The sequence below is a fragment of the Zootoca vivipara genome, chromosome 15 (assembly GCF_963506605.1).
Source record: "Zootoca vivipara chromosome 15, rZooViv1.1, whole genome shotgun sequence".
Classification (NCBI taxonomy): domain Eukaryota; kingdom Metazoa; phylum Chordata; class Lepidosauria; order Squamata; family Lacertidae; genus Zootoca; species Zootoca vivipara.
Genome location: NC_083290.1, coordinates 33,242,697 through 33,464,979, shown reverse-complemented (window position 1 = coordinate 33,464,979; position 222,283 = coordinate 33,242,697). Strand labels below are relative to the sequence as shown.

At 45.2% G+C, this 222,283-nt stretch overlaps 8 protein-coding genes across 15 annotated transcripts; 4 read left to right on the top strand and 4 right to left on the bottom strand.

The window, feature by feature from the left end:
* Positions 1–21,891: 21,891 nt before the first annotated feature.
* On the bottom strand, positions 21,892–36,798 carry SPA17 (sperm autoantigenic protein 17). Of its 5 annotated transcripts, XM_035139425.2 has the most exons (6): positions 36,222–36,360; positions 31,430–31,508; positions 31,036–31,215; positions 25,534–25,604; positions 24,805–24,870; positions 21,892–22,214 (listed from the first exon to the last, which is right to left on the bottom strand). In XM_035139425.2, exons 3-6 carry the CDS (start codon positions 31,187–31,189, stop codon positions 22,005–22,007), a joined length of 501 nt encoding a protein of 166 aa, XP_034995316.1. In that variant the 5' UTR covers positions 31,190–31,215; positions 31,430–31,508; positions 36,222–36,360; the 3' UTR covers positions 21,892–22,004. The 5 variants fall into 5 exon arrangements, with proteins under 5 accessions (XP_034995316.1, XP_034995317.1, XP_034995315.1 ...); XM_035139426.2 differs by lacking the exons at positions 31,430–31,508; positions 36,222–36,360 and adding an exon at positions 36,662–36,798; XM_035139424.2 differs by lacking the exon at positions 31,430–31,508.
* Positions 36,799–36,825: 27 nt separating this feature from the next.
* SIAE (sialic acid acetylesterase) lies at positions 36,826–54,551 on the top strand. Its single transcript, XM_035139423.2, has 11 exons — positions 36,826–37,547; positions 38,835–38,995; positions 42,561–42,719; positions 44,516–44,688; positions 45,877–46,015; positions 46,115–46,298; positions 48,837–48,946; positions 49,419–49,552; positions 50,704–50,858; positions 52,618–52,813; positions 54,291–54,551. Exons 2-11 carry the CDS (start codon positions 38,950–38,952, stop codon positions 54,525–54,527), a joined length of 1,533 nt encoding a protein of 510 aa, XP_034995314.1. The 5' UTR covers positions 36,826–37,547; positions 38,835–38,949; the 3' UTR covers positions 54,528–54,551.
* A 6,237-nt stretch (positions 54,552–60,788) lies between these two features.
* Positions 60,789–82,887, bottom strand: PANX3 (pannexin 3). Its single transcript, XM_035139422.2, has 5 exons — positions 82,259–82,887; positions 77,232–77,374; positions 76,525–76,739; positions 72,895–73,550; positions 60,789–61,506 (listed from the first exon to the last, which is right to left on the bottom strand). Exons 1-5 carry the CDS (start codon positions 82,437–82,439, stop codon positions 61,472–61,474), a joined length of 1,230 nt encoding a protein of 409 aa, XP_034995313.2. The 5' UTR covers positions 82,440–82,887; the 3' UTR covers positions 60,789–61,471.
* A 1,218-nt stretch (positions 82,888–84,105) lies between these two features.
* RPUSD4 (RNA pseudouridine synthase D4) lies at positions 84,106–97,226 on the bottom strand. Its single transcript, XM_035140103.2, has 7 exons — positions 97,050–97,226; positions 93,517–93,682; positions 92,236–92,437; positions 91,919–92,012; positions 90,737–90,887; positions 89,989–90,086; positions 84,106–87,492 (listed from the first exon to the last, which is right to left on the bottom strand). The coding sequence occupies exons 1-7, from the start codon at positions 97,212–97,214 to the stop codon at positions 87,271–87,273; spliced, it is 1,098 nt and encodes a 365-aa protein (XP_034995994.2). The 5' UTR covers positions 97,215–97,226; the 3' UTR covers positions 84,106–87,270.
* Positions 97,227–97,491: 265 nt separating this feature from the next.
* Positions 97,492–107,957, top strand: HYLS1 (HYLS1 centriolar and ciliogenesis associated). Of its 2 annotated transcripts, none has more exons than XM_035139592.2 (2): positions 97,492–97,614; positions 105,833–107,957. In XM_035139592.2, exon 2 carries the CDS (start codon positions 105,864–105,866, stop codon positions 106,761–106,763), a length of 900 nt encoding a protein of 299 aa, XP_034995483.1. In that variant the 5' UTR covers positions 97,492–97,614; positions 105,833–105,863; the 3' UTR covers positions 106,764–107,957. The 2 variants fall into 2 exon arrangements, with proteins under 2 accessions (XP_034995483.1, XP_060139048.1); XM_060283065.1 differs by lacking the exon at positions 97,492–97,614 and adding an exon at positions 102,516–102,581 and having other exon boundaries at positions 105,833–107,954.
* PUS3 (pseudouridine synthase 3) lies at positions 100,584–111,385 on the bottom strand. 3 transcript variants are annotated; one of them, XM_035139583.2, is made up of 7 exons: positions 111,311–111,385; positions 109,956–110,044; positions 106,097–106,140; positions 103,962–104,350; positions 102,433–103,001; positions 101,336–101,526; positions 100,584–101,042 (listed from the first exon to the last, which is right to left on the bottom strand). In XM_035139583.2, exons 1-7 carry the CDS (start codon positions 111,365–111,367, stop codon positions 100,732–100,734), a joined length of 1,650 nt encoding a protein of 549 aa, XP_034995474.1. In that variant the 5' UTR covers positions 111,368–111,385; the 3' UTR covers positions 100,584–100,731. The 3 variants fall into 3 exon arrangements, with proteins under 3 accessions (XP_034995474.1, XP_034995476.1, XP_034995477.1); XM_035139585.2 differs by lacking the exon at positions 106,097–106,140 and having other exon boundaries at positions 111,311–111,359; XM_035139586.2 differs by lacking the exons at positions 109,956–110,044; positions 111,311–111,385 and having other exon boundaries at positions 106,006–106,140.
* Positions 102,544–132,591, top strand: DDX25 (DEAD-box helicase 25). The gene is made up of 13 exons (XM_035139589.2): positions 102,544–102,581; positions 114,419–114,463; positions 115,210–115,270; positions 118,535–118,597; positions 119,009–119,144; positions 120,708–120,800; positions 122,139–122,241; positions 124,414–124,528; positions 126,772–126,949; positions 128,940–129,177; positions 130,116–130,278; positions 130,359–130,547; positions 132,302–132,591. The coding sequence occupies exons 6-13, from the start codon at positions 120,739–120,741 to the stop codon at positions 132,361–132,363; spliced, it is 1,110 nt and encodes a 369-aa protein (XP_034995480.2). The 5' UTR covers positions 102,544–102,581; positions 114,419–114,463; positions 115,210–115,270; positions 118,535–118,597; positions 119,009–119,144; positions 120,708–120,738; the 3' UTR covers positions 132,364–132,591.
* A 12,886-nt stretch (positions 132,592–145,477) lies between these two features.
* VSIG10L2 (V-set and immunoglobulin domain containing 10 like 2) lies at positions 145,478–218,847 on the top strand. Its single transcript, XM_035140258.2, has 13 exons — positions 145,478–145,584; positions 181,557–182,001; positions 185,292–185,639; positions 189,029–189,304; positions 191,870–192,145; positions 194,916–195,176; positions 197,098–197,358; positions 201,156–201,446; positions 206,341–206,646; positions 212,111–212,233; positions 213,962–213,986; positions 215,825–215,949; positions 218,096–218,847. Exons 2-13 carry the CDS (start codon positions 181,923–181,925, stop codon positions 218,236–218,238), a joined length of 2,514 nt encoding a protein of 837 aa, XP_034996149.2. The 5' UTR covers positions 145,478–145,584; positions 181,557–181,922; the 3' UTR covers positions 218,239–218,847.
* The last annotated feature ends 3,436 nt before the right edge of the window (positions 218,848–222,283 follow it).

Below are 222,283 nucleotides of genomic sequence, written 5' to 3'. Positions count from 1 at the left end.
TGCAAATTGTCGGCAACTTTAACAAAGCAGCAAGAACACAGGTTTGCTATTTCATGAATACCAGAGGTGTTTGGTTTGGAGACCAGGAGAACTGGATCCAGGAGGGATCACCATGCCTGAACATGTGGTGTTCCTGGGGTACTATTCCCCAGATAACCAGGATGGTGGGAGGGAGGGAGGGAATGTGGCCCCATGGTATAGAGCTTGCCCTGTATTCAGAAGGTCCCAAGTTCAATCCTAGCCAAATGTATTCTGGATAGGAAATTACTGGAACCAGAACCACTGCCTGAGAAACAGGTGTCAGTTAGACGGGACAATAATGGGCAAAAAATCTGCCCCAATCGCTTCCCGTACTTGTGATATCAAGTGGAATTATACAAAGATAGTTCAGACACCTGTGGGTATCTTTAAAAAAAGAAAGAAAGAAAGATCATAACTTTTTTGCTTTAAGCCTTTGAAACCAATAATAATAATAATAATAATAATAATTTATTATTTATACCCCGCCCATCTGGCCGGGTTCCCCCAGCCACTCTGGGCGGCTTCCAAAAAAACAGAAATTCTAAAATACAGAAATCCATCAAACATTAAAAGCTTCCCTAAACAGGGCTGCCTTGAGATGCCTTCTAAAGGTCTGGTAATTGTTCTCTTTGACCTCTAGTGGGAGGGCATTCCACAGGGTGGGTGCCACTACCGAGAAGGCCCTCTGCCTGGTTCCCTGTAACCAAGACAAATACATCCACACATTAAAGCAACCTTGCGGAACTAGGACTTTATTATATAATGGCTGTGACAAACTGTACCGTAGCTGACCTTAGACTAGTCCAGAGATGGGGGAACCTATGGCTCACCAGATGTTGCTAGACTCCAACTCCCATCAGCCCCAGCCAACACAGCTGATGCCCAGGGATTATGGGAACTGTAGTCCAACAGCAGCTGGAGGGCCGCTCGCTTAAGTCCACTTACGGTGCAATCCTTTCTGTGTCTACTCAGACGTACGTGGGCCTAGGATTGCAGCCTTTCATATGGCGGATTTAGATCTGAACCAAGTGCCACTGAGTGCCAACTGCATACCCTCTAACTGTCCCTATTTTCCAGGGACCGTCCCGGAATTACGAAAGCCACCCCGGCTTCTGATTTGATATTGAACTCCCCCTAATTCCTTTGCCAGTGCTGTCCCAAGCAACAATAAAACAATGAACAGTGTGGTGATACAATGACTACTGCCATCGACACAAGGTAATATCACCAAGGCAACTATCTGTAAACAAACAATAAACGCCCATAAAAAGGGCAAAAGTAGCTTTTTCCCCAAATAGGTTTTTATCTTAAACAATACCAAATGCAGTAAATAAAGAGTTCACTTGTGGTTCAGTGCTCATTTATTCTCTTTCCGAAACAGATTTTATATTGAACAATTGCAAACGCAGTAATAAAGAGTCCACTTTTGAATAGCAGTGGTTCAGTGCTAAGGAAAATAAAAATAAAAAATACATTGAGAATGCATAATTAAGACATAACTTTGTAATAAATAAAATACAAGAGAAGACAGTATGTAAATGACTTAAAGCAGGGGTATATCTACAACAGTCATGTCCAACAGGAAGGTTGTGATCTACCGGTAGATCACTGGACATCTGTGGTAGATTACTAGTAGATCACTGGCTCCCCCCAAAGAAGCTCAACATTTTTGCCCCCCCCCAAAAAAACCGGGGCTTTCCTCCTTGCTAAAAGAAGCTCAACAACTTTGACCTGAACCCCTAAAAAACGGGCCTTTCTTTTCCCTTAAAAAACAACTTCGAGCTGAACCCCCCAAAAGGGGGTAGATCACTGCCAGTCTTTAACTCTGTGTGTAGATCTCAGTCCCTTGGGAGTTGGCCACCCCTGATCTACAAGAATAAAGGTGAGACTATAACTAGTCTATTCACACATACACAGTTAATACCCCCAGTCCTATTACCGTAATACAAAACAAAAACAAAAACCACTCAGTAGAACCTTACCTATCCCCATCTGCATGTTTCCATCGGGAGGAGCACAGAAAGAAGACGATGTCCTTCAGTTTGTTGAACCTCCTTAGGAAACATGGGTAGGGCTCACAAATTTAAAATCATAGCGGTGGGAACTCCACAAACACAGCTGCCCAAGCAATGGCAGCGGTGGCTGAGAGGAAGCATCTTGTTGCTTCTCCATGGCTGTGAGGGGAGGCTGGCTCTGAGGGCAGGCAGAGGACAGAGCTGCCCCGGGCAGGAATAAAGGGGGAATGAAGCAGAGAGCAAGAGGTCTTGATTTTGGGGGGTTTTTTTATTTAAAAAATGCTTTGTGCATCCACGTCTAATATTACCCCTTTCTAAAATTTATTTATTGGGGTGTGCATTTCTTTTTGTAAATCTACCAAGGAATAAAATAAAATTGGGATTAAGGGGTTTTCTCTTCTTTCCTTCTTTTTGAAATTGTTTTTATTTGATTTTACAATCATAAATTTATAACAATACCAAATCTATATCTGTATAAAGAGATTTCTCTGAATCTCGAGACTTCTCCCCCATCGCCTCCATGGGTCCTATTGTCAACATTTTCAACTGCATATTATTTCATAATCTATATTTTATGTCTATCCATATTGTCCTTAGTGTTTGTTACATTACAAGTGAAATTAAAATCCTGCTAATGTTTTCATCTGCTTACATAATAAATTATAATTCCCCCTCCCCATTCTTTCTTGAAGTTTTTGTCTTTTTGGTTCCTGAGCTTTCTGGTCAGTTTTGCCATTTCAGCGTAGTCTAAGAGCTTGGTTTGCCATTTCTCTCTGGTAGGAACTCTTTCTCATTCCCATCTCTGGGCTAGTAGCATCCGTTCCCTGGCAGAGGAATGGGGGGTGGGGGAAGCGCACCGCCCACGGCACCATCGGGGAGGGAGATACCATCATGGCTGCCCCCGGACACGAGCTGAGCACTCCCCACCACGCCGGGTGCCACGGCCCTGCAGGCAGCGCGTCACGCCCCTGGGATGCACGCCACTGCTGTTGCCGCGTACATAAAAAGTATTTCCTGCTCCTTTGGGATGTAAAAGAGAAAGGGAAAGGGACCCCTGACCGTTAAGTCCAGTCACGGATGACTCTGGGGTTGCGGCGCTCATCTCGCCTTACTGGCCAAGGGAGCCAGCATACAGCGTCCGGGTCATGTGGCCAGCATGACTAAACCGCTTATGGCGAACCAGAGCAGCGCACGGAAACACCGTTTACCTTCCCGCCGGAGCAGTACCTATTTATCTACTTGTACTTTGACGTGCTTTCAAACTGCTAGGTTGGCAGGAGCAGGAACCGAGCAACGGGAGCTCACCCCATTGCAGGGATTCGAACTGCCGACCTTCTGATTGGCAAGCCAAGGCTCAGTGGTTTAGACCACTGTAGGTACCTACAATTCCTAATAAAAATGCTTCTGGTTGGGATTAAGGGGTTTTCTCAGGACAGCGGAGGGCATGTGTGCCATGGCCCATTGGGGTGACGGCACTCACCCTTCTTCTGATAGAAGATGCTCTGCAGGGAAAGGGACAAAAATGGAGAGGGGTGTCAAGGAGGGTCAGTTGTGGGGGAGTGAGAAATGTCCCTATTTGCATCTGAGGCATGTTGGAGGGTATGCAGTTGGTGGAAATCACAGAGGGCTGTTGCACTCACAAACTGGGCCTCCTGCAGGATGCCGGTGTGTAGATGGGTTGCTGGCCTGATCCACGCAGGGCTCTGCTTATGCTATGTCAATGGTTCCCAACAGGTGGTCCGGGGACCCCCAGGGGTCCGCGAGCTATGCCAGAGGGGTCCGCAAGATGCTATTAGAATAAAAAATATATTAAATTTATTTCGTATGATAACAGATTTTTTGTTTTGGCTGCTTCCTGCATGAGCAGAATCTAGCGCAAAACTAGAATTAGATAGAGGCAGTAGTTCTGCTGCATGCCATTAGGTGGCGCTTTACAAACACTACTGTTTTGCAAAGAGGCAGCGCACGCATTCTAAACGCTCACCTCCCCAAGATGCTTTGCGTGCGTCGGCTTCATTTGTGCGCTAGTGCGCAGGTACCCTGTCTTCTCCATTCCTCTCCCTCCTCCCTGGCGCGCGCTGCCTCTTTGCAAAACAGTAGTGTTTGTAATCAAAGCGTTGTTTTTCGCGGAAGCTACAGTTCGCGTAGTTAAAAATGGACCATTGGTTAAAAAGTGGTTCGTTAAAACTACAAAGGCCTACAGATGAAGAGAAAGATAATGCATTTGATGTTCAAGCAAGTAAGTCAATTAATGGGGGTCCTTGTCACAATAGCGGCTCGATGAGGGGTCCTCGAGAAAATTTTGTTGGGAACCCCTGTGCTATGTCCTTATGTTAAAGGAGCTTTTCTGCTTATACCAAAAAGCTCACAGAAACGTAACCTGCCCCTCGGTCCAATCAAGGCAGCGTTCAGATTTAAGCCCAACCAGCTCCCAACAGGGCTTAAATCAGCTTTCGTCCTCCAAGGAGTTTGGCAGAGCAGGCTAAATATCTCTGCACTATGAGATCTCTTTGCAGCGGTGAGCGCCTGTGTAATTAAATCCCTGCCGAGAAAGCTGGGCGAAACTTTTGTGCCTGTCTGAGCCCAAGCAAAGCGAGAGGGTGAGAATTAACACGGCTCAACTGTATTCTCTCCCATCTAAGCTCCCTGCCCACATGGAAAAAAATTGTTGCCGAAAAATAAAGGCTTGGATGTTGCTAAGCAACCTTACAATTCTCCCACTTTATCTTGCAACTGTTCGGTGGCTTCTCTTTTCTTATCGCCCGGGGACTGATTTCTAAAATAAAAATAAAAATCTTTCCACTACCAGGTGCTGAAATTTATTACACCTCCCTGCCCGCCCCCATTCTTAAGTACCAACATGTTCGTCTGAAAATCAGACGCAAAGAATAATCACAGTGTTCGCCTGTATCAGAAGGAGTAGCTAGTTGTCTGACCTTATGCTTCATATTTAGGCATATTTAGATATAAGTATTGTGTATAGTTATGCTTTTTTAACTTGCTGTTTTATGCACTGGTATTTTTTCTTTAAAAAAGAGGTGCCGGAACTCACCATGAATGCCTCCCTTGTTCTCTTAAAATGACAATGGTGCCCCTCTGGGAACATACAGTACTCCTCAACATTTCTCTGATGAAAATGCAGTCAAACCTCATGATACAACCACTGCGGTTTGCGTCTTTTCAGGTTATGGATGCGCTGAACCCGGAGGTCCTGGAATGGGTTACTTCCAGGTTCGGCGCATCCGTAACCTATGCACAGAAGCGCCACATTGCATCACGCACATGCGCAGATGCGGCGCTTCAGGATGCGGCCTTTACATGTTGCAAACGGGCCTCCGGAACGGATCCCCTTCGCAACAAGAGGTACCACTGTAGGGACGTCCTATTCCATTATTCTTATTCTTATTACATTTTTGCCCCGTCCATCTGACTGAGTTGCCCCCAGCCACTCTGGGCAGCTTCCAACACATACAAAAACACAATAAAACATTTTTAAAACTTCCCTATACAGAGCTGCCTTCAGATGTCTTCTAAAGGTTGTATAGTGACTTATCTCCTTGGCTCGGCAGTTGCATAACTCCATACCCTCCAAGATTTCGCCAGTGAAAATAGGGACATTCTAAGGAAAAGCGGGACATTCTGGGATCAAATCAGAAATAGAGATGGCTTCTGTAAATCCATGACTGTCCCTGGAAAATAGGGACACTTGGAGGGTCTGCCTGAGAGGGGCCAGAACTGAGCTCCAGCTGAAAACAAAAGCCATGATTTTATGGGCCATGTTGTTTTCAGAAACACTTTTAATGTTGAAAGACAGCTGCTATGAATATAGATTCATATTTTTTTAAGTGGGATAGAAATCTACTAAGTAAATAATAGCATAAGAAGAGCCCTAAAGGTCCGTCGAGTGGAGCCTTCAGGATGAAGCTCTACTACTCCTATCAGCTCCAGCCAGCTTGCTGGGGGGGGGGGGGAGAGAGCAGCCTGGGATGAAAGGGTTAAACCCCCCTCCCCATTCCCACTCCCCACAGATTCCGCCCCCCCCACCTTTCTTGGCACTGCTGCTATTTGGGAAAATGAAAATAACAACAGAGCTGCCCTCTGCCATAAACATGCATCCAGTTCAATGAGATCTGCTCCTTTAACTAAGGCTGTGGTCCATACTGGACAGAAAACCCCACTGAGCAAATACAACAGGGCTTGCTTTCGGGTGCAAGTTCACCTGTTGAGAGGCTTGCCACCTTGGCAGGTTGCGCCGAAGGGAACTGGCGCCGGCTCCGATGCTAAGCCGCCGAACCGTGTGCGGCACCGCAGCCATTATAAACACCAGCCCAATTACTGTCATGTCGACTGCAAGACTTGGCAGGTTTCGCGTTGTATTTATGTCATAACGCTGAAGGCTGTGATGTGCCGCAAATGTGGTGGTGCTTAAACGATTAATGCTGATTGCTCCAGTAATAACCTGCGCCGGTTAACAGCAACATCTTCCCTCGGCTGAGAAGGCGTTCGAAGGGGATTAGCCCGTTCTATGGAAAGTGTCATTTGTTAAGGATGCTGAGAATTCTTAGGAGACCCCTCTTTCCTGCATACAGCTATGTTTCCTAGCAAACAATGTCTCTTCCCGGGGAACTCTGGGAATTGTTGCTCTGTGAGGGGAATGCGGGGGGGGGGTCCCCTCCAAACAAGCCACAGCACCCTGAACAAGATACATTTCTCTTTGGGGGTGGGGGGTCCAAATAATTTCTATTTGGTTTTACAAATTTAAAATTATAATCATACCACAACAAATCCACAATTAAATGATTCCTCTGAATCTCTGGACTCCCCACCTTTCCCTCCATGGCTTCTCTACTGCATCTTATTTAAATAATCCAGATTTTTTTTTTGTAACTCCGTTATATCTGCGGTTCTCGTTACATTACAAGTGTTATTGCAGTCCTGCTAGTGTTTTCAGCTCTTTTCAGTGGTCTTCTAAGTAAGTTATAATTTCCCCCCCATTCCTTATTAAAGTTTTGGTCTTCCTGGTTTCTGAGCTTCCTCAGAACGCTCTCCCACCAGATGTCAAAGAGAACAACAACTACCAGACTTTTAGAAGACATCCGAAGGCAGTCCCATTTACGGAAGCTTTTAATGTTTGATGGATTACTGTATTTTGTTGGAAGCCGCCCAGAGTGGCTGGGGAAGCCCAGCCAGATGGGCGGGGTATAAATAATAAATTATTATTATATTATTATTCCTGGTCAGTTTTGCCATTTTGGCATAGTCCAACCATTTTATTTGCCATTCTTCTCTGGTAGGGACTTTATCATCTTTCCATCTCTGGGTTAACAACATCCGTGCAGCTGTCGTTGCATACATTAAAAGTCTTTTCTGCTCCCTTGGAATTTCAGCACCTCCAATTCCTAATAGAAAAGCCTCTGGTTTTTTTTTTAATAATTTAATAAAAAAAATATAAGTTATTCTAAACATTTTTTTCAATTCGTTATATATCATTTCCCAAAATGCTTTTATTACCTTACATGTCCACCACATATAATAAAAGATGCCTTCTTTTTCTTTACATTTCCACCATATATTTGGACCTATCTTATACCTTTTTTTGTTAACTTATTAGGTGTTTGGTACCACCAATACATCATTTTCATATAATTTTCTTTCAACGTGCAGCATGCCATGAATTTCAAATCAAGATACATTTCTCAATATTCTCTGGGGAGAGGCGTGGTTTCAACCAAGGAGGGTGGGAAACAAATAAATGTTGTTGTTGTTGTTGTTGTTGTTGTTGTTGTTTTGTTGTTGTTGTTGTTATGGCTGTTTCAAGTCGTACAATACTACCGATGGAGCCTAACAATAGCTATGAGCTACAAAAGCTACGTAAAACCTTGATGTCTAGAGGCACTTATGCCACTGAATGCCAGCTGCTAGGAGGCAACAGCAGGATAACGTATTCATTTACCTCCTTGTGGACCTCCCAGAAGCATCTCTTGTGGCCATGGTAGGAAAAATAATGCTGGACTAAATGGTCCTTTGGTCTGATGCAGCCGAACTATTCTTATGCTCTCCCATGAGCATGTCTATAGCAGATGATCAGACATGGTACTTTATTATTACAAAGGTTGGGTACCTTCCCCTCCTCCCATGGGGTTCCAGACACTCATCCAGGGTGGTCCTTTGGAGAATTGAGACATGGAGGAGACCGCTGTACCTTTAAGAATGATGGTTTATACTCCTATTTACACCTTCAGTCTGCATGGAGGGAGTTCAGAGGGGGAGTGACCTAGTTAAGCCTGGCAGGACAGCTTACTCTATGGCATTAACTCCTTCATGCATCAATTAGACTTAAGCATGCTGGCTATGTGAGGTTGGTTATCCAACACTTCTTATGCTATTATGTTCCAGAGTGCTTTTAATTAGAATGCTTGAAGTGAGACAATTGTGTGTGTTTCCTTCTCATGTTTGTCAGCCAGAAAGCTTGTTTTTGGAACATGAGGCTTTTATAGCACTTCTCAAGTCCTCATCGTCTGTCTCGGTGCCTCTGTCTTGCAAACATAAGGTTCTATCTACTGCAAATGTTGCTCCCCCCCCCCCGCCCTTTGTGCTGGTATGGAGGAAGCTTTAGTCCTGCCACTGTTTTCGATAACATTTGCATTAAAATAATCTTTCAGCTTCTAAATAAAGACTTCCATTTCTGTGGCTCAGATCCCAACTCTGCTCAAACTAAGGTGGTTTTGGTGCTTGTAGTTTTATTGCTTTCAGTGGGTGTTTCAAACCTTGATGGTAATCCTCTACGGGAGACTAATTTTCTGTTTGATCTTAACCAGAAGGTATCTCAGTCGCTTTCTGGACCCACCCTGGATTTGCTGCTATCCAGCCTATCTCACTGCTGGATTTCTCCTTTTACCCTGTGGGTATGTTGTGGTCTAAACCACTGAGCCTCTTGGGCTTGCCAATTAGAAGGTCGGTGGTTCAAATCCCTGTGATGGGGTGAGCTCCCATTGCTCTGTCCCAGCTCCTACCAAACTAGCAGTTCAAAAGCACGCCAGTACAAGTAGATACCGTAGTTATCTGCAGTGGGAAGGTAAACGACTTTTCCGTGCACTCTGGTTTCTGTCACGGTGTCCCGTTGCACCAGAAGCGGTTTAGTCATGCTGGCCACATGACCCGCAAAGTTGTCTGTGGACAAACGCTGGCTCCCTCGGCCTGAAAGCGAGATGAGCGCCACATGACCCGCAAAGTTGTCTGTGGACAAACGCTGGCTCCCTCGGCCTGAAAGCGAGATGAGCGCCACACCCCATAGTCACCTTTGACTGGACTTAACCATCCGGAGGTCCTTTACCTTTTACCCTGCTTCCTGTTTCCCATTAAAGTAAGGCTGCCATAGTCCAAGAAGTAAAAAATCTGGGCACAAAAAGTTGTTGTTTAGCTTTTTTGGTAAAGTTTCAAAAACCCAGACATTTTGACCATTTCTCGAAATTCCCCCTGAACACTGATTCCATCATTGGAATTCCAGACATGTCCAGGAAAATCCGGGTGTATGGCAACCCTACATTAAAGCATCAAAGTGGAACTGGGATAGGATCGTGGGGAGCTGACTTATACTGAGTCGGACCATTAGTCCATCTAGCTCAGTATTTCCTACACAGTGAGTAGCAGTGGCTCTCCAAGATGTCAGGCGCAGTTCTCACCCCACCTTACCTGGAGATGTTGGAGATTGAAAGGGGACCTTTGGCATGCCAAGCAGATGTTCTACCACAGAGCTGTGACCCTTCCCAGTTCCTATTCAGAAAAATGCTAAATATACTTCAGCAAACAGATAACATGGGCTATTGAAATATCACCTATGGGTTGTTGGCAACAAGTTTGTTTTTTTAAAAAAACTTAATAATATGGAGGGTGGAAATACCGGCAGACATTTTGATGCCAACAATATCATGTGGATGTTGCAAAGAAGGGGGAAAAAACACCCAGCAACCTGGCATGTATCTGGAAAACCCACAATAAGCAGCCATCCCATGCAAGCACCTTGTATGGTTTGGCAATGCAGAAGGAGTCACAGTGATGGAAAATACGTTTCCTGAACCACACAGGCTGACTCACCCAAAGCTAATATTCAAGGCAGTGGTGGTTTTCAAACCCCTTAGCGGTATTCTTGTTTGATCTTCCAAGTTTCGAATCGATCCAAGGTTTTTTAATCCCCCTTAGTACCAATTACAGCTTTGATGTAAGGATAACTTAATGTGTTGTTCGTTCCACTCAGAAAACCACAGAGAAAACAGAACTGCTGGCGTTACTAATCTTCTGGGAGGAGGAGGTTGTGCCACAAATGTGAGCTTGGTCATAGATGGGGAGAGGCAGCGTGGATCAGTGGGGCAGCTGCTTCAGTTTGAAGGTGCTGAGGTCAGGGAGTGGCAGTGACCTCCAATGTGTGCCACTCAGAGTCTGTTAAACTAGTCTACTGTCCTCAGGGTCAGTGGAGGAGTAAGATTCAATGGTCAATGCTGAAATAAGATTGAACAACTAGCCATTGTAGCTGATGCCCATTGCAGGGTTGAAGGCAGGGAGCCCAATACACATTCTGCCCTGTATTCATCTCACGCAGCACTGTTTCTGTTCCACTGCAGTCTGTCTTTGACCAACAACTGTGATATTCGCCTCACTGTCTGTTGTCACAAAATTACGAATGTAAATTGTCATCACATGTGCCACCTTGGGGGCCCGGGGCTGTGCAACATTACCATGCCATGCATGCACACACACACACACCCCAGTGTGTTCGCATTGCGTCAGCATGCCGTGGGGTGTGCTTGCGCTGTACAAGCATGCATGGCTGCCACTGAATATTTTGCCGGGGGGGGGGGCTGGCTCCCTGGACCCCCACTACTCGGCCTGTCTGGTTGTCATTACATTATTCTACCCCATTTGTTTCAATGCAAAGGAAACAGTGTAAAATTGGGACGCAGGGAGGAAACGTAATCATTACATATTGCTTGCAGACTGAAAGCAACAGCAGCAGGGAATACTGATTGCATTCACTGGATTTCCATTCTGGACATGGGATAAATAAGCAAACGTCAGCAATTCCTACTCCTGTTTGCAGTTTTTGTCAGAATTCTCCAACACCCTTACTTCGAAGCTAGGGTGCATATAGCATTGCAGCCTTAGGGTTCCTCTAGACCAGGAGTTGTCAACCTGGTCCCTCCCGCCCACTAGCGGGCATTTCAGGATTCTAGGTGGGTGGTAGGGGGTTCTACGGCACAAGCTGAATCCTCCTTCCAATGAGCACTGGTGGGCGGTAAGGAAATTTTACCATCAAGAAAGATGCATTAGTGGGCGGTAGGTATAAAAAGGTTGACTACCCCTGCTCTAGACAATCTAGTTATTGAGCATTTATCGTTATTTGCTTGCACAAAACCTGTGCAGAGGTTCGATTATATCTAGTCTTTATTGAGCATTCATTTGGATTTGTTTGTGGGGAAGTTATATGACAATGAGCATTAATTTTGAATGGGGGTCTTTATATGTCTTCCTGTTAACCATTTGTTCATTCCACACCTTTAAATGCATTCCCGGTCACTTTCCTGGTCACTTTCCTTTGACCCACTTTCACTGCATAACCCTAAAATCCCTGGTATGTGCTTGAATCCGTCCCTGGTATGTGCTTGAACCTGTTGGCCATGGCTCTCTGCATAATGACCTTCTTAAGCAATCATATATAGTGAAATGGTGTGTCTGTGTGTATATATAGCACATAATTGGAAGTCTCCAAAGCAACCATTTGCATAGCAAAGGATTAATAAACCTTGGGCAATTACGATCATGTGCAAACTTATTCAACAAGTGCAGCAAGCAAAGAATTCTTGTTTTAAAAATGCTTAATACGATACTATCGTTTCCGTTTAGAAATGGATATGGAAAAACTGATTGGTTCAAAATTGGGAAAGGAGTACGACAAGGCTGTATATTGTCTCCCTGCTTATTTAACTTATATGCAGAATTCATCATGCGAAAGGCTGGACTGGATGAATCCCAAGCCGGAATTAAGATTGCCAGAAGAAATATCAACAACCTCAGATATGCTGATGACACAACCTTGATGGCAGAAAGTGAGGAGGAATTAAAGAACCTTTTAATGAGGGTTAAAGAAGAGAGCGCAAAATATGGTCTGAAGCTCAACATCAAAAAAACCAAGATCATGGCCACTGGTCCTGCCACCTCCTGGCAAATAGAAGGGGGGGGGGAATGGAGGCAGTGAGAGATTTTACTTTCTTGGGTTCAATGATCACTGCAGATGGTGACAGCAGTCACGAAATTAAAAGACACCTGCTTCTTGGGAGAAAAGCAATGACAAACCTAGACAGCATCTTAAAAAGCAGAGACATCACCTTGTTGACAAAGGTCCATATAGTTAAAGCCATGGTTTTCCCAGTAGTGATGTATGGAAGTGAGAGCTGGACCATAAAGAAGGCTGATTGCTGAAGAATTGATGCTTTTGAATTATGGTGCTGGAGGAGACACTTGAGAGTCCCATGGACTGCAAGAAGATCAAACCTATCCATACTGAAGGAAATCAGCCCTGAGTGCTCACTGGAAGGACAGATCCTGAAGCTTTGGCTACCTCGTGAGATGAGAAGACTCCCTGGAAAAGACCCTGGTGCTGGGAAAGATTGAGGGCACAAGGAGAAGGGGACGACAGAGGACAAGATGGTTGGACAGTGTTCCTGAAGCTACCAACATGAGTTTGACCAAACTGCGGGAGGCAGTGGAAGACAGGAGTGCCTGGCGTGCTCTGATTCATGGGGTCATGAAGAATCAGACACGACTAAATGACTAAACAACTTTGTTTCTGTTTATTTATTACGTAGGGAGTCTTTCATATGCCATTTGAGTCCAAGTGCCTATGGAGGTTTCTGCTATGAAATATGCATGGCTTGATAAAAATGCTGTGGGTGCCACAGCCTTCAGAAAAAGGGGTGCAACTCTGCACCAGGGAGTACTGTCACAAAAAGGACTTGGTGGGGAACCTTTGGCTCTCCATATGGTTTTGCACTTCTTCTCCCATCTTCCCTCACATTAGCTACACTAGTTGGAGTTGAACCTATAACCTATAACCTAAACATGGCTTTCTGGCCTCTTTAAAAAACAACAACCCACAACCATCTTAGGGCTGCATCCAATGCTAGTTCTATTCAGAGCAGACCCATTGAAGTTAATGGACATGAGAAAGCTAGGTTCATTAATTTCAGTTGGTCCTTTCAGTAGAACTTCGTTAGATGCCACTTCTTAAGTCTGGTTCCTAAAATTTGGAAACATTTCACCTGCTCTGCTTCTGCAAACAGACACAGCTGCACACTGTCCGTAAGCTGCATAATAAAGTCAGGATGCGGAATTGGGGTTTTGAGGTCAGAAGGGTAATATAATGCAGAATTTGCAGAACCCCATTACAAAACTGCTGATGTCTTATGCATTAAAATAACGCTCTTCGTTGTCAATCTGCCTAGCAACATCTTCATGTATGCCATTTTATATCAATTCTATATGATATAAAATAAAAAAATTCCTTCAGTAGCACCTTAAAGACCAACTAAGTTTTTATTTTGGTATGAGCTTTCGTGTGCATGCACACTTCTTCAGATACACTTCTTCAGATACGCTTCTTCAGATACACTTCTTCTTCAGTGTATCTGAAGAAGCGTGCATGCACACGAAAGCTCATACCAAAATAAAAACTTAGTTGGTCTTTAACGTGCTACTGAAGGAATTTTTTTATTTTACTTCGACCCAGACCAACACGGCTACCTACCTGTAACCAGAACTATATGATACAATTAGTGCTAGTTATACTATTCCTTTAGTGATCTCGTTCCAGAGTTGTGCATGCATGTGAGGAGCCTGTTGTTGTTGTTTTTTAAAAACTGTTTTAAAACAAAATTAAATTCCAGTGGCCAGGGGTGCCAACCTGAATAAAATAGGGGGGAGGTAAGCCCCACCCTGCATAACTGATCACAAGACGCGGCAAACACATACCATTTGAATGGCAATGCTGATCAATTGGGGGGGCTGGCCCCCTCAAATATTTTATTGGGGGGGGTCTGAAGGGACCTTGGTCCCTAGGAGGTGGCTCCTGCTCCAGTGGATGGAATCCTGAACTCCATGCTTAAATATTTGTATCAGGTCCCACTTGTGTTATGTAATAATTCAGAGCAGTCCCACTGAAATGAATGAGAATGGGGGGGCGGTACTGCTTTGCAGGTGTACCCCTCCTACTCAGATGGTTGCCTTCAGTGGGTGATGCTCGGGGTCTGTTTTTTGGCGCAATGGGGCATTCAATACAGGATCCCTCGGGGCTCAATTCTATCCCCCACATCGTTTAATATCTATATGAAGCTGCTGTGTGGAGTCAGCTGGAGTTTGGGTGTGCGTTGTCCGCAGTATGCCAGTGACACACAACTCTGCTTCTCCTTTACATCTGCAGCTGTGGCAGTGGATATTGCCAATAAACTGAAGCTCAATCCAGATAAGACAGGCACTGTTAGTGGGTGGTTCTTTGAAACCCATGGGAGTTACTAGCACTCACTGGCACCCATGAGGCCTTATCGGTGTTCCTTGCCCTAGTGATTTCTGGGCTGATGTGAGATTCCTGTGCTAATAGCCACTGCACTACACCCATTTTTAAAGCATATTGTTGTTACAAAGCTTGTGTGCCTCCCCCTCTCTGCCAAGCTGTAGCATGGGACCATGGCATTCCAGGCACTCAGCCAGGCACTCAGCTGTGGTCCTTTGGAGAATTGAGACATGGCAGAGATTGTCATAGCTTTAAGAATGATGGTTTATTCACCTGTTTACGCCATTGATCAGCATGGAGGGAGTCCAGATCCTACAGAATGGTAATTTCTTTTTTTTTTTTAATATAATTTTTATTAGATTTTAACAAGAAATACAGGAAAAAAGAAAAAGGCACAAAAAAGAAAAATACAACAATCAAAAAAAAGAAAGAAAGAAAAAAGACAGAAACAAAAAACAAAAACAGATTCAGGCTTCCTCATTTCCCCTTCTTGAGTTCTTATTGTTAAAAATAGTTCTCGCATTTTCCCATTCTAACTTCACATTCTTTTTTCTAAGTTTCAACTTTTTCATTGCTATTATCCATTCTCCTTATACTTTGACCTCTTTTCTCTTAACATCCTCTCTCCAAAATTATTATTATCTAATCCCTAATCTCTTTCCCTTACCCAAAAATATATAAGATTCGCATCCAAATTTATTACCCATTTACTTCCACCCACACAACAAAGTTCCCGCCCCCCCTTCCCTGAAATCGAAGTCTCCAGATGTATCAGCCAGGTTCTTCATACAATCCTTAAAACATTCCGAGATCAGACCATATTATTTCAGACAATACCAGATAATCCAGAACCCCTCAACCCACCCCTAGTCTGTCCCATACCAACTTTTGCCGAACTCTTGCCCCCCTCTTCTGTAATCCCATCACTTTATATCTTTGCACCTTTTCATCATCTTTCTGCCCCCCAACTGTTTGCATCCTCCCCTCTCTCACCGGGGCGTTGATTTTCCCAGCCTCTTTTTTGGGGTGCTTTTTTGCTTTTACCCTCTCCTGTTTCACTTCTCTCACCAGTGAAACAGTGTTTTCTCCTACTTTTCCTCCCTGTTCCACCCCTCCCACCAGTAGAACAGTGTTCTTTTCAGGAAATAAGTCCATTGGTTCAGCATATTGTCCTTCAATATTATCTTTCTCCTCTTCTAGGTTTTTTACATGCGTCACTCCAGCACGGTCCTGGTCTTCCAATCTTTTTTCTTCTCCCTTCTCCTGATCTTCTATTTCTGTTGGTTCCTGTGTTTTAAAGTCAGAAACAAATGTCTCGACAGTCTCTTCTCTCAGGAAATTTACATCAAGCTTGGAGATACTCACTTGCTTAGTAAGATCCAAAATTGTTGCCAATATTAAGTCCCACTGTGTGACTTCCTGTCCACTCTCTGGAACCTTCTCTCCTAGTCCTTTGTCTAAAACCTCCTCCATCTTTGTGCAGACAGGCAGTGGAGTTGATGTTTTGGTCCAATATAAATGAAAAGTGAACAAACAAGCAAAAAGCCAGGAATCTAGTCCCACTTGGTCAAAATCTCTCTCTTTACTCCTTCTTTTCCTCAGAGTCAATACTGAGCAGCCTCAAGGCAAAACAAGTCCTCTTTCACTGTTTACAGCTCTCAGTCTCTCACATTCAGCCAGACACATTCCTTTGTATTGTGACGTCATTCAGCAGACTGGCTGATCTTTCCTTTGACCCGACTCCAGGCTCGCAGGGGGCTTTTCTCATACTAGATCTCAGTCTTTTGCAGAGATAAATACACCACTTACTTTTTCCTTTACTCTGCCTCAGGAAAAAGTTCTTTTTACAGCATTTCTGGGTTTTCTAGCTTGCTGCGATCTTTAGTTACTCAATCGGGGGAGATGACTTCCCTTTTTAATCTCCGCCTCCCACTGCCAAATTCTTGTTCCAAATTGATTGATTTCAACTTACTTCGTCCAGATCGTAACTTTTTCAGGAAGAATCCACCGCCTGCAGGTTGGAGGCTCGGAGCTTCGCTTCTTGGAGGTAACGATGGTATGCCTAAAATGGCTCCCACGACTGCCACTCGGCTGGCTCTCAGGAGCTCTTGCGGGTTTCCTGGGCAGCTGAGGAGTCGCTTCTGGAGCTCTGCCAGGCAAAATTTGCCCCCTGGACGCTCAACCAGGGGTATTTACGGGGATCCGCGTGCCCCCGCGGATTTCCCCCCCCCTCCGCGATGCCAGAAACCTCGCAGCGCGAGGTTTCTGCGCCTCCATTCCAGCGCGGCAGACCGGAAGTCCAGAATGGTAATTTCAAGAGGGGCTTGTCCCTCAGAGCAGTGCAGCGAGCCAGGTCTTCCTTGTTCCGAGAACACCAGTCTCTGTTCACACCTTGGGGCAAGGGGTGGGTGGGGGAGAGGCAGATCTCTTGCATTGCCAATGGCTCTCAAGGGCCCTGCATTGTTTCTGAAAGGCCCTCCCTTGGCCCTAGAATATGTTTTGCATAATCTAGCTCAGGAATTCCTCTGCAGCTTGTACTCACATCCCAAATACAGTGGTACCTTGGTTCTCAAACTTCATCCATTCCAGAAGTCCATTCCAAAACCAAAGCATTCCAAAACCAAGGCGCGCTTTCCCATAGAAAGTAATACAAAACAAATCCATTCCAGACTTTAAAAAAAAAAACCTGAAAGAGCAATTTAACATGAATTTTACTATCTAACAAGACTATTGATCCATAAAATGAAAGCAATAAACTATGTACTGCAGTCACACAATTAATCAATCAGTAGCTCAACTGGGTTCCATAGTGTCACAGAATCAAAACAAAAAAGCCGCAAAAACAAAAACGAAAAATAAATAGCAAAAACAGACAGACCTCAGTGTAACACTCAAAATGGAAGTGTGGCACTCAAATCGGAAGCGTAACACTCAAAACAGAGCATGTTTGGCTTCCCAAAGAAGTTCACAAACCGGAACACTTACTTCCAGGTTTGCAGTGTTTGGGTTCCAAGATGTTTTGAGTACCAAGGCGTTTGAGAACCAAGGTACCACTGTAATCAAAATCCTACCATTTATTAATTTATAGGGTTTAGGGGGAGTCCCCCAAATCTACAAGAATATGTATCTGTGGCCTATTCTTTGTTTCCATTGCAGCTAAATGGAAGAGCTCTTTGGAGAGAAGAATCAGATGAGTTATATGGACTGTGATCTCCACTTGCTGAACATCCCTTTGTGCCAACTTCCTGTTCCCTCTTCTGTTACGCTAATTAAAATTAATAATAGAAACCGTATAAGGCAGTCTCCTTTTGCTTACTCTTCCAGTTACTCTGAATGGCATCTGGGCTTATAGTTGCCGGTCAAAATTTCTGAAAGCTGGCAATACTTAACTCTTCCCAATGAATAGTTCCCAAAGATCTTTTAGTGATACTTACAACCCACTAAACTTGTGAGGCTTCTAATGTAGGATTGGGGAAACTTTGTGATCCTTCAACTCCATCAGCCCTAGCAAGCATGGCCAATGGTCATGGGTGATGGGAGTTGTTGTCCAACAATATCTGGAGGGCCACATGTTGGCTACCCCTGCTCTAAAAAGCTAAGTGGAAGGTTTTCCCAGGGTGCTTTTAATGGGAGATGTAAGGGATTGAACCTGCAACCACGAAGCTTTGCCCAGGGGTACCCAGTACAAAACCAGGCAGCTTCATCAAAGCCCAGGATTGATCCAGGGAAGCCATCAAACTTCAGTCTCATACTCTCCCCACACTGAGTTATAAAACGAATTTGTTAAGTACTTCAATTTCTCTTTGTAAATTAAGCCATCTTGCAGGCTTTGTAGCTGAAAGGTGGGGTAGACATTTTTCAAATAAAATCAATTGCAATGATGTCTCTTTAGCTAGTATGCTTTAAATAAAATGATAGGATAGAGCTAAAACAACGTGTGTTGTGGCTCTTTAAACTCTTAACAAATATGTGTAACCAAAACTCAATGTAATCCTTTAAAAAAAAAATCTGCTAAGTGCATTGTAGTTCACAAAAGCTCAGCCTTTAAAGGTTCAGCCTTTAAAGACAGGGGTGTGGAACCTATCTTCCCCTCCCCCACAGGTGAACTCTTGACAGGTGAGCAGAACTACCCACCTGTTGAATGCCTGACCTCAGCTGATCGCAGTGCCGGAGCTTCAAGCTCCAACGGGGGGCGGAGGGCGGAGAGCAGGCAGGGGCATGGCTGGCACGTGTCCCGGGGGCGTGACACACATCCTGGGGCGTAGCAGTGACCTGGGGGTGTGGTGCCCAGCGCAGGGGTGAAGCCACAATGGCACCCCACCGGGATAGTGCCGCCGGGGTCGGTGCACTCTCCCTGCACCCCTGTAGCTCCGCCAGTGGCTGATCAGCTGTGCCTACAAATCTGTTTTTGGCCCTGCAGTGTCTTTACCTGTGCCACACCCTACATCATACAGGGCATCATGTGTAAAGCAGGGTGTGCCTTGGCCAAAATGGCCTGGTCAACAAAATGGGGGGAGAGGCCTGAAAAGCCTAATCAGATGTCAGAGATTCCCCACTCCTGCTTTAAGGACATTTGCCGTAGTGCAAGATTAACATGGCTATTCCTCAGGGAGAAGTTTAGAGAGGTTATCTGATGAATTTTCCTTTTACTCTATACCACAGAGGAAAACCTGTATTTGAAATCTTTTGCCCTTCATCCATTTGGAACACAGTGGATGTTACCAGCTTAGAAGAAATCAGCTTGACACATGCCCAAGAGTTTTTACTCTGACCTCCTCACGATAGCACTTTATTCTCCTTTTCGCTATTGCATATTCATGATGCTTGCGATAATAGCAGATGCCACATTCCTCCCTCACGAAGGGAGTTGTGACAGCCTCCTGGGATGCTGGGGAAACTAAAATTAGAACCGTTAAGTATCATCTAGAGAGAAGCACATGTAGATCACTTTTCTCTCTCCTTAAGAGACATGGGAGCAGGGCAGCACAAATGTTCTTACCCTAAAAAAAAATAATACACCCTTCACAGAGCTACGAGTAAGAACTCTGAGGTGATCACATGTAATAATTGCAGAGACCTTGGGGATATATCCAATTATTGGCGACAATTTATTAAGTTTGCATTAAACAAGATCCCTGATGAGCTAATCTTCCGCCCCACGAGCACACAAAGGAGGCAAGGAACTCTTTTGTTCTTCAATCATTGGTTTAGACATATTGTTAAGGAGGAGTGGAAATGGAAGTGTTCGATCAAAGAAAAAATGACAACCCCCCGCTTTTGTTTTGGCAGGCTATGTCCTAACATAACTATTTTTTATACACACAAAAATTTAGAACAAGGCTGGGGGACTTGTGGCCCTCCAGATGTTGTTGGACTGCCATGAGCCCCAACCAGCATGGTCAAAGGTTTGGGATGATGGGAGTTGTAGTCCAACAACAGCTGGAGGGCTGTAGATTCCTCATCCCCAGTCTAGAACAACGTTCCACAAGGTTTTGATGACTGAAGCATACCTTCCCTCCCCCATGCCCGTGAATTAGAAAGACACTCTCTGGAACAATGGTTCCAAAAACCCGCCCCTTCCCATTAACTACTTGAAAAATGTTGAGGGTCTTGGCAGACCACTTTTGATTCTTCTCATTGTCTGTTGTAGCAGCTACCGGTATAATGCACTGCACTAGGTGCCCTATAATTTTTATTTGCATTTTCATTGCTTCTTTTATTTCCGATGCTGTACTTTACTGTATTGCACAGTATTACACTCCATAGAATTCATAGAATGTCCCAGTGTTTTTTTCATAGTACACCCAAACAACAGCGTTATGTTGACTGCAAGGTAAGTTTGGGTGTCTTAACCAACTAGAATAATAGAATCATAGAATTGTAGAGCTGGAAGGACCCTGAGGGTCATCTAGTGGTTGTAGTTTTATTAACAATATTGCAACATTAATACCTGTGACACCAGTAATTACTGGTGTGAAAATACTGTGTTGTATTCCTCTAGCTTCTAACCAGGAACACTCCTTAACTGCACTAACAAGGTAGCCGAAACGTTTACATTTTCCATCTTTTATATGGGAGTATGTTCTGACACAAAAATATCAAAATAGCTTGATTACAGATTTTGAGATATAGAAAAGGAACTAAGAGAGAACAAGCTTATATACTGCATACAGGAATCAAGAGCAGCTAGCTAGTCTCGAAAGAAGTACAAGGCAAAAATAAAAGCCTTTTTAATAAACAGGGCAAGCATGCAATGAAAACTTAAGATACATGGTGATGTGCAGGTTTTTCCTCCCAGGGCAAATAGCATCTCTAGGGAGAAGGGTTAACCCCATGCCACAGTCCCTAAATGCATATCCCCTCTCCCTAACAACTGCTATTTAAAATATGTATCAGTAAGATGGAAAGGCAACCATGCATTTCTCTTCTTGTCTTCCTTGGCAATCACTCTCTGATGGAAATTGAGCATTTCTGCTCAATAACAGCTCTTTGCTTGTTCTTCAGCAGTGTGGCTTTTACTAGAATCTTACCAAGGGTATAGTGTGCTCTCTCAATATATACATATATCTTTGGCTAATATGTATGTATACTTAAAACTTTAACCACCCCCTGGTTCTAGGGATGGAAGGAACCATGTTGAAATTGAAAATCAGTATTGGTGTTAAAACTGAAACTCAGCATAGATACCATTGGATGTGAAGTTAAAGTACTTACCAAAATCCATGACATTTTTTGGTCTGTGTTGTTCATGGTTCAGATTCAAAGAAAAATTAGACATGGGTCAAAACTGGCAAACATGTTTAAATACATTAAACTTGTGTGCATTCAGCTTTAGGATCATGGCAAAAAATATTTAAAAAATTAAAAGGAGGTGCAAAGGGGGCAGAATTATGGGGGAAATGACTTTGGCAATCCTGCCTGCCATTGAACCCCAAGGGTTTTGAATATACACAATTTTGGCTTTAGGCATGATCCCCGGAATGTAACCCACATGCAAGTTGTGGGCTTACTATATATACACCGGTATATAAAAATCTCCAACCCACACTAAAGACTCCCCGCCCAGCCATCTGAGGCACCAAGACTGGCATAACTACAAAAGGAGATGCACTTTACATCCAGAGAACCACAACAACTTAGCAAATGAAATACTAACAGAGCCATAAGATCATATACTTCCTTTTGCTCCTCAATGTAGCCAAAAGGATGATGAAGTAGTAAGAGACTCACTATTTGTGCCTTAAAACAGATTCAGGCTGCCGTTCTGCTAATGAGCACCAAGAAGGACAAGGTGCATTTTTGAAGGTTATTGTTTATTTAATAAACGTGACACATGCTCCTAAAGCAGACCCAGGGGCTTTGCCTTACACCACTTCTAAACTTGATTGCTGGCAGGTTGCTGTGTAGCATTACTGTGGCTCTTTCTTTTCAGGTTCACTTGGCTTTTCCTCCTTCCGTGGTTCCTTCTCCTCCCTCACTTCTTCCAATCCTTCATTTGTGGTTTTTGTGTTCCTCCTTGATCTGTATCCCCTGAATGTGGCTTGAATTTTTGTAGCAGCCTCGTCTTCAGTTAGGCTCAAAGCACTCTTACCTACTGCTGGTTTCTCCACTCCTCCCTCCTTTACAATGGAAAAGAAAAACAAATGTACATGTCTAAGCTTTGCCTTTAACCAGCTGAGGGGTTTGAACAGATATATAGATCTCTCTTTGAAAAAGAGAGTGAGAGCTTTAAAAGTAACTCAAACCTCCATTATTCCAAAGGCCTTTTGGAAGGTGGCTCATGAGTCCTAGGGTGGGTGGGAAAACAAAATGCAACTTGTTTTGTCATTTTTTAAATATGTACTTTCCACAATATATTCACAGGACTATTTTTAGTGCTAGATGTTCTGTATGTCACTTGGGCAACTTTCCATCAAAGGAAGTTTTGTCTGCTAAAAATGCGAGAATTTAGCACTTAGAATTTAGATATTACCAACTGTTTATCCTTGGGATGCAAGAAGAAAAAATCCCCTACCAGAAGAGAGGGGAGCAATGTCATGGGCTGCAGTTGCCTAATCTGTTTGCCTGCAATGGACAAAGGCTTCAATGTCATTCAAATGTTACAAAATACAAAGGGTACACTTCATCCATAGTTAAGAAGTTTCAAATCCCAGTGATTTCAATGGGTGAATAGAACAGAAGCTTAAACCTGCAAATATCTGCAATATCTGGAAATAATCCCACAAACACAGCAGGGCTTCCTTCTGACTAAATATGCATATCATCATCACCAGGGCTGGGCAATATACCAATATATTGTCCAAAACCGGCTTTAAGTCCATAGCATGATACCAGTTTCATAATTTCTGACCTGCCAATATCTTGCGAATCATGTTGGGTGGGTGGGTGGGTGTGTCTGTGTGTTATGCAAAAAGCAAGATGCGAAGAAAACCGTTAAGCCAGCCAGTGCCTCTACATAGCTCCAACCTTATTTCAGATATGGTGATACAGTGGTATATCACAATGTTATCAGGCGATATATCACAATGTTGAAAACCAGATATCACCCAGCCCTAATCACCATCCTATTTGTTGCTGCCTTTCCACAAAAAGAAGCATGCTCAGTGTGGCTTACAACAAAGAAAAGAGTACTACACCTCAAAATCAACATTGCAAGAACAATTTCATAGTAACATCATAAAACAGCAACACAATAGCAACTATAACTGCATGCAAAAAGCAGTCTTTCAGTACTAGAGTATAAATATAACAAGATTAAATTAACTACACCTTCTAGCAACAGCAGAAATAACAAGGGAGCATGACAGTTTCACCTTAGTCCTATGGTGTTGCTCACACTGCAATGGAGCAATAGAAAACAATGGGACTTTAAACATTTGGTTGGGCTGTGCCTACATTTTACCTGATGGAACTTGTTGAACAAAAGCGATGTGCTGCCCCCTTTGATTGCAGGTTCAGAGATCCAACTCAAACATCCAAGTGTCTTGGGGAAATGTTAGAAATAGGGCAGGCATAGGCAAACTCTGGTCCTCCGGATGTTTGGGACTACAATTCCCATCATCCCTGACCACTGGTCCTGTTAGCTAGGTTTGATGGGAATTGTAATCCCAAACATCTGGAGGGCTGGAGTTTGTCTATGCCTGAAATAGTGCCAGCTGCCAATGATGTTGATTTCCAGAAGATTTCTATGCAGATTAGGGCAATTTGCTTAGGAAAATATCCTGATGCCTTGGAGAGGGCATGGGCGTGGCCAGGATTTATTTGGGGGGCAGGCTTTATGTTAGGGGGACAGGACCGAGTTATCTGCAATTGGTCAGTTAGTTGGGTATTTTTATTGATTTGAGTGAGACAACTGCCCTCCCCCACCCCACCCCATCCCGCTACTTCCATGGGAGAGGGAGCTAATTTGCAATGTTTATTCTACCTGTATTTAAAACTAAGGACCTGACACCATCAAGCTTACCTAATATTGCATTTGCAACTGGCATCCATTCATAGTTACTAATTAATTTATGAAATGGGAAAACTTTCTACTGGAAAATTTTCTGTTTAATTTCCCCACCACCACATTCCCACTGTCTGCCACTTTATCCAAAGCAGATTTGGAGATGTGTTAACTGCTCTCACTTATGTGACTCAGCTCGTTCTCTCTCTCTCTCTCTCTCTCTCTCTCTCTCTCTCTCTCTCTCTCTCTCTCTCTCTCTCATTTAACTTCAAGTGAAGGATTCTTTTAGGTGGATCAGCAACCAGGGATTTGAAACTGGAATCCATGCAGGGAAGAAGAGACTCCATAGATTGCCACTGATAAGAGTCTCTGGGTTGTATCCAAAGTAGAGCTAAGTTGGTAAGTCACAGTCCTGTGTTCACAAGGATTTCCATTTGTGCAACAGATTCTCCCCCCTCCCCAATCTGTTCTCGGGGTTCCCTCATATTTGAGGAAGGCACAGTGTGCACATGGTGGGAAGATGATGGGATGTTTCGATTGGATGCCTCCCTCTGTAAAAAGCAATGGAAAAGTGAAAAGATCTTGACAAATTGACTCTTGCTGCAATCTATGCAAAGATTAACTCTGGCCTCACTTATTCTATGCTGTCTCATGGAAGCTTTGGGGCATGACAAGGTCAGCAGTGATTTAGCTATGTAGCAAAGGGCTGAGAATGGTGTTCAGATTTTTTTAAAAAAACAGTGAACTCATTGAAGATTGCTTACTGGCTGTGCACCAGATCCTTCCTTCTTCTCCTCTGCTTTATCACCACCTCCTGGTGGTGCAAGTTCCTGCAAAAACAAAGGCTATTTTCAATGCACTTGCTTGCAAGAAGAGCATCAGGGTCTGGTGGTACAGGTGATATTTAATTCAATCACTTAGCTCAATCAAGGTGTGGGATGAGAAGGGTCAGGAAGTTGCTCACAATCATTTAGGTGTGTGGTTTTCTCTAGATCAGGGCAGGGAACTTGTAGCTTTCCAAATGTTGTTGGACTTCATTTCCTCAACCAACGTGAGTCAGGATTGATGGGAACTGAAGTGTGTCACCATTTGGAAGGTCAAAAGTTCCTCACCCACAGTCTAGGAAGGAGTGGACTATGTACATGCCTTGATAGCTTCTGTGACCAAATCAACAAACACATTTATTTGTGTGTTTTTTCTACCACCTTCCATAGTACTATCACACAATTGACACATTCAAGTGTTAAATGAGCACGTGGAATTATTTCTGAGCTTTTGAATCAGTTCAGGCATAACAATTGGGGGTGGCAGATGTTTAATCTAACCTTCCAAAGCACCACAGTGCTTCCTATACTACTAAGCTCTCTTTGCCCACGCCCTCTGGCCCATTAGTCCCCGTCCCCCCCCCCCCGGTCTTTGATCTCTAATGTCATGTCTTTGGCCCCAAGTTCTGCATGTTGAAAAATATATGCCCACTATAAAATAAGACTTACATTGAAGGCATGGTTATTGTAGAATCGGTCCTCTATTTTTGCTCCCCATTCACATGGATCATAACCACTTTCTAAACAGAGTTTTGTAAAAGAAAATACACACTGAATTATTTTATATATACAAAAATAAGGGTTGTATCCAATGCTGGTCACCAAAATTAAATAGACATAGCTAACTTGGGTCTATTGTTCTTGTGTGTCTACTAGTCTACCCTGTTTCTCATATTTTAAGACATACCCATAAAATAAGCCATAGCAGGATTTTTAAGCATTCAAGGAATATAAGCCATACCCCGAAAATAAGACATAGTGATAGGCACAGCAGCAATACCGGCCATGGCAGGAGGAGGAGGAGGAAAAATATAAGACATCCCCTGAAAATAAGCCATAGTGTGTTTTTTGAGGAAAAAATAAATATAAGACATGTCTTATAATATGAGAAACACGGTAAGTACAGTTTAGTTGGGACAAACCCAAAATAAGTTACCCATTCAAGTATTTAGAGTAGCAGCTCCAATGAAATGCAGGTATCACACAACATGTCTTGGTCTAGTTATGCACTTTCAGCTTTAGGGATTGTAGGATCATTTTTCTTTTAAAAATCCCTTAACTATTTATATTTACACCTGTGTACTTATATACAAATATTTGTAATCGTACAAAGATTACCATAATAAAGGACAAAAGTGGTAAGGACCTAACAGAAGCAGAAGACATAAAGAAGAGGTGGCAAGAATACACAGAGGAATTATACCACAAAGATATGGAGGTCTCGTACACCCCAGGTAGTGTGGTTGCTGACCTTGAGCCAGACATCCTGGAGAGTGAAGTCAAATGGCTCTTAGAAAGCACTGCTAATAACAAGGCCAGTGGAAGTGATGATATTCTAGCTGAACTATTTAAAATTTTAAAAGATAATGCTGTTAAGGTGCTACACCCAATATGCCAGCAAGTTTGGAAAACTCAGCAATGGCCAGAGAATTGGAAAAGATAAGTCTACATCCCAATTCCAAAGAAGGGCAGTGCCAAAGAATGCTCCAACTACCACACAATTGCCCTCATTTCACACGCTAGCAAGGTTATGCTTAAAATTCTACAAGGCAGGCTTAGGCAGTATGTGGACCGAGAACTCCCAGAAATGCAAGCTAGATTTCAAAGGGGCAGAGGAACCAGAGACCAAATAGCAAACATGCGCTGGATTATGGAGAAAGCTAGAGAGTTCCAGAAAAACATCTACTTCTGCTTCATTGACTATGCAAAAGCCTTTGACTGTGTCGACCACAGCAAACTATGGCAAGTTCTTAAAGAAATGAGAGTGCCTGATCATCTCATCTGTCTCCTGAGAAATCTCTATGTGGGACAAGAAGCTACAGTTAGAACTGGATATGGAACAACTGATTGGTTCAAAATTGGGAAAGGAGTACGACAAGGTTGTATATTGTCTCCCTGCTTATTTAACTTATATGCAGAATTCATCATGCGAAAGGCTGGACTGGATGAATCTCAAGCCGGAATTAAGATTGCCGGAAGAAATATCAACAACCTCAGATATGCAGATGACACAACCTTGATGGCAGAAAGTGAGGAGGAATTAAATAACCTTTTAATGAGGGTAAAAGAGGAGAGCACAAAATATGGTCTGAAGCTCAACATCAAAAAAACCAAGATCATGGCCGCTGGTCCCATCACCTCCTGGCAAATAGAAGGGGAAGAAATGGAGGCAGTGAGAGATTTTACTTTCTTGGGTTCAATGATCACTGCAGATGGTGACAGCAGTCACGAAATTAAAAGACGCCTGCTTCTTAGGAGAAAAGCAATGACAAACCTAGACAGCATCTTAAAAAGCAGAGACATCACCTTGCCGACAAAGGTCCATATAGTTAAAGCTATGGTTTTCCAAGTAGTGATGTATGGAAGTGAGAGCTGGACCATAAAGAAGGCTGATCTCCGAAGAATTGATGTTTTTGAATTATGGTGCTGGAGGAAACTCTTGAGAGTCCCATGGACTGCAATATCAAACCTATCCATTCTGAAGAAAATCAGCCCTGAGTGCTCACTGGAAGGACAGATCGTGAAGCTGAGGCTCCAATACCTTGGCCACCTCATGAGAAGAGAAGACTCCCTGAAAAAGACCCTGATGTTGGGAAAGATTGAGGGCACAAGGAGAAGGGGACGACAGAGGATGAGATGGTTGGACAGTGTTCTCGAAGCTTCAAACATGAGTTTGACCAAACTGCGGGAGGCAGTGGAAGACAGGAGTGCCTGGCGTGCTATGGTCAATGGGGTCACGAAGTGTCGGACACGACTAAACGACTAAACAACAACATCTTATATACAGCCAAGTGCAAAAGAAAGGGGGAAGCAACTGCAAGATTCTCTATGGAGTTGAGTCAGGATTTTAAGTCAGAACACATGTATTTCCTTCCAAGAAAAGAGTAGAAACAACCAAGTAGGATGGGTTAGTTAGTAAATGAGTGAATGGGCAAAACAATGCTTTAAAACGTCTTGTTTTTGACAGGGAAAGGGGGTTTGATAATTAAAAAAATGTAGAGTAAGAGCTGGAATAATACACGTCATGAAACATTTGCCCAGTCTTACTGAGTTAAGGTATCCAATTTTGCATGAGTAAGTGGGAAGTAGAATGGTAATCAAGGACAGTTTGTGGCAGAATGAGAAATGACTATACTGGCTACTCATACCATTTTAAGTAACAGATGGCGCAAAAAGGAGTTAGTACTGTACATTGCAATCCTATGCACGTCTCCTGAGAAATAAACATTTACTCCCAATAAAGTATCAATAGTATTGCAGCCTATATCTGTTTTCAGCAACTACTTAAGGTCCCACAAACTGAGAGCTGCTACTTGATTCGTACTACTTTGGAAGACCAACCCCATCTTGAGTATAAGTGCTTATTCCACTCTGTTCATCATCACCCATCCTAAGCAGACAACTTCCACAGGTACATTAGTCATGGGCGGGAAACAATCTCAGTGTCCTGTGACCCAAACTCTTTATTCCTTTTTACATGCATAGCCTGCTTTTGGGCTGGAATACACAAACATGCTTAGGGCGTTCATACAGTTCAACAGTTTCCCTTCTGAGACAGTAAAATATTTTTAAAAACAAAAACAACAAAACAAATGCTCACAGGGCTATATTTCATGGCTTCAGACCAAGGAGATATCGGTTCAAATATCCACCCAGCTACAAAGCTCACTGGGTGATCTTAGGAGAGCTACTATCTCTCTCAGCCTAGCCTACATTACAGGTTGCAAGGATAAAGTGGGTACACCACCTTGAACTCTTTGGAGGAAAGATAGGATAGAAATGAAAGCCCCTTTTAAAAAATACTGAACTCAAGAAATGGGGGGGGGGGTCAACACAACCAAGGTGGTGGTGGGGGTAAGAGTCCAGGTGATTCACAGTAACAGATATCAATGGTGTTTTCAACGCATGCGGCAGCTACACTGGTGACTGGGAGCGGCCGCCAAGATCACATAACACCGGTTCTGAAAGACCTACATTGGCTCCCAGTATGTTTCCGAGCACAATTTAAAGTGTTGGTGATTACCTTTAAAGCCCTAAACGGCCCTGGCCCAGTATATCTGAAGGAGCATCTCCATCCCCATCGTTCTGCCCGGACACTGAGGTCCAGCTCCGAGGGCCTTCTGCCGGTTTCCTCGCTGCGAGAAGTAAAGTTACAGGGAACCAGGCAGAGGGCCTTCTCGGTAGTGGGGCCCGCCCTCCCATCAGATGTCAAGGAAATAAACAACTACCTGACTTTTAGAAGACATCTGAAGGAAGCCCTGTTTAGGGAAGTTTTTAATGTTTCCCTTGCTGAAAAAGTCATTATGGCACATAAATATGTTTTTCCAGCCCTACGTAAGGTTGTGCCCTAACCATGTATGGGGAATGTGTGACCCTCCAGATGCTGTTGGACTGGCCCTAGCTTCATCCCTGTCTGTGAGTCATGCAGGCTGGAACTGATGGTAACTGGAGTTCAACAACAACTGGAGGGTGACATGCTCTCTCTCCATCCCTGTCCTAAACATGACTTTTCAGACTCTTAAAAAGCGAATGTAAGCAGCTTAGCCTGGCTCCCCATGTTTGGAAATATTTTCCTGTCCTGCTTATGCAGACAGATCTGCACGGTGTCCTTAAGTTGCACAATAAAATCTGGCTTCACAATTTGGGTTTCGGGGCCAGGTGAATAAGGTGTAGAACTCACAGAACCCAATTATGAAACTGCTGGTGCTGCGTGCCCTATAAAATTAAAATAACCCTCCTGAATGTCAGTCTGCCTAGCAACATCTTCACTTATAGAACCAATTACATTCTGAAGGTCTGCTAAAGAACAGTGTATTTTGAAAGGAGGGTATCATTCCAAGCAAAAAAGTGTAGTCTTCCACCTGTAACTCTGAGACACAACTGAGTCTTGCCACTGGGAAGAGGAAAAATAACTAATTATATGAGATGGTAAGGGGTTCTTTCCCTACACCCAGAACATTCACTGCTCACTAACTTTCCTTGCATAACGCTATAAACCTTCTCCAAAAGTGTCATTTACTAGACATTTTAAAAACAAAGAAGAGGCCAAATAGCTCTGAGCTTCACTGTGAGTCATCCTGCAATTAAAAACACCACATGTTTGTAGCTTGGTCAATCAGCAAGACTGCTTCCTCCGGCCGGCTATTTTTTTAAAAAAAATGCTTCACAAAAATTCTCCCAGAGAACTAGGAGTCCCACATTATCAAGAGAAGGCCACAACAACATGAAATTAATCATACTTGGATTGCTGTCAAGTAGCTTCAAATGAAGAAAGGGGCTTCAGATCCATCAGCTGCTTTTTCCTTGCCTCAAGATGCAATCCTACTAGCTATCAACACACTTTCCTGATAGTACCTATATAAAGTAGACAGGAAAGTCCTTCACCTGCTTTTAGCAGAGGGTAAAAATGCAATAGTGTGTAAGAAACCTTATATCTTGGGAAAGAGAAGTGTAAATGTGGAATCTTTGCTCCTTGTTAACAGAGCAAGCCATGTACTCTGTACTTGCACACCAAATGGCCAAGAAGGGAAAGAGGAACACGTCTTCTCTGCACCCTCAGACTTCCAGTGCATTTTCTTCTTCCCATCCCAATCTAGGTTTCCCATGACCTAAAGAAAATGCCTCTGTTTGTGTAAAGCTAGTACTGCGTAGTGTTTTGTGGCTGCAACCACAAACAGGAGACTTCCACATCTGCCCTCCAGATGCTATGGACAGCTTCAATCATCCCTGACTATTGAACGACTGTGAGTGATAGAAGCTGTAGTTTAAAACATCTGGAGGGCACCGTTTGAGAAAGGTTGCTGTACACACTTACCTGGAAGTCCCACTGAACACATTGGGACTTCTGAGTAACTGTGCATAGGATTAGGTTGGTTTGGATCTTTCCTCAGGGAGAAGAATGTGTGCACATATATATTAAACATAGGTGAAATTATCTCAGTTTATGCTCACTTTCTCTTTCAATGAGAAGAGTTTCAAAATACTTGGCTGCAAAGCTTGGTATATCCACAGGCTGGCTCCTCAAGACTTCCCTGGCAAGCCCTTCGAGCAGATTTGCAAATCCTGCAGGAATGCGTTGAGTGGTGTTGGAGAATGGAATGGACATTGTCTCTCAATAGGTTTCTATCCCACCTGCAGTTTCATTAACAAGAGAAATGCATTATTTTTGTATCTGAAAAATAGATTTTTTGTTGGTCTAATAATATATACAGATGTTACATGTATTACAACTGAAGTTATGAAACTCATACATTCCCCACCCACTGCATCATTTACTGAATGAAGAATGAACACAAATGCCTACATTATACTTAAGACACAAAGAGCACAAAATAACAATAATCACCACTGCAACTTGCTATCCAATATTCAGAAATCTGCAATGGCACCTTTGCTCTGGGGCTGCAATGCTTTATTTATGAGATCTGTTGATGAAAAACATTTTGATCAACCCAAAACAAGCACTCATTTAACCAGGGACAAGGTATTTAATTTAAAATAATTTTCTTTCAGGAGCTGCACTCCCTTCTCTGTCTTTCTATGAGACCAGAGAAGCCATGCTGGGGGGCGGGGGGAGTAATTTAAAATTATTTTTAACACAGGTAACTTACATGACAAGTACCATATCAAGGCAAAATGCCCACAAATGGAAGACAATGGATGTTCCTCTTCTAACATTATCTTTTTTGCATGAATAACTCCCCTTTTCTTCAAGAAAGGAGGTGCAGCTAGCATGAAGGGAGGCTAGGAAGGCAGCCTCAGATCTTCCTGTAAAAGGAGGGACCTCCTGCCTTAATCCCAGATTACTTCCTGCCTTCATGGTGAATGGTCAGACACTGAGGGCTGCTGTGTAGGGAGACCCTAGTGCAGGGCTGGGCCAGATGTGGTCCTTCAGGAATTTCTAGCTGACCATCAGAATGACCCCAGCCTATACACCCTCCCTAGCTGCACCATCTGTAAATATTTTTCCCCTGGCTGGAATGTGTCTGATAATGATTCTAGTGTCTAGATAGAGCACAGAGAATGGGGTCTGTGTCTTGTTGAAGCTAGCCTAAAAAGAGAGAAGCAACCTTTCTCAAGCAGAGTTCATTTATTAATTATGTATCTTGTTGCGATTTATGAAATTGTTCAGTTTGTTTGTTTATTTTAAATGTTTTATTCATTGTTCTTGACTACTTTTGTTATGTTGTAGTTATGTATACTTTTCATGTTGTAAGCCACCTTGAGCATGGTTTGAACAGTGGAAAGGTAATATACAAATAAAATTACTGTATTGATGTATGTACACAGTGCTCTTTTCTTTAAAAATGTTTAGGGGTACTCTCATTTTCCTACTCATATTGAAATACTGCCGCTCAATGATGCCAAACTTAGATTCACAAAATGTTTAGGGGTATGCATCCCCTTGGATCCCCCCCAGAAAAAAAAGCACTGTTGTACATATGCTATGCTTGAATGCATCATCTAAACACAAAAAGCATGCTATCTTCCACAGGAATCCTCCCATATGCAAATTTATCTGATTATGTGATTAAAGCTCATACACTTAACTCATTAAGGTGTGGTTAAGTGGGCCCTACTTTTTACAGGGACCCAGGTGGCGCTGTGGTTAAACCACTGAGCCTAGGGCTTGCTGATCAGAAGGTCGGCGGTTTGAATCCCTGTGACGGGGTGAGCTCCCGTTGCTCGGTCCCAGCTCCTGCCAACCTAGCAGTTCGAAAGCACGTCAAAATGCCATATGCTGCTCTGGTTTGCCAGAAGCGGCTTTGTCATGCTGGCCACATGACCTGGAAGCTATACGCCGGCTCCCTCGGCCAATAATGCGAGATGAGCGCGTAACCCCAGAGTCGGTCGCGACTGGACCTAATGGTCAGGGGTCCCTTTACCTTTTTACTTTTTACAGCATGGGAGTACCGTACATTTTTCACTAGCTAATTGCAGTTCAGACAGGATTACGCTAGTAGGACTGCAAGAAGTTTTGTAAGGAGGACTATATGAAATATTGCAGGGAAAATTTATGGAAAGGATTAATAGTTATGGATTAGTAAAAGTAATAGTGAAAATAATGAAATGCAAGATAAGTGATGAAGACTAAAAATCATCAGACGTTGTTGATGGAAGTCCTTGGCTTATAGCCAAAATATTGTATAAGATAAGAAGAGATTTTTATGTGATGTTTGGAAATTTATGCAAAAAATTAATATATATATATATATATATATATATATATATATATATATATATATATATATAACAAATAATAATTGCAGTTCAAACAGATGTTTAAAAGCACAGCAAAGCAGTCAATACAAAAGTCAGAGATCCTATACAGCACCTCTGTTACCTCATTTCTGCCATTAGAAATAAACTCTAGGATATTAAATGACAACAGTTTGTTGTAAAGTTCTACTTATGAATTTAGTAGCAAGCAAAGTCAGAGAATGCAGGAGTTAAAGCAGAGATAGAAGCCTTAATTCATTCTATTCAGTACATATTACACCTCTGCTAAAATTTCAGTTGCCTTTTATACAGTCACAGTTTACCTTCACAGCTTGAGCGAGGTTACAAATATGAGTTTGTGCACCTCTCATTACCCTAATGGATGTAATTAGAAACGCAAGTACTCAGATCTGGAAACAGGAAACAAGCTCATACATTCGCAAACACTTTCAACAGTGCAATCTTATACATGTCTAAGTACTCCACAGCAAGCAGAATTGGACTTTCTCTTAATTAAGTCTGTATAGGATTGCAATCCTATGCTAACCACCTGGAAATAAGCACCACTGAAAACAGTGAAATTACTTCTCAGTAAACATATAGTAATGTACTGCTAATACGGTAACTGTGATTGTAATCAAACTATACTTGTCTCCTTGACCTCAATGGGTTCTGCATTCTCAGTTGCCTGCAAAGGATCAGAATGCAAAACTTACACGAATTTGTAATTTTTATTTGGGAAATATTTTAAATTGTTGTACTGTATAACTACTGCCTGTAGCTGCATGCAGTCCTGAGATCACTTACTTGAGAATAAGTTCCACTGAACTCAGTGGAATTTAAACTCAGTGAGTATACAGCTTCGGTCCTCTATACCTGAAGGAGCATCTTCCCACTCATTGTTTAGCCCAGACACTGAGGTCCAGTTCTGAGGGCCTTCTGGCAGCTTCCTCATTGCAAGAAGTGAAGCTACAGGAACCAGGCAGAGGGCCTTTTTGGTAGTGGTGCCCACCCTGCGGAATGCCCTCCCCTTGACAACTGAAGGCAGCCCTGTATCAGGAAACCTTTAATGTCTGATGTTTTGTTGTGCTTTTCTTATATTCTTTTGGAAGCCACACAGGGTGGCTGGGGCAACAAGTAATAAATAATAATTACTATTATTTCTACGTAAATGTGCACAAGATTCAGCTGCAAACTGTGGATTTAGCAGCCTTACTGACAAAACAGACAGAAACTTCCACATTCAAGGTTCAATTCAAAATGACCATTATTTTTAATTTTAAAACATATATAGCACCCTTATATAGCACCCTTCATTTTGTTTAGGATTCTAGGGCAATGTACAATTTACTGGTCACCGTGCTTTCTTGTTCTATCTTTGAGATCAGCATAGAAATGTCACAGACATCTTTGGCCCCAGCAATTCCCCCAACTCGGTTTATTCTTGTCTATCTTTAACATGTTACCATTCAACATGGTTGATATTATTAATTTATGATTAATTTCTTAACCTCCCTTCACCATGAGGTCCCAGAGCAGGTTACAACAATCTAAAAATATATTAAAAGATGATTTGTAATGAACTATACCTATTATTAGGGATTAGTGACCTGTTTTCCAATTCCATTATTTTATAATGATTTTTAAAGCACTTCTTGGAAGAAGAAGAGCTGGGCCACTTCTAGACTGTCACTAATTTCAGGTGAAATTCAATCACATGCCAACAAATGTGAATAAATGCACAATAAATAGGTCTGGAAGTGCCCCGGGTCTCCCATTTGCTGGAAATCTGCACACACAAAAATAAGACAGATGCTCTGCTTTCAAATGCAAGAGTAACAATCCCCGGTCACTTCCACCCAACCCATTCACTGAATGTTCATCTTGATCTTGATTTGTTTGCAAGGATGTAACATGATGTCGCATGAAACAAATTTAATCCCGTACTGGTTGAGACCCTACCTGCCTGCAGACTGTCTTGCCAGAGTGGTGCATGCTCTAGTTATCTCCCACTTGGACTATTGCAATGCACTCTATGTGGGGCTTCCTTTGAAGGTGACCCAGAAACTACAATTATTTCAGAATGCAGCAGCTAGACTGGTGACTGGGAGTGGCCGCCAAGACTATATAAGACCAGTCCTGAAAGACCTACCTGGGCTCCCAGTATGTTTCTGAGCACAATTCAAAGTGTTGGTGCTGACCTTTAAAGCCCTTAAACAGCCTCGGCCCTGTATACCAGAAGGAGCATCTTTACCCCTGTTGTTCAGTCTGAGGTCCAGCTCTGAGGGTCTTCTGCTGCTTTCCTCCCTGCGAAAAGCAAGGTTACAGGGAACCAGGCAGAGGGCCTTCTTGGTAGTGGCACCCTCCCTGTGGAACACCCTCCCTTCAGGTGTCAAGGAAATAAACAACTGACTGATTTTTAGAAGACATCTGAAGGCAGCCCTGTTTAGGGAAGCGTTTAATGTTCGATGTTTTAGTTTGTTCTGATATGTGCTGTGAGCCGCCCAGAGTCACTGGGGAAACCCAGCCAGATGGGCAGGGTATAAATAAATTATTTATTATTATTAATGTCAATCCCCAACTCAGCCATTATTATTGCTATTATTATCATTATTATCATTATTTTAATACGGTGCGTTTTCCCCTCACTTTCTTCAGCGCAAAGAAGTGCCAGGGAGTTTATTAAATCCACTTATTAAATCCCATCGGCCAAGTTGCACCGGTCGAAGCACCCGGGGGTGGGATTCTGTGACCCTCAAGACGTTGCTGGACTCCAGGTCCCAGCAGCCCTAAACCAGAAGGGCAGGAATAGCCGTAGACCCACTTATTTCCCACTGCCTGGGTTAGCCACCCCTTCGTGTGGACAAGGCACTCTTGCTCATTCTCCGAAACACTCGCCCTCCCCCGACTCGCCCCACCTGAAGGTGACGTCACAAAGCGGCTCCTCGCACTCCTATTAGTCTTATCCCACCTCAGCCTATTTGACTGTGAGGAGCGGGAGAGCAAGCGGCGGGAGCGATAACGAAACCCCACCTCTCGCCCCTTTTTCTCAACTCGCCTGAGAGAACCGAGAGAAAAGAACGGCGTTTGTTGTTAGTTGCCTTGGCAACCCGAAACGGGACGGCAAGCGGGGAGGGACACAAGAGCGAACCGTTAGTGGATCTGTCGGCCGGTCGCTCTCGCGCAGCCCCTGATTCGTTCTCCAAACCAAGGCCCGCCTCTCGGATGCCCGGAGGCGCCCACCTATTGGACGACGGACCCGCCTTTCAAGCAAAAGTTTCGGCCCCCCACCGCCGCGGCCCGCCCACTCGAGGCCTCCGCTTATTGAAACTGCTTCAGCGCCGCTCTCGGGTTTCACCTGGTTGCCCGTTTACGAAAGGGGAAGCTCGCGGCTTGGCCAGAGAAGGAGGCGGTGGCGAGGCCAAGCCTTTTGGCCGAAGCAGGGAGCCAGCGCTCCTGTCGCGTCTAGTCAGGGCCCATTGACTTGGGACTCTGCGGGGCAGAGCGGCGGCCGGCAGCCGCCTCAGGGGTTCGCGAAGGCCTTACGCAACAATCGGCGGCGGCGTCAGGCGACGCCGCCACCGCCACCTCCGCACGGCAACATCCGGGGTTTCAGGGCCGCGGCCTAAGCTGCGCCCTATGGCGCTCAGTAGGGAGCCGGCAGGTACAAAGCCGCCGACCGGTGCGTCGTGTTAGGGTGCCGGGGCTGCCCAAGGGAGACTCAGGCGGCAGTCCCTGGTAGGCCACGGGCTTCCTCCGGGCCAGCCGCGTACCTGAGCCTACCTTGCAGGGTTGTTGTGAGCAATCACATAGGTTGCTTCGATAAAAATTAAATGCAAAGAGATTGTTCTAGCCGAAGGGGTTAAGTGGCTGGGGGAGCCCAAGTCCCCATCTGTCATAAAGGACGCTTGAGACAAAATCATCATTCGCCATAGCCTGAAGGTTCTGGAATAAAGTTGTTGAAGCCTTGGACTCTCCAGAAGAAAGGCGGGATATTAATGCGTGGTTAAATCAAGAGTAATGTTGACACATTTTACCGATTTGACATGGTGGGATTTGTAGAGACAGTCGGTGGTCGGAATTCCTTTGCTCAACAGACCATTCTTTGCTAATGTGTCCAGGTAGTTTCTCAGGAGCAATTTCAGCAAGGGATTTCAAAAAAACCCCACCACATTATAAAATAATGGAATTGGAAAACAGATCAGTAATCCCTAATGTACTGCTCATTACAAGTAATCTCGCAAGTAAGTATAGACATGTGCACAATAAGAGGCTATTCCTGAAGCCCAAATTTGGGGAGTTGTGTACAGTGGTATCTCGGTTTAAGTACACAATTGGTTCCGGAAGTCTGTACTTAACCTGAAGCATACTTAACCTGAAGCGAACTTTCCCATTGAAAGTAATGGAAAGTGGATTAATCCGTTCCAGACGGTCCGCGGAGTACTTAAACTGAAGTGTACTTAACCTGAAGCAAACTTTCCCATTGAAAGTAATAGAAAGTGGATTAATCTGTTCCAGGCGGGTCCGCAGAGTACTTGAACTGAAAGTACTCAAACCGAGGCATACTTAAACCGAGGTATGGCTGTATATTAAGAGCCCCCCCCCCCTTGCAACAGCCGAGGTTTTTAGGGCCTAAGCTCCGCCCTATGGTGTTTAGTAGGGAGCGGGCAAGTACAAAGCCCCAGACTGGGATGCTCTGTTATAAAATATAACATATTTTACTGATTTGACATTCTGGGATTTGTAGACAGTAGATGGTTGCAATGCTATGTACTCCTGCAATCCTTTGTTCAACAGACCAATCTTTGGTAATGTGTCCAGGTAATTTCTCAGGAGTAGCAGTTGTGCTCAAAGGCTCTGCAATTAGACATGTGCTCTAATTGTGCTCAAGACATGTGCTCAAAGGCTCTGCAATTAGAGGCGGGTGGCGCTGTGGCTTAAACCACAGAGCCTAGGGCAATCAGAAGGTTGGCGGTTCAAATCCCTGCAATGGGGTGAGCTCCGGTTGTTCGGTCCCTGCTTCTGCCAACCTAGCAGTTTGAAAGCATGTCAGAGTGCAAGTTGATAAATAGGTACCGCTCCAGCGGGAAGGTAAACGGCATTTTCGTGTTCTGCTCTGATTCTCCAGAAGCGGCGTAGTCATGCTGGCCACATGACCCGGAACCTGTATGCCGGCTCCCTCGGCCACTAAAGCAAGATGAACGCCGCAACCCCAGAGTCGTCCACGACTGGACCTAATGGTCAGGGGTCCCTTTACCTTTACTGATGTCCAAATTTGGGGAGTCATTTATACCGGTATATTTCTGGTAGGGATGGTAAGAGGTTGGGGTCAGAAATGTTAGGCAATAGGGAGCCTTTGTAGCATAATAGCCTATCTGTGGCAGACTTGAAGCCACATAAAGCAGAAATCATGTTATATAGCATTCCAGCTAGTGGAGGGCATTTATTAAAATGTGCATTGCCTTTTCTGTACGAAGCTTTCAAATGGAAATGACACTTCACCTTTGTTTCTTTTTCTTTTTTTGCCCCAGGTCTGTTGTGAGATCACAAGGAGCCTCGCCCCTTTAAGATAAAGTGGCTGCTGGAATTCTGCACACCCTAGAATCATGTGATGTTACTTCCTGCTTTTGTTTGGTCAGAGAGGCCATGGCTCGCTCCTTGCTGCTTGTGTTGCTGTTGGTTTGGACGGCAGGTGAGTGCAGAGGGAGGGAGCTGCCCCCCCCCCAGGAAAATGTCCTTTGCTAGGAGGCATGTACACAAAAGGGCTAGTGGGGAAATCTGAAACGGTAGCAACTGTATTCACATTAGTCACAGAACTTTCGTGTTTATTCACCTGCTTCCTATTTGAATCTCCTGATGTGAAGGCGACTGCAGTTCTTTCAAAAAACAAAACTAATAGCAAGGACAGAGGGAGGTTTTTTTGTGGGAAGTGTTGGAGCACAATAACCAGAACCATGATTCCTAGCACAATAAAAATCCAGAATATTTGCTTCCTCACCAATGCATTTGTTATGAAAAGTCAGCTTTCGCAATGTAACTAACTGTCACTACCCTGTGCTTTCAGCATTTCACTCCCCTCTCATCACACTTTTAATATTAAGCCAGGAGCTTAATAAAGTGGTTCAGATATTGCTAACCGGTGACCCTGTTATAAAATTGTTATAAAATCATATTGGGGGGGGGGGGTTTGCAGGACACCATTATTAATGAACAGAGAGGGGTGACAGAATTTGACAGCTGCAATACCCAGAATCCTGTTCAATGCCATCTTCCCTGTCTCCCCACCCCTCCAGCTAGGACTCGACCCTGCCTGAAGGAAGGCTTAAGGATCTGCATATGCACAACAGTTAGCATAAACTCACACATTTCCCCTCTCCACCTCCCCTCCGCCCAAACAAAACAATGTTTCCAGAAGAAGGGGGGGGGGGGAACCGCCCAAATCCAAAGTTAAACTTTTCTACTCAAGTTAATAATACAGCCTATTATATGTTCTCTTACCATGAAATCTCTATCCGCTGCCTCTGTATTAGAATTGCTGTTTTATATCTTAGAACTGTATATGTCAGGACTGCTACCTTTTAATTAGAAATCCCTGCATTAGGTATGTTTTCCAGGTATATTTTCTGTATGAACCCTGTATGATCCCAACCCACCTGAACCTTGCCCTACTACCACCCTATACCCATTCAAGGACACACGGACAATAGAGGGATTAGCTGGAACAACTTTATTCAAATAAATTGCCATCCTCAACGTAGCCCACCCTTCCATGGCCTGGAGGAAAACACTGCCGGGCGGACTTCCACCCCATGGAAATCGCCAGGAACTGCCCCACCTCTGCACCCATCTCGACTGATTGCCCTTCCTGCCAAACAACAGGGAGCACCATCAACGACAGGAGAAGAGAGATTGACATCTCTCCATCTGAAAGGAGAAGTCATCTCCGCACCCAGCTAATCCGATCTCCCACCCGTCGCCCTTGTCTCCCCCTCCCTCCTAGTCCAGAGATTTCCATGCATGAACAGGAGGGTATATAGGGGGACTTCACCATTTCCCGGGGTTCCTTCCTTCTTTCCAGAGGCAGGGACCCTACAGCTGTAGCTTTGCATTCTGCAATAAAGGGATCAGTTTGTTTTTCCTGACAGCATCGTGTGGTCTCTGTCATTTTCCCGGCGGAGCTGAACTTAGTGCAAATTTTGGAGCTTCCGACCCGCGTCTGTCCTTCTTAAAAGGCAACGCATTTTGGGGTACATCTTTCATAACAATATGGCGAGCCAGGGCAGGAGACTCCGTTTAGCCGTACTCTTGGGGCGCCGTGGTTGGGGAGCCCAAGCGCACCCAGCCATTTGCAGGGGGGATCCCCTTCCCCGACTGTCCCTGGAGTTCTGGCCTAACTGGGATCCTTAGCGGGACCACACAGGGAAAACAAACAGGATCCAGACGGCCGTGGGGGTTGTTTTCCAAGATTTTCTTCTCCTGTTGTCGCGAGGTGATCAAGCTTCAGGAAAAGAAGGCAGCGCGCTGCGACGTGAGTATCAATAGGGAAATTGGCTTTTCGGGGTGGGAATTGTCACAGCAATCAAACTCTTTCCTATTTTTCATAGCCAAAAAGCCCAAAGCCGTCGGAGTCTGCCCAGGCTGGAGGTTTTGCGGCTGCCCTTTTCCTCCCCAAGGCTTGTTGTCCGTCGGAGTTTTGCCCAGATAGCGAGCCTTGGCAACTCTTCCTTCTCTCGCTTAGCTATCCCGGGTGAAGACGCCCCTCTGCCATGGCGACCTTTTGTTAGGTATGACCCATGACCAGAGATTGCAAGTGCGCCCGTTCCCTTTTCCTACTTTGCATTCCTCAGGTCCGATCTGGCATTGCGTAGGCAAGCGTTCAGTAGGACCTGAGTCTAGAGAGCAAGAGGCAGGGAGATTGCTGTGGCACTATTAAATTGTGGGTGGGCATAGGAGTCCTCCTCGGAGTGTGTCCACTTTCCTAGAACGTTTTCCTAAGGAGACTTTCCAAACCCCATTTTCCCTTAGAGAGCCCCTTAGCAAACCTTCCCAAGCCCACTTTCCTATCGGAGTCGGTCCACTTTCCTATCGGAGTCTGTCCACTTTCCTTAGACGTGCCCCAGGTTCCCAAGGAGTCCCCAGAACCCCGAGAGACCCCACAGCCCCGTCGGAGACTGCCCAGGGCTAGAACTTGCGCAAGTGCCCCTTCGGAGACTGACCAGGGCAAAAATGGGTGCACCCCTGTCCAAAGAGACAACTCTGCAGGCTTCAGGGGAGAAATAAGCCCAAGGAGAGCTTACTTCCCGTCTGAACTCTGATAGACGCCTCCAATTGTATTTAAGAAATGTTTCAGGGTCTAAAAAAACAAAAGAAAAAAACCAAAACAAAATGCAAGCTTGCTTAAATAATTTTTATGTAAGGGCTTGATCAACCCAAAAAAAATGGCAAATATTAAAAAGAGTGGACGTAGTGTGTGAAGGTTTATTTTAAAGAGGCTGTAGAAGGCCATTTTTTCCTCTCCAAAAGTAAAAAGAGGGGCAGGATGAAGGAAAATAAAGAGTTGTAACTTTGAAAATGCTTGCTCAATGCTTTGAAAATATTTCGAAACTTGAAAATGTTCACTTCATAAACTCCAGCAACCCGAAACAGGTTTTTTTGTTTTAAATTCACGGGATTTTCCCTGGAACGAATGTATGTGGATTAAATGGGGGTAATTTATGGGGTGGCCTTTTGAGGCCAATGTGGATGCTGGGAAAAGTTGCATGCAATGTTTCAATAATTAGGTTTATGTGTCTGTGTATCATATTGCAGATATCTGGCTAACCAGCTTCATTGGGGGTTTTTCATGTGGACGTAACATCCCATACCATGCTTGCTTTTGTTGTGTTTAGTTTTTAATGTGTTTGTCTCCTTAAGTTATATTTTGTTATTTGGGTTATATGGCTAATATTCGTAAAAAATACTTTCAAACAAAAAAAGCAGCATCCCGGGGAGGGGTTCTACGAAAAGGCAAAACAAACATGCATATGAAATATTTTCTTGAAATCTAAGAACAATTCAGGGTGAAGAAAAGTAAAATGTCTGAGGATCTGTTCCTCTTTTCACTAACAGACTTGGCTTCCTTACAACCTGTAGCTGTTTCTGCAGTCAGAAAAAAATCTAACCATTGATTGGCTGCAAAGCAGCCCATTTCCCACAGGAACATTCTAGAGAAACCCCAACTACTAACAAGAATGTCATGATATTTTGTGTTCTCCCAGGTGCTACGCTTCGCCTTGCCTCCTATTATGGCGATCACATGGTACTGCAGAAGCAACCAAGTCAGGCCGTCATATGGGGCTATGGGGATCCTGGCGCCAACATAATAGCAACTGTTTCTGGGAATAGCAACGTTATGGAAAAAATGACAGACGTTAAAGGTAAAAAAAAAAAATGCACATTCAAGTGGCAGATTCAGAGTAAACAAAAAGCAGAATTGTAGTTTTTACACATTGCTTCCTTAAATTCTCAGATATGTTGCCAACAGCTGTGGTAATGACCACCAGCTTGGGTGGCTATAAAAGAGATTAAGCAAATTCATAGAGGATAAAGCTACTAGCCGTGGGGTTACATCCACCTATGTATTATTGCTCCATGTTTTTGTTTTACAAACCACCTTCAGAATATTTTTAGATGTTAAAGGTGGCACAAACATATTTCATATAAACAAATACCGTGTTTCTCATATTATAATACACGTCTTATATTCATTTTTTCCTCAAAAAAACACACCATGGCTTATTTTCAAGGGATGTCTTATTTTTTTAATTAAGTACCGTACTTTTGCAGTCCGAGGGCTTCAAGCACAGTGCGCTAAGGGTACTGCCAGGTCCCAGGGCTTCGGGCTTCATGCACCGCGGCTCCTGCCGGCTCCCAGGGCTTAGCGCTGCTTCAGTTCGGGTCCAGCCAGGTCCTGAGCTTTGCGCGCCGCACGCTAAGGCTCTTGCCTGGTCCCAGGGCTTCGCCGCGGCTCCTGCCAGCTGTCTTGAGCTGCGGGTCCAGCCGGGTCCCGGGGGTTAGCGCGCGCGCGCTGAGGCTGTTGCCGGGTCCCAGGGCTGGAGCCGTAGCTCCTGCCAGCTGCCGCGGCTTGAGCTACGGCTCCAGCCGGGTCCCGGGGGTTAGCGCGCGCGCTGAGACTCTTGCCGGGTCCCAGGGCTTCGCCGCGGCTCCTGCCAGCTGCCGTGGCTTGAGCTGCGGGTCCAGCCGGGTCCCGGGGGTTAGCGTGCGCGCGCTGAGGCTCTTGCCAGGTCCCAGGGCTTCGCCGCAGCTTGAGCTACGGCTCCAGCCGGGTCCCGGGGGTTAGCGCGTGCGCGCTGAGGCTCTTGCCAGGTCCCAGGGCTTCGCCGCGGCTCTTGCCAGCTGTCGCGGCTTGAGCTACGGCTCCAGCCGGGTCCCGGGGGGTTAGCACGTGCGCGCTGAGGCTCTTGACGGGTCCCAGGGCTTTGCCGCGGCTCCTGCCAGCTGCCGCGGCTTGAGCTGCGGGTCCAGCCGGGTCACGGGGGTTAGCGCGCTGAGGCTCTTGCGGGGTCCCAGGGCTTTGCACAGGGGAAACCGAGGCTCCTGCTGGGTCCCGCGGCTTTGCCTCTCGCTCGGTCAGGGCTTTGCGCTAGAGCTTATTTTCGGGGTATGCCTTATTTTTCACCAACCCTTGGAAATCCTGCCATGGCTTATTTTTGGGGGATGCCTTAAAATATGAGAAACACGGTATTAGCTTCAGTTTCAGAGGCAATATGTCTCTGAGTACCAGTTGCTGTAGATCGCAAGTGGGAGAATGCTATTGTGCTTACGTCCTGCCTGTGGGCTTTCCAGAGGCATCTATAGGCCACTGTGGTGATGGCTCTTGGTCTGATTCAGTTGGGTTCTTACATTCTTAAAGTATAAAAAAACTTTCCCCACTGCCCAATCCTAATGCACAGTCTCCTGAACGGCACAACTGTATTTGGCTTCTTTGTGCCTCAATTGCATACTTCTGTGAGTACCAGTAGGGTACAGGGATCCCATAAAGAGGGAATGTTTCTTGTGACAAAAGTTAAGCATTGATAAAATGAAGGAATCGTTGGTCTGAGATTCTGGCAATCTGTAGGCTTGGTTTAGGCATGTATACGGTACTTTCCTTGGATTAGATTCCATATGATAATAAGCCTGAGATCTTTGTAAATTCTTTCCCCCAAAAAAGGCTCTGGGATCTGGAAAGTGCTCCTGAGTCCTATGGGCCAAGGCGGCCCTTTCAATATACACATACGGCAGTATGGGAAGGGAAATGTATCAAATGTGACGCTGACGGATGTCTACTTTGGAGATCTCTGGTTTTGTAGTGGACAAAGTAACATGGAGATGACAGTTTCTCAGGTAAGCCACATCACTATAGAGTGCAACACAGGCACTGAGCATTTTTTCAAAGAACTGAAGCATATGCTCAATTGAGAGGAAAAGTACTGCTATAGGCCAAGTTCAGACAATATGCAAAGCCATGATTTCTGTTGCTTATGCAGGGGTGGGAAACTAATGACCCTATAGATGTTGCTCATCATCATCCCTGACCACTGGCCTTCGACCGGTGCCCTAGAACTCCCATCATCCCTGACCACTGGCCATACTGGCTGGGGCTAATGAGAACTGGAGTCTAACAACATCTGGAGGGCTAGCGGTTTCTGCCCTTGAGCTAAACCTGAGCCTGCCCCCCCAAACTTTGATTTGATTGTTGCTGACAGATTCAAAACTGAAGCCATGGGGTCAGGCTTTCTTACCACCCACAGCTTGCATCGACTATAGTTTGCTATTAAAACTGCTTAACATATACAATTGTCTTGCCTAAAATTTGCATTCAGTACTTGCATCCACATATCCTGACCCAACAAAATATTCTGTTCCCTTACTGTGCTTAGTGTCCCTCACGCCCTGGGAGTAATGACACAGTCAAAGGAAGTAACTGTCTTCTTGAAACCGTGGCCTAGTTGTTAGCTTGCCACTTTCACCTTGAGGACAAAACAGGCAAAGGAGCAATATTACACAGGCACATTGCAAAGCTGAAGGCCACTGCACAGAAGAGATCAGCACCAGGAGTAGTATGCATTGCCTTGTGCACTTCCTTGACTGGCATAATTTGGCAAGCTTGACACTGAACCTCTTTGCCTCCCTCTTGGATACACTGTGAGGATGCTTCCAGACTCACAATTTTGGGGCTGGAATCGATAGTGTAATAGGAAATTCAGGATCAGCAGCTAACTAGGAAGTAAATTACATTTGGACCTGTTGTGAAACAAGCCCACCTCCCCAAGAGACTGGACTTTTTGCTGTGAAGAAAGTGATGGGAAATTGTGTTGGAGTGTGAGAGTACACTTGCTTGATGCAACTTCATCTAGTATCCCCACAAATAAATCAGAATGAATAGTAGTCAGTTCCCAGGCTGGCTGGGACCATCATATTCTTCCTGTGAAGGGGCCACCATCACAATCCTCATTCCCAAGTTAAAAGAACAGTTTGATTGTTTTGAACTTTGCTTAATTGTATTTCAGTAGAATCTGCCCTGTTTCCTAGATATTCAATGCCAGTAAAGAGCTTGCAGAAGCTTCCCATTACTCACTCGTGCGTGTGTTTTCAGCCGGTCTTGTGCAGTCCGAAGTGGAACTGCAGGACCTTGCCAGCGTCAGCTTGCCGTGGTCTATTCCGACAGCCAGTAAGAGCCTTTTTTTAAAAGCAAAACCTCTGGCAGTTGTATTATTAGTTTGCAAGTTTGTATATGCTCTAAAGTTTCTTTTAACATTGCATTGAACAGAGAACCTTGGCCATGGAGACTTCAGTTACTTCTCTGCTGTGTGCTGGCTCTTTGGCCGGTATTTGTTCGAGAAGCTCAAGTATCCCATAGGACTGATAGACTCCACCTGGGGAGGGACACCAATAGAGGCCTGGTCTTCCAAGAGGGCACTGCGGGAATGTGCAATCTCAGGATACTCTAAAAAGTAAGGAGGGCTAATGACAGTATGCTCTGTTCTTTCCAGCCGTGTTAGGCTGGTTCCTCAGTACACTAAATGCTTTCCACTGTTACAGAATTTTGTGTGCTCACTGGCTTTGCAGCACCTCCTTCCTGTGTGGAAACAGCACACAAGCGGCCACACAACCTGCAGTCCTGCAGATGGTGTTGGACTCAAACTCCCATCTTCCTTAACCATTGGCTAAGCTGATAGGAGTTGGAGTCAAACAACATCTGGGGGGCTGCAAATTTTCGTACCCCTGGCATAATCCCATTTGGCACCAGAAAGGCAGTGCAATGTGCCTGACTTGTGCCTAGTTTCTTACAGTTCGGATGAATAACCTTGGACCCTGCAATCATTATGATAGGAATGTAAGAAGAGTATACTTCCCCCGCCCAGAAGCCAGCCAGTTACCTTTAGGAGGTCCCCAAGCAGGATACAGGGACAATAACTTTCTACTGCTTTCCTCCATCACCTAGTATCTAGAACAGGCATCCCCAAACTGCGGCCCTCCAGATGTTTTGGCCTACAACTCCCATGATCCCTAGCTAACAGGACCAGTGGTCGGGGAAGATGGGAATTGTAGTCCAAAACATCTGGAGGGCCAAAGTTTGGGGATGCCTGATCTAGAAGCATGTTGCCTCTGATCCTGAAGGCAGCAGTGTAGCCCTCATCACTAGAAGCCATTGATAACCTTATCCTCCATGAATTTGTCTAAGCCATTGGCACATACAGTATTGTGGAAACATGGGACGCGGGTGGCACTGTGGTCTAAACCACTGAGCCTCTTAGTCTTGCCCAGGCTTCCCCAAAGTAAGGCCCGGGGGCCGGATGCGGCCCACGAGGCTCTTTTATGCGGCCCCTGGCGACCCCTGCTGCCGCCGCCCGCTCTTAACGGCGCAGCACAGCTGCCCACTTCTGGGTTGCCAGAGTATCGGAAATAGCTTGTGCGCACGCACAAGCATCATTTTTGGTGTACTTCCGGGCCAGAGGAGGCCCATGCACATGTGCACAAGCTATTTCCGGTGTTCCGGCGACCTGGAAGTGTGCCGGAAATCGTGTGTGTGCACGTGTATGGGCGCACACTCCCGTGTGCTTAGGCGCACAGCGCGATCGGTACTGGTGGCACCGGCCCTCGGCGATGTAAGCTTGGGGACCCCTGGTCTTGCCGATCAGAAGGTCAGTGGTTCATATCCCCGCGACGGAGTGAGCTCCCATTGCTCTGTCCCAGCTCCTGCCAACCTAGCAGTTCGAAAGCGCACCAGTGCAAATAGATAAATAGGTACCACTGTGGCGGGAAGGTAAACAGTGTTTCTGTGTGCTCTGGTTTCTGTCACGGTGTTCCGTTGCACCAGAAGTGGTTTAGTCATGCTGGCCACATGACCCGGAAAAGCTATCTGTGGATAAACACCGGCTGCCTCGGCCTGAAGCGAGATGAGCACCACACCCATTGTCGCCTTTAATTGGAGTTAACCATCAAGGGGTCCTTTACCTTTACCTTTTTTTTGTGGAAGCATATTCCATGACCTGGGAAAGCTGGTGTTTTCTCTTGGTTTAGTTCTAACATGGTTTAAAGGGTTCAGTCCTTGAACGTGTTATCGGCATGAGAGTTTTTCTGAGGTGATTTATCTTGAGTTAAGATATTATATAAGAATTATAAGATATTAATGTTTAGAATATATACATAGGATTTAGGGGAAGCAGTACCAGAGTATATTAACTAAAGAACCCGAGATGGAGATAAGTGGAAGTCTATCATGCAAGGAGGAGATACAGGGGAAGAAATAAATGTGTATGATTTAAAGGGAAATTAGGAACATAGCTGATAATTATAGGTTCATTTATAGGTTAAATTTATATGTTTAAATGTATTTTGATTATTTTGATTTTGGGTACGAATGTATGTCTGAATGTATGATTTTTGTTTTTTGTTTGTGTTTTCTTTTTTATTACTATTATTTATATATGATTTTGTATGTTATTATTTTGTATGTTATGTTATTATTTATATATGATTTTGTATATTATTATTCTTATATTATTGTTCGTTTAGTTTGTGAATGTATTTTAATTTGAATTCTAATAAAGTTCATTAATAATAATTTTTTTAAAAAAGAAGAGTTTTTCTACAGTTTTGCTGTTTTATTCTGACAGTAATTAGAGAGGTGTATTGTAACAAGATATTTGCATAAATAGGATGAGTTCAGTGAGGGTCATATTTTCTCTGAGGTGTATATTGATACCATGAGAAAATAAATGATGTTGCTAATGTATTTTCTTTATGAAAAACATTTATTGAAATGTTTTTTTTTAAGGGGGTTACGTTTAAAAGCCTCTGGTAAGACATATATGACCAGGACAGCTTCAGAACAATGCAATAATGTAGCCTGAGCTGTGTAGACTTGTGCTTAATCCTTCAGCACTCTCTGAGCACAAATGTTCAGAAAAGTTTTTCACCAGCCGTAAATCAAGCATTGGCTGCTTGCTGTAAATTCTTTTCTAATTGGTCGATCTCGTATGTTGCAGGACTGCTTCCTCATCCATTGATGCTGGCCCCAAAGGGTTATCGGTGCTCTGGAACGCCATGATTCACCCTTTTCTCAACATGACCCTCCAAGGTATTATTTGGTATCAAGGTATGTATTAATAATAATAATAATAAAATTATTATTTATACCCCTCCCATCTGGCTGAGTTTCCCCAGCCACTCTGGGCAGCTCCCAACATAATAATAATAATAATAATAATAATAATAATAATAATAATAAAGCAATAAAGCATCAAACATTAAAAACATGCCTAAACAGGGCTACCTTCAGATAATTCTAAAAGTCAGATAATTGCTTCTTTCCTTGACATCTGATGGGAGGGCGTTCCACAGGGTGGGCGCCACCACCGAGAAGGCCCTCTGCCTGGTTCCCTGTAACCTCACTTCTTGCAGGGAGGGAATCACCAGAAGGCCCTCAGAGCTGGACCTCAGTGTCCAGGCAGAACGATGGGGGTGGAGATGCTCCTTCAGGTATACTGGTAGGCCCCACAACAGAGTTGAGCAGGCATTGTGTGGCTACCACATCTGGACTATTTCCTGCTTTGTGTGCCCTACCACAGGTGAAGCGAACACCCTTATAGACACCAGTCTGTACAACTGCACATTTCCTGCACTCATAGAAGACTGGCGGAAAGCCTTCCACGAAGGGTCTGATTGGCAAACTCAGCGGTTTTTTCCCTTTGGCTTCGTCCAGGTAAGTGGCCGTAGGGTGGTGGCTTGAGCCCTGGACTATCAGCTGTGAGACAACTGCAGGAAGGCAGCACTTTGTGCAAGCAGCGGGAGGCGGTACCAATTTGTCTCCCATCCTAGCTATTTCCTACGTCTTTATCCACGACCGAGTATTTGCTCACACCTGTCTTTGGACCTCAGCCCCCTCCCCTATACATATTGTGTAGAACCACTCGCTCCATGTCTTGACATGATCACATTGTGGGTTTCTCAACCCCCTTCAATACTGCTGGTGGTTAAGTGATTCTACAAATGTATGAAGACAGGGTGGTAGGCTTTGGAATGTGGATGCCATTCTTAGGAGCAGGCTTGAGTCTTGGATAACAGGGTAATTCAGGTGAATTCTTTGTGTGGCCTTACATCTCCGATGTCTTTCCTTATCAATATGACAGTTAACGCCTTTATCTATGTCTGTAACGCAGAAGCAGCCTGTGGGTCTAATGCAGCCAGCCGAGTCGCCTGCCCGTTTGTGATCTGGTGTGTATGTGATGTGTGTATGGTTCACAGTGTGAGCATCTATGGAGTAGCCATCACCACCACTGGCATGCCCCTCCCACAGGGTATGCAAGGTGGTGATGTGGTCCTCAAGTCTGGAATAGCTAACCACCCATGCTGTAGAAAACTCTCCCTTCTCTGTATCCTGGATCAGAATTCAGGTTCTGGGTCTGCTGCAGGAGATATTTCCAGCAGTGGTTCCTTTTCTGCTGGCCTGTATTGCTTCTCCCACCACTGCCATAACTTTGATCCCAAAATGTGTAGGTGTCCTATTTTCCACAGTCCGTATGTTCCTGATGGGCAACATGCACACTGTTTGCTTAGTTACTCTGATTCAACAGGCATGGCTTCCCTTAAAGAATCTTGGGAACTGTAGTTTGCTAAGGGTGCTTACCTCACAGACCCACATTTCCCAGCAGCCTTAACCATCTACAACTCCCGAAATTCTTTGTGGCTGCTAAAGTGGTATAAGAATGCTTTAGGTGTATGCTGTGGATGCTGTCGTTGAGCCATGTCTGTCTGCAGGAAGCAGAAACAAAAATAATTCTATGCACCGGCTATGACATCCACAGCTAGAGATAGGTTTTGTCTTAGAATATCAAATGTTGTTCTGTGTTGCAGTTATCTGCATATTCCTCTGCGGAACACAATGACAACTTTGCACGTATCCGATGGCACCAAACAGCAGACTATGGCTTTGTCCCTAATAAGAAAATGCTCAATACTTTCATGGCTGTGACTATCGATCTTGGTGATGAAAAATCCCCCTATGGAAGGTAAAGATAGCCCACTTTCTTTCTTTGTCCAAACCCACCCAAACCATCTTCTATAACAGAAGGCATCTGGAAACCCTTGCCTCTTATTGGCCGGGAGTCTTAGATGATCTAGAATCTACACCAATGCTCTTCAGACAGGTGGAGGGAGGAGATGGGTAGCCTGGGAGGCAGAGGCATGGTGCAGGGGGGGGGGAGAGAGAGGGAGGAACAGTGGAAGGAGAAATGGGTACAGTTGCTGCCATACATGAGAACAGCTGCTTCCCCAGCTGGGTCTGGTCCAGCTGCTGGAAAAATGCAGCAGCTAGACTGGTGACTGGGAGTGGCCGCCGGGACCATGTAACACCAGTCCTAAAGGATTTTCATTTGCTCCCAGTGTGTTTCTGAGCACAATTCAAAGTGTTGGTGCTGACCTTTAAAGCCCTAGACGGCTGTGGCCCAGTATACCTGAAGGAGCATCTCCATCCCCATCGTTCAGCTTGGACACTGAGGTCCAGCTCTGAGGGTCTTCTGCTGGTTTCCTCCCTGCGAAAAGCAAGGTTACATGGAACCAGGCAGAGGGCCTTCTTGGTAGTGGCACTTTCCCTGTGGAACACCCTTCCTTCAGGTGTCAAGGAAATAAACAACTATCTGACTTTTATAAGACATCTGAAGGCAGCCCTGTATCGGGAAGTTTTCAATGTTTGACATTTTAGTATGTTCTGATATGTGCTGTGAGCTGCCTACAGTGACTGCAGCAACCCAGCCAGATGGGCGGGGTATAAATATTATAATTATTTATTACACATAAGGCAGGGAAGTGGTCAATGTGCAAGAGAAGCATGGCAGAAATGGTAGGAGTAGATAGCATAGGGATCTGCCTTAAACTGAGTCTGCCCATTGGTTCATCTAGCTCAGTAGTGTCTCTTGAGTGACTGGCAGCAGCTCTCCTGAACTTCAGACAGTCCTCTGTTCTAACCCTGCCTGGGAATACTAAGGATAGAACCCAGGATCTATTGAGTGGTATCCAAAGGACTCGTTCTGTTAGCACCATGTACCCTCAGATCTGTTCTGGAGGGTAAGGAGAACACTGAGAACAAATTAAGGAGGCATGTGGGGGGAGGGGGACGCTCCATTGTGCAAGCAGAAATCCTTGCCCATGGAACTACTTACTTAGCACTGCAGTGGCTACAACACTGAGTTATGCAACTTCCTTTAAACAGTAGGTAGAAAAAGACAGTCAGTCGAGAGACTGCATCAAGGACTTGATGAAAGAGCTTTTCGTTGAGTTTGCTGATTAGTTGCTAAGTGGCAGCCTCTAGTAAATTGGATTAAGCACTTTAGCTGTATTCTTGCATGTGCTGTGTAACTTGCTATCTCTTTGAGATTTTAGGGGGGGAATGGAATGACAAAGAGCATGGAGAGAGGGGCAGAGCCAAAGGGTGGAGGCTATAGAGATGGGGGTGAGGAAAAAGAAGACTAGTGACAATGGCAGTAGGTGGACAAATAAGAGCTGTTTTTTTGGGGGGGGCGTTTCCTCACTCTGTTGCCCTCCTTTCTCAGACAATGGTTATGAACCTCAGCTAGCACAATTGTTCTCAGCTAGCATAACTTTTCTCTACAACCATGAGAGCTAAATGGGATTTTTTATGAAAACTGGGGGGAAATGGTTGGTTTCATGTTTTGCACTCAGTACCTACCTTAGTTCAGTAAATCTGCAGGGCTGGGGACTGATTGGAACCTCCTTGCTTCCCTCCCCCTGCCACTTTCCCTTGCTTTGCAGCATCCATCCTCGAGATAAGCAGACAGTGGCCTCTCGGTTGCTCCGCGGTGCCTTGGCATTAGCTTATGGTGATAAAAGCATGGTTTTCCAAGGCCCATACCCTGAGAGAGTGGTGGTGGATGTAGCCCGCAAAAGTATTAATATCTCCTATAAAGAAGATATCCTGCTTCACCGCTTGACCAATAACACGTTTGAGGTAAGAACCACAGCAGAAAGGGGTACTCTTTGCACCGTGTACCATGTGGGGAAAGCTTAGAGTTGGGCTGCCCATTAGACAAGCCGTTCATTCATCCAGTTGACTCATTCCTGAATTCAGCAGCGCCAGCCTGGTTTGTGTTCCATAAGAAAGAAGAGACCGAACGGATGTAAAGGTAAAGGGACCCCTGACCATTAGGTCCAGTTGCGGACGACTCTGGGGTTGCTCATCTCGCTTTATTGGCTGAGGGAGCTGGCGTGCAGGTTCTGGGTCATGTGGCCAGCATAACTAAGTCGCTTCCGGTGAACCAGGGCAGCACACGGAAACGCCATTTACCTTCCCGTCGGAGCGGTACCTATTCATGTACTTGCACTTTGATGTGCTTTCGAACTGCTAGGTTGGCAGGAGCAGGGATCAAACAACGGGAGCTCACCCCATCGCAGGGATTTGAACCACCAACCTTCTAATTGACAAGCCCTAGGCTCTGTGGTTTAACCCACAGCGCCACCCGGATGAATGGATGTAGACCTGCTGTATTTCTATCCTTTATATTTTTAACAATTCAGATATCAATATTAGATGCCAGTATTATATTCTTCCCCTTAATTGGGCTTTGTAGCAACTTCAGGAGTGGAGAAATAGGATTAGACAGGGTGGATAAAAACCAATTTATTTTTTTTAAAAAAAATTTAAGTTACATTATCCAAAGGCTATTCATCAGCAAATAAGGATTTATTCAAAGTTTTTCCTCTGTGCTAAAGCTCAGTTGATAAGTTTTATTTTTAAAAATTGTTTAACCACATCAGTTAACAAACATGAGTACATATGCTATAATGTTATTGTTTTAGTTAAAAAATTTTTTGTTAAATTAAGGAAATGATTAGTTTTCTCCTTCCAATAAAACACAGCAGAAAAGTTGTCCAAATATAAACAGTTAACATTAACCCTCACACTAATTTCATAATTATCTGTCTCTGTATTTCTAATAGTACAACCAAATCCGTAATTTTTGATACAACTGTAAAAACTACTCTGAATATTGATTATTCCAAAAATGATACCTTCATCTGGTTGTAAATATTAAGATTATACCAGCAAGAATGAGTCTTTCTGTAAAAACAAAAAAAGATTTAAATCAAGTCTTACTGATTTAAATCAAATCCACCCTGGGATTAGATGAGGAAGATAACGTTGTGAGGAAAGGGTTGCTTGCCCTCTTGCCTGGCACCGCTGCTCCTAATTTCCATTTCCCAGTGGCTGCTTTTGGCCGGGGGGGGGGGATCAAAACATTAGCATGCTTGATCATGGCTCCACTGAATATTGTGTACTTTGGCCAAGGTTTTGGTGCCAGGTGTATCTTCCACAAGCTGAAAAGGAGCTACAAGTGTGGAATGACATGACTCTATTCTATTACTTTAGTTCCTAGGGCTTCATCCGAAGCAAGTTTGGGTAAGTGCTCTATCTTACTCTTTGGCAGGTATGCTGCTCTGGAAAGTCATCGTGCAATTGGAGTCCAGTATCCATTGCTACCAGCGCTTCCCACACAGTGATTCTGCACAACCCAACATGCCCAAATAGCACAGTCGGCCTCCGCTATGCATGGAATGAGTGGCCATGTGACTACAAGCTATGTCCCATTTACAACAGACAAGGATTGCCTGCCCCTCCGTTCATCACATATTCGGAGAAGAACTCTGGTTGGAATGTATCGTGAGTGGGGTGACAGCAGAAAGATGGGTGGACAATCTTATATTTTGGCCTCGCAGGCTGGCGTATGAAGTTCTGAAAAATTGTAGTGGCAGATTATGTTTCTCAATATAGTAAACCTCTCTGACAGAGAGAGAAAAAACCTTAAAATTGGGGGTTGTGGTTGTTTACTCCTCAGAAAAGATTGTATAGAAGTTGCTGCTGGGGAACTTTCATTGCACTTAGCACCTGCATGAACCTTTAATGGTCCCTTCTTCACTGCCTGCTCTGAAGTTTTGCAGAAACTGCATCATCTTGGTGAAACAAGGCAAACCTGCTAAAAAGTCTCTCTGTGCAGCTGTTCAAAGGAAAAGGCCTAATTTGGACCACTGCTTCTGACTAAAACAGGTGTAGTGCAACATAATACATTTGTTTGCTACTTCTAGAACATAGCTGAGTTGGCTCTCGAGGGGACTCTCTCTTGGGTTTCCCCTGCAGCTTTTGTTCCAGAACTACAATAAATTGTTCCACCTGGAGTAACATGTACAACTCTGTTCCACATAGGTTAAATTCTATATTGAAATACCCTAATTTTGTTACCAGGCTTATACTTTGACAAAGGGAGTAAGGTAAAGTTAAAAGGTAAAGGACCCCTGGACAGTTAAGTCCAGTCAAAGGTGACTATGGGGTGCAGCGCTCATCTCGCTTTCAGGCCAAGGGAACCACCACAGAAAGCTTTCTATTTATCTACTTGCACTGGTGTGCTTTCAAACTGCTAGGTTAGCAGGAGCTGGAACAGAGCAATGGGACCGTCGACCTTCTGATCGGCAAGCCCAAGAGGCTCAATGGTTTAGACCACAGCGCCACCCGCATCCCATTCCCCCCTCCCAAAAAAGGGAGTATTAGGATGTTCATCACTTTCTACTTATCACTGCAACAATCTTTGGCCACAGGCAGAAGCTATGAAAGTTTTTACAGTAGAGGATCGTGATGAACTTGATTGACTTCACCACTTAAGTGGAACTTAACTTACTGTATGTCTGCTTTAGAGAAACAGAGCCAGCCTTTTGACTGCTGTGATCCTTGAATGCATCTTGTAAACACAAATAAAGTATTCTGTAGAACTTCCCCTCTATCATATGCAGATATTCATATACGCTTATGTTATTAAAACTCATACATTTAACTCAATAAGATTTTGTTAAGTTGGCCCAATTTTTACAGCATGTGAGGTTAAATATTTTCACTGGAAAATTGCAGTAGTTCAAACAGCTCTTTTCAGGCACAGCTTAAAGGAGTCAGTACAAAAGTTGGAAAAACAGTACTTCGGTTTCCTCAATTGTGCCTTTAAAAATAAAATTTAGGAAATTAAATGCCAAAAGTGTGTTGTTGTAATGTTGTACTTGTGAATTTAATAACAAACAAAGTCAGAGAGTGCAGGAGTTAGAAGTGGTCACATTCATTCTATTCTGAGCATATTACACCTACCGGTATGTGAAAATTAACACTTGCCGTTTTATACAGTCACAGTTTACATTTGCAGCTTCAGTGAGGTTACAAACATGAGTTTGTGCATTTCTCATTACCCTAATGGATGTGTTTAGAGGCATAAGTACTCTGATCTGGAAACAGAAGACTTAACAAACCTTATACATTTGCACACACAGTTGCTAACCTATACATACCTCCATAGAAAGTAGAATGGGGCTTACTCTCAGCTAAGTGTGTATAGGATAGCAAAGTTGTGTTCCCTCCCTAGAAGTTAGCACCACTGAACATAGTGGGACTTAACAATAAACACTATTATATAAATAGAATTGTGATTGCAATCAGAACTTTCTGGTGACCTGCAAGGATCACACTACAAAATATACATGATTTTTAACTTTTATTTTGCAACATATTTAAAATTGTGGTATAACTGCTATATACAATCCTGAGAGTAAGCTCCACTAAACCCAATGGGACCTATTTCTAAGTGAATATGCACAAGATTGAGCTGCAAATTGTGAACATGGCAGACAGAAGATTTAACAACAGCAAATCCTGACTCTGTGATGTGTGACAAATAACAAAATAAAGAATGAAATAGTTAACAATGGAGCCATAATGCCCCAAAATGCAAAAGGCACAGCCAGCTCAGAACTTATGGAAGATAAGCTGAATGACCGTTACTTTTATTTTTAAAACATGTATAGGATTCCAGAGCAGTGTACAATTTAGTGGGCACTTTAATTAACTTGTTTAACGGGGTTCATAGAAATGTCACTGTTTTTCACACTTTGATCCTAGTTTTTCCCCACACCCCCATTATGTTCCTCTAATGTTTACATATTGGTGTACAAAGTGGCACACTATTCTTTGTTATTATTTATTCTTAATTTCTTAACCAACCAACCAGGTGAGGTCCCAGAGCAGATTGCGACAATTTAAAACTACAATATTAAAAACAGGTTGCTGTATTTATAAGGACTGTCTTATAAGGTATTAGTGACTTTGTTTTTCAACTCCATTATCTAATACTTAAGTGTTTATACAATGCTTGAAAGGAGAGGAGCTGGGAGAGCTTCCAGACTGTTAGTAATTTCAGGTGGGATGCAATCGCATGCCAACAAACGTGAATAAATTCACAGTACAGTGGTACCTTGGTTTAAGAACAGTCCTATTTACAAACAATTTGCTTTACGAACTCCGCAAAACCAGAAGTAGTGTCCTGGTTTGAGAACTTTACCTCGGTCTAAGAAACAGAATCCAAATGGTGGAAGGGCACCGGCAGCAGGAGGTCTCATTAGGGAAAGCGCGCCTCTGTTTAAGAATGGTTTCATTTAAGAACAGACTTCTGGAATGGATTAAGTTCGTAAACAGAGGTACCACTGGAAATAGGTCATCTGGGAGTGCCCTGGACTTCCCATTTGCTCGGAATCCACACACAGGCATAAAAGAGAGATGCTCTGCTTTCAGATGCAAGAGCAAGAATCCCTGGTCACTTCCACACAACCAGTTCACTGAATGTTCATCTTGATTTGTATGCAAGGAGGTAACAGGATGTCGCATGAAGCAATTTTAATGCTGTACTTTTCAATCCAGTGTGTTTTCCCCTCGCTTCAGCGCAAGGAAGTCCCACAGAGTTTATTAAATTCACTTTAAAGGTGCACCCTGAACATGGCCACTTGAGGCAGAATCCCATTGGCCAAGTTGCAACAGTGGAAGCACCGGGGGGGGGGTGGATTCTGTGGTCCTCAAGACGTTGCTGAACTCCAGATCCCAGCAGCCCCAAACCAGAAGGGCCGACGGCCAGGAATAGCCGTAGACCCACTTATTCCCCACTGCCTGGGTTAGCCGCCCCTTCGTGTGGACAAGGCACTCTGTCCGTGCTCAGGAACACTCACCCTCTTCCGCCCAACCTGAAGATGACATCACAAAACGGCTCCCTGCACTCCTGTCCATCTTATCTCCATCATGTGGAACCCGGGGTTTCAAAGTGGGCAGGTACAAAGCACTGGGCCTGGGCGCTTACCTGAGCTGATAAGCCAGTTATTCCGAGGACAGAAAATACTTGTTATAATGGTTTCACTGGCCACCCGCATTTCCTGGCACCATTCGAATTGCTGGTTATGACCCACAAGTCCCTATATGGCTCGGGGCCCAGGCTACCTGAAGAACCTTACGTACTTACTTAATTAATTAATTATACTGCCCTTCATAGATCTCAGTGTGGTCCACAGCATAAAAGTACAAGAAAAAACACAAAATACATATTTAAGAGAAGAACGGGGGGCAGGGAACCAATAATCCCCCTCTCCCCTATACAGGTATTTCCCTGTATGAACCTTCTTCGGCTTTGAGATCTTTGAGGGCAAGTAGCTACTTTGAAGCTCTCCGACACTAGTAAATGCTTTTTGAAATGTGTATTTGTTTTCAGACAGGCTTTCTTCAGATTGTTAACATACACCAAATGTTGGGCATTCATTATGAAATATATATATAGAATCTTCCCCCCACCCCCTGTTTCTTTGATCATTGTTTAAGTTCCTTTGTCTCTTGAGTAAACATAAAGTATAGGTCCGAGGCAACTGCAATCAGAGAATCGGGGGGGGGGGGAAACATCCTGGGTGTGGGTCGTTGTTTTCCAAAAAGACAAGAGAAGCATGCATATGTCCTGAAAGAGATTTCAAGACTCTAAATACAGTTCAGGGAGAAGAAAATGTCTGAGGATGAGTTCTTCTTTTCAGCAACAGACTTGGCTTCCTTGGCAACCCAATACAAACTGACAGCTATTTATGTAGTCAGGGGTGGGGGGAAATCTAACTGTTGATTGGCTGTAGAGCAGCCCATTTCCCACAGGAACATTCCAGAGAAACTACTAACAAGACTGTCACGACATTTTGTGTTCTCCCAGGTGCAAAACTTCACCTTGCCTCTTATTATGGCGATCACATGGTGCTGCAAAATCAACCGAGTCAGGATTTACGTATAAGCAAAACAAGCTGTAGCTTAGGGCCCCTCTCTTGGTGGGGCCCCAGAAATTTAAAAAAACTGGATGTACATTTCCAAAATATAAGATAAAAAACAAAATTGCTTTAGATACCTATTAGGTCCATAAATTACCATTTAGCTTATATTCAACAACAAAAAACCAGTGACGATTTGTTGTTGACAAAGGACAGCTGGACATACAGTATAAAGGGCCCCATGACCTTCAGTAGCTTATGACCTCATCAAACCTAAATCCAGCCCAGGGTCAAATGAGGCTACAGAGATCCTGGCACCAACATAACATTGACTGTTTCTCAGGATCACAATGTTATGGAGAAAATGGCAGGCGTTAACCAGGGCTTTGGGCTAAAACAGGTGTAGTGCAACATTATACATTAGTTCGTTGCTTCTAGAACAGAGTTGAGTTGGCACTTCAAAGGACTCTTGCAGCCTTTGTTCCAGAGCTGCAATAAATCGTACCTCGTGGAGTAACACGCCCAGGGCTTTTTCTCAGCCAGAACTCACAGGAACTCAGTTCTGGTTCCTCTCAGGTGGGTGCCTTTGCCATTATAACACAAGGAGGTGTTCATGGTGAGTTCTGGCACCATTTTTCCTAGAAAAATAGCACTGCATAGAACTCTCATTGAAAAAGCATTAAATGTACACCGAAATGGCGAAAATGACCGGGAGGCTACGAAACCAGGAAGATAAGAACTTTAATAAGGAATGGGGGAAATTTATAAGTTACCTTGGAGAACACTGCAAACAACTAAAAACATTGGCACAGGATTGTTATAACACTTGTCATGTAACAAGAACTATGGCAAAAATAAGAGTTTTAAAGAAAAATGGAAGAAATTATAAGATGCAGATGAAAAAGATTAACAATGGAACCCATGTGGGGGGAGGGAAGTATAAGGCTTCAGGGAATTCTATTTTGTTTAAGATTATGATTGATATTTCAATGTCAATATTATTTGTAAAACAATATATATAAGAGAGAGAGAAAGCATTAAATGCGTAGAGTGACTCTTCCTTTTGGGTTGTATTGTGTATTGCAATACCCTAATTTGTCACTGGGTTTCAACTTCAAAAAGGGAAGTTTGTCACCATGGGGGGGGAACCTGGCTGCAGCCAAAAGCTGTAGAAGTTTCTCCAGTAGCAGATCCTGAGTAACTTGACTTCACCACTGAAGTAGAACTGATTGCATGTCTGCTGCTTTACAGGAGCAGAGAGCCAGCCTTTAGCACGCCAAAGAACTGTGACTGTTCCTGTTGTGCTAACCAGAGCAGAAAAGAAGGAACAGCTTGCTCTTGTTGCTGGGTTCATTGGATTTGAGCAAATACACGGACTGCTGCTGAGTAAGGTGTTTGGAGGAGCAGGTGCACAGCTTAAGGGTAGCATTCAAGCAAATATGCTTTGTTTTATTTCCCTCCTGCTGTCTGCTCTTGAGATCAGCGTAAGTCTTGTGAACGTGCATGTGAAAAAATCTATGGGATTTTATACTTGAAATCCTCCCCCCAAAAAAGTCCTCTTTTTTATTTACCATGGATAGGCTATTAGTTATTTTTTAAAAAAAAATAAAAAGTGACCCTTTTGCAACTTAAAATGACTGTTTTATAAATTATTAAACTTTCATAGATATATTTGTGTGGTTCTGTTTATAACAATTCAGGAGATAATGGATTCTCAACGATAGACTGGACTAGTGTTTAAGATGGAATATATGGATTACTTTGTGTCCTGGTTGATGTGAGCCAGCTGGTAACATGGTTTCCACATCAGAACCAGATGTAGATCAGTCCCAAACTGATCAGTGTGACATTAAATTTAATGATTAGTTTGCAGAATGAACACAGCAAGGAAGACAAAGGGGCTGTAGGTAAGGTGAACATTAGCATACAACATAAGAAAGCCACTAAAAATTTTTCATGAAAAGGCCGTTGCACCTTCAGCAGGTTTGTACAGATATTAAACAGGTGAATCACACTTGCCATGGTGGAGAAGTTCGATCTGTCTGCAGTGCCACTTAAAAGGCCCAGGATTCTGCCAGAGCAACTGGCAGCCTAATCCTATGAGTACATTAAGCCTCAAACAATACAAAGACATTTGCCAGCAACCAATAGCCAGCGTGCAAGAATCGTATTCCAAGTATTCAATTCTATGGACATTGTACCCAATAAGCAAGCAAGCACTTAGGATGGTGCAGTCCTGTACCAGGAAAACATGATACAACTTAGAATCGTGATGAAAGCACACAGCACATTGCTGTACATAGGATGGGTGTACATAGGATGCTGTACATAGAGTGGCTGGGGAGGCCCAGCCAGATGGGCGGGGTATAAATAATAAATTATTATTATTATTATTATTATTATTATTATTATTATTATTATTATTGGGGCACCGGCTGTCTTTGTGTTCTAGCACTGTTCATCAGTCCCGTTTCCTCTGCTGTTTGCTGCCCTGTCTATAGTCCGCTGCCGGTTGGGCGTGTCAATCTTCTTTAGATTCCAAGGCAGGCTTCATTTCTAAGTGCAGGAAAGAAAAGATTGTGTCAAAATGATTCTGCATCTCACGGACAATGGACAATTGACGGATACCATGGCTGGAGAGGAGGAAGGCAAGAGAGGGCTCGGTCATAGCACAGAGTTGGAGCCATGTTCCTGCCTGCCTCTTCTTTGCACCTGACAAGCTCAGGAGATAACACCTCTTTTTGCGGTGTATGTACTGTGCATGCAAGTAAATACACAAATATCAAGGAGCCAGGTAGCACAGGGCAGCAGTGGGGCGTGACTCCAACATGCCCGGGGTGGGAGGGGTGGGCACCTGCCCACGCAGGGGGGGGGCAAGTGGCAGAGAACAAAAGCATTGCTCAGCCAACCCCCACTGCTGCCGGAGCGAACCCAGCCCTGAGCAGAGGCTGTTGCGCCCTTCTGGCACGCCCCCCCCCCCCAGATCCAAGCCTTGCACGGCTGCTCAGTGGGGGGACGCGGCATAAACGAAAGTCACTTGGCTCGATTGCATTGTGTTTTGAAAGACACTTGCTGCTGCAAGGTGCCTGTTTGTGCGTGTTGTGTTTTCCTTTGGAAGGTTCCGCTTCCAAGTTTGCCACCTGCCCCACATCTCCAGTGGGATGGAGTCAGGTTTCACCACCCCCCTCCCCACGGCTCCCCAAGCCGGTGCCAGACGCTCCCAGTTCAGGATGGTAGTGCCAGGAGGCGGGCACACTGCGCACTCAGAGCCGAGTACCAGCACCGGGGAAGCTGCGCACCCGCCTCCCAGGTGGTTGTGGCCATTTTGTCACACACACCCCTCATTGATGGCACCCGGGGCAGACCGCACCCCCTGCCCTACGCCAATGGCACAGGGATAGAGAAACTTTGACTTCCAGGTGTTTGATGGCATCTCCCATTGCCCTCAGGCAGCATGTCTGGGATAGTCTGGAGGTCCACAGATTCTCCACTCACGATGTAGCACATAGCCTGCCATTTCCCATGTTACAGCAGCTCAAGCAACATTTCCTTGCTTTATATTTGCCCCCACTTATGTGCTCAGGTGCACATGGTTCCCTTTCCTGCCTCCTTCATCCACTGTTCAGTGGTACCTTGGTTCTCAAATGCCTTGGTTCTCAAACCTGGAAGTAAGTGTTCTGGTGTTCTGGTTTTCGAACATTTTTCGAACATTTTTGGAAGCTGAACGTCCGATGCAGCTATCGGCTATTGTTTCCGGGGGAACCTGCACCAGTCAGAAGCTGCGCCTTGGTTTTCAAACATTTCGGCATTCAAACAGACTTCTGGAGTAGATTAAGTTTGGCACTTTTGTTTTTGCTATTTATTTTGCATACAGTGGTACCTCGGGTTAAGAAATTAATTCGTTCTGGAGGTCTGTTCTTAACCTGAAACCGTTTTTAACCTGAGGTACCACTTTAGCTAATGGGGCCTCGCGCTGCCGCCGTGTGATTTCTGTTCTCATCCTGAAGCAAAGTTCTTAACCCGAGGTACTACTTCTGGGTTAGCGGAGTCTGTAACCTGAAGCATCTGTAACCTGAAGCGTCTGTAACCCGAGGTACCAATGTATTATTATTTTTTGAGGTTTTTTCGGTTAATTTGTTTTTGTGACTGTGTGGAACCCAGTTCAGCTTCTGATTGACTGATTGTGTGACTGCGGAAATGGATAAAAGCCCCCCACCCAAACAATGACTATCATCAGTGCAGGTAAGAATTTTTTTATCACCTACAATACTGTCTTATTTATTTTATAGTACAGTACATTGATTATTTCTTTCATTTTATGGATCAATGGTCTCATCAGATAGTAAAATTCATGTTAAATTGCTGTTTGGGGGGTTGTTTTTAAAAGTCTGGAACAGATTAACGGTTTTGCATTACTTTCTGTGGGAAAGCGCGCCTTTGTTTTTGGAATGCTTTGGTTTTGGAATGGACTTCCAGAATGGATTAAGTTTGAGAACCAAGGTACCACTGTATACTTGCAGCAATCATGTGAGGAAGGTTTAGTAGTCAGAGAAACACTGGCCCCAGGTCACCCAGTGAGCTTCATGGGTGGAAATATGAACCTGGGTCTTCCTAACCCTAGTCAGATAGTCTTAAGCAAGGGCTGGATCATCTTTTTCAGCCGCATTCTCTTATGGGGAACCTTTGGAAGAATTTGTTCCAGTGGTAGAGAGAAAACCCAAACAGGGTGTCCTGAAAAGAATGTTATAGGATTCAGGAACTATCTATCCTTCCAACAGGCTGGCAAAGCACTAACTGCTCAGCTTTTCAATTGCTTAAAGAAACCAGAACTACCTTCACTTAGCCAAGCCTTTGCAGCCTGCACACCCTACCAAGGAGAGGCAACTAGCCTTAAAATAATATTAATAAACCTCTGTCACAAGTCCCAGAAAAATAGCAGAAAAGATTCTCCTTAGGTGGCATTTGCTTTGCTGCTGGCAGAATCTTGCCTTCAGCGTGGCAGCAGGCGGCTATTTCGGGGCGTAAGCTTTTCAGTGACACATTTGTTCACGCTACGTTGTTCGTCAACAAGACATTTCCCTCCCACTAAGAGCTACTGTGAGAGTGATGCTTAAAGAAAAGAAAAAATAGCCTGTATATTTAATATACAATACAATACAATACAGAAATTCATATACTGTAATTTTTGTAAGATTACAATAGACTTAGCCCATCACATGGATGTGCATTGTCTTGATATTTATCATTCCAACACATAAGAAACATTTCCCCATTCATCTGTTTGGCTGATTTGTATGTGTCCTTTGAAGGTACGTTAATGTTATAATTGTTCCAATAGGCCATACCTTATCAGTCCAATCAAATAAAGGTAGTGCATTGCTCTCTTTCCAATTTTTTTGCTGTTATCACCACTGTTCCAGCTATTAGTAAATTGATAACTAATTCCAGAGTGTGGTTTTTAAGAGGTCTAAAAGTTCCATCATTGGGATGGATCCAGTTAATAATGAATGATTTCAAATCCTCCCCTTTTCCTCCCTCTATCTTGCTGCTCACCAGTGATCGCTTCTCCTGGTGTTCCAGTGAAAGACAAGGGGTTTCCTGAGCAGGTACAAGTTTTAAATTTGTTCTTCATGTTTAACGCCCATATTCATAGCTGTGTTAGCAGTTTTATCTATTGCATCTAGTAGGGTTGCCATGTGTCCTCTTTTTCCAGGACATGTCTTCTTTTTCATAGCTTTGCAAGATGAGAGTTGTCATAGTGATCCATTGTTAAAAGTTGTTGTTGTTTAGTCGTATCCGACTCTTCGTGACCCCATGGACCAGAGCACGCCAGGCAGTCCTGTCTTCCACTGTCTCCCGCAGCTTGGTCAGACTCACGGTGGCTTCGAGAACACTGTCCAACCATCTCGTCCTCTGTCGTCCCCTTCTCCTAGTGCCCTCAATCTTTCACAACATCAGGGTCTTTTCCAGGGAGTCTTCTCTTCTTATGAGGTGGCCAAAGTATTGGAGCCTCAGCTTCACAATCTGTCCTTCCAGTGAGCACCCAGGGCTCATTTCCTTCAGAATGGATAGGTTTGATCTTCTTGCAGTCCATGGGACTCTCAATAGTCTCCTCCAGCACCATAATTCAAAAGCATCAATTTTTCGGCGATCAGCCTTCTTTATGGTCCAGCTCTCACTTCCATACATCACTACTGGGAAAACCATAGCTTAACTATACAGACCTTTGTCAACAAGGTGATGTCTCTGCTTTTTAAGATGCTGTCTAGGTTTGTCATTGCTTTTCTCCCAAGAAGCAGGCGTCTTTTAATTTCGTGACTGCTGTCACCATCTGCAGTGATCATGGAACCCAAGAAAGTAAAATCTCTCACTGCCTCCATTGTTAAAAGTAGAAGTTGCCAAATGTGTCCTCTTTTTTGATATTCAAAATGCTCTACTCATTTCCTCCAGGGGTTTAAAAGCTTCATCAAACTTCTCTGCGAGCTCTGGTATAAATTGCTGAAGATGCTTCATAAACCCTTCAGCACCCGGGGGCTAATTTGACAGTCGTTCACACCTCCAGCACCAGCTATCAGATTTTGAAAAGCTGGTATCATTAGATCAAGTTGAACTAATTAATCTAAATTGTGTCAATTGGATTTTGAATGGATTGTTACCGTTGTTATAAGAATGTTAAGGATTTTGAATAGATTGTTACCTTTGTTATAAGAATGTTAAGGATTTTGAATAGATTGTTACCTTTGTTATAAGAATGTTAAGGTCTCAAATACAGAATAAATATTCTTAAATGAACACATTTCTGTACATGAGCCATGTGTCTGAAATAGTACGGGAGAGCAATCCTGAAGTCATTTTGATTCTCCCAATGACCGCAAATATTCCTCTGCAGTAAAGGAGGCAAATGAGGAAAGTGTTCCCCTTGTCTTTTTTGCTTACAAATCCTGTCTTAAGGGTGTATTTGTGTATGAATAGGGTGAGCCTGTGACCTGGATTCAGAAACTAAAGTATTAACCATCACAAAAGAATGCCAGGCTGCCCAGGTAATGCAGTCAGTGACCATTATTGGGTATCCTGGCAGACAGAATTTCTGCTGTAGACCGCCTCCTTTTGTGATGTACATATGGTTTTTTGGGGTGCTGGTGGTCCTGGGCTACAGGGTGGGCAATTTCAAAAGTCTATATAAGGGCTTGCACACCATTGTTCAGGGTTTTCCTCCCTCCTGCGTGTGGTGAGTGGGGACCCTGTTGCAACAGTTCCTTGAATAAAGATCAGGTTTGCTAGCCGCTTTGCTTCTCAATATACTCTGGCTGGCCTCTGTTATTTTCTCCTACTGATACTTAAGGACTCTATACGGGCTATGGAATACCCCATAAGGGAAAGGAAGCAGTTTTTCTTATAACACTGTTTTGAATTTTATTCACACCTTCTGCACCCCACCCCTGGACACCTCCTTGCCTCTTATGGAATCTCCTAGGGCAACTTCTTGCGTTCCTGTGAGAGGCTTTCTAAAGATCTCTTGGGCTGCATCAGAATATGCTGGGACAAGAGCAGTACAGTGGTACCTCTGGATACGTACTAGATCCGTTCCGGGTGCTGTTCTCACCCCTAAAATTACGTATCCAGAGTGGTGTCGTGCATGCGTGAAGCACTGATAGAGCGCTTCTGTGCATGCCCAAAGTGTGCAGAACGCTTCTGTGCATGCACGAAGCGCGCAGAACGTTTCTGCGCATGCACGCGCAGCGGAACCCAGAAGTAAACACTTTCGGGTCCGCCGCGTTCTTACCCTGAAAGTACGCAACCTGCAGCGTAAGCAGCCCAAGGTATGACTGTAAAACATCCAGTGCATTTCTTTTAAAGAAAGCAGACAACAGATCTCTTCTGATACCAGTGAGGAAACCTGGGACGGTGCCAATTTTATTGATGATAACTTGTATTCATGTTCTAGGGTTATATAAAGGTAAAGGTAAAGGGACCCCTGACCATTAGGTCCAGTCGTGACCGACTCTGGGGTTGCGCGCTCATCTCGCATTATTGGCCGAGGGAGCCGGCGTATAGCTTCCAGGTCATGTGGCCAGCATGACAAAGCCGCTTCTGGCAAACCAGAGCAGCACATGGAAACGCCGTTTACCTTCCCGCTGTAGCAGTTCCTATTTATCTACTTGCATTTTGACGTGCTTTCGAACTGCTAGGTTGGCAGGAGCTGGGACCAAGCAACGGGAGCTCACCCCGTCACAGGGATTCTGATCAGCAAGCCCTAGGCTCAGTGGTTTAACCCACAGCACCACCTGGGTCCCTGGGTTATATGGCCACCTGGGTCTAGGGTTATATAGTTCCTTTTATTGAATGCTTGCTGGTGACTAGGTGGTGGTGGTGGTGATGATGATATAAAAAAAGCAACTTTTGAATCCATGTGGAATTAATACTTCAGTCCTTCCCATGTTAGCTGCAGGCTGTATGCAACAAAATCTGTATGCAAGGATATTCCATGTGCATCTGTGAAATGGCTTATTGGTGAAGGATTTGGAAGGGGGTGGGGAGGAAGGCAGGGTAAACTCAGCAGGGCTTAAGCTTCAAATACTGGAGAAATTGCTGGTATGACCACCTCACAAAGTTTCTCTTTTTGCCCTAGCAGCAATGAAAATCCAGAAAAGAGTTATCAAGGAGATTGCAGTGGGGGATGCTCTTATTTAATCATAATATATTTTAATAATCAATGGGGTTTTTCCAAATCTGTATTAAATTTTACCCTTTCAGTATGTAAGTTCCATCAATGTTACATGTGATTTATGTAGTATTTTAAAGATGTAGGTTTTATGTACGATTCTATTTTTTTTTAAAAAAATATTTTTTATTAATTTTACAGATTACAAAAAAAATGTATATAAGAAAGACGCTTACATAGACAGATTTTCCACCTTCTTTCCACCCCCCTCCCATGGGCCCTCCCCTGCCACAGGAGAATCCCATGCAGGCGGGCAGTTGAAGATGGTCCATTTTGTAGTTGAGTTTATGTCCCCCCCTCCCCCAGAGTCCCCTCCTGCCACCAGAGAGCTCCAGGGGCAGAGAGCAGGGAGACAACCACCCAGCTATCCAGAAAGAAAAAATCTATACTAAAAAAAAGAAAGAATTTCAAAAAAAAATGATAGAAAAGAAAAAAGACAAAAAACAATAATAAAAACAATCTTTTTCAAATTTACATTAATAAACCATATTTTGTGGGCTTCCCCTACCTCCCCCCTTTCCCGGTTTTCATCCCTTTACTATCCTCTTTAACAGTTTCCTTATCTATAAACTGCTTACTTTTCCTCTTCATAAAATTTTTAAACTTAGCTAATACCATTTTCACTAAATCTCTTAATACCTATAATTCATAATCCAATTTTTCTTCCCTCGCCTAATTCCCCCCCCTCAATAGACTTCTTAAAATTTTTAAATCCCTAGACTTCTTTTATTTTAACTTTTCCCATAATCAACTCTTGCACTCTAACAAATCCCAATATAACCTTTCTCCCCCAAATTCCGGCTACCTCCCTCCAATCCAGTAAGTTCCGTAGTCAACAATCCTAATTTGATCTTGATAATCCATCCTAATAATTACACTCCCATTCTTCCTTCACCCCACCCCCTTTTTCCAATGTTTTGCCCCCCAGATATCCATGAGGGCCCCCTGAGTTTCTCCCCTTCTTAAGTTGTTCATGTCCTTCTCCTTGTGGGAAATCTGTAATTCCATTGGTTCCTGTCGTTCCCTCCTCAAAGGAGGGGTACTCCGCTTCTCTTTTTGTAAAACAATGTCAACTTTTCCCTTGTGGTGTGCTTCGTTTTGTGTTGTATTGTCCCAGTCATCATCATTGTTATCTTCATGCTGCAAATCAGAGTCCACCTCATTGTCAAAATCATCCAAATTTCTGTCACTGTCATTGTCACTATCTTCCTCTTCCATTTCCATTTCAATATCTTCATCATCTAAGAAATCATATTCAGCAATCACCATCTGAAATTGCTGCTTTAGTTCTTGCTGTTGAATCTCATCTCGGCATAGTCCTATTTTTAGTTCCCACATGGCTGTCAAAACAATCCGCTGGAACTCAGGCGAGTACCTTTTTGTTGACATAGTTCCGTCTTGTCAAGGTCACTACTTATCGTGTGGGGTGAAAAATGGTCACTGCTTATTTTCCCAGTCTCAGCAAAGTAGTTGCATTTTCCATTTCCAAATTCACAAAGATCCAAACCAACATTTCACAATCCAAACATTTCAAAGCATATACTTCTAACTTCTTAAAAGTCTTAATGAAATAAAGCTCATTTATAAATCCTCATCAGCTCACTGGGTTGTCTGGGCTGCCGGCTCCCAGGGAAACAAAAGGCTTTCCTCATTCTTCTTCATCTTTCTGCAGGGAATCGTCCTTCTCCTCTTTTACCCTGCATCCAGGGGAGAACTTTTTTATGTCTTTGAGGATACCTTTTAACCATTCAGTTCGTGGCTTCGGGTATTTATTTTACTGTTCCTTAGCTACCGGTGGGAGGGGGTGGCTTCCGTTTTGTCTCCCTCTCTCCCAAATTCCAAATTAATCCAAATTAATATTCAATATCCAATCCAAATTTGAGAGCTTACTTACAGTCTTGATTTCTAATTCTTTCTTTTAGAAGAATCCAGCGCTCTCCGCCTCCGGCTCGGAGCTTCTCTCCGCTAGAGCGACGATGGTGCTCAAAATGGCCCCCGCGACTTCGACCCTTCTCACTCCGGCGCTCTTACTAGGGCAGCCGGATAGTTGGGGAGTCCGGTTTTGGGGCTCTGCCGAGCAGTTTTGCCCCCGGGACGCCCGACCCGGGGTTCTATGGGGTGCAGCGTTGCTCTCGCTGCCCTCCCTCCTCTAGCAGAGACGGGCTGTCTCGGAGCGAGACAAAGACCCCGCCGATCGGCGCTGGCGCTGGACCGGAAGCCCTTTTTATGTACGATTCTAAGCAGTAACATGGTTTTATGCAGCTTTTTATACTGTTGGGTTTTGTGCTGTGTTTATTTATCTGATATGCGAATGCCTATGGGCCAAGCCTTAATAAACTACGCAAAGTTCCCCATCCATACAACAGGAGTAAAAGCAACCAAAGAGGGTTGCAGTGGAGACCAAACATAGACAAGGTGGTAAATAGAGCATTTTGCACACTTAAATGTGCTGTTGCCAGCTGGACCGCTTGTGTTCAGCAGAACAGGGTTTTTAATAATAATGGGGACTAGCAGTGTGCCTTCCCTCATTCATATTTCTCTTTAGAGATGGGGTGGATATCAGGGGCATTGCTGCTTCCAGGGATCGTTCGTGCGGTTGCTCTGTGCTTTGCTGCATGTAGCCTTGGAGCTGCTCTCTGAATGAAAACTGTTTTCCCCACTCTCTACGGAGTTAACGAAAAGCACGGCAGGCAGTCACACTGACTGCACTGGGTTTTTTCCCCTTCCTTGGCACTTGCCATGCAAAGTAAATTTCCAGAGCTTCCCACAAATGCAGGAGGGTTTGAAACATCCTGAATCCTTTCTTATACTCAACGTCTTTTTTAAAAAAACAACAACAACAAACAGTAGCTGATTATGAAGCGGTTGGGATACACACTGGGGAGCCCCTATTGGAAGCGTTTACACAAGCAAGCCTAACGGTATATTTATGTAATTATCATGTGGCGACAGAAGAACATCTCTCCAAGGCCAGACGTTGGAGGCAAAGGACAAGACTTAATCTGAGATACAGGCTTTTAAATAAAATGCTTAGGGGTACTCTCATTTTGACTCAAGAAAATCACCATTTTATAGTTCAAACCGGGGGAAATAAATACAGTAAATGGACAAAAGTACAAAGATCCACAAAATGTTTAGGGGTATGCATACCCCTGCATCCCCCCCCCCAGAAAAAAGCACTGGCGACAGGCAAGTAGGTCCTGGGTTGGGACAGGGTGGGCCCAATCACAGGGATGAGTCAGGGTGGGGGAGGGGCTGGGATAGGTAATGGGTCAGAACAGGGTGGGGGGGGAGACACAGGGATGCCCCTGTGTAAACATAACACACATAAAACGGGGACTCTGAAGGTCAGGGGAGTTTGAAGGAGGGACCAGATAGATTTATTAGAGACTAGCGGGCCCTGCCACACGTTGCTGTAGCTCAGTCTGTTAAATGGAGCATCAGAGCTACAGCAACGTGTGGCAGGGCCCGCTAGTCTCTAATAAATCTATCTGGTCCCTCCTTTCTTTTCTTTCTAAATTGCAAGCAAAAGCTGCTCTGTTTACCCTGACTTTCGATGGTTAGCCGAAATGTTTTGTTTACTTGGTGCCTGTTTTAGTTGGCAGATAAAAGAGTTTCAGCTGTCTAATTTGTGGCAACTTGTTTTATGAGAAACTTGCTGCGGCACAGATGGCATGTGTATCTTTTGGTCTTAGTGAATTCTTCTTAGCTGCCCCATTCAGGGGAGAAAGTATGCAAATATTTTCACGAAGTAATGACTAAATAAAGCAGTGTGCTAAATTAGACTTCCTTCATAGTAAACAAAGAATGCTAGTAGACAGGGCTTTGTATCACAAAAGGGTCGTTGAGATCCATTTTTTTTCTGCATGCAAAATTAATTTGCTAGTTCCCATGCATTCTGTTTTGTTCAGGCTATAGCTATGGCTATTATTCCACCGCTTGTCATCAGCTCTAGTCTGGGCCGACCCACCTATTGGGCAAGGTGAGTTAACTTGAGCGGCAAAATCCACAGGGGCAGCAGATCCTGATGTTGATCTTTATTTCCCCCTTCTTCCTGATGTAGATCTTCACTCACTCCTTCTTCCCTGTTGGGGAAGGACGCCATTTTGTCATTCACCTCGGGTGCCAAAATGCCCTGGGTCGGCCCTGACACCAGTGGAAAAGCTTGACAAAATGCATCAGGATTAGGGATGAGCAGATCTATCTGTTTTGGTTTCTTATATTCCTGCTCTTCAGTTCTCCACATTTTCACATCCGTTTGCAATTTTGCAAGGGTACGTCCTCTTGAAAATTCACCAGCATTTTAATGTGGTTCCCCACCCCCCAAAGATACACATTTTTCCTTGCAGTTTTGCCCAGTGCTTTTTTTTTCTGGGGGTACCCAAGGGCATGCAGTACTGGTACCTTTTTTTCAAGAAGAAAAGCTCTGGTTAAAAATGTAACACTTACTGTAACAACTTCATGGTGAATACTGGCACCCTTTTTTCTAGAAGAAAAGCACTGATTTTGCCAAACATGATGCATTTTTGGTTTGTTACTTTCAACAATATAGGCATAAATGCGTTAGTCTGTAAGGTGCTACACAACTCGTTGTGGTCTTTTGCTACAGCAGCCTAGCATGACCTAAAGAGGAGCAGACATATCAGAGACCAGGCTGAGGAGTACTGCTCCGATGAGGAATGGTGGGAGATCCCTCTCCCTCTCCCCCTGGCTCCTGACCAGGATCCTGAAGCTGCCCAGGAGCAGTGGGGCAGTACAGATTTGGAACAGTGGTTTGCAGAGGGGCAAAATTCTGAGGACAAAAGTTGGGGAAAACAGCAAAGTGAAGAACCGGGAGAGAAAGAGCTAACCGACTCTCTCTCACTGGGGACTGTCCAGCCTATTAGTCCAAGGACACGTAGAGCGGATAAGGTGGCTACACAAAAAGCACAATGGTTGCAAGATCAGGTTGCAAGATGCGGAGGTGACCAGGGGAGAAGTGGGTGGAAACCTTAATTGGGAACACCTTCATTCCAAGAATGGCTGCTTTGCTCTTTTGCTGTGATCATTAAAGACTCTTTAAATGGTAAGGGACTCTTTTCACTTTGTCCTGCTTATCTACGGCCAAAGGAGAGGAGGAAGCCGAGTCCCTGAAGCCTGACAAGACATGAACAAATCTGAGTTGTGCTGTGGTCATTGTCCACAAAAGTTAGAAAGCTTGGCTTTCTGCTGGTCTTACTTACCAATAATTTCACTGTTGGGATGAGCCGAGTTTCCATTGGCACAGAGATTGTGCTTAGGCTTCGACATCTCCAGACCAGCCAAGAGGGTCATAAAATCCACTACAGTGTCAATGTCTTCCTTATCCGCCCTGACATCCCTCAGAGTGCACAGCACGCTCAGCCTGCTGAAGGACTTGACCTCCGAGATGTTGGCACGCAGGAACAGCAAAATGATGTTCAGGTCGTTCAGAGGGCAGGTCAGCATCTTCCTGCTGAGGAGGTCAAAAGCCGGCAGCATCTCATAGATGGATAGGAGTCGCTTGTCCCACTGGCACAGCTGGAGCAGGTGGTAGATGACGATGGGCCCCAGAAGGACATACACGCACCCGATGCAGATGCTGGTCACCTGGAAGACGGTGAAGAAGACGAGCTTGCAAGGGACCGAGCCTGGGATGTGAAGCTCATCTCTTAGCAGGCCCACTTTGATGGTGCAGCTGAACTCATCTTGGAAAAAGACGCCCACATGGAAGTAGCCCAAGTAGAAGCAGGTGGCAGCGAGGAGGAAGAGGAGGAGGAGGTTCCGTAGCACGTAAACCCCAACGAGGTAGTAGGAGCGCTGCTTGCAAGTGAGGTACCTCTCCAGTAATGGGAATTCAAAATAGCGTTCCCTGCGAGCCCTTGGTGAGAGACAAACAAGGACTGTTTACCATTATAGCTGGAAAAGAGCTTGGATCTACAGATCTGGTCATCGGTGGGGCTCTGCCTTACAGGGGAGAGAACATGATTGAGGAGAGGCTGCAATGGTGCAGGCAGGTATTTTTAGGCTCTGGAGTCTGGACTTAAATGGCTTTAACAGGCTGGTGGTGATAGAATTATTTAAATCAGTGGTTCCCAAAGGTCCCCCACCCCCACCCACAGACCACTTGAAAATTGCTGAGGGTCTTTGCGGACTACTTAATGCCTCCACCCCCTTGCAAGTTACAGCAATTGTAATTCACTGTGCACAATGCTGTATGTTTTTCCATTGTATTTTGTTGCTTCTTTTGCTTCCTATGTTGCATTTTATTATACAGTGGTACCTTGGTTCTCAAACTTAATCAGTTCTGGCAGTCTGTTCAACTCCCAAAACCATTCAAAAACCAAGACATGGCTTCTGATTGGCTCTAGGAGCTTCCTGCACTCAAGCAGAAGCCGCATTGGATGTTCGGCTTCCAAAAAACGTTTGCAACCGGAACACTCTCTTCTGGGTGTGCGGTGTTTGGGAGCTGATTTGTTTGATAACTAAGCTGTTCAGGAAACAAGGTACCACTGTATTATCATTTGAATCCTATGGAATTTGGATTGTTATACCATCAAATGCAATATAGGAATTAGAAGAAGCAATAAAAATACAATGCAAAATCAAACTGGATATTTAATGTGGACTCACTTGAATGAAACTCACAAACCACCAGTGGTCCACAAGCCACAGTCTGCGAACTGCTCCTTTTTATTATTAATATTAATCCTATAATTATTGTTATTATTAATCCAATATATTGTTATTAATATTAATTCAATTTCTTACCCACCATTCACCATAAGGACATAGGGCAGGTTACAGCAATTTAAAAGATACAGTCTTAAAAACAGTTGAAAGTAAGTTACAGTTGCAAGAATAGCATGGTAATGTTTATTGCTTCACCTATACAGTGGTACCTCGCAAGATGAATTTAATTCGTTCTGCGAGTCAATTCGTTTTGTGAAAAATTCGTCTTGCAAATCGCGGTTTCCCATAGGAATGCATCAAAATTTCTTTTTTTTGCCCATAGGAACACATTAATTAAATTTCAATGCATTCCTATGGGAAACCGCGATTCGCAAGATGAATTTTTCGCAAAATGAATTCGTCTTGTGAGTCACCATCAGATTGCAAGATGCATTCATCTTGCAAAAAATTCGTCTTTCAGGGCATTCGTCTTGCGAGGTACCACTGTACTGCACATTCAGCCAGTTAAGGGACCTGAACTTCTGCCCTAAAGTCCCTTCCAGCAATTGCTCTCCAGGAATTTATCGGCGAGGGAGATGCCAGGGACTGAACCTGGAACCTTCCACATGCAAAATGGGTGCCCTACCACCTCAACTACAGGGGTGCCAACTTGAATAAACTATTGTGGGGTGTGGGGTGTGTCAGTTTACATTTCTTAGTACAGAATGTATTGATCTGATGTCTAGAGATCTTTCCTATTCTAATTAATTCAAGAGGGTTCTGGATTCTTCTGGAAGCTTCTCTGTGTGAAAGAAAAAAGCAGAAGGTTCCTGATGTTTGGGTTATTCCTCCAGAGAAGCTGAACACAGCTGGCTTAAACTAGTTCTGTTATCTCTTTCTATCAAGGTCATGCTGACTATAAAAGTAAGGCCAGAAGGAGTCTGGGGTTCACTTTCTCTTTCTATCTCCCTTCCGTCTGGTGTGGTGTTCTGTCTATAGTGTTAAGGTTTAGACATATTCTAAGTGACTAGTATCTTGAAGCCCGTTAAAATAACGGGTGCTAGAGCACGTGTCTCGGCAGCGGCAAGGCCGGATCGCAACCCTGGCACTCGGCTATAGGAGAAGCCGGGGCCGCGGCCACCGCTTCACGCCGTGCCGCCCGGAGAGGCGGGCACAATGGGCGGCCAGGTGGGAACGGAGGGGAAGCCCTGGGACCCTCGGCGCACATCCCCGCCGGTGGAGGCGGCTTCGTGTGACTGGCAGGAAGGAAGGACGACGTTCGCAGGGCGGGGGGAGTTGGGAGGCGGCTGAGGGGAGGAGCGGCGGCTGCCGCCGCCTCACAACACACCGCCTAGATAGGCGGGCACAACCGGCGGCTGGGCAAGAACGGAGGGGAAGCCCTGGGACAGCGCAGGCGTCGTCTCCTTCACCGCCTCCACCGGCGGGGATGTGCTCCGAGGGCCGCAGGCTCCCCCGATGGACAACTGAGCAGCTGAAGAGGCCGAGCACGCTGAGCAGGCGGGAGGATGGGGTGCGGGAAGATGGCATCTTGCTGTCCCGCAGCAGCAGCAGCCGCTCTTGAACGGGAGGCGTGAGGAGAAGCTGCCAGTGGCTCGTTTACTGGTTTCTGGTTCTCTTCATCGGTGGGGAGAGTGCGCGGTGTGTGCGTCCAGTCTCTGCGTCCAATCCCTGTGTCCATGGGGCACATGCGCAGTAGCGCAAACCCAGAGACACAGGGACTGGATGCAGAGACACAGGGACTTTATTATATAGGATTGTAAGTTTAAGTTAAGTCTGCTGCAGCAGGATTTCTTATGGACAGGCCCAGTCCTAAATGTATTGGATCTGTGGCCATTATGCTCATTTGCCTTCAGTAGCAGTAAAGCTCTGCTAGATGAAATGCAATTGCCTCTGGTCTATTTTTATGGGAATCCTGCAACGTGTTTATGTTTTTACTCTGCTCACTATAGGTTGGAATCTACTCTGGATCAATATTGGGTAGAATTCCATGGCAGGGGGTCCACATACGCCATTTGAATGACAATGCCCATCAACTTTTTTGGGGGGGGGGGTCCCTGGCACCCTCAAATATTTTATGGGGGGGTTGAAGAGTTCTCGGCCCCTGAGAGTTGGCTCCTGTGCTCAACTGCATCCCCTCTTCTCAGCCATCCGTTTGAGCTTACTTGTCATATTCCTCCCATAGCTCTTCTGGGTCGGTACCAGACTGTTGTAGTTTCACCATGTGTTGCACTAAGCGGATGGACCGGTTGTAGGATTTATCCAGCTCATCGATGATGAAGAGCAGGTCGCAGTTCAGCGACGAGGCAGCCGCATATCTCCAGAGCAGAGAAGGCAGGTACATGGCGACGGCAATCACCAGCAAGGAATATGGGAAGACCTAGGTGGAGGGAGACAGAAAAGCACACTAAGAACTGCCGAGGCATCAGGGGCATGGGAGATAGGCCCAGAGATGGAAAGAAGATAGAGTTCCTACCAGAGAAGAATGGCAGATGAAGTTAATGGACTATGCTGAAATGGCTAAAATGACCGGAAGAGTCAGAAATCAGGAAGACCAAAATTTAAACAAGGAATGGGGAAAATTTATAACTTTTCTTAAAGACCATTGTAAACAGTTAAAATCATTAGTAGGATTGGAATATCACTTGTAGTCTAAGGGTGAATTCTGGGCATAATGGAAAAGGTAAAAGATTTGGAGTATTATAAAAGATGTGGGATGAAATGATTAATAATAGGACCCACAAAGGGGAGGATGGAAGTCCAGGAGATTCCTCGGAATCTTGTTTTTATTATTTATGTCTGATATATCACTGAAATGTTAAGTTGAAATACCGTACTATATAGTAAATACACTAATCCTCCTTCCTGATACCTTGAGGACCCAGAGGGATCTGGATCGAGAGTCTCCCATAGTATCGTAGTCATAGTGAAGCAAGGAGTCCCAGCACACAGCGTCAACGTAGGCCGATTGCTTCCCTGTGAAGTTGGCAGGAGAGAAGCAACTGATCTGGGAGCCTGGAGGGGAGAACAAGGCGGAAACAAAGCCATTAGCCTCCAGGACCGTTTCTGCTGGTACTTCATCCAGCTGCTCCATCAAACTGCAAGAAAGCTGAACACTGCTTCATCCCAGCAGTAGCAACCTTGTGACTCAAGCAAGCAGATGGTCTTCCTGGTCAATGAGGAGAATGAGTCCGGTCCTCCCAGCAAATGCTCCTGATCAAACTGCTCCCCATCTTCCTTAAAAAAAAATTATTTCGGGGCACTCTCATTTTGACTTAAGGAAACCACCATTTTATAATTCAAATTGGGGGAAATAAATACAGTAAATGGACAAAAGATTCACAAAATGTTTAGGGGTATGCGTACCCCCCTGCGTACATCCCGGGGGGGGGGAGAGCACTGGCTGTGTTACATTAGCACAACCAGCTTTTGGTGACAGTCAGCCCATGGAGCGACAGTCCATGCGCCGAAGTTCAACACATTGAGATTTTCTCCAGGCCATTTTGAAGGGCGAAAAGTGTGTGTGTGGGGGGGTAACGCTGGGGCATAAAGAGAGAGGTTGCTTGATTTAGGGAAGCAGGGGAAGCCTGCCCTGCTTTGCAACCTCAGGCGAAACCGGAATGTGCCCCCCCCCGCCCTTCTGCTGACACTGTAATGCCCTGCTCTTGCCACACTTGGCGAGAGGGGGAACGATCCGCAAGGCCTTCCTGCTCATCTTCTCAACTACAGGGCCCCCCGCAGATGTGCTTTTACGGCAGAGTAAGGAGAGGAATTAAGGTTGCTGGAATTTCCGCGTGCTAAACGAGAACCTACCAAATCTGCAGTTCACATACCAATACATGAACTGAGACAAACCACTGTCACGTAATTTGCACTTATCACTTTGAAATGCAAATTCTCCAGCCATAAAATGTGTTCAAAATGGTGTGTACTAGTGAAAAGTGCATGTGAAAATATTATTATTATTATTATTATTGAATTTATATACCACCCTATACCCGGAGGTCTCAGGGTGGTTCACAGAAAAGATCACAATATAAAAAGTCAAAATAAGAACAATAACTCAATAATACCCCCCCCCAAAAAAGAGCCACATTTTAAAAGGGTATAGGATATAGTGAAAAAGTGTGTTCTATTAGGGGGGAATTCTGAGTAAATATGTATGCCATTGCATCATTAATCATTCTGAACTCTGGGCTCCCCTGTATGCTACCTTTTTTCACACATGCATTTGAGCCTAAACAATGGGAAATTGCTTTACAATCCTATATAATAATGTCCATGTTGTCCCTGCGTCCAGATGTCCCGTGTGTCCCTGGGGTACTGCGCATGTCCCCCAGAGACACAGGGATTGGACGGAGGGACAACCAGGGACACAGGGATTGGACCCGTGCTCTCGGGACACAGGGAACAGCCAACTGCCGCTCCGCCAACCGCCGCTCCGAAGCCCAGTCTCATGCTGGAGGTGCGCGGTGAGGCGGCGGGGGAGAGAAGCGCTCCCCCCCCGGCAGCCTTGCCGCACACCTCCGGCATGGGACGGCGCTTCCTCGGGGAACCCGAGGAAGCCGAAGCGGCAGCGGGCGCGGAGGGAGGCCCGCTTTGGCTTGGCAGCGGCGGGAAGAAGGGGAGGAATTCCTCCCCTTTTTCCCGCCGCCGCCAAGCCAGTCCCGGAGCCGAATTGCGGCGCGGCGGGGTTTTTCGCCGTTTGCCTCCCCCTCGAGGGAAGGCAAACGGCGAAAACCCCCCGCTGCGGACTGGCTTGGCGGTGGCGGGAAGACCCGCCAAGCCAGTCCCGGAGCCGATTTGCGGCGCGGCGGGGTTTTTCGCCGTTTGCCTCCCCCAGGGGAAGGCAAACGGCGAAAAGCCCCCGCTGCGGACTGGCTTGGCGGTGGCGGGAACATCCCGCCACCGCCAAGCCAGTCCCAGAGCCGAATTGCGGCGCGGCGGGGTTTTTCGCTGTTTGCCTCCCCCAGGGGAAGGCAAACGGCGAAAACCCCCCGCTGCGGACTGGCTTGGCGGTGGCGGGAAGACCCGCCACCGCCAAGCCAGTCCCGGAGCCGATTTGCGGCGCGGCGGGGTTTTTCGCCGTTTGCCTCCCCCAGGGGAAGGCAAACGGCGAAAACCCCCCGCTGCGGACTGGCTTGGCGGTGGCGGGAAGACCCGCCACCGCCAAGCCAGTCCCGGAGCCGATTTGCGGCGCGGCGGGGTTTTTCGCCGTTTGCCTCCCCCAGGGGAAGGCAAACGGCGAAAAGCCCCCGCTGCGGACTGGCTTGGCGGTGGCGGGAACATCCCGCCACCGCCAAGCCAGTCCCGGAGCCGAATTGCGGCGCGGCGGGGTTTTTCGCTGTTTGCCTCCCCCAGGGGAAGGCAAACGGCGAAAACCCCCCGCTGCGGACTGGCTTGGCGGTGGCGGGAAGACCCGCCACCGCCAAGCCAGTCCCGGAGCCGATTTGCGGCGCGGCGGGGTTTTTCGCCGTTTGCCTCCCCCTCAGGGGAAGGCAAACGGCGAAAAGCCCCCGCTGCGAACTGGCTTGGTGGTGGCGGGTCTTCCCGCCACCGCCAAGCCAGTCCCGGCAGGCCGCTTCCTCTAGCGCCCGTTTTTAAACGGGCTAAAATCCACTAGTCCTATATAATAAAATAATGTCCATGTTGTCCCTGCGTCCAGATGTCCCGTGTGTCCCTGGGGTACTGCGCATGTCCCCCAGAGACACAGGGATTGGACGGAGGGACAACCAGGGACACAGGGATTGGACCCGTGCTCACGGGACACAGGGAACAGCCAACTGCCGCTCCGCCAACCGCCGCTCCGAAGCCCAGTCTCATGCTGGAGGTGCGCGGTGAGGCGGCGGGGGAGAGAAGCGCTCCCCCCCCCGGCAGCCTTGCCGCACACCTCCGGCATGGGACGGCGCTTCCTCGGGGAACCCGAGGAAGCCGAAGCGGCAGCGGGCGCGGAGGGAGGCCCGCTTTGGCTTGGCAGCGGCGGGAAGAAGGGGAGGAATTCCTCCCCTTTTTCCCGCCGCCGCCAAGCCAGTCCCGGAGCCGAATTGCGGCGCGGCGGGGTTTTTCGCCGTTTGCCTCCCCCTCGAGGGAAGGCAAACGGCGAAAAGCCCCCGCTGCGGACTGGCTTGGCGGTGGCGGGAAGACCCGCCACCGCCAAGCCAGTCCCGGAGCCGAATTGCGGCGCGGCGGGGTTTTTCGCCGTTTGCCTCCCCCAGGGGAAGGCAAACGGCGAAAAGCCCCCGCTGCGGACTGGCTTGGCGGTGGCGGGAACATCCCGCCACCGCCAAGCCAGTCCCGGAGCCGAATTGCGGCGCGGCGGGGTTTTTCGCTGTTTGCCTCCCCCAGGGGAAGGCAAACGGCGAAAACCCCCCGCTGCGGACTGGCTTGGCGGTGGCGGGAAGACCCCCCACCGCCAAGCCAGTCCCGGAGCCGAATTGCGGCGCGGCGAGGTTTTTCGCCGTTTGCCTCCCCCAGGGGAAGGCAAACGGCGAAAAGTCCCCGCTGCGGACTGGCTTGGTGGTGGCGGGAAGACCCGCCACCGCCAAGCCAGTCCCGGCAGGCCGCTTCCTCTAGCGCCCGTTTTTAAACGGGCTAAAATCCACTAGTCTATACAGAATGCCTCATTGGACCTGAAATAGAGATTGAATCTGCAGTGTCTAACACATATAGATGTTGGGGGTGTAGTACTGAGAGTCCCCTTAGAGGCATACGATGTGGGCTTTTCCAGAGATATATTCCTTTTGGTCTGAAGCTGTTGCTCGCATCTGTTTTGTATTGGCAAAATCCTTTATATTTGCAGATGCCCATGTGCCTTTAAATGATACCCCTGTGGTAAAGGGCTTAACAGATGGGAAACAAAAGTGGATTTTGCGAGCCCTTGTGGTGGCAAAGACACGTAGACCTCCAGTCTAGAATAGTACATACTGTACCCATGATCTCTTACATAGTGGTCTGAGAACCTCACTACACTGGCTACATTTGAACGTATTTCATATATAGGAATAAATTTCAAGTGGATTCCTATTTGGATACCTAGAGCTTTTACATTAACTTGCATGCTTCATTTAAGATTTGTGTTCTGGTGGCCACTGTATTCGCAACGTGAAATGATGGTTCTGTTATTGTTCGTATTATTTGCTTATTGTTTCTCTTTTTCCTTCGTCTCTTTTTCTTCTTCCATTTCATTTTTTTAAAAAGATTCTTGTTAAATTTGCAAATTTTTTTAAAAAAAGTTTAAAATTGGAATTGGGCCAGAGTCCTAAGGCAGGGAGATGTATAAATATTTATACTGATGTTTTCTTACTTATCATCTGGTGGAGCCAAAATTTATTGGCTGAAGTTTCCAAAATTTGAATGTAAAATGTCAGAATAAAGTTCGTAGTTCAGATACGGATTTTTATTTTGAAATTTGAATGCTCTAGGCTTCTTGACATACATTTGGCAAGTGCTGAATACAAAAGCACACAAGAGAGGAATAACTAAATAATATTGCACCCCAACTAACAAATACTAAAATCAAGTATTCCAGTGCATATATAGTTCATAAACAATTTAGTGAATTATCTAGTAGACATCTGAGTGCAGAAAGAACATCTAAAGCTGTTCAACCTTTTGCAGAAAAGTTTTTGGAAGAAATGAATTTCAGTTTGAGAATAGAGCAGGTTAGATTACAAATATTTAGGCTTTTGTTCAAAGGCATTTTGGACTAGAGACAGGTTAGGGTGCATTTAGTTCCCATTGTAATCAGTGCCACTAACTTTTTCACATTGATTTTAATTCTCAGGCCCAAAGTGCAGCTAACGCGGAGTGGATACAGCCCAATGAGAATATATTTTAAGTCGGTTTAACTAGAACCCTGGAACAAATAGTAATAACAGTAAAGAAAGCAGGTTAACGTACCCGACGAAAATTCCCGTGCAAATGACAGGGACACGAGCAGGAGGGGCAGCCCCACAGTGACAAACTTCACAATGCGGTCACACGATAGCTCCAAGCGAAGCCCCTTTGCCCTGGAGCCATTCGGATCCGGAAGCAAAGCATCCGAGAGCATATACTCGCCCGCAGTGTGTGCAATCGACATGGTACGTTTTGGATGGGCCAAGCACAGGCAAGAGGAGAAGAGGCAGCTGCTGCTACCACACTGCTCACCAACGGCATCTAAAAGCTCGACGTTTGCGCTTGCCAAACTGAAAGCTTTATTTGCAGAGAATTAAGCACCGGACAGCTGCAAATGACAGCCTTGGATGTTTGCGAAAGGGAACGGTAATTACAAGGCAACCCGGTTTCTTACAAAGCAGCGACTGCTGCCGGCCCCAGAAATAGCGCAAGAAGCAGAGGAGCGTTGCGACTGCTGGGAACACCATGTACCTCCATCTACCACAGGCATAGCAAGGCAAGGCTGGGTCCTTGTGGTTTTACATCCCTCTCTCATAAACAGATGTTATTTCCAGCAAGCATCTGCAGGAATGTGGGGCTGTGGATTTGGTTTGACATCCAGGAACACGCAGGGGTGGGCTTTCGGGGTTAGCTGACTAGTGGGAATCGTGGACCATACTTGCATTTTCAGAGCACGGCGGTGGCTTAATCACACGCAGGACACCTGCATTCAGGGAGTATTTTTAGCCCTGTGGGGTACGCAGTGGGATTGGCAAGGCCCTTTCCATACTTGATATTAAAAAGGCAAACTTCGTGGATTTTGCAAACCCTATAGACCCTACAGGTCTTCAGTAGTAAATTGAATGCAGATGATCTGGAGAATTGATCCCTGGGTGGAGAACATCAGGGGGCCAAATGCAGTCTTCCATCCTCTCTAACTGACCTGTGGGACTCTACAGCAAACACTCTTCTCAGACCTCCCCCTGCTTTGCACACTCCTTGGCTGTTTTTGCCTGGCTGGAATGAGCCTTTTCATGGCTAGATGGGGGATGTTTGAATATGAAGAAACGAGCATTTTGTACAGAGACAAAATTCATATTTGCCCCACCCACCATTTGCGCATGTGGACTCTGGGTGCTTGTTCAGAAGGGAATGTGGCTCTCAGGCTGAAAAGGACAGCAGGATAAAATATTTTTGATTGATTGATTGAAATATTAGAAAGCAGCTTTGTTCTATCCTGAGGCAGCACTAAGCACTACTACCGTACTTAGCATTTGTATAACACATTATTAAATTATCATCCTAGCTACGACCCTCTAAGGCATAGGTGCCAAGTTCTGGATTGAAAAATCCGGGATCAGCAGTGCCGCGGCACTGGAAGTTGCTTATACGTACTTCCGGACATGCGTAGAAGCGACTTCTGGTGCTGCAGACATTTTGGAAATGGGCACAGCGGCATTGGAAGTCGCTTCTACGCATGTCCAGAAGTGCGTAGAAGCGACTTCTGGCGCCGCTCTGCCCATTTCCAAAATGTCTGCAGCACCAGAAGTTGCTTCTACGTATGTCCGGAAGCGTGTAGAAGCAACTTCTGGCACTGCAGACATTTTGGAAATGGCCACAGCGGCATCGGAAGTCGCTTCTATGCATGTCCGGAACTGCGTAGAAGCGACTTCCGGTGCCGGTGCGGCACCAGAAGAACATGGCCGCCGGTAGGAGCTCCATAATCCAGGGGAATATGGGGTATTTTGTCATTCGGGACACCTGCAGGAAATGGTAAGAAAATACGGGGGTTTCCCGGGAAAAACGGGGTACTTGGCAGCTATGCTGTAAGGTGCCAGAATTATTATTCCATCCTGTTGCAAATGGGGAGACTGAAGCTGAGAAAAGGTGGCTTGTCTGTGGCCATGGCAGAAGGAACAACTGGGAACTTCCAGATTTCTAGCTTAGTCTCTTAACTGCTCTACCAGCAACTACCAAAGCTAAAGCAATGTCCCAACCTACCCAAACGTCTCTCTTTACCAGCAGAAGTCAATGATGGGCCAGGTGGCTCTAATGCAATATTTCAGCACTTGCAATATCCAGTCAAAACATCTGGAGAGCTCAGCCACTGCCAGCCCATCCAAGCTACACAGGCAGATTCATAAGGCTAAGCCAGGCATGTCCAAAGTCCATTTCGGGGGCCTAATCCGGCCCACCAGTCAATTTAATCCACCCCCTGTGGCAGTTTATTTCCTGGGGTACAATCCAAAAAAACCCTCAACAACTTCAATCCTAAAAGAAGCAAGGTCAACAACTTTGGTTGGACCTTTGGCCGGCCCCCACGGCCCTTCACTTCATCAAATCTGGCCCTCTTTGAAAAAAGTTTAGACACCACTGGGCTAAGCCATTTGCATAGCTGGTTTCTTGCAATGAGTACCGAGGCATCCATCCCTTCTGAAATATCTGCTACCTCCCAGGACATTTCCCACACACTATGCTGCCAAACTGGGAACCATTATTTTTGTTCTGGTTAAGACATTGGTTTTAAATCTCATATTTGAAGCATGTTTCAGTGTCCTACCAAATCTTCCCCTCCTGCAAAACTCTCAAGTGTGGAATACCTTTTCCCTAACTTATTCTCTCACCCCTGGTAATCTCTGTCCTGGACATGTACACTGTAGGGTATGGGATGAAGCACGTCCTTGATTTAATTAGGACACTGAATTACATGCCTAATACCTTCGTAGGAAGAAGCCACAAGCGCTGATATTCAAATACTACTATTAAAAGCACATCTCGGGCACAAGACATCGGAAGAACAATTTATAGAGCACAATGGGATAAATTGTGGAAAGTGGAGATGAAATTTACGGCCTGTACAGCAATTAAAGAAAACATGTTGAAATTGTTTTATAGATGGCACCTGACTCCAGAAATATTGTCAAAAAATTATAAAACAAAATCCAATAAATGTTGGAAGTGCCAAGATAAAATAGGTGATTCTTTTCATTGTTGGTGGAGGTGTATAAATTCAAAAGTTCTGGAATGAGGTATACGAAAAATTAAAAAAGATGCTAAAAATCACGTTCGAAAAAAGACCAGATATATTTTAATTAAGTATAATACCTGGAAATATACCAGAATATAGAAGAAATGTTTTGTTATATGTTTGTGCAGTGGCCTGGACACTTATAGCCCAGAATTGGAAGGGGGGGGGAGTCCCAAGGGTACAAGAATGGTTGATTAAATTATCATATTAGAATATATGAATTTAGCAAAAATCGACAGCCGCAGTTAGTAAACAGAATTTGAAGGAGTGGAAATATGTTGAAGATTATCTGAATAAGGAAGGAATGAAAACGGAGTTGGTGATATGCTTAGAGACGCATACAGAGATAGATTATTTGAAAAATAATTTCAGATGTATTTTTTTATTGAAGGTTCTAATAGATGATAAGGTTAAAAATAGCAAGGAATGAGAAATTAAATTAAAATAAAAGCAATATATGAATAATTGGAAGCAAATTTTAATTGGCAATCTTAATTTTATTTTTTTCTCAAGTAGTAATGTGTAGTCTATATTTTGTATTTGTACTTGTTTAAAATGTTTTGTAAATTTTGTGAAAGAATTCAAATAAAGTTTATATGTGTGTGTGTGTGTGTGTGTGTGTGTATTTGTATATATGTATATATATATGTATATAATAAAAAAAACAAAAGCACATCTCTTAGAACACTGTTCATCAACTGGTGGGTCGCAACAGGAACACTACCATTCTGTAAAGTGATGTTCAAAGATTAAGAAATGAATCCCCAAATTAAAGTTTGAGTTAAAAGTGAGTCCTGGGTCTGAAAAGGTCGAAAATACATTTTTCAGAAGACCAAATCTTATTGAGACTTCTCTCCAAGAACCCTTCAAGGTGCCTTGTAGTTACAGAGTTGCATTTTCTGTCCATCCATGATTAGAACATGTTGCTATTGTTCAACATTTTGTTGAAAACACTTAGGTCCTTTGGCTGGGATGCTAAATGCTTGAATCTTGTAGCTGCCACTAGAAAGGCATCTTTTGTCTTCATATTTACAGCCTTAAATGCCACAATTTCTTATTATGTTTGCAACTGTATTGTAGCCACAAGTACCCTGTATTTTGTGGTTAACAAATCACCAGCATGCAAATGTGAACTCAGAAAAAAACATTTGGAACAGTTAGGGCTTTGGGGATTTTTTTTATAGAATTAAGCAGTTTAGGAGGAAATGCAAGAATCAAAGAGGCTAGACATAGTCCAGTCTCCATGTTACACTAGGGCAGAGGTTGGAAATTTGTGGCCCCCCAGCTCTTATTGGTTCCATATAGTATAGTCATAGATGATGCAAGCTGTCGTCCAGCAAACATCTAGAGGCCCACAGGTTACCCACAAACCACAGGCTGTAGGTTTGGACCCTCAAGTCTGGACACAACACTAAACCGAAATATAGCTCCGTTCCAATAGCACACAACAGCAGGAGCAGAAGCAGCACTTCTGTTCCAGGACCCAATCATTTGTATTAAGCCATGGTCTGGCTTAGTGTTACATGTGAACCGGGCCTAAGAGAAAGTCTAGCTGTCTAAAGCCAGCAAAAGCATGATTTGAACCCAAGGGCTTCTCAACGTGTAGCTGACTTCCATCACAGAACAAACTCCAGACTGAGTCTTTCTTCAAAAAATCCCTGTTACAATTACATCATGCCCATTCAGTCAATTTCTTCAAGCAAGAAAGTTGTTTGTACTGGGCTGGGTTTCAGATGCCTCAACTGCTGTCTCCATCGCTATGTCTCTTAGAGGACTACTGCATCTTCAAACACTCCTGTCTGAAACCTATTGGGACCCCTGTCTTCACTTCCCATGGCAGCTGAATACAGAGCCTCAGCACTTGCCGCAAAGATTCTCTGGACCAATGTAGGCTTCTAGGAGAAGCAAATCTTGCAGTTCCTTTAGAGTCCAAAAAGCTCTGCACTTAGTCGAATTCCAGGAAGGAGGTCAAGGAAATCAAGTTTCTCCAATAAAGCTACAGAGGCTGTCATTGCTTTGGTTCACTATTTCGGATTTCTGGGAACTCCAGCTTCAGTCGCTGTAAGGAGCGGTTGAAGAACAGGGGTGGCTTGCAAACCAAGTGGATTTTATCGTCTTCGCTGCCGTTTTTTGCAGGCAGAGTGAGTTGGCAGGCATGGAGGTGAAGTGGGAGGTGGCGAGCTTTGACTTGTTCCAAGCCTAGCCTCTTCAAAGCAGCCTTTGGAAGCTTCTGCAAAAAAAGGAGGAAAGAAATGGTTAAATGGTGAATTCCTGGGCGTCAACAGCAAGAATCTCTTAACTTTCCACTTTAGATCTCCAAGTGTTGGGAGGTAGAAACGTTCTCTTGCAAAGTGCAAATGATGTAAAGAAGTTTTTTCCTCAATTTTCTGAGAGATGTTGTTAGAAATTGACCTGGCAAGGAAGGGACCAGAATAATGGGTCCTAATGATTTCTTGGAAATTTTGAGGATCAGGAATGATCAGCTGGAATGTGCATAGACGGCAGAGAAATGATTTTTTTAAAATAAATAAATAGCTCCATGAAGCCTCCTCTCCTACAACTGTCACCTGGTTGCAGTCTGCCTCAGTGGGAAAGGTGGGAAGCAGGGTTCATTCCATCAGCTTTGCCGAAAGATCAGCTCCACCAGTCACTTCCTGCCCCTCACCTGTTTCTATGACAGCTGGTCATTATAACTATTATTTAAGAATTGTGTGATCTGTGTTGTTTTTTTAAAAAAGAAAATAAGCCTGAAGGCAGGGACTGTCTTGTTTTAATGTATTGTATGTAAGCCGCTCTGGCAACCTTTTTGGTTGAAGAGCTGGGTACATATGCTCTAAATAAATAAGTACAGTCATACCTCGATTTGAGAACACTTTGGTTTGAGTACTTTCAGTTTAAGTACTCCACAGACCTGGAAGTGTTTACTTCTGGGTTCCGCCATGCGCGCATGCGAAGCAATATGCGCGCTTCGTGAATGCGCAGACGCGCTCTATCGGTGCTTTGGGCTCGCACAGAAGAGGCACTCGGATTAAGTCATTTGCACCCCGGAACCAATTAAGTAATTAACCCGAGGTACCACTGTGAGTGAGTAATACACTCCTCAGATCTCGCCCTGCCTTCTTGGGCAGCAGAGAGCAAGCCCTTGCAGTCTTCTGTGTGACAGCTGTGGATACCTGGTGGCCTATGAATTTTTATCTGCATCCAAGTGGTCCTTTCAAAATGTCATTGATACACAGTAAAAATTCAGCCAGGTTTATGTAGCCGGTAGCTTGAGGCTACTAGTTCCTGGTACTCTCCTACCTAAAGCATTTAGCAGCAAGTGCAAAGAGAGTGGTTGTTTGGACTGGACTGGACTTCGAAGCAGATGACAACCTCCTCAGGACAGGAGATCAGTCCAACAAATTGAGACCCCACCCACCATATGTTTTGAAATAGATGAGAATGCAAGCCAGGTTCCTTTCTAGAACTTGGCTGAGGCTTGAATCCTTAGCAAACTTACTTGTGGTTTAAGGAACTTTGGCCATAATGGGCCATACTTCCAAGTAGGGTTCGAGACTCAACCAGTCAACTATTTGTAAAAACCTAATGTTTTCACAGCACTCAATAGATCATACATAAAGGAATTTGATACTTATGAGAAGTTAAAAAAACTGATGATTGTTCACAATAACAGTTTATCCAAAGTAAAACACTGCATGTTATTCTTACAACATTACCACGTATTTTAAGTCATTTCTGATTTAATACAGTGGTACCTCTGGTTACAAACTTAATTCGTTCCAGAGGTCCGTTCTTAACCTGAAACCGTTTTTAACCTGAGGTACCACTTTAGCTAATGGGCCCTCACGCTGCCGCCCAATTTCTGTTCTCATCCTGAGGTAAAGTTCGTAACCCGAGGTACTATTTCTGGGTTAGCGGAGTCTGTAACCCAAAGTGTTTGAAACCCAAGGTACCACTGTAGTACCTTGGGTATTTTAACTGATTTAATCTGAAAACTCCATGGACATAAAAAAGGAGCAGCTTTGAGAAGGAAGTGAGAGTTTCCAAGGCATGCTCTGGTTCATGGGGTCATGGAGAGCCGAACACGACTAAGACGACTAAACAACAACAACAATGGGTTGATCTTGCTGAACAACACTTAAGAGATACTGTATATTCCTGAGTATAAGACTACTTTTTAAAGCCAGGAAAATCTTCTCAAAAGTCGGGGGTCGTCTTATACGCCGGGTCGTATTTCTTATACGGCGAGTATATCCCGAACTCTATATTTTAACTGGAAAAGTTGGGGGTCGTCTTATATGGCGTCGTCTTATACGCCAGAATATACGGTAACTATAATTAAGCCGTATATAATTGAAATAAGTTAAACACATAGTAATACTACCTAAGGTTTTTTAAAAATGTGAACAATTCACTGAACAGTTATTCTCTTTCACTCTGAACTTGAAATGTCAGGGTCAGCCTACACTTGTTCAAAAAACGGGTAGGGGAGGAAAGGGGAAAAAAAATAAAATTTAAGTAAACACCCATTGTTAAAAACAGTCCTCATAAGTAGGCAGGACTATTCAAGGATCAAGGAACATCTGACAATATCTGACCAGTGTGCCAATCTAATTTTCAAGTAAGCATGCATCAGTGTGCATTGACAGCAGAGGCATAAGTGGCTCTTATTTCATCCTACTGTCTTCTTTCACTGAAGAAGCTTCTTTCATCATGCTTCTCTTACCTGTGGTGCAAGCTTGTTCCAATGGGAGTATTTGTGGTCCCCAAGGATTGGACAGCCTAAGCCATAGGCCAAGTGGACTCTGATTTGGTGCTTCACTCCTACATACAGGGGGAAGGCAAAGAGAAAAAAATTAAGCACACATGCATACAAAGCCAGCCACAACCACCAAATACACCCATCTGCTTCTTCTTAGCAATGGGCTGCCCATACTGAGTTCCATTTGCAGTTTGCTAGGAATGGCGGAGGAAGGGAGAAAGGGCGGCTCGTACACATCTACCTCCGACATGCAGCCCCCAAAGGAAATGCCATTCCTGCACCACTATCATAGTGTGAACAAATCGATGGCCATTAAATTAAAAGCTTATAATTCAAGTGGTACATTTATGCCTTCCTTTCTCAAACAGCAGACTGTACTTCCTACATGTACTTCAGCAGTAATGTGCTTTTCTGTTTGCACAGAGTCTCAATGAACAGCAGAGCTTTGCCCTGAAAAGCAACATGAGAGTCCTTTCAATAAATTAAATTAAATTAAATTTACTCCTGCATGGGTAAACACTACTGTTTGCGCCACCAGAAGACTTCAAGATGACTAAACTTGCTCTGCACTCAATTGAACAGAAGGGGCAAATAAGAATAATATTAAAATGCCCAAAAAAGAAAAAACTGCCAGGCTCAGGAAGACTTTTAAGTACTCAGTGCTGATGGCACCACTCTGCAGAAGTTCCTGTGCATGTATGTGAGGCCTTACCTGTGACTGGGTGCAGTTCAAGGAGGGAACAAGAAGAGGCGCTACTCAGCACTCGGTACTGCGTCACTGCCACACTGGCATCTCTGTGCTTGCGGACTTTGAACATATTCCCATCCTCAGAGGAAAAGCGATAGTTTGGAGCAAGTGTCATCTAAGCCAAAGAGAGATAAATAGATGTATCACACTGTAGAGGTCCATCACTCATGATCTGCCTCCCAGCACTTTGTCACTGAAGGATCAGGCAGTGCCAGTAAATAGAAGGGCCTTTTACCAGTTGTAGCTGCTGCAAAGTTATGGCTGTTCCTGGACTGGGAGAGTATGACCCTAGTAGTTCAGGCATTGGTGACTTCAAGACTGGTTTACTGGCATGTGGAGCTTCCCTTGCTCTTGAGCTGGAGCGCAGAATGCTGCAGCACAGTTGCTGACAGAAGTGAGGCCCTGTAAGCGTAGGACACCTCTGCTCAGAGAGCTGCACTGGTTGTGCATTTGCTACTGGCCAAATTCAAGGTGTAACTATTACTATATAAAACCCTTTAACAGCTTGGGAACAGATTACTTGCAGGATCCCTTTACAACCCTATATAAAAAGGTAAAGGACCACTGGACAGTTAAGTCCAGTCAAAGGTGAGTATGGGGTTGCGGCGCTCATCTCGCTTACAGGCCAAGGGGGCCAGCGTTTGTCCAGAGACAGCTTTCTGGGTCATGTGGCCAGCATGACTAAACCACTTCTGGCGCAACAGGACGGGACACTGTGACGGAAACCAGAGCGCACAGAAACACCATTTACCTTCCCGACGCAGCAGTACCTATTTATCTACTAACACTAGCATACTTTTGAACTGCTAGGTAGGCAGGAGCTGGTACATAGCAATGGAAGCTCACCCCGTCGTGGAGATTCGAACCACCGACCTTCTGATCGGCAAGTCCAAGAGGCTCAGTAGTTTAGACCACAGTGCCGCCCGTGTCCCTATATCTGCCCACCTGACTGCCATGATTTGCGGAACTGGCACTGGAAAGCTGTTCCAAATCCAACTCACGCACTACATTGAATTTCCCAGGAATAAAGCTTAAATAATAAATCAGTCCCTCGGTGCTTGGGAGAACTAGAAAGCATCAGAAAGCCCTCCTGTGAAATGGTGTGGCTAGAAGAGTCAAGACATTGCTGACAGGAAGCAAACTCACTTTATAGTGCAATTGGTTGCCCTCGGCTTCCTTCTCCATGATGGGAATATCCACCAGTCCCTCTGCTGGATTTGGTTCTCCAATGCAGATCGCCCTACCAAGATAACAAGTGATGAACAGTGCCATATTTCAGCTTGTTACAGCCACCAACTCTCCTTTCAAGAGGGAAAGAAAATGAATCCAGCACTTCATTAACAGGCACTGTCCCAGAGATGCAGTTCTGAAGGGGCTACTGGCTTATAAGAAGTCAAAGTTTCTTATAAAGCTGAAGGTGGGAGGGGGTAAGAGTATATGAATCCCAGTAATGTGTCTCATACCAATATTTTTTCTCCACCTGTCGGGTTTTGAAGAGCTGCTGGATCTGGTGTGCAGTGTCCTCATCCCGGGCAAGCACCATCACTCCAGTTGTTTCTTTATCCAGCCGGTGACAGAGATGAAGAGGTTCAGCTTTCATGCCATCCAACATCTTTGCCAGGACTGGCAGCACATCAGTGATGCACATTTTTACCTTGGGGCCACCTGGAAGGAAAGCAGAAACAGCCTTGATCACATAGCTTCCAAAGAGCAATTTCCTTTCCCCTTAGAAACCTCACCTGCAATGTGTGAACACACCAATATCACAGACCTGAAAGGATAATTTTCCTGAAGCCCAGATTCTCACAAGCATCTCCTGAGCAACCTGGAAAGACTGTTGAATGTCCACATAATTATGCACTCATCTGTTCAATTATAGCCAGAAGCCAAAAGCTGTTACTTGAATACCAAGAAAGAGTGTGCAGAAACAGCAATTGTATATGGGGAAATAGAGAAGCGTTGTGGTTGCTTTGTTCCCCTTTGTCTCTCTTCCCTAGCAGAAAAAAATAGGTTTTTTTAGGGAGGGGATTAACCCCACATCCTATTGCATTTCCCCAGGAAGGAGATAGTCACATACCATGATTGCTGCCTCTGTAGTGTGTACCTTTCCAGTAGAAGTAGAAAAGACTTAGAGCAAGAGCAACACCCATTGAATTATTATTTGCAAACTGGTCTTTGTAGCACTCAGAGCACAGACAGGTGGCAATGGCAGAGGCAGCTCCTACCTGTACATGCAGCACTGAGGTTTCATTGTTTATAATCTAGAAGAAATGTCTCTCTGGGAAGACTAAAGTTAATCAGACACTAGTCAGGCAATCTGGGAATCTCATAAGCAGAGCACGATGGAGAAAACTATCCTTTTGTCATCCCCTTACTCACAACATCTAATTAAGTATCACCGAGAGTAGGTTAACTAGATTCTGCTCCACAGGATGAATTCATATTTAACCTGTTGAAGAGCCAGTAAAGACCTCAAAAACAGATAAAAGCAATTTTGTTTACTGGCTCTGATTAAGTCATAGAGAAAGGGATATTTGGATAGTTAGCAGAGCTCTTTGCAATGAGGAACCTGTGGTCCCCTAGATGTTTCTGGATGACAACCTGTGACCATTTGCCATGCTGACTGAGGCCGATGGGAGCTGAAGCCCAACATCTGAAGGGCCACAGCTCCTCCATCCTTTCATTATAACTACTAATCCACTATAACAGCCTTTCAGTAACATCACACCACTCATTCCTCTCACCATGAACAGGGAGGCCATAAGGTTTGTTAATCACCACAATCTCTTTGTTCTGGTAGAGGATTCCATTTTTTAGTGCCTTGGCCAACACATTAGGATGAACCTGCTGCAACTGCTTCGTTAGCTGAGCAAGTTCTTGCACCCGCCGTGATACTTTGTCTTTAGGAACCTTTGAAGGACCAGGGAAGAAAGAACAGAGTAGTTCGTCAATCCTTCTATTGTATCATTTCTGGTGTCACAAAATATGTATACGCATGCATGTGCAAAAAGAAATAAATGGCATTTTTAATAAGGTAAGAATAGAAACTACTGATGAAAAAATACACTAGAACTCTCTCACTCTCTCTTTCTTTCTACACATACCCACACCCTGATTGCTAGGAAAATAGCATTGCAACTGGAAATCATAAATCTCTGCCACCAACTTACCACAAACAAGTCAATTAAAGCACCAATCTAGATCATTTACATGTTTTGCTGTATAATGCCTGATTCCCCCCCCCCCTTGCTTGTTCTCTAGGAAGCTAAGAGTTTGAGCTGTGGAAGAAAAGGTGGAATGTTTATTTATTTTCCGTCTGGACATTTACCCACCAAAAAAAAATCACCTCCCTGTAAGGTGCTTTTCCCAAGTGGGTGGAAAAGCATGGTGAAAGGCGAAAGATTTATACGATCTGAGAAGAAGCCAGAGTATATGCTTTCAAGAATGGCAGAAGATATTGTCTAAATTTGTCTGGCAGGGGAAGAAACCAAGAATTAAATATAAACTTTTGACTGATGTTAAAGAAAGAGGAGGATTTTCCCTGCCGGACTTAAAGATTTACTTTGAAGCTGCTGCCTTTTGTTGGTTGAAAGATTGGTTTTTGTTAGATAATGATGATTTGTTGGATTTAGAGGGTCATGATAACGCATTTGGTTGGCATGCATATTTTTGGTATGATAAAGTGAAATTGCATAAAGGTTTTAAAAACCATATAATCAGGAAATCATTGTTTAATGTCTGGATGAGATATAAGGATTTGTTGGAAAGGAGAACTCCTAGGTGGATCTCACCTCTTGAGGCAAAGAAACCTAAAAGGACAAATATGGATGAGAATAGGTTGAAGTACAAAGATATCTTGATGGAAGTGGGAAACCACTTTAAGTTAAGACCATACGAACAATTGAAAGATAGGTTGAGTGACTGGTTTCAGTATGTGCAGATAAATGAGGTATTTAAGTTAGACAAAAAATTAGGATTCCAATCAGAAAAATCGAAATTAGAGACGGAGTTATTAGAGACAGATCACAAGAATTTGTCCAGAATGTATAATTTGTTGTTAGAATGGCATTTGAAAGATGAGCAAACAAAATCAGTTATGATTGAATGGGCCAAGGATCTGGGTCATAATGTGATGATGTCGGAGTGGGAAAAATTGTGGAAGAAAGGTATGAAATTTACGGCTTGTACGGTGTTGAAGGAAAATTTGATGAAAATGATGTATAGATGGTATCTGACGCCGGTCAAGCTAGCTAAAATGTACCACAAAAGCGACAATAAATGTTGGAAATGTAAGCAGGATGTTGGCTCATTCTACCATATGTGGTGGACATGCCCTAAGATAAAAGGCTTCTGGGAAATGATTTACAATGAATTGAAAAAGATGTTTAAGAACACATTTTCGAAAAAACCGGAAGCCTTTTTGCTTGGAATAATTGGGGAAGAAATCCCCAAGGATGATGTTAATCTGTTTATGTATGCCACCACAGCCGCTAGGATTTTATTAGCAAAATATTGGAAAAAAGAAGAATTGCCTTCGAAGCAGGAATGGCAAATGAAAATGATGGACTATATGGAATTGGCAGAATTGACAGGAAGACTCCGGGACCAGACAAATGACAAAGTTTCAAAGGACTGGAAGAAATTTAAAATGTATATAGGGAATGTATTCGATAATTAGAGTTTGAAAATCCAGGAAAGTAAAGAGGTTAAGGCATTAGGGAAACAATAGAAGATTTAAAGTTTGAAATTAGGGTAAATGATATGAAGATGAATTAACTTAGAAGTTTTAAAGGGATTGCATGATGGGAAAGAAGATGATTTAGAAACTGCTATAGAAGTTTAAAAAAATGGAAAACAGATAGTAGGGAATTGGGGAAGCCTGAAGACAATGAGTATTATAATGGATGAGAAATGATATATTTTTCTGTTATATTTTTGTATTTTGTATTTTGATGTTTTTGATATGTTTTTGTATTTTGTATTTTGTATGTTTGTTGTATGTTTGTTGAAAAAATGTTCAATAAAAAATATTATAAAAAAAAGAAAAGAAAAGAAAAGCATGGTGGTGGTGCTTTCAGAAAAGCACGCACTGCAGGAAAGGAAAAAAACAGCCCCTACTTGTGGATTCCACCACTCGAGCTAATTCAATGTTCTATCAAGTTACAGCAGCAGGAGAGATGGGAGTCCAGACCCCTCCACTAAAACTGTTGGAAAATCATCTCTATTAGGTTTCTCCTCTTCATAAGCATTTTAAGAAACAATATCTAACTTTAACAAAAAACCATAAGAAGCTGTCTTTATGAAGATAACACCATGCATGTGCAAACTTTGTCCCTGGTCACTGTACGTTTATGCCATGATGAACTTGTGTGACTTTTAGCTGGAACAGAGGAAGCTGCCTTATATAGAATTAGGCCATTGCCAGCATTGCCTGCACTGACTGGCAGCAGCTTCCAAGAGTTTTGGACAGGGTACATTCTCAGCAGCCACAATGACCTAAGTAGAACTGGATTTTTTTTAAAGAGAGAGGATGTGCTACCCCAAGCAACACCACGTGTTGGAAGGTATAAAACAGGAGCCTGCATGCAGTCACATAGTATTATTTTGTGGAAGTTGCCTTCAGCTTAAAATAATTTACTTTCTTAGCTATATATTTTGCCTCCCCCATGCCCCGTCAAGGCAGCAATAAGGTGGGATGTGTGTGATAAACGATGACATAAATTATCATACATAACAATTTAACTATAAAAGTTAAATCCAAGATTAAAAGCAAAACCTATGTTTAGGTTTTCTGCCAGGAACTTGAGTGTTTCCACTGATATAGAAGTAAAGGTTGATTATTTAGGAGACCACTGTAAGCAGATGAAAACATTAGCAGGATTTTAATCTCACTTGTAATGTAACAATCACTATGGACAATATGGAGAGATACAAAATATGGTCATGAAATAATATGCAGTTGAAAATGTTGACAAAATGACCCATGGAGGGGGTGCTGGGAAGTCTGGATATTCAGAGAAATCTCTAAATGTGGATATGTACTCGGTATTGTTATAACATTACTCCTATAAAATCAAATAAAAATATTTTCAAAAGAATAGAAGTAAAGGACTAAAGGTTGGGAGTTCCAACCTCAAATTGCAAACAAGTGCATATGGGTCAACACACGAACCCCTTTAAGGGCTGCTGCAGCATGTTGCATGCTGGGAAGTGTAGTCTTTCCTTCCCGGCGCAATGCACTCTGGGAAATAGAGGTCCACCTGACTAACGGACTCACCTCGGCCGGCTTTTTTTCCTGCTCCTGCTTCTCGGCTCTTATTTTCTCCGCCAGCTGCTGGGCGGTCAGAGGGGCGGCCGCGCCCTGGCTGTGAGAAAAGGCCCGCCGGCCTGCTCTCAAAACGAGTCGCAGAGCGCAGCGTGGGGTGCCGCTCTGAGCCGCCATCTTGCTTAGGGCTGTCCGAATAAATCAAACGGAACCCGGATGTGGGAGTGGTCTGCGCCGCCCTCCCCTTTCGCTCGCGCGGTACCATGGCGGCAAACCAAGAGGCCAGCAGGGCGGTACATTAGAAGAGGTTCCGGCTAATCTAGAGCAAGTCCCCCTTCCTCTCCAATGAGATAGCCGTGCGGCGTTCTCCGTATCCAATGAAAAGCAGCCCTTGCGTGCAGTGGGTGGGAAAAGAATGTTGGCGCACCAGTGAAAGATGGCGGAACGGGAGCGGGCCAATCATGGAAAGGGGGCGGACCTTGCTTTTTTCTTTTTGGTTTGAACAACGGCAGTTGTGCGGCGGAGTAACCGTCGTCGCGTGAGGGCAGAAGGGGCCGGAGCCGGCGTCAGTGATCAGGTATTAGCAGAGGGCGCAGGCGGGCAGAAAGCGCACGTGGCCGGTCGTGGAAGATGCGTACGCATTCTCTTCTGGCCGTGCCTTGTCCTCTCTCATCCCCCCCATCCTTTTTAAAATTCTTACAAGAACTTTGTGAGGTAGGTTAGGCCGAAAGATACAGTGGTTTGTTCAAGGGTCGTCCACTGGACTTCGTTGGGAAGTGGGGTTTGAACGGTAGCTTCCTATCCCTGCCCCTGGTATTCTAACCCAGGGTGGAAAATCTGTGGCTCTGCAGTTGTTGGTACTCCAGCCACGGGGATGTGTGTGGAGGAGCTGACCCCCTCCCCCCTGAATCAAGTAAATAAATATATATATATGCTTAACTGAAAGTCGAAATAAATCAGAATATTTGAAATCGAAATGATCCCTGGGTTACTTGGAGGATGTTGGGGAAACCCAGCCAAATGGTTGGGGTATAAATATTATTATTAATAATATTACATTGTAGCATTGGCTCCCAGTGCATTTCTGAGCACAATTCAAAGTGTTGGTGCTGACCTTTAAAGTCCTAAACGGCCTCAGCCCAGTATACCTGGAGCGTCTCCACCCCCATCGTCCATCCCGGACACTGAGATCCAGCTCCAAGTGCCTTCTGGCACTGTGAGAAGTGAGGTCACAGGGAACCAGGCAGAGGGCTTTCTCGGTGGTGACGCCGGCCCTGTGGATCGCCCTCCCATCAGATGTCAAGGCAATAGACAACTATCTGACTTTTAAAAGATACCTGAAGGCAGCCCTGTTTAGGGAAGTTTTTTATGTTTGATGTTTTATCGTGTTTTTAATATTCTGTTGGGAGCCATCCAGAGTGTCTGGGGAAACTCAGTCAGATGGGCTGGGTAAAAATAATAAATTATTATTAGCAACTTGAGAGTGGTAGACAAGGCAGAGGAGGTTGACAGGTGCCCTGTCCCCACCCCCAATACCCCAAACCATAAATCTTGGCTTTGCCCAGGATTCCAGCTGCTATAATCTCTGATAGATGGATGGGAGATCGAGCACAGCATCACTCCAAGAGCCGCAGAGTCCCCATACTTTCTCTAGTACCACACTGACTGCAGCGTTGCTCTGTACATTATTTTTTTAAAGCCTCTATCTGCACTCTGCAATGTAAGAAGCACTGTACTGCTGTAAACACTCGTTGCTTCTCCCACAGAAGCCTCTCCTGGGAACTGTAGTTTGCCAAGGGTGCTGAGAAGCTGCTAGGAGACTCTGGTCCCCCCTCAGATCAACAAGGGTTTTTTTAATTTAAAAACTGTTTAAAGGGGGGGGGGTCGTCTTATACACGGATGGTGCATGGGGGGGGACATGGGATTGGTTCCTGCCGTGAGCCGGAGATTTTCAGCGGCTATGGGGTGTGTTATTGGTGGCTGCAGCAAGGGGTGGTATTGATTGGCTGTTGCTGCATCAATTGGTTGGGTGATTGGTGGCTTCTGCTGTAGAGGGAACAGACAATCAGTGGATTGTTTGATGCATGTGGTTGGTCAGGCGGGTGAGCGATTTTCTGCAATTCCCCCTAAAAAAAGCTCAGCAACTCTGGGCAATCTCCCCCCACTTTTTAAATTTGGAGTCCCCCAAAATATACACGGTGTGTTATACATGGAAAAATATGGTACCTAATTGCTTAAACTCATTGAGCAGAAAATCTGTATATACAAATAATGGCATGAAAAGCCCAACACTGCAAGCTGGAACAAACCTAATGCTCTCAGATTTTACACACGCTAACTATTTAAAGATGTCAAAAGAGGGTAAGTGGTTCTTTTAAGACCCACCAAAAGTAGTAGTGGATTTAAATTAGAGTAAGGTCAGCTTTAAATTAAAGCTGCAGCCTTAAACTTATTTCCTTACAAATGACTTCCTCTATATTCAATGGGGCCTAGTTCCAATTAAGCTGGTGTAGGATTATGGCCCCAATGTAAACTGTTTTTTGAATAAGTTGTACTAGTAAACTGCAGTAGAAAGAGATTGATCAGATGGCATAGTGCCAAACCTATTAATGCAAAATTAATACATACAAATTATCTTTTTTTATGTGAATTTTAACTAAAGTAACTTAAATGGGCCGCAGCTGGCGCTGTGGGTTAAACCACAGAGCCTAGGGGGTGCTGATCAGAAGTTGGGCGGTTCAAATCCCTGCGACGGGGTGAGCTCCCGTTGCTCGGTCCCAGCTCCTGCCAACCTAGCAGTTTGAAAGCATGTCAAAGTGCAAGAAGATAAATAGGTACTGCTCCAAGTGGGAAGGTAAACGGTGTTTCCGTGTGCTGCTCTGGTTCGCCAGGAGCGGCTTTGTCATGCTGGCCACATGACCTAGAAGCTGTAAGCCGGCTCCCTTGGCCAATAACGCGAGATTAGCGCCACAGCCCCAGAGTTGGCCACGACTGGACCTAATGGTCAGGGGTCCCTTTACCTTTTAACTATTGAATGGCTGCTATGCTTTCTAATAGGCCACAATGAGTGCACCATATCCCTGACTAGTGGAACTGGTCTGTCTATTTTTCTGAGATCCTAGTTAGTCCAGCTTTTCCTAGTTTTTATTTTGCTCCTTTGTTCCTATCACTTCATATGGAAGAGGAGGATGAGGCTGAACATACAGGAAGTGTAGAAAGAAGTGAGTCCTAACCTAAAGACGCTACTACTTGTTTATTCTTGTAAATAAAAAAGGCACCACACCCAGCTCCGTTGATATGACAAGGCTGATTCGCATATCCAGCTCGTGATGTGGCCATATAAGAATACCCTAGTCTGCGGCACTTACTTCTCTCCATACAGTTACCCTCCTGGTTTATAGATTTGTTTTGGCAGTGATAAATTGCTTACAACTGTTTAAGAGCTATAGATGCTTTCAGTGGTTGTAGCAGTAGGAAGAGAATGTGGAGCTAATAAAGGGATTGGATGTATTTCGAAAACAATGGGACACCTGCTTTATGCTATTATTTTAAAAAATGTTTATTTCAAAATGCAAAGCATTTAGTGGTATGCCTGTGTTCTTAAAAAGAACAAAAGTAAATAAGGATCCCAATAGGTTTGTATGAGAAGAGATCTGAAGATATCTGCTTGGAGATAAGAGATGGCCTGGAAGCTTCAGTCTGAACTCGTACAGACTCTCTTTGCAGCTTGTTCTGGAACATCACTGTCTGTCTCCACACTTTTGCTGTGGCTGCTCTTAACTTCCATTTCTTCATCTGATTCCTTTTCAGAGTGCTTTGTTTTCTTAAGGTGTGGGAGTTCAATGCGTCCTCTACGCACAAAGTAACTGATGCGAGACTCCAACCCTTCACATTTGGGGCGGTCCATTAATGGTTTGTAGTTTCGGGCTTTTGCTCCCTCGATTAAGGCACTAATCTGATTGTGGACTGGGGGCTTCAGCTCTCCCCACCGAATTGTGCTTGAACCTGAAAACATAGTAAGTGCCAACGGGTCAACAAGTCATGTGTAGCAGATTATTATTCACCAGTTGCTTCTATCCCCTTTTTAAATTACCCGTATATTCCGGCGTATAAGACGACTGGGCGTATAAGACGACCCCCAACTTTTGAGAAGATTTTCCTGGGTTAAAAAGTAGTCTTATACGCAGGAATATACAGAACCCAGTTCTGTACCCCCACTAGAATAGTGCCTTAGAGCCACAATCATACCTAGCAACGGTGAATACTGTTAGAATTCTACAGAACTATGCATCTCCTACCTGTCTCTGTCGGCATCTCAGCAGAATCAAGCCCTTTTAACATGCTACGCAGCATATGAGTTTTAACAGCATGGTTGGCCCAAAGCTGCTGTAAATGAGTGACGTTAAACTCCTGGACATTGCGATCATAGATCCACTGGATATTTTCAAACTCGCAGTCATACAAAACCAGAGGAAATTCCACTGCCATGCTGCAAGAAAAGGAGAAGATAAGGTGTTGAGCTTAAATCAGAAGCCTGTGACTTAAAACAGGGAAGTACAGCGGGTGGCGCTGTGGGTTAAACCACAGCCTGGGGCTTGCCGATCAGAAGGTCGGCGGTTCGAATCCCCGCGACGGGGTGAGCTCCTGTTGTTCGGTCCCAGCTCCTGCCAACCTAGCAGTTCGAAAGCACGTCAAAGTGCAAGTAGATAAATAGGTACCGCTACAGCAGGAAGGTAAACGGCGTTTCCGTGTGCTGCTCTGGTTCGCCAGAATCATCTTTGTCATGCTGGCCACATGACCTGGAAGCTGTACACCGGCTCCCTTGGCCAATAACACGAGATGAGTGCTGCAACTCCAGAGTCGGTTACAACTGGACCTAATGGTCCCTTTACCTTTACATGCATAAGACTGAGTAACATTAATCTGATGTGATACAAAGCAGTGATTAATCTTTATAGTGTTGGATTCCCATACATGTAAGGCAATTGGTGTTGATCTTTCTGTGCCAGTAACAGGAGTGGTTTTTAGTGCACACTAATGCACATCTATAGCTTCCCTTTCCACCTGTTCTTCAGCATCTTGATGTGGTTCTAATTGTATTATGGAGCAATGGCACTGGAAAAGCTGTACTTAAGAGCTACAGAAATCCCAATTATGTTTGCCAAGACTTTGCTAAAGACTGGCATGCATTTTCATAGGCAAGACTATGTCATTGGGAGTGATGCAACAATACACTGGTTAGACTTTAAGGTACCACAGGGGTATATTAGGTCTAGGAAAGACCTCTGTCCAAGATTTGCACCCACTGCTAATGAGTAAAATAAGCTTGTTTCACGTCTAACACTAATATTATACTGGTTATATAATATATATTAATTTCTTTGCAAAGTCATACCTGTATTGTGGTTTTCGAGGGTTGTTCTCTACATCCAGCAGCATATTGATAATCTCTGGCTTTTCCATCCTTTGTCCAATCAGGAATAGAATAGCCATCATGCAACGGACCTGGTGGTAGAGGAATGCTTGGCCTGTCACTTCAAACAGGTACATTTGGAAAGGGTTCTGCAGCTCTGCATCCTCTGCTCTAGCCACAGACTTCACCTCTGCAGTAAGAATTGTCCGTTGAAAGTTGGTCACGCCGTTGGCTACATCCATCTTGCATAGATTACGAAAATCATGGGTCCCCACGAGCTTCTGAGCTGCAGTATTCATGAGAGCTACATCTAGATCAGCACGAGGGAAGAAATAGCGATAGGTCCTTTTGAGGCAACTAAATCTAGCACTGAAGCTGGGATCTACTGGGGCCCAAGCCAGGATCCGTATGTCATGAGGGAGCACTTGATTCAATATGTGTGTGTAGCGGATCTCCTCTGCAGTATTTGTGGCTGTGTCCTTTGTTGCACCCTCGGGTTTATTTACTGCTTTATCCTTTGACAGGTTTGAGCGGAGATCTAGGGAGATCACCTGAAACATTGGAGAAGGATAATGTGGAGTAAAATATGCAAAAACAACACTATGGACAGTATCCAATCCCCTCATCCCGTTACACTTGTGCAACAGAACTCCACCCCCCCCCCCTCCGGGCACCTTGCACCATCCCCAATCCTTGTGCAAACTATACAACTGACTTAGCACTACTTTGGATACAGACCTAAGGGTTAGATCCCAAGTTAGCCATACTTGGAGTAGACCCATTGAAATTAATGGGCATGAATAAATTAGGTCTCTGAGTAAAATATAGCTGAATACACCTAATGTTTATTTTATTTTTTATGGAATCAATGAGAATTATCCAAATACGATGGTGTTGGTGTAGCTTCCTCGATGATTATTTGGACCTGAACTGATCTGGTGGTAATTTTATCTTGCAGCCCTGGATAACTCAGGCTACAATCTTTTACACGCTTTCCTGGAAGGAAGCCCCATTAAACGAGTTCTAATATCAGCATATCTAACACCCAGTACAGTCATACCTTCGAAGTCGAACGGAATCCGTTCCAGAAATCCATTCGACTTCCAAAACGTTCAGAAACTGAAGTGGCTTCTGATTGGTTGCAGGAAGCTCCTGCAGCCAATCGGAATCCCCGTCGGACGTTCGGCTTCCGAAAATAGTTCGCATACCGAAACTGTCACTTCCAGGTTTGTGGCGTTTGGGAGCCAAAACATCCGAGAACTAAGCTGTTTGAAAACCAAGGTACGACTGTATTCAGCTCCACACCAAAGCTAAGATCTCTTGAGGTGCAAACTCTCTGCTAAGCAGGAATATCACAGAAGGTAATGCGGCTGCTCCTGCTTTAATTCACATTCTGTTATAGTACTGAATCCAAATCCCCCCCTCCCTCACCCTCTGAGCAGGTTTCCTCATTTTGTGCTGCGAGCTAACCAGGTGGGTTTCATAAAAATGGAGACAGATGCTGAACTCACCTGTCCAAAGGCACTGACTCCCTTGTCTGTGCGCCCACAGCGGTGATAGTTGGAAGTCTGTCTGCTGGCCACCAGTCGGGTTTTGATGAGCGCCTCAAACAGCTTCTCTTCAATAGTATTGTTGGTGTTCTCCTGGCTAGCAAAGCCCTGATACCCCCAGCCTAGGTAGGCTATCTTCAGTGCCACATGTCTCTGGCCATAAGCGCTAAAATCAAATGGTCGCTGCTGCCGTTTCTTGGTCTTCCCTGCTGCTGAGAGGCCACCTTCCGTGCCTGCAGTCTGCTTGCTCTCCAGCTTTTCTTGCAGCCTTTGAACCATGTCTTCCAGTTCCTGGACTCTCTTCAGTAGCTTCTCTGTTTCTGCTCCATCTCTGGCCATAGTGATAGTTCCTGGGAAGAGAAAACGAGTTTTTTACAATTCAAACTTTTGTATTTACTGCTCGAGGAGAGGCTATTCAGCTGGGGACTGTCAACTTGCTATCCAGCTTTCTGCTTTTATTTTCTACCTATACTGAATTGCATATTTGAACTTAATGAAATACTTCCAATATTGCATCGTGAGTGCATGCCTTTCTCCATTTACTGATAAATTCATACTAATTTCCAGTGGGCTTTTGGGACATGTTTTTATGTTTACATGGGCTGCAAGGTGTAGGGGGACTGAAAGAGTTTGTTCTCAACACCCATGGACTACTCTTGCATAAGGAAACCCTGCATGTTACACAGGATTCTGGGGTTTTGTTCTGGAGTGCACATACTTCATGTGAGGTACTGGCCGCCCCTGTTGGGTCTCGCAGTTCCCAGTGTGAACTGAATGTGCATCATAAAACATACTTCACATTGGGGAGGAAGATTTCAAGTTGCGGGCAAAACTGCCTTTCAGGGATTCAGATCCACCATTATTGATTCTCATTGTGGAATCTGATACGTTACCAAGCAGGCCCAGGATTTTCTGGGAAATAATTTGAAACCCACTAGTATAGGTAATAACTGTAAGACTTAACATGTTATCCAGTGCAGCGTTTCTCAACCGCTGTTCCGCGGCACACTAGTGTGCCGCGAGACGCTGGCTGGTGTGCCGCGACGTGCAGCGACGAGAAGGGCGATTTGCATTGTCACGTGCCTGGCGGCCGCCAATAATCAGCGCTAACCTGCCGGAAAGCAATATTTCTCGTCCTCTTTCCCAAAGCTCAGTGCAAACGAGCCTGGCGGCCGCCAATTCACAACACTGACCCGCCGGACGGCTTGTGAAGCCTTATTACAGGAGATTGCAACCAACACAGCAATTGGCAAGTGTTTCTTACAGTCATAATTATAGTCAATATAGGGCGGCACAGAGTTAAATTTTTAAACTTTTTTAATGGTGGTGTGCCTCGTGATTTTTTTCACGGAACAAGTGTGCCGTGGCCCAAAAAAGGTTGAGAAACACTGCTCCAGTGTACTGCAAAGGGGAAACATTGTAGCGCAGCAGGACTCGGGATTTTTATTAGATCCTAAATTGAATTAAGTGAAAGCACATTCTTGCTAGAAATAGGCAAATGACTATTCAATCAGTGAATATATTTAGTACAGGGGTAGCTTGGTTTTCGAACGTAATCGGTTCCAGAAGACCGTTCAGCTTCAAAAACATTCGAAAACCAAAGCGCAAAGGGCGGCCTGCAATTTCAATGGAGAAATTTGGGGAAAAACTCAGCGGAAGCCGTTCAACGTCTGAGGTGTGTTCGAAAACAAACATTTACTTGCGGGTTTTCGGTGCTTGAAAACCAAAATGTTCGGCTTCTGAGATGCTCAAAAACCGAGGTACCATTGTACTTAAACTTGTTTTGGGTAGATGTAGCACATTATGTGAGAATTAGCATCTCTCTCTTTCAGAATCAGTGACTGCACCAATCCAAGAGAAGCAATGGAAGCATTCATGGGACTTGATCGTCCCCGCTGGGCCTCTATGAGCCATGAAGATCAGCTCAAAGAAGCTGCAATGGCATTCATCCGCCTTTGCGCAGAACAGGGAGAAGGTGATAGCCCAAGGAAGATGTGTTTCGCACCTCAGCTGGACCCCTACACAAGAGCCTCGGTGGCCTCTTTGGTCAGACCCACACTTCCTGTGAAGTTTAGGCATCTTCATTCGGGACCCACCTTGCAAGCAAAGACTCCCGAGGACCCCAGAGTTGCTAGGAAACCTGTAATAAAAAGGAAAGTTCTGAGGCGAAGGCCTGATGGAGAAGTAGAGGTGACGGATGAGTCCATCACCAGCACACCAGAGACCAGCAGTCAGAGTGACCCTGAGTATGGGGAGCTGAGTCAAAGAATGCACAGTCTGAAGACTCAGCAAGAGGAAGAAGAGTCAGAGGAGGAGAGTGAGCCAAGCATTTGCCCAGAGTCTGAGACGGCTTATTCCTGGAGAACCACAGAGAGCCAGAGCTCACAAAGAGAGAGCCAGAGCCGCAGCAGTACATCCTATGAGCAGGACTTGATTGTTGCTGGCCACCCCAAATCCTTCATATTACCAAGATTTGACCAGCTAAGCCGGAACAGAATGAAGACCGACCGGGTAGCCCGTTACTTGGAGCATAAGCATGACTGGGAATCTCTGCGGCTACCGGGGGAAGATCCCAGGAAAGTGGTGCGCTGGAACATCCGGGAACAGATGCTCTGCAAGTCAGAATTGCCTCCTAGGGCTCAGCACATTTATATTCCCAACAACTACCTGGTGCCTACAGAGAAGAAGAGATCTGCCCTGCGCTGGGGAATACGCTGCGACCTGGCAAACGGTGTGATGCCTAGGAATACCTACTCCTCCTAGAAATGCAGAGGTCTCTATAGCGCCACCCACAGGAGTATGCCTTGCTTAGCACAGCCCAAATATCTTAACTACTCCAGCCAAGCACCTAAGCTATTTTGTTTCCTTTGAAGCCCTTTCAAACCCTTATTGGTTTTAAATCTGGCTTTCAGAATGAGTGTTTCCACAACACAAAGGATTTTACTTATTCCTGCTTCTTGAATATTTGTCCCATATAGGAACATTTAGAGATTAATATTGCCTCATCAGAAGCCAGGCAGAAGATGAACCAAAGTTTACTGAAGTATATGTCCATGAGAATAATCTTTATTTTTATTGCAAGATCCTTTAAACCCACTTCCTCTTCCTAACACAATCATCATACTTCTGCATGATGTTATTTTTAAAGAAAGTTTAGCTTCTATGGATTAAATTAAAAGTGTGTGGTATAAAAGGATTGCCTCTAGTTTCTCTATTGACTGGTTAATTTGTTGAGAAAGTACCGTAATATTTTATCCGCAACAAAAGACAGGTTAGAAGGTTCACCTCATTTATCAATTGTGTGGAACTGCTGTGTTACATTGATAACAACTCATCGCTTTCAAGTGGGTATGTGGTTCTTTTCATATTGAGAATATTGTCTTGGTTCGTATCTCTATATTTTAAAACAATTTTATTGAAGGTTTTTAACATGTTAAGCAATAAAATCCAAACACATTTATAAAAACATAAAAAAGCAATATATCGAAAAAAGAGTAATAATAAAATACCTATATACAGGCAACTCCCAATTTAGGTGCCAAACCTAGAAGTAGCCCCCAAACATCACTGATAGTGGAGAGGTGGATCACAGTGGGCATCTACATGCTCCCCTATAAACCAGAATTACTTGTACTAAGGTTCTCATGCAAAGTGCTTTCCTTCTGTTCTAAATTTCTTTCCACACTTGGAAACACTACAGATATAATGAAATATGGGTTGCATATTGAAGAATACAAGAGGTCAGTTATGCAAAGTAAGTGGAGCTGTGCTACTAGATTTGTAGGAACCTGCTTTAGCCAGAAGGCTGCCTTTCCTTCTGGGTGATATACTAGTTGTTCTGCCCATTCCCCCCCCCCCACTCCAGCCCTACCCACCACTAATCTAAATCTATCTTTGTACAATGGGCTACATGCCTGCGCACACCTCTGTCCTCTGTTCAGACTACAGATGGGAAGGCCTGGAAAAAACCCCGGAAAATTGGGGGGGGAACCCTGCCCCCCCCCATTTTCCCAGGTTTTTTTCCAGGCCTTCCCATCTCTAAGACGCAGTATTGTGGCATGATTTTCATGGGTAAGAACTCATTGGGTACATGAACTGCCAGAATCTGTTAAACTTGAGCTAGTTGACACTTTTTGTTACCCTTAATGTGAAATTACAGCCCAGTTAGCGTAATTTTTTTTTCCTGGTAAACTGGTGGAAACTGTTAACAATAAAATTACCAACCCTATAGAAGTCTTGCTTCTGTAAGGGTAAGTCTTGTCTACCTAACCATTTTAGAGTTCTGTGAGAGTATCAACAAACATGCAAATGGGGTGATCTTGGATGTGTACCTGGACTTTCAGAAAGCTTTCAATATAGTCCGCTATTGCATACTTAAGAGTAATTTTTGCAGTCATGGGATAAGAGGACACATTCTCTTACCGATCAGTAACTGGTTAAAGAATGCTAAGTGTCGATTAGGACTAATTGACAGTTCTAATAATCAAAGGATTTAGTAAGCAAGGTTCTCCCAAGATCTGTAATAAAAACAACTCTTAAACTTATTCATAACTCTGGAATCAGGGAACAGTGAGGTGGCCAAGTTTGCTGATGACACCAAATGGTTTAAGGCAGAGCTTTCCAAACTTTTCACGCTGGTGACATTTTTTAGGCATGCATCATTTCATGACGCAGCAATTCAGTTTTGCATCATTTTGCGAGACAGTACAGTGGTGCCTCGCAAGACGAAATTAATTCATTCTGCGAGTTGTTTTGTTTTGCGAAAATTTCATCTTGCGGTTTTCCAATGTAAACAAACCAATGCAAAAAAAGTCTTGCGAAGCACAGCCATAGAAAAATTCGTCTTGTGAGTCAACAAAAAGATTGCAAAACGCTTTCGTCTTGCGAGTTTTTCGTTGTGCGAGGCATTCGTCTTGCGAGGTACCACTGTAATTCAGTTTTACTAGCAAAGCAGAGGTTAAATTAACCCCTTTCCAGGCCCAGGAGGAACACAGGGAGGAGCTTTTGTGGGGCCCACCTACACACAGCAGCCAACACACTAACACAGGGGTCGGCAAAGTTTTTGTGGCTTGGGCCAGTTCACAGTCCCACAGACACCGCGGTGGGCCAGAGTGTGGGTGTGTGCAAATGCTATTTCCGGTGCGGAGGAGGCGTATGCAGCTTTGCGGAAGGCGGTCCCCGCTCTGCTCCACACCGGTTTAGCGCAGTGCACAGGAGCCGAGTGGGCAGCGGGGGTCCATGGGCTGGTTAAATGACACCCATGGGCTGCTTGTGGCCCATGGAACTTAGGTTGCCGATCCCTGCACTAACGTCACAATACAGAGTTTGGAAAGGAGATTGGTTTAAGGAGATTAAAACCAAAAGGGATTGCCTGGAGCTCCAAAAGAATATCTCTTTGACTGGATGAAGGATAATTAAAAATGCATAGAATCTCAGTTGGAAGGGATACCTTAAAGGTCCAATCTCCTGCAATACAGGAATCTCAACTAGATTATGACAGTCTACCACCTCTTGCGGGAGTCCATTCCACTGTCAAACAATTCTGTCAGAAAGTTCTTCCTGATACTTAGTTGGAATCACCTTTATTGTAACTTGAAGCCATTGGTTCAAGTCCTATCTTCCAGAGCAGGAGAAAACAAGCTTGCTCCATCCTGCATATGTCAGCCCTTGAGATATCTGAAGATAGCTATCTCTCTGTTTCCTCTTGACCAGGCTAAACATATACCCAGTTCCCTCAACCATTCTTCATAAGGCTTGGTTTACAGACGCTTTATGATCTTGGTCAACCTCGTCTGCACTTGTTCCAGCTTGTCAATATCCTCCTTAAATTGTGGTACCCAGAACTGGACACTACTCCAGGTGTAGTCGGACCAGAGCAGAATATAGTGGGACTATTACTTCCCTTGATCGCTGCAAAGTGATGCATAAAAACCCAGTAACTTCACATGTACTTACAGCGTCTGAACTGTTGTTAACTTGCTGGGAAGGAGATCAGGGAGTTGTGGCAGATAGCTTGAGAAAGATCTTTTCCTAGCATGCAGTAGCTATGAAAAAGGCAAATTCCATGTTAGGGATTGTCAGGAAAGTGATTGAAACCACCAGCAGGATGCTGTTATACAAATCCATGCCGCAACCACACTTGGAAGAGTGTATGATTCTGGTTGCCGTACCTCAAAAAGGATACTGCAGATCGAGGAAATGGCAACCAAAACAATTAAAGGAGTAGAGCAGGCACCCCCAAACTTGGCCCTCCAGATGTTTTGGACTACAATTCCCATCTACCCTGACCACTGGTCCTGTTAGCTAGGGATCATAGGAGTTGTAGGCCAAAACATCTGGAGGGCCGCAGTTTGGGGATGCCTGGAGTAGAGCAACTAACTAAGAGGAAATGTTACAGCATTTGGGTGTTTCTAGCTTATAAAATGTGGACATGATAGAGGAGCATAAGATTCTGCAAGGTGTTGGAAAAGCATATGTTTTTTCTTACTATGTGAAGATAATGCTAGAACACACAGTCGGCCAACACACCAATTCTTTGCTGTTTTTTTTAATTAAAGAAAACAAGTATACTATAAAAACATGAACATATACAGTTATTGGACAATTGGACACACTGGCCAGTGATAAACTGATGCAATTTTAGTGTTTTTAGCATCAGTAAATTGAGCAGCCTGATCCAGTGTACCTTTATTCAGAAGTAACTGCTATTGAGGTCAACGATGCTAACCTGCTCAGGATTACAGCAACATCCTAGATGCATCTTTACTTGATGGGATTTCAAACCCTACACCCAGTGTGTGCGCGTGGCAGAAGATGAGCCCTGTTGAATCAGGCCGATGGACCATCCAGTCCAGCATCCTGTTCTCACAGTGGCCATCCACGTGCCTACAAAACGTAAGCAAGCAGGAGCTGCGTGCTGCACCCCCACGTGCGGTTCTCAGTACTTCGAACACGCGTGATCGTGGCTCAGGGTAAGTCGGGCCACTAATTTCGTACAGAAACAGCCAGTGTGAGAGCCAATCACGGAAGGCTAATCAGAACAGGCCAACTAGTACCCCCTCCCCGAAAAAACCCTATTTTTAAAAAAACAATTTTCTAAGGGTTCAGAATTGTTATATGTTACAGCGGTGGGGGAAGAGACGGGCAATCCAACCAACACCGCCTTAAGGCTGCCTGTGAAGGCGATCAGCTTCACTAAGGGAGCAATCCTAAACGCACTTACTCAAGAGTAAGCCCCATCGAACACTGTGGATTTGCTCCCGTGTTAAAACATGCGCTGTGAACGCGCGCCGCGACCCCCGTGCTCCTACCTCCGCAGCAGCTTTTACGCAGACGTTTGTTGAGAGCAAAAGACGGAGCGCAGGCATGCCGCCCCGTCCACGATTTCTCCACAGGAAATGACGTAAAGGCTTCCCTCCCCCGCCAACACATGACACAGAGGAGGTTTGTGGGAAATATAGTCTTTCTCTAGAAAGCGGCCGGATTAGCCTTTTACTTCCAACAGCAGGCAGCCTCTGGTCTGGAAGGTTACAGAAGGTTGTCATGTCCTCCCCTCCTTGTTTGACCCCAGCCCCAGAGATATACTGCCTCTGACATGGAGGCTCCATTTAGTTATCATGGCTATTATTCATTGAAAACATTATCCGCCATAGTATGTAAAGTCATGAACTACTGAATTGAGATGTTAGGCAAAATATTACTATTTTAATTCCTGCCTCAATGGTTGCTTCTATTTCAACAACAATTTAGTGTCCAGGGTGCTTCTTGAGAAGCATTCACCGCAGCTTATTGCCCAATCTCGGACCATCATTATACCCACACAAAAAAGTGCTTGGAGTTTATTCATTTATTTAAGAATAACTAGTAATGGATACCAAAGCATCATATTCATAGCCAACATCTAAATGTTCAAAATATTCCAGACCAGACCAACTATCAGGTTCATGTGTAAGGCCCATTCATTTCAATGGTTGTAAGTAGAAGTATGTTGAATACAACCCTTGGAATACGAAGTATGGTATGGCAGTTCCCAACAGAATATTAAACACACGATAAAAACATCAAACATTAAAAACATCCCTAAACAGGGCTGTGTACAATACAGGCAACCAGGGGGAGGGCTTTCTCAGTAGTGGTGCCCGCCCTCCCATCCGATGTCAAGGAAATAACTACCGGTATCTGACTTTTAGAGACATCTGAAGGCGGCCCTGTTTAGGGTAGTTTTAAATGTTTTTATCGCATCGTTAATATTCTGTTGGGAGCCGCCCAGAGTGGCTGGGGAAACCCAGCCAGATGGGCGGGGTGTAAATAAATTATTCTTCATTATTAGTATTATTATTTATTATAAAAACAGAAAAAATACATCCCACTGAAGCTCCATGGGGGCGGGGAGGGAACCTACACGCAAGGAAGTGCGAATATGTCTTTAAACAGGTCTCTAACCAGACGAGAGCGCCCCGCCTAGGAGCAGAGATCAAACGGACGCGCGAGCGTTCTAGAGAACGCCCGCGAGCACATCAAACGACCCGCTTCGAACGCCCTTGCTCCGTCTCTCCTCCTCCTCACTTTCCCTGTCTCCATGGCAACCCCGCAGCCGGCCCCGCCCCGCCCCGCCCCGCCCCGCAGAGTATAAATATTTATCAGTTTCCCATCGTCCCCGCCCCTTTCCCTGCCTTCGCGCGAGGCTCCCGCGTCTCGGGGCCTCGTGTTGCAGCGTCGACACCTCGCACGGCCGGCACGTTGAGATTGCCCGGCGGGCGGATGGATCAGTGGGCAGAACGGCGGCTGGGCGAGATGTGGCCGAGGCGGAGCAGCTTGGGGAGGGGGCAGGAAGTGAGTTCCAGCGGGGTCGCCGAATCTCTACCTAAGAAAGTAAGGGAAGACGCGAGGGACTAGCGCCCTGAGTTCCTTTTAGGTTCTCTCTCTAACAGCTTTTCTAACGGCGTCTTCGACGAACCCTCATTCTCTTCCAATTTGAAGTTGTTGGCATTACTGTATATATTAGATGTCTGGTTTTGGAAACTGACCTGGCAGGGCATTTGTCCTAAAAGGCAGGATATAACCCATATGTGTGTGTAAAAAAAGAAAGGTAAAGGACCCCTGGACGATTAGCACTTAGCCCTGCATCATTCCCCCCCCCCCCCCAATGCATCAACTCCCTGTATAGGGAAGTTCTTTAATGTTTTAATGCCTCAGAGTGGCTGAGGCAACCAGCCAGATGGTTGGAGTATAAATAATAAAAGTATTAATATTTATAATAATAATAATAGGACAACTCTGTTTTCATCGGGGAAATGTTGGAGGATATGCAATCAGAAACCCAATGGAAGTCAGTAATTCTGCTGCAGTTTGCTTCCTAGCTACTCTTGTTATATCTGAAGACTTGGCTATGCTGATCAATAGCTACTGACTAACCTGTCATTCATTGCCTTTATATCACACCTTTTCCTCCAAAGAGCTCAAGGTGATGTACATGGTTTTCCTATTTTATCCTCGCAAAAAATCTCAGTATGGTAGGATATAGACCAGGCATCCCCAAACTTCGGCCCTCCAGATGTTTTGGACTACAGTTCCCATCTTCCCCAACAACTGGTCCTGTTAGCTAGGGATCATGGGAGTTGTAGGCCAAAACATCTGGAGGGCCGCAGTTTGGGGATGCCTGATATAGACCAAGAGACAATGGCTGCTCTGAGGTCACACAGTGAGCTTCATGGCTGTGTGCTCATTCGAACCCCGATCACCGCCAGCACTTTGACTGCTGCATCATACTGGCTCTATTAAACTCCCACCCCTTATTCTCCTAGCCTAGCCTTTATGATGCCTCTTCAGTTCTTTCACCCCACCCACTTTACTGTACTTCTCTTTAAAAGTTTTGCCCCAGTTTTTTTATTCACGTTATTTTATTTATAACCTGCCTTGTGGGGAGCAGTGATGGGATTTATTAGGCAGCACAAAAAAATATATCAAATACAGTGGTACCTTTGTTCTTAATCCATTCCGAGAGTCCGTTTGACTCCCAAAATGGTTGGAAAACCAACACACAGCTTCTGCTTGGCTGCAGGAGCTTCCTGCATTCAATCGGAAGCTGCGTTGGAAGTTCAGCTTCCGAAAAACGTTTGCAAACCAGAACACTCACTCCTGGGTTTGCGGCATCCGGGAGCCGATTTGTTCAGTAGCCAGGCCGTTTGAGTCCCAAGCTACCACTGTACATTTATAAAACATCATAGCTAATGCAAACAAACACATTTCAGACTTGATTGTTACCCATCCTTGTTGCATTTTGGGGGTTTATTTCTTTCTCATCCCCCCTCTCCCCGCTTCTCTCTCAGTAACGTTTTAAATGGCATTGAAATGTTTTTTAAATATGTGGTGAGTTTGCTGTAGTTTTTACTGTTTATTTCGATGTTTTGCTTTGTGAGTCGCCCAGAGAAGTTCTCACGGAGGCCTGTGGAGATCATCCCCAAGTAAGTGTGCATTGCAGCCGCTCTGGCCCAGTCTTTTCTTTTCTTTAGCTTGCCTCTAGTATCACAGAATTATAGAGTTGCCCGTACAGTCATACCTCGGGTTAAGTATGCTTCAGGTTGAGTACTTTCAAGTTAAGTACTCCACGGACCCGTCTGGAACGGATTATTATATTATTATTATTAATCCACTTTCCATTACTTTCAGTGGGAAAGTTTGCTTCAGGTTAAGTACGCTTCAGGTTAAGTACGGACTTCCAGAACCAATTAAGTACTTAACTTGAGGTACCACTGTATAGGGATCAAACCAGTGACCTTGGCAGCACCAAACTCTAACCACCATTTCTTTCCCACACCTGTTAATGTAGAAACTTTTAGAAGTTTTAAACTGTTTTAACTGTTTTTAGAGGCTTTAATTGTATAATTTTAGTATTGACTAAAATATAAATTTAAGAAATAAATATTGTCTCTGCCAGCCCCTCTGTTGCGCAAGACCTTTTATTTCTCAAATTCCTCCTGCACCTTCTTAACCTTTCCCTTGCGGCCTTTCCCCCATTCCACTATTTCCCCCACAAGTTTCCTTTACAATACTCCAAATTATTTTTTTAAAGCCTCGTGTTCTGACCCACCCTTAATTTTTCTTGCCTGTGCCTTGCCTGGGTTTGTCACAGGTTGGCTGTGCTAGACCAAAGAGTCTCAAAAAGCTCGTGATCTGTTTGGCTCATACTTGTAACCATTCCTTTTTCTAGGTGAATAGATCGTTATCCCGTGGGAAGAATCTTGGGTGTTTTCCACATCGCCCTGTTTCAGGTAAGGGGATCCTTGAGTGCTTTGCTTGCATGTTTAGTGCAATGGGTTTGCTTTCTGATCTTACCTGCCCTGAATCTTTGGCCACAAATTTAAGTACGATGCTCCTGGTAGCATCTCTTGAAATAGATCACATTGGAGGGAGTGTGGACGTGTTACCTTGAAGTCAAAGAACCTACCATCACTCATAGTAAGAGAAAGCAAGGTATGTTTCATGATACGGATTTTTAAGCACGTTGTCCAGAATGTTATATGTTTATTTTCTCTGTTCTGCTTTTCAGACAATTGTCTCCCAGAGCATATCACCTCAATAAAAAAGTCACATAGCTTGTAATCTGGTTTTTTTTTTAAAAAATAGGACATGGCACACAAACGAAGGGAAGTCGAGGGCAAAGGTTGTGGGATGTAACGTAAGCAATCAAGTACAACACTTCCTGTTTGCCTAGAGTGGACACAGACAGGGGGATGTTGATCCAGCCAGTTGAACTACCTGTCGCACCTGGTCTGGAGCATATACTCCAATCTGAACAAAGGCAGATTGGATTGTTTAAGTAAAGAGATTCAAATGAATCTACCAACTAGCTTCCTGCTGTATATTGGGGAATACAGTCTGCTGCTGGCTCACAAGTTAGGAAGGATACTATTAAATCAATATATATCCGCCCCTAGTATCGACAATATTCCCACAAAGGTAGATGATGGAGACAATTTTCCCCCCAAGGCCTGACCCAAGTGGTGAACCATAAGTAGGGGTGGAGGAGGAGAAATTTGGCTTGGTTGGAATTTTAATGCAAATGTAGCTAATTTGCATTTCTCGAAGCAAATATGTGAAGCAAAACACTGCTTCATGTGCACGTGAAATGTGCAGTTCTCCAACAGAATGTGTGCAAAAATGTTTCTATTAGGGGAGAGTGCAGACAAATAAATAAATCATAGAACTGAAGAGTTGGAAGGGACACTGAGGATCATCTAGTCCAACCCCCTGCAATGCAGGAATCTCAACTAAAGCATCTATGACAAATGGCCATCCAACCTCTGCTTAAAAACCTCCAATGAAAATAGTGCAGTGGTGAAATAATATACTAGTGAAAATAATATAAAACTGTGTAACTAGAGAAAAATGCACTAAAGCAGGGGTTCCCAACAAAATTTTCTCGAGGACCCCTCATCGAGCCGCTATTGTGACAAGGACCCCCATTAATTCCTAATCCTAAAATTAAAAAGTGGTTTTATTTATTTTTCAGTTGTTTTCCTCTTTTCTTTATCCTTCGGGGGGGGGGCGTTGGTGTGGCGGCGGTGGTGTGATGGCTGTCCGGGGGTCGGGGGGGTTCCCTCTGGAGGGGGGGGGGTTTCTACCCTTTCACCTGGGTTGAGGGTGGTGGTGGGGCCCTCTCTTCCCTGTCGTCCCCTCTTCTTTTCTCCTCTGGGGGTGGCTGTATTTGCGGCGGTAGCAGCGCCAGCACCAGCAGGTTCGGTGCGGCCTTTGTTCTTCGGGTCCCCACGAGGCTCCCCGTGTGGCGTGCAGGAGCTGCGGGATCGGGGGCCTTCGCTTGGGGGGGGGCTCCTTCCCCCTCTTGGGCAGCTAGGGGTGATGGCGACTGCAGTCGCGAGGCAGGCCCCCCAGGATCGTTGCGCGGTGGGAGGTCTCGGGCCACAGAGCTCCGCTCGGCCGTCAGCCAGGCGCCCTCGGCTTCGGCCCGGCGGGCCTGCGGGGGGGCTCAGCGGCTCCTCGCTTGCTCCGCCGGACATTTCCGACGCCCACGCGGTTGCCGCGGGGTCCGCGGCCTGGAAGGCGGTTTCGGGCCTCTAGGCCCAGGGGTTCCGCCGAGTCTCTGGCCGGGCGCACTCAGCCTCGGTCTGGTGGGGTCGCCGGGGGGCCTTCAGCGGCTCCCCTGTTGATCCACCGGGCTTGCTTGGCGCCCGCGCACCGCCGGCGGCAGTTCCGCCGGTTCCGGCGGGCCAGAGGCTTGGCATCTAATAGCATCTTGAGGACCCCTCTGGCATAGCTCGCGGACCCCTGGGGGTCCCCGGACCACCTGTTGGGAACCACTGCACTAAAGGGCTTTTGAATTTTCATAAGGACTTAAAAAATCACAAGCTGGTGCACTAATGCTGAGAACTGGGAAAGAGATGAGAAAAGGAGAGGATCTTAAATTGACAGAGCCTCCCCTACCTATAATCAGGCATTTTGTGTCTCGTTTAGCCTAGACTGACTTCCCTTTTGGTGATGTGGCTTGGTGTTGGTGCCTCTGGTTCCTTTGACCAATAGGTAGGGCCAGATGGTCCTGTCCCCTTGCTTCTGCAGCCCTAGGGCAATTGTTAGGTGGGGCAAAAATGGTTCTTCATGGGAGGAAAGGAAGCTGCCCGCAGCTGCTCCTTCTCTACCCAAAAAATGGGACCAAAGGCAGAGGCTGCAGCATGCTTCTCTTTAGGGGTACTCTCATTTTGATTCAAGAAAAATCACCATTTTATAGTTCAAATTGGGGGGAAAGAAATACAGTAAATGGACAAAAGGCCGCCACTGGGGGTAGCAACGGAACTGATGATTCACTGTGCTAGAGAAGAAACTAATTTTTTTTAGTTTCTTCTGTTAGATTCACAAAATGTTTAGGGGTATGCGTCCCCCTGCGTCCCCACAGAAAAAAACTGTGTGTGTGTGTGTGTGTGTGTATAATTTTTAAATCAAATTTTCTGTTTTACAGATTAGAATATTCATTTATACAACCTTAAAATATCAATGACTTCCCTTCTTCTTTTTCCATGCTTCATTTTACATAGCATAAATCTCTGCATATTTTACATAAACTAAACCATTCGGTATTCCATTATTACTTCCATCAAAACTTATTTACACTGTTGAATTTATCTTAATGCTGCCAACGTTTTAAAGCGTGCGCAATCCCCCCCATATATTCAATAAATATTTTTCAATCTTCTTTCAACAAATGTTCTTCTTGTTCTCTTGTTCTGTACGTTAGATCTGCAAGCTGCACATATTCCATCAGTTTAAGTTGCCATTCTTCTTTAGTTGGGACCTCTCTCATTTTCCATTTTTGGTGCTAACCAAACATGGGCCGCCCCCAAAGTTCTGATACGATTCAGAGTTGCCCTGCACGTTGTCTGATAAGGCAAACTTTTAGCCAGCTAGATATCTGCACTTGTGACTTGGAATGATTCTTCGCTATATTTTCTGCCAGGTGCTAGTTTGTGATGCCTTTAATTAAAAAAAATGTAGGCCAATCTAATGTTCTGAAAACTTTTTTAAAGAGAGCAGCGATGGGAAGAGCGATGCAGATACAGGAAAGTTGGAGGAGGAGGATTGCGACCGAGGTAAGATCACAGGCAGCTGCTAGCTGTAGCCCTTGTTAAAAATTGTAGTAGTAAACCTGAGCTTCCTGCTTCCGACTGCTGGTAGGGAGACATGTGACTGAGTACTCCTCCATACCAAAAATACTTCCAAACGTCTCACTGCCTGTAGAAATCTTATTGTGTAAGGAAGAAGGCTAAGCTGGAGGCTTTCTTCCTGACATGCTAGCTCTCTGTCTGCAGGGATTTTTGTGAATGGAGGGGCATTCAGTTGCATAAACCCTCTGTCTCTCTTTAGTTTTTATGGTTTTCATATTGAATGTTGTCAGCTGTGTGGGTTGCCTGTATAAATCAATAAACTGTACAGTATACTAAATTTATACTGTGTAAATTTAGTAAATAAATAACATGCATTTTTTTCTTCACGCAACACAGTATCTTCAGCAGAAACATCTCTCTTAAACAAGCTGATTAGAAAGTCTTTAGTGGAGTCCTACCATCACGTAGAGGTTTTACAGCGTGATCCCAGCTCACCGCTGTTTTCCGTGAAAACCTTTGAGGAACTGCATTTGTGAGTATCGAGAATCAATTGACGGTTTGCAATTTGGTTCAGAAGTTTTGTTCACTCCGTGACTGCTCTTCTCTGGGCTGTGGGTCTACTTGAAATGGATAATTATATATCAGAAATTGAACCAGCCCATGCCCGCTCAGCAGAAAGTGCTCATCCACCCTGTGGTCTGATGCTTATTTTGGGTTTTGCATTTCCCACAGCTCAGGTTCAGATCCTGCATTTTGCAAAAGCTTGTTAGGTTTCTGAACCTAATGTGTTGCATTCCAGTACGAGTCCATTGTCTTCTATTCCTGTTGACCTTGCTCTTGGTTTCAGAGTGCCATTTGCTTCCGTAGCACTTCTTATTATCCTTCCTTATAGCTCTATTGACTTTTTCAGGATTGCAGCCTTGGTGAAATACTTAGGTGTGCTCTGGTCTGAGGCACAAATCGTGGACTAAAAACACAACAGAGTGACAGGGGCTGATGCCTTTCAAACCAGTAATTTCACAGGAAGCTGCCTTATACTGAATCTGACCACCTTACACTGGTCCATCTGGCTCAGTAATGTTTGCACTGATTGGCAGCCGCTCTCCGGGGCTTCAGGTAGAAGTCTATCCCTTGCCTGCAGAAGCTAGCTTGCATATATGCTGCTTGCATGGGCTGTACCACTGAGCTACAGAAAATATATTATTGAAGAATATTTTCTGATAACCAATGCTTATGTTAGACAAGGGAAAGTTTGAGAATGGTGGGTCTGAAAATTACGCTCCTGATACTTAAGAAATGTTGGGATAGACCTGCAATATGCTGTTTTATGGGCCTCTCTTGCTGTTAATAATAATAATAATAATAATGTATTATTTATACCCCGCCCATCTGGCTGGGTTTCCCGCCACTCTGGGCAGCTTCCAACAAATACCAAAATACATTAAAATATCACAGATTAAAAACTTCCCTAAACAGGGCTGCCTTTACGGTAGGTAGTTGTTTATCTCCTTGACCTCCGATGTTAGGGCGTTCCACAGGGCGGGCGCCACTACCAAGAAGGCCCTCTGCCTGGTTCCCTGTAGCTTTGCTTCTCGCAGTGAGGGAACCGCCAGAAGGCCCTCGGCGCTGGATCTCAGTGTCCAGGCTGAACAATGGGGGTGGAGACGCTCCTTCAGGTATATCAGGTATATAGGACCTTGGCCGTTTAGGGCCACTTTTTGCACTAGCTGACTCTTCTTAGAAGGGGTTGATGGGAATGCAACATATTTGTAGCAGGCTGTTTTCAGGGCTTTTCATTTTGCTACTGCCCAAATCTATTGGTTCGAGACCAAATTGTATAGTTTATTTTGACGTCATTTTGTGTGAAAATGAGCCTAAGCGATTTGCCACGTATTCCGCCATCCATCCAAATTTCTCAGAGTTAGGGCAACTCTTGATTCTCTAAAATCATGACGGCCATTCCTTTTAAAGTCCCCAGCAGTACATGGAGGCCAGGGGATCTTATTTACCAGACTGCTAGCATCCTCCATTTTCACTCAGAAGTACCTGAGCTGCTTACATGTAACACTGTTAACTTTTATTCTCATTTTAACAGGAAGGATGAACTCTTGCAAGGCATCTATGCCATGGGCTTTAACAGACCTTCCAAGATTCAAGAAACGGCACTTCCAATGATGTTAGCTGATCCGTGAGTTGATTGAAAGATATTTGTTGTGTTGCAGCCAGCATGGGACACACCTAGGGTTGCCAGACTCAATAGAGGACAAGACTTCTGTGCCTTTAATTGCCCTGCTCTCTTTTGAGTCTGGAAACCTTAAAGAGAAACCAGCAGACCCTTTGTTTAATTTCCAAGCAAAGGGTCTGCTGGTTTCTCTTTAAGGTTTCCAGACTCAAAAGAGAGCAGGGCAATTAAAGGCACAGAAGTCCTGTCCTCTGTTGAGTCTGGCAACCCTAGACACACCTGTGCCAATTAGCCAGAGAACTGTTGAGCTAATTCATGTTCGATTTCTTGTAGACACTGGAGTTTCATCTACATAGAATGGGTAATATCTGTCCCCAACTGACACACAGGTTTAGGGAAGGGATATTTTCCCTCTGGTTACTATCCTGTTGCCTAACAGTTTTTTTTGCATCCCGTTATCAAATGAAAATCCCGATACAGATATCTTTTCAGTCTAGTTATCAACCACCTTTCAAATCTTTCAAATCGGAATTTTCTGTTCCGATTGATCTGTGCTATAAAAGGTTGTCACTCACTGTTCTTTTCAACCTCCTTATTCCCAGTTCATGTGCTTAAAAGACTCGTTCTCCCAAGGAAACTTGAAGTGTAAAATATTATTAATACTCTGAAAAGCAAATCCCAAAAGTTTGCTAAACCATACTTGTATGTAAAACATTCTTCTCACTATCCCATTTTTGTGCCTCTCAAGTGCCCTTGTTGTTTCAGTTACATACAGTGGTCTCTCGACTTACGAATTTAATCCATTCCGAACGGACCTCCGTAAGTCGAAAAAATCATAAGTAGAAGCCTATTGGGGGAGGGGGGGAATTCGTAAGTCAAAAAAATCCTATCTAAAAATTTGTAAGTCGAAAAAATCCTATCTAAACTGCATCCAAAATGGCGGACGGAGCTCCGTTCGTAACTCGAAACATTCGTTAGTTGAGTTATTCGTAAGTCAAGGTACCACTGTATATCCTTCCTCATTATTTCCTTGAAACAAGAATACTCCTTAGGACCTCCGGCTAATTAACTATGTAGCCCAAAAGTTGGGATCCCCTCCAAACCAAAGTTTTGCAGTCCTTTTGCAACAAAAACACCGCATTTTGCTGCACCCCCCAAGCTGAGTAATTGATACATCAACCTGGGGCTTGAAGTTAACACCCAAAATTTCAACAGTGTTTGAGTCACTTCAGACTGGTGCCAAAGTTTGGTGATAGTTTTGCAGCACTCCACAAACTGAGAAGCCCAGACCATTGGAATATTGTTGTCTGTTTGCATTCATCCCAACTTGATTCTTTGTTTCAGACCGCAAAATCTTATTGCACAAAGTCAGTCGGGGACAGGCAAAACAGCTGCTTTTGTTCTGGCTATGCTGAGCAGAGTGAACCCACAAGACAGATTTCCACAGGTAAAATAAACTCGGCAATATTGCCACTGGCTGCAGAGTCGTCTTCAGTTAACTAACGCCAACATGAAATCAAAATCTTTGCTATTAACCTGAGTAAGGGCTGCTTCCTTGGGGTTTGTGACTTTTCCGTCTGGCCCACTGCTTTCATAGAATGGCTAAGCATAGCCATTTTCAATGCATGAGATTTTCCTAAAAACCTGGAAGCTGGCTGGCGGAAGCAAACTGCCGTAAAATTGACACACAGACTAATCTTGCAGAGTGGCATTAAGCCACAACATTGTAACAAAGTAATGTTGGGACCGGGGTGGATTTTATTTAAATCAAATCAATTTAAATCATGATTTAAATCACTAGTCAGAAAACTTGATTTAAATCACTTTTTTAAAAAGTATAATAATCTTAATATTTACAACCAGATGTAGGTTTCATTTTGGAATAATAACTTTTCAGAGTAGCTTTTACAGTTATATCAAATATTACTGATTAGGTTATACTATTAGAAATACAGTTAGAGATAATTATGAAATTATTGTGAGGTTTAATAAGTTAGCTGTTTACAGTATATTTGGACAACTTTTCTGCTGTTATTAAGGAAATAATCATTTCCTTAATAACAATTTAAACAATTTAACTAAAACAATAACAATAACTTTATAGCATATGTATCCATTTTATCTGATTTAAATAAAAAAATCCAATTTAAATCAAAAAATCCAATTTTTTGATTATTATTTTTTTTAAAAAAAACATTGATTTTTATCCACCCTAGTTGGCACAGTCTTCAAGCAACCATCCCACTGTGTTCATCCATGCTCATAGCTGTGACATACTGCATAGAATCATAGAATAATAGAATCATAGAGTTGGAAGAGACCACAAGGGCCATCCAGTCCAACCCCCTGCCTAGCAGGAAACACCATCAAAGCATTCCTGACAAATGGCTGTCAAGCCTCTGCTTAAAGAACTCCAAAGAAGGAGACGCTACCACACTCCTTGGCAGCAAATTCAACTGTTGAACAGCTCTTACTGTTAGGAAGTTCTTCCTTATGTTTAGGTGGAATCTTCTTTCTTGTAGCTTGAATCCGTTGCTCCCTGTCTGCTTCTCTGGAGCAGCAGAAAACAACCTTTCACCCTCTTCTATATGACATCCTTTTATATATTTGAACATGGCTATCATATCACCCCTCAACCTTCTCTTCTCCAGGCTAAACATACCCAACTCCCTAAGCCGTTCCTCGTAAGGCATTGTTTCCAGGCCTTTGAAGGGAAGGGACATTTAACCAGGTTTCTTTAAAAATAAATAAATCCCATGATTCATTTGTTTAAAATCACTTTTAACATTTGTGCTGATGCACTTAAAAAAACCCAAAAAGCCAGTGCCATTGTGTGATTGCTTAGCATTCAAAAGTACAAGACAAAAACTAACACATTGATAAACTTGCACAGAACTTCTGTTTGCTCTAAAACACTTTTTCATGTGGCTGCTAATTGAGCAGATGCTTCCATTTTTAACAACATGCAAAGAAGCCCAAGCCCAAAGATAGATTAAAAAGAATATGCTAAAATGAAGCCAGCCATAAAGGTGGAGGTTTGTGAAGGTAAAGGAGCATGGTCAAAACTGTAGCTTATTTAAACGGACAGAAGACTAGTACAACACCTGGTGGCGATTGCACTTATTGTCCCTTTTAAAATAAAAACAAGATTTTCTGCAGTTTGAGAAAAGATAGGAGGAACTTAAGGGGAACACAAGAGGGCAGTGCTTTCAGGACTGTGTTGTGTAGATGCCCCACAAAAAGTAAATGAACAAATTGTATCTATTCCACATCTTTTCAGTGCCAATTAACGGCTTCTCTTTCTCCGCAGGCTGTAAGGTGATGTTGTTAAGTTGCTAGTGTGCTGCCAAAACCTTCCTGTGGCTGTTACGGGTGTTGTTTGGTTCTGTTTTTACACTGCAATGTATTCATATTTATGTTTTAAATATTCTGCAAGTCTGCTGGAGACTCTTTAGTGAACAAGGGAAGAAGAACTCAAATAAATAATAGTAACAGCCGAATGCTAAAGTGAAAAGGAAACATGGCTTGCATGTCATATTGGTGAAGCACTGCACCATTTCTGAAGGCTAAACTGACCTCCATCTTTGTTTCCTTCTACCTCCCTTGTCTCCTCCCAAAGTGTCTCTGCTTGTCTCCCACCTTCGAACTGGCATTGCAGACAGGGCGAGTGATTGAGAAGATGGGGAAGTTTTGCGTCAACATTAAGGTTGCGTTTGCCATCCGAGGGAACAGACGTAAGGGTCTCTTTTGATGCATTTCCTTCTGCCTACGTTTGTCTTGCAGCCTGGCGCTTTTGTCAGAAGTGCTTTTGTTATAAAATCCAGATGTTGCGGAGCGCCACCCACCCACCACCAAAGCTGTTGGTGCCATGAAATGCATACTAAATACTGCATTCCCTTTATAATAATAATAATAATATTTTTTTATTTATACCACGCCCATCTGGCTGGTTTTCCCCAGCCACTCTGGGCGGCTTCCAACAGAAAAATGAAATAAAATAATTAAACATTAAAAGCCTCCCTAAACAGGGCTGCCTTCAGATGTCTTCTAAAAATCTGGTAGCTCTTTTTCTCTTTGACATCTGATGGGAGGGCGTTCCACAGGGTGGGCGCCACCACCGAGAAGGCCCTCTGCCTGGTTCCCTGCAACTTGGCTTCTCGCAACGAGGGAACCGCCAGAAGGCCCTCGGTACTGGACCTCAGTGTCCGGGCAGAACGATGGGGGTGGAGACGCTCCTTCGGGTATACTGGACCGCTCCTTCAGGTATACTTCGTAGATTTGATTCGGCGGCAGCTTCCATCTTTGGTAGCAGTCCTTTGTCATTAGGTGAACTAAGAATCCACCTTTTAAAGTTGCTTCCCCCATTTTTTTAAAAAACTAACTTACTGAGATGTTTATGCCATGAAATAGCTCCCCCCTCCCCCGCCCCACCCACCTCTCTAGAAATAAGTGTAAGCCAGGGTTGCCAATTTGGTTGCCTGCAGGTGTTGTTGGGCTGTAGCACCCCTCAGCCTCATGGAGCCCAGCCAGTGTAGCACAGATGTTGGGAGTTGAAGCCCCAACAACTTTTGGATGGCACAATGCTGGTTATCCCTTGTGTAGGCTACGTTTTGGCTGCTGTGTCCGGACTCAACGGCATGCTTGCTTCTGCCCCTCCCTAAATTTTTAAACCTGGTTTCTCCACTCCTACGACAGCAATTTAGGGGTTTTTCCTGCAAGAGTGTGTTCCAGCTGGGCAAGATAACTGGGCATATGTTTACAGCTTGCATATACTGCTTAAGTGGGACACAGGTGTTTAGTGGTCTAAAACACTGAGCCTCTTGGGCTTGCCAATTGGAAGGTCGGCGTTCAAATTCCCACATTGGGGTGAGCTCCCATTGCTCTGTCCCAGCTCCTGCCAACCTAGCAGTTCGAAAGCACGCCAGTGCAAGTAGATAAATAGGTACCACTGCGGCGGGAAGGTAAACAGCGTTTTCGTGCACTCTGATTCTCCATCACAGTGTTCCATTGCACCAGAAGCGGTTTAGTCACGCTGCCCACATGACCTGGAAAGCTGTCTGTGGACAAACACTGGCTCCCTTAGTCTGAAAGCGAGATGAGCGCCGCAACCCCATAGTTGCCTTTGGCTGGACTTAACCGTCCAGGGGTCCTTTACCTTTTTTACCTTTTACTGCCTAAGTAAAGTGGAGAAAGAACTGTAGGAGATATGCCTCCATGTTACTTCCCGGCACTTGGTTTTCTGCAAAATGATTGAGTTCCTTTAAGCCAGGAATGGCGGGGGGGGGGACGGGACGGGACGGGACACACCTGTAGCCCTCCAGATCTTGTCGGACTCCAACTCCCATCAGCCCCAGCTAGCATCCAGGAGGACAATACTAGTACAGTCATACCTTTGTTTGAGAACGCTCCAGTTTGATTATTTTCGGTTTAAGTACTTCCGGGTTCCACGGCGCGTATGGTTTGCGCATGCGCAGAAGCACTCTATCGGCGCTTCCCGCACACGCAGAAGAGGCGCTCGGATTAAGTACTTTTCGGGGAGCAAATGGCTCCCCGGAACCAATTGAGTACTTAAACCGAGGTACCGCTATAGTAGTAGCCCTGTCTCTGATTTAAGCCTCAAGCTTGTGCAATTGCAGTAAGCATCTCAACACCAGTTTCATATATTTAGCCCTGGCTCTTGTGCTTCTTGTTATTATAAGTGTGTCGAGGAGCCGGGAGTGCGTCTTGCATCCTTGCACCGGACACAACATTCACACACACTGTTTACCTGTGCACTTGTTCCCTCCCCACCCACCCCAATTGCATGTGGTTAACAAGCTGCAGGTTTGGGGGCCAAGGCTAGCACCGTGATAACAAGAAGGGGGAAAACAGCAGCTGTTATTCTCCAAAAATTAATTGCAATAACCCAAAATCTGTTTAGTTTAGCGAATGTGCACTGGATGACATAGGAAAAAAGTAACTTAAGTCTCTCTCTCAGTTCCAAGAGGGACTGTAGTGGAAGAACAGATAGTAATTGGAACCCCAGGGACTCTGCTAGATTGGTGTTTCAAACTAAACTTTTTGAATCCAAAGAAGATCAAAGTATGTGTGCTGGACGAAGCAGATGTCATGATCGACAAACAGAATTTCTCAGACCAGAGTGTCCGAATTCAGAGGTAAATGTGTGTTTGTTTGTTTTTTTGGTAAGACAGATCTTGGAGAAGTAACTTACTTCTTGCTGAAAGTCCTGCATGTAGAACTTTTCTAGACATGCTCTTCACTGTTGGAACAACTGGGAAGGTTTTTAACCACTTAATTTGTATCGATAGAATATTATTACTTTTGAGAAGGCATGGCCTATTGAAGACTTGTCTGTGTCGAAAGCGGCTTCAAATGTTGACCTAAGGGCTTTTGTACTGTCCTATTGTTGCCATGTAGAAACAATAGCATTCTTGCCTTTCTTCTTGTACGTGCGGAAGATTATTATTAATAACAGCCTAAGTTCCCTGCATGGGTTACAGCAATTTAAAAATACATTATTAAAAACAGTTTAAAACCAATGGCCGTCACAAGAATAGGGTGGGACCTAAAAATATTTTATCTCAGGTGTCAAAAAGGCCTGGGTAAAGAGGTGCTTCTTCGGTATATGACGGAAGCTACGCAATGACACCACTCCGGAAATCAGTCTCATCATTTGACCCTCATGTCCCTACACTGCCTTCCTGTCTGCTTAACAGGAAGGCTTGTAGAAAGACGCTGCAAATACTCCCTTCTTACCTGACAACAAGTGAGAATCCAGAGGGTTAGTTGCCGCCTTCTACCAAGGCAGGCAGTTGGTCATGAAGCTCAGCTGACTTAAGCTGTGCAGGAGTCTTTCCCAGCCCTTCCTGAAGATTGAACCTAGTATCTTCTGCATGCAAAGCACAGGCTGCCTCGCTAGGCTGCAGCTGCTCCCCAGTGAGTTCAGTTCTAACAGGTATAATAATAATAATAATAATAATAATAATAATAATAATAATAATAATTTATTATTTATACCCCGCCCATCTGGCTGGGTTTCCCCAGCCACTCTGGGCGTCTTCCAACAAAATATTAAAATACAGAAATCCACCAGACATTAAAAGCTTCCCTAAACAGGGCTGCCTTAAGATGCCTCCTAAAGGTCTGGTAATTGTTGTTCTCTTTGACCTCTGGTGGGAGGGCGTTCCACAGTGTGGGCGCCACTACTGAGAAGGCCCTCTGCCTGGTTCCCTGTAACTTGGCTTCTCGTAGCGAGGGAACCGCCAGAAGGCCCTCGGCGCTGGACCTCAGTGTCCGGGCAGAACGATGGGCGTGGAGACGCTCCTTCAGGTATACTGGACCGGGGCCGTTTAGGGCTTTAAAGGTCAGCACCAACACTTTGAATTGTGCTGGGAAACGTACTGGGAGCCAATGTAGGTCTTTCAGGACCGGTGTTATGGGGTCTCGGCGGCCGCTCCCAGTCACCAGTCTGGCTGCCGCATTCTGGATTAGTTGTAGTTTCCGGGTCACCTTCAAAGGTAGCCCCACGTAGAGCGCATTGCAGTAGTCGAAGCGGGAGATAACTAGAGCATGCACTACTCTGGCGAAACAGTCCGCAGGCAGGTAGGGTCTTGGCCTGCGTACCAGATGGAGCTGATAAACAGCTGCCCTGGACACAGAATTGACCTGCGCCTCCATGGACAGCTGTGAGTCCAAAATGACTCCCAGGCTGCACACCTGGTCCTTCAAGGGCACAGTTATCCCATTCCGGACCAGGGAATCCCCCACACCCGCCCGCCCCCTGTCCCCCCAAAACAGTACTTCTGTCTTGCCAGGATTCAACCTCAATCTGTTAGCCGCCATCCATCCTCCAACCGCCTCCAGGCACTCACACAGGACCTTCACCGGTTCTGATTTGAAAGAGAGGTAGAGCTGGGTATCATCCGCATACTGATGAACAGTATCTTTGGCCTGCCTGGTGTTTGCCGAACTCCCATCATCCCTGCCCATTGGCCATGCATGCTGGGGCTGATGGGAGCTGTAGTTTGGCAACACCTGGAGGGCCCAAGGTCCCCCAAACCTGATTTATAAAGAGACCAAAGATTTGTGGCCATGATTTCTCTTGGGAATGAAATGCAGGCTCCTTTTTGTTTTTCTTCCTTCCAGAGCTTTAGACCCCGGTTGTCAGATGCTTCTCTTTTCAGCCACCTTTGAAGAACCTGTGCTGCTGTTTGCCCAGCGCATCGTCCCCGAACCCAACGTTATTAAGCTCCGCCGAGAGGAGCTGACCCTGAACAACATCAGGCAGTACTACTTTGAGTGTGAGAACAAGGAGGACAAATACAAAGCCCTGTGCAATATCTATGGCAGTATCACAGTCGGCCAAGCGATCATCTTTTGTCAGGTAAAGCGCCCTTGCAACATCGAGGTAACCTGGGGCCCCAGAAAACGTCCGGAGAATATATTTGGGGTGGAGAGGAGTGGTGGGCCCGTGGTCTTGGGATGAAGATTTGCTGACTTCCAACCCAGTGTTACTAGTCGGATACGGCCTTACTAGCCAGCTACAGGTGGTGACCATTTTGTGCAGGGGTTCGATCCTGGACGCTGCGCCCGTTGACACAGCACACATAAGCCAGTCCCACCCTGCCCTCTCGCAGGTCCAAAAGGACCGTGTGTCGGCAGCCACACCAAAGTACAGCTGGCGACCGTGTGTCAGTCGCCACCTGTACTTTGAGGGGGGGGGTTCCAGTGTGGGAGGGTAAATGACTCAGGACTGCAATACCTCAAGGACCACCTCTTTCCATATGAACCTACCTGGACTCTGAGATCATCCTCTGAGGGTCTCCTTCATGTACTGCCACCTCGAGAGGTCCGGAGGGTGGCAACACGAGAACGGGCCTTCTCTGCAGTGGCTCCTCATCTGTGGAATGCTCTCCCCAGGGAAGTTCGCCTGGTGCCTTCATTATAGACTTTTACAATATTCCCTTTTAACCAGGCCTTTGGTTGATCTGATTTACATCCTATGCCCTTTAAAAATGTGTTGGTTTTTTTTGGCGCGGGGGGGGGCGGGCTATTGGGTTATTATTATTATTAATTTTGTGGTTTCATATCTTGATTTTATTATGTGAACCTCCTTGAGACCCCTGGGTATAGGGTGATATATAAATTCAAATAATAATAGTAATAGTGATAACAACAACAACAGCAACAATAATAATAATTTTAAAAAATGGTTCAAGGCTAAAGTCCTAAAAGCTAGACCTGCCGGAACAGAAATGTTGGTGTCATTGCAGGGAAGCCCGTGACCTTGTGTCTCTCTCTTTTCCTGTGTTCCTTTGGCAGACTCGTAAAAATGCCAAATGGCTTCACTGGGCTCTGTCAAATGATGGGCACCAAGTATCCCTGTTGAGTGGGGAGCTCTCCGTCGAAGAGCGAGCAGAGGTGATCCAGAAGTTTCGCGATGGGAAAGATAAAGTCCTCATCACAACCAACGTCTGTGCCAGAGGTAATGATTGGGATGAGCAAATGCAAGGTGGGAACTTGCTCCTTCAGCAGGAAGTGACCTTGTTTTGTGTTGCTTTGTAGGCATCGACGTGAAGCAGGTCACGATCGTTGTCAACTTTAGCCTGCCTACAATGACGCCCTGGCTAGCTGACTACGAGACCTACCTGCACCGCATTGGCCGAGCAGGTCGCTTTGGAAAGAAGGGTCTGGCGTTCAATATGGTCGAAAGGCATAATCTGCCGCTTGTCCATGCAATTCAAGACCACTTCAGTGAGCATGATATTTTCATGTGACTTAATAGTGCAGAAAGTTAGACATCGCGTTAGGGTAATTGGGGTTTGAATCTCTGCTCAGAAACATGCTCACTGGCTTTTAGCCTCTGAATTAGCTATAATTGGGAATTAAAAAGGTTGCACAACAGTGGGAAAAAGAGAGAGGCTGAATTTCAATTTTATCGTTGGGCATTTTTCCTGCCAGAAATGACTTGGTCTGTTGCCTAGACAAATAACAGCATTTAAAAATAATTAAACTTTCAACATAGCAACAGAACTACATTTTAAACCATTTGGTACATACGCAAATTAACAAGATCAAATTCTTTATTGCATGCATCACATGCCTTTTCTTCAGGATGCTTGAGGTAGTTATTCGTTTTTATTTCTTCAAAAGCATTTATAAACTGCCTAATAATTTAAATTTAAAAAAATCTTTTCAGCAGTGTACAATATAAAAATAATTCAGTATCATTAAAACAAAAATACAGCCTGGAATCAATAACGGGGTACCATACATGGCTGTCCCCTTTTGTGAGAGGCAGGTAAGACCATGAGATGGTTGTCTGGCTTGCTTCACTTTGGGTAGGAGGCAGGCTCACGTTTTTCCCCAGTGAGCTTCATAGCTGTGTGGGGCCTGAAATGTCCTGGTCCAATGCCAGGGACGTAGCCAGGATCAAAATTAGGGGGGGGGCAAGGGGCAAGGCCAAGGCACGGGGGGAGGAGCCACAGTGGGGCAAGGAAAGCCATGATCGGCAGGGGCGAGGGGGCACCAGGATCAGCCCGAAAATGGGCTGCTCCGACCCCCTCCTCCCCCTCCGCGATTGGCAGGGGCGAGGCGGTGCCAGGATCAGCCCGAAATCGGGCTGCTCCGACCCCCTCCTCCCCCTCCGCGATCGGCAGGGGCGAGGGGGCGCCAGGATCAGCCCGATTTCGGGCTGCTCTGACCCCCTCCTCCCCCTCCGCGACCGGCAGGGGTGAGGGGGCACCAGGATCAGCCCGAAATCGGGCTGTTCCGATCCCCTCCTCCCCCTTCGCGATCACCGGGGCGGGTGGAGGGAAAGCTGGCTTTCCCTCCACCCACCCCACAGCCAGCAAGGGAGAAGGGAGGCGTCCCTTCTAGACGGCTGGCTGTGGGGCGGGTGGAGGGAGAGCCCCAGAGCCGTGCAAAGCGTTTGGCTGGCTTTCCCTCCACCTGCCCCACAGCCAGCCGGCTAGAAGGGACGTCTCCCTTCTCCCTGGCTGGCTGTGGGGCGGGCGGAGGGAAAGCTAGCCGCTCTGGGGCTTTCCCTCCACCCACCCCACAGCCAGCCAGGGAGAAGGGAGACGGCACTGGGCGGCGGCGGGCGGCGGGGCAGGCTGGCCACCAGCGGCCCTGCTTCTAGGGGGGAGAACTGCCCCCCCTGCCTACGCCCATGTCCAACACCCTAACCATGAAACCTTATGGGTCCTCAAGCTGGCTAATTTCACGGGTTGAGAATATTTGGAGACAATTCTGCAGAGTTGCCTTTTTCTTTCCATGGCCAGATATTTTCCTCAAAGGTTGCCTTTAGAAAGGTTGCCCCAGCCATATCACAAGCATCTGTTGATCTCTCTTGTCCACCGTGTGGAATTCTTGTGAATCAGAGAGGAAAACAGGCCCAGATTATTAGTCGCCCTCCCTCCCTGTGACCAGTGGCTTATGAAGGGTCGAGCTCTTTTTTTTTTCTGCGTTGGGATCCTCCTCCTAGCAAAAATGTCTTTCCTTTTCAGAGACTACCATCAAGTGCCTCGATCCAGAGGATATGGAAGCACTGGAAAAAATAGACGACTGAATTCTTCTAGTTCTGTGGCTTGAAGGGGAAATGATGGCTTTCCAGAATACGGCTGGGCTCCATCTCCCAATTTTCCCTACCCTGCATGGCCAGGAGCAAGGGATGGTGGGAGTTGGAGTCGAGCACATTTGGAGAGCCTCGGGTTACCCACCCTAGAGAGTTCTGTAACGTTAAACCATTTTCCAGACAATGCTGATATTTTGGCAGAATAATAATAATAATTAAAAAAAACAAACCTCATCGCTTGCCCTTGGTTTTCTTTTGCTTGCACCAACTATTAAGACACATCAGATGCCTTGTGTGATTGGAAGAGCTATCCCTGAGTGCCTTCAACACTGCCTCCAGGCCACGTATATGCCCTCTGACGCTGCTATAGATATGAACTGCTGTGATTTGTGATCTCAGTTGAGAGAAATGGGCTCTCACTTACGGATACATCCGCTAGTTCAGTCTGTAGCTCGTAATACCAGGTGCTTAGATCTTTGCGTATAATAAAATGGACTCCTTGAGTGCTTCCCAATATACGATATTAATTTGTGTCAGCGGAGGTAAATTTAAAGATTAATGAAGTGAATAGACTTCCATATTTCAGTAAAAGTGGAATGAGCAAGTTTATTATATTACTGGTGATTAAGCTACCATCCTCTAGATGTCAGTGGCTCCTTTCGCTGAATTTTGTGCCCTAGGCAAATCAGTTTTGACTTCAGAAATATGTGACGTATGGAAGGAAGGAAGGAAGAAATGAAAGAAAGAGGGATGGAGGGAGGGAGGAAGAAGTGGCTCCTATCCCAGGTCCCTTAAAATATGCAATTTGGCATGGGTTTCAGCTTGTTTCAGTGATCAGTTGCCACCATAGTTTGGGAGCCAGGGGCAGGAAAGTGACAATTCTTAGAGCTTTTCCTATGGGGAACTAAATCCACAAAAGCAAAAGGAATAAATTGGAGTCACACCCCTCTGCCTGTGCCCACCCTAGGGAAATAAGGAATGTTGCATTTGACTGTTCCAATGAATTCCATCCCACAAGACATAGATTGCTTTGCCTGGTCTTGCATCCAGTCCCATCACTGGCCTGATCACTCCATAGTACTTATTTCAAGTACTGTAGTAAAATCTCATGTCAGAAGCAGCCCTACATCTTAAAATGTGATGGTAATTAAAGGAGCACTTCATTCCCCACGAAAGAAATGCCACCACCAAATGCATTTGTTGAAACCAAGTACAAGCGCTTCCTTTGTGGCCCTCTTTTGCAGAAAAGCACAATCTTCCCTTGTTTCCCAGCCCCATTTGACACATCATTATCCCTCTGCCATCTCTAGCCAAAACAGTCTGTAATAAAAGGGAATTAAGAATGATTACCAAGGAGTCACACTGCTTCTCGGCCAAATGGTTTCTTACAAAATTACAATGTATTATTTTGTTTTCTCACTGAAGAATTTTTATTAGGTCGGGCTCTTGACAATTTTGTCATTTGCTGGATTGGCCAGCAACCCCCCCCCCCAAACTTAATATTTGCTCATTTCTTTCTTGCCCCACACCCCTCAAAGATGTGTCTGTACTCTGTTAGAACAAATCTCCGGTGGGAAGGTAAACGTGGTTCGCCATAAGCGGCTTAGTCATGCTGGCCACATGACCTGGAAAAACTGCGGACAAACGCTGGCTCCCTCGGCCAGTAAAGCGAGATGAGCGCTGCAACCCCAGAGTTGTTCACAACTGGACTTAGGGGTCCCTTTACCTTTTAACCACTCTTAGCACTCTTAACACACTACAGTTCCCAATATCCTTTGGTGGAAGCCATGGCTATTTAAAGTCGGATGATAGTACTTTAAATCCATCCAAACTTGGATGGATATGTGACTTTTTCTGGTCCATATTGCAATATGCTCAGCCACAAATCCATCCCATCTTGTCTCTCCATTGAGATTTAAAAAGGAAAACCTAAGGCTCATCTGCCCTGACCTTTGCTGTGGATCATCTAAATTAAATTGGCATTGTCTACATATTGTTGGCCTCCCTCAATCAGCACTCATCTCACTTCTTTTCAACAGTAAATTTGGATTTCTCCTGCTTTAAACATACCCATAAACAGGCAGCGTTGTATGACCTCTGCACAATTTTTTAGGTGCGAACATGTCAGTATGAATGCTCAGTAAGGTCCCGATCTGGAAGTTCTGTGTGTATTTTATTGTTGTTGTTTAAAGGCTATTATGGTAAACCATCTTCAAATCATTTGTGGTGAAGGGTGGGGTAAACCCTGTCAGGTTTTGCATCCCTGTTGCCTTCAGAAAATCAGTTGAATGTATCCAGTGTTATATTAAGATCTGACTCACTGCAGTGAATGGACACGATTCATTTAGGTCCATGAATGTCAGTGGGTCTAAATTGAGTAAAACGTAATTGATTTAAGAACACGGTAATTTTAAAGGTTTGATTTCCTGTCTGAACAAGAGGAAGCCTCTAATGAAAATACTTTTGAACCTTTGTGGCATTGCGCCATGCTTGAGGCAGCACAAAGAGTGGGCACATGATGCAGCCAGCTTGTTGAAGATAACCAGGCCTTGCTCTGGTCACTGCATGGATGCCACCCCAAATTCTGTGATGGAAGGAAGGCAGACTAAATAAAGTGAATTACAGAAGAATGTTGGTCATGGAGAAAGACCTTGCCTGGATAATAGAGTGCTATATTTGTTTTTGGGTGATGTAGGCACACACTGGTCATAGTTGGCACCCTCTTGGAACAGATATTCCATTCTGTGCATGAGAGAAGGGAAAATACCGCTTTGAAGATGACATTTGCCACCTGCAGTTTCGCTAAGTAAATGTGTTTTTAAAATCCACTGTCTGATTAATGGGGGGCGGGGAGGGATCTTTTCAGTTAACCAAGAGGCTTTAAACCAATTAAACAAAGCAGCCCTTATTAAGAGTGCCAAGGCTGCAAAATGGGCTGGCACCAGAGGTCTGTGTTACTGAGAACCTGCCAAGACCCATGCAGGCCAGAGACGGGGGTCACTATTGAACTCTGGAGCTGCCTCCTCTCTGTTGTTGCCTGTTTGGCTGTTCTTTTTTATTCATTTATTCGGCTTTTCAAATTACAGTTTTATAATCGCATATCCAACATACAACCTAAAAACAAGATTGCAAAGAATCTCCTGGACTTCCCTCCTTCCCTTTGTGGGTCCTATTATTAATCATTTCCTCCTGCATCTTTTACAATAATCCAAATCTTCCACATCTCCATTATATCCAAAATTCACCTTTAAACTGCAAGGGTCATTCCAATCCTATGGTACTAACGATTTTAACTGTTTACAATGGTTTTTAAGATAAATTATAATTTACGCCCATTCTTTATTAAGAAATTTGTCTTCCTGATTTCTTATTCTTCCGGTCATTTTTTGCCATTTTGGCATAACCCATCAACTTGATCAGCCATTCTTATCTGGTAGGAGCTTTATATTCTTTCCATCTCTGGGCCAATAATATCTGCGCAGCCGTGGTCACATACATAAATACTCTTTTCTGCTCTCTTGGGATTTTGGCACCTAAAATTCCTAAAAGGTTTTAAAGAAAAAAGTTATTTTGAACATTTTTTTCAGTTCATCATATATCATTTCCCTGTTCTTTCTGAGTGTGCAAGCTGCAACCATTTTGAGAAAATGGAAGAACACCCTCAGTTTGCCTTCCACTTCCCCTCTGTGTGGTTGTGTGGTTAGGGCAAGTAAATTGGCCCCCACTCAATATCACTTTGAAGGCAATGTACTTGTTGCATACTTGTTGCTGAAAACTGGGAGCTGCTGCAGCCGGGTCCTGCTTGTTGGCTTCCCCTAGACGTCTGGTTGGCTGCTGTGAGAACAAGATGCTGGTGCAGATGGGCAATTCTTACATTCTTACACCTTGCCCAAGGGCTCCCCCCAAACCTGAAGCTGGCACTGCCTGCAAATGAAGGCAATGCTCATTTGAGAGTCGGTTCCGTCAACTCTGCAGGACTGACTTCCGAATAAACACGCCTAGGGACTGGGGGTTGCATGGTGTGTTTATCAGCATGGCAGCAGAGTAGGAAATGGCATGGAAACCAGAGGAGAGTAATTTGAAATCCTGCAGAGACAGAGCCCTCTCCGGGGAATTGCATCACTGGCACTGTGGCACAGAGAAGTTTGTTCTGCAATTGCTTGCTACGTTGGTGGCCCAGGAATCAACATGGTGAGTCAAGCCAACACCCCTCACCAAAACATTTCTTTTACTTCTAGTGAAGCTCGGAAAGGAGATGCTCCTCAGCCCGAGTTTCCCATGCGATCCTTTCTCCTGGCTCCTTTCCATTTAACCAAAATGCTTGACTAGTGGAAACAGGCTGGGGTAGGAGGGAGATAAGGAGGGACTATGTAGTAAAAATGGCTTTTTGGGAAAACAGTTTCCCCCACAAACTGTTCCCCTGGTCACTCCTCACCACCACTTGACCAAAATCCCTGGCCGATTGAAAGACTGTTGGGGAAGAGGTTCAGAGAAAAATCAACAGTGGGTGCAAGGGTTAAGCAGCCTTTGCATATTCTGCCCTCCCTGCTGTTTCTTCGCACATCTTTTAATAAGCACTGGTTTGGGAATCCTGTGTTTACCCCGCTAAACATTGTAGTTCTGCTACTAGATAACTTCAGTTTCCGGAATACCTTTCCAACGAGCCACGGTGCTGATGAAACCAGTTTTGAAAGGTATGCTGCAGAGAGTAACCCCATGTTCAACATCAACTTCGTTGGACTGGTCATGTTGTGCAGATGCCTGATGATCATCTTCCAAAGCAACTACTCTATTTGGAACTTAAAAATGGCAAGCGTAATGTTGGTGGTCAACAAAAGAGGTTTAAAGACGCTCTCAAGGCAAATCTAAAAATATATCGTGTAAAAGATGTTATTTCAGGAAGGAACTCCTTTCCATCACTCTCACCTGGCTGGGTGTCACTAGGGATGGGGAAACAATTGGCCAAGGAGCTAGTCTTTGTGTTAGTCTGGTCTGTGGATGGAAAGACACAGAAAGGCTTCTTGCTCTCTGTGCTGAACCCAAAGCTAAGGCTTGGGGGTTCCCCTGGAAGCCTAAGGATGAGCTTAGATCTGTTGGCGTGTTAATGCTGTGAGCCCTTCCATCTTATGTTGTGTATATATGTAAATAAAACTATATATCCTAAAGACGCCACAGGCTGCATTGACCTTTATTCTAAGGAAACTGAACCCTGGGAATGTGCTGGAACCCCATGAGTTTCTTACCACTCGGAGATTGGGCTGCATGCAACAATATAGTGAAACTAACAATCTAGTACAGGCACCCCCAACTTGCGGCCCTCCAGATGTTCTGGCCTACAACTCCCATGATCCCTAGCTAGCAGGACCAGTGGTCAGGGAAGATGGGAATTGTAGTCCAAAACATCTGGAGGGACAAAAGTTGGGGATGCCTGATCTAGTATATTAGGGGAAATTGCTTTGCAAAAATGCATATGCTAGGCAAAATTTCACTTTAAAATGTGTCTTTTAAGGGGGAAAATTGCACAAAAATTCTGTTTAATTTTGATGAGGAGGTTTTTGGTTTAATGCAAATTGTAGTCAAAATGTGGAGAACTGACTCTGAAGTTGGAAAAATGAGAAACCGAAATGGACAGATTGGCCCACCCATCCCTGCTTGAGTCCTGCATCGCGGAGTCCCTGTATCCTCCCTCTGTTTGCTGGCATGCTCTACCCTTTCCACGACTGGCCTGTGTCATATGTAGCTAATCAGCGGTGCTGCAGAGAAGCAGGAATGATAAACTGTTTTTATTATTATTATTTTTAAAAAATTCAATCAAGTGAGTGGAGAACATTGGAAACAGCTGTAGGGCTGAGTCTGGGAGCTTACTTGACGTGGAGCTGGGATGGCTAAGGCATCTTTGAGCCCTCATTGATGGAGTAACTTGTGTCGGGCAGCCTCACAAAGAGAGAGCCTGCACTTCCTCAACAGTACAGAGGATGGATGGCAGGACAATGTTCGGTTGATTTGATATGTCCAGGAATTGTACTAATGATCATTTTTCTTCTGGTCACAAACTGGCACGAAACACATGCAGACACAGCCTTTTAAGCAGAAAAACAGCTAACGGTTGCAAATCAGGAAGAGGCCAAGGCGCAAATCAGGAAGGTCCTGCTTTGAATCTTGCCTCCATCATGACTCACAAGGTGGTTTGTTTGTTTATTTAGGTATTTGTAGAAGTATTTCTGTACCTCCTTATGGCAAAATGCCAGGGCAGTGTCTAACGTTGAAACAAGAAGCTCCATTTGAAAAACAGAAATGAAAGCAAAACTGCAGGTGATCATTATTAAGGTGACCGGCTAATCAAAATAAAAAATAAACATATGCAAAGGACAGTCAGCATAAAAACGGTATTCAATGGATGTCAGAAAGTCAAAAGTGAGGATGCCTGATAAATCTCTGCTGGAAGTGTGGTCTGCAACAAGTGTTCCCAGTGGGTAAGCCACCCAGGGGGGTCTGTGGCACCATTCACGTAACGAAAACTATCATTGAAGTATCAATATTTTCAAAAGTATGGGGTCTGTAGATTGGATTTTGAAAAACAGGGGGCTTGCCGTACTTGGGAGCCACTGTTCTACAGCGTGGGAGAGGTAGTTGAAGTCATTTGGGCATCTACAGGAAAACTAATAGTGGATTCTCTCAGTGATGGAGTTGGGCTCAAGCAGTCCTTGAGATTCCCTGGGTCCAAGTTGTTGAGGGCTTTGTACAGGTGAAACTCGGAAAATTAGAATATCGTCGAAAAGTGCATTTACTTTAGGAATGCAACTTAAAAGGTGAAACCAATATATGAGATAGATGCATGACATGCAATTCAAGATATGTAAAGTCTTTATTTGTTGTAATTGTAATTATTTGTTATTAGGCGGGTCAATTATAAATGGAATGTAATTAATGAAATGCAATACTGTAGTGATGTTTATTTTTGTATTATTGTAACTATTTGTTTTATTACTGTGGAATTTCCAAAAGAAAGCATTTGTAAAAATTAAAATTAAAATAAAAAATAAAAAGTTGCATTACTGAAATAAATGCACTTTTGACGATATTCTAATTTTCCGAGTTTCACCTGCCAGTGAACCTTTCCTGAAAAAACAAAGAAGCCAAGGAACCCAAAGCAGTGTTAATGAGTTATCCCACACAGCTCCCATCGTCCCTGACCATTAGCCATGCAGGCTGGGACTGATGGAAGTTGGATTCCACTGACATAGTGAGGGTACCACATTGTCTTCTCCTGATCTACTCCCCATGTTGTCCTCTCTGGGACAGCAGTGCCTCTTCATGGGAGCAGATAAGACCCCTTTCCCAGTCATGCAACCTGAGAACCCACAACTCGAGATGGCAGAGATTGAACTTTTGGCCTCATGTGAGGAAAACAAAGATGCTTTATGGGCCCCTTGATGGTCTTTTGACTTGGAGCCCTCCTTGTCCTTGGCTCAGTAAACCCAGGAAAATGCCCTCCCAAAAGACACACGATATTCTGCAAGCTTTGCTTGACAGATTCACGGGCGACAGATTGACTAGTTATTGTCAACCTCGTTCTGTTACGCATATGTGTGTTGGGGGTGGGGGTTGTTTTTGTTTGTTACAATGGTATGCATTTTGTGTTTTTATATTGTAAACTGCCCTGTGATTCTCAGATGAAGGGCAATATAGAAATGTAAGAAATAATAATACTAATCATATACCAGCAGATATGCACCCATGCTGGCATTGACATGGAAAATGTATGTTTGTGTGTAAAGCACTATAAAACAAAGTAAAAGGTAAAGGACCCCTGGACGGTTAAGTCCAGTCAAAGGCGACTATGGGCTTGCGGCGCTCATCTCACTTTCAGGCCAAGGGAGCTGGCGTTTGTCCACAGACAGCTTTCCAGGTCATGTGGCCAGCATGACTAAACTGCTTCTGGTGCAATGGAACACCGTGACGGAAACCAGAGCGCCCGGAAAAGCCATTTGCCTTCCTACTGCAGTGCTACCTATTTACTTGCACTGGCATGCTTTTGAGCTGCTAGGTTGGCAGGAGCTGGGACAGAGCAACGGGAGCGCACCCTGTCGTGGGGATTTGAACCGCCGACCTTCTGATCGGCAAGCCCAAGAGGCTCAGTGGTTTAGACCGCAGCGCCACCCGATGCCACATTGAACAACCATAGCTTCCTCCAAGGAATTTTGGGAGCTGTAGTTTGTTAAGGGTACTGAGAGTTGTAAGGAGACCCCAGAGCCCACTTGTCTGAATGTTCAAGCCCACCCTTGCCACCGGCAGGAGACCAGGAAGACCTCGAAATTTCAGGTCAGCCCTGGTGTCTTGGCAACCCTATACCGTAAGTTCATATCTGGTCTTCAGTTGATCCCCGTTAAGTGTCAGATGTTAGAAATGATCCTAGGTTTATCCCAAGAAAACCCAAGTACTTTGTGGGCTTTGTCGATACCCCCTCTCTTTACACAATGCACAATAATACTCTTTAACGGTTTGCAACGCGGAGGTCCCTTTCCGGTCTCTACACAATAAGCAGACTGAGAACCAATCTTTCTGTTAAGTCAAGAGAACCAGAGAGCAAATTATTAGCAAAGATGCGGGTTTCAGATTTCGAGGTGTTATTAAACCTAACAGAGTGAGGAAAGAAGGAATTTTCATAATTATAAAACTGCCTTGGCACTGTCATTTCGCGGCTGGCTTCCTATCTGTACGATCTTGCGCAAGTCCCAATCGGAGACAAAATAAAGAACAGTCTCCAAACACTGACAGAGGCGCCTTTAGGGGAAGAGACACACCTCAGCCAGGCAAAGAAATGGCTTGCCTTTTTGACTTAATTAATTCCACGGATATCGATCTGCCTGGATCTGATTTCATAGTACAGTATGTATGAGACACTGACTGTGCACATATATATATATAATGAATGTATGTATCATCTCTGTTGACAGAAAGATGAAAGGTGTTCCCATTTCTTGCAAATCATCTGCGTCTCTACAAGGCCCTTCTCTGATTGGAATCAGTCCAGCTACACAGACATAAATAAACATTGATTTGGGGACAGGATTAATAATGGTTTGCTGTAAGATCTATTTATTCTTTTGCACATATGTCCCACCCAAGAATAGGAAGGGGGGGCCCTTTCACTCTATGTGGGGGCCCCATTGTGTTTGTTCTGGAAACTGCTGTTAGCGCAGAATGTTGCACCCAACTGGGGATGGAATGGAGAATCTGCATGCAAGGTCCCTGTTCAAAGATCTGCAATCGGTGCCGATTTATTACCGGGCCATGTCCAAGATGTTAATATACTAATAGTGAACATTAACAGTGATTAACTGCTTGGGACCTGTTTACTTGCAGGATCAACTTACTCATATATGCCCACTTGGCCGCTTCGATCTGCCGAACTGGCAGCTTTACAGATGCCACATAATATTTCTTCCATACTTGTAAGAACTCTATACTTTAGGGTGGCTGAACTTTGGAACTCCCTGCCTATTGACAACAGGCAGGCGCCTTCACGGTACCATTTCCGGTGCCTGCTTAAAACTTTTTTTTGTTTAGGCAAGCCAATCTAAACATGATAAGCTTCATGTTATTTTTTTCTTCTTAGCTTCGGAATATTTTATTTTTATTTGTAAATACTTCGGAATATTATAAAGCTACTCTTGATGAGCAGAGGCTTCTGACTGGCTCCTGCTCTCCCTTCCTTATGGCTTCTTATGTTTATACCAGACTTGGATTGGACAGCCCTTCAAAACAAAGGATGGTCTTCTGTAAATGAAGATGCAGCCCTGCCCTAATATGGATTCTAGATTTGCTACTAGATTAGATGGTCCTGAAAGACCTACATTGGCTCCCAGTACATTTCTGAGCACAATTCAAAGTTTTGGTGCTGACCTTTAAAGCCTTAAAGGGCCTCGGCCCAGTATACCTGAAGGAGCATCTCCACCCCCATCGTTCTGCCTGGACACTAAGGTCCAGCTCTGAGGGCCTTCGGGCAGTTCCCTCGCTGTGAGAAGTGAGGTCACAGGGAACCAGGCAGAGGACCTTCTTGGTGGTGGCACCTGCCCTGTGGAACGCCCTCCCATCAGATGTCAAGGAAATTAAACAACTATCTGACTTTTAGAAGCAGGGCCGGTGTGTCCATAGAGGCGAGCTAGGCAACTGCCTAGAGCGCCGTCATCGGAGGGGCGCTGCCAGCCTGCCGCCCGCTCGCCTGCCTACTCGCTGCCCGCCGCCCGCCCGCCACTTGCCGCTTCCCCGCTTCCCTGCAATGCCCTGCAGGGGGCGCAGGGCCACGCAGGCAGGGAGGCAGTGGAACCTGAGCACTTGCCCAGCTCCTTCCCCTTCCTCCGGCTGCACTCACTTCCTCTGGCTGTGCTCACTTCCTCCGAGTCCGAGGCGATGAGCAGCAGCTGCAGCAGCGACGGCGCCGCCCGCCCGCCCGAGCATCATGAGCCCAGGTGGGTTAGGTGTCCGGCTCCCTGACGGGGTGAACCCCGCACGCGGCGCAACGCTCCCTTTCCGCAAAGCGCACCCAGGAAGAGGCGCACCCTACGGGGCCCAGGCACCTTTGCCCTCCACGGGCGCCACTTAGGCACTACAATGCCCAGGGCAGGAGGCCCCGGGGCATGGGCAGAGTGCGCGTTGCTTCTGGGCGTGTTAAAAACCAGTTACCAAATAAAGCAGAAAGCCAAACAAAGTTCAGATTATAGATAAGGGGAAAAAAACCCAGCCCATTTTTATTTTTATTTATTTATTATTTCATTTTTTATTAAGGGGGGGGGGCGCCAGAAGGTGATCTCGCCTAGGGCGCAAAAAACCCTAGCACCGGCCCTGTTTAAAAGACATCCCTGTTTTAATGTTTGATGTTTGATGTTTTATTGCTTTATTATTATTATTATTATTATTATTATTATTATTATTATTATATATTAATAATATTTTAATATTCTGTTGGGAACCACCCAGAGTGGCTGGGGAAACCCAGCCAGATAGACTGGGTGTAAATATTATTATTATTACTCCTCCAAAGTATCCTGGGAACTGTAGTTTATTAAGGATGCTGGGAATTGTACTTATTTGAGGCACCCAAGATTCTTGTGGGTGGGGGATGTGTTTTAAATGTGTGCTAACTTCACGGTGTCTACGTAACTAGTTCCATTTCTAGTTGCACATATTAAAAATAATTTTAATATGCATAATTTCATATGCATTTTTGTACGCACTTTTCCCTAAAAACATGCAGTTCCCCATGAAAACACGTGTTAAGATATTACTTACACTTGGAATCTGGTTTCCTGTTTCCTCATGGAACCCCAAATACTTCTACTTGGTTATTTGAAAGATGTCATCTCAGAAAATGAATGAGAAACGGTAATCATCCTTATCACAGCAGCAAAGATTATGATAGCTAAAAATTGAGTGGTGTGTGTGTGTTATTAATTCAATTTATATACTGCCCTTTTCAAAAGCTCCCAGGGTAGTTTACAACATTAAACAGATCCCTTGCTGTATATGAATGGTTTGAAAATATATGATCCATAGTAACAATGATTGAGTTTACTTATTATAAAAGCATATGCATCAACCAACCTAACAAGTTTGTGGAAAGATGGGTATTTTTTTGTAATATTTTAGAATAACAAATTTAATGAGAGTGTTCAAACTTACGTTGCTTCCAACTTTTCCAATAATGCTATTAGTATTCATAAACAGATGTATTTATTTATTGAATATGATCTGTTAGAATCCCTGATTTTGCTGTTTAAAAGGTTTAATTTAAATAAATAAATAAAATTATATACATGAACCCTTGGCCTGGTTCAGCAATACGTACAGATTCAAGTTGGGAAGAATTATTGTTATCATTAATTAATTAAATTTATTATATGGCCTTCACCCTAAGCCATGGGTAGGCAAACTCAGGCCCAGGGGCCGGATCCGGCCCAATAGCGTTCTAAATCCGGCCCGGAGACGGTCCGGGAATCAGCGTATTTTTTTACATGAGTAGAACGTGTGCTTTTATTTAAAATGAACCTCTGTGTTATTTGTGGGGCATAGGAATTTGCTCATTTTTCTTCTTCAAAATATCGTCCAGCTCCCGCACCGGAATCATTGCATCACATAATCCTTGATTGTGCTCTTCACTCATCGGCCAGGAGCAAGTTTCTTGCTCCATATCTAAAGGGAATCACCGATGTTTCAAATGAAGCCAAACTGAGATATCTACTAAATGATGAAGACCCTTTAAGATCACTCACGGTTGCCAGATTCTTGATCAGCGTCCTATCCCTAAAGAAGAAAAACGGACTCCTGTGCGGCTCGGATAACCCTTTTAAACCATGATTTATGTTTTAGGATGTAATTAGGTGATATCATCATTGATGTCTTTTATTAATTTATGAGCAGAGGGCGATGTTTATGCTGCAAATTTATTGTATTGTATATTGTTGGTCTTTTGTTTTTTTTGTAAGTTTTTGGCTGTTTTAAATTTGGAGGTTTAAGTACATATATGTTGGTATGGGAATTGTTGTGTGATGGGCCAATGGCTGTAATAAATGTCAATCAATCGTCCAGCTCCCCACAAGGTCTGAGGGACAGTGGCCGGTCCCCTGCTGAAAAAGTTTGCTGACCCTGCCCTAAGGCATAGAGGAGAGGGCCATCTTTTGAGTCAGAGCAAAAGGAACAGTGCATGAAGAAGGGACCACGGGTCTACCCTGGCCGTCCTCAACTTGGTTGCCTCTAAATGCTTGGAATGCCAATTCCCCTCACCCCTGACCATTGGCCATGCTGGCTTGGAGCTGATGGGAGCTGTAGTCCCCAATGTCTACAGAGCACCCAATTGTGCAAGGCGGGATTATAGCGATGAAGCATATGCTCAGCAAGGAACAAGCCGCTCAGCTTTCTGTCTCCGGCACTTACGTCTGGGTCAAAGGAGAGGCTGGCAAAGCTTCCCGTAAACCCAGCAAACCAGATTATAAAACTAGCTAAGCACAGCAGGAAGCACAAGCTTCTCTCTCCCCCCCCCCCGCCCTCCACGCTGCACCACCTGTCTCACGATGCCTGCGGGATAGGTAATAGCAGCTCCCCACACACCTCTCCGCCTGAGGCGCGACAAGGTGAAAGGCAAATTGGGCCAGTCGTGAGACACAAGGGATGCTGTTTAGTTTGGCTGTTGCCTCATCTGCATGGGATTCCTGACAGGTACTCTCATGCTCTTTGCTCATGTAATTTTATTATTTTCTGCAGGGTGGGAGGAGGTACGGTAATAAGCAATTAATTTTAATTAAAAGATTGGCTGTGGGGTGGAGGGGGGCCGATGGGCGAATTGCTGGGGGTGAGGAATTGCAGGTAATTTCGAGTTGTTTGCCTTGGCTTGTTTCCCTGTGCTATTTCAGCTAATTGTCATTATTTAGTCATTTGTTGCTACGGCGACAGCGGATCACTTCAGGTTGCCAAGTCTCTTAGTACAGGCTCAAACAAGGCACTTGAGGCGGGGGGGGGGGGGCTGATATTTCTCTTTCCCCTCCAGCTTGCCAAAGAAACCTGAGGCCCTGCGTATCGGGAAATCATCCAACCTTCCCTTCTCGAGAGCTAACTCCTCGCCCTCTGCGACTCCTAGACTGAGCTGGAAAGTTACAAGTTCCAGAACTGAGACCCAAAATTGCCAAAGAGCAGCCAGGCCATCCCGTTTTAATGGCACATGGGGATGTGCACTTGAGGGGTGTGTCTGCAGCCCTCCAGATGTGGTCGGATTCCAACTCCCATCGCCCCCAGCCAGCTCAGCCAATGGTCAGGGGCAAGGGGAGTCATAAAGCAACATCTGGAGGCCTTGCTTTGCCCAGTCTTCATCAGGGTTGGGGAAGCTTGAGCCCTCCAGATGTTTCTGGACTACCCCTCCCATCAACCCTGACCAGCCTGGCTAATACTCTCAAGGCTAATGGGCCAAAGATTCTAAACCCCTTATCCAGATGTTGGTGTGTGTATGGGGGTACTTATGTATGTTGTTGTTGTTTAGTCGTTTAGACGTGTCCGACTCTTCATGACCCCATGGACCAGAGCACGCCAGGCACTCCTGTCTTCCGCTGCCTCCCGCAGTTTGGTCAAACTCATGTCCGTAGCTTCGAGAACACTATCCAACCATCTCATCCTCTGTCATCCCCTTCTCCTTGTGCCCTCCATCTTTCCTAACATCAGGGTCTTTTCCAGGGAGTCTTCTCTTCTCATGAGGTGGCCAAAGTATTGGAGCTTCAGCTTCACGATCTGTCCTTCCAGGGCTGATTTCCTTCAGAATGGATAGGTTTGATCTTCTTGCAGTCCATGGGACTCTCAAGAGTCTCCTCCAGCACCATAATTCAAAAGCATCAATTCTTCGGCTATCAGTCTTCTTTATGGTCCAGCTCTCACTTCCATACATCACTACTGGGAAAACCATAGCTTTAACTATACGGACCTTTGTAGGCAAGGTGATGTCTCTGCTTTTTAAGATGATGTCTAGGTTTGTCATTGCTTTTCTCCCAAGAAGCAGGCGTCTTTTAATTTCGTGACTGCTGTCACCATCTGCAGTGATCAAGGAGCCCAAGAAAGTAAAATCTCTCACTGCCTCCATTTCTTCCTCTTCTATTTGCCAGGAGGTGATGGGACCAGTGGCCATGATCTTGGTTTTTTTGATGTTGAGCTTCAGACCATATTTTGCGCTCTCCTCTTTCACCCTCATTAAAAGGTTCTTTAATTCCTCCTCGCTTTCTGCCATCAAGGTTGTGTCATCTGCATATCTGAGGTTGTTGATATTTCTTCTGGCAATCTTAATTCCGGCTTGGGATTCATCTAGTCCAGCCTTTCGCATGATGAATTCTGCATATAAGTTAAATAAGCAGGGAGACAATATACAACCTTGTCGTACTCCTTTCCCAATTTTGAACCAATCGGTTGTTCCATATCCAGTTTTAACTGTAGCTTCTTGTCCCACATAGAGATTTCTCAGGAGAGAGATGAAGTGATCAGGCACTCCCATTTCTTTAAGAACTTGCCATAGTTTGCTGTGGTCGACACAGTCAAAGGCTTTTGCAGGGCCGGCTCATCGTAGACCCCCGGTGGCGCAGGGCACCATGGCGCCGGCCCACCAGGAGGGCGCCACGAGCTGCGCCCACCCGCTGGCTGACCGGTCTGCCGCGCAGCCGCGCCCGCCTGCCGCGCAGCAGCGCCTGTTGCACGTGCGCGGTGCCCACCCACCCACCGCGCTGGGGAACAGGGCGGGAGGGCGCCGGAACGGGGCGGGAGGGCGCCGGAGTGATCCGGCACACCACGGCTCCGGGGGCGCTTAAGACGGCGCTGGGCTTTTGCATAGTCAATGAAGCAGAAGTAGACGTTTTTCTGGAACTCTCTAGCTTTCTCCATAATCCAGCGCATGTTTGCTATTGGGTCTCTGGTTCCTCTGCCCCTTCGAAATCCAGCTTGCACTTCTGGGAGTTCTCGATCCACATACTGCCTAAGCCTGCCTTGTAGAATTTTAAGCATAACCTTGCTAGCGTGTGAAATGAGCGCAATTGTGCAGTAGTTGGAGCATTCTTTGGCACTGCCCTTCTTTGGAATTGGGATGTAGACTGATCTTCTCCAGTCCTCTGGCCATTGCTGAGTTTTCCAAACTTGCTGGCATATTGAGTGTAGCACCTTAACAGCATCATCTTTTAATAGCCCACCCCTACTGGTGTTTGGATGGACATTTCCCCATTGCAAGGAAAGTAAGCGGAAATTCATCACCAGGAAGAAGGATAAAAGCAGATATGATGTCTGGCAGATGCTAATTTATGTGTATCAATGTAGAAATACCTGTACGTTTCAGCATCGTCAAGAGAAATGTGACCAGAAGACTTGTGCACCTGCTCTGTCTGCTGCCCAGGCATTCTTTACAGGCAACTTCAAGGCCCCCTTTCACATTTAGTTATAAACTTGACTCGGACCAGAAAACCCTTCAAATATAGGGCTGTACTCTGCAAAGTAAGACAGGTGAGATTAGACAATTCCATAGCCTTATCAAAGGCTGTTGGCCACGACCATCCCCTCCAACATTCCTCAGATGAAAACAGGGACATTTCTCACTCCCCCACAATTGACGCTCCTCGATCCCTCGCACACACCCCCCCAGAGCATTTCTTCTCAGAACAGCGAGTACCACTGCCACTACACCAATGGGACATAGCAGCCCCCCCCCCCCTTTCTGAGAAAACCCCTTAATCCGTTGAACTATTATTGCATCCATTTCATTTTGCAAAATATAGCCACAAATACTAGCAACAACCCTCCAGTCTGGAGAGGCCCTTCTGGGTTAGATCCATAGCTGCCAAGTTATCCCTTTTTTAAAGGGATTTTCCCTTATGCTGAATAGGCTTCCTTGCGAGAAAAGGGAAAACTTGGCAGCTATGGTTAGATCAGCCTTTCCCACCTTAATGCTCTCCAACTGCTTTATGCTACAACTCCCTTTATCCCTGACCATAGGCTGTGCTACCTGGATCTGATGGGAGTTGCAGTGTCAGGTTGCGGGAAGGCTGGACAAGATAAAAACCTTTGGTTGGATCCGTCATACATAGCCCCTGCGCTCTAAAAATGCTCATATCATTTTCTTACTTCTGAATCAATGCACAGTAGCTTTGAGGCAGCACCATACTTTTGTAAACTGCTATAATTATGCAGCTGGGGTTTATATGGGTCTAATTCCAGCCATTCAGATGTGTGTGGAGAGAAAACACGATTGCCCAGAGCACTGGCTCAGAAAGAGCTTGCTGTGACATTCTGCAAAGCTCAGCCAAGAGTTGCATTTTTGTTGTTGTTGTTGTTTGAAGGGAAATGACGACATTCACAAAGGTGCTGCATAAATGGAAAAGAACCCCAGAGAGTTATAATTAGCGTCTGCTTGTTTTAGTACCAATTAAGTTATTTTTAAAGGGGGGAAAAACACAGCTCCCAACTTATAAAAAGACATCTGGGCTGTAAAACTGTTGATATTTGCTATCATTGCCTTTGCCCTGTTTGCAGCTGGAACACCAATGGGGCTTTAGTTTCATTCTGCAGTTCTGCAACTGCTTCCCTCTAAGTAATTCCATAAGCCTCATTGTGGCTACTCTGAAGTCAGTGGCTGGAGACACTTGCTTGCTTTGGTGGGGGTAGATTTCTGCATTGCAAGGGGCGGGAACGACATAGCCCATAGGATCCCTTCCAACAATACAGTTCTATTATTCTATTATTCTGCCTCATTTCATTACATTACATTATGCTGGCTTTTATCGTGTGTTATGATGCTTTTGGCTACAGTTGCTTTAAAACTGTTTTATTGCTGGCTTCTATTGTTTCTTTTCCTTTTTACACAGCCGTTTTGGTTGTGTTGTGCTTTAATATTTTGTAAGCTGCTTTGTGGGACCCAGGTGGCGCTGTGGTTAAACCACTGAGCCTAGGGCTTGCTGATCAGAAGGTCGGCGGTTCGAATCCCTGTGACGGGGTGAGCTCCCGTTGCTTGGTCCCAGCTCCTGCCAACCTAGCAGTTCGAAAGCATGTCAAAATGCAAGTAGATAAATAGGAACCGCTACAGCGGGAAGGTAAACGGCGTTTCCGTGCGCTGCTCTGGTTCGCCAGAAGCGGCTTTGTCATGCTGGCCACATGACCCGGAAGCTGTACGCCGGCTCCCTCGGCCAATAATGCGAGATGAGCGCGCAACCCCAGAGTCGGTCACGACTGGACCTAATGGTCAGGGGTCCCTTTACCTTTACCTAAGCTGCTTTGTACTGTAGGAGAAAAGGTTGGGTATAACAAGCAATCAAGCACGCTCTTTGCTGTCTGCTGACTTTCATCACTAGAGGCCACTGTAGTGCCTGAGCAAAGAGACAGGGACATGTTTGAACCTAGCAAGAGACCAGCAGCTAAATGGGTTTTGCAGGCAAAGCAGCCTAGGAAGTTACTTCAGGGTAACGGCTGCAGAACGACATCAAGAATTTCCCAGATTAAAATGCAGATGTTGCTTTGTTACTGTAAACCCCTTTCTCATTGCCCAAGCCGCACATTATAATACATATAATACATTGCCCAGCCACTGCCAATACGGTTCCCCTTTCTGCGGGCTTATCCAGACTTACCGTACTTTTGTTTCTAGGCACAAGCCCGTGCTTTAAACCACTGTGTGCAAGTGCTTTTTTTAAAAAAAAAAAATAGCTCCACCACTTTCGCCACAAACCCCACTCCTTACCACGGAATTGGAGCAAACAGCAATCCGCAGAACACCCTAATTACCATCTGTTCCAATTCAGCATTAAAGAGCAGGTTTTCCTGGGGAAAGTGGCAGGGAAAAGAAAAAGAAAAATGAACTCAAACACAGACCAGAAAAGCAAGGGCCGAAGGTATGTGTGGATGAACCCTGTGTCTTTGGACTCCCACCTCCCATCTTCCCTAACAAAAATTGGCTATGTTTGCTGCAGGCGGTGGAAGTTGCAGTTGGGATTCGACTTACAATTTTTTTTCTACTTACGAATGTGCGTTCGGAACGCATTAAATTCGTAAGTAGAGGTACCACTGTATTGTGGCCCTCTAGGCCTCTCCATATGGCCCCTAGAACTCTCAGAATATTTGTCCCTCTAACATCCTTTACTGTCACTGGCTCTCTGGCAGCGGCTGTCACTGGCTGATAATGATTAAATCCCCTGATCCATCTGCCAGGGCCCCAGTCTAGATCCGGCTTCTCCTTCTTGCTATTCACTTTTTTAAAAATAAATAAATAAATATTATTTGCAGAATTGCTCACAAAGAGTCGGACATGACTAAACGACTAAACAACAACAACAAACTTTAGTTTGGCTCTAATTCTCATCTGGAATAGATGCAGCTCTCAGCAGCGTCATCTGCTGGTAGCACTTCGGCATGCTGTGCTGCCATTTTGAGTGAAGAGGGAGAGAGGAATGTATCACAAAGCTAGTTTGCTTCCTTGGGAAAGGGGCGCAGCTCAGGAGCAGAGCATGTGCTCTGCATGCAGAAGGGCCCAGGTTCAATCCCTGGCATCTCCAAACAGGGCTGGAATCCTGCCTGGAATCCTGGACTGCCTCTGCCAGTCTCTGTAGACAATACAGTCGTACCTCAGGTTGCGAACACCTCGGGTTACGAACACCTCGGGTTACAAACTGCGCAAACCCGGAAGTATTTTCGCCGTGCGTGTGTGCGCAGAAGCGCCACACGCATTTGCGCATGCGCAAAGCGCGAAAATAGTGAAAATAGTGCTTTGTGCATGCACAAAATGGCGTTTTCGGGTTATGAATTTTTCGGGTTACGAACTGCGACCCGGAACGGATCATGTTCGTAACCCGAGGTACCACTGTACTGAGCTAAGCGGACCAATTGCCTGGCTCGGTATAAGGCAGCTTCTGATGTTCCTATTGGTGCTTCCGAACTGTCCCTATTTTGGAGTGGGATTCAATCACAGAACAGCAAATTCAGGCTTGTGCAATTGCAATTGATTGGGAGGTCAAACCCACTACAGTGGAACCTCGGTTTACAAACACCTCGGTTTATGAATTTTCGGTTTACGAACGCTGCAGACCCATCTGGAACGGATTAATTCACTTTCCACTACTTTCAATGGGAAAGTTCGCTTCAGTTTATGAATGCTTCAGTTTATGAACAGACTTCCGGAACCAATTACACCCATGCTTTGGGTTAAGTACGCTTCAGGTTGAGTACTCCGCGGACCCGTCTGGAATGGATTAATCCACTTTCCATTACTTTCAATGGGAAAGTTCGCTTCAGTTTATGAACGCTTCAGTTTAAGTACTCCGCGGACCGTCTAGAACCTATCCATTCTTAAGGAAATCAGCCCTGAGTGCTCCCTGGAAGGACAGATCGTGAAGCTGAGGCTCCAATACTTTGGCCACCTCATGAGAAGAGAAGAATCCTTGGAAAAGACCCTGATGTTGGGAAAGATTGAGGGCACTAGGAGAAGGGGACGACAGAGGACAAGATGGTTGGACAGTGTTCTCGAAGCTACGAAGATGAGTTTGACCAAACTGCGGGAGGCAGTGCAAGACAGGAGTGCCTGGCGTGCTATGGTCCATGGGGTCACGAAGAGTCGGACACGACTAAACGACTAAACAACAACAACAATCCACTTTCCATTACTTTCAATGGGAAAGTTTGCTTCAGTTTATGAACGCTTCAGTTTATGAACAGACTTCCGGAACCAATTATGTTCATAAACCGAGTTACCACTGTACCCCAAAAGATAGGACTTTGTTACAATAAGGAATGTAATGTGGGGGATGCATCAGAAAGTGTGGGATACCACTTGCAAGGTTGTCTAATCTCCCCACAAACAGGGGCAGATCTACTATGAAACTATTGAAGCTTAAGCTTCAGGGCCCTCAATTTCAATCTGTTACCTCCGAGGATGTGGACAGGCTTCTTGGACGAGTGAAACCGACCACCTGTCTCCTTGACCCTTGCCCATCCTGGCTAATAAAAGTGAGCCGGGAAGGGCTGGGCGATGGGCTCCGCGGGGTGGTAAATGCTTCCCTCTATGAGGGAGTATTCCCAGACCCACTGAAAGAGGCGGTCGGTAAACCGCTATTAAAAAAAACATGTGTAGACCTGCAAATATGGCCGACTATCGCCCAGTCTCAAATCTACCATTCTTGGGCAAGGTAATTGAGCAGGTGGTTGCTGAACAACTCCAAGCACGCCTGGAAGAAGTGGACCATTTGGATCCCTTCCAATCGGGATTCAGGCCTCATCATGAGACTGAAACTGCCTTGGTCGCGCTGGTTGATGATCTCCGGTGCGCTAGGGACAAAGGTGAGAGCTGTTTCTTAGTTCTGCTGGATCTCTCAGCGGCTTTTGACACCATCGACCATAACATCCTTCTTGACCGTCTAGAGGGGTTGGGAGCTACGGGCACTGTCATACAGTGGTTCCGCTCCTTCCTCCTGGGCCGTGTTCAGAAAGTGGTGGTGGGGGATGAGTGTTCAGACCCTTGGGCTCTCACTTGTGGGGTGCCTCAGGGTTCCGTCCTCTCCCCCATGCTTTTTAACATCTATATGAAGCCGCTGGGAGAGATCATCAGGGGGTTTGGGCTGGGTGTTCATCAGTATGCGGATGACACCCAACTCTACCTCTCTTTTAAATCAGAACCTGTGAAGGCAGTGAATGTCCTGTGTGAGTGCGTGGAGGCGGTTGGAGGATGGATGGCGGTTGAATCCTGACAAGACAGAAGTACTGTTTTGGGGGGACAGGGGGCAGGCGGGTGTGGGGGACTCCCTGGTCCTGAATGGGGTAACTGTGCCCCTGAAGGACCAGGTGCGCAGCCTGGGAGTCATTTTGGACTCACAGCTGTCCAGGGAGGCGCAGGTTAATTCTGTATCCAGGGCAGCTGTTTACCAGCTCCATCTGGTACGCAGGCTGAGACCCTACCTGCCCGTGGACTGTCTCACCAGAGTGGTGCATGCTCTAGTTATCTCCCGCTTGGACTACTGCAACGCACTCTACGTGGGGCTACCTTTGAAGGTGACCCGGAAACTGCAATTAATCCAGAATGCGGCAGCTAGACTGGTGACTGGGAGCGGCTGCCGAGACCACATAACACTGGTCCTAAGAGACCTACATTGGCTCCCAGTATGTATCCGAGTACAATTCAAAGTGTTGGTGCTGACCTTTAAAGCCCTAAACGGCCTCAGTCCTATATACCTGAAGGAGCGTCTCCACCCCCATTGTTCAGCCTGGACACTGATATCCAGCACTGATATCCGAGGGTCTTCTCAGTAGTGGGGCCCGCCCTGTGGAACACCCTCCCATCGGAGGTCAAGGGGATAAACAACTACCTGACATTTAGAAAACACCTAAAGGCAGCCCTGTTTAGGGAAGTTTTTAATCTGTGATATTTTAATGTATTTTGGTATTTGTTGGAAGCCGCCCAGAGTGGCGGGGGAAACCCAGCCAGATGGGCGGGGTATAAATAATAAATTTATTATTAGGGGCCCCAGAAGCAACTTTAGTTCATGTTGCTTAAAAGTTTGGGGTCTAGCAGACCGAATATGAGTTGTAGAACTCAAATTGGTGTGTGTGTGTGTGTGTGTGTGTATTTCAACAATCCCAAAGTCCGAGAGTCAGTAGCACAGATGTTGCACAGGTTTGGTGATCTGCTGTGGGACAACTCCATTGGAGAAGATGACAGTAGTTACTTATACTTTGTTGCTGGTTGCGAAGGGGCTTCCATAACAGTTCAAGCTTCAGGGCCTCAAAAATGTAGGCCCACCAGAATGCCTGCTTATCAAAAAGACAACATTATCTAGCCTTCCTCTAAGCAAATCAATATGAATGCTTAATAAACAGGAGGCACCCTATGCTCCCCAGGAGGGCGTTTTCCCCGAAGTCATGACGTTCCCGATGTCTCCGCTGGTACTCCCAGCTTTCTCCTCCACCCTGCTGCTGTTAAGACCCACCGACGAATTTTTCTGACTCAGAAAACCCAGCTTTCTTTCCCCAGCTGTTTCAATCCTGGCACGGCACACCAAGTGACTTCATGTCCCATGAGGATCTGCTTCTGCCATTGGAGCTCCTCTGTACGTAGCAACGAGTTCCACAACAAGAGGAGCTCAACATGGGACCAGTCAATGGAGTCACCTGCCAGGTTTGGAAGGAGCCTGCGTGTAAACAGCGAGAGTTGCACGCTTGAGATCTGCCGCAGACCCCTCTTTCTCAAGCTCAAGAGTTTCCTCCTGGCCCAGCCTCTTGACAAAAGCGCATGACTTACAGTTACATCGGTCCCCGCAGAATAGTTAATGCACTTATTAATCTCTGGCTCCAGGAAAGGAAGATTGAGCACCACACGAGGAAGGTCCAAGTTATCCTTCAATACGTGGGACTTGTGTCTGTTTTTCAACTTGGAAATGTAAGGCTAGCAATTGGACAGGTGCCCTGAGAGGCCAGCGATGGAAAGAGCTGGGTAGATCAGCCAGATATTCTCATCATGGTAATAAAATGGGGGTTCTAATAAGAAGTTGATTCAGAGTGACAGGGAGGCCACCAGGGAATGGACAGAAGTGCAGAATGAGGGCATAAGGAGAGCCCAGCTAAGTCAGACAAAAAGTCTATCTAGTCTAGCATCCTGTTCTCATAACAACCATTCAGGTGTCTACGGGAAGCAGGATAGCAGAATGTGAGTGCAGCAACACTCTCCTCACCTGTGATTCCTAGCAACTGATATGCAGCACAGAGGTAGGTTGTCTCCCACAGTGGAGGAATGAGCAGGAGGACCCCTGGACACCGTGGATGTGATTTACCACATGTTGCAGTAAGACATGTTGCTACCTAGAGAGGGGAATCGCCGTAAGACCAGTTAGTCCAGAGGCTAAGATGATCTAAATGCAGAGAGGTGAGACTGTCTTACCATCCTTCTGTGCCCCACAGAAACACCTCTGGGCTGCAGAAGGCTCGGTTCAAGTTCATTCCCGATGTTGAGTCCATTGACACACGCACAATTGCCATGCAGTGACTCATGGCTCAATGTGTCTCCTGCCTCTGTAGAAATGCATTGCGTCAAAGGAGAGGTGCTGCCTGTGGTGTTTCAGGTGCGCTGACAGTTCCACGTGTGCAAATCATCAACATACAATATTACAATTGTGCAATGGAGAATGTACAAGCATGGATTCACCTTTAGAGTCAAAGTAGACTGGGGAGAGGTCCATGATCCGAACTTCTTCTTTTTTCATCGCTTAAAGGCTCTTGCAGTGGGAGGGGAGAACTGTGATTGACTAGGACTGGTGTACTGGGGATCTTTGCCCCTCCATCATTTCCCCAACTGAAATCTGCCCTCTGAAGGTGCTACTTGTTTCAAGGGAGGGGTGTCTGGGGATACAAGGTCAGTATGAAATGGGGAAAAGATTTTTCCTTGGGGGTGGGAGCTAATGGCAACTGGGGAAGGGGGTTTCTAATAGGGCTACTCATGAGAACTGGGCAGGAGTGACCCCCCCCGCCCCCAGCTGCATGGCTCTGATCAAATGTGCCTTCCCAACTTATTTTAAGGCAGCAGGATCAGATAGAAGATTACTTGCAAAAATCATCCAGCTCTGGATTTATGCAAAACTGATGATGCAGCTGCTTCTCCTTTAACTGGGAGTGGGTGTGGATGTCGCAGTGACATCGTCTGTCTGTTTATGCCATTGATGGGTTCCTCTTTGTGGTACAGTGGTACCTCGGGTTAAGAACTTAATTCATTCTGGAGGTCCATTCTTAACCTGAAACTGTTCTTAACCTGAGGTTACCACTTTAGCTAATGGGGCCTCCTGCCGCTGCCACGCGATTTCTGTTCTCACCCTGAAACAAAGTTCTTAACCCGAGGTACTATTTCTGGGTTAGCGGAGTCTGTAACCTGAAGCATCTGTAACCTGAAGTGTCTGTAACCTGAGGTACCACTGTGCGATGCCCTGCAGTGATGCTGGATTCCAAATCTGCCCAAATTACAAATCCAAGTCATTTCATTTATTATGCCTCTCCACTGGATTCCTGCGGGCTTGCTGGGTGGCAGCTGAAAGTGTGAACTGGCTCCATCGAAAAGCTTTTGCATATTGCCTCTGGGGCAATATGACTGGTGACCCAGCATTCATACTTGTGGGTCCCAACCTGACGCTGCTGTTGAATGAATGAATGAATGAATGAATTTATTAATATGGTCGCAGACCAGCATCAACACGCACAATATCATAGATCATAAAACATAACAAAAATACAAAGGGCAGAGTGAATATAACAAGGATTTAAATAAAATTAAAATTACTTATTAACGAACCCCCTGTAGTTAACATTTAGGGGTTGCTGTTGTAAAGTGACTTGCATGAAGACGTGAAGCAGCCAGACCTCTGTGAAGCTGATTTTAAAGCAGATTTGGAACTGCTCCCCCAAGATCAAACTACCAGGGACCCCTCAACATGGTGCTACCCGTGGACCCTACCTGGCACTAATCTGCACCATTACTTGGTGGTGCTGCATGCTGCTGCCATCATAAGCCGCCACCAGGTGGGCAGAGGCTGTTTGCTGCTGCCAGCGGTGCCTTTGAATGGGAGCCAAGATAGCACCTGACTCTGATCTACAGCTGTCCCTCACCATGTTAGCTTACTGAAATTGCAGTGCCTGACCCAACTGACGTGACATGTAGCAGCAGGGAGGGCTGTAGGAATTCTGAGCAGGGTCAGTTTAGCAATGGGCCCTTCTGAGCCACCGGGACTTTGGCAGGTGTCCCGCTACGCCCATCCCTGACGCCAGCCCTCCTGATGTTGTTGGACTCCAACTCCCATCAGCTCAGCCAGCACAGTCAATGGCCAGGTGATGATGAGAATTGTAGTCCGACAGCATTTGGACTACACCCCCAACTTAAAGGCTGCGGAGCTCCATCTCGCCCAAGACATTCGAATGCAATCATGCCGACAAGGCTGTCCTGCACACCGTGCAGAGGACAACCCAAGCTGCCCACCTGGCGTGTGTGCCTGTCAGCTTTGCGTAAACTGGCAGGAGCAAAGAGCAAAAGCTACTTAGCATTTTGCGTTCAAAATGTCAGCGGCTCTGACACACCCAGAGGAGGGACCTGCCCTCACCACCAGGATCAGCACCCGCCACACTCTCAAAAATATAACGATAATCCTTTAGCAGGTTAGAACTGTACTTTAATTGGAATAATGACCAAGTTGACACACCTGATGCTAAAATCCCCAAATAACTGTTGCCTCCTGAGGGCTTTTTGGATTAAGAACCAACTGGGATAAGAAAAATGAAATAAAATAATAATTGCTGACATGTTCTCTTGGAGGGAGGCTGAGCAGACTCTGCTGAGTTTGCTAAGCACATCTTGCAAGGATTGCCACTCAAATACCTGTGCTGCCATTGTACTGCTCCTGCTCCTAACCACCTTATGCTTGTGCAAGTGGTTTTACAGGCCTTCGGTTGCTTCATTTCTGCACAAGGGACTGTCTGTGATCATGCTAAGCAGCCTAACGTTATATGGTCAAAAGTTGGCAAGGGACTTTATTCCAGTTCATCTGGAGATGGGTGGGAAGACAGTGAATCAGCCTGTTGTCTTCTGCTTTTCATGACATTGGAACCAGAAACACGTGACTTTGGGACCACAGCACTAAGATCTGAGATAAAGCTGTTCCTGCTCCCACGGCTTGAACTTTTAATCACCTGCTGTCATATTGACCTGCGGAGGAGGCCTGTCACAAAGGTCCTCTGGCCAGCTCCAGCTCCACTACGCCTCAAGGTGTACTACTTCAACATGTGGTGAGCCCCAGACTTATGCCCCAAAGTCCCATCCTGACAGCATCATTGCTAGCTCAGTATGGTCTACACTGGCAGAAACTAGCATTTCAGACAAAGGTGTTTCCCTGTCTTACCTGGAGGTGCCAGGGACTGAACCCAGGGCTGGCTGTATGCAAACACATGCAATCTGCCACTGTTCATGTCTTTTTGCTCGCAGTGGCATAGTGTGGGTTGCCAGTGCCCAGGGCTGTGCAGAGCTGAAGGGGGGGGGGAGAAACAGACAGAATACTCATGCGCATTCCACTGCCTAATGGTGTCCATGCTGCCCAGAAAATTGTAGTCACAGAGATAAGGAAAGATGAGCCGTTCCATTGTCTGGAGAGCTCACTTCCTGGTTAGCACAAAGAAGCTGTTTTCAATGGAGACCAGTGATAGAAGCGTGCAGCTGTATTCAGGCAGCATTAGGTGTTGAAATTTTGCACCCCGTAACAATTTTGCTCCCTGGTCAACCGCCCCCGTGAGACATCCCCCCCCCCACACACACCATGCCACTGTTTGCTCAGACTTATATCTGGGTCTATGCTTTACTCCTTGACCTTCTTTAGCAATCTTGCACTTGAGTAGATTTGGAGCCCAGTTTAGTACAGATCTGGAACTGATCTTAAAGCGAATGATGCATCCATACAGAGTTGCCAGATATCAGTGATATGATTCAAGCGTGTGATCAATCTTGAGTTTGTGTTGATAGCAGCAGCAGCAGTTCAGCTCATTCTCACCCTGATGGAACATTTCTTGACTACTTCATGGATACTTCCAGGGATGAATCCCTCCTCTGTGTCCTGATCTGAAGCCATCAGAGAAGCAGCACCCCCCTTTTCTCCGTCAGGGAACAGCTGTGATGTTGCTGGGAAATCCGGGAGTATTATGGATGAGGTACAGGCGACTGAAGGGAACTGGAGCACCTTTTGCACCACAGAGCCATAATGCAGGACTGGAATGCCAAGGCCTTCTCCATTTGAAATATACTTCTCAGAAGAAGACATAAACCAGAACCTGGGACTGGAATGAAAAACAGATCCCTGGGCTGGAATCCGATGAGGTCTGTTTTATGTTTGGAACTTGAGGTGGAGATGAATTCCTGTGTACCTCCCCCCACCTGTGGGATGGGAGTCAGTCACCTCTTTTGCATGAGAGTCAATGTCTCTAAGCAGCAAGCAGATTTCTGAGGCCACAGAACTTCCCAGATGGCAGCCTTTTCCCCTGACTATGCACTTCTAAGCTATGGAAGCTCTTCCCTCAACAAAGTCCTTCTGCCGGTTAAGAACAGGCTTGAGACAACCAGATGAAGAGTGGCTCATTGCTCCTACTGCTACTGCTGTTGTATGGGTGGCCATGGGTATTGTCAGCATTTAGAGGGACACACTATTCCTGATTTAGCCCAAAGATTCAAGAGATGCAACCTGAAGTGTAAGACCTTCTGGTTGTACTCAGCTAGGAGAGCGGTTTTCAGTCTTCTACCTGAAGGGAGCACTTTCCATGTCAATGCATTTGCTCAGGGAGCCCCGTGTTTGCCTGTAAGAGAATCCCTGAATGCTCTAGAGCAGCCTGTTCCAACAGACGTTGCTCAACCACAGCTCCCAGTATCCCTGATCACTGAGCATGCTAGCTACAGTATGCCTGATGGACGTTGGTGGTGCTGTGGTCTAAACCACTGAGCCTCTTGGGCTTGCCACTCAGGTGAGCAGTTCAAATCCCCACAATGGAGTGAGCTCCCATTGCTCTGTCCCAGCTCCTGCCAGCCTAGCAGTTCGAAAGCAGGACGGTGCAAGTAGATAAATAGGCACCACTGTGGTGGGAAGATAAATGGCGTTTCCGTGCGCTCTGGTTTCCGTCACGGTGTTCCATTGCGTCAGAAGCGGTTTAGTCATGCTGGCCACATGACCTGGAAAGCTGTCTGTGGACAAACGCCGACTCCCTTGGTCTGAAAGCGAGATGAGCACCGGAACCCCATACTCACCTTTGACTGGATTTAACCATCCAGGGGTCCTTTACCCTTTACCTGCTTGATGGGAATTGGAGTCTCCACAACATTTGGAAGCCACCAGCTTGGCTGATAGTTCTGGGTCTTTTCTAGGGTGGACAATTGGTGAGGTCTACTAAGCCACATAATTGCACCAGTTCAATGGGAAAAGACCATGTTCACATGACTGCTGTTATTGTTAAGGAACCAATAAGCTTTGGAGGAATTGTATGGCCGGGCTAGACCAGGATGTTCATCCTGGCTTGTATTGCTTAGCCTGCCTCCTTCTCCTCTTCCTCTCCTCATAGATCCTGCTCTGGCATCTGTGGGCACTGGGAAATTTATAGGATGCTCTCTAAACTCCCAGAGTTGGCAAGAGTCTTTTTTGTTGGTCTATCCAATTTTATTCATTTATTCCCTCTTGTGGCTTGTACAGCACCTTGGCTCTCAAGATGAACCCCTACCTGATATGTCCCTGATTTGAGCCCAATCAGGCAGCGTTTTTCTGTTCTAAGCACAACCAAAATTGGCTTCTCTTTGCTTGCTCCATCCAACTTTCCACATTCCCACATGCCACCTCCATCCTTGGCTGTGCAGGCAAACTGGCCCCCTGCCTCATGCTGAGGGCATGCAGGCTGGTAATAAACTGTCGCTATTCCAGTCAGCCCCCTTAAACATCAAGCTCCCCTTCCTGTGATCCTGCAGCATGTTCCCAAATGTTTCCTAGCTCAGTGCCTTAAAAATAGCTCTTACAGTGTTTCCACAGCTCCTGTCAAGCCAGCCTGGTTTGCAATTTCCGCTCACGTCCCCAGGCATCATTATATAGAGTAATGGAATTGAGTTTGCTAGTCCACCATCCTTGGGGATTGCTCTATAACAAGCCAGACCTTGGAAACGTCTCCAAAAGCCTCCTCTGCTTCCACCCTGGTCTTCTTGCGTGGATGTAAATATATGTTCCTGTCCTTAGTTACCATGTCAGTTTTAAGAGCCTCTGACCCCTCTCCGAATCAATGTTTCCTGTGTTATCTGCACAAATCCTAATTCGTCATCTGCTGTCTCCAGAAACATGATCCCCATTTTGGACAAATTGCTGCCGTCCCTGTCAGAGGAGCATGTGCAAAAGTCATTCTCTCATAACACTGCTGCCTCCTCTGACCCGGTTTGTGATTAAATGTAATCCATTCCCTTGTCCTCTCAACAACAACACAGCTCCCACTGTGCTCTCCTGCCCTTGAACTGTTCAAGGAGTGGCTCAAAACACTGACATTTCTGGGTTCGGGATAATGCCCCCCCCCCCCATATATAATGTCCAAAAAGCATGGAGACGAAGTGTAGAGCCAAGCATAGTGCAGCTCTAGTGGCCGGCTCCTTCAACTCGTCCTCCTACTGCCACAGAGGGCCAGGAGGGTCAAAGCAGCCTTACACCAGTGGAGGCACCAGGAGTAGGTGGAGGAGGAGCCATCAGCCATTGAAGCTACGTGGCTGCAGCATTCGGCTTCACCCCCGTCTCCTCCCCATGTCCTGACAACATGCATGTGACATTAAACATGAAGGAACTTCCCTATACAGGGTTGCCTTGAGATGTCTTCTAAAGTTTGTAGAGATATTTATCCCCTCTCAGAGTCGAGAGTGAATTTCATGCTCTTTATTCAGCTCATAGTCATCAAGGAGAAGAAGAGAAGAATGGCTCTTTTCCCAAAACCATCTGCTTATATACATTATTTACACAATGGGCCTTGCGTGATTGGCTACTTCAGGGCTACACCTGTGGGCCAATCAGGTTGTGGATTGACTTCTGCCTGCAGCCTGATTGGCTGCTCCTACAGGCCAATCAGGTTGCAGATTCACTTCTGCCAGCCGCCTAATTGGCTGCTCCTGCAGGCCAATCAGGTTGCGGATTCACTTCCACCTGGAGTTGGATTGGGTAGCTCCTGCGGACCAATCAGACTGCTGATTCTGAATCCTATTGTTCTAGGATTCAGGTCAGTACATAACACCCCTTGACTCAGGGGTCGCATAACTGCATACATTCCAACATTTCTTCGATGAAAATAGGGATGTCCTAAGGAAAAGCGGGACATTCTGGGATCAAATCGGACAACTTCTGTAAACCTGGGACTGTCCTTGGAAAATAGGGACACTTGGAGGGTATGACATTTGTGTTTATTACTCCTCTCATTTTTGCCTCTGGCCCTGCCCGCCTCTGGCCTGTGACCTTGGAAGACTCCCCAGAAGGGAATGTGGTGATTGGACTGAAAAAAAGATTCCCAGCCTCTCCTATGAGCCTTGCAGAAGTCGGCAAAGTCCACGGGGACAATGGTAATAAATTTACCTGTCACCTTCTCTGAAACATTTCAGGTTTGTTGAGATGGCCTTCACCAGATCAGGCATCTAGAGATAGGAGAGAAATTCATTCCATATGCACTTAAAGGTGAGCCTAACTATTTCACACTTTCAAAAACAGTGTGCTAACATAAACGCAGCCCTCATTCAAAATTTGCACATCTTTGAATTTTTGCAAGGCTGTTCGCCTGCCAAATATTGTCTTCAAAATGCTTATGCTAAGGTAAGGTCTACATAAAAACACACATATTGATGAAAATAGCATACATAAATGCATTATGTTTGGGGGAAATTATCTGCAAAAATGTGTATTCAAAAATTTGGACTACAGTGGTGCCTCGACTTACGAATTTAATCCGTTCCGAAGGCACCTTCGTAGGTCGAAAAATTCGTAAGTCGAAAAGCGCCATTGGAAACGTGATTTCCCATAGGAATGCATTGGAAACGAAAAAAATCGTAAGTCGAAGCAACCCCATCTAAAAATTCAGAAGTATAAAAAAACCTATCTAAAACCGCCGCTGTTTCCGTTCGGATGTCGAGAAATTCGTAAGCGTGTGGCCATTTGCCCAATTCGTAAGTCAAAAAATTTGGTTGTCGAGTCGTTCGTAAGTCGAAGTACCACTGTATTAGGAGAAATTTGAGCTAAAATGCTGATTAATTTTCATGAGGGCTTTAAAAAAAGCGGGGGGGGATGCAAAGTATTGTGGAAATGTGGAGAAAACCACTTCCGCATTTCACGGAGGTAGTGTTGTGGGCGTGGCCCGTCTCGACCCTTGCGAGGGGGCTGGGAGCTCAGCCCTCTCGCGAGATGGGGGTTCCCGCCTCCGTCATACCCAGGCTGCCTCTCCTTCGCCCGGCACCTTGAGCGATCGGATCACCCACCCGCCCACCCTCTTGGTTAGGCAGTTAGGCAGGTTAGGCCGACGCTGCTGTGGAGTCAGTCGGTCGCCTCGGTTGGCCGGGGGGCCGGGTAGGACTTTTTCCACTTGGATTAGCCAATCTGGTTTTTTCGCCTACCTCATAGCAATTCGTCACAACTTGGTTTGGTGGTTAGGCATTGGAAATTTGCATAAATAAAAGAATGGGGGGCAGATTACGTCATCCTCTGCCCGAAATTGGAGATTTAATCCCGTTAAAGGGGTTCCGGGGGCGGTAGCTTTGTCCTGGGCCTACGGAGGTCAGGGCCTGATGGCACCCCCCAACGGTGGCCACAGGAGGTGTCTCAGTAGATGCATATCACTGGGCTCCTTTCTGGTGGTTAATTTCTCCCAGACTGTAACACACGGGTTACAGTCGGATATAGTCGGTTAGGGTCCAATGCCTAAGCCAATACCGCTCAACATCCGAAACCAATAAAGTTGTGGCCTTTTCACCCACTTAAACTTATTTCACTGTGTCTTGTTCCTTATTTCTGGGGAGGGAGGGACATTGCCACACAACTGAATTTAAGGTTGGAAAAGGAGGAACCAAAGAAACTAAACTTGACAGATTTGCTCATCTCTCCTGCCCTCTTCGCCTTCTGAAGGAGGCTTGGTCTGAACCCAAAGGTCATGTATAGCACAGTCAATAAATGGCAACTGGGCTTTGAAAGCAATTCAAGTGGGCTGGAGCACATGCAGATTTCAGAAGAATCGGATCAAAAAGAGGAAGCGATGGGTTTGCTGCAGGGGAAGAAGATGAATACTTGTTTGTCCTCTTAAGAAGAAGAAGAAGAAAACCAGACTAGACATGCAGCAGTTGCATGCAATTAAACAATGATAGCACACCTCATTTTCTCTGTCAAATATCCGAAGGTACTCTTAGCACACTGAGCCTTGGCCCATGCTGGCAGAGCAAGTGTGCAAAGTTGCTTCTCCTGCATGCGATCTCTGGCTGCAGCGAGTCTGCCCGTCAATGCAGCACAACTCTTCGTCAGCATGAAATTCACTTAGGAGCAAACTGGAATAGCAGAATTCCCAGCTCCCAGCATGTGCTAAGTCAGCTTCCTGTTGGAAATCAGCTGTTTATAACATCTGCGGCAACACGTTGGATCTTAATGTGGAATAGTCCCCCTCTGTATTCGATTGATGAAAAGGCAGGTAGTCTGTTGCAGTTCGAAAGCCTCTCTGGGACAGAAAGCCCAGAGAATCCTAAATTATCCTCTAAATCAGCACTTTTCAACTTCTTCAGACCTTTTACCCTGACCTGCAACATGAGACTTGCCTTTATTTATTTATTTCTTCTTCTTAAACCATCCCTCCCCACCATATATGTTGCTTTCTCCTTTTCCCTTCTGCTAGCAAGAGCCAAAAAGAGCTGGTTATCCTGGTGTGAATCCATTGTACACCTGCTGCTCTAAATATGGTCAAACAACCTAGATCTAAGCAAGGAGCAAATATCAGATTTGTCGTGTGTTATAAGAATACCAGAAGAGCCCCGAAGGTTCAGGCCAAAGGCCTGTCTGGGCCAGCGCTCTGTTCTCACCAGATACCTCTAGGAAGCCCTTAAGTAGAACTTGAGGCAATAGCACTGTTCCATTTGGGCTCCAGAGACTCTGGTATTCAGAGGCATGCTGACCATCAAAGCTACACGAAAGGGCAGATTTACACAGAAGACTCATATGGAAACGTCTTTCTTTCTTTCTTTCTTTCTTTCTTTCTTTCTTTCTTTCTTTCTTTCTTTCTTTCTTTTGACAAAGTAATAATCATAAATAAATAAGAGTAAAAATGTGCACCCCACCACCGAGACCATTCCATTGTAACTATCCAGCCTCCCAAAATTTCAACACCTCCTGTGATGGTTTGACCCCTTTCTGTTTTAACAGTATAGATCAGGCATCCCCAAACTGCGGCCCTCCAGATGTTTTGGCCTACAACTCCCATGACCCCTAGCTAAGAGGACCAGTGGTCAGGGATGATGGGAATTGTAGTCCAAAACATCTGGAGGGCCGAAGTTTGGGGATGCCTGGTATAGATTCTACAAACACCCTCAAAATCTCCTCAAATTCATTTCTCCTACGTATTCCCCGTCTTACCTTAATGACACATGTTAATTTATCATTAATAGCTATATCCCACACCTCTTTATACCATTCTTCCATTTTATATTCTGCTTGCACCTTCCACGTCTAGCTATAGTAATTTGTGCAGCTGTCAATAAATTTGTGAGCAGGTCCTTCATAGCCTGCAAACCTTCCACCCCCTTGTAGATTGATAATAATGCTGCCTCTGGACTTTTGGCTAGCTTTAACCCAGTGCTTTCTGTTAAACACCCTTTGCCCCCCAAATTGTACATATTTACACCCCAACCACATGTGAAGATAATTCCCTGTTTGCTGGCAGAACTGGCTTTCTTGAGAATGTAATGCTGCAGCAGTTGAGAATGTGGAGGGGGGAATCCCATCATTGATTACTCTCATGTTCCCTACATGTAGAAAACTTGCACATCAGAAAGGCTAGGCTTGAACTCTCGTATATTGTTCTTCTGTCGGCACTGAAAAAATAATGAGAGAGGGTTCAGTTTTCCAGTCCTCCATCTTCATTCTCAAGTGGCATAGTCCCAGGAGGACTGTACTGTTTACTTTCTGCTGATTATCTAAATATGATTATTGTTCCAATTTCATGCTCAGTGCAAGAGAAGAGATAACGTTCTTGTTAACTCACTCATGCACAAAAAAGCATGGAAATCTGGAGGATGCCTTAATTGTGGAATCAGAGACTCTCACTACAAAATCAGATCGACTAGGCTTGCAATCCTATACACACTTACCTAGGAGTAAGTCCCACTGAATTCAAAGGGATTTGCCCTTGAACAGGCATGCATAGGATTGCACTGTGGCTATCTAGATTTTTTAAAAATAATATATACAGTGATCTCTCACAGTTATGGATATCTGGAGGACGCAATGAATGGATGAGCTTGTCAGCACCTCTACATTTTCAGCCTTGGCATCTTACAGACACTGGCACTGCAGTTAAATTACTGGCAGTCATCTATATTGCATAGTCTCGGGCTAGACGGAGACTGAGGGATGAAATATCAAACCCAGCAGAAGTCCAAAGGCTACACACAGCAGGCAGCAACACAGAAGGCTTATGTAGCTTGAGCTTGTTGCAATCTTGAGTCTGATTTAAAGAATGGAAAAGAGAGTTTTTATTACATGGAGACCTATGGCCTTCCTGATTCATTTTGGCATAGCTGCTTTTTATTAACGATGGGCCCCTTTAGACCGGTGGTTTCTCCGTCCCCCCAGGTTTATTGTGCAATGTGTCTTTGATAGAAGAAGAAGAGTTTGGATTTGATATCCCGCTTTATCACTACCCGAAGGAGTCTTAAAGCGGCTAACGTTCTCCTTTCCCTTCCTCCCCCACAACAAACACTCTGTGAGGTGAGTGGGGCTGAGAGACTTCAGAGAAGTGTGACTAGCCCAAGGTCACCCAGCAGCTGCATGTGGAGGAGCGGGGAATCGAACCCGGTTCACCAGATTACGAGTCCACCGCTCTTAACCACTACATCACACTGGCAATACCATACACAATACACGTTCATTGGTGCTAGATTTATATTGGACTGTCCACACACCATTCTGCTTTATTAGTTGCTTCTGTGATGCGTCTCCTCTTTTAACTCATTGCTATCTGGAAGGGCTCTCTTGTGCCACAGTGCAACAAAAGCAGGGCAAGCAAACAAACCCTGGAACGTTTGTGGTATAAAAGGTCTATAGGATTTCAGCAGAAAATTACAGGATAAGCACTGATTGGAAAGGAAGTTGTGTGACCACCCCAAAACCTTTGCAGATGTAGATGGTATTGAAAAGTGGATTGTGTATGACTGCCCCAATACCGCCATGAGCAAAAGTAATCATGAATGCACAATAAAAGGGCATCTTGAGAGACCCCATGGAAACTGTGGCCTGCCAAAGAGTGCTGTTGTTGTTGTCATCCATCTGCCTTGAGAGACAATGGAGTGCGCCTCCGGGGTGAAGTCAAAATGCTGCTTTAGCAGCACCAAAGTGATCTCTCCCCATGGTGCAAGACTGGACTGTATGGAGGGCCTGGGTTGCCCAGACAACAAGACCCTCTTGGCCTCACTGATATGGTCCAAAGGAAAGCAGAGCAATACATTTGGCACCAGCTTCGCTGCAGGAGTTGCTGGAAGGAGGTGTCAGATTTCGGGGGAATCAGCTTCCTCTCCCCATGGCAGTAGATAAGAAGATCAAATGAAAGGAATGTCTTACCAGTTAGAATCTTTAATAATCACAGCGAAAGAACAAAGAACCCATCTACTAGGAATAGTGGTGCTCCCAATTAAGGATCACACCCCCTTCCGTCCCTATTAATCTATGTCACTCCTATGTCTTGTAAAATGAGCTCGTACCCTCTGTGCTTTCTGTTCTGACACTTTCTGAGCTCTTCTTCACCTTGGGCTGAGCAGAGGAATGTTGTCCAACGGCTATGAATCTGTTAACCCTCTCTCTCTTCCAGTGTTTCTTCTGCTAGCTGTTCCCCATCCAGTATTTCCCAGCTTCTGCCTTCTGAACTATGCCCCTCTGCAAACCACTGTTCCAAATCTATACTGTCCTCCTGCTCCTGGGAAGATTTAGGATCCTGATCAGGAGCAGGGGGAGGGGGAGGCTCCCACCATTCCTCTGCAGTGCAGCCCTCCTCAGCACGGTCCCTGACAGGAGGCATACAAGGCCTGCAAATGATTGCATTAAGAGTTTCTCTTGAGGCATACCTACTACTTTGGGGATTTGGAATGGCCACACTTATTTTATTATAGGTGTCAGGGATTATTGCGACTACTCCTGAGTAACGACCTTCCACATACTTGTCTTTCAAAAGTCTTAGTGCACATTATTTACAGTGTAGTGAGCTGTCGATTTCATGTCTTCTCATTTCGAATCAGAATCCAGCACTGCCCCCTTCCGCGATTTGGACCAGCATAAAAGCCTTGGGACAGCAAATCTCCTCCCCTTTCTTCTCCTCCTCAATTCCGGAGTCGGGGGGGGGGGGTCTACGTTCTACCTGTGTCCTCTCCTCTCTTTCCCTCTCCCTCTCTTCCTGCCTGTGGAGCAGGGGCTCCTGAATGTTGCCAGAGGTCTGGCACTCCCTTTCCGTCTCCTGACTTTCCTCATCCGTCCCTTCGCTTTCATGATTGCTTGGAGATGGGCTGCTTCTGATGAGAGGGGGCTGTTCTCTATAAGCCCTTCCCCTTACAATAGGCAATGTTGGAAGTCACGTTCTAACAAAAGCAATGGTCAAGTTCATTCTGCAGCAAAAGACCCCCCCCCCCAATGGTGGAGAAACACACATATATTACCCTTAAAAGCTGATCATCACTAAAACTACATGTTCCCTATGGAGAAACACCATGAGACCCGCCTTTCTGTGTGTATATTAAATCCATGTCAGCACGACCCCCACGATGGCATTCCCATTCCAAGTCGGAGCCTTGGACTCTAAACTAGAGCCACATGTTATTTTCACAAGGCAGCATCCAGGTCCGTCTTCACACTTTCGCCCAGCTGTCTGAGGGAACCACATCAAACAGGCGAAGTGACGCGAGGGATACATGAGCACCAAGAGCCTCTGAGCCAGCCAAGTCCTGCCCCCTCCCCTAAAATTGAGACATCAGCAGGGTTGGATTGCAGCGCTAAAGGCAAGCAGGCAGATGAGTCCCAAAAGAGGCGAGTACGGCTAAAATAAGTAAGATCGCTTGCAGCCCTCTTCTGCTCGTAGAACACCCTGAGCAGCGTCGCAGTATCAAAAGCAACATGGCACACTTCCAAAAGTACATGGAAAATAAGGAGACTATCAGCTGAAAGCAGCAGTCTCAAACATAGACACTGGGCAGCAACGAAATTAAACTGGAACTGTGCAGCCTTATAGGACCGGTTAACGTATGGACAGCAGAGTAAGCTGGCATGCAGGGCATATGTGTTTGTCATTGTGGTGAAGATGCATTGTATTTCTATTTAAATTACAGCATATTAGTTTAGGCAAACTTTTTTTTTGATGCTGCTGCTGCATTTTCTCTTTCTTTGTAAGTGACCTCCACGTGATGCTTCTATAAAGTTCCCAGTTTGGGTGTTATTCTTTAGAGTGAGGTGGGGGCAGACTTCAGGCCTGTCGGATCGACTTTCTTTTGACCATAACCCCAAGATCTACCATCTACTTAGAATGAAAGAACAGGATGCATCTGAGCACATAGAGAACCTAGGGGTGCCCCCCAGTCTGTTGCTATTTTTAGAAGGAATTTGATCACATACCAGCAAATTCAGGACGCACAGTGTACAGCAGCGGCAGACTTCAGGCTTTGAAATTTCAGTGGCGCCTGGTGTGATGCCAAAATTTAGTGCCCCCCCACCTCTCGCATCCCATTGTTCGACATTGTTGCGGCACCCCCTGCAGTGTCCTCTCGGCTTGGCACCCCGTCCAGGCTAACTGGTCGTGCTCCCCTAAATCTGCTTCTGTAGGCAGCTCTTGAGCAATAAAATCATTTCCCCCAAAGATCTGATGTTTTGTGAAAAGGGAAAGTGAAGGGGTGTCAGGAGTATGGACAGGAGTCAGGCTCTGGGGCCTGTAGTGCTTTGCAGGACTGGGACCTGCCTCAGCTTGTGCTGGAGAAGCAAGGAGTGGCCACTCAGGTGAGGCCACTTGATACCTCACTGCACCTTACCAGGTGCAGGAGCTGGGAGGGATAAACGCCCAGCATTTCCCTTCAGCTCTTTGCGACAGCAACGCTATCCCTGCCTTGTTGCATCTGGCCTCTTGCTCCTTGGACCCTTGCCTTGCCGACGCCTTGGACCCTTGCCTTGCCAACGCCTTGCTCCTTGACCCTTGGACCTTCACCTTGCTTCTTGTTCCTTGAGCCTTCGCCTTGCTTCTTGCTCCTTGGACCTTCGCCTTGCCGACGCCTTGCTCCTTGACTCCCAGACCTTCGTCTCCGCCTTGCTCCTTGACCCTGCGACTGCCTGCTGCTGGACCCTCAGCCCTGCACCTGTTCCTGCTTCTACACCACCATCTTGCCAGGGCTTCAACCGCGCGCCGACCGGACCGTGACAAGGGGGGAAATGCACTGGGAAGAGAATCATAAGAACCTAATGGAGAGCCGGCTGGATCAGGCCAGCAGCCTGTCTAGTCCAGCATCCTGCTCTCACAGTGACCACCCAGAGGCCCATGGGAAACCTGAAAGCAATGCCTGAGCACAAGAGCCCTCTTCCCTCCTGAAGTTTCCAGCAACAGGTATTCAGAAGAGTTAGACCTCAGGGTTGGAAGCCACTGGCAGACTTCTGCTGCATGAAATTGACCATTCCTTGGAAATGTAAGGAAAACGAAGGCATCTTTTATCATATGTGGTGGAACTGTAAGGTAGTAAAAAGATTTTGGGAAATGATATATAATGAGTTGAAGAAAATGTTTAAAACAACCTTTGTTAAAAAGCCTAAAGCCAGCCTTTTAGGAATTCTAGGTGCCGAAATCTGAAAGATGCAAAGAAGACTATTTATGTATGCAACCACGGCTGCACGGATGTTATTGGCCCAGAGATGGAAAGAAGATAAAGTTCCTATCAGAGAAAAATGGCAGATCGAGTTGATGGAGTACGCTGAAATGGCTAAAATGACTGGAAGAGTCAGAAATCAGGAAGACCAAAATTTTAATAAAGAAATGGGGGAAATTTATAACTTATCCTAAAGACCACTGTAAACAGTTAAAATTGTTAGTAGGATTGGAATATCACTTGTAGTTTAAGGTTGAATTCTGGACATAATAGAAGAGGTAAATAATTTGGAGTATTATAAAAGATGTGGGATGAAATTATTAATAATAGGATCCACAAAGGGGAGGATGGAAGTCCAGGAGATTCCTTGGAGTCTTGTTTTTATGATTTATGTTTGATATATCTCTGTAAAATTTTAATTTGAAAAACCAAAGAAAAAAAAGAAATTGCCACTCCTTTTTCATCCATTCCATTCCATTTCATCCATCCATTCAGCTTCACTGTGCACCCACGAGTCCCATTGTAGTTATACACTTGCTTTCGCACATCATCTGACCTCCCCACAAACAAATCAAAATGAATGCTGAATGAAGAGAATGTATGGAAGTGCCCTAGGAATTCATTTTCTATTGATGAGCTGAACTGAGCTCCCAAAGTCCACTGTTGACTAGTTTTTCCCTTTCCAGCAGCTGAATTCAAATGAAAAATGTGGGGCTGTTATTGCAATTGCTGAACCACTACGTGTTAGACACTCTTGCCATCGGAGCTTCTGCAGGTCTTCCAGGAGGTGCCCACCTGCCTTTGGCTCACCCCATCTGTATAGTTTCTGTATCTGCCTGGTTTGCTTTTGTGTTTCGGGAACGGAATGTTCATTCCAGGAAGAAAAGTATATATCACTTGAACATTTTCTTACTCAGGATGACATTTACGCTGAATTTGATAGCAAACTGGTTTCCACCAAAAATAGCTTCTTTTAAACAAGAAGAAATAGCTTCGCTGTTTTTCTCCATGCTCATTAATGGAAGGAGGAGGTGAACTGTGCAAGACAACATCCTGATTATAATCTGTGTGATTGAAGGCATTTATTTTAGTTTTTTAAAGAAATATTGCAACATTCTCTATGGCAGGCAGACTGCAAACAATTTCCTGCAGAAAAAAGGCTGTGTGCATGGACCGTTGAGCACTATGACCCAGTGATCATTGTCAGCTGGGAATGAGAAAGGTCCAGCAGCCCCAGGGTTTCTCTCTGGAAAGTCAGCAATGTTAAGGGTCCCACTAGCTCTTGTTTTCAAAAATCCCTGCACACTACGATAAGCTTCTCTGAGCATGTGCAAAGTTCCTCTGGGATAATAACTTGCAAAAGTGCATCTGGCACTGTGTGTGTGAGTGGAGAAACAAACAAATGAGTCTAAGGCATTAGGACCTAAGAACAGCCCTCCTAGATCAGATATCAAAGGTTTGTCTGGTCCAGTATTCCACTTCCAACAGTGGACTAGCCAAAAACCTCTGGTAAGGCTGGCCTGGAGAGCAGAACTACCATAATAAAATAGGAAGAGTCCTGCTGGTTCAGTTCAGATCCCCATCTAATCCAGCATTCTGTTCTTACAGTAGCCAACCAGATGCCTATGGGAAGCTTGCAAGCAGGACCAGAGTTCAACAGCGCTCTCCCACCCGCAATTCCCAGGGACTGTAATTCAGAGGAAGGGAGGACACGTAGCCATTGTGGCTATTGGCCCATAGCCTTATCCTCTGCAAATGTGTCTGTTCCAAGCTGATGAGATACAACGGGCTGGAGGGTAGGTTTCAGTAGAATGTCAGGAGAAAATGTAGTAGAAGTTTGACACCGGAACCAGCCAATCACCCAGAGGGGAGGGGGTGGCCTCTCCCTCACTGGGGGTCTTCAGGCAGAGGCGAGTTCCTGCATCAAACAGGGAGCTGTACTGCCTACAAGACTCCTTCCAACTCTATGATTCATGCACAAGACTGGTTCATCGGCCAAACCCCAACTGGTTGACAACCCACCGTATTAACCCAACCAACAATAAGAGGCTTCAGCAGAGCAAACCATCACTCCTATTGTTTACACAAATTTTAAGGTGCACCCAGTAGAAGGAAGTATCTTGGAAAAACCCTTTCCCAATAGTTCTTTTCATCTGCAAAATCCTTCCAACCCTGTAAATAGATAAACTTCTCGGATGAATAAAGGAGGTCTAGGACAATGAATCCCAGAACTAAGGTATTTACCATTTAAGAAGAATGCCCCAGACTGGCCAGGATAAGGCAATCATCAAGCATGATCAGATATCTTGACAGACAGGTGACAAGCCACACTCTCAAATTTCTGTTGTAGATCGCCTCTTTCTGTGATGCTGGTATGGCTTGTAGGTGGTCTTTGGCAAAGGGGTTGGGTAGTTGTTGCACGCTTTTTTTCTGGGTCATCACTGCCTTGCAAGGTGCGGGTAGGGAGACTCTGTTGCAACAGAAAAATAAAGATCTGCCTTGCTTTGACTGGTTCTAACCTCCACCTATTCTTCTTTGACCGATCATGGACTTACAGGATATTTGGGGAGTCCCTTGAGGGAGCTGGGCTGTAAAAGTCAACCCCTAATTTTATCATGACACTGTCTTGAAGCAAATCAAACAGTTGTTCAGTTCTGTATATGCTCTGTGAAGGAAGGCTGAGAAAAAAAGGTCATCAATGAGCTGATCAATTAATGAAGTCAAGAATCTCCTGTCTGAACATACGGGAGGCAAGGTCTGTCTCAAACTGCATGCGACCTGGTTGAAGATGCTTGCTACTTGCCTCTGGGCAACATGTTTTGTGCCAAACTATAGTATCGGAGGGGAGACCTAATGACATTCCTGGCTTTGGCAGGAACAGTGGAGCTGAGAGCCAAGGCAGCTTTAAAAGTGCGCTCTGTGGTTTCTGTTGCCGTCGAGAAAACAAACAACAGCAACGTTCCTATTTCAGCCCCCCATCTCTAAGCAGTCCCTTTGTGCCTTTATTTTCATCTTTATTGAGTCAGGAGTCCCTGTCTCCCCCCACCCCAAACTCGGAAAATTCAGACAGGGGACAGCCTCAGCGAAAGAATCAGCCTGGGCTGGGCGAGTAACCCAAGGAAAGCTGATAATTCAACGTGTGTTTTTCTGTACTCGCTGTGTGTGGTCTGTACCATGCTTCGTAATCGTATCTGTCCCTTGGGGAGTGACGTGCCTCCTTGCTGGAAAAAGAGGCCTTGTGGAGACGCTGGCATTTGTTGCCGCTCGTGGTAAATAGTAATGCACACTTTGCTTAGGGAAGGCACTCCTTTTGGGCTCTCTTTTCTCTCCCCCCACCCCCCCCCCCCCGTTTAGAATCTGGGCTGCTTTTTCGAGGGATTCTATTTTTTGCCAAGTTCTCTGCAGCATCCCACTTTTTAGTGTGTGTGAGGAAAAGAATTTTTAAAAAAAACCCAGCTCTGCAAAGAAATCTATTTTCTGCCCTCAAGAGGAAGCAAACCTGAGATGTAACTCATGTGTGCTTGCGAAGCAGAGTTATAGCCCTTTTAGAGGACAAGGGAGGCTTGGGGATAATTCTCAGGGAGCTGGTCTTAGGCCCCATCTGCACCATACATTTAAAGCCTTTTCATATCACTTTAAATGTCTTCCCACAAAGATTTCTGAGGACTGTAGTTTGTTATGGGTGCCGAAAGATGGTACTCCAATTCCCCTAACGGAGCTATAATTTTCAGAGTGGTTTAACAGCAAATTTGTCTTCGCAAGGGACTCTGAGAATTGTAGCTGTGTGAGGGGAATAGGGTTCTCCTAACATCTCTCACTCCTTTTAACAAGGGGTGAACTGCAGGGGAATGGAAACAGTGCTGGATGTGGTGAATAGTGAGGAACAGAAAAAACGACGCATTCTTATATTATGTTTCCTCCCAGGAATCAACAGCAAAAACTTTAGAGGACTTTGACTTGTGCAGAGAGGGGCAACATTTGCTGTTCTGATCCAAGCAGCAAATTGTCTTGGGACACATTTTACCTCATATGTTTACAGTGCTGTGATACCACTTTAAACAGTCATGGCTTCCTGCCTCCAAATTTTGGGAGCTGTGACCTGTTAAGCATGCCAAAAGTTGTTAGAAGACCCCTGTTCTCCTCACAGAGCTTTGATTTCCAAAGTTCCCTGTGAAGAAGGGTTGACTGTTAAACTACTCTGGGAATTTTAGCTCTGTAAGGGGACTAATACTAACAATACTCAGCACCCTTAGCAAACTACAGCTCCCATAATTATTTGAGGGAAGCCACGTCTGTTTAAAGTGGTATCGCAATGAGGACCAGCTCCTCAAAGTCCGCCAGGGCCTGACTTTGGTGTATCCAAGAAATCTGTGAGCTGAAAAAACGGGATATGACATGTGTGTTTCAATGCAGCTGAAATGACAGGAAATGCCCTATGAGGTAATCTTATGTCATGTACTTGCCACAAGCTAGCTGTCTTTTCATGAGCCATCTGGGAAGGGGAGGGCGGTGGGTGAGAGGAAAGGCCACAAGGTTGTTTCGTCTCGTTTTCATCTGAAATGCCCTTCTAGGGCCGAACATGTCAATTTTGTTATGGCAGTTGGAACAGATTGTTGGGAAATGTGATGCTTTCTCAAGGGTGTTGGAGATGTTCTCTTCTGTATGACGAAGTCTGTTTTTTTGTTTTAAACCATTCCGTCATGTCCTCCTGACTGAAATCCCAAGATATATATATATATATATATATATATATATATATATATTCCTGGAAAGGTGACAAAACCTCCTGCACGATGCTTAAAAGGGAGGGGGAGCTGTCAGGAGGACTCTCCTTTGGTGTGGAGGGAGGAGAGTGAAAACTCTTTGGAAAGGACATGTGGAAAATATATAGGCATGAAGGAAAGGAGGCAGATAACCGTGGGAGGACAGGCAACTTTATTGAATCCAAACAGGTTAAGTCACCCCAAACTCACAGCCAGACAAGTTTAAATTAGGTCTGAGTGACTGGGACTCTTAGTGGTTCTCCAAGATAAATAGTCCTCACCCTCCTGCCTCAGAAAGGCAAATACTGGAAATTTCCATCGCAACACTCCTGCCTCTGTCTAGCAGTGCATAATCCTGTAGTAATTAAACACACTAAACAGGATGAGGCCTAAAAGTATTGGTCCAGTTCGCAGGCAACGTTAAGCTATTATTTAATGTTTCTGTATGCCTTTTCCCCAACAACCAGATTAAGCTCAAAGCAGCTCACAACAAGAAGAAAACATTAGCAGATAAAAACACCACTTCCTCATACAGAAAAAAATTATCACGAGTACAGCAAATATAAAATGGGAAAATCACAAAACAATCACACCGGAGGTATGTTAGCAAATACTAGCGAACCGTGAAGCGAGAGAGAAGAAAAACTAAACCATCTCTCTCTCTCTCATCCAAGGTATACATATTCCCTTCCCATCTCTTACCTGAAGATAGGAATGGGGGAGAAAGTCATCGCAGTTTGAATCGAAAGGCAAATCTATCAAATTTGTACTTTCCAAGGCAACATGTGAACCGAAATCCAGCCATCCTCTGAAATTCACACATCTGAATTTTGCAGTGCAGTTCACCAAACAAACACCGTTTATGCAAATACATGTATTAGGGAAAGGTGTGCATAGAAATGAATATATTAGTGAACATAACATAGGAATTTCCATTATATTAGGAGAAATTGCATGCATACATATGTAAGTCAAAACTGCATACAAAAATGTGTTTGTTAACATAAATCTGGCACTAACGTGCTGATGAATTTTCGTGATTTTTTTTTAAATAAAATTGCTGCAGAAATGTGGAGAACGGAATTTAAGAATTGGAAAATGAGAAGCCAAGGGAACCGAAAGTGACAGGTCCTGCCATCCCCATTGGCTGCCCACCAAATGGTTGGAATTGCATATGCAAATATCTCTGGACCAGATCCCATGGCCAGAGTGATGTGGGTGCCATCTGCTCCACTTCTCTTTCAACACCCACCTCTACAGGTCTTGGCCTGTTGTCTCCATAAGAAATGGGTAATGTTTCTAATATGCGGTACTAATCTAACACTGGGTCACTTGTGCAACGGCAAACATCTCAAGGCAAATGCTGCTATGTAACCTTCCAGGGTCCAAAGGCTGCTTGCTGCTCTGTTGTGAACAAAGACCTCAGCCGACCTAGATGGTGTTTGTGCTTGACTTATGCTTTGATCTTGAGCAGTGCTTCAGTGGGGGAAGTTTGACCTCCCCCTCCCCCTCCCTGTAAAAGCCTGAATGAAAATTAAAACCACTGACCATCCCAGCAATGAATAAGTAACACACTGATACCTAACCTGGCTCCCACGTGAGCGAGATGCCCAAGGTGTCTTTCAACACTCCATTAAGAGCACGGAATCTTATTTCAGTAGCTGAATGGTAATAAATCTCTCCAAGGGACCTCTGCTATTCATAATAAAGCAGGAGTGGGAAGCCTTTTTTTCACATTCCTGCATGGGTAACCTTCTGGGGGCCACATGCCAGTGGTGGGCAGGATCAGAGGCAAAAATGAGTAGAGCAACAGGGCATCCTGAGCAAGTTTGCAGACGACACCAAATTGGGTGGGGTGGCTAATACCCCAGAGGACAGGATCACACTTCAAAATGACCTTAACAGATTAGACAACTGGGCCAAAGCAAACAAGATGAATTTTAACAAGGAGAAATGTAAGGTACTACACTTGGGCAGAAAAAATGAAAGGCACAAATACAGGATGGGTGACACCTGGCTTGAGAGCAGTACATGTGAAAAGGACCTAGGAGTCTTGGTAGACCACAGACTTGACATGAGTCAGCAGTGTGATGCAGCAGCTAAAAAAGCCAATGCAATTCTGGGCTGCATCAATAGGAGTATAACATCTAGATCTAGGGAAGTAATAGTACCACTGTATTCTGCTCTGGTCAGACCTCACCTGGAGTACTGTGTCCAGTTCTGGGCACCACAGTTCAAGAAGGATACTGACAAGCTGGAACGTGTCCAGAAGAGGGCAACCAAAATGGTCAAAGGCCTGGAAACGAAGCCTTATGAGGAACGGCTTAGGGAGCTGGGTATGTTTAGCCTGGAGAAGAGATGGTTAAGGGGTGATATGAAAGCCATGTTCAAATATATGAAAGGATGTCATATGGAAGAGGGAGAAAGATTGTTTTCTGCTGCTCCAGAGAAGCGGACACGGAGCAATGGATTCAAACTTCAAGAAAGAAGATTCCACCTAAACATTAGGAAGAACTTCCTGACAGTAAGAGCTGTTCGGCAGTGGAATTTGCTACCAAGGAGTGTGGTGGAGTCTCCTTCTTTGGAGGTCTTTAAGCAGAGGCTTGACAGCCATATGTCAAGAATGCTTTGATGGTGTTTCCTGCTTGGCAGGGGGTTGGACTGGATGGCCCTTGTGGTCTCTTCCAACTCTATGATTCTATGATTCTATGATACGACCCTACATTCGAGCCATGCAAAATACAGATTTGTGCACCACATATTTGTTATTGTTGTTTAGTCATTTAGTCATGTCCAACTCTCCGTGACCCCATGGACCATAGCATGCCAGGCACTCCTGTCTTCCACTGCCTCTCGCAGTTTGGTCAGACTCATGTTGGTGGCTTCGAGAACACTGTCCAACCATCTTGTCCTCTGTCATCCCCTTCTCCTTGTGCCCTCCATCTTTCCCAACAGCAGGGTCTTTTCCAAGGATTCTTCTCTTCTCATGAGGTGGCCAAAGTATTGGAGCCTCAGCTTCACGATCTGTCCTTCCAGTGAGCACTCAGGGCTGATTTCCTTCAGAATGGATAGGTTTTGATCTTCTTGCAGTCCTCCAGCACCATAATTCAAAAGCATCAATTCTTCGGTGATCAGCCTTATTAATCCATGCAAGCAATAGCTGTTGCTACACTTCAGGACACGTTTCAGACCCTGCAAGTGCCCCTATTTTCCAGCGACATCCCTGATTTAGAGAAGCTGTCCTGGTTTCTGATTTGATCCCGGAATGTTCTGCTTTTCCTTAGGATGTCAGAGAAATGTTGGAGGGTATGGAGTTATCTGACCCCCCGAGCCGCCTGAAGGCAATCCTGAATAGGGAAGGTTTTTTCAAAAAATGTTTAATGTTTTATTATGTTTATATATATATTGGAAGCTGCCCAGAATGGCTGGGGCAACCCAGTAAGATGTGTGGGGTATAAATAGTAAAATTATCATTATGGAACAGGACGTCCCTCTTTTCATCAGAGAAATGTTGGAGGGTATGACATTTCTGCTTGGCAAACGCACCCAAAGGAAGGTGTGGGGCAAGAGTGATGTGGGGAATGACCTAGGGACAGCTTCCAGAGCTAGATAGAGGGCTGGAGACCGACGTTAGATCCCTAGGCTTGAAGTTCCCAGATGAATTTATAGCATTCTGATGGCACCCTATGAATCATTATGTTTGTGACAATGTCTACTACGTGAGAATGTCGAAGGATGTGCATTGAGAGGCAGGTGCCATCCAACATCATGGAGCCACAAGGAAGTACATCTTCCTCCTGTGCAACATCCAGAAGTTAGGGTATTTTTTATGATGATATTGATGTGTTCACACAGAGTAGTTAGGTTGTCCTCTGTTCTGAAGGAAGGCTTTGTGTTGCATTTACCTAGCTCTATTTGTTTCACAGCAAATTTGCTCTTTGTCTCCTCAGGGCCGTCTTAAGCCCATCCAGCGCCCTGGCGCTAGGTCCCTCCAGCGCCCCCCCTCCAGAGCCTCTCCAAGGGCCCAGGAGTGCCGAGCGGACCGCGGCAGCAGGGGGAGGCCACCTCCGAGGACTCCGCGCCGTGCCTCCTTCTCATTTCCCCAGCGCTGGGTTCCGCTCAGTCAAGCTTCGCCACCAGCGCGCGCACCGCGGGACCAGCAAGAGCTGCTTGGGCGCTGTGCGCACGCTGGTGGCGAAGCTCGACTGAGCGGAACCCAGCGCTGGGGAAACGAGAAGGAGGCGCAGCGCGGAGTCCTCGGAGAAGGAGCGCAGTCCTGGCCAGATCGCCGGAACCCTGCGCTCACTTGGCGCCTTTCCAGTGCCCGGCGCCGTGGTTCTCCGCGCCACTAGCCTCTATGGCTAGGACGGGCCTGTGTCTCCTGGGGTTTTTGTTCTGGATAAAGGTTTCGTTTCTGCTTTGTAAGATATAGGGAGAGTTAACAGGGCATTGGCCACCCAGACACAGCTCCAATATCCAATTTGCATTATAGTTCACAGGAAGGGCTGCAGCTCAGGGGAAGAGCATCTTCTTTGCATGCATAAAGTCCCAAGTTCACTCGCTGGTATCAACAGGCAGGGCTGGAAATGTGCCCCTGTCTGAAACCCTGGAGAGACATTGTTGGTTAATATAGACAATACTGAACTGCACAGTCCAACAGACTGACCTTGTCTGTTTTCTTATGGTTGTAAACTTAAGACATAAGCAGGCAAGTGTGAAAAACCTTCAAGCCCTACTGCTTTCAACAGGCGAGAGAGTCAAGCATATCATCGGAGCTCCAATTTATGAATGCTTTCGCTGCAGCAAGCCTTACTGAATGCAATATCCATAAGTGTGACTTCAGGGTTACCTCAGACAAAAAGAGAATTGGTGTGGCGTAGTAGTTAAAGCAGAGGTTGGACTTCAGCTCCCATCACCCCCAGCTAGCATGGTCAGTAGTCAGGGATGATGGGAGTTGTAGTCCAGCAACATCTGGAGGGCACCAGGTTGGCTACCCTTGGGTTAGAGTGTCAGACTAGGACCTGAAGCTCACTGGGTGATCTTGGGCCAGTTGCTATCTGTCAGCATAACCCACCTCACAGAGTTGCTGAGAGGATAAAACTGGATAAAATGGACTACACTACCTTGAGTGCCTGGGAGAAAAGATAATGTATGCATTAAATCAATAAATGAAAGACCTGCTTTGTCTGCTTTTGGAAAACACGAAATAGATTTGACTCCTGGTTATGGTTTTAGATTTGAAACTCATGACTTAGATTTTCCTAGGGAGAACCGAATATTCTCGATCTTTATCTTAGGCTAGAGGCCAAGATGCTAAAACCAAAGAAAGTTGACTCATCATATATGAAGAAGCTCCTGCATAATAGATCAAGGAAATGAGATTAAGGAGAAGAAATGAATAATTGAAGATTAATCAGGGGAGATTCGGAGTAACCTGAGACTTATGAGGGCTGCATTTTGATGGACGAGAGGCTGAAAGAGGACCCAGAGAGACTGGCTTTCTATGTCACAGAGGTTAACAAGTTCTGTAGAGTAAGCAGGAAGTCGAAAAAATTGGGGACAGTGGTGAGCATTTGCTTGGAGGCTAGAGAGATGTGCCGGTTCAGAAGGAGCTAGGAGGGTCTCTGGCTTCTAGTTCCTTCCTCACGCAGTGACATGGAGCAATGGATTATGGATTGACAAGGAACCTACAAATTAGGAGCCTGCTGAAAATAATCTACATCCTCCCAACAGTGGCTTATGGTGAGTAACATCAGTGCTTTTTATCTGGATGTACTGAAGAGTACACAGTACTGCCACCTCCCACCCCCAAATGTTAAAAGTGTGGGTACTTACTGTAACAACTTCATGGGGTGAGTACCAGCATCTTTTTTTCTTAAAAAAAGAAGAAGCACTGAGTAACTTCTTCTTCTTCTTCTTCTTCTTCTTCTTCTTCTTCTTCTTCTTCTTCTTCTTCTTCTTCTTCTCCTCCTCCTCCTCCTCCTCCTCCTCCTCCTCCTCCTCCTCCTCCTCCTCCTCCTCCTCCTGCCTTTGCCCCAAGCTGGGACACAAGGCAACTTACACAAATTAAAACAAGGATTTATATTTTTAAAGTGAAATATAATAGTTTAAAAGTATGTAAGCCCAAATAGAATTAAACCAATACAGTATTTAAAAATCAATGAAAATACAGATATCAACACAGTGCATCACTATTCTTTTTTTAAAAACCGGATCCCCAAGTCCTCTCAGAATAGAACATTCACCTGCCAGTGGATGGGCAACAAGGAGGGAGCCAGTTTAGCTTCTCTAGGGAGGGAGTCCCAAAGTCCGGGAGCAGCCACTGAGAAGGCCCTTTCCCATGTCCCCATCAAGCGTGCCTTGAGGGTGACGGTGCCAAGAAAAGGGCCTCCACCTAAGATTTCAAAATATGGGCAGGTTCATATTGGAGAATATGTTCCTTCAGATAGCCTGGGCCTAAGCCGTATAGAAGTTTTGCCAGGCCAGCTACAGTAGAAAAAGCTACATGTCTCTATACCAGGGTTTCCCAAACTTGAATCTCCCACTGTTTTTGGACTACAACTCCCATCATCTCTAGGTAGCAGGACCAGTGGTCAGGGTTTATGGAAATTGTAATCCAAAAGCAACTGGAGACCAAAGTTTGGGGAACCCTGATTTACATTCTGGATGGGGAGATTGGTGGAGCAGGGGAGAAATTGATTCACTTCATATTTAAAGGTGAGCCTACCTAATTCATACTTTCCGAATCAACATGCAAGGCAAATCTCAGCCATCCTTGGGAAATTCACACTTCTCCAAATTACGTATGCCATGCAGTTCTCCAGCCAGGTAATGTGTTGAAGAAACATGACTATAATTTGTGAAAATAGCATACAAAACTACATGAGATTAAGGGAAGTTGCTTTGCAAAAAAAAAAAGTGTATATTTGTCAAAATTGCCTACAAAAACACGTTTATTAGGAGGAACTCTACAAAGCTAGCAAATTTTCATGATGATTAAAGAAAAAGTAGAAATGAACCATAAATTGCAGCAGAAATGTGGAGAACTGAATTTAATACAGGAAAATGAGAAACTTGAGAGAACCTAAATGACAGATTCGCCCATTCCTAAACTATAGTTGTCGGTGCCGTGGTCCATGGCCAAGTATAGATAGCTATCCAGTTATATATTATACGTCACCTAGGCTGGACTACTGTAATGTGCTGTGCCTGAGGCTCTCTATAAATATGATTTGGAGAATTCAGCTGTTTGAGAATGTGGGCACCTCAGTCCTGACAGGCTACACATTCAGATCACTTTGACACCATATATAGCTTTTGGAAATAGAGGTTCCAGTTATCTGTAAGAACATTATAAGAGATTGACGAAATCCAGCCAGCTGGTACTGCTGGGAGTGTCAGGTCATTAAATAAAATTATTAAGAGCTCCTCAAAGCAAACATTAGCAGTGGGTCCTGCTTGGACCCTGGCAGCTGCCCAAGGATACCAGGCTCTGATGCCGGCCTTGGCAACAAAACTACCCTTCCTATTTCAAGTAAACAGGGTCCAATGAAGGTCTTTGCCTGAGATACGCAGCTGATATTCTGGAACATCATAAGAAGCATAGCTTGCTATTTTATATGTTATGAGGCTAATTTTGAACTGGTGACAGCAGATTGTAGTGCAGTAATATATCTATATTGATATCCAATCAATGCAGTGGACTGGGAAATAGCAGAGCAGATGGATGCTCGGGCAGCCCAATGTTTAATAGGTGGATGGAAAGTATTCAGGGAATCATTGTTGGTATGAAAATAGAAGTGTCACTGGCATGTCCCAATTATGAAATATTGCAGGGTGCATTTGTATAAGCTGCTCACAGTTTTTGAGAAGGAGCAGGATATAAACTGGGAGCTCAGTGCTTTGTGGATTGCAGGCTTTGTGGATTGCAGGCCTCATTATCTTCTGTTAAAGGGCTAAAGTAACTGGAATTTAGGATGGACAAATCTGTTAATTTCGGTTTCTTTCCATTTTTTTTCAATCTTAAATTCTCCTCATTTCTTCACCAGTTTGGATGCTTAAATAAAAAAAGAACTCCTCACGAAAAAGTAGTTAGCATTTTAATTCACGTTCCTCCTAATATTTACATTTTTGTATATCATTTTGCCCAAAGTTTACATTTTTGGGGGAAACCAGTACACCCTAATAAAACACACTCTTGTATGTTATTCTCACTAATGTATACATCTTAATGCACATTTTTGCCTAAATTGCTCATTTTTGTGTGCATTATTTGGCTGCAGAACTGCATTGCAAAATTCAGAAAAGTGCAGCTTTAAAAAGAGAGATGGTTGTTTTGGGAAGTTTGAATTAGGTACATTCACATTAAGATGTGAACTGACATCCTCCTCCCTATTGGGAAAGCCCTCTGGGCTATATGGTTCTGTATGGTAAAATAATCCACTGTGGTACAACGAAATTTCCTAAGATCCTCAACTAAATGAATGAGCAAGACATAGAAAATACAGGTGTTGTCCAATGTAGCACTAAGTAACTCCTTCCACCAGCACAAGGATTTATGCTTAAGCAACATAACTTCCCCCACCTTCTCCCCCTGTGTGCCCCTTAAATCTAGGGCAGATTGGGGGAAGGTAGAGTGTTGCAGGAGGGAAAACATTCTATTGCACTAGCATAAATCCATAGACCAACTCCCAAGTGACTGCGATCTACTCACAGAGTTAAAAACTGGCAGTGATCTACCCCCTTTTTGGGGGTTCAGGTGAAAGTTGTTGAGTTTTTTCAGGGAGGAGATAAAATGTTGAGGTTTTTTTAGGGGAGCCACAGTTGTTCAGCTTCTTTGGGGGGAGCCAATGATCTACCAGAGATCTACCGCAGACGTCCAGTGATCTACCGGTAGATCACGATCTACCTGTTGGATGTGCCTGTGCTAAGGGAATAAGTACTGGTGCCCCTTGAGTTGTGTCCATTGCAAAACCTGCTGATATTAATTGCAAAGGGACTCCTGTAAAACTTGAGCTGCTTCTTTCCTCTAGGTCAGCTGCTCCCTTTAAAAGAAACAAAGTATGAGGAACATGTGGTCAAAGGGGTGCGCGATCGCTCGGTGCTGCTGCCGTGCGGCGATGCGGCTTCGCCCATGGTTGTCTTCTGGAGTTTCACCAAGCTGGGCTCAGACATCCCCAGAGCTGTCGCAATCAGCAATGGCGTAGAGTCCAAAGTGGAGAGGGGCTCTGGTGCTCTGGGGAATATGACGTTGGATAACAGCACCCTGGAGATAGAGAACCTGAAGACGGCAGCAGAAGGGCGATTCCTGTGCCAGGCAATGTATGGCGAAGAAGACGAGATCAAAGTCGTTTATTTCTATATTGAGCTCATTGTTTTGGGTAAGTAGCTTTGCGCGTCTGAAATGCGGAAGGATTGTTCTTTGAGAGGCTTCTCTACAGTGCTGTTGAACTATACAATTCCTTGGCCATTGATCATGTTGGCTGAGGCCTCATTAATGTCATCTCCTCCTCATTTAGGGAAGGCGAAATTTAGAACAGAGAAACAGCAGTGGGGAGGGATGTTTTAACTATTTGCCCACTTGTCACTTCTCAACACCAAATTGTGTACCCCCAAAATCCCCCTTCTCAGGGTTCCATGTGTGTTTATCTTGAAACGTGTTTGGGAACCCACAAGGGGGAAAGGAGCCGAGGAGAGGAATGTGGAAAACAGGGGGAAAGGAAAGGGTTTCAGAAAGGATGACTGGCCCAATCTGTTTAGAAATTGTCTCGCTTTCGAATGTACCCATGTGCATAAGACCTTTCCATCTTGTTTCTATGTTGACCTGCATTTTAAAATCGGCATGAAAATCGAGAATAATAATAATTTATTATTTATACCCCGCCCATCTGGCTGGGTTTCCTCAGCCACTCTGGGCGACTTCCAACAGAAAATAAAATAATCGATTAAACATTAAAAGCCTCCCTAAACAGGGCTACCTTCAGATGTCTTCTAAAAATCTGATAGCTGTTTTTCTCTTTGACATCTGATGGGAGGGCATTCCACAGGGCGGGCGCCACTACCGAGAAGGCCCTCTACCTGGTTCCCTACAACTTGGCTTCTCGCAACGAGGGAACCGCCAGAAGGCCCTCGGTACTGGACCTCAGTGTCCGGGCAGAACGATGAATTTATTCTGCTGAAAAATGAATTTGTTCTGCTGCAAAATATTTTGTACTGGACCTCAGTGTCCGGGCAGAACAATGAATTTGTTCTGCTGCAAAATATTTTGTAGCAGGAATGAATGCTTCTATGTATGCTTCCATGGAGAACCCAAAGTCAGAGAGATTGTGGGAGAAATTTTAGTTTGGGTCTCCACCGTTTTCAGGTTAAGTGGGCCCCACTGAGGACCTTTGCAAGGGTGCCCCCCTCCCCATTCTGGAGCCGGTACAGTCTGGCAGAATGCAACAGCTGGACTCAGGTCAAGGGGCAAAATTGAAAACAATGCACAGATGTGCTTGGGGGTTCCTGTGCAAACAGCAGCCTGGCTCATCTTGATCGGAGCTGTCAAGGATCTTGTCTACTGAAAGCACCTTAGGAATGTCAGGGAGCACACTCTGGCCTCTTGAAATTTGTCCAGAGGAAAAATACAACGGGTTGTAGCCAAGTAATTGGATCTCCGCAAAAGGAGTTAACATTCCTGCCTCGGGTGTGCTGGTCAGAAGGCCTTTCTAAGAGGCACGTTGGGGGAACGTGTATCCCAGGTTTCATGTGTGACATCCAGACATCCGGCCCTCCTGTGTATGCAGAATGATGCAGCTGGGCTTTCATGGTCCTGTATTTTGCTGCTGGTGGGGTTGGTTAAACTCAAGGTGTCAAATACTCTTCTTGTTGCTGGGGGATTATCTCTCAGAAGTATGTAGCTGCCATTCATTGCCAGCAGTTCAATTGGAGTGGCTTGTGTTTGCTTTCCGACAGGGGACGATTTAATCCTTTTCTCATCTTAAGGCAGTAAATTAAGGGGAGGGAAACATACATTGCAATTTTCAGCTAAGAAAACCCATGTGAAGATGATCGGGACCCCTTCTCTCAGTCTCTCATCCCAGAATAGTCACTATGATGGCTATAGCCTCCCTCCAGGACCAGAGGCAAAGTTACAATATTCAAAGCTTTTTAGTTTAGGAAAAAAAAGAGGTGGGAGCATGACAAAAGTGAATAGATAAGTTCCTTCTCCCATGTAATAGTAGAACCCAGGGCAATCCAATGAATGAAAGTAGATGAAAGTACTTCACAGGGTTTAGTTATTTCTACAAGATGTGGTAACAGCCAAGAATGTAAATAGATTTAAAAGTGGGTGGGAGATCGGCTGTTCTTGATGGGGTTACACTTCCTCTGAAGGAGCAGGTTTGTAGCTTGGGGGTCCTCATGGATCCTTTGCTGTCACTCGAGGCTCAGGTGGCCTCAGTGTCCCAGAGTGCCTTCCATCACCTTCAGCTGGTGGCCCAGATACACCCCTATCTGGACTAACTACTGCTGTCTATGCTCTGGTAACTGCAATGCGTTGGTAACTACTGCTGTCTATGCTCTGGTAACTGCAATGTGTTATATGTAGGGTATAGGGCGGTATATAAATTCAATAAATACTACTACTACTACTAATAATAATTTAGATCAATTCATGGACGATAGGTTTATCAGTGTCTAGTAGCTTTGAAGGCTAATGACTCCATCCAAGATCAGAGGGAGCATGCCTTTAAATTACTAGTTGCTGGGAAACAATCAGGAGAGATAACAACAACAACAACAACAACAACAACTTCTCTGTTTAGGGAAATTTTTAGTCTGTAATATTTTAATGTATTTTGATGTGTGTTGGAAGCCGCCCAGAGTGGCGGGGGAGACCTGGCCAGATGGGCGGAGTATAAATAAATTTATTATTATTATTATTATTATTATTATTATTAAATTAATAATAACCATCTGGCTTGGTTTCCCCAGCCACTCTGCGCGGCTCCCAACAGAATATTAAAAACATGATAAAACATCAAACATTAAAGCTTCCCTAAACAGGGCTGCCTTCAGATGTCTTCTAAAAGTCAGGTACATGTATATTTCCTTGACATCTGATGGGAGGATGTTCCACAGGGCGGGCACCACTACCAAGCAGGCCCTCTGCCTGTTTCCCTGTAACTTTGCTGAGGGAACCGCCAGAAGGCTCTCGGCGCTGGACCTCAGTGTCTGGGCTGAATGATGGGGGTGGAGACGCTCCTTCAGGTATACTGGGTCGAGGCCATTTAGGGCTTTAAAGGTCAGCACCGACACTTTGAATTGTGCTCAGAAACATACTGGGAGCCAAGGTAGGTCTTTCAAGACCGGTGTTATGTGGCTCTTGCCCTTCTTTCTTGATTTTGGCCTTTGCAGGGGCATCTTGCTAGCCATTGTAGGAAAGACGATGTTGGATTAGACAGGCTTTTGGTCCAATCCAGCAGGGCTCTTCTGCTCTTCTTATCCTGAAGTTTGCTCATCCTTGATCTATGTTCTGTTGCTGTCATAAGAACATAAGAAAAGTGTACTGGATCAGGCCAATGACCCATCTAACCCAGCTTCCTGGTCTCAGAGTGGTCAACCAAGTGCCCATGAGAAGCCGGCAGGCAGGATGTGAGTGCAAGAGCAGTCTGCCCACCTGTGATTCCAAACAAGTGGCGTCTGGAGGCAGAGTGGAGGTAGACTGAGCATAGTGCCTGGAAAGGGCAAGGGCATAGCTGAGCTCAAGTATATGTTTGCTCTATTGCAGTTCCTGTTTCAAAGCCTTTCCTGCAGATGAACAATTCAACGCCTGTGGAAGGCATGCCTGTCGTGATGACATGCACAGTGAAAGAGGGGACGCCTCCTGTTGCATATTCATGGCAGCGCTACACTAACCGAGATGGCACAGTATCTGTCGCAGAAACAGTGGAAGGTCTATTGAACCTGACATCGTCTAACCGGACTCAGATGGGCTGGTACACCTGCACCACCCAAAATGAAGTCAATAGCCAAACCAGCGACAGGATGTACCTTGACGTTATCTGTAAGTAATCGGAGAAAGGAGCCAAATGTTCTGTCTTTCCTCTTCATGTCTTTCCTCAGTGCTGGAAAGGTGCTAAAAATAAATCAACAGAGTCTTGTGACTTAAAGACACATTTATTATGGCATGAGGTTTCATTCACTTCATTGGATGCATGGAGGGCCTTTCCTGACATCCTTTTTATTGTAAAGGTAAAGCACCCCTGACAGTTAAGTCCAGTCGCGAACGACTCTGGGGTTGCGGCGCTCATCTCACTTTACTGGCCGAGGGAACTGACATTTGTCCGCAGACAGCTTTTCCGGGTCATGTGGTCAGCATGACTAAGCCGCTTCTGGCGAAACCAGAGCAGCGCACGGAAACGCCGTTTACCTTCCCGCCGGAGTGGTACCTATTTATCTACTTGCACTTTTTTTGGGTGCTTTCAAACTGATAGGTTGGCAGGAGCTGGGACCGAACAACGGGAACGCACCCTGTCGTGGGGATTCGAACCGCCGGCCTTCCAATCGGCAAGCCCTAGGCTCAGTGGTTTAGACCACAGCGCCACCCATGTCCCTTTATTGTACATTGATGATTATTTGTGCTCCTGATGCTACTGGGATGGTCACACGCTTTCAATACTGTTTGCACATGCAAAGGCATGCAAAGGCAGCCACAAAGCATCATTTCCAATCAGTGCATATCCTGTAACGTCCTGCTGAAATCCTGTAACTTTTTTTTAAAATAATGCAAAATATCTGGTTTATTTTTGTCCCCCTGCTTTGGTTGCACTGTAGACCCTCTGGACAACAATAATGTGGCAACATCAGGGAAGCATCACAGAACAAACTTAAGCAGAATGAATCCATTGCTAATTCAGTATTGTTGTGACATGTTGCAGAATACATGTACAAGAAAAAACAATAGCAGCAGCCTGGAGGGGCCTATGGTGTCATTTTGAGTTTCTGGTCTATAGAGAGAGATGGTTGGGGATTGTACACAGTGAGATCAGCGGAAAATAAAATACAGACAGTGATAATTATGCCACTAATGGTGTAACTGATCTCAAAATGGAGAGTCTTGAACAAAGGGACTTCAAAGGGAGACTGCAATGCAAAACCGTGCAATTCAAATTCATCAAGAGATTCAGCTATCCCAACAGAATGAGAGTGGTTTAATAACATTTGATACCTTGCAACAACAAAAAAATTAATAGAAATGCTACCTTTTAAAGGAAAGCAAACGAAGAATCGAACAATTAAGTGCATGAAACGAGAGCGTCAGAATTATTTAAAGCGTTTCCTCTGCTGTCATGTGGACTAATTCATTAATTAAACTGCAATTATGATGATTCCATTTATACTCATATTGAAGATAATTTTAATGGAGGGTGGTCTAGAACTAAGTTTACAGATGAATGAATATTGGATTGTAAACTGTTTGTTTGTTTTCTCTCTCTCTTATTCACTCTCAAGTTTCAGCTCTATAACCTGTGGATTGAATCAGGGCAAAGGTTGTGTGTGTGTGTGTGTGTGTTTATCACAATATATCTATGATTATCTTACCAATGCCAGGATGTCTATGCTGCATCTCCAACAACTGTTTTGGTAAAAGGTCATGTCTGTGCTTTCTTCATCTCATAGCTCTCTGAGTCAAATCTCTCAGTGTTCTAATTTTAACTTAGTAGCAGCCTCAGACTCTCAGAATGGGTAGTATTGTGAAACTACTTATTGATTATGTATTGAATTTTATTGTTAGCTGCCTTGGACATTTTTTAGTGGAGATGGAGAGGGCCTCTCCAAATCCCTGCTGTTCCTTGATCTAAAAATTGCTGTTTTCCCCATGAATAAAAAACCTGTGAGGAAAAATGGGGAAATTTTGGAGGAAATTTTGATCAGGGAAAGAGAGAAGGGGTATATCTAAATACATCTAAATCTCCCAAGACAGGGGTTGCCAACTTGGCAACATGAAAGGTCACGGCAAATATATCCTCAAAATATACATCCTGTAAGAGAAACTGCTTTTCCTGCTCAGCTCCTGTTTGCAGTGGGTGGAAGCCCTGAGAATGATACCAGTTTAACATTGCTACAAGTAAATACTGTAGCGCTGCCCTGACTGTCTCATAAGGGTAAAGGTACCCCTGACCATTAGGTCCAGTCACAGACGACTCTGGGGTTGCACGCTCATCTCGCTCTACAGGCTGAGGCAGTCGGCGTTTGTCCGCAGACAGCTTCCGGGTCACGTGGCCAGCATGACTAAGCCACTTCTGGCGAACCAGAGCAGCACACGGAAACGCCGTTTTCCTTCCTGCCGGAGCGATACCTATTTATCTACTTGCACTTTGACATGCTTTTGAATTGCTAGGTTGGCAGGAGCTGGGACTGAACAACGGGAGCTCACCCCGTCGCAGAGATTCAAACCACCGACCTTCTGATCAGCAAGCCCTAGGCTCTGTGGTTTAGACCCCAGCGCCACCCACGTCCCTATCTGACTGTCATAATTATGGCTAGATATATTGGCTTTTAAAGTTCATCCCGGGCCCTTTCTCTGCAGCAGGTGCACCTCTAACTAAGCTCATGGTTTCTTCCGTAGACGGGCCTGATGAACCAGTGATCAGCGTGGAGCCGTTTGCGGTAAACCAACATGGCTTCTCAGCCAATGAGCAAGAAGAGGTGATCCTGACATGCCTGGCATCATCTAATCCACCCAGCCACTATATTTGGTTCTACAATAGCTCCCAAGTCTACTCTGGTCAGAAGTATGTGATCACCAGGATCTCAAGGACCCAAACAGGAATCTATACTTGCCTTGCTCAGAACATGCATCTGAATACACGCACCCAGACCGCCATTATCTTAACAGTCTACTGTAAGTAATCCCTTCTCGTCTTGTTTGGGCATGAGGCTCTGGCATGTGGTGCTGCTCCTTCCGTCCCTCTGTCTTCTGGTTTTTATTTCCTTCTACCTTTCCAAATATTGTCATGGCTAAAGAGGAGACAGGGGGAAATTATTTGGTGTGTAGAGCATCCGTAGGAAATGAAGGCCGTGGGTGCCTCTTCTGAAGATCTTTCCATCTTTTGATGAACCAAAATGATAGAGAAAGCACAGTGTCACCTGTCACAGAACAAAGAATGCTGTCATTCGCTACTTTCTGTTTTTTGAAAAACAAAACAACGGGCGGCAGAAGGGTGCCGATATCTTACTCTTTAGCTACAGTATCTTAACTGGGTTCTTCTGCATATGAGCCAAGACAAACTTAATTTTGTTCTTTCTGGTCAGACGCTTCTAATTTGGCGTTGTTGTTGTTGTTGCAAAAAAGGAATGAAAGAGAGCAAAGATTTATTTACATCTGCATTTATTTGGAAGGAACTAGTGTGGAGCAAATGGGGTTGACATTTTATTAGGACTAAAAAGGGAGGATTCCTTTGTTTGATGCTTTTGTTATTATCTATGTAGCTAACAGCAGCAGTAAGTAGCCAGGCAGACTTTTTCAAGTGGGCTGAAAGGGGTTGTTCTTCGTTGTTGTTTAATGTCTGATGAAACATTGGAAAAGGTGCTCGTTTGCTCTGCAACCAGTGCAGCCTCACTGCTGGTTTGGGAAGCCGTGTGCAAACAACATTAACCACAATCCATATCAAACGGGTATCTATCTATCCTGTTGTTGTTTTTTAAATGAAACACAACATTTTGATGCATTTCCCACAAACCAGCTTCAATCCAAAATAAGAAATAGAATGAGACAGCCGTGTTTTAAGCCAGTACAGTCGTACCTTGGAAGTCGAACACATTGCGAGTCGAACGTTTTGGCTCCCAAGCACCGCAAAGCCAGAAGTGATTGTTCCGGTTTGCAAATGTTCTTTGGAACCCAAACATCCGATGTGGCATCTGCGGCTTGCGATTGGCTGCAGGAGCTTCCTGCAGCCAATCAGAAGCCGCGCCTTGGTTTCTGAATGTTTCGGAAGTTGAATGGACATCCAGAACGGATTCCATTCAACTTCCGAGGTACGACTGTAATTTGGACATGGCCTTCGAATCCACCTCGGAATCCTTAAACCTTGCCCTTAAACCAGGTACCAAATTGCATGATCTTCCATCCCCAGTAAGTTAATGTGGTGCCTCTTTATATGTATAGCAGCAGCATTTTACCAATCGTCCTGTACTGTACCACCTAGAACTGCAGGTTAGGGCTGGCCTACAGGCAACATGTTGTTTTCATGTGGGGACCATACAGGAGATGCCCCACCTGCATCCTCAAATGATGGGCAGTCTATGAAAGATGAGTCATGCTGCACAGGTGTGTTGGCTTTTAAGGAGTACATTGGCAGCCATCTTGGCATCAGCACTTATTTGCTCTAAGCTTGTGGACATTATTTTTTAAACACACACACACACACACACACACACACACACACACACAAGAGTGATAGAAATGAAGCGGCAACAAGTGGATCCTGCAACGAAACATTGCAGCGTAATGTGCTTCTGTTCAATCCGTGCCATCTCCAGGATTCTCTCTTCCACCCTACCCCAATATGGGTTTCCAACCCTATCTTGCCACAATCAGATGCCATCTGCACAATAATACATTTAAAGGGGTGTCATACCACTTTTTTATATTAACTTTTATTTGGTTTTTCCAATTAATGTTTGCATTCAAACTCACATATAAATCAAAACAAATACAGGATTCATTCGATTCTATAGACTTCCCTCCACCCTTCCGTAGGCTCCACATATATCCTTTTCTACTGCATTTTTTAAAGTGATCCAGTTGATAAATTATCCATTATGTCCAAAGTTTTTGTTACATTACAAGTGTTATTTGAGTCCTGCTAAAGAGTTCAATTGTTTACAGTGTTCTTCAAAGTACAAAATAAATCCCCCCATTCTTTATTAAAAATTTGCTCTTCCTGATTTCTGATTTTCACGGTCATTTTTTGCCATCTCAGCGTAGTCCATCAATTTAGCCTGCCATTCCTCTCTGGTAGGGACCAGAGCATCATACTGCTTTAAACAGCCGTGACTTCCTGCCAAGATTCCTGGGGACTGTGGTTTGTTAAGAGTGCTGAGAGTTGCTAAGAGACCCCTATTCTCCTCACAGAGCTACAATGGTCAGAGTGGTATAACAATCAATCCCTCCAAGGAGCTCTAGGAACTGTAATGCCACAAGCCCAGCCTCTGTGGGTGAAGCCTCTGGGGATGTCAAAGGGAATCACCTTCATAGGTGCATTTGAGATGCCTAGAATATGCATTTGACACACTCCATCATTCTGCTGATCTAATTGGGGGGCGCTTGTTTGTTTTTTGGTCCCAAGCTCTCTGTCTTGCACAAGAGTGTGAGTGTGCGCATCTTTTGGTCCCGTGCTCTGGTGTGAACCAGCTGACTTGCTCCAGAGTGCCAAACCGAAGGACAGGACATTCCAGGATCCCAGGATGGCTTCTGTAATTCTGGGGTGTCCCACTTATATTGGGATGGTTGAGCAGGATGGCTGTAAGTTGAATGGCTGTGTGTGGAGAGCTATAGATAGGTATGCCAGTTCTCTTCTCTCACCACCCATTGGGCCCCAGGCAACAGGGATGTGCTGGGTGCCAGGAACTCCTCGTTGCTGTTGATACCATGTTTGCCCCCCTACGCACAGATCTGCCCAAGGGGAAGCCCAGCTGCACTCCGCTGCCAGCCACCAATTTCCAAGACCTTGCCCTGCGCTGTTCGTGGCAGGGAGGGTTCCCCCCGGTGCGGCTGCGATGGGTGAAATCCCGGTGGGGAGGAAACAGCACAGCGACCTACTCCAATGCCACCCAAATCCATCACGGAAAAGATGTTCGCAACGGGACCTCCTACACTTGCCTGGCTTCTCACCCGGCACTCAGAGATGAGACCATCTGCAGAACCACTGTGTGTGAGTAGCGACCCTCCTTCTCCTCCCAGCAAAACCTTTGCCCGTTGTTGTTGTTGTTGTTGTTGTTGTTATACTCCACCCATCTGGCTGGGTTTCCCCAGCCACTCTGGGCAGCTTACAGCATATGTAAAAACATAATAAAAACATCAAGCATTAAAAACCTCCTGATGCAGGGCTGCCTCCAGATGTCTTCTAAAAGTTGTGTAATCTGGATGTTGAGGCTCATACGCAGCCCTGCCTTGCACTGAAGTGCTGTGATTGGATCACAGAGAGATATCAGTTTGTATTGAGAGCTCTCTACGTGCAGCACGATTGGCGTTTAAACTTCCCCATGCCATTTTGGTCTGGGTTAACAGCAAATCCCGCTGGGCAATGAGTGAGCCCCGTCCTAATTTAAGGGCCCTTAGTACTTGAGGCTCTCTGGCTTTATTTCTTGTTCTTAAGTCCCCAGCTCTCGTTGTTCCAGTGAAAAACTTGGGAACGTGTGGCATGTAATTTACACCAGGCACTTAAAGCACATTTGAAACACGTGTCCGAGCACAATTCAAAGTGTTGGTGCTGACCTAAATAGCCCTAAATGGCCTCAGTCCAGTATACCTGAAGGAGCATCTCCATTCCCATCGTTCAGCCCTGAGGTCCAGCTCTGAGGGCCTTCCGGCAGTTCCCTCTCTGTAAGAAGTGAGGTCACAGGGAACCAGGCAGAGGGCCTTCTCGGTAGTGGCGCCCGCCCTGTGGATCGCCCTCCCATCAGATGTCAAGGAAATAAACAACAACTATCTGACTTTTAGAAGACATCTGAAGGCAGCCCTGTTTAGGGAAGTTTTTAATGTTTGAAGTTTTATTCTGTTTTTAGTGTTATGTTGGGAGCCGCCCAGAGTGGCTGGGGAAACCCAACCAGATGGATGGTATAAATAATAAAATTACTACTACTACTACTACTACTACTACTACTACTCCAAAGAATCCTGGGAACGATAGTTTGTTAAGGATGCTGGGAATTGTACTTATTTGAGGCACCCAAGATTCTTGTGGGTGGGGGATGTGTTTTAAATGTGTGCTAACTTCACGGTGTCTACGTAACTAGTTCCATTTCTAGTTGCACATATTAAAAATCATTTAAAAATTATATGCATTTTTGTACACACTTTCCCCTAAAAACATGCAGTTCCCCATAAAAACACGTGTTAAGATACTTCTACTCCTACTTGGTTATTTGAAAGATGACAGAAAATGATTGGGAAACAGTAATCAACCTTATCACAGCAGCAAAGATTATGATAGCTAAAAATTTAGTGGTGTGTGTGTGTGTGTGTGTGTGTGTGTGTGGTGTGTTATTAATTCAATTTATATACTGTCCTTTTTCAAAAGCTCCCAGGGTAGTGTACAACATTAAATAGATCCCCTGTTGTATACGAATGGTTTGAAAATATATGATCCATAGCAACAATGTCTGAGTTTACTTATTATAAAAGAATATGCATCAACCAACCTAACAAGTTTGTGGAAAGATGGGGATTTTTTTGTAATATTTTAGAATAACAAATTTAATGAGAGTGTTCAAACTTATGTTGCTTCCAACTTTTCAAATAATGCTATTAGTATTCATATACAGATGTATTTATTTATTGAATAGGATCTGTTAGAATCCCTGATTTTGCTGTTTAAAAGGTTTAATTTCAATAAATAAATGGTTTTTTAATATAAAAATACATATTTTTGTGCACATCACAAGAGCTGTGGAAGTGCATCGTTTGATCATTAACTGTGTTCTGATCTGTGCGTTAAGTCTGCATACTGCAACTTAGGTCAGTTTGCCTTGAAATGGGACGGCTGAACGGAATTCTCCATCCCGAAGGCAGTGAGCCTTGGTGAGTTGTTAAGGCTAGAAATCTGCCTCTAAATTGTCCTGTTTGTGCTATAGGGGTCCCTGGGGGAAACCTGACCTGCAGCGCCGTAGCAACCAAGCAGAACGAATTCCTCATGCTGACCTGCGACTGGGCAGGCGGAGAACCCCGGGTGACTCTGTGGTGGAGAGACCGGAGGGACCACGTGCTCGGGGGACTGAAACAATCCCACAACATCTTCGTCATGAAATCAAACGCCACCCTGGGGGGCAAGGAATTCACCTGCGTGGCAGCCCACCCACTTCTCACAAGAGCTACTGAGTGCCGCGTCCTTTTGGGTAAGCTGATGAGAACAGTACCTTTGGGATGGGGCCAGAGCTCAGGAGCATATTAGTACATTCCATGCATGCAGGAAGTCCTGAGTTCATTTTTAAAAAATCTATTTATTAATTTTTCCAATTAAAACACAATTATATCACATCAATTATTTCCATTATTTCAAATTATACAAATACATATCAATTAAACCAAATGTTATGCCGAATCATAGAATTTTTTGAGTTCCCATGCTTCAAAATCTGGGGATTCTAGATAACTGTCCACACTGCCGTCTTTATTCTAATGTCCAAATCTTCAACAAAGTCCATAATAGTCCCAATCTTTCCCAACAATCCCTCTAGATGTTTTCTTTCTTTCAATTTTGCCACAGCTGCTGAGATAAGCATCAAACGAGATTTAACACATATTCATTCTCCTGTGTGAGTTTTATCCAGTTCAACCTCCCCATAAATCTCTCTTTGTCTGGAGTGCCTCTCCTGCTGCGTCGGTCGTCCAGCGCAGACCAGCGCCATCTTGCATGACTCAGATCATTTTCCACCTTCTTCTCAAACTTCTTAAATGTCGAAGCCCTGAGTTCAATTTCTGCCATCTCCAGAGGAGGACTAGGAAACCCTCTGGTCTGAAACCCTGGAGGAACTCTGCATCTCAGTCCAGGCTAGGGATGGGAAAAGTTTCCCATCCCCAGAGTAATCTTCCAAGGGCAACATGAGATTGGTGGGTGGGGCCAGAGGCAAAATTGGGTGGAGGAACACATGCAAATTTAACCATTCTGTGCTAGGGTCGATCATGCAACCCTGCTCTGTTCTCCATCCAGATGGGCAAGGGACATTAGGACTCATTCCAGCCAGGCAAAAACGCCTGATGTTCAAAGCAGGTTCAGCAAGGGGCATGGACTAAGCAGAACTTCAAGGGCCACATAGAGAGGGTTGGAGGGCCGCAACCAGCCCCCAGGTCTGAGGATCTCTATCCCTGTCATAGACTTTTCCTGTGAGCTCACTGGTGTGTGTGTGGGGGGGGGGGTAGCCTATATGCCTTTGGCCAGGCTGTCCCATGGCAGACATGCCATCAACCTGCAGACCTGCAACCAAACATGGTGAGACGCAAAGAAAAAAGAGAAAGAGAGAAAGAGAAAGACAACCTGTGCAGAAGGGAAAACAAAGGAAGGAGGGGGGAAAACCCAAAACTATATTTTACAAGGTTGTTATTGTACTTCACCAGATCTTAATCTATTACAGTATTTGTAAGAATGGATTCCAAATATCATTGAATTTGTCCATGTCAAGTCTGCAAGTTGTTCATATGTTCCGAGTTTATATAAGTCTTCAATCCAATCGTAGAAGGGAGCCGCATTTTTATTTTTCCAATTCATCAGTATCAGCCTTTTGCTGTGGCAAGGGCACAGAGATTACACCACTCGTATTGTCCTTTTGTAAGGTTCCATTTGCTGGGTATATAATTCAAGACGTGAACGTAAGGTTGTTCCGTACAGTTCTGTTGATGTTTTCAGTTAACTTCTGCCAAAAATATTTCAATATAGGACGGTGAAAGAACATATGTTTTAGAGAAGCGTTATCCCTATTGCATCTCCCACAGTTAGATACCTTAGATAGCCCTTTTAAAAACATGTTTGGGGCACATACAGTTATGTACTTTTTGAACTTTCAATAAAGATATTACCAAAACAAACAAACAAACAAAAACCCTGCAGAGAACTTTTGAAAGGGGATGGTGTGGGGTGTAATGGAGAGGGCGGGGCATTTGCCTCCAACGCTACACATTTTTCATCGGGCATGTGAAGAGACTAAGTCATTACTAAGCACCTTGAATCCATGGCTCTAATGCAGTGGTTCTCAAAACACACACACACACACAGCACTTATGAAGGATCTTGTGGTAGAACCACTTAATGATTTTCTGCCTGCTGGAGCAATTGTCGTGCCCTGTGCTAGATGTATGATTTTTGATTGCATTTTTGTACTTCTTTTATTATACTGCATTCTCTTTCGTTGCAATGCAAATTCCAAAAATAATTCAAATAGTAACTTCTAGTTACAGGTAGGTAGCCGTGTTGGCCTGATGTAGTCGAAACAAAATACAAAAATTCCTTCCAGCAGCACCTTAGAGACCAACTAAGTTTGTCATTGGTATGAGCTTTTGTGCATGCACACGAAAGCTCATACCAATGACAAACTTACCGTAGTTGGTCTCTAAGGTGCTGCTGGAAGGAATTTTTTTTATTTTGTTTCAAATAGTAAGTGCTCTTCACAGACCTGCCACAGACAACCTAAATGATGATGATGATGATGATGATGATGATGATGATGATGATGATGATATTTTATTGAAGCTCAGCGGTCTGTGGACCAAAGTTTGGGAATGATGGCAAGATGCACAAATCACTTTCTGAATTCTTGCCATCTCATGCATAGGATCATCCATACCTACCTACCGGCACATCCTGGCTGCCTTATAGCATATTCCTCAAATCCGGCTCTTTAGAAGAGCATTTGTCCCAGCTGTGGCGTGATGGTGGGCTGGGATTGCTATTGAGTTATTGTACCTGTGGCATTTATTTCTGCCGCAGAAATTCAAAGAAGTTGTTATTGTTATTTAGCCTCCCTTCACCCTAAGGTCCCAGAGCAAATAACTGCAATTACAACATAAAGTTAACAACAGTTTCAGACAACTTGCAAATGCAAAAAATAAAGTGGGTGCTAAAATATGCATCAAAATTATGTTCACCAGTGTGACTGTGATAGTCCAAGTGATAGTGCTTGGGGACTGCCTCAGGTGTCCTTCCTGGTGTGACTGCACCTGCTAGAATGGGCACTTATTTCTGGACTCTCTTCCATTGAGCAACTCCATACCAGGCAGAAAATCAACAAATGTTGATGGACTATGCGGAAATGGCAAAATTAACTGGGAAACTCAGAGACCAGGATGAGAAGAAGTTTAAGTAAGACAGGGAAAAATTTACAACCTATTTAAGAGAACACTGTATTTAAAAAAAATAGTTTTAAAAAAATCTTCATTTGATTTATTAAAATTCAATACAGAAAAAATAAATCATAAATTATATACAACCAAATCTTATGTTATTAAAAAGATATTGACTTCCAAATCTCAACACATCACTTATCTTTCCAATTGTCTTTAACTTGCGTCACTTTTTTTCCAATTATAATTCAACTCTAATACATTTTATATTTTATTTTCCCCTCCTCCTTCTATTTTCCCCCCATGACTACCTAATTTAGCTTAGGTAGTTAAGAGAACACTGTAAACAATTAAAAACTTTGGCAGGATTAGAGTAATACTTGTAATATAAAAAAATACAAAGGAAAAAGTTAATAATACTACTAACAAATTAGAAAAAAACGGATAAGCTGAATGAAAAAATGATTGATAATGAAAACTGGAGAAGGGTGGTGGGAAGGCAAAGGATTTGGAGAATCCTATATGTGAAGGTGAATGATATGTTCTAATTGAAACTTGTTGTCTAAAACTCAATAAAAATTATTTATATAAAAAAAGAAAACCAACCAATGCAGTTCATTCTGCAGCAGCATTGATAAAAATGCTATGGCCGTCCAGATTTTTCTAGACTACAGCTCCAATCATCCCTGACTACTGGCCAACAGATGGAAAGTCACCGGTTCCCCAGCACCTTCAAAATGGGAAAAGCTTTCCCTATCAAGTTCCTGCCTGGCACACAATTGTTAAAAGGGGGCGAAGGGGCACCTTTACTGCCGACTTTTCTCAGGCTCTTTCTCCCTTCTTTTCTTCTTCTTCATAGAACCTCCTAAGCTTGTGGTAGACAGATCCAGAGTGTCACTGTTTGAAGGCAATGAGGTCGAGCTGGCCTGTTTGCTCGAAGGTGCCTACCTGGGATCGGAAGTCTTTTGGTACAACAACAAGAATCAGGTCGTCAGAACAGATGCTAGGAAATACCGGCTGCAGCAGGAGAACGCCTGGCTTAACTTGACCCTCCGGGACACAGAGTGGATGAAAGACAGCGGTACCTATCGCTGCTCTGCCATGAATGCTGTGGGCAACACCTCTGCCAGCATCAACCTGCTGGTTAAAAGTAAGCAGATGCGTGAAGGTAAAGTGAAAATGCTGAGGCTGCTTTTTGATCTGAGGCTGAGCCAGTTGAGTCTAGACTCAGCCGGGATTACACCAGTTGAAGTCCCTCATCCCAGCTCAGATGTGTTGACATAAGTCATCCATCCTGGCTCAACCAGGGCTCAGCTGGGGTAAGTTCTGAAAAGGGGGTGTTCCAGGGGAGTGTCAGGGGTAGGGTGGGGCTGGGGGAGACTTGCCCCTATTCCAAACTCCATTCACATGTCACATAAATGAGCAACCCAGTGGAATTGATGCTGGGGGAAAGTGTGGTGTAAGTCTAACTCTGTTTTAAAAGCTTGGTTCCGACTTCCGGTTCGTCGCGGCGGTGAGAAGGACGCAGGGACTTCGCGTGCCGAAGTCCCTGGCTTCTCGGAGGGGGGGAAGTCCGCAGAGCGAGCGGACTCCCCGTAAAAGCATCGGATCGAGAGTTCCGATGACTCAGGCGTCCAGCGCCTGCTCCGTTTGGCGGATCCCCCGCCGCCCGAGAGCTCAATAGAGCGATCGTGAGCCGGCGGGGTTGAACCGCGGGAGCCATTTTGGGCCACATCTTACCTCCGGGAAGCGAAGCTCCGAGTCCTGACCCGGCAAGCGGCGGATTCTTCCGATTTGAACTAAAGATTTCTAAAGAAGTAAGTGGAACTTTGATCTGGACTCTAAATTTGCCGGTTGGAAAATAGGAGAGACTTTAAAGAAACGGGAGTCGGTCTCTTCCTAATGGGAAACTGGGAGGCGTTTGAAAAAAAAAAAAACCCAAGCCGAACAACGAAAGAATTTGAAATTGTGGACCCGAGAGGGAAAAAAGACTTGTTTGGAACCATCTCAGCCCCTGAGTCCGGCACCCCTTGAGGTACAGCGGCATTAAGGGGAAGAGCGCTTTGACAGCTGTCAAAAGCTGTCAAACTGTCAAAAGACCGGGTGGATTGATTGCATTGCTGTGAACAGTAAAAATTGTTTGAAAACGTGATAGAACTATTTAAATTGGAAGTAAGAATGGATTTGGGACTGAGTTAAGAACTAAGGAAAAGAACAGCCAAAATGGAGTCGATCGTCTGAGAAAGGAATTTTCCAGTACCCATTGTTCCCTACCCCCTGTTTATCTGCGGTTACGAGAAGTATGAAAACAAAGCTTTCTCGAGCCTTCCAGGAGACTGTGCTGAACTACTTGCTGTCATGGGAAGACTTTTACAAGGAACGGCAACATCCCAACTTACCACCAGTCAAGATTGAAGTCCAAGTCCAGGACTTAGAGGATAACTTAAATTTGGAGACTGCAGATTCTGAGACTGCGTGTGAGGAGAAACAACTGGATGAAAGTACTGAAGAGGACTTGGACTATGACAAATTTGTTTGGGATGAAGCAAAATATGGTTTCCAAAAGGAAGAAAAACAAGCAGAACAAGAAGATGAGAGACAAAGGGACTTAAAGACTATAGGAATTGAAGATCCTGGAGGGGTTAAAATGTGGAGTGGTGTTTTTGAGGGATGGGAAGGACAGGGGCAGGGGGGGGGGCAAAGGTCTGGAGATGGATTTGGGAAAGAATGGGTGTGGGGTAAAAACTCTAGTTAAAAGGTATTGTTTTGGTTTCTGAAAGACGGTTTTCGAAATCTTGGCATGACAATGGAAATGCTGAACCAATTGGGGGGAAAAGACTTAGGGAGAGGAGATGGAATGTAAAAAAGAAAGGGGAAAAAAAGTTATGTTTCCTTAAGGGAGTTTAAGAACGGTTTGGGAAAAAAAATTTAAGTTACTGTAAATGTTTGTAAGTTAAGTGAGATGTTTTAGGCAGAAAGCTGCCTACCCCCCTCTCCTTACTCTGAGGCACTCAGTGGCAGGGGGTGCCCAGATGGGTGAGGAGGAAATGGAACCTTGGAAGTGCTGTGCCCTGCAGGTTCCTCTTGTGGCAGGAGGGGACCTGTGGGAGGGCAGCATGAAAAAGGAGGAGGATTGAGTTAATATTATAAGATTAAGATTTGAAACTGAGTTGGAAAATTCGCCACAAGTAATTAGAACATGTTAGGAAAACCATGAGGAAGACTATCGAGGGAGTCGCAATTAAGATGTTAAAATAATAAGAACTGGGAAGTTTTAACTTTTCCCAATTTTCCTCTTTTTTTCCTTTTTTTTCCCTTTTTTTTCTATGTGTTGTAGGTTTGTAAGTATGATTATGAAAGAGTTGGGGGATGCAAATCCCCATATCTCCTTCCTCCCTGTTCTCTCAGTGGCAGGGGAGGGATATGGAGGGAGGAGGGAGGGGGGAAGCAGAACTCAATTCATAATTGGACCCCTTTGATTCTTAAAGCACACGGGTCCCACTGGTGGCAGAAGTGGACCGGTGTGTGGAGGGAAAAAGAAGGGACAGTGTTATATTATATGTTTTGTTTGTGTCTGTCTTGTTTGAAAATCAATAAAAATCTTTTTTTAAAAAACAAACAAACTGGAGAGTCACTTAAACACATTTGCATTGAATTTTACAGTACATGTAAGGAACTAGTGACCTTTCTTTATTGACAGTATTAGATGTTTGTTCCTTCACACTCCATGCTTTCTCCAGAATTTGGACTTGAATAGAAATAAAAGGATAAAACATGAAGAAAAAAAAATTTAAAAGCTTGGTTCCCTCTGCCAGGCTTAAGCTAGCTCGAAATAGGGGTAAATTTCACGGCCTTAATTTCTCTCACTATAAATTATGCTGGCTTCCTATAGTTTGAATGGCACTGCTTGATGCTCTAAAGCTGGGCACTGGAGATTCAATGCATGACAATGGGGGAATGAGATCGCAATGTGAGTCCCACGACACATTGACTGTTCTTGATTGCGTTGATGCAACAGCACAGTGAATAACTCATTTGTAGACAAAGTGTCTATCCATGGCTATATGCAACCTCCAGATCCAGGGGACAGCATCGCGTCTCCGAGTGATAGTTTCTGTAGAGCAACAGCAGGAGCAGTGGTGGTGGGGCTTTTGGTGTTGTGTCCGGTTTGTAAACTTCCCAAGAGGATTATTATGCATGCTATCATAAACTCCTTGGAGAAAAGGCAGGATGTATCTGCTGTGCATTTTGGAAAGCTATGTACCTGGTGGGACACAGGTGGTGCTGTGGTCTAAACCACTGAGCCTTGGGCTTGCCGATCAGAAGGTCAGTGGTTCGAATGCCTGCGACGGGGTGAGCTCCCGTTCCTCGGTCCCAGCTCCTGCCAACCTAGCAGTTCAAAAGCACGTCAAAGTGCAAGTAGATAAATAGGTACCGCTCCGGCGGGAAGGTAAATGGTGTTTCCATGCACAGCTCTGGTTTCGCCAGAAGCGGCTTAGTTATGCTGGCCACATGACCCAGAAAAACTGTCTGTGGACAAATGTTGACTCCTTCGGCCAGTAAAGCAAGATGAACGCCGCAACCCCAGAGTTGTTCACAACTGGACTTAACTGTCAGGGGTCCTTTACATTTACCTTTTATGTACCTGGTAAGCAAATTTTGCATTATAGTTTTTGAGATCAAGGAGCAGGTTTTTGTCTCTGTTTAGATACAGCTGGACACCATTTTGAATCAAGATGGCGGACTGAAAAGTTCCAAACTGCATACAGTTGGACACCTCTTAAGATATAGTAACCAAATTTTCCATGATGGTTCCTGAGATCAAGGAGCAGGTTTTCTTTCTTTCTTTTTAATCATTTTTAAATTAGTTTTTAATTACAAGAACCCAAAATAAGCCTCATGAAATAAGATCACCACAGCCAATCACAAATGAACAATCATACCCTAGGCCAACTCCAACATCTCACCACCAAAGGAGCACAAACGAACAGCAGGGAACCAGCACAAGCGACGCTGACAAACCCCCCCACATATATTAAGTAAAATAGAAACATCGTCACCCGATCCCACCCCCACCCATCTTTTCCCCATCTACCTCTTTCCCCCTTTTCTTTCCAATGTCTCAACAAATGAAACTGATTTGTAAAAATGTTACGAGAGACATTGCACATACTTTTGTAAATCAAGAAAATCTTTAATAATAATAAAAATAAAACACAAAAATAAAAAATAAGCCTCATTATATCCATTTCAAATCACAATACCAAATCAAATATCAATTAATCAACTTTCCAATTATATAATTTTGGTAGTTCCCCACATGCTGGAGTTACAGATTTGATAATTTCTTTTAATTCTGCTTCCAAAGTCTAATTTAATCCAGTTACATTCCAATCAAAATAATAATCCATATTCAGCAGCTGCAATATTTAGAACCTCTATTCGTGTTAACACATTCAATAATTTATTAATCTACAAGTGAAGATCTGTATCCTTTTTACTGCATGTAGTAATTATTTGTCCATATTATTTCTTTTCATCTTGGCCAAACGTTATGCTCTCAAGGAGCAGGTTTTCATCTGTGTTGGGGGTACAGTTACTGTAAATACAGTGGTGCCTCGACTTATGAATTTAATCTGTTCCGAAGGCACCTTCATAGGTCGAAAAATTTGTAAGTCGAAAAACGCCATTGGAAACGCGATTTCCCATAGGAATGCATTGGAAATGGAAAGATTCAGAAGTCGAAGCAACCCTATCTAAAAATTCGTAAGTCGAAAAATCCCTATCTAAAACTGCCGTGGTTTCCTTTCAGATGTCGAGACATTCGTAAGTGCGCGGCCATTAGCCCCATTTGTAAGTAAAAAAATTCAGTTGTCGAGTCATTCGTAAGTCATGATACCACTGTGCCATTTTGAATCAATATGGTGAACTGAACCTTTCCAAACTGCACTGAATTTTTGTTTTCTTGGAATTCCCAAGCAATGGCAGGTATGAGGTTTGCTAAGACTGACTGATTGACTGAATACCCTTTTCCTCCTTTGCAGAGTACCCCTCCCCGCCCAATGTGACAATCAGCAAGCTGATCTACACTCGCCACCGCACAGAGGTGCAACTGGAGTGGCAGACCCAGGGCTCGGGGAACTTGACAAGCTTTGTGGTCCAGATGAGGGAAGCAAAGAAGGCTCCCAAAAACCAGCTGGCCAGCAGCTGGGAAACAGTGGTCAGCGATATTGACCCCGACACCCGCGACCAGAAGCTGGGCGGGCTGGATCCTGCAATTGTGTATGCCTTCCGCATCTTGGCTGTCAACCACCGGACGACTGGGCACCCCTCTGAAGTAAAGACACCAGGTGACGTGGGTAGCTAGGGTGACGGCATTCCTCTGCAGGCTGTGACAGAAGTCAACTTGGGACCTGTGATGACCCCCCTCTTAAGGGCCACATGGTAGAGTCATGTGAGCTGGGGGAAGAGCTGGGTATCCGGATGTGGGGGGCAAGCTTAGTCCTTTCTCCCAAGAAGCAATCAATCCTTTTCGGATATGTAAGAAATAATACGATCAGTTGGTGGTTTGTTTGTTTTAATTGGACTGATGCAATAAATAAACACATCTGTTTATTTGATTAGATGGCTGTTGGAGTTCAGCTCTTGCCTGGGAAGACCCTGATGCTACACCTGCTAGGGATATATTCAGACTTTGATTTGCACAGTCTGCTATATCCATATACAGTAGTCTTCTGAGTGACTCAGAATTTAGTTTAATATTTTATATTGACAATTTGTAGACTGCTGAGTCACCATTGATATCCAAGTGATGTAGTTGTGATTATTTCTCACACTGATATGAACAGATTAGGCAGAAGGAAGAGACTTTCCATCCATGCCTTTAAAAACCCAAATGCCATTCCATTTGGTGCAAAGTTCTAAAAGCTGGTTAAAGGACTCTGCAGAAAATATATCTTTCTCTAGACCAGGGGTGGGGAAATGGAGACCCTGCAGAGGTTGTTGGAGTAGCATGGACAATGGGAAGGCATTATAAGAACACCAGAAGATCCTGCTGAATCAAGCCCATCTAGTATAGCATTCTGGTCTCATAGTAGCACAGATGCTTGCGGAAAACCTGCAAGTAGGATTGAAGCACAAGAGCACCCTCCCTTCCTGTGGTCTTCAGCAACTGGTTTCCAGAAGCATTACTGCCTTCAACTATGGAGCCAGAGTACAGTCATTGTGGCTAGTAGCCTTTGATAGCTCTCTCCTCCGTGAATGTTCCCTCCATCCTCTTTTAGAGGCAGACAACATCTGGAAAGCCACAGGTTCCCCACCCCTGCTCTAGACTGAAGGAACTTCGCTCCTTCTTTTCAGAGCTTGGCTGTGCAAGAGTGTGAATTGGCTGGTGGTACTTGTGTCAGACACGAGCCATTTCCTCAGCCCTAACAGAGCAGATTTCAAGATGTAAATAGGGAGTGTGTGTTGGGAGATAGCATTAAAAAAACTGAGCAAATATTAAAAGTGGATATTTTTTCCGAGTGTTTAGGGGGTGGGGAGCAAATGCCCCCTTCTCAAACTGTGGGGAGCATTTCAAAGCTGGAGGTGGTACGTGTGCCAGTTGCAGGCTGCAAAATCTGAATCCACTTCACTTGGAAGATAAGTCTGTATGCCGTTTACATGAAACCCTGTGGCAGTTTATACATTCCCTGCATCTGTCTGGTGGAGGCAGTGGGTTAAATCACAAATGCAGCATGATGGAGCAAAACAGCCACAGGGGGAGGATGGCAACGGGGAAATCTCATTGTGGGGGAAGTAGATGCGTTGCATAGGCTGCCCTGTGAGTTGAGACCCCATAGCTCAGGGGCTGGAGCAGGTGCTTTGCATGCAGAATGTCCCAGGTGGTAGGGTCAGGTAGTAGCAGATGATAATAAGGAAGACCTACCTGAGGCACCCTGAAGAGTTGTTGCCAGACACAACTCCTGGGTTAGGTGTGAGCCAAAGCCAGGTTGGGTGAGAAACAGGTTAGAGGGGGAAGTGCTTCTTGAGACTCTGGAATGTGATTGCAGTGACCAGAAAGAACCTGCTTCTTGCCATTGCTTCTCCCAATGCCTTTGCTCTCTGTGTGTGTTCAATGCCTTTGCTCTCTGTGTGTGTTCAATTGTGCTGCTGTTGCTGATCTTCTTTTGCATCGGGGAGTGGCTCAGCTTCCTCTCCTTTTCCTGTCTTGCTGCACTGCATGAGGCTGGATTTAGATTTGCAAAAGCAAGTGGTGCAGGCTGCTGCATGCCACAGGGATCAGGCGGGGCAAATTATATCTGATGGGTGAGTTGGGTTTTGTTGTTTTTTTGGTGGGTTTTTTCTTCTTTTTGGATGGAGTTGTCATTCTTGTGCCCCACCATCTCTTCTTAATTGCATGGTTTGGTTAATCCTTCCTGCCATGGATTATTTTCCTCCGTCTTCTTCTTCTTCTGGGAAGTGTTCTCCACCCTTCTATCTAAGACATGCCTACCAGGCTCACTGGAAAGGAATTGCTTCACTTGCTAGCTTGGGGTTCCTCCAATATACACTAAACCCCTGCCTGACGTTTGAGTGGGTTTGACAGAGCTGGGCTTTCGCTGCAAGAGATCCCCAAGATATGAAGCAATGAGATCTCTTGACACAGGAGGAAAGGACCAGGTTATGTGATCAGAGATGGAAGATCAGGGTCAGCAACTTTTTTCAGCCAAGGGCCGGTCCACCGTCCCTCAGACCATGTGGTGGGCCGGACTATATTTTGGAAAAAAATAATAATGAACGAATTCCTATGCTCCGCAAATAACCCAGAGATGCATTTTAAATAAAAGCACACATTCTACTCATGTAAAAACATGCTGATTCCTGGACTGTCTGCGGGCTGGATTTAGAAGGAGATTGGGCCACATCCAGCCCCCGGGCCGGATGGTTGCCTACCCCTGTGGAAGATCAAGATTGTATCCACTGGGTCAGACCTCAGCCTCTCTGAATTCAGCCAAAAGTTCTGGATTAACAGGCTCTGCAATGTCGATAACATATACAGTGAGAGCACATTTAAAGCACATTACTTCCTTTAAAGAATCATGGGGACTTTAGTATACTCCTACCAGTGCTACACTTCCCAGCATCCATAACAAATTGCCGTTCCCAGGATTCTTTGGGAGAATTCACATGCTTTAAATGTATGGGGCGGATGTGACTTGTCACTGGGAACCTTTTGCAGAATTCTTGCATTGTATCTGAAGAAGTGTGCATGAACACAAAAGCTCATACCAATGACAAACTTAGTTGGTCTCCAGGGCCGGCTCTAAGGCAAGGCTGGGTGGCGCAATGCGCCAGGGCGCCGGGCCGCCAGGGGGGCACCACGCTGCTGTGCCTGCGGTAGCCGTGCAGCGCGCTGCGCCCGCCAGACAGCCGCGCTGCGAAATGGGGCGGGGGGAGCGCACCAGAGGGATCTTCGTACCACAGCACCAGGGCTCCAGATACGCTTAAGACAGCCCTGTTGGTCTCTAAGGTCCTGCTGGAAGGAATTTTTTTTAGAGAGATTGTGTGTCGCTCTTCTTCAACACTTGTTGCCTTCCAAGTGTTTGGGGCTCCTGTCACTCCCAACCACTATGGCCAATGGCCAGGAACGATCAGGACTGTAGTCAAATAACATTTGATGGGCACCAGGTTGGGAAAGCCTGATCTGAGCACTTAAAGCATCATTTTAGATGTTCAGCTGATCAAAAAGAGGCTGGCCGCAGAACCCATTTCCCCCCCCCATTATATGTATTCACTGCACGTCCCATATTGCATAATAGGGCTTGTGGTTGTGTGATGCCGTAGAGCAGGCATGTCAAACCTGCGGCCCTCCAGATGTTTTGGCCTACAACTCCCATGATCCCTAGCTAGCAGGACCAGTGGTTGGGGAAGATGGGAATTGTAGTCCAAAACATCTGGAGGGCTGCAGGTTTGACATGCCTGCCGTAGAGGGAAGATACTGTTTGCTGTACCATACAGCAGACACACACACTGCAAAATTATGCTGGTCTCACACCAGTCTGTTAAATGCCAGTGACTTCTCAGCGTTCTCATGGGGTACTGTGGTTTGATCAGGTGCTCTGAGTTCCTTAGCTAGAAGCCTTTGGATCTTCCTTACACAACAGTTTATAGGATTCCCTGTTCCCTTTGTGGGGGAGGATCCTCGCTCAACCATTTCCAGGTCCTAAAGGTGCAACTAGAGAACAGCTTCTCATGGTCCAAGCGCAGTTTTTGACATGATCAGCTGTTTATTGTAAAATCACATTGGCTCATTTGCTCATGTTTGCTATGGCAGGTGGGGGGAAAGGGACACTTGGAGGGTCCGTACTGGAGACAGTATATAGCCAGTCATCATAACTCCTACAGAATTAAAGAAACAGCACTAATCTCTAGGATTGTGGTGCCCCAGAAGCTATTTGTGGAACTTATATAGTTTATGATGCACACAGCAATGTTTACAGGGCCTGTAAAGGGGCTTCTCTTTTGGGTTCCTTGTTGACCTGGGAGCCAAGTTCCACCTGCAGTCCAGTTGTTCTGCCTTCTGCCCAATATTCTCCGCACATCTTGGCTTAACTGTGCTGGTGCCAGGTGAAAACGGCTGCCTCTCCCCTCCATATGGGCAACAGCTGTTGCAACAAGTCTGGGTGCAGGTCGGGGACTGCTTTAAGGAAGGTGCAAAACCAAAACGAAACACTCAAGAAAAACAAGCAAACTATTTTCTTGGGAAAATGGAGGAGATTGGAAACAGATGTGGCGGCCTGGAATGAGCAGGCTCCCTGGGAGGAGCATGAGGAGAGTTTGTGCAAAGCCTCACTGAGGGCTTCCTTTAGCAGAGAAAGAATTCTCCAACAGTGCAGTACTGCCAAGGACCAACTGGCACGTTAATGTGGGCAATCTGTGATTGGCTTTTATGACTCTCCCCCCCACAATAAAAGCTTAAAATCAGCTTCAGGAGAGTAAAGGGTGAATTGGATTGAGGAGAGGTGCTCCTGATGGTATCATGGTGGTTGTCAGTCACCCAGCTTTCGATACTGTTTGTGCCTGCAGAATTTCAGGGTAGGTAATACTGCTTCATTTCCAGCCCACACAGTTCCCAGGACTTCTGCTGAAATCTAATAATAATAATAATAATAATAATAATAATAATAATAATAATAATTTATTTATACCCCGCCCATCTGGCCGGGTTCCCCCAGCCTCTCTGGGCAGCTTCCAACAAAAGATTAAAATACAGAAATCATACATTAAAAGCTTCCCTAAACAGGGCTGCCTTAAGATGCCTTCTAAAGGTCTGGTAATTGTTGTTCTCTTTGACCTCCGGTGGGAGGGCATTCCACAGGGTGGGTGCCACTACCGAGAAGGCCCTCTGCCTGGTTCCCTGTATGTAACTGTTCACACCACAAATGCTCCATTCTGCCCCATCCCACCGCCTGCTTTTGCTGTGCTATAGCGCAAGTGTGCCTCCCCAGGCAGCAACAACGCAGTAATATTCGGGAAATGGAATGATGAGTGGATTTTCCTGTGTGAATCCAGAAGTGCTGCATTAGTCATATATTTAGCAGGATGCACCTGCCAAAGGAAACACCAGTTTGCAGGGGTCCTATGTCAAAGCCGAAATTTAAAAGATGCTCAGCAGAGGCAATATTTAGAACCTCATTTCCACAGACTGGAATGCCGGAAGCCCCTGTGATGTATGATGCTGAGATCCATTTGCTATAGCATGTTCTGGGGTCCTGATGATCCAGCCGTGGTATGACTCTGTGGCCTTCAACAGCAGCTTCCTCTCTCTTGCAGCCGACCCTCCTTTTAACGCTTACCCTGCAGTGATCGGTGCCGCAGTGGCAGGAATGATAGTGGCAACAGTTACATCCCTCCTGGTGTTCCAGTACATCATTCGGAACCGGGAGAACAATCCAAGTGAGTGTCTGACTGCCGGGCGATTGCCCTCCCTGCTGCTGCTAGCTCAAGGGGCTAGCTCAAAGACCTTCCAAGATTGGGGTGTTATTCAAGGTTTCTCTTCAAGGGCAAAGAATAAAGGGCCTTGAGTCATGGGAAGGGGTGGGAACTGCAGGCCCTGTGGCATCTCTATTTCACCCTTGGGATTCTCACTAGACCTCCCCCTCTTCTCCAGGATACACCTCTTGGTGTAGGGATTATCTTGGTACAGATTAGAACAGGCATCCCCAAACTGCGGCCCTCCAGATGTTTTGGCCTACAACTCCTATGATCCCTAGCTAACAGGACCAGTGGTCGGGGAAGATGGGAATTGTAGTCCAAAACATCTGAAGGGCCGAAGTCTGGAGATGCCTGGATTAGAATCATAGAGTTGGAAGGAACCCAAAACCCTGCAATGCACAGTACCCCATCCAATCTTAAACCATGCCGGACCCTGCTTAGCTTTGCAGATGTGCTCACAGTTTTATTCCTGCACCACTAGGAGGGCATATGCTCAGCCTCTCTCCCCCCCCCCATTTGTTTATGATGCACTTACATTTTATCTGTTTTGTGCCACAATTGTGTTTCGATTCTGTAAGCTGCACTGAAATTGTTGGAAGCTGTTGCTGGTCAGTGTTGACAAGACAAGAAATAGATGGCCTGACTCGGCACAAGGCAGTTTCCTAAGTTCCTCCTCTTGCTCAGCAAGTGCAGCTGAAGTCTGATGTAGACCGAAGCAGAGAGACAAAGAAGTCAAAATAGCGCAGCCATCCAGGGGCACAACAGTGGCACCTTGCCTAGATAACATGGTGATACATTGTGGTGTGTACTGAACTGAAACAGAGTGGAATAGATGATACAGAGAAAGAGGGAGAGGGAGAAGGGAGAGGGAGAGGGAGAGAGGGAGAGAGAGAGAGAGAGCACCAGTGGAAGACCCACTATGACACCTAAAGCCCCCAGGTTAGTGGCATTCTCCCCATTTGGCTCTCTTCCCATTTGGATGCAACAAAGGTATAATGCCAAAGTAGGTCAAGTGAAGCGTTTCCCATAGCCATGCAAAGCCATGAGTTGGTCCTGCTTTTGCTCCAAGCAAGTGGCTCGTTGCTGCAGGACAGATTTATTTCTTGGACAGGAGAAACACGATGGCCCTCCAGATCTTGCTGGAACCCAACTCACATCAGCCTCTACCAGCTTAGCTAATAGTCCAGGATTAGTGCTCAGGCTTGTGCCCCGGGGAGGGCACTTCACAGCTGCTAATGCACCCCCAGAGGCACACTTCACTGGCTCTTGAGACAGATGCCAGCAAATGGCACTGTAGTCAGTGCTTTTTTTTCTGGGGGGACGCATGGGGACGCATATCCCTAAACATTTTGTGAATCTTTGTACTTTTGTCCATTTTCTGTATTTATTTTCCCCGATTTGAACTATAAAATGGTGAATTTCTTGAGTCATTTTTAAAAAGAAAAAAAGCACTGACTTTAACCCAGTGACACCTGTTCTCCAACAGGTTCTCTATCCATGCTACAAACATGTCTTGCGAAGGAAAACCCATTGCTAATTTTGTGTACAATAGGCACCATATTGCCTTTGTGGGATGAGCTGCACCTCTGAAGCTCCTTTCCCCTGGGTTTTGAGGATGGGGTTTAATTTTGCCACTGTTCCTGCAGCATAGTTCTAAAAATGTGGTCTCTTTGCTTTATTATGCCACAGGGTTACACGACCTGCTCTTCAGAATGTAAGTGGCATCCAAAGACTCTCTTCTTTGCCTCTTATGTCCTCTGTCACCCATTGAGTCCTGCTCTCATTTGCTCTTGTTGACTTATGTTAGGGATAGTCAATATGGTCCAGCTTTGCAGATGTTGGACTACAACTCCCATCATTCTTAATCATTGCCTATGCTGGCTGGGGTTGATGGGTGTGGAGTACAACATATGGAGAGCAACACGTTGACTGCAAGTGGTCTGCATTCACAACTCAAGCAGCTAGTCCCCATGGAACACTTTATGCCAAAATAAATGTGCTTCCCAGAATTTTCCTTTGCTAATTTTGATGTCAGAGCTCATCAGAGTTGGGCTGTAGGCAGCTGTTGAGCAAGAATCGCAAGCCACAAATAATAAACCACGAATTACAAGACAGGAATCAGAGACAGTGAAGTCTGTTGTGGCCCCTGTCAATGTTCCAGTCTGAACAAGAAGTCATAGAATTGTAGAGCTGGAAGGGACTGTGAGGGTCGTTGCATCTCTTCCTGCGGCAAGCCAATGGCAAGCTAGGTGCTTCAGGAGTCCTTGCTGCAGGTATGGGGACCCTGAGGTTCTCCAGATGTTGTTGGACTCCAACACTCATCAGCTCCATCATGCAGCATAGCCAATGGTCAAGGCTGATGGGAATCAGAGTTCAACCAAATTTGGAGGACCTCTGGTCCTCCATCCCATCTTGCTGCCAGAATATACTGACTTGCCACCCTGGTGGTTCAGCAGATGAGAGGAATCATGAATTTAATGGCTTGCAGTGTGTCTATATGTCAGTGAACGCTCATGCACACAAACACACACTCTTTTTGTGGTTCTAAACATTTATTTTTGTCCTTTCCCGCATACTCCAAATTATCTTAATTTATTCTTTCATTCATCCTATTCTTAAATATATCGCATATATATTTTTGAAGCTGCAGGTTTTTAAAATAATCCTGCCAATGTCTTGATCTGTTTACAGTTCATTTGTAAATACTCAATAAACCATTTCTATTCCTTTCTAAAAAGTTTGTTATCTTGATTTCTTATTCTTCTGGTAAGTTTTGCCCTTTCTGCATTAGTTTATGTAACCATTCTTCTCTCGTTGTGACCTCTTCTTCCTTCCATTTTGGGGCAAATAACAATTTTGCAGCTACGGTGCCAGGCTTAGCATTTGGCAGAAAATGTCAGTTCACAGAGACCTTACGACAAGAATGTTACTTGCCCCAAGATGGAAAGAAGCAGAAGTTCCAGCGAAAGAAGAATGGATACAAAAACTTATGGAATATGCAGAAACGGTGAAACTTACTGGAAGAATAAGAAATCAAGATAACAAACTTTTTAAATAAAAGAATGGAAATGGTTTATTGAATATTTACAGATAAATTGTAAAGAGATAAGAACATTGGCAGGATTATTGTAACAACCTCCAGTTTCATAAGAGTATATATTTAAAGAAGATGAATCAATGAGCAAATTAAGTTAATTTGGATATGCAGAAGATATTATAAATAAATTTAAGGAACCGCAGAAAGAGGGGGAAGGAAGTCAAGTTTTGACATGCCAAAATGAATGCAAAATCAGTGAAATGTATAAAACTGAAAAGGAGAGAGAGAGAGAGAGAGAGAGAGAGAGGGAGAGAACTTGCGAGATTTTATATTAGACACTTGCCAGAGTAAAACACTCAAGAAAAGACCAACCTCCACCCAAGCCTAAAGAACCGAAATTGTGAGCACATGATCGTAGGAATAGTATGGATGTGAGAGAGCCCAAAGACTTGAGATGTTTCTAGCTTCTAGCTTCACTTTTCCCTTCTATGTCTATTGTGTACACACCCCTTTAGGGCTGGTGGAGAAGCCCGTGAGCACATCAGCACTCCAGAAGATGCTGAGACAGCAGCAGGGATGGAAGGAGGGGCCAGTGAGCAGCTTGGAGAGCCTTCCACAGAAGCCGAGGAAACAGCAGCAGGTAAACTGATGGCAGACCTCCACCACCACTCGATTAATAAAGTTGGCTTGCTTCCGAACTAGGCTTCTACTTTGTGGGAGCATCCCCTAAGTGGAGTCCCGCTCATGTGAAGCTCCCACCAGGGGAAAAACTGGTGTGGTTATCCCTTTTCTCAGAAAACCCATTGTGCCTCTGAAAGTCTACTCTGGAGGACTGGCAACCACAGCAGGAACTGGCGACTCACATGTGTGGACAGAGGCACTACTGATCAATGAGTGCGGATTTTACATGCCCTTTGACATAATGCAGCCAGCGAGCTCAGTTCATCCATGCAGACACTTCGTTTCTCTGGAAAGGAAACGGTTGGGTATTTACAAGTACATAAATGTCACTGCCATTCCCAGTTTTGAAGAGGCAAGCTCCCTTTTAAACTGAACAGAAGCTTGCCTCTTTGGGAGCGGCAGCAGCATACAACTTTCCTAATTAGGCACATGAATCGGTTCTCTCTTTTTGTAATTGAAGCCGGAATTTTGTATGACGAGAGTTTGGTTTCCATTGAAAAATATAGAAAGTCTCAGCTCCCTCCTGCCCTGCTTTTGTTCAGCCACATTCCACGATTCTGACCGTTGTGCTGAGTCACTTCATTCCCCAAAGCACACAAAAAGAGCACACTTCTACAAAACAAACTCCTTGCACCCAACTTGCCATTGATAGGCATTGTTTCTGTCTGCTTGCAAGCACAAAACCTGCATTTTATTGGGACAAAGTGCCGGACCTAGGAGTTCCTGTTAATTCTAGGGCTGGGTCAACAATCCCTCCCTTGTTTCCCCCAAACACTCTGCAAAAATAGAGGCTGGTTTTCTGCCCCATGTTCTTTTGAAAGGGGGAGGGAAGGGGTTTCTCTGAAGTGTTCAGAAGTGGGTGCATCTCACCTGACTGGGTCTTGCTAGGAGGTGTGCCCTGTGGGGAGAGTCTCGTGCTGCTTCCCATGAGCCACACTTCCTGGCATGCCTTGGGAGGGATGCAACGTGCAATGATGTGGCATCGCTGGTGAGAAATTACAGAGACAGGACAAGAGCCTCACACCACTGCAAATGATGCGGGGCTAAATGGGAAAGCCTTGGCAACCTCGAAAGGTTTAATTGAGGTAAGGGGCAGGCCTCTCTTCAGAAAATCTCTCCCTGTCTTATGTTTTGTAACAAAATAAAAAAATTCCTTCCAGTAGCACCTTAGAGACCAACTAAGTTTGTCATTACTTTTTGTAAGGTTTTCCTTTTGCCCCCATCCACCCATCCAATGAATGGTCCAAGGAAGGAAGGAACTTAGTAACAGATTCTAGCAAGAAATTACAGAGACCTGTATATACAAATGTTTATAGTGCCAAAATGTAAAGGTAAAGGTAAAGGTACCCCTGACCATTAGGTCCAGTCGTGACCGACTCTGGGGTTGTGCGCTCATCTCGCATTATTGGCCGAGGGAGCCGGCGTATAGCTTCCAGGTCATGTGGCCAGCATGACAAAGCCGCTTCTGGCAAACCAGAGCAGCACATGGAAACGCCGTTTACCTTCCCGCTATAGCGGTTCCTATTTATCTACTTGCACTTTGACGTGCTTTCGAACTGCTAGGTTGGCAGGAGCTGGGACCAAGCAACGGGAGCTCACCCCGTCGCAGGGATTCGAACCGCCGACCTTCTGATCAGCAAGCCCTAGGCTCAGTGGTTTAGCCCACAGCACCACCTGGGTCCCCTTTTCTCAATCCGGAGTTGTCAACATGCTGCTTTCAATCTAGGTGTATTCTAGATCAGGCATCCACAAACTCAGCCCTCCAGCTGCTGGTGGACTACAATTCCCATCATCCCTGACCACTGGTCTTGTTAGCTAGCCGCCCACAGGGCAGGGCAAGCCGAGACAGAGCATGCTGTGTGGAACCTCCACAGAGACCACAAGCCCCATGTTGCCGTTTTGGGCACCACGGAGCCTGCAGGTGCCCAAGCCACTACATCACTCCCCAGGAGAGACGTGTGGCTCAGGCATGCTGCTGGCCAGGCCCCTCAGTCACCCCCCTCAGTGATGACACCTGGGGTGCCCCTCACCTACCGCACCCCCCCTTCCTACACCACCGCTCACAAATACCTTATACACTTTGTGCGTGTTTCTTCCTTTTACAGACGTTAGCCCCAGGGAGGGTATGGAAGTCCCAGAGGATTCGGCAGTGGCCCAGGAAGAAGCCCCAGCTCCAGCGCCTGTTCCAGATCCCACCGTTGAGGACCCTCCAGTTAATGTGACAATCACAGTGACTGCCACCCCGTGACCACCAGGATATCTGACTCCCTGGTAGTCAAAATAGCTTGGGGAGAGCTATTCAGGTCAACAAGGGGAGGACCGTGATATGGGGAAGGATTGCAATGCTTGGGAGAAACTGGAGGGAGATATCAGACCGCTCCTTGAATCAGGCAAGATCTGTCTCGTCGCAAACCCTGAAGCTTCTTCCTATGTGAAGGCAGAAGGCCACATCTAAGCACTACCCACAGAATCAAAAGGCTCCTTGCAGCAAATAAGGGATAGCCTGTGAAAAATCTGGAGGATGCCTTCCTTAGAGAAAGAGGTGTGCTTCTTTCCTTCCTCTTTGTAGAAGCTGGCTGGGCAGTTTCTGGTCTAGGAATGATGACAGGGAAGCCTCAGAGGTGCCACTTTTAGTACGCATGTGGTTACTGAAGATTCAGAGACGTCATCTGGGAGACCCGGGACAAAATCCTGTTATCCAACAGTTGCTGGTTTCTTTGTACATTAGTGGGCGTGCAGAAAACCATTGCTAATGATTGGTCGTCGCTGTTAAACAGTCTGATGCACTGACAGTGTGGAATCTTTTTTTTCCTTAGTGGGAGAAGAAGGAATCTGAAAGTGCCTGGGATATTATGTAGGTGTGCCATCCCTGGGCTCCTTTAGAAAACGATAGAGTGCTAACCCCCCCCCCCCCCAGCGTCTCAGAGGTTACTCACTTAGATGAGAGTCTAGTTACTCCAGCTTCACCTTTAAGGCTAAATCCACCCTTAAGATGTACTAGGAAAAGAGCTGCCACCATCTGCTGAGAAGCAAAAGCTCTTGTTATCAGGATCAAGTTGCTTTGGATTAATGGAAAGCTGCATTGTACCATGTACCAGACAGTTGGTTCATCTAGCTCAATATATTTTCACCAAGGGGCAGAGAGCCAATGCAGCGTCCCCTCGATAACAACGTTCTTTACTCCTGGCTATTGGCTATGCTGTCTGAGGCTGATGGGAGCATGTAGTACATGGCATTTGGAGAGCATCACATTTGCTACCCCTCGGTCTGCACTGACTGGCAGCACCACCTCAGAGTTCCAGGGCTGTCCCAATCCTATTTGGAGATGCTGGGAACAGAACCCGGGACCTTCTGCATGTGCTCTGCCACTAAAAACTGGTTTCTCTGACTGTTAGGTTCAAACCAAAAGGTGCAGGTATTTAACATTACACAAATTACAACCACAGAAATGGAAAGCAAGACCTTGTTTCTAACTCAATATTTGTCCTAGGTGGGGTCCCCCCCCCCTAGTTTACTTGGCGGCCAGCCTGCTTTAAACCTCAGACCTATTTCTATAATTGCTGGCTAGATCGAAACCACCAAGCTGTTTTCTACAGCTCCCATCCAAGTGGAACTTGTTTAAGTCCTCAGCTGACATTAAGCAAACACGTTCAGTTTGCAAGATATATAGTATGTAGTCTGAAGAAAAGGTCGTTTTTGCGTATCTCAAGAAGATGCTTGCCTCGTGGAGACAATGACAATTGTGAAGGGATCTGTGAGCCATTGACTGCAAGTTTTGGTTGTTCCGATGAATGGATATCTCCATGAGTGCAAGGGCTCATCCACATTTCGGTTTGCCCCACCACTCCCCCCCAAACCCCCCCACTGTTTAGCACTGAATGGGAACAAAGGGCAATTAGGTTTCCCCACAGATTGTCCTTGGTTCCAAATGATCACTAAAGCTTTGGTTTTCCAGGGGACAGTTGCTGGGCAAAGGCAAAACTGCTCAAAGCCATACTTTCTAGGCACAGGACAAGGGGAAGTGCGAACAAGCCCAAAGAAAGGGCCCAAACTAACCTATCATCCAGATCCTAAATACATTTACTTGGCCAAAACCATACCCACCTGACACCAGACACCACAAGATGTGGGGCAAGTAGAAATGTGGCTGCAAATGTACCATCAGAAGCCTTAAAGTGTACTCATGATTTTGTATTGGCAAAGAAGAGCAGCTGATGAGCAGTAGAGCCAAGGCTTCTGGATTAGCCTGATCCAGAACTCCCTTGCGCACCCAATGCCTGCAGAAAACAGGTGTCAGGTCAAGTGCTGCATTTAAATAACTCCATTTAAAAGATATAGAAGCACAATCCCAGGTCAGATCTTGCCACTTTGGTAGAGATAGATGCTATCGTTTCTCCCCAGTGGTCATCCTACAGGTTAAATTCACTCTTATGAGTGCCCTTTGGAGATAGAGGAGCAATAAAAGTCTCGTGCTAATTGCTGTTTCATTAGAGGCTGCCCTCACAGTTCTACCCATGTCTGCCCCTTGCGACTAGCTGACAAAGTCACCTTTGTGTTTGATCCACAACAACTCAGGGAATATTTTTATGCCCTAGCTATACCCTCCCTGCCACCCCTCCTGTTCAGTCTTGCTTGATGGAAATGGTTAGACAAATCTATTGAAATGGTGCTGACATCTCTGCTCATCCCAGACTCTCGGACCACCTCTTCCTTACTGTCTTTTGAAGGAGGCTGGGTAGTCTATCTGGAGCCCCAGGTCCAAGAGGAAGTGTGGTAACCAATGGACTAATTTCCCAGTTTGGGAACCCCAGTGCAATTGTATCATGCACCCATTTCAGGGCTTTGCAAAATGATTTTGCTCCTTGGGAATGGCTGCGTCTATCTCTTGCGCAGATGCGAGACAACTTCTAAGTCAATGGCTATAGGTTAGCTGTTGGAGGTGAAGAAGATCCTTTTTTTGGATCTAGTGGGGAACCTATGACTCTCCAGATGTTTTGGATTCCAACTCCCATCATCATTGACCATTTGGGCAGGGGCTGATGGGAGCTGGAGTTCAACCACACCTGATTGTCAATCTCTGGTCTAATGTGGTGATAAATGGCCTGAACACCAGGGAACAAAAATGGATGGGCCACTGGAAGAACACTGCACTTTAGAGCTTATTCTGTATAATTGGACTGGAGGTGGAGCAGTTGCAGTTTGGACTGCTCCTGCACATCAGCAGCACCTTGAATGCTGAAAGTGAGAGAATTTCCTACCAATGTAAGAATTCTTGTCTTTTGCTAGGTTGCATTAGTTCTTCTCTACCCAGAAATTTGTGGGTGGGAGACAGTATTCACTCAGGCAGTTCAATCCCCGCATCCCACTGCCTGACATGGTATGGTCCAGGGAGAAGGATAATTTTGAGAGGTTTCTTGAGCATGTGATGTAAATCACCCCAAAATTCATATACCCAAGAACCATGTGCAGAACTCTTCACCCAGTCAGAGCACCACAACTCTTGCCAGTGCCATCATCAAGACTTTGGAACAGGCATCCAGGGTCCCACTCGGCAACATGAGCAGGCAAGTTGGCATAAATGGAGGACTGGTTTCCCATAGCTTGAAGCAGGGGTTCCCAACAAAATTTTCTTGAGGACCCCTCATCGAGCCACTATTGTGACAAGGACCCCCATTAATTCCTAATCCTAAAATTAAAAAGTGAGAGCCAAATTAAGAGTCTTTTTATAAGAGTCCAGGGAGGAGGGAGGGGAATGGAGAAGACAGGGTACCTGCGCAGTAGCGCACAAATGAAGCCGACGCGCGCAAAGCATCTTGGGGAGGTGAGCGTTAGTAGAATGCGTGCACTGCCTCTTTGCAAAACAGTAGTGTTTGTAAAGTGCCACCTAACGGCATACAGCAGAACTACTGCCTCATCTAATTCTAGTTTTGCGCTAGACTCTGCTCTTGCAGGAAGCGGCCAAAACAAAAAATCTGTTATCATACGAAATATATTTAATATATTTTTTATTCTAATAGCATCTTGCGGACCCCTGGGGGTCCCCGGACCACCTGTTGGGAACCACTGGCTTGAAGTAAAGTGAATTATACACATCACTGTCTAAAAAGTGTTGTCACTGTAAGGCAATAGTCCAAAATTTCTTTACCGCACCACAAGCTATTATGTGCTAATGATACCCCACCATAACCACCACCTTTGTCACCCTTGGGCTTTTTCCTTGGGGGATAGAGTTTGCCTAAAAAGACTGAAAAATTGTCTAATCCGGTCTGGAAAAGTGGAGCTAATAATTGCTC

Bases quoted from the DNA above. Each gene is read 5' to 3' on its own strand.
- SPA17 (XM_035139426.2), bottom strand. From the start codon at position 31,189: ATGTCCATTCCATTCTCCAACACCACTCAACGCATTCCTGCAGGATTT. The intron at 25,605-31,035 runs GTGAGCATAAAC...AACTCTGTTTAG, and splicing joins TCTTCTCATTGAAAGAGAAA to AAAGTGGTTATGATCCATGT. The intron at 24,871-25,533 runs GTAAGTCTTATT...TTGTTTTTGCAG, and splicing joins ACAATAACCATGCCTTCAAT to GAACTTGCACCACCAGGAGG.
- SIAE (XM_035139423.2), top strand. From the start codon at position 38,950: ATGGCTCGCTCCTTGCTGCTTGTGTTGCTGTTGGTTTGGACGGCAG. The intron at 46,016-46,114 runs GTAAGAGCCTTT...TGCATTGAACAG, and splicing joins GTGGTCTATTCCGACAGCCA to AGAACCTTGGCCATGGAGAC. The intron at 52,814-54,290 runs GTAAGAACCACA...ACTCTTTGGCAG, and splicing joins TGACCAATAACACGTTTGAG to GTATGCTGCTCTGGAAAGTC.
- PANX3 (XM_035139422.2), bottom strand. From the start codon at position 82,439: ATGTCGATTGCACACACTGCGGGCGAGTATATGCTCTCGGATGCTTTG. The intron at 77,375-82,258 runs GTACGTTAACCT...TCTCCCCTCCAG, and splicing joins TGCACGGGAATTTTCGTCGG to GCTCCCAGATCAGTTGCTTC. The intron at 73,551-76,524 runs GTAAGCTCAAAC...TCTCTCACCAAG, and splicing joins CTATGGGAGGAATATGACAA to GGCTCGCAGGGAACGCTATT.
- RPUSD4 (XM_035140103.2), bottom strand. From the start codon at position 97,214: ATGGCGGCTCAGAGCGGCACCCCACGCTGCGCTCTGCGACTCGTTTTG. The intron at 92,438-93,516 runs GTGAGAGGAATG...CTTTCCTTCCAG, and splicing joins TTATGGCCTCCCTGTTCATG to GTGGCCCCAAGGTAAAAATG. The intron at 87,493-89,988 runs GTAAGAGAAGCA...CTTTTTTTGCAG, and splicing joins GGAACAAGCTTGCACCACAG to AAGCTTCCAAAGGCTGCTTT.
- HYLS1 (XM_035139592.2), top strand. From the start codon at position 105,864: ATGGAAGCATTCATGGGACTTGATCGTCCCCGCTGGGCCTCTATGAGC.
- PUS3 (XM_035139583.2), bottom strand. From the start codon at position 111,367: ATGCCTGCGCTCCGTCTTTTGCTCTCAACAAACGTCTGCGTAAAAGCT. The intron at 110,045-111,310 runs GTAGGAGCACGG...CCTTTTTCATAG, and splicing joins GCGTAAAAGCTGCTGCGGAG to CTACTGCATGCTAGGAAAAG. The intron at 101,527-102,432 runs GTATGACTTTGC...CTTTTCTTGCAG, and splicing joins CCTCGAAAACCACAATACAG to CATGGCAGTGGAATTTCCTC.
- DDX25 (XM_035139589.2), top strand. From the start codon at position 120,739: ATGGGCTTTAACAGACCTTCCAAGATTCAAGAAACGGCACTTCCAATG. The intron at 126,950-128,939 runs GTAAATGTGTGT...TCTTCCTTCCAG, and splicing joins CAGAGTGTCCGAATTCAGAG to AGCTTTAGACCCCGGTTGTC. The intron at 129,178-130,115 runs GTAAAGCGCCCT...TTCCTTTGGCAG, and splicing joins AAGCGATCATCTTTTGTCAG to ACTCGTAAAAATGCCAAATG.
- VSIG10L2 (XM_035140258.2), top strand. From the start codon at position 181,923: ATGGATTATGGATTGACAAGGAACCTACAAATTAGGAGCCTGCTGAAA. The intron at 206,647-212,110 runs GTGACGTGGGTA...TCTCTCTTGCAG, and splicing joins CTCTGAAGTAAAGACACCAG to CCGACCCTCCTTTTAACGCT. The intron at 215,950-218,095 runs GTAAACTGATGG...TTCCTTTTACAG, and splicing joins AGCCGAGGAAACAGCAGCAG to ACGTTAGCCCCAGGGAGGGT.